General features: G+C 32.2%; 2 protein-coding genes across 4 annotated transcripts; one reads left to right on the forward strand and one right to left on the reverse strand.

The window, feature by feature from the left end:
* The first annotated feature begins 4,246 nt into the window (after positions 1 to 4,246).
* LOC137928653 (amyloid-beta-like protein) lies at positions 4,247 to 173,241 on the forward strand. Of its 2 annotated transcripts, XM_068771576.1 has the most exons (17): positions 4,247 to 4,375; positions 160,624 to 160,785; positions 162,451 to 162,586; positions 163,146 to 163,367; positions 163,498 to 163,689; positions 163,779 to 163,939; positions 164,114 to 164,221; positions 164,906 to 165,031; positions 165,839 to 165,976; positions 166,461 to 166,607; positions 166,950 to 167,045; positions 167,203 to 167,385; positions 167,873 to 168,070; positions 168,296 to 168,388; positions 169,796 to 169,897; positions 170,407 to 170,562; positions 171,006 to 173,241. In XM_068771576.1, the coding sequence occupies exons 1-17, from the start codon at positions 4,310 to 4,312 to the stop codon at positions 171,114 to 171,116; spliced, it is 2,397 nt and encodes a 798-aa protein (XP_068627677.1). In that variant the 5' UTR covers positions 4,247 to 4,309; the 3' UTR covers positions 171,117 to 173,241. The 2 variants fall into 2 exon arrangements, with proteins under 2 accessions (XP_068627677.1, XP_068627669.1); XM_068771568.1 differs by lacking the exons at positions 4,247 to 4,375; positions 160,624 to 160,785; positions 162,451 to 162,586 and having other exon boundaries at positions 163,207 to 163,367; positions 163,498 to 163,698.
* A 45,883-nt stretch (positions 173,242 to 219,124) lies between these two features.
* Positions 219,125 to 231,789, reverse strand: LOC137928638 (uncharacterized). Of its 2 annotated transcripts, none has more exons than XM_068771556.1 (2): positions 231,401 to 231,789; positions 219,125 to 221,744 (listed from the first exon to the last, which is right to left on the reverse strand). In XM_068771556.1, exon 2 carries the CDS (start codon positions 221,741 to 221,743, stop codon positions 221,255 to 221,257), a length of 489 nt encoding a protein of 162 aa, XP_068627657.1. In that variant the 5' UTR covers position 221,744; positions 231,401 to 231,789; the 3' UTR covers positions 219,125 to 221,254. The 2 variants fall into 2 exon arrangements, with proteins under 2 accessions (XP_068627657.1, XP_068627649.1); XM_068771548.1 differs by lacking the exon at positions 231,401 to 231,789 and adding an exon at positions 222,069 to 222,291.
* Positions 231,790 to 288,358: the final 56,569 nt, after the last annotated feature.

Below are 288,358 nucleotides of genomic sequence, written 5' to 3' on the forward strand. Positions count from 1 at the left end.
TGGTCGCATCCGGAGATTCCCGCGATGCGGCATTTACCGACTCGTGGTCGCGATTCGATGGCTTTTTTGTCCCAATGGTTTCATTAAAGAATATATGAGGAATAAATGAAAAAAGAATAATTGATATTAAGATGGAAGAAAGATGAGGACTAAAATTCTGTGAAGAAATTATTATTGTTATAATATCCCTGTGTACCCAAGACAGGGAAACTTCTAGTTTTTAATGGCACCCTAAATCGAGAGACATAAAAAACGGTTTTATCACACTGAAAATATTATCACATAATTAATTATTAAAGCCTTCATGTATACTAAAGAGAAATATTATTTTTGTTTGTGATCATTGTTCATAATTAAGACATTAAATAATTTACTAAGTGATCACTTTGAAATAAGTTAATTGATTTTTTATATCCGACTGATAGGTCAATGACTTTTAATAAAAGTAAGAAGTTTGTTGGGGCCTTATGTTATAAATTAATGCTTTTTTTTAATTCGGTTTGTCTGTCTGTCAGAATAAAAGTAACCGATATAGCCTAACGGATTTGCAAGTTCAAGTGGAAATTATTCATCAGTCAGTTCTATGCACCCTGTGGCCACTGATGGCCGATGCGGATTTAACGTTCGTTGGAGTGGAGCCCATGGACTGGCAAACGCAGCGTTGGCGGTCCACTCATAAATTGGACAGAGGAGCTTTTTAAGGTTGTTAGAAGACTTGCACGTCTTGTTGGACAGTGGAGATTTATATCTATCAACGATCGACTTACAGCTGAAATTAGGATGATGATGATGATATAGTATATTAGTTATAAGCATATATTTTATTATAAGCAATGTGGTTCACATTTTTGTGTGAATAACATTAGTTGATGCCTATTTTTCAAAAATCGCTTATGAGGAATAGTGTTTAGCGATCGAAATATGACAGAATACATTAGAATATCTGAAAACCTATAATTAAAAGTTTTCGAGGAAAATTCTTTTTCAAATAGCAATGTTTGCACGAAATCGTGTGTGGAGCGATTTACGTACATTAAATTTACATTTGCTTTTAAAATCGAGTCTTTCAGCGTTCGCGGGACGGAGGCCGGCTTCACATTCGTCCGGATAACGGATGCTTGAATCAATACCGGCAACCGTAATCCGGGTGAAATAAAGTAACGGCACTGGCTTGTTAATTTTGTACGACCCAATCAATATTGTATCTGCCGATGTTTCTCGGTTAGGTGTTAATTCGAATGAATTTTTACGTGGCATTTTTCATTTGTTTTCTACGTTTCGTTTATTTTTAAATTTGGAATTGTAGAGATCTCTTTTTTTAATTTGAGATGGTTTAAACTTGATGTCAATTGATACGTTATCATGGAAACTATTTTTATGGGTCATTCTACGCTTGCGGTTGTTCTCTTTTTCTTGAGGACTCCTATTAAATGAAATAAGTACAACTAAAACCTTTCAGTTGTTGAGTTTGTTTTTTTCTGTCAGTTTTATAATTCAGGCTCGGTGTTAGCTGCGAGATTGAATCAGAAATATGGAGATCAGCATAAGAATCTGTCACCCATGTAATTCGAAGAATGACTCCTTTGGAGTGGCAGTAGACAAGGCACAACAGCAACCAGTGGCTATTGGGAGTTAATAAATTCTCGAGTGGCTGCACGAGCGATGTGCATCACCTATTGCCACTTCAGATGAGCAATTCTTTGAGCTGCGTTAGTTACTTTGGATCTCCTGCTCGTTTCTGATTTACCGTCCCCCTAATAAGGATTCTTTAGTGGTCTATTAATAGTTTACACTGGGTCCGTACTCAAACTGTGTATATACTACTGTATAACTGTTACTTTGTTGTACGCATCTAAAACGACAGAGTGAAATATGTCGTTCAAATGTGCGGAATGTACTCAACAAAGGGATAGATGCCACCCGTCTTAACTTCATTTTGTAAAAGGCGAACGGCCTTTACTCGAAATATAACGTATGCTACTGTGTTGTATTCTATTAGAGTATGGATATATAAATATAATATTTGTATATAAGAACAAGTAATAACAGAAAAAATGTTTATATTCTGTAGTAGTATGAGTAAGCGTGAAATTTTATCTGTATATTCATTTACATGTAAAATCAATAATAATTAAGCTGCTGTATAGATAGATAATAGGAGAGTAAGTTGTAAATAAATATATAAGATATTAAAAGATTATTAAAGTTAACCTTTTTTAAAAGATAAATAATCTAAGTTAAATGTAGAGACTTGTATTCGATTTTTTTTTCCTAAACCGTTCTTAATTACATAATATACATTCTTGATAATTAATCGTGAAATTTAGTATAATACTGTAACTTCATTGCATGGAATTTAGGGTTAATTAGTTACACATATTACTGACCTATGCATATTATCTAAGCCTATGTTCAATAATTATGAATAGTACATTAGCCGTATATGTTACACTTTGATTAATTTAATACAAATGAACATACATTATATCTGTGTAATTTTATAGTGTCGATTTCTGTTTGATTTAATTTTTAATTTTTTTCTCTCTTCATTATATTTTCTAAAAAGAAGTACTTTTAGTAGCATGATTGTAAATTTTTCGATTTTTTTCTGGAAGCAAATTGTCTCGAAAATTTATCAGTTATTATCGATTTATTAGTGAAAACACACACTGACAAATAAACTAGCATAACAATCAGATTTATTTTTTTTACTGTGTTATATGTATGTATATACTAATATTTTGTATTGGGATTGTAATGACTTTTAGAAATGAATATGTAAATAAGAATTAACAGGTCGTTCTTTTTTAGGTAAATTCAACAAATAATAAATAACTTTTTTTAAATTTAATATAAATAAAATGCAAGAAAGTATATTTCCCAAAAATTTACACAGCAAGTTCGGACAGGGGAAATATTTAAATATATAATATAACGTGTAGTGTATGTAAAGGAAAAATGAAGTTATGTAACATAAAATTTACTATATGTAGAGGAAGTATGTACATATGAAACACAAAATGTAGTACATATGTAACATATAGTATTATGCGTTTACAGAAAGCATGTACATAGGTAACATAAAGTGTACTTTATATAGGTACATTCATTACAATAAGATAGTTTATAGTAGAATAAGAGAATTAATTATCCCTTCTGGTCGTTAGTGGCAAGTGGGATATAAACGAAGGATGAGTTGCATTATCCTTATGTGTAAATCATTTCCATTGTGCGGTTGGAACTTGTATGTATATTAAATAGTAACATGGAGTAACAGAAACAAAAGCATGTTTAATGATTTAGCTGTAGAGGTTTAAATATTCCATAATATTTGTTTTTAATTTGTTATATTAAAAAATAGAAACTTTGAATAGTTTTCTTTTCTGAATTTCTATTTAAAACCATACGTCTCTTCTATATGCGTATTGTTTTAATGTATGCATCTGTTAAATTCTCGTCTCTTATTTAATGTACCTAAGTACTTATTTCCAGAATAGCTCTTCGGAGTGTTGAGTCCTGTTTCCAATTTAAGACTCGGATGAGATTTGCTATTTAGTTTAAAACTTTTATTGTTTATATCGACCGTACATTAGACAAAAGAAATAATAAATATAGTTTATTAGATGGAAAAAAAATATTGGTATTCAATGTTTACTTGTAGGGAATACTTATTTTAAAATTATTATTTTTTTAATATAATACAAATAAATTTTTCACGCGCATGAATCTTTGCCTGTTATTGCCGTTAAACTGTGTTTTTTTTATTATAATATTTGTTTAATTACAACCGCGTTAATATGTAACACAAAATGTGCTTTTATTTTGGTTTTAATAACAAGTACACAACTTGCTTTTCTTAGACAAATTCGTTAAAGAAAAAAATAAATTTTAAAATTTCTTTAAATTCATGAATTCATATTACTCGATCTGTTTGAGACATTGGACGGATGAAGGAGCTATAAGTTAATTAAGACAGATATTAGGTTCCATCGTTATCTAAAAGCCGATGCCTCATCACCGGGAAATCCAGACGAAAGGAGGAGGTGGCGTTCGTGATTCGCCCGGCTGTGGAGGGACTCCTCGCTTGTGTTGCGTTTAACATTGCGCATGCGTTATCCTCCCTGTCGCCTCTCCCTCTAACTCATGCCCTCTGTCCTCCGTCCCTCTCGCTCCCGGGAGGGTCGATATATACGACGCTAGGTACGCTCGCGGTGTCGTACCCACCGACCAGTACGCAGGTTTCTGGCGTCCTGAGCAAACGTCACTAGAGGCGAGTCGGTCGAAGCAACGCAACGTCGCGGCCGCAACTATGTCGCGCGCCGTGCTTTTTATAAGTGTTTTTACCATATTTTTGGACGTCCTGCAGGCAAGCCAGGTAAGATTCCCCTTTTAGCTGCCCACTTTGGCCGTACACACGGCGTCCCGCGGAGAAGAGCGTCGTGCCGGCCTCACTAAGTCGAAAATCGATTAAACGTTCGGTAATGTTTTCACGGCACGCGTTAAATAGCTTGGCCGGCTGAAAACAGCGGCGGATGCCATAAAAGTTTTTTAGAAATGAACACTTCGCCGTTCTGGCATTATTTTTTTCTACGTAAGCACCTTGTAAAGATTGCGTAATACATGTTGTTACGATTGTAATGCGACGTTCAAGTAGAAATTTACGCGTTCCAAACCACATGATTTTGACATTAGCTCCGAATAGTTATAACATATGACGTTCGCAGTTGTTTAAAATTTGAAAGATTACAGTCGATGTTTTATTTAAATAGGCTTTTAAAAGCTGTTTATTTTAAAATCAATGAATGCAAGTTTAAAAATTTAGTGTACGAATATTTACATAGCCGACGGCAAATTGATTTAGTTTCTTAAAGTTCTTATATTGCTAAAAAGGTAAGATATATCTTATATAACTATACTAGGAGTAGAGGAGAGTCCATAACTGAATATTCATACTAGGTAATTTCGAAGGAACATTCCAGAATTACTTGTTATGAATAAGAACGAAGAGAATATGTAAATCAAGCAATCCCATTGAACCTTTTCGCAGCTAGGGACCGTAGCTAAATTAAAAGAGATTTAGTTCGCTTATTTGCTTTCGGGAAAGGTGTCTCGTTGGGTGAACAGTATTTTAATATAATTAATTAGCAATCGACTCACGTTCCGTTATATAAAGTTAAGGGACATTCTAATTACGTTGTTATTAATTTGGCATTGAATTTTTTGTCATTTATTCATCGAATAGCTATATAACAATTTTGTTATGATCTGACAGCTATTAACATCGCTTTCTTGGGGCTCCGGGGAACTTCAGCTATTCATTGGTAAATTACTGATAACAAGAGAAAAAAATTTAGTTTACAGACATTAAAGCGCATTTCTTACATCTCATCGAGGGTGTTAATATAAATAGATATTCGTTTTTTGAAAAATTTTGCCACCATAAACAATTAGACAGATTTATTATGTAATAATATTGTTTTTTATACAAGACTAAAACTTTAAAGTTTTGTATATTGGTAAAAAAATAAAGCAACATTTCGAACTTGTTTCGAAAGTATTTATTGTACTTATCTAAATCAAAATCGGATTGACATAATAAAAGTCTAGACAGATAATATTGCAGGTATGACGTAATGCTTTATCTGCACTGCATAGAAAAAACTTGGACAGACTTTAAATCAAAATTAATATCGTCTGTACTATTTAAAAAGTTTATACGTAATCAATATTGTCCTTAAAAAAATTCTTTTGAAGTTGTATTAATATGCTAAATAGCATACATTGAAAGCTATTTAACAGTCATTAAAATCATCGCTTTGTTAAAATGCGGCACATTTAAAAAAAAATTGTTCTTTATTTAAAATATGATGTCAATAATTTATAGCTGGCAACGCTTTTAATTGCGAGAATATGAAATAAAGATAATATTTAGGGCTTATCGTGGGGTTTAAAAATTTGAAACAATAGCAGCAAGTATGTCTTACGTTAAGCAACGGCTTTCGGGGGAAATAAATTTCGCCAAACCGTAGAGAATAATCGCCCTGTCCTTTCCTTTTTCTTTACAGGATTTAGGTGTTCCAGCTCGACTATTGTTCCAAAATGTTTCACCGCTGCCTTTTGTCCAGGTTGCGTTTTTGTCCGTAGTATCGAAAGGGAATTGTTTGCGCGTTTAAAAAATTTCCGGAAGCCAAGTGTGCCATCTTTGAAGAGAGTCGACTTTTTAATTTGCTCTTTTAAAGACGGATCTTGAATGGAGGATAAATGATTAACTTTTTCATTACATCAAAGATTAAACGGGCCTTTTAAGTAAATAGGTTTTCTTATCTCGTTGATTTTTTTTGATTAAATAATTTGTAAACGATAATATACATCAGTATTTTCTTTTTCATTTTTAATCAGAAAATTATAATATACGTTAATACGAGAATATACGTTAAGTTTAATAATGACTTTACGGATAAAACACGACATTACCATATCGAACATATCTAATATTATTGTTAGTGTTCTTTACTAATGTATAGCTAATTTAAATGAGAAAAATCTTCGTCATTATTATCAACCTAAGTTTAAAGTTTAAACTAATTTAAAACATACATTTAAGAATGAAAAGCCTAAAAGCGTTTAATTTAAAAAAAATATATAACACCGTTATATAATCATATCACAGCATATTAGTAAAACAAGTATTTTATTCATTATTAATATTCTGAATTTAGTAACTGTATATAGTAATTTTGATAAATATGTTAAAAAGGCTAATTTGCCCTTTTATCTCATGATATAATATACATTTATATGTTTTAGAGCAAATATTTTTTACTTAAACCGGGAAGTTTTATTTTCTATTATTGACATTTATGTGACTGTAATTTTTTTCACAATTTTAAAGGTCAGGTTAAACCTTGAAAGTGAAGTAAAACAAATTGCTTTCGAAATAACTTACCCTGCATTAATTAATTTAATTAAGCGCACACGCGTGCACTTAATGGCGGCGTGTTGTCGAGAATATCGTGTGCGGCGAGCTGGACTGAAGATTGCGATCGTACCTAAAATTCTTTTCTAATTCTTTTTCCAAATATTGAAAAAATATTAAGTTCCATATTTAAATTTTAATAATTTAACATGTTTTTTTCTTTCTCTCAACTTCAATAAAAAAATTTTTTTAGGCCGCATGGAAATTTTCGAGACTATGTATAGCCATTAACTATTATAAAAAAACAATATAATAGCAAAGAAAAATAAAAGTATAGAAAAGGATCATAATAACTATCATTTTAAGTAAAAATTTGACATACGTATCTGGAATAGCTATCATTAACACGTGGTTATTCGTATAAAAGGCAATTGTAAATACATATTATAATAAAAATTAGATCTAACAAAACTATATACAACTGCAATAAAATGAAATTTACCTTCCATTGCCACTTAGCTGGATTAGTTTTCTCGTAGCGTTTGTGCTTTTAACTCAGCTTCTACAATTACAAATTGGAAACTAAATAATGACTAAAAGAATTTTAAAATGAATGAACTTAAAAATGTTACAGTCGAGTTTTTTGCTAAACTACGCATTTTAAACTAATTAGTTAAATTATAAACCTTAATTAATTTTAAAAGTGATGTTATTAAAATATATTTTAATACTCAGTGAATTATTTTATTTATTTATAAAATCTTTTTGAACGTCGTTTTATAAATTTATTTTAATGATTCTTTACAAATAATTAAGTTCTCCTTAAACTATAAAATAATAATTTTAGTTCTCATAGTATTATAGTTTTTAAGATATTTATATCCGTCTATAGTATAGTAGTGTGATGAAAATATTATAGCTTATCAAGCAATCGTAGGTCGCGGATTCGATTCTCGGTATACAATCTTATATATTTCTCACTTTGTGCATTAATCATATAGTACTGCCACTACTCACAAACTAGTTTCCAAAGAACGGATAGCAGCGTAGTATCTAGCATAGCACTACACTGCGATCGCCAACAAACTGTAAAGGAGATTATGGTGTATCCCCCGTTTATATTTTAGGGGGAGGCCTATACTTTGACATTAGTATTCTGATCACATAAGATAATAGTTGACATAAACCACTCAAATACGATCAAACGTTCCAAGTTCAGCAACATTAAAAAATTAATAAATAATGTACACACTTCAGGTTTACTAAATATTTATTGTTATATAATAAACGCGATTTTATTAAACGCTCGAAGCACAGTTCAAGCAATGCTTTCTTTCGATTACCCGGGTACAAGGTTTATAAAAACAAAGTTTTTTTATTTAATACATCTTTTTTCAAAATAGTTGATTTAACATGGGGCAATAATATAGTCACTTTTCTTGTATCCTAAATGGCGCAGTTACATTATATATTTTAAAATGGCAATATTAATAAAAACTGAAACATATAAAAACGTTAAAAACCTAAGTAAATCTAAAATATATACTAAAATGTATTGACAGCTTTTTATTTTATGAGGGCTCTCGTATGAAAAAATAAAATTTTAGGGATTTTATGATTTAATTCCTTGTACTAAAAGTAACTGATTTTATTGAGACTTTTTAAAAGTAGAAATAGATGATAATATCAACCTTGATGGTATCGCGTAAAAGAGATCCGGCGTTTATATATCCGCCACGAGTTTTATTCTGATCCAGAAATTTAAAGGAAATATGGACTCTGGTCTTTAAGTTATTCAAATAAATCGACATGAAAATTCAATAATTTTTATGTGTTTTTATAAAAAAAAATTCTTCCACGAATGAATGCTTCAATGAACGAGTCGTGTAGCAAATTGCAACATGCTCTTTGACATTCACTTTGATTTATACTAGCGTGGGTCTCGCTAATAAAATAGCTTCTTCGCTTCGGCAAATATCGTTAGTTCTACATATACTATATGTAGATGTATCTAGAACGTTCAATGATTGGAAACATAGTTATTGGAACGTTGAATAAAATCTTTAGAATAATGGAGTCTATAAAACAATTTGTCGGTTCTTGATTTTAGAACGAGAACTGTTTCGAATTTTTAAAGGAATGAATTTTCTTATTCTAACTGGCGACTGTTTTTGTTATTTTGATTATCTAAGTTGTACATGTATTTGGTGTTTAGCAACACAAATTTTCATCATCATTTCAGCTGAGGGATTTCGATTGCAGGGCAAAGGTCTCCACTATACATTTCCAATAAGCTTAGAAGCAGTTTACATCAAGCGTGTTTCTTCATTTAATATATCAACTTTCAAAAAAAGTTAACATTAAAAAAGCTGGAGGATAAAAACACGGGTTAGTGTACGGCATTGGTTTCAATTATAAGATTTCTAAAAAGTTTTAAAACTTATTTAAATATCGACTTTGATATATTATTTAATATGTGACTTAGTTTTGATCCAAAGATAGTAAGCGATATATTTCGTTCATTAGAAAGTGATGCTATACAAGACTGCTGATTTTGTGTTACAAAATTTTGCGTAGTTACAAATGTTCATGGTATGTCCTCTTTGTTCAATAATTTAAATAAATATGATTTAGTTTGTTGTGGGGGCTTTTCTCAGGCTAGTTCGCGTTAGGAATCCTCGTACTATACTTTTAAAAATTACATAATAGAGAAGCTTAATTTGATTCTAGTTTCCATAAAAATAGGCTCTTCGGGCATTTTTCTTTTGATGCACATGTGTTATCACTATAAAAAAGTTAAAAATGTTATGTATAACTGAATAACTAGATGTATATCTAACGGTGTTCATAGTTTTGGACCGGGAGATTGGTAAGCGATTAAAACAACAGCATAAAGGTTTTATATAAACGTTACGAAATGACTGTTTTAGAAATGTGTTCATTAGCTTTTGTATGGACATGTCCATAACAGAGAGCGCAGAATATAATAGCAAGGCCAACGCTTTTATCAAACTAACTGAACGGGTGCCGTCAATTTTTAGTCTGTTGAATAGAGGTCACCTTTAACAATTAGCAGCTTTGAAATGCTTTGGAATATATACAAAGGTTGATACCATAACACAAAGGACTATAGGTCCTTTGTGTGGCGAATAGGTTTTATTTCCTTTTGTTACTTTGACACTGTTTGCTGTGTGGGAGGTTAGTGAGATGATTATAGTGATAGGTTGCTATAATACGTAGTCTGTCATAACTTTATGTTCTCGTTTACTAATCACTTAAAATATTTTTCATGTAATTTTTGCCAAAATAGTTGGTGATAGAAAAAGATTTTTTATTTTTTCAACTAGCTGCGTCAATAGAGGTACTAATGAACAGATGAGTTGTGAAAAATTACACGCCTGCCACAATACAAAAGTAAAAAAAATTACAATCAATTTTCAAAGTTATCACAATATTCGTCGTTAATGTTAATATTTTATTTTAAATTCAAATTCAAAATATTTGAATAGGAATAGAAATGCACTTTTGAATCGTCGATTATTTTAAAATTATAATTAGTAAGCTACCTAACTAAGGTAACTTAAATAAATAAGTTTTATATTTCGCATAATACGAAACTATAAAATGAAAAAAAAAATAAAAATATGTTTTGTTTTTTTCCTTCAAATTCAAAATTATTCTGTGATTTGTGAGAAAAAGTTTTTACTACTTTTCTCGTAATTTTTCTATTATTTTATGTACGAGTACCTTTCCGTGCCGTAATAAAAACATGAAAAAAATAAGCCGAATTGGCCGAGCTGACCCCAACTTTTAAGCTTAGCAACAAATTTAAGATTTTATTATTCATAATAATTCGCAATATTCAAACCAGTTACCTTAGACATCGTGGACAAATTATTGAATGATTTTCTCGCAATTTTCATTCTATCGATATTATAAGCCATTTTATTTTTGTTGAAAGTTCAAAGATTCAGATAAAAGTGTTTCGTTGAACTGATCCGAGTACCCCGTAATCCCTTGATACTTCGCCACCGTCAGCTTGACTTGAGATTGATTGAAAAGATTTCTTTCAATTCAAATATCAATTTCTGGTTCCATTAATTCACGAATACAAAATTTAATTCATTTTTAATTTACATAGTTATTCCTCTTTTTGTATTTCCTTCATTAACAATAACTGAAAACGCGGCTATACTTATTCATTTTACATGAAACTTTACCGATAATTGAATTTATCATTACGTTATACAAAATTATTTTGATATTTTAATTACCGAGGAAAAATGTAGCTCTTAAATTTTGTTCAAAATAGTATTAGTATATGTGCCTTATTTGTTTTTATTAAGGAATGAAAAAATAAGACACATATTTATTAAAAGAATCAACACTAGTAGGTACAGTTACTAACACTAACAGAACATTAAAAATATTGGACAAGTATTGTTGTTCCACTTGTTCAAGGAAGTCACAAAATCTATTAATAGTAATATCTTTTAGGTGTATATTAATAACAACATTTTGATTAAAACTAGAAAAATTACTACATTAAAACTTTGGAAATAATGATATTTATTATTGCGTGTCATGTTACACAACAACTTGATATTTTCTTTTGTTAAAAAATAAAGCTCTTAAGTTTGAATCAAAATATTAAGACTGTTATATCCGCTATACATACACATATTAGCAACATAATAATAACTAATATTAAGAATTGAGACACAAGAAAGTGATAACACTTGGACATTTAAAAATGCTACAACAAAACACTAATACATGACAAAAATTCAAATTATTTATAAAAGTAAAACTTGAAACACGCAATATGGAAAAGCTAACTTATCACTAAGCTCATCCTAACGTTGTAGTGCTTTTAATAACCGTTTAATTTCCAATTTCGTACACAGCTGTGCAGATAAAATAATCCTTTGTTAAAAATAGAATACGTCTCTAAAGTATTATCCGCCTCAACAAGATGGCGCCGCCTGCAAGGTAGAGTTAAGCCGGGCTTAGACTACGAGTAGGGCTTTACAAGGAGCGATTTTTAATAACATAAAAGGAATTTAATGTTTTTTATTACGTTAAAAATAATCACAATTTTTCTTTGCTAATATCAACGAAACTTAAATTATTAAAACATGATTATTACATAAAAACTTAAATTTAATTTCAAAATTTCAAATATTTCATTTTTATAAATTGAAAGAAATAACTTATTGAACGAAAGTTATATTGGTTTTAATTTAAAATATGAATCAAATAAACAAGAAAGTTAAAACTAAATGAAAAATATTTGCATAAGATTTGAAACAAAAAATTTAGCGAAAAGAATTTGTATTATTTTTCAATTAATTTATTAACAGGAGAATTCGTTACCTAAAATAAGAACATTTTATGAACATCAGTTACATTGTATCTAATTGACCTTTTTTAAATTATTAATTTATTTTTACTTTTTAGGTACACTGTGTAATAATTTGTTATTTTATAGTTAGGATTAAGTAGAAATACGCTAATTTATAATAAATAGGCGATTCTCAAAAAAAAAAATCCAAACTTTTAGTTTCAAAGAACGTTACACTATAATATAACGGAGCCGTTTGTGAATAATGAAGCGTTCTACTTCGTGGCCATACACTTCATTCTTTAGACGCCTTTAGAAAAACCTAGAGTAACCTAGCATGCGAGCTTTTTGCTTTGTTATAAAAGTATCCACATTTCTTGAATATGTTCTTACGTTTAAATGTTATAACCAGAATGAGAAAAGCGAATTTTAGGAAAAAAAGCTGTTTTGTGGAATGTACAATTATTATTTTCTTCTGATACTTGTAACTCACTTTGCTTGCATGAATGCCCTTTATGTGACTTTTAAGCAGATTTTCTAGAAAGAAAATTGGTACATACTGAATGACGTTTCATCCTTATAAATTTATTCAAAAATGTCTAAAATAATCCAGAAGAAACTGACCTGTTTTAAAAAAATATATTAATTTTTACAATAATATCATCTAGATTCTAGATGTTAATACTTTAGTTTAGATGCCTTTTATTCTAGATTCTCGAATAAAAGGCGTGTGACGTGTGTTTAGCACAGTTAAAGCCGCAAGAAGTTGCTAGATACGCGCAGCGCTATGCCGGTCATCGAGGCTATCTTTGAAGGAGGCATATGCCTTGCAGTGAGCGTCTATCAACTGAAAAGAAGAAGATACAACGCGAAATTGTTTAAAAAGTTTTAATAATATTTAAGCCTAATTTAAACACAAGTTTTATATTAGGCAAGATAATATTTTTACTATTTCAATTTTAATATAGCCAATGTTATAAGTATACACTTGGATCGTATTAAACCAGAACAAACTATGCTTAAGCACTTTCATTTAAGTTGAGCGAAGCGAAACTTTAGCTGCAAATTCCAAGAAAATCGGAAAACTCTTGACTGAAACTGCTGTGGGTTTTCTTTAGTGCCCTTACAATCTGCACAAAGAGCGAGGGTGATGGGAGGTTGAAAATTTCCTGCATATAATTCCTAACAAATTTAATGTTTTTTTTTTCAAGAGAATCGAGAACTAAATTAATTATTTCATAACTTTCTAACGGTATTATTTTGGAAAATAACTATAACTATTTTTAATCTGTCCTAGAAGCAGTTGCTTATTGGAATTATTTCTATTCTCGATAAAATTGAAACGTGTAGTATAAATAGAAGTTAGTTTTCCCCGAGAAACAAATACCTCAAAGCCCGCACAATTAACTGAACAAGTACTACGACGCAGTTAATGATATAACTAAGAATTAATTCACTATTGATTCATTAAAATTAGACTCCTACATAGAAGCGAAGGGTGTAATAGCAAAGCGTTTCTATAATCAGCTGAAGGATTTAGGTTTTTCAAGAACGAACATCAGCTTATTTCTCAAACGGGAAACGCTGAATTTGTAGGATCATTTAAAATTTGGTTAGGTAGGTAGAGTTTGTTCGGTTAAGGTATAAATCTAAGGCCTCTTCCCACAGCGCGATGGATCCGGCATCCGCACAGTGAACCCACGTAATACTCGTACTGAGAAGTTACGTCTGGAATTATGAAATTTTTGTCGTTGTATTAATGAAAGTTAAATGCACTGATAAAAAACAAAATACGGATAGATGGAAAATTTTAAATTTAATAATAATAAAGCCTTTTATTTTATTTCACTCTTTTTACATTTCAAATATTGTAATTAGAGTTATTAGCTTTACGTTATTTAAAGTGTAAGTATGGTAAGTCAATTAAGTTATGTGATAAGATCTCAGTGAGGGTAAAGGGCTCCTCCAGCTGCTTCCGCATTTCCCTTTCGTTGCCTTTTTCCATCCAATCCTTCCCTGCAGTTTGGACTATGTCAACCCACCGTTTATGTGGACTTCTATCATTCCTTTTGCCTAACATTGATCTTTTTTTATTATAAAGCTATTTTAGTCTATCTATTTCTTGGGAGCGCGCAATATATCCTGCCAGCGTCTAATTCAGGCGTAATGCATGACAATGCGTCTGTTATATTTGTTTTTCTTAATACACTGTTCCTGACTTCCTATTTTTTCTTTATCTTTCGGATGCTTCTTTTCATGGCTTTCAGAGATGTATTTATATTTTCTTTCACTCTACTAATGTAAGACCATGACTGACAGCCATAATGAAAGCTGGGTAGTCCAGGTTTTTATATTACAGTTTTCTCTACAGAGATACAGTATTTCAGAAATACAGTATTTCTGATTAAGAATTTCCCTTAGTGACCAAAATTTTTTCATGTGATGTTTTACCTTCTTTCTACTTCTTCCTCATTGTTGATTCTTACAAGTAAGAATTGTCTACCGAAGAAGTTATATGAAGATACATATTCTATACTGTTTTCTTTTATCGTGATGGGTGCGTTCAGTTGATTAACGAATATGTAATGAATAAAGAGATAGATTAAGATAGTGAATCCTTGCGATGTTCGATGTAAGAATTATTTATGTAAGGCTAAACGTATCTTTTTCAATGTTTCATTCCCTTACTTTTCATAGTAAGGACTACAATAGAGCTATTCACGTTTGAAACAATGATGCAGTAGACTTTTGTTCTTGCACTCGAAATCTTGAAACGATGAAAGGCAGACATCCAGATTTAAAATATTCGTTAAAAGCGCGATATTTCAGTTGAGCAAGTACTGACAGATAACTGATATTCTTTTAATTTTTTAAGCCGATAAATAAATACTCTCTGTGCTCGTTTTAGGATCGTATACACAATCCTTCCGGGCATGCCTAAAAAGTTTATTAAACAAAGTTCTAAAAATATTCTATTGCAGTATGAAAGATTTTAATTGGTTACAAACTCTACTACTGTATTAAGGATATATTGAAAATGTTTATGAAAAGAAAACTCGTCTGAGATTATTATGGTTCAACTCAGGGCGCGTTTGGAACGTATCGTAGCTTAAAGTTTAAGAATGTCATTGCAGGTAGCTCAAGCCGATTCTAACTTTTGTCAATTTGGGCTCCTCTAGCATTCTCATGATGTACACTTGTGGTCATCGTAAACATGGGTAACAATAAGAATAAATAAATTAATATACTTACATATACTTTTAAAATACAATTTGTTTTAAGCAAAGACTAAAATGAAATGAAACTGTTATCAAGCAATAAATTGCATTCGATAAATATAGATTTATTTAAGTAAAAGACACAATATTTCGTTAACAATAATGTAGTTTTTAAATAGTAATATACTTTGCACTAGAAAATATGTCATCATTTCTAAAAGACATTTTCTAAATAAAGATAACGTTCGTACATTGTGTGAAAAGCGGAAATGACAACTGGTAAGAGGATTTATTCCTGAAAGCACGAAAAGTCCAACGGGAGTTAAACGGGAGTGGAAGAGGAAATGGGAATTTATACTGAAATTGAATTTATTGCGATATTAAATTTTCCTTGAAGCAGTATATTTAAACTTTCAGAAATATGAAATTATGTATGTACACTAAATTTTTCTTTATGTAAAAAGACGGTGTCATGAAACGGCCAATCTTTAAAACATACAGGGTCATTGGTTGTGAGCGTTTAGAGCTTTAAAGCGAGAGCTTTAAAAGGGTGAAGCTGTAGCTCATTTGTCAGCATTTTACTTTTCCAACTTTCACCCGGGAATCTTTTACACTAATTAATTATTTTCTATTGGAATGCAACAGGCAAACAGTTTTAGGAATTACGAAGTCTGCAGGGACTGATAGTAAACAATAATTAAATTTATAAAGTAGTAATCCGAATTTTAAAAATGCTAATCTTTCTATATCATCAATACGATGTTTATTATTTCTGAAACCACTAATTTTTGGAAAGTTTATACCATACAACGGATTAGTTATATGTTGATCCCTTTAATTTTATTTCACCTATAACTAATCATTCTGTATACATTTAATAAAGAAATGACTGGCAGTGCCTTCAAACTTAATAATCATAAAGTAATATATGAGACGGAGCCTAATTGAGTCACGGGCGCACGGAATGCCCAATGGAGCGGCAAATAGGTCCTTCTGCTCCAGTTGCTATGGTAACAGACCTCGATCCAGTAATGGCCAGGGCTGAACTAATCTCGTGAATTCCATCCAGTAGATTAACCCGTGAAAAATGAATTTTAAGGTTACTTAACCCACGTAGATAGGTAAATTCCACTGAATAATTTACTTATCGTATTTCTTACCGTTCATGTAAAATATTTAACTCAACTCTGGCCGCGAAGAACTTGCTTTTATTTACGCCTCATGAATTGTTTTATTATGCGAACAGAAAAACGGAACAGTTTTCCATTTTTTTAGTACTCATACTTGAATAATAATGATGTTGATATATTTCACGTGTAAATGAATAAGTAATATATTAAGTTAATTACTGTGCAATGTAAAAGTGAATAATCACCAGAGATTTTAAATAGGACCTGTTAAAAGCGAACTGCGTCCTAAGTCTTTCGACCTAAACAAGGTTATTCGTCCACCGTTTATTTTCATTATTAGAATGTAAGAAGGGTCCAATTTGATTGAAATTAGAATCAAATTGAACTTATAAAGATATCTCTTGAAACTAAGAGGCTTCTTAACCCGCCCTGGTCTAAGAAGAGCTCATTACAAAATCAAATTGTTTTCTTTAGCGGTCGCTTCCAAAATATCCATAATATAGAAGTAAAGCAATTTATTCCCAGGATTATACCTTAAAAATCTAATGTAATAGGATCTTTCTTAACTAAAATTTTTAAGTATGTTTGAATGGGTTATAATTAATCGTCACTCCCATTGAACAAAATGATAAGTCCGAACATGTAACTTTTCAGGAGGATACGAAAAACTAAATATTGGTTATATGTTAAAAATTGATGCACTAAAAATTATAATCCTTTTAATATTTTGAAAGCTAATTTTATAACGAAATTATCTTTGAATAGTTATATCTGAAAGTACGCTTTGCATATAATCGTTGTACCTCCTTGGTTATTAAGAGAAAAAAAAATTAAACTTTGTCTGTCTGCGCTATTTTAGCCAGAAAATTATGTAAAAAATTGACGAGGTGTACTGGAAGATTGCAAATTTTTAAAAACTTGATAAAAATGATACCGGTGATTGTCATTTTATTCGGCGGTGGCAGTGATATTACGGATGGGCATTGAATTCAGATATTATTAGTTATTTAGAAAGGTCTTCTGGATTATTTTTGTATTTCATAGGAATAACTTTCGATGTACTAGAGAAACTTTAGAGTAAGAATTTCAAGTTTAATCCTACAGAGCGCTATCATTGTATTACATATTCAAGTTAGACTTCGTAGATAGATGCAACGTGAATACTGCAATTAAGGAATAAACTTGGACGTTTGCACTGCTTTAACTAACATAGCAAGACTATTGTCTTCGTAAATTATTTGACCGGCTAGCTGTATTCACATCGCTGGTCCACATTTGAGGCTCCGTTGGTCGCAAATGTTTGACCAACTAAGCATGAATTGAATGGACGGCCGTGGCATGTTCCACAATGCCAAGTTTCCGGATTCAGTTGTCGGTGCTCCAACCGTATGTCAGTAATCGGATTGTTGTCCCATAAACGTGCATTGTTGTGCGAACTCGACACGCTCGGTTTGCCTCTTTATATGATTATTTTGTTGTATAAACTATGTCCAACACAATGTTGTAATATATACAGGCTGTTATGAATTAGAGCGTATGTTTTATCCTTTTACATTTAATTGTAATATATCTGCCTCCCTCTCTCTGCCTGGTCGTTTCATTTACATCTAAGGATTATGGTTTGTATAATCAAATCTTTTAGTACCTAGATATTTATAGGGTGGTCTGTCTAATGTATTATCAGTCCTCTCAACACATTGCGTCAGCACCACATTTCAAAGGCATCGATTTTCTGTCTAAGAGCGGCCTTGACTGTTCATGTCTCGATACTATAGACAGCGATAGCAAATATTGTATATACTATATGTACATTACCGGTATAAATAATTAGTCGAAAGTTATGCAGCAATGAAGTGTTTGTCCAGGGTTGTAATAGTTATATGCTGTAACTTCTCTATGAAATGTAATCAGAAGTGAGCTTGCGTAGAAAAAGACGTCAACCCACAAGGCGAACAGACTTTCTTTCTTAACTTAACTTTCATTTTTAAGATTGGATAACGCTGAATGCAAGCTGCTTTCAAATGGTCCAATTGAAAATCAACGGGAAGCCAGAGCCCAGCAGTGGACTTTTTACGGTTGAAATGTTGTAAAAATTAATTAGTGTTCTCAATGTACGCTTCATCACTTTATTTCATTAAAGTTTTGACTTTAACTACGAGCGTATAAATTCAATAAAAATTCGATTCAATTTTCAACTTCTAGACACATTTTAAAGAAAGTTTAAAGAACTAATTTAACGAAGTCTGTAAAGTTTCAGACTGCTTGCTAACAGAGTATAAGTAATTTATGATAGTTCATCTTAAAAAAAAACTGTAAAATGAACCAGTTAATAAAAAATATGTAGCGAAATGTATTTTTTTCTCTAGAAGGTCGATGGAATACCGCTAACAAAGAACCTTCGGCGAAAGAATTTTTATTTCATTTTTCAAACCTAACCATAGCATTAACATAATGACATAAAAACATATTTGTACGGATTCGTGAAGTAACATTATTATTATTGCAAACATGGCTCAAGGCAAAAGCAACGTGCTTTATAATACGAAATCACAACTGGAATAAATTTAAAGTAATTAACTTTGTGAGCTAAAATGCACGCCCGCTGCGAACTGCGTCGCTTTGTAGGCTGTGTAAGTTCGTCTAAATTGTCATTTGCTGCATTTTCACGTTTCTTTTTGATATTTCAATTTACAGTAGGAATATTAAAAATTGCATCAAAGCGAATATGAGTTCGTGTGCTCGTTTGTACGTATTTGTTATTCTCTTTTGTTTAGTTACAGCCAGTAATGTTAAACTTTATGAGGGTGTTATTAAGAAATTACAAGCCCATTAAGTAGTAGCATGCAATCGATTTCTAATACATGACTGAAGATTCTTTTAAAAAAAGAAACAACTGAAAAAGAAACAAAAAAAAATAATCAGAAATAATTATAACTATTGAAACTGAACTTTAGGCAGTTTCTTTTAATATTATCGATCACAGAACGATTTTATTGATTCCATGTTTAATCAATAAATGAAGTGATCATTTTTGAATAACATATATCACTATATTTTTTATATCAGAATGCGACAGTCCAGTAACCTCTCAGCAATATAAAGTTTATCGGGGTAGATAGAACATTTAATAATTTTATTTCTCATTAATACAATTTTGTTAATGCGTTATACGATACGTGTATAATGAGATTGCAAGTTGATTTATATGCATCGAACGCTTTACATATTATAACACGCAATTTACCACAGATGCTATAAACCATCATCTGTTTATGTTTATCACCGATGTAATCCATAACGGAATTGTAATTGCATTATGCTCGCTGTTGTATGTTAGTTGTCAATATATGCTGGCTATTAATTCCAGCTCTATATTAGCATCGGGGCGTTAATTGGTCGCCGACACCTCAATACATGTTTATCGCGTGGTTGAACGCATTGATTTACAGTGCTCGATGGTTTATTGCTATTGTTGCATAGTCAATAACGAAAGGTACACGGCTATTATAACGATATCTATGTATTTATGGTCGTTAATGTAAATGGCGGTTATAACAGGTTATTTAAAAATAAGTCGCTGTTGTATTAAGTAATCTATTTATAACTTAAAAGAAACACCAAATGGGTTCGTAAGTGATAACGAAGAAAAGATTTATCGATGCGTCTTTTATATTTTCGTTAAAGCATAGGAAAGGTTTTTATGCTGGAAAAAATTCTAAAATTACGAGGAAAACAGTAAAGTTTTTCCTACAAGTCAACCCTTGGATGGCAATAAAAATAAATCAGGTATACTGTTATAATATAACATAAAAATCTAATGTATATTTTAAAGTATTTTGATGAGATATTAAAATAATTAACGTGGTTGTATACACGGTTTATTTTTAATTTGGCTACCCAAATAGAGGCTTTACTAGTATTAGCCTCTTTACTTGAAAATACATAATCAGGTAGGATACCTGCAAAATCTGCAATTTTGATAATGTTACGAGATGAAATTAATAAAATTTATTTTCAGTATTGGTATTTTTTTTAAATTATTGAGCAACTTTAATTGAAATTAAAATCAAAACTTAGCCCTTTTTGTCTTACCTAGGGAACTTTGCTATTCTTAGTTAGCCTCTATTAAATTCAAAAGTTATTAAATTAATATTTGATAACTTTGGAAGCTTTCTCAGCGTCTAGACGTTAACCAGACAGTTCAGTAGCGCTTTCGTTGTTAAAACTTTAGCACCATTTAAACGGGTCGTTAAAAGTACCCATAAAATCGGTTTATAGCTCAAATTTTTAGATACTGATCTTTAGAGTCATTTGCTATATAGGGTATAAAATGCTATGCTTCTTTACAATAAATCGTACCTAAAAGAAGTTTTTGCTTCTTTGAATTTTTCAAATATTGGAAACATTGAAACATAAACAGACTAAGACATAATATATAAGATCAAAGTTACATCCCACAGCAACATTCGGCTCTCGAGTCACACGCGGGCTTTTGGAGCAATATTTCTTGCTTTAATTATTTGTCAAATTGTTATAGTATTCAAACAACTCGCTTATGTGAAACATAATTCCACTTTAAAATTCGTGAAATCTAAAAAACATAAGATATTAAGTAACGAGAATCTAAAAGAATTATTAAGAAATTCTGTCATCAATTGTTTAATAAAGTCTGTTATTCTATGAAATAGTTTTTAGACCGCATATTTATTTCAGCTGCTTTAAAAAAATGAAATGTAAAAGAAACTAAATACTGTTGACTTCTAGTTAAATTGTAATTAAGGATTAGCCTGTATGTAGTGAAAATAAGAAATAAAAAACATCTAACGTTTCGTTCCTAATTCAATGTGCAGGCGCGCTATTCACGCTCGCTTCGGTTTACTTCCGAGCAGTCCAATTACCTTTTGATAAGCTATTTCGAGCTTTAGTCAGCATTCGATTGATTAACGTCGCTTCTAGTTTTAGCCATATCATCACGTAAATGAATTTTCAAACTTTATTCGTTATTCGTTGTTTGCTAACCAAAATTGTAAAGCAACAGGCCATATTTTCGGTGACGAATGCTATAACTTTAAATGTAAATGTATGGGTCATAATGAAATTTTTTTATTTGGTGTTCATCATTTAAATTTAATTTAATTGTAATATGTTTCAGATAGATTAGATAGATAGCTCATTAACATTACTTGTATCCCGTAATCTAACAGACTTGTAAGACGATAGTAAATTTAGTCAAACTCCATTGCTTTATGTTGAAAAATTATAGCTAAAACTAACATCAAATGTTAGACAAAAAATATTATGTAACAAAAGGGAGAAGGAACAATTAAGGTTAATCTTTATAGTTTTTTTTTGTATTATATTTTATCTATTTTTTATTTTATCTTTATCTTTTATAAAAAAATATCTTTAGTGATACAATTGGTCAAAGATCTTATGATTGTTACGAATATAAAGAGGAACATAAATTTATTTATTTACACACTTCTTATATGAGTTATAACAACAAACTTAATTCTGAATGCATTCTCTACTAGATAACCATTTGGACGATGCAGAGATAAATTAATCAAGGTCGGTGACATAAATAAATATCATAAAAAATAGGTTATGTTGTAAAAAAATTTGCAATTACACTAACAAGTACTACTAATTATATTACTAATTAAAAATTATTTAGATATATTTATAACAAGTTTACGATTTTAATATATTAGATGTCTATAACAGAACAGTTGTAGCATAGCGGTATAAGACTGATACTCGCGATCATACGTCGTAGGTTCGATTCTCGGAATACAGTCTTATACCACTGCTCATAAGCAAGTTTCCAGAGAGTAGGCAGCAGCGTCCTCTGCGTATGCTAAAACCACACCCCGATCAACCAGAACCCGCCTGCCAAGAGTGACGATTATGTTATATACCCCAAGGATGTTTTTAAAGGAGGCCTGACAGTGGAGGTTTTACAGTGGGCATCTATGGACTGAAACGTCGATGGCATCTACGATAAAATATTTTTTGTAATAAAAAATATATTTGTTTGCACTTACGAGAATTATATTGTCATAGAGAGACTGTTTCGTTTGTCCCAGTTTGCAGACGTGGCAATCCATCTGATGAGGTATATTGCCGCTTTATTACGGGCTCGTCTGCTCACTCACGTCTGAGATGAGTGCGTTCAATTTACTATACAACTATTTGCATTTCTCGAGCTTTCAGACTTCAGATGGAGCTCAAATAGAACACCGACGCTGCTCTACGCTATTCATACGTAGCGTTTAATGTAGAATTGAATGGAAGTGATCTCATGGTACTTTGCTTTCGCTATGTTATGCTATATTATGAACTGTTTACGCGTTGAATTAATGATTTACTCGATTTAGTTACAAATAAATAGATACGCAAATTATTTTTTACACTCAGACTTATAATAATAATATTTCATTTCTTTTATTTATATTGATTAATATATAGTTATGTAAATTAATGAATAACGTACTGTTTGAATTATATAAGATAGCATCCTCTGGGAATCAAGACCACGATCGCAGGTCTCACTCCTTTACCGCTGGGTTACCACTTGTTAATTTATTTTTACACCGCCAAAATAGTTAACTGGTAAAGAATGCCTTCGTCATTAAGTTCGCCGCTGTACTCTGTATGAGAAATTTAAATTATCAAAAACCAACTGTACATAAAAATCAAAATATAATTCATATTGACTTCATTTCTTAATATTTGATTTAAATATCTTTTTTAAGAAAACAAATAAAATAAAAAGGAAGTATTGCAAATAAACAACTTTTTCTGCACCGTTTAAATATGCCTTTGGCATTAAGTCTGCGCATGTATCTATATATATAATAGTCAATTTTTTTTTACAAATTTTCCAAATAATTTGCAAGATTTGCAAACTTCCACAAATAAGTAAAAAATTAATAAAAAAGATTATTGATTATTGCTATACAAAACGAAATAGGGATTTATTTTTATATTGATATTTAGATCCACACGGATTGCAACTGTGGCTGGTGAAGTCTGGTGACGAGACTACCGCTCGGTATACGTTTATATAAATTAGATAGCGCCATTTAGCGATCTTTATGAAGCTGAACGCCATGTCCGCAACAATGACGGTTAACGATCACTCCTCCCGGCGGACCCGGCAATGGGTGAATAGTAAAATACGCGCGTTCCGAATCATAAACCTCGAATCACCGGTCGGAATGTCGTCGGCAATATTTTACGACCGCTATTAGACGAGTCGCCCGCGCAATGCACCTCTCTGCCGGACTTTATCTTTTATATCTCTTATATTGTTTATACTGACATTACTCGTTGTTTTGAAGAAACCGCTATGTGATAGAACCTTGTCCGAAATTTCTTTTTCTTTTATTATGACTTAGAATAACAAAATATACACTAATATCGGTACAGCTCGGTATAAACAGGTCAATAAGACTTGTGTATATTTTCTTCTTCGTCCCTTCCTCGTGATTCAGAATCGTAGTCAAGCACATCAGTTTTCACTTACATATTTTTCCAAACTGTTCTATTTTTCGAGAGTGTAAGAGTGGTTTATGAAAGTTGAAATGAGCCGTGCACGTGTTGCACGCTTTTAAAATTTGTATCTTCTCATAGAGACATGAACTTGTTTTATTTGTTGTTCAGATCTGTCATTGTGGTCTTTCTTCTTTTCTTTTCCTTTCAGGGTGCACAAGATCTTCCTAGAAATTTTCAAGACTTTAACATTATGTGTGTCATACACACTTGAGTTAGAAATACATATTTCTTCCTCGGTTAAGTTATTGTCACAATTTACATTATAAATGTAACAAGTTACGTCAGTTTTTAGTTTTGTAGCAGAGCGGTTAATGACATGCAAGTTATAAGTCATATCCGTAACATTGTTTTGATGTGAAGTCTTAAGCACCATTACATGGGTGCGACGGTGCATCTCATTAACCCAGTAATTTACATGGCTACGCATGTGTGAACTGATTATAACAATATATAGCAAGATTTTGCAAGAATAATTTAACTCTGTAATATTATATTACATAAAAATTAACACCATAAAATGCAAAACTTACCTCAATGGTTAGAAATAATAAGCTAAGGATGAGTTTATATAGGGACGAAATGTGAATTACATGACAATTTTTAAAAAAAAAAGAAAAATATTACTATAGAAAGTAGACGATTCTTGAAATTTCTGTACATATGTTGACGTTACAATAATATATACTAATTTGCTAGTTAACATAATTGCGAAGGTGCTGGATTTTTATTCTGTTTGGTTAATATAGTATAGTTGTTATCTTCATCCTTATAAAGAGAAAAAGATCTATTGGTAAAACACAAATTATTTCGTGTTTCACAAGAGACTAGTGTTACTACTAGACGGACAGTGTGATTGGTTATATATGTAAAAACTTTAAAGGAATGGATGTATAGCTCATTTGATGTCAATTAATATATGGTACATCCTAACTAAAATTCAATGATTTCAGAAATAATACATTATTTAATGATAATATATAGTAAAGTATCTTACTTTACGTTATTACGTTCTAAAAATTCGGAATACTACATATAAAAATTATTATTGTTTACTATCTGTCTCTGCAAACTACTGCTGATCAGTCGTAATCGAAAAGAAAAAATTAATTAATGTAACATATTTCAGAGCGATTTTTTTTCAGAGTGATCGGAGATAGGTGTACATGCTTTAAACCTTTTTATTGACAAATGATGAATACATTCACAGCTTTACGAAATCCAATTATCCTGTATATAAAATGTTCATAATTCACTCGTTGAACGTGTTAAGTGTCGTTGTTAAAGTGAATTAAAATTATTTCGGGCAATTTTTTTCAAATGAAATGTTTAGTAAAAGATTTGACAAATATATAGTTGGGTCATAATTAATCCGTTGGGTTTATGGTTTTCGAGTGAGGTTTAAAGTGTCTATTATTCGTGTAATGCCCATCCATTTTAGAGAGCAATGAGAGTTCATTCACCGGCGCGTCTGCTAATGGCGTTACAGCGTCTCGAAATTTTACACTACTCTCGTTAAAGTAACGTATGTATTTACTAAGTGCATTTGTATGTGAAACATATTAGAAAATCAGACATATAATTTAAGATAAAAAGAAATATTTTAATTTAAATATATGTTACTTTTTTGTCAACAGTCATCTTTTATAAAGAGTTTAAGATAGTGGTTATCTAAAAGACATAGCCTCGAACGATAAGACTGCCTTTGTGGTACAAAGGCTGCGTAAATTATATAGGGTGATTGGTTATAGGTGTAGAAGGTGTATAGAGCTGAATGAACATTAGCTGTCGATTAACACATGGTATACTATACTACTATATACAAAAATTAAAGGTTTCAGAAATAGTAAATAGCCTAATGATAATATCGATTGGAAAAAGGTGTAATGAGCAGTATTTTATTATGTGTATACTTTTTATTTATTGAACATACCTCATTATATTTATTATTGTAGAGTCAAGTAATAAATAAATAAATAAGAATAAGTGACTTTGTTTTAAATATAAGCGAGAACGCCAGCGCTACTGAAAATTTACTGACGTCACAACAACTTTTGCCATTTAGCGTCGCAGCGCTGTCATCACTAGCGGTTTAATAAATTCAACCCGTCAAGGGAGATATTAACTAAGTTTCGGAACAAATTAACAACTCAAAGCCGCCTCTCACCTCCGTCGTTCGCGAGTAATTACATCATTTACTGTAACATCCCTCGCGAGCTTTTCTATATCGTAGAAGCATATCGCCGTGTCGTTGCGCCCTAAACGAGCGCAGATACCCGCTTTTATTACTTGACGGCACGCCAGCTCGGGTAGCTCAAGAATCAATATCGAGACGTGATAGCGCACCGCTAGAATTCAATACGATCGGAACTTCGTATCGTCATGTTACCCTGGTACAATCGTTCCCCTGTTACATTAAATGTCCGTTATCTTTTTTGTTGCTCCCTGTCCGTAAGTGAGAGGAGAGAGTTGTATTTATTTATTTTAAATAAAATAAAACCATACATTTTGTTAATATTTAAATTAAAAAATATGGTAAATCATGTGTTTTTTTATAATAAATCAGTTAGGCACTAGTAAACATGACAAAAATTTTCACAGGTTTACTTTTTCAATAAGTTTCCCTGGTTTACTTCTAAATGGAATAAATAATACAGCTCTTTTATAACGGTTCTTAACGGGGCTACCCCTAGTCGGTGCTATGGATCTTTTCACAATAGAATCACAGATAATATTTAGAAAGCTTCCATTGCTAGATTTAAAGGTCAAAGAACATTTGTGACTAAGGGTTTACTACATTGTAAATGACTATAGAAGTCAGCACACCAGGTGTTATGTTCGCCACCAGGCCATCTCAATATTTATTATATATTGATTTTATATTGTTAAAAGTTATCTTTCGTTTGCTTTTCTCGAAATACTTATCATACGAACAGGTCGTAGATTCAAATTGATCTCAACAAGAGATATATAGATATATCTCTATAGTGTGAATTAGAACATTTTTTTGAATTTGAATTTCGTGGTATAACACGTAAGGCACGTGGAGGGAGTTACGATATTTTTTTTTATTAAAAAACATTTTGTGTAGCCATCCAAAATGTTTCTATTTATTTTGGAGTAATAAATATAAAAAGGGGCGTAGGATTTCTTTTCTTGTGAAGAGGGCGTTGGTCCGTAAAGCGTTTGGCTTAGTAGTTTAAGTCCTCTGTAGTTTGTTTTGTGTCGAGTTGTTTGTGTTACGATCGTCTTCAATTTATTAACTCCGTCGAAAAAGAGCTGATAAGATTTAAGAGGTTCCTAAAAACGGTCACAATGTTTTTAAAAGCCTCTTTGTTAAATGTGTTTTTCTGTCGATGAGACGTGAAAGTATATATTATTATTATTGGAGATAAAAACGTTGAAAATTTAAGGTGGGATTAGCCCTCACTGAATGACTGGTGGGTACCAGGCGCGCAACGGTCGCAAGGAGTGTCACCGTCGCTGCTGTGAAACGGAGCATGTAGGTTAAGAGCCCTCTGCGCTTTGTTAGCGCGCTCTAATCACTGCCGGCTCTCGACGGCACGCGACTCGAGAGCTCGTGGCGCACTAGCGTTTTGTGCCTCTCTTCCCCAACGTATCTCCTCCCATTCTATGCACGCCTGGTACCTGTTCGTTTTATTAAAAGTTTAAGCGTTTATTGTTAACGAAGAAAATACCGATGATTATTAATTATTATTGATAGGTCTTAATTCAATTAATTAATTATAAGTTATTGAAAATTGTTATGAAAATCAAAAATCAATAATAAGCAATGACAAATAACAGAGTCAAACATGTATTATGTTAGTCAAGAATTAAACAGAATAAATCTAGTTTAAAGTATATTTTATTATTGAATTTCGGTATCATTTGGAGTCTTTTGAGTCAATTACGTTTTATTCACTTTATTATCCATTTTGAATCAATTATAATGATGACTTGGATACCTTAAATGAAGAATGTCTAAAAAGACAAATTTGATGCTTATTGAGCTCGTAAATAAACTTAAAAACCCGCAAAACATACGTTTTATTAAATGTTAATTTAATACCAAAATTTAGTATTTTATTACAATAATCGTTATTAATGTTTGATTTTGTACCGGTCTGTTATCTCCAAACATATTTAAATACGGACCCGGCGTGCGCATCCATTATTGTTTGTTCCAAATTTATAGGATCCGCGTTGGCCGTGCTCTGAATTTGTAATTGCATTTTGGAAACGCTCGTGTCAGCGGTTTCCTAGTGCAATCATTTCTGGATGACATATCGAGTTTAAAGCATATTATTGCTTTCGTGTTTGCAATCGATATTATGTTTTTAAGCTTCCGTAACAGTTATTCTCTTCTTTATTAAATTGTGCAATTGATATTATTTCAGTAATATATATCCCCTATAGATTTCTAACTAATTAGATGCAGTCCCTATTCAGCGTATTTTAACGACTTTTACAAGGTCATTTGTGTACTTTGTGGATGGACATCCTACGGTTTACTTATCGGTGTCTATTTCAGAACCTCATAACTCCAGCGGCCATTTGTTCTGCTATGTGGCCTGCCCTCCTGCCACTTCAATTTGCCGGTTATTCCTGTTTATCTACTGTTCGTTCGAAAATCTAGGGAATAAAAAATATAGAACAAAGTACTATTTATGTAAAATCCGTGTTTTTTTGGCATATTAGAGAATTATTTAATGTTATAATGAATAATGTAAAAGTTTTAATAAGTTTTTATTTTCAACTTTATTATAATTTTTCCTAAAAATAGCATCATTATCTTTCACTCTTTTATTGGAACCTCGCACAGAGTATAGATCTTCTTCGGTTCCAAACTTCCTTATTTTTCGCTTTCGTTCTTCACGAATTTCTCGCTATTGTTACTATTTCATAACTTTATTAATGCAAAACCTAGAATGTCTAGTTCTGTTTTCTATAACGAAGTAACTTTGTACAAACATCTGAAATTTTATGTTCTAATTTTGAGAAAGAAATTATTTAAATCATTTGCTTTGTCTTTTATAGAATGTTATGGTTTTTTTTTTTCTCTACAGGGACCAGCTGGTTTAGGGCAGCTTATGTAATTAAGCGATCTTTATTTTGGTGATCAGTTATGGATATTTATGTATTTGTGATCGATCTAGTACTGTAGATCAAGAGATATAAATTAACGGATATGAGAAGTGTTCGCAAAAGTAAACTATTTCTCTTAAAAATCGGCGTACATTACAATGCTTCATTTTTTTTTGGTATAAAAACGAGAATTGAAACAGTTTTTCTGACGGGCTAATAATGAAGGTGGCCGTTCTTTGTGGCAGAGGCGCTAACAGAGGGTGGGAGGGAAACTCATTTCCGGTCCTCCGTCGGCCGCCCGGCCGGCCAATAAGCAGAGAAAAATTGTATTCAGAAATGTCTCGGCACTTTAAAACGTAATTTCATATTTCCGTTTTTGTAGAACTCGTTAATTTTATAACTTCTTAGTACAATGTTATGGTTGTGGTTTTTGAAAGAGAGTATTTTAATTAAACTTAAAAAAACTTAACATTGTATTAAATTTAGGTCTTCCTCAGAGCCTTCCTATAATAGTGGTTGGAAGCGGTCTGCATCTATCGTCTTCCGACATCCTTAACAAGCTGTTTGTCCACCTTTTAAATGGACACCTTACGTTGTGCTTACCAGTTCGTAGGCTTCACTTCAGAACAATAAGGCTCCATCTGTTCTGCGTGCTACTTGGCCGCTCACTTAAACTTGCTAATCTTTGAGCTGCATTATTGAAGATGTGTGATTTTTTATTAACTGAATTGCATGCTGTTCGCGCTACTTCACTATGTTTGTTCAAGAAGTATAATTTTAGTATTTTTGAGCTACTTGAAAGTAGTGATTACTACCACTTACTACTAGAAAGTTCTAGTTTATTCGTCTGAATATTCATTCCTTTTATATAACAGGTCTTGATTGTAAAAGTACCGAATAAACAGGCATATTTACGACTAATAAGTTACATTTTAGATAATTTTGTGCACATACGCTTGCATTTTAGTTTTTTAGATGATCTATAGAAATAACCATAAATATTAAAAGAAACATTGTGAGTCAGATAATATTCCGCCAATGGACTTGTCGTAACGTTTTCTTGCCAAAAAGAAAACATGAAATTGGCAATGTTACCAGTTCATAGAAGTTCCGTTCGGAAGGCGCGTTGCTGGCAACATTCCAGGCTCGTTGGCAGTTATGCACTCGGTCTACAACGTTTTTACTGTTACACCCTAAATTACATTCCATTATCGAATTATTTTGCGAATTTAACGAATACATGTGTAAAGAGAAACGGCAGACATTTCGTTACGTCCGCAATGAGTTTTGTGTCGTTTTCGAAACGTCTTCAAAATTGCTTCCCAGAACTTTATATTTTTAACTACACGTTCAGAGACATTTAGACCGGAATCCAGGGTATTCCGCTCAACGTACTGCAAAAACAAGTTGCAATTTATACGTACTTGTACTAATTGCAATTAAAATTGCTCTTGGACATACACGCGGCGCGGGTTTTATTGAAGAATCTTGTTGCATCTAAATGCTAATGATTGCTAACTTCTCTTTGATAACACGTGTGAAGTTATGGAATTTAAGTTTTCAGAAAAAATATTTTTTAATACGTTTATGTATTAGAAATATTCAATTTTTGTGTGTACTTAATAGCTGCATACGTTATCATAACACGACTGTAATAAGCTGTTAAATGCAAAATTTTCTTGCTAAAATTAATAAAATGTACAATAAAGTTCTAAAAAAATTACGATGACGATATTTCTATATTAAAAAACGTTTAACTAAATTAAATAATGCTTGAATGAAAATTCTAAGGTTTTATCAGCATTTTTAATTAGGTGAATCGACGCAGTACCGCCGCCCTTATTCTATTGTCTTGCCCGTCATTATACGTAATAGCTGTGGGGATTGCCAGTGCTAAAAAATTTAAATCCACCGCGACGGTCTGCATGCGAATGGATATAAAAAATGTTTATTTCTACATTCTTGTATGCGGTTCGTGCAGCAGAATATTTGCTGTTTACGTATGATAATTTATAGTAATTTCAACTATTATATTTATTTTATGTGTTTAAAAACCGACGAAAATAAAATCACATTCAATTAGGTGAATTTCTCATTCTTTTCTTTATTTTAAATATAAGTTTAGGTATTCAAGCGATCACTTGAAATAATATACGTTGGTGTAAAGTAAATAATGCTTATGTGTGATTATATATATTAGTAAAAAAATATGTAATTAAAAATACAATTCAAATGTATATGCCATAGTTTTGTAAAATTTTTTTGAAAGAATTAAAATGATTTTTTTAACATAACGCTTTAATTTATCACGCGTAAAATATTTAATTGCCTCTTTACATATTAATTCTAATACCAGTTACAAACTTAAAGTAAACATAAAGTAACTCGTGTAAAAAAGTACAGCGGCAGTTTAGTGCTTATATACTACACTTAAAGGTTAGGACTGAAAGTTGACTATATATCTGAGAGGGGATAGGCAATCTCATCTTCTCGTCCAAAATACCACAATAACTGAAGACGCAAATCTTTGACCAAATTTGTTGCCGGTGATAATTTACGGGTCCGAGACGTGGTTGGTTACGGTGGGCCTTATAACATGGCTCAATGTCACTCAGAAAGCTATGCTTGGAGTTTTGCTATAAGACCGAATCAGAAATGTGGAGATTCGCTGAAAATATCACCGCCGTAGGTTTAAGAATTGCGTCTGAAGTGGCTGTGAGCGGAGCATATCGCTCCATACACCAAGAGCCGGTCGTTGTTGCGTGGGTAGGCCAGGCCATCTATTAAGTAGACATAATTAAGGTCGCTGTTAGTAGCCAGGCAGCGCAAGACGGGTCATCGTGGCAATCTTTTAGGGAGATATAAGCCTTCCAGTGGGCGTCCATCGGATGAAAAGACGAAGAAATGTTAGAAATTTGATACGAAAGATAAATCCGTATCAAATAGCGGCATCCCTCTTCCAACCGTTTACTCTCAATAGACGTATAGAAAATATACATTGCAAATTAAATCTATCATTGTAAATATAAAGCAAATCATCCAAGCGACGCGAAACAAAATAGATGTAAAAGTGTTATAAATCGGAATACATTATGACGCAAAATCCATATAATATGTGACTTTAAATAATCTACGCTAGGATATCACGTAGATTATGGATATTTGAGAAGAGGCTTTTGTATCAAAAGTACAAAAACAAATAATTAATAATTACGTCGAAATAATTGTAACAAAATATTTTTGTGAGAAATAGAAAACGATTTAGCAAGTAAACTTTTAAGATCATTTCGACAGAAATTCTAATTTACCGTGCTCAATTGAACAAAAAATTATTGCAAAAGCCAGAAATCGATGCACGTTGCAATAAATAAATTAAATATAAACTCGATCGACTACTGCATTTTCATTTTCTCCGCGCTTTTATTTTTTTTTCGCTCGGTAATATTAAAATGTCGGGAAGCGTCTGGAAAATGGTCTTGGAGTTCGTTTTGTTTGTTCCGGATCCCGTAGGATGTCGAACGAATTATTCTCGACTTCCGACGTATCGATAAAAAGAAAAAGAGTCCGCCGATATTGTGTTGTCAACGAACTGAACAGAAGTCTGGAGAGATATTGTATTTTAAAATAATTTTATCCACCAATATTGAAAAAGTTGAATTTATTCTAAAACATTTCCTTTGCTTCTATTTTAAGGCTATTTCTAGTTGCAATTATTTAGCAGTTATTGGAATCCGGCATATATAATTATGAAGATATTTGATACATGTTAATCTGATGGGTTGAAGGGATTAATACCCTTTCTCCAAGAGATAGCTTTTGTCCCAGGAATTATTAATTATAAGACGAACACGCTTACAAATATCATCTGAATCAATTTAAGCAATGACAACGAATTTAAATCCGATTTTAGGAAACATAGTAAATTGAAACACACACTTTGCAAAATATTTTTTTTACACTTTCAGCCGTTGGATGCCAAGCATAAACTCATCGGTCCATCTAGTAGGGACGCCTCGACTACTGTTAATTTGGACTAAATACCTATTGTGTACCTAAGAGAACAGTTAAACCAGCTAAGTCCAATTCACAGAAAGAAGTCAATCGTCGAATACAACTCGATTGCGCAGTTTTCAGAAAACTATGAAACAACTTTTTCCCTTTCTCTAGTTGTTATGATTAATATATATTTTTTAATGTTTTAAACTATTTCTCGGGTCTCAGTCTAGAGAGTCCTATTAAGAACCTCATCTGTCAGATGGACGTGTTACTTTACTTTTTATTGTGCCCATAAAAGCGAGGCGTGGCCCAGTCGGGTACGCGACTTGAATAAATAAACCGGGAGTTGTTTCTTTTATGGATAGGCTAAGCTACCTTAGTCATGCAACCTAAAATTGCGTAATAAAACAAAGTGAACCTAAAAAATTGTTGATAATTAAATTTTCAATTATAATTCAAAGTAGATGAGAAATAATAAATAAAAAGATGTTTTGAATATTACACTTATAGAGTGACGTTTTTTTAAGACGAACCACTTCATGACTATTATTTGGGCCTGTACATATGTGGCCCATTTTATTGAACATCAAATAAAGAAATCCTTGTCTCGTTGATTTTAGTTTTAAACGTATTGTCTTATGAGGAAATTCTAAATAATTTCCTTTACCGGCTGACGCGCTCATTTTATACCCGTCCGGATTACCCAACTGATTTGAACCGGATATAAATCAGACTCAGCCCGAGCGCTATTTTCTATATCTCCTATTTTCATTTTATTCGTCTTAAAATTTATCGGCGTTTGCGATATCTCTATTGTTCTTTATCTTCCATTATTTACGAAATTTGTTATTTATTTCAGCATCTAAATAGCTACAATTATATACAAAATGATTTTACTTTAAAATGAAAGTTATTACATATACAATAAAAGCTTTAGTTGTTTATACCTAACTGTATTAATTTTGTATATTAATCGAATGGTCTAAATTTTTATTTTACAATCATCATAATTTCAGCTATAGGACTTCTACTGCTAATCAGTCTATTACAAATTAATAGATTTATAAAAGGACCGGAAGTAGCTTGTATTTAGCATCTTCCGACAACGACAACAAGGTTGTCTGTTTATCTGTGCCTTGTAGATTGACGTCTTAATTTTTGGTTTACTCATTGTGGAAACTTAAAAACTAGTAACCAAATAATAGGCGATTTACACAAAAAGGGGAATCTCAAGTTTTCGCTTTTAGTACGATTTAGATTGTGTAAATGTAAAAAAGGATCAAATTCCTACATTGAAGAAAGTTACTCTACAAGCTTTACAGCATATTTAAGATGCGTAATAAAGTCTTGTTCCAATCCATTTCACCTACGCGGAGCATGAAGAAAAATGACTTATTTAAATATTTTATGCGACCATAAGGAACTTACGTTGAGCTTACCCGCCCGTGGTCTCCTCTTCAGAACTTTAAAGTCACAGCGATCATATTTTCTGCGCGCTATATGGTCTGAAGTTACATATAATCTAACAATTTAACTCGCAAGCTTCATCCGATAGCACGGTGAGCCAAGGGAAAACAATAGTGTTATTGAAATGCGACTTACTTTCGACTAACGCAGCAATAGGAGATCGCGTAGGCAAAAGTCGTCATAATGTGCCATTCATACGCTCCGTGACTGTCTGGACTGTATACGGTATTGTTCCTGCGGGTGTACATAGCCATATAATTTAGTCAATACATTGTACATTCTACGTATGGCAGACATACGTATGACAAGAATAGCAATGCTAGTTACTTAACAAAAAATTGTTTCATTTCATTTATAATAGAGAATCTTTCCATTATTATTATCTATTCTTAAAAACAAATTGAGTATTGTATCGGAATCATCTCTTAGGTAAGGCTTGCGAAGATCTTCAGAGAGTAAGAAATAGGACTAGGGATTGTGAGTAGAGTTGTGCAACGCTCATGACTTCTCTTGCTATTGTAACTCGCATCACACACAAGTCCGTATGCTAAACACGTACACGAGTCTAAACTTATTTAAATCTTCTTGCATGTAAACGTTTTCGGTCACCGTCATGCAATTTGGCGGGAAATTTTTAATAAACGAACTCTACTTAGTTATAAAAGCACATAGGCGTGTAGCACTGACGTCAAGCAAAACAATATAAGAGGATGTGACTAACACAGAAGGGTCAGATTCATAGTAGGTGGCTGAGGCCACAAATGAGGTCGGGTCAGTCCAAGCGTTTTCGAAGTATTTTGACGTCTCGCTAAATGGTTTTTGTGGATGCTTAGAGTTGTATATATTTTAGTCGTTTTAAGTAATAAATTGAAACGTCATTAGACCGCAAACAGTTGAAGCGAGTAAATCAGTCTAAGTTACCACTAACCGCAATTAATTAAAAAGACGCAGTGTATCGGTCGGTGCATTGTGCCAAGAGATTACTACTACATCCGGGTCGACGCCGTCCTTTATCTGCATTCGCCCGGGCAGGCTGGCGGCCGACCGCATTCTGCCCCGATACACCCGGGTATTACCTGGTCATCCCGGATATAAATCGTGGAGTGATTTCGGATGCGACGTAAATGATATCCACATAAATCGTTTCCTTCATGTTAGTGTCTTATGTTTGATTTGTCACATTTCTTTACGCTTTTCGTTTAGTACTATAATTTATGGCTTATATGTTAACAATAAAGTTACAAATCTTGATCCTTTCTTTGGCATAGTGGAGCGTAGCATTATGTGATTGGTGTGAAGAGACAAGCGGATTTACTCCGACCAACTAAGAGTATTACGACCTTTTAGACGTTTGTCTGTGTTGTTAGTTCGAGGTTTTGGCAGTCCATGGGGCCGAGAAAAAATACAAAGTTTATAATGAAGTGATAACATGTTCTGTTTACTCCATATTTAAAAAAAAATTGATCTTTAAATTTAGAGCTCTAATGTATTTGACGTCTTGTATATATACTTGTATATTTAAAAACCGTTTATCACCCCTTTCAAGAAAACAATTATTTTTCCATTTTTTTATTTATTTGTTTACTTTTTAATGCACATCAAAATAACAAGAAAAATATATCTAACAAGTTATGTAAAGGCGGTCTTATCGCTCGTGGCGATCGCTACCAGAGAACCTTCATTGTTTATTCAATATTGATAGAATTAATAATTTGTAATAATATATAAATACGCTTTCTCTGGTGGTCAAAGTATAAAGAATTAGCAGTAATTACTGCGACAATGTAGAGATAAACTGTTTACGTAGTGGACAATTACGTTCACGTTTCGAAAAGTTTTCACCGGCTAAGTTTTATGCATTTCCACTCACTATATAAAATATAATATAATATAATGTGGCCTTTAAAATGAAAGTTAGGAAGAAAAAATATTATTGGTATTAAAATGACAGTACGTTTTAATATCACTGTAGCATATTTTAATTAGAATAGTTTTAATAAGGCAAATATCATTTGAAAACTGGCTTATCTCGCTGCCTTCTCCATTGCTGGGCGCAAACTGTAATAATACGATTCCGGATTCCTCTGCGTGAAATGAAAATCTCTGAACTCGACATTACAGTACTCAGTGGCTTAAGTTGTAATGCCTTTGGTTATTATATGTTTTTAAATTAAAGTTTGTGGGACTGGAGTGCTTTATAGTTTCTCTCATTTATATTATAATGAAGGCGCTTTTTGTGCTGATTTTAAACACGAGGTAGCCGTTCAAATAATACATTTATTTCATAACAAATTATTATGTTTAAATCCACAGAATTTTAATGCATAATAATATTGTAAACGTGTTCACACGCCTGAGATTGTTGTGGTCTCCTATGTTATAGTGCGTTTGGGATCCTTGTGGCTTTAAGTTGAAGGATGCCATTATAGAGTAGCATAATCTGTTTCTATTTTCTATCAAAAAGGAACATCTTGGAATTCTTTAAATGTCGTACTTATTTAAAATGCACCTAAATGAGTAATAAACAAAAAAAAAATTGAATGAACATAATACAAAAGTCACAGGGAATGCAGAGCAATCTTGGCCTATCGGTTAGTTTATTTTAAAAGATTTTGAATTTTTTGCGTCTGTTCAAAGTTAATAAGTACAGTTGATACTAAATAAAAAATGTTATAAATTAATAATAACATTTTTAATAAAAATATTATTAAAATATTATTGATACTAAATAATAAAAAAGTCAATAAATCGATCTCATGCAGGAACTTTTATTGCATAAAGTTTATAATCAATTTTGATATTTTTATTAACGTCTAAATTTTTAAATTAATGTGCCTAAAACGTTATGATGTGACCGAAAAGTTAAAATACTCGCATTGAACCCATTCTTAGTTTAATTCAACTTATGAAAATTCCTAATACCTTTATTCATTATTAATTTTTTAAAAATCAATCGAACCGATTCGTTACTAAAACATGTTTGAGTGTAGCCCCCTATGCAAAAAAGGTTGAGTTCCACTAATCAAGATACGTACTATTTATTTAGAATAGTACAATGTAAATAATTTACCTGGCATAGTTCGTTAGCAACAGTTGCAAACATGCATTGCTTGCTCATCGTACAAAGCGGTGGCGTTCGATTAACGCGAATGTGTTTCTGCCCTTACAGCAGAATTTAGTTCGTGCACATTGAACAGGTTTGTTAATTTAGGATTCCACTGTGTTATGTTAGGCTGCACGCAGACGGTGGGAATTTGATTATAATCAAAACGAGCTTAGTGGATCGTTTGTTTAATTTAGGTTTACCCGGTATAGCGCACCGTCCGAGTGTGCTTTGTCCAGTTTATTTTATCAAGGCTTAAAGTTGTTTACGGCACTCTACGTAACCCTATTGGGAGTATATAAATAAATTCAAAGTTAAATATTTTAAACTTATTGCCGTCCTTTGCTAACCTATTTTGGAAAAAAATAATATAATAATGTTTTTTATATCAGTATCTAAGAAAAAAAAACATGAAAAAAATAAGGTAAAATGAAAACAAACAAAGGAAAGAAAAAAAAAGATTGTTGGTGGTTTAGCCAAACTATAATAAAAGTAATACATTATAAGAGCAGAAACAATGTAAAGATTAACCTGTGGCGTTGACTTTCAGTAAGGAACCCATCAAACGAAATGGAATAGTTTAAAAGCCATCCATTAGCTACTGCTGTTTTGTAGAATTAAGTTCTATTTTCGAAAAGATTATTTCGTTAAAAATATTGAATGAATACTACGTAGTATCGTTTCAATATTTTTATGTACAAATAGAGACACACGGTAACTAGCAATTCCTTTTATGAACTGAAATGCAAACTGGCCGTTCGTAAATTGATTGGTATTGAATGGAAAGGTACAAGGGAAGTGTTCACGTGTCGACGGCAGGGGCTGCAATTAAATTAGGAGTCGGTCCATTCCGCTCAAGCGCGTTCGACGGCCGTACTAAGTGGCCGGCGAGTCTATCACTATACATGCAATATTGTCGACATCCACCCTGATATAACCGACGCGTGTAAAAAGCAGATATTTAGCCTTGTTGGTTAGATATTATTATTAAGCAAGCTCAATCGCTTAGCAAGCCATGGAGACTTTGCTTGTGGTTTCTCTATTAGATGGAATCATAAATGAAGAGATTCGTAGACAAACGAAACTAATCAGTATAGCAATAGGAGATGGTATTAGACAGCACACAGCAAGAAGGCCGGATGGCCGCTGGGGCCTTAAGGATATGGATACCACGTATGAAGCAGTTTCGTTCACCTTTACGAAATATATAATGGAGGCCTATGTCTAGCAATGGACGTCTTACGGCTGAAATGATGAAGATCAGTACACCATTTTGTATTTGAGCGCTCCAAATGCAAAATATTACACAAAGTCTAAAGAAATTAAAAATGAAACTTTATATTTGTAACTGCCACACTTGAAGATATATACAACTGCACAAATAACCTGCGAGCCACGATGGCACTCTCAGCGAAGAGAGAACAATCGTCTTGTTCGTCACGTGGTTTGTCTTCAAGAACGCCGCTGCAAGATATCGGGTTTACAAACTTCGCCAAAACGCGATATTCATATGCCGCGCCACTGTTGGAATCCTTTATGGTGTTATTCTTGTGATTATTGTATAACTAATCATGTAATTCTGTTACTTCAAGCATTCCGTAAAGTCAGTCGATATAAACATTCCGTAGGGAATAATTAAACAAACTGGTGAAGTAGTATGTAGCGTCGTAAAACGTACAGCGTTCTAACAAAAACCCCATGCAGTCTACTTAACAGGTCTTTTACTTCAGGATAGAGAATCTATCGATACCTAACCTAAATAGCCATGTAAATTTCCAGATTATATGTCATATTTTCCTAGAAAAAAGAAAACATGAGGAATGAGAAATTCTAACAAAAGTAGCAAGATTTACGAATTTCTCAAAAAATAGAAACTGAATAAATTTTTAAGAATTTTTCATAATCGTGCTAATTAAAAGAAAAGAAACTTAAAAGTATCAGCATTTTTTTTAATATTTCGATAAGATACGTAATTAACTAAAGAGTGTAAAATAACTCTATCTGAACTTTGTATCAACATGTTTACAGAACATATAATGTGGTTACGACGTTTTAATAGTTGCCTATAAATTTTCCAGATAAACCACGGCTCTTAAGAGGCTTTTAATGGCCTGTTCCTACTTTATATGCATTTATATTTACTGCCATTTATAAGTCAAATGCGTTATATGATTTCATAACGTCAAAACAAAACATGTTTAAGAAGACGAATTAATAAATTGACTTATTTGTTTAAATACATTAGCTATTGTTCAAAAATATTATAAAAAAATTAAATGTGATAAAACACGAATCAAAGGAGGCGGCTCAGTTTCAGTTCGAGGACACGGTAGTTCCGTGAAGCCAAAAACTTCTGATTTCACCTTTTCCTTTCTCTTAACTTACTTGCTTCTCGGAAAGTTTTAAATATAGTTTCCATATACTTTTGTTCTAGTGGAACTAAACTGAGCTCTGGTGTTTGCCCGTCGTGCGGGTGTGTGATTGTTTGTATGTGTGCTTGTTAGTGTTTATCTCTTTGTAAATACTTAACTGTACAATGTAAAGTGTTGGCTATCGTCAACTTTAAGCATTTGTTTCTCAGACGGCCTCTAGAGTGATCTAAAACCGGTATCATGTCATTAATATTGACCTTTGTATATTTGAGGTCGTTAGTTGGTTCTAACTTGATTATTACTACGTTGTTTAGGACGTGTGTTTGTCGTCTAATATTTGTTCAAGTCTAAGGGTACTTCGTGAGTTCTCTGTGTTTAAACTTCAACGAAAGGGTTGTTAGAGTTTTAGTTAATTACTTATTGACAAAATAGTCGACATATAACTTTACAGATTTTTAATATCATTCTGGTATGATTCTACTGAAATCAGCTAACATAAAGGATTTGACTATAAATATTCCGGGTTTCTTTCAGAATTTCTTAACTTGATAATAGAATTTGATCATGCTGAGGTTCATCATCATCATCAGTTCGGTCGTGTGACGTCCACAGCTGGACATAGGCCTATCTCGTAAATTTACAATAGGATGGGTTGGAATACTTAAATAGTTGTACCTAATGTCTTCCAAAGACTTTAACTAATTTGTGTGTCCACCTCGTGTGTGCACGTCCTGGGGTCTCTATTGAGGTTAGGACTTGTAATTTCACTGTTTGAATACCCTTGAAATGGAGATAACGTAAGCTGAGATCCTTTCAGTTCCTGCTGAGTCACTCCATGATACGTGAGTCTAACTTGTGAGTTTGGCGATGGTCCAATCCGGGTAAAAAAAAAACAACGTGACTAGAGGGTCGCAAGAGAAGACTCGAGTTTAGTTACTGTTAAAATGTCTACCCTAAACGTTGTTAGTTCTCTACTACCACAAACCAGTGAACATATAAATTGTAAGAAACACCACAATCCCATGGCGAAAGAACTACGGCTTAAAATTACAACATTTTAGTTTATTTCAACATTTCAGTTATGCGGGAATTTTTTTTATTTTAATATATTTAAGTAAATAAAAGTTACATGCATAAATCATCTAACTATACAGTTTGCTAGGATGCTCTTATAAACTAGGATACAATTACATTTAAATGGACTTAAAACAGTAAGTCATCGGAAGATGTTATGCAGATCGCTTTCTACCGATCTTATTGGAAATTTATGGGAGAAGCCTATGTTCAGTAGTATACGTCCTATGGCTGAAATAATGATAATATAAGGATTATTTATTGCAATAGTTTGTAGATTAAAAATATATTCTTCAGCATTCAAAATTCTTAAGCAAAGTTGTTTTAATAAAAATAAATTTATACACGTAATTTCATAGACATATTTTATTAGTTGACATTCTAACTTAAATTACACTTTTTAAGTAATTAAACATGTTCAAGAGAACGGCCAGCGATACATTGTTCGCATTCTCCAGCGCACTGGTCTATTTAGGGCAATAAAACCAGCTTTAACTCGCACCAAATGTCGGCTGTATATCTCAAAGGTATCCCGGCATTTCAGAGGCGCTAAGGTATGTGACGTTGTTCACGGCATTTCGCTGAAAATATAAAGTATTTCACGCTACGGATATTGGATCGGGAGCTGGTTCAGTGATAAAGGCTTTGTTCCCGACAGCGAGAATGTTTGAAATAAAATTTTCTGAACTAAACATATGCGCATACAAAACGAGAGTATTTTATTTATAAATGTTTTTTTTTTATCTATGCCAAATCATTTAAAAAGCTTACACTTTATAGCTCTTTAATCGCAATTACCTTAATACATATTAACATATTTATTCTACCAGAGATGCAGCATGAACTAGATGAAGGTTTTCTGTAAGTATACGATCATATAACATATCTGTTTTTATTACAGACCAAATTTATTAAAAGTATATGATAAGTTTTTAAAATAAAGTAAACATATAAACCTTAATCACGTTAATATACATATATACCACCATAATTTGAAGTAGTTTTAATTTACGAAGACATCTTTTCGTGCAAAATATTATATGAAATCAAAAAAATCTTAAAAGCTTAGTGAAGAATATGATTCTATTTTCTTTGGAATTAGGCTCTTCTCTTCTAGCAATTTCTCATTGCGTCAGTGTAAATGATCCTAATGATAATTGCATGAATAAACGAATAACAACATTGTTAGACTACATAGCGTAGTAAATGAACACAAAAAATGAAAAAAAAAATGTTTGTAGGTTACCAAATATACGTAGAACTCCGTGTATTGGGCTCGTGCATCCTTTAGCAGAATAATTACACGATTCCGTATACAGCATGTTTCTTTATTTTCTATTTATGCTTGTTATGATTATAAATTATATACATGAATAGAGGAGTTATTAAGAGCATAAGACACTAAAAATAACTGGATTATGTTCTCGACAAGCGCAATATTAAAATGACTCACCACTGTTTACAATGGGTAAATAAAAATTCAGTAATCTACTTATTAGAAGGAATTACCGGATTTCCACCAGATATTAAGTTCTCGAAATAGGTGGATGAGCTTTCCTGAAGGAGAACTTCGTCTCATCAGTGTGATCTATAGCTTTTATATATTCCTATTAAGATGTGTCATAGCTTTTTGTGCAAATATTTCATAGCTACGAGTACATAACTTATATTACCTCGGTAGAGACCCCATTACAATTTTAATATTATATAAATAACTTGTCTGATAAATAAACTACTAAGCAAATGTTTCACGCATGCACTTATTCTCTGTTATGCTTTGATTTAACTAACTTCTACTAATTTTATTTTGTTTATGGTATAACAAGGCCGTAACGAGAAGATGCATATATGATGAAAGAAACATCTGTGTATCTCTTTTCGTCTCAGCACTTTGTGAAACTTTATACTAAAACACACACTTTTTTTTTCTATCGAAAGAATCCTAGAATCTAAAAATAATGTTAGATTTTAATCTTTTAACTATAATAAAAACTAAAATAAAATAATGTATTATATACGTACATATACTACGTGTGTAGTGTGTTTTTTTCTATCATATATTTGTTGTTAAATAAAACTATTTAACGTTGTTCTTTGTCTGTGTTTTAGGTATGTATCGTTTAAATAAATAAATAGATATAAGGCAGTTCTTTACAACAGTTTAATTTTCCACCACACTTTCAAAAATATTATAGACAATATCAAAGTTTACAGTGTCTCAAGTTTCTTAAAACACAAGCTTGTGAAGTTAAGCTTCTGAGAGTGTAGTTTCAACGCGGTTTTAACAATATTGACCCTCAGGGAGTTAAGCGAGTGCTCGAGAAATATACCTTCATAATTTATGCCCGCACAGATTTCGGGGCCGGACTGAATAATGAATAAGATACGCGGTAGCTCAGCGGTTCGGTGTTACTCTCTAATTGATATTACCGGCACCACTAGATTTAATGTTTATATTCCCATTTAATAACTGTACCCACAACTATAGAATAGCGGATTTTGTATAATTGCATTAAAATAGTTATGCGATACGGTAGTTGTACCCACTTTATATATAATAATGTTTATATGGTTTAATATATAGAATGACACATTAAAGAGACAAATATAGATAATTTGTCAGAAATGAGTTTTAAATGAGTTTAACCCTGTTTCTCGTTCGTTGTTTAAACCCATATCCACCCACTTCAAGGCATGGGAGGCCGATGCCATGAAGAGGGCCTCTATAACTTAATACTTATAATACTAAACTTAATAAATAACTGTAGTAAACTTTATACTTATAACTTTAAGTGAATCACTTCCTCGTTTGCGAGAAAAAAAGAGTATCTACTTTTTCCTATTTACACCCACTAGGTATAAACAGGTATTTGCTCGTGTACAATATTTCCTTTTTCAATTAATTTTCTTTTTTTTCGTCGTCATCTTTTTAGACCCGTAGACGATCACTGTAAGACATACGCCTCCCTAAAGGATATCTATGGGGAAATATATCATAATCACGACGTTTCGCAGGCGGGTTGCGATCGCGTGTGTATAGTGTGGTATTATGGTTCGCAGAGGAAGCTGCTACGTATCATTTGGAAACTTGTTTGTGAGCATTGGCAGGCCCATGTAATTAATGCACAAATTCTTTATTACATTAGATTGTATCCCAGGAATCGAAACTGAGACCTACGGTCGCAGTTTTCAGTCCTGTACCGCTGAGCTAACACCGTTCATTTTTGAATAGGATTTTTCAAACATTAATTAACAGCAAATGAGCTATATGTCCTTTTAAAGTTTTCACATCTATAACCAATTACCGTGTATACAATTATTGCATTAGAAGGAATTAGATAGACATTTTTATTTGACATTAAAATTAAACGAATTTTACTGTATAACGATTCTTTTAAAATGAAAGTAGCTCAATGGACAAAGAAGATAATACCCAATCTCACAGTAATATTTGAAAAATTCATATAACCATTCAATATTGCCAATGCGACTTCGCGGAAGCTCTCTTTACGTTTTAGCAATCAAAGCTCGCGTCAAACGGCGAAAGCTTCCTCGGAGTCCCCGGAGAGTCGTCGGCAGATAAATGGCCTCGTCACACCGGATCAGCCGCTTCGGGATGAAACAGCCGAAGTCGATGCGAAAGGCTATTGTAACAATCGAACTTTAAATACGTCACTTGAGATTTAAGATTTATTTCATTGATCTGTGAATTATTTTTTTTATTTTCAGTACTTTGGTACTGGTAATAATACATTTATCTAGAAACTTACATAACTAAGGTAAAATCATTAGCGAGGTGTTTCTATAGCTCTTTTGCTATCAGTTAAAACTAATGGTTTCATAAATAATAATGTTGAAAGAAAAAGCGTTTCTTAACAACGAATAACTACATACTAAAATTAAATATTGTATATATTTTATATATTATCCGTCCCCGCAGACATTATACTAAGAATTGCCAGAGATAAAATTAATGGATATTTGAAATGGTTAGTATGTGTTTCAGAGCGATCATTTTAAACACAGTTATTTAGTATATAGAAATAAGTGTCAAAGTTTTAAAGGTCTTTGCTGTGACATGACCTGTATAGTTTAAAGCTTTTGCACCATAAATCAATAATTTTGTATATTTAGACAACGAAGTAACGCGCAAGTTAAACTGCATTTGCATCATAACGTGACTATGTATCACTTACCTACTAAGACATCTTTTTGTAAAATATATTATCATTTAACTCGTTGCATAAAATTGATTTCGTTAGAAAATAACGTAGATATATTTTGTGAAAGAATAATTGAATCGTTAAAAAATTAATAATATAGTAGGTAAATGTGTTCATTCGCGGAATGTAAATAAATGTGAATATAAATGAAATAAGATAGAATTGAAACTGGTATAATTGTAGGTAAACAGCTTCATCCTCCACAATTCTATTAAGACATTGAATAGCTTTTGTAATCTCTTTACATTTGTGACCTAAAAGGTTATCAGAGTTTCTAGTTTATCGATCTTAAATCAATTTGGAGCGGGATTGGGTTCTCGCTTATCTATCGCAGTGATCCTTCAGGTCTACGTCGTTAAAACTTTACACTAGCGCTCCGTAATGACCTGCCGAATAGCGGAGAGAAACTTCTTAGACGATTTCCAGAATTCTACTGCCCTCGTTTCTTAGATTAGACGGCTTCGAACTTATTTATTGAATCGTTACAAGAGTTTCGAAAGGAAGAACCTAATACAGTTTGCTAAAAGTTACTTCATTATGCGAAGTAAGTCATTCAATGTGGGTTATTGTTGAGTTTTTTCGGAGTTTATCGTGTAGATAACTTATTTAAAAGTTGAAGATTTGAAAACCTCCTTTAAGTCAATTTTCAGGTAGTAAGTTCTCTTCGGTATTGTTTTTCTTTAGGAAAATGAAAGAATAAGGTTTTTACTACCAACAATGGGATTCAGGTAAGTACAGCTTACCCTGAAGTACAGCGCTGATTTTTACTAAGCGACCCAGTTTGTTGTAAACGTTAGATTTGGAAATGATATTTATATATTTATATGCCTATTAAAAAAAATAAAACACGGATGTATGGATACATTTTTCGCCAATTCATCGAGCAGGTACTTTTTTGATAGAACGAATTGAGCGTTGGAAGGTCCTTTTTAGTAACCGTCACTTGTTCGCGTTTGACAGCCAATTAGGCCGATGTAAAACAACGATGTCGTTGAAGGTGAAGCACGCAGACTGCGCAGATACTATCGTTCTAAACCTGAGGAGACCTGGGTTAAATAAGGAAGCCGGCAGATCGAGTTCCTATCATGCGTTATTTCTCTCCTGCTAAAGCAACTAAAACACTTTGCACAGAAAAATTTAGAGTGATTCTGGGGAGGCTTTTATTTGATTCGTACGTATATAGAGTTTCAGTAATTAAAAAAAGTATAATGGGCAGTCATATCATTCAAAAAAAATTTTTAAAGACAAGGATTCGCTATTAACAATATTAAGCCTACAGCGATATTATTGTTTTCATGATATGAAAAGTTATTAAAAAATATACTCTGTACTACTTTTATTCATGTGAAAATTAAATTACGTACGCAAATCCGCAGGTAAAATTAATATCGATATTCAGTCCTCTGTATAAAATTAATAAAATGTTATGTAAGCAAAGTAATTGTAAGCATTGAACACGGAGCACAATTACCGAGTTTCGTGTAAGTCTGCTAAAACTAATTAACGAGTTGGGCCTCGTTTGTTGCGATTCAATATAAATGAAGTAATGAGGCGCCGTAGAATCTAGCACTTTGTTGCGAATGGCGCCAATTCAACCGCTTTGTTTACTCGCGAGCTGCTGTCGCGGAAAGCGATTCCGCCTCTCTTGCGGTTAATAGTGAAACTTTTCTCATTTATTTGCGCAAATATTGCGCTAATTCTGTTGCGTTCGGTAGTTTTCAGTGCAATCATTATTTATGCGCCTTTCTTTAGTTTAGTGGCGTCTCGGTTTAATGTGAAAAATTACGACCTTTTAATATACGGGCAAAGCGTCAAAACTGCATCTCTACTTGTCCCTAACACTAAGATTTTGCATATACCAACTAAATAGCCTAGTAATAGCTTTAATTACACTGGTTTTTTAGTGTGAACGCGATAAAATTGATTTCTATAATATTCTATAAAAAAATCTCTGTACCTACATAGAAGAAAACTTGGCTGCAGAAAGTAAAAAAAAATGTTTTGTTTCTGGAAATTTCTTTACATGTACATTCTTTTACTCTCATAAGAAGTCATTTAACTTTTTAATAAGATTAAGTCAATAATCACCGATTTAAAAACCTATGATTATTATAAATAGAAATGAAGAAATAGAAAGATAGCCATAACATAAAACATTACATTTTACTTACAATGCATGTTTGTTTGAAAGATTACTTAATATCATATGAAAAAGCTTCGACAGCATCCCATTCTTATGGTTCAGATTACCAAAAGATAAAGGTGTCCGTCAATTTTATATAATGATAAAAGTATTCTGTTTAAAAATAATATGTTTAATATTAGATTTAATTGATTAAACAAAAAAACTTTAGTTAACTCTCAGACGTTCCAATTAAATTGCGATTTGGGTGTGCGGAAAATTGTTTCATTATAATAAATGATGCGAATATTACGCTGTCAGCGAAATTCACTTAACACACATCGAGTTTTAGAACTACCCTCCTCGCTCTCATTAAGGCGCCACTTTCCAACTGCCGGCTTATCTGAAGTGGCGCAGCCCTGGCACACTGCCTCGTTTCTACTAAAGACCTTAAAATACATACGTGTTTGTACATACTAGAGCGGAACTTGTTATTTTCTCCACGTATACACCTCAAGGAAAAATGGCGCAAAAGCTGCCCGGAATACTAGCCGAGCTGAAACGACACATTTTACGTTTAAAAATTTTTCTTTAAGAATTAAAGAAAATATAACACGAATTTTCAACCTGCATATATTTATTTATTCTTAACCTTTTCTTGCCTGGTTTGTATGCCAAAGGTTCTCACTCACGATCTCAATTAAAATCTATAGCAAATGGCACTCTTTATTTTTTTGTGTCTCTCATACGTACTGTTTGTAACTTATTTTGTGAAGGTAACGCATTCTTATTTAATTATTATAAATCAACAAAACATTAGTAGAAATCATAAGTATTAGGGAAAAATTAAGTAAAAAAGTCAAATTTGTATTTTTTATTATTTTATTACACCATTTAGATAACAAAATATATAAATGCTGTAAGGCATAATTTTTGCAATAATATTTTTAATTTTGGTGCGTGATATAAAAATAAAAGCGTATATGAATTAAATATGGAAAAGGTAAATTATAAAATAAAAAGTTTGCAATTCTGTATACAAATTACCTTCATTATCCTTTTTAATAGTATGTAAAATGAAGTGAGAAAAAAATGGAGCCGCACAGACAAAGGATAAGTTTTATTAAATATAATTATGCTGAACAAAGAGGCCGCCTGGCTGTTATATTTCAACAATTAAGTGATTAAGGCGCTTCTTGTGCCTTTATTAAATATTTACCAACGAAAAGGCCAATGCGATTAAGATTATGTTCATTAATGAGATGCCTCCGAGATGGCGCGACTTGTATGGTTCAAGTGATAAGAGCCTGCCTGCTATTGTAGCGTTTTTAGAAGTCTTTAATTTTTTACAAAAAGATGTATAGATTCGCTGGAGGATACCTATATTTGGGTGTAGAGGGTGGACTCCTTGTTAGAAACAATTACTAAGAATGCAAACAACTAACGCAAAGAAAATATCAAACATTTCTTACTCCATTTGAGATGTAAATTTTTAAGATTTGGATAAATTTTGGTTTCTTTTATAAATTTTTTACTCTGTTATCTGAACAAGGAGTAAGAAAAATGTGCGTAACGAATAAATATTAGTTTACTTTAAGTTAAAATTCATTTTCAAATTCATAATAATGAATTTTGTTTCAAATACTGTGGATTCTGTGTGAATCTACATTTTATAAATTATTACCACCATTATTTCAGTGGTAGGGCGTCGACTGCAAGACATTGGTCTCCCTCACAAATTTACAGTAAGATTAAAAGGAAGCGTCCTGCATCTAGAGCCTTCGGACGACTTTAATCTTCAATCTTGTCTCTCTGATCCACCTAAAGGTCCCAGCAACCATCTTTTCTATGTGTTATGTAGTCTGCTCACTGTCATTATTCCGTTGGACTATGGCGATTACTTCCCTTTGTTTAGATTCGTAGACAATCCTAAATCCTCATTTGCTTTCGCAAAGAAATACAACCTTTATCTTTTCCGTAGTTCGTTAAGCGACTGTGAGTTTTCCATTTGAAAAAATATACAGTCTTGTATTTTATTTATGTACGTATGTTGTATAAATATTATATGTAAAATAATATTTTTATTCTTATTATTATTATTACTGCGCGATATTAAGTAATTCCGCTTGTCACCTATTTATTACGCCATCGATCTTTTTTTTCAAGCTTATCTTAAGGACACTTCTGTTGCCTTCCTGCTTCCGAGTTTATCTCCGCTTCGAGTGGTTGCTTCTTTGTTACTTTCAAAGTTCGCGAACTGGCGTTCGCTTTTAAACATTTTCAGTTTGATCAGAGATTTATCGGCAGGTTGCGACGAGCATTTATATTCTAAACGTGAAAATGCATAAATTCGGTCTCGAAAAGTACGGCTAAGATATTTCAAAAGCTTTTCACATTTTTTTTTGTATTTCATTAATATTTATGTTGAAGTTTTGTCGGGGGCAAAAAAAATAATGCATATTACATTTTAATCCTTAGGCTCATAAATGTTTTATAACAAGAAATATTATACGCTGAGTTTTTGTCAGTTTTTTTATAATCAAGAATAACGTTGTTTTATGTTTTCGTAAATATATCTCTATAAGATTTACCAAATTCATAATAATAAACTTGTTTTTTTCATCAATAAAACTTTAAGGCTATGAAGAACGTGGCTGGTGTATTTCTTCTTTTTAGCTGATAGACGTCCACTGTATGGCATAGACCTCCCTTCTCCAACTCCTCACGATGACCGGTTTTGCGCTGCACGCTTCCAGTGACTTCCCGTGACTTTAGCCCTTAACGATGTCGTCAGTTCACTTAGTGGTGACTTAGACACGCTGCGTCTAAAGGCAGGTGGTCGCCACTCGAGAATCTTCAGTGATACTGCTAATCAGCTATTGGCAATTAGATGTATCATTTTCAATGTATTTCAAGTAGACTTCAAGTATATATTTTGCAACACCATTCGTAGTATAAAATATTCTTGTGTAATTTGAATGCCCGAACGACATCGTACTTATGGTATAAAAAATGTTTAATAATGTATTTGCATAACAACTCAAGTTTATTCTTATTAAAGTTCGAATTAAATGTCCAATTTTATGACAATTTTAGTAATAAGCATTTACAAAAATAATAACAAGAAAAGTTTCTTTTCATTTATTTATTTATTCAAATATTTTGATTTTTTTAACATGAAAAAAAATTAGTTTTATATCGTAATGAGTTACAGTGTATTGTGATGATGTCAGAAAAAAAAAACATCATGTAAATATCAGTATGTGATAGTAAAAAACTGCTCGAAGCATTTTTAATAATTTTATCGCCGTTATTGACGCATTGCGGTATAATTACTGTATTCATTATGAGTAATATTAACAATATTTGTTCTTTATACACACTCGCTTTGCACATGCCATTTTACAGCAGCGAGATATGTAAATATTAAATTTTCATCGCCGAAACGAAGCTACAGGTGGCTGATATAGACGAAAATATTTTATTTTCAACTTGATTTTCGTACTAAACGTCGTTCGTTCGACAGCTGAACCTTCTCCATGTGAGAGAAACGATCAACGTTCACATTACCAAAATTGTAGGCAATTTCATTGTTATTGCTAATGTTTTTAGAGAATGCGGTCATTTAGACACATGAAGGCTTACTTTAATGATTTGTTCGCATGTACTTTTTATATAGGTTGATTGGTTATAGGTTCAAAAGCGTCAAGCTGTGAATGTATATTTCTCTTTTAGTTAAAAGCAGTAAAGATTTGACATATATTTCTAATCACATTATTTAAAGTCATCACTAACAGACTTTAATTATTTTTTTCTATTAAAATGCGACAAGTCAATAAATTTTGGCAGTACATTATCAGCAGGAACAGATAGAAAAGAAAACTTAGTCTTAATAGGTAGTAATTTGAATATACTAATAAATTTAATTATTGTTTATTTTCGCCTTTTTCTTACTACATAGTCATTACGTTGGTTTGTCTCTTCAAATCTTTATCTTATTTTTGGAAACAGTGTACCCCGCATTAAACTATACACTCACTCCTTTAAAAAGATTTTATCAATCAAAATACCGAATCAAAGTACCGATTTGATTAATTAAATTAAATGTCATGTCTGTTTGAACTTTTTACAATGGGTGCCTATCGGAAGACTTGATGATGATGATATGTAAGTTTATTGTTAAACTGTACAAAGGTTGTTAACAAACGAGTTACTAAACTAGCCTAGAGAGAAGATTTAAGTACTTGTCTTTATTTGTAGCGGTAACCTCGAATAAGAATTAATAAATATCTAATAGATCCAGGCGTTACCTTGTGGAAGTCCATTCTAACTAAGAAAGGACTAATATATAGCCACTTCAGCTATTCAGCAGTAGTTACATCCATCCATCACATCGTGGAGTAACATCTCCTGAGGATGCCCCGTGGAGGGGTGAAACACGTGTAGAGTAAATTAACGGTAGTAGTTGTGTTTCGCATTGTTTGCTGCAGGCGCATTTATCAGCGGCTGTTGCACGACTACTGCTGCATAACGAAAGTAGCTATATATTAGTAACTTTCTTAGTTAAGAATAAATAGTTATAGATGTTAATAAAACTTAATGTTTATGTAAATAGAATAAAATTATTTTGTTACTTATTTTCTAAAACGCTACCGCTTATGGCTTGCGATGGAACCTATGTGGGCGCAACACCACCAACGCCTCCGCCCCTGGCGTGAGTGATGCTTATCTCGCCCTAGCACCTACGTCTGAGGTAGATTATTTAAATTAGTCACTGTTGAGGTTTAAGCTTGCGTGGTTAAAGTCCATTAGACTTGTTGTGGACATTTATCTATGAACATACTACAAAGGAGCTTTCATACGAAATTTTCTCTAAAACATTTTGTGTTTTAACACAGAAATTAACTATACATTTTGCCAAAGTATATGTCCATATATAAATAATTAAATGTGAATATACAGAGAGATTGGTTATAACTGTGAAAACTTTAAAGGCGAGAAGTATGTCTCATTTCTCAACAAAAAACTTTAAAACTTTTACTCCTATTTATAATCGACCTGTTTGAAGTGATCACTATAAATCATTATTGGAATACGACAGGCCATGGACTTACTGCAGTGACAGATAGTGAACATTAACAAATTTTTATATGTAGTAATCTGCAAAGTAAAATACTTTTTTACTATATTATTATTACGTAAATGTCGTATTATTTCTGAAATCATTGACATTTGGATACGGTATGACATATTAATTGACAACAAATAAGCTGGCATATTTATCATTTTAAAGCTTTAAACCTATGACCAATCACCGTTTATATTTCGTGACTATTTAAATAAGATATACATGAATGGAGGAATATACTATATTGTATATTAGCAGTATTATAACGTATTATAATAATATATTAGCAGCTTATCTGTACTTTCCAGTTGTCTTGCTTATATTTCGTTTGTTCATTGGTATTTTGTAATATAAAGGTTTGATTGTTATTAACATCGATAAACGCGTGAAAATAAACATACGCGTCTAGTTCTGATTATATTAAATATGATAGAAGCTTTCGATAATGGCGACATTAAAATCTATGTTTAGTATTAAAGAAGCAGTGATAACAATGCCTTTGGGTGCTAAATGACAAAAAAATTAACTTATTAGATTAAGTTGATAATCTTTTTTTCGTTAAGATGTAAACTACAAAGTAGCGGAGTCATAAAAGATGTAGTATAGAGAAAACGTTGTTCATTGAGCAATTAAGTCCCCTGAACATTAAATCCTGTGCGAGATACGCTCAGTTTCATTGTTAAGGCACAAATTATAGTGGAGCGTGGGTTTATAGCTGTTTGAGGATTTACGGCCGGTGTCGTTTTAAACAATGCTCATTGGATGATAAAGTTTTTAGCTGTTTTACTTAAAAGTGTAAAAGACAGAAGTGTAAGAGACAAAAAAGTCGAGGTTGGTTATTGTGTAAACGTTGTCTATATTTGTACATTACACTTATACGACAGATTTGCAAAAAGATACATTTTTTTTGATAAATTTTAGAATTCCTATTGTTTTGCAAATTAACAAAGTCAATGTTTTTCATTTATTAGAGCAACACAAAATTTCCTTGTATAAAGGTACATGTGATGCTTATAAGGGACCCTTGTATTTACTTTGGGGAAATAAGCTTTACCGGTAAGCATAGAGGTCTTTATTTAGCGTTGTTGTTTCTTTCATTTTAAATAAAAGTTACATTTATTTTTCCGCTTGTAAATCTTCGGGTGTCGTAAAAAAATGTACGATATCAGTAGTAAATAAAAGTAATTTACACGATGATTAGTTATACGTGTAAAAGCAATAAAGCTGACATCACCATTTATAAAATGATCACTCTTAAATAAATTAATGTAACAATTAACTTATTTATACTATTGGATTGCTCAGGGCAATAACTTCTGGCCGTACAAAATCTGCAAAGACAGACAGTTAGTTTAATTAAAAAATAATTTAACAATAATTAATTTTAATATTTAGTTATACGAATTACGAAAAAGCTTCTTCGTAATATCATAATGTTATTTATTATTTATGACACGATAGATTTTTTGATAGGGTTTCCATAACACAAATTGACAGTAAATGAACACAAAAGTTTTACATTAAAAGTTTTTAAAACTTATAGAGGAAAGAAAACGAAAATATTACGAATAAAATAGCAAAAACGTCACACTATTTTCCCACAAGAACCAGAGCAAATAAAAACAACAGTTCCTGGCCATCAACTAAATGACATTATAATAATTATAATCAAAGTAATAAGTAATATAAAGTAATAAGCCCCGTAGCACTTACGTGTTACATCTTGGTAATCAATAAATCATGTTTATTATGTAGACATTGAGTCAATAAATATAGTGATCACACTGAAATACGATTTGTTTGATTTTTTTTCGGTTACATTGTGAGTTGCGGTAGAGGACAGAGACTTGTGATCGAAGGTCGCGCGAACGATTCCCGGGATAAAATTCCATATAATTCACACTTTGTGCATTAATTATACAGGATTGCCACTGCTTAAAAAACAAGATTTCAGAGGATAGGCAGCAGCGTCTTCTGCGTACCATAATATCACACTGCGATCGCCAAACTTGCCTGCCAAGCACGCCGATTATGGTATCTCCCTATAGATATCTTTAAGGGAGACTAGTGCCTTGCAGTCTTTTGACAATATCAAGTGTGTCGAGAGAGCATGTATATGCCTATTTATAAAATTTAATCTTTATTTTCACTGATTACACTATAACTTGGGAACGATTTTCCCGATTTTCCTATTTTACTAATATTATCCTAGTTACCTAAAACCTACTCATAGACATACAGACAGATCTATATAAGGAACGATGGGTCTGTTTTTACTACAACCACTACTACTTCCAGAAAGATGATGGAAATATAATGTCGATTGAAAGTTTACACGTTTGATAGTTTGCTATTAAATAGGCGTGAATGATAGTAAACGCAAATTTAAATAGAGAGAGGCATCCGTTTGTATTTATTTATTTTAAAATTTCTTTATTTCACATCAAATTCGTGAAAATATATACGTATCACTTTAAAAATACTAAGTTAATTTATTTTTTAGAAGAATGCAAAAAGCGCATAACGATTTTTTAATAAAGTTATGTTGTATTGCAGTAGTTTGGTATGAATCTTTACACCACAAAACTGTTAACAAATGTTAAATACGGAAATCAACGATTGTATTGTTTGATTTATAAATAAAATACTTTTAGTGCGAAAAAGGCAAAATTTTTAGTTTTTACGAACGAATAAATGGCTCTATCGATATTTACTTCGCAAAGTAAATTTTGGTTAGCACCGGCTACAGATTTTTGTGCTGACTATAGATGTTTAACGATACACTTTAATTGCCAAGCCGTGGTTGTAATAGAAATGGTTTGTCCAGTAAATTTTTATTGGAAGTGGTTGAGCTATAAAATGTTTCTGTCCGAGATTTCACGGCGGTTTTTATGGTCACTGCGCTCAACGATGCCACTTCAGTATACGTCAGATGGTTTCACGCAACGTGATATGTGACGGTGCTTCTTTTTTACATACGTAAGTGTTTATGACATTAAAAATAATAAATAGGGAAAGCAAAAACGTTAAAAAATGAAACGAATCATCTCCATTATATATGGTGATTTATCAGCAAAGCTTTTACACTCATTTCTAATTAATATGTATAAAGTCAGAAATATGTAACATTAATTCGGTTTTTTTTTCGGTTTCATTAGGTTATTTATTCTTTCTGAAATTAGTAATTTTTGTAAGGGTATCATCGTTATCATTTCAACTAATAGATGCCCACTGCAAGATATACCATAATCACCACGCTTGGTAGTGTTGTATTATGGTACGCAGACGACGCTGCTGGTCATTCTCTGGAGACTTGTTTGTGACCAGTGGTAATACTGTATAATTAATGCACATAGTGTAAATTGATACCATATCCCGCGAATCGAAACCGCAACCTACGATCGCAGGTTTTAGTGTTTTATTATCCTTTTGAAGCATTTAAAAATATACCCAATGACCTTGTATATATTTACGAATTATCTGCATAACCAAATGGAAATAAAAAACCGCATCCGAATGTAATCAGAAATAAATTTTAAAATCCCTTGAAAAGAGACAAAATTTAATCTGGTTATTTTAGCGAGATATGCTAAAGCTGCCGTTGGTCTGAGCCCTGAAATGTTAAGAACAAAACAATGCCGTTGCCGGCGGTAAATATTTAAACAGCTTAATGCTATTAATTTTTCATTTTATGTTAATAAAGTTATTTTAGGCGACCTTTTTTATATTTGCTTGCTCAATTCTAAATTACTACCTTTTTCGGATTAAAACGTTTTGTGGAAAAAAGTCAGATTAAACTCGTTAGTTTCTTTTGCTATATTTTTTAAATTTAAAGTATCTACAAGCACTTAATTTGAACAGTTATATTTTTAGGTTTAAAACATATAAATATGTTTGATACGCATCGAAAATATTTTTAATTTTGATTTAATGATGATTTTTAATTTTCTTATTTAATCTTGTATTATATGTTTGACAATATATTTATAAATCAAATTCACGTACGTTTTATTATAAATATGTTTCCGTAGCTATCAATTGAATAATAAAATATACGTAAGATATTCACATTACTTTTGCACGCTTGATATTCCCATTTAAAGTTCTACCATCCCCAAGGATACTGCAGATATGTTTGCTCCGATGAGAAATTCCACAAGTTCGTACGTGCCTCGCTGGTATTGAGAGAGGAAATCAAATAATACTATATAATACGCATTTATCGTGAGCAAATTTAAGTTATCGACTGTAGCGTCCCTAGAGCAATTGTAGTAGAATTGAATCGTATAAAAGTTAAAACGAAATTTCCCAGTTGAGAACTTACACTGTATGTTTGATTATTTAACACAAAATTATTTATAATTAACACACATTATTTATCTCTCGATGCATAAAAACGAAAGTCCCCCAATGTCTCACCCTGGGTTTAATTATCAAATACACAGACACTCAATGAGCCATGGATAGGGGTTTCTATGTAAAATCGAATTAAGAATAAGGAGATTCGTAGAGGAAAAAAATTATCAACGTGTTCAAGTGAAATGGCAAGTTATAGTGACTTAGGGAAGATCACCATAGCGCGCGGAATTTACAGCTACAGACCAGCAAGCCATGTGGTAGGACGCGGACTCACAAGGAAGACGACACAAGTTGCTTCCGACCGGTCCTAATTGAAATTTCATCAGATATCTTACAACTTAAATGATGATGATTATGTATTAACACTCGAAATAGGTATACAGAAATATATATACTAGTTTAAAACCACTGTGATAAAAAAAACGAGATTCTTTACTCGGTGTAATGAAAAGTCGATATCCGAACTAAAAGATTTTTCATCTGTATTCGAAAGTTCGTTGAACAGGATGCGCTGTGGGATGTGTATTAATTGAGTAATTGCATATTGCCTGAACCAGATAAAGGATCATTCGAATTTTACATCATCGTTCTTTCAGGATTAATTAACTTTTTTTTTCGTGTTTTATGTTGGGAGTGAATAATAGCTCTTTCCACGCTAAGTCAAACAGCCGGCACGGGTAAATCTACGAATTTCTCCTATATAACAGACTTCAAAATAAGACAATGGCATTTTATACAGATCCTGTATAACACTCACAATGACCTCACAGCGAAAGGATATCTCGTGTATGATTTTTCGACCGGAAAAAAGGTTAACAATTTTAAATTTGTTAGAAAAATTGGAACTTTTTGCATACACTTTAGGAATTATCATTTAATAGAAAATACAGTGGATACCTATTATATACTCATGTATATTGTTATCTAAAATTTACGTTATAGCATGATCAATGTAATCCAGGCTTTACATTTTGGTTGACCAATCATAAAAACACATGCATAACGTAGTATAAAATTTTGGGCTTCACGTTCTTTCTTTATTTCTCGGAAGATAAATGTCAATTTGTAGCAGTGGACAGATTACAGTGTACTCAGAATGGCCACTAGGGACTTAATATTCTGGAGACCACGGCCTGGAAAGCCCGGCGTGGTATGTCCTCCCACATGGTGGACATTTGACCTTGTTGAAGTTTTCGGAAGATACTGGAGGAAGGCAATTTTCGACGGGTGCCATACATCATTGAGGGAAGCTATGTCCAAGTGGAGACTTTATAATGTTGCTGAAATAATGTTTATGAATATTAAATATAATTTATCGCTTTTTTGGAATATACTGTAGTATACATGATCAACATTACTGAGAGGTTGCATTAACTTAAAAAGTATTTTTTACGGTACTAGAAAAGTAGGTTGGCAATTCAGAAGCAGATGCTATTCATTTTTGCTGCTTAGAATGGAAAATCTAGATGCAATTGTCGACGACTGTACTCCAATTTGTGTTCAAAATTACGTGCCTCTTTAAAAACACAATACCGTTACCTTCCAGTATTTTCCTTTTGAAGTAACTAACGCTAGTTGGCAACCCTATTGCGCCAGATACAAAACTTTTTACTGGTTGTTAGCAGTTTTCTTTTACTATTTTTATTGGCATTGTTTATTTTTAAACGCAATTTTATCTTTAAGTAATTAGGGTTTTGCTTTTGACGGTGAAAGCAAAGTTTTCTATTTTTGTACCTCTCTTTATTGCGTTTCTAAAAAACATAGCGAGCTTCGGTTGTTGAAATCTACGCCCTCTACTAAAACATTTTAATTTTAAAGTAAAGTCCGTTCTTCTGCCTAAATTGGTGCTTATACTTTTTTTTAATAAGCAGTTCTCCGATTTGCGAATACATATTTACTTAAATTGTCATTTTGATTATGGTCACAGCTTCAATAACTTACTAATAGTACATAGAAATATCAACATAAGGTTTGTCCGCCTCACTAGCAATAATTAGAATTCTTTTTATTCAACATAGAATGGATTACATTATAAAAGCGTTTTCTACAATAAGTCATCCGTCGACTTTATATATGTACTAAATTAGTATCCAAATATCTGATCTATGCTTATAAGTGTCAGGATCTAGAACTTTTTAATTATTACTCTAAATGTTATTCGTAATTAATGGTGGTAACTGTTTCGAGTATTTGCTTCTATCTCTTAATGCCGATTAAAAATAGATTTTATGTACATAAAACTTTATCTTCAAGTCCTTGCGATCCAGAACGAAAATTAAAAAATAGAAAGATTTTTAAAATTTTCATTAATGCTATGTAGAATGTCTACTACTACTTGTAGTTTGTATATGCCTCGTATTAAATGTAGCAACTTATTTATTAATACCTCTTTTGATATAAGTGAAGATAGTCTTTTTAATCCGAGAAAAAATACGTTGTTTTGATCATAAACGATAGACCCAGTGATTTTAAAATGAAAATTCCTACGCAGTACTGACGTTGTTATTTCTAATTATTAAGAGGCCCGTCTTTTGTTAATAAACTTGAGCAATTTTTAATTAAACAGTGCTCGTAATTTATGCTCATAAAATATCGCCATCGATGACATGTATGCCACCAGATATTTTCCTAAAGCTAGATCCATAACAGACAATATATATGTGTTTTGTATGTGCCCGAGCTTAACGTTAAACAGTTATTTATTACACTCGAATATTTCATGCGCTTAATTAATAAAATACGAGCATCACTGTCGGATTTAGTCGTATAATTTTATAGCGGCGTTATAAAGCGCGGTTAAATAAAATAGCATGTGCTATTAGCTGTCACTCTCGGCGATGCGAAACGACTGTTTTTACGTCGACCGTGCCGACCCGCCACTTGCACATCAGCCCGGGCCCTGTCACAGTAAATCACTTATAATCGCGCGCCGTCCGGTGACAGAATTCATTTGCGGTATTCGCTTTAGCGGATATTATGCACACAATCCTTAAAAGCTTTATTACATCGTAGTCGATTAACCAATACATGATTATTGGTTATAGATAAATATTTAAAAGGGTAAATATATAGCTTATTTGTTAGCAAAACGTTTTGTATCATCTATTTACAATGCTTTTGTATAAAGTAATTACCCTGAAATTAAAATTAAATTAATTTATTTTTTCTACCAGAATACGACAGTCCAATAACTTTAAGCCGTACACAGTTTGTAGGGACAAATAGTAAACAATAATTCGTTTTAATATGTATAATTTTACGAAATTTCATAACGATTTTTCTTACAATATTATCACTACGTTGCCAAAATCATTGATTTTTGGATAATGTACATTGGTACATTAAATGTGCTATATATTCACACCCTAAAACTTTACACACATAATTAATCATTCTGTACACATTTTTCAGAGATTTGACATTTCAATATTTTATTGCAAAAAAGTTAATAGATTTTTTAATGCGGCGGACATAGAAATGAGACCTATAACAGCAAAATCTCTCCTTAACCTGCTTAAGAAATTAGTTAATTATTAAAAGAATACTAGAACATGTTTTCAAAGGACCCTCAGTACGATTATTTAAATTTTGGTAAGATAAAGAGAGGAATCTGATCGGTGAAGGTGAACTCCAATGCTTTGCAAGGATGTGTCCTTAAATTTATTACGAGGATCCTCAATCCCGAGCAATGTAATCCACTGCAACACAGTGAACTCGACACCAGTATTATGAATTCATGGAATGTCGAAGAGTTACGTCTTTTCTTTAAAGTCGAAGTGAATTAATTTAAGTAATGAATACTTTTTAATCTTTGGTGTTAAACTGACATGTTCAATTGTGCATTTTATGGAAGTAAAGACAATTATTTCTCTAAAATATGTGACATTGGAATTTATATACCTCAAAGTTATACCTTGTAGATTTTAGTTTAATATCTACTACATTCAGTAAACGCTATATAGACTTTAGAGTCGAATACATTATTTTAATTTTTTCCGCCCATAACTTGTAGTATAAAATGTATTAATAAAATAATAAAAAAGAAGAACGATATCTTACGCAATCCCAACCTTGATTTACATGAATATTAAAATATTTTATTGTGTATTAATAAGAGTTTTATAATTTCATAGATATTTAGTCTACTGTTATGAGACATTTGGGTGGGTAAGCATTGTGACAAAGACCTGTCCTTGTTCATTTCTAGGAAATAATAAAAAAGGTGAAAAAAAATTCTAACTTCGAACGTATCTTATCGTAAACAGTAAGTTAATTGCTGTTATGTTAAAAATGTATAATTGATATTTTAAAATATAGCCATTATAAATGTGATCTCTTTATAGGAATTCATGAATCATTGCAAAAAACGTTTTCATAGTAAACTCGTAGAAGTTAATATTAATCAGATGAAATAAACAAAAACTGTTTGCGCTTACTGTTAGTTTGAATTTTGAAACTAAAAGAACGCTGGCGGAAACTTCAAATAATTCAATTACTTTTCCTCTTTGAAGTAAATTTACTCTTTGAAACTACAGTTACGTTTCGAAATGTTTAGCTTAATATTTATATTGTATTAAACTGTTCAAGTTGTTGAGGTATTCACTGCACTTACTTCTCAGATCAATATCTTAATAAACTTCCATACATAACAATATCAATAAATATTAGAAAATAAGATATACTTAATAAAGATAGTACTAAAAATAAAAAGTTATTGTATCTTCATATTTTTAGATTCTGTTTTAAGTCTATAAAATTAATAACACTTGTGAGCAACTGTCTACTATACACTTCACCCTCATTTATTATGATATAAATTTTAAAAAATGTGACAAACAAAATATGATAAAGTGAATTTATTTGAATCTATAGTATTATTCAGTAAATTTACTTAAAATGTTTATCTTTATAAATGAATGCCTGAATTTAAAAACTTTTCAAAGTTGCTTGGTTGCCTTTAAGTATAAAGCCTATTATGGATGTCTCCCCTTCATTACATTGTTGCTCAGTTTTGTATCCAGTTCTTCTATTTTCCTTTTCGAAATATATATAATGCTGTGACCACAATATACCGATTAAAATTCTGACCGCGTACGTCTGCGGGAATGTCGGCTTCATCAAGAGAAGTCACGTTTCTTGAAAACTATTGTATAATGAATCTCGTGTCCTTTATACGAATCGATTCGAAAAGTTCTAAAATTCCAGTGTTCCAATATAGGACTTTATTTGATTTGGTGTAAGCGATGGATTTTTATGAGGCGTATAACATACAACTCTTCGAATTGTTTGACTTTAAGTAGGTTATCGCTAGCCGCCAAGAGCTTTAAACAACTTATTCGAGATTTCTTTAGCATAGCTTTAAATTAGAAACTATTTAAGTGTTGTATTTCTAAAAGGTTTATTATTCAAAGAAAAAAAACGTAAATAGTCGGAGAGATCGCAATGTAAAATCGAGTAATTAACGAAAAATGATTTTTATAAAGTACTTTAATAACAAGCTGGCTGTTAAAATAATATATGTAGATGGAAATAAATAAAGACGCACAGACAACACAAAAAAAAATTGTTTATCGTGGACTATATACGTTATGGGTGGGGCCTATGTCCAGAAGTGAACGTCCTATAGCTGAAATAATATACATATAAGTTTCGAAGAGCTATTTTTGGTTTGATTACTAAATTTGTATAAGAGATAATAAATATTAAATTTAATATTTTTGAGTTAAAAGTAAAAGGACAAACCAAGTTTTTGTTACTCTATATATATGTTCTGTTGCAAAGTTACCAGAAGAGGATGTGACGATGCCACATATAGACACATATATATATATAGGAATAAAGACATCGGGGCATTGGGAGTCACGATTCCCCTAAGACGCATCGACTTAGAACAAGAAAATTAAATGTAAAATAATTTCAAATAAGTAAGTATGTAATTTAAAACAATTTTTGTATCATTGCGAAAATTGATATTTAAAATACGAATATATAACAAGAAAGTAACATACAAAATTGAATAAAAGTTAAACGTAAAGCGTACTTTTTTCGTGTTACTTGATTTTTCCCAAGGGAAGCACACGTATTCATTCGATTAAATGAAAAATTCCTCATATCCTCTTGTCGTCTCATAAAGGTTAAGTGAAAATATAATTGAGTTGTTCATAAGAAAAAACACTTAAAAGAGCTAGTGTTTGAAAGTAATGTCATTCATTTATTATCTTTATAATAATTTGACTTTTGTGGTCTATCAGAGTTGATAAATACATAAATACATTGTTGCATAGGCAAAAGCAAAAGCACAATTAAATATTTAGTTTTATTTTTAAATAATTTGCATGTTTTTAAACAGTTGAATCTGATCTTTGAATTTAAGCAGTAGTTTAATTTGTTCGGATTAAATACGTGATAGCAACGGTTATAAAAAAATTACGTTTTTAATTTCACCAAACGGCCTCGTGTTTTTCTTCTTAGGGATCTCACCTAAATTAATTTTTATTTTAATCATCATCGATTAAAAAATTACGGTCGTAAAGTTTCACAGCCCTATTCCGGCGCTCCGCACAAGAGGTTATCTGGGAAGCGTATTAATTCGAGGTTCGAGCTATGTCGGAGATTATTAAAGAGTCACTCGAATTTTTCCCCTCAGTCCATAATCCGAGAGGCGAAACTTAATTTTCACACCAAAAGTTGTTAGCGTATGTAGAATTTATGCCCGGAATTTTATGAATATTTTTCCAACTGATGAAACTTATTATGTTCATGTTATATTAAAAATTCTATTGGAGATGTATCTTATAAATGCCCTTCCCTTTTTTTTCTTACTTGGGGAATAGTCACTGTAGTATCTAGTTTTGTGAATTATGTTACGGTGTTTTAGTGTTGTATAAAAAGTTAAGAGACGTTGCCTTTTTGTATTCTATGTTTTCACCGTGCGGATGTCTATCGCGTTATAGTGTGAGGAACCGCGTAAGGTGTGTCAGCATTTCAGTTTTAAATGTTAAAATTTAATGACATTAAGAGGAATATTGTTGGATTTTAGGCGGTAATAGTCCGGAATTTTTTCCTGAGGGTGGAGTCTTCTATGCACCGTTTATCATAACACGATAATTCCTACCAGGTATTCTCAAAACGGAATGCCAAATGCGTGTCCAGTGACAGTCTAAGCGTAGGTCCCTACTTCGGGGTCTTTATATCTGGTTACTGTATGAAACGGTCACCTAGTAATTTAAAAGCTTGGCAGCCTACCAACTTAGTTAAAAAAATAATGGTACATCCAAAATCAAGTTCTTGAAAAAACAGACGAGCTCAGATAACGAAAAGGTTTAGAGGGAACACCTTCAGCGCTCTAACTTCACAAAAAAGCGGGAAAGCTGTAAATGCCAACGGGTAATAGTAGTACAATTTACGTTACAATTCTGATAGTTTTGCTTTTATAGAGCAAGCTGCTTAAAAATGACGTTAAATTATTAAGAGAAAACAACACCGCTTTGTTTCTTCCGGCAACTGTCAAACGAATTTACTCCGTAACTTTTTTTATTACACAAATAGTCGTAGAAATAGCATAGCATAGCAAAAATATGAGTGAAACTGCAAAAGGCACAAATGCAACAGGTATCCCCGTAGGCATGGCATCAAATCATTAAAATCTGCCAACGAGAGTGAAATCGTGTTAGCGAAACTCCAAAGCACTCGCTTTCAGAATTATTTTTTTCTCATTTAAGTGTTTTTCGTTGCGTTTTAAGCTCCAGTTACTTCGAAAAAGTTTTCCTGTATTAACATCGCTCAGTTTCAGACTCGCAGTGAGTTTGTTTGTGTGAGTAATGTAATTTAATTCTGAAACGGCGATCAAAATGCCGCCCCGTTGACCTACTTCTAGAATGCACGGTTATTTGGAAAATGTGGCTCTCACAGATCTACCGGAGTGTGGGTCGTCCGAACAAGAAATACACCGGGACTAAAGGTCCCCATCTCTAAGATCTTGGTTATTAAAATAACACATTTTTAATTTTTATGTCAATCTTTTATTTATTTTACATGTTTAATGATAAAATATATTAATAATTGTTCATATTTGGGTTCTATTTTCTTCAAACTTCCATTCTTCGAAATCAAATGAATGACGCTATATGCATACCTCTTTCTGTCGGTTTCATATAAGTGTCTGCGGGAGGGACATATCCAGCAGTATACGTCTTACAGAAAAATTGGCTTAAAGTGCTTTTACTACATTGCTTCTCAAAATTCCATAGATTCACCGTGCTAGTGCCGGGTCCATGGTGTTATAGGGAAAAGGGCCGAATAGGGTGACGACCCGCATAGCACAGTTTAAGCAGGCCTCCTTGCAATATATCGGCATTCACTTTGCTTGACCAGACGTCTCCCTATCTAACAAAATTTGAAATGATTCTACTAATGTAGATTTTGATGCCCGTTCCATGAGTTGATGTTCGCGCATGATGGGCTTAAATCTTTCAGCAGGTTGTAAAGACATTATATTGATTTTATATATTTTAATATTAATTATTTGGTTTAAAGTTTGTTGCCTATATATATTTCGGTACGAAATTAAAAAGTATTGAAGTGTAAACTAATGATATATAAATTTAAAAAGAGAATTCTTCAGGATTCGCTGACTCATTTATTTAACCTAAAAATAAAATAGACGAATAATGACATGGATTAAAAAAAAAAAAATTTTAAATTCGGTTCGATAAATTTCGAAAAAAATCTTGGATTAATGTCATTGAATATATATATTTCATATTATGTTAATAAAATAAATATTAAGAGTATCCGTTTTAAAAATGGTACCAGGATTTTACGTTGACTTATTTTAACTACACTAAACAAAAATTATTTACATATTATAATTACGTACATGTATTTGCGGATGGCAATAGAAAATTTCCTGAAGACCTATTTATTTCTACGTTGGCGAGAAATCCATAACTTTCGACAAGCAAATAGAAAATTTTTCTGTGCAAAAACTAAAACTATTACTATTTTCAATAATAATTGACTCGTCAACAATGGCCGCGTCTGTCTCACTGTTAGCATTCGAATTCAAATTGAAGTTCGAATGAGATATTTTAAATTAATTATAAAAAGTTTTGATCGCAATAGCAGCCAGTATACATGTGATTTCAAATACTTATATTTAAATTCAAATAAAGTATATTTAACTTATATTTTCTTTAAACTATAGTATATTGAAACTTCGTTTGTAATATAGTTCTTTATTAGAAATGCGAACTCCTAGAATTTATTTTGTCTTCATTGTTCATTTATTTTACACCTTTTATGAAATTTGATTGATATATTATGTTTTAAAAACTTTTGAGTAGGTTTGTCAATATCACACGAGAACTATTCTTTCTTTTCCTTTGAGCTGGGGACTTAAGTTTTAAGAGTGGACTCCACGTGCCGGCAATCGATTCGTAGGAGTTCTAAGGAAGACCCCGGGTGCAACCGCCTTTAACCGAAATTTATAAGCGAAGTGGACATTTGTCAGCTGAAATAATATCGATAATAATTATCTTTTGATCTGATATATGTTAAAGCGTCATAACATAATAAATCGAAGTAAAATAAATACATGCGATGATATCAAAAACAAGATATAATTCAATACGCTCGACCAAAACAAGCCCCTTGTTGGGATCAGATCGTCTGCCATCAATATGCGCACTGGTTGATATCTTAATCTATCGGAGGGACGCCGGCGGAGACAAATAGATGCCTCCGAAATGTATCCGACGTCTGGATGCCTGGCCCTTATCGTGGTACTGTTAAAACGACATTTATTGTCGTCTCTAAATAGAAGCAATCGAATATTTATACAAAGGGATATATAAATTGCTTAAAAATTTACAAATAATATTTTTTATATTTCCTATCTCATATTAGCTCATTTTCATTAGTCGTTAATATTCGTTTTTTGTTCACGCTTGCGGAAACAGAGTAGTTTAAACATTGTTGCTTTACACCCATACATAGGGCTTATATATATATATATATATATATATGACACTCTATCATTTAAAAAAAAACAAAAGCTGTTTTGATTTTTAAAAATCACTCAAACCAGTGATCTACTTCAAAATGACAAGCACCGTGATCAATTCTTGATAAATATATAGATCTCAAAAATCTGGTTCTGTATTTAAATTTTACTTCTACTACAATTAGTCATAAGCTTATTACATATTTTATTGTAATGTATGGTAACTTTCATATTTCGAATTCTAGCTATTTTTTAAGTAAGGTTTGACTTTAATATTAATATTTTTAAATTTTCACATCCAGTGTTAGCTGTGGAATACAGTTCGGAATTCAAACAACGTTACAGTAAAAAGTTTGCCAGCTTAGCCTTTAAACAGCTGCAAAGCGGACGGGTAGAAAAAAAATACTACATCTCTTAACAACGGTTTACGCGGGTAATACCTTGTATTGATTCCCGGGTATGCCTAATGAAGAATACGCCAGCTGATGTTGATAAAAAACGCGTGGGAAGGTCTCGGCTTGGATTTCCAGATGCAATGCGAACCGGTTAAGCTTTATCGATTGTTGCTAAGTTTAAATCACAATCCCTGACGTTATTTATCGATGTCGCATTATGCGGCGTATAACTTAGAATATGAAATATAATCTGTAGCGTGGGTGCAATGTAACGGGATTATGTTGCGAGTTTTTTGCGGGCAAAGCTCATAGGAGCGAACACACTGTAGACAATTGCATTAGAAAGTTTCACTTGTACATTAAATATTTTTTCATCACGACCTGTCTGATAGTACCAGTTGTTGGTCTGAACCATAACAATAGCAAAAAATATAATAATGAAATATATTACAGGATGATCACTTTGTTGATCAATTAATAAGTGAATTTTAAATAAATCAATTTTACAATCACTAATTGAACGACACAGTTTTTGAATTATACTATAAATTTACATTTCGTGAACTAGATACCGTGTAGAGTTCTGAGAAAACTGTTAAAATCTTGCCCAAATGTTAAGAAACTTATAAAAAAACAAAAATGAAATTATCGAAAGAATTACCATAAGTCGTCGTTTAGTTATAGCGTGACTGAAGGAAAACAGAATTTCATTTCATATTTGTTAGTTCTCCTTTGTAGTTATTTATTGTATATTATTATTAAGTTTCTATTATTACATACTTTTTTTTAAGAAAAAATGTTAATATTTTGTGTTTTAATACAAGGCAAAAAAGACATTCAATGTATATTCAGTTAAAAGTTTTTATTTGATCTAAAAAGAGATTTCTTTTTATAGCGAGTTCATATAAGACGTGGAGGCGGTACATGGAAGGCAAGCGTGGGAAGCAGCCTTATAACGTCTTGGTATGGAGGCGGACGTGTGATCTTAATGAAAGATAACCTGTCAATGAGTTATTTTAAGGAAAGGATAATGTTATATTAAATCGAAATATTTTGAAAAATTACACTATGACGTTAATAACATCATAAAATTATACAGACCAATTTGTTATATGTTGAAAAGGGTAAAGTCTTTCAAGTATTTGTAACTATTTCCGATCACACCGTGTAATGTGATCACTCATATATATGTTACATCAATTTATTTGTTCTGTTGCAATGCTACAGACCAATATCTTCTGGTACTATAAAGTTCTATAGTAAATAATAATTAATTTTAAAATGTCGTAATCCGCGTTTTGTGAACACCTTTCCTAATTATTTTATCATTATTATTTAATTTTTACAATTTTCGGTTAGGTTATACCGCATATTAATTGACAGCAAATCAGTTAAACATTGACTACTTTAAAGCTTTTAAACCTGTAACCAACTGCTGTGTAGATAAGACAAGGAAAACAATAAATTATTACAGATTGTAGAATCAATGTTTGTCCGCGTTTCTACGGCTTTTATTAATAATTTGAAAAATACCGAACCTTTCATTTAGCGAACTTTCAGTCAATCAGGTTGCTCTTCGTAAATTCTGTTCTCGTCTTCACAATAACTTCATCACAATGTTATAAGAATTTTAAGTAAAATTATCCCCAGCAGCAGTCTTTTTAAGTTGAGAACTGAAAATTTCAGAAATGGCCAAGAATTCGCTAAATAATCATTTGTAAGCGCTGCATTCGCAACATTGTAGGAGTTCAATTTACATTTCTGCTCCTACTTTGTTTACGAACTGGGAGCGCGACAAAAAGAGTAAAAATGCAGCTCGCGCCAGCGGCGATAACATTTTCTACAGTCCCACGCCCCTCCGGGTGGAGATCGTCTAACGACTGTTTATTTTTTTGTGATTCGAAATTGAAATATTCATCTCTTTTTTATTCAAGTGCCGTCGATGGCCAGTGTTTTACCACCTCTTTTTTTAAACAAAAAAGAGTTTTTAAATTCCTACCGCAGTCCTAATTATTTATTAACCGTTCGGGTTGGGAACATTGTTGTCCACATTTTCTTTTATTTATTTAAACGATTACGCTACAATATTTTTAATTTAATTATTTGCCATTTGAATAAAGTTTTATTCTGAATAATTTCAAATTATTATATTGGTTTTTGTTTAGTTTAGTCCATCTTACATTAACTTTACTACTTCTATATAACGTTATCTGAAATATAATCGATTGCCCTAACTTTCATATTTAAATAAGGCTAAGCATAAAATTACCAATATATCGCTAACACTCGACCGATAATGAACAATGTTAGCGGTGGAATTGCACTTTGACAGCATTGGCAAACTACGTAAAATTATTTTTGGAGAGGATGATTTTTAAATTTCTCTTTATGATTCTATTTTCTTTTTAATTTTTTATGTTGTTGTTTGTATTGGGTTGGTCTGATATCTTTTCTGTTAACGCAGTACCAGCCTGTAAGAGATTGTTGCGTTTATGTAAAATTAAATAGAGTCTATAGACTCTACAATCTCCAAAAAAGTTGTATGCTAGTTTTTAAAATAAAAAGAAAATTTATAAAATATATTAGCGTTGATGATCATATAAATAATCTTAGACCACAGACATGACGAGATTAGTATTAGATTAGTATAGACTACTTTAATATTTATGATAAACATTTCTTTTACTTATACGTATCTTAAGATCACACTACATATGCTTTATACATTTTTAAATCCTATGTTAAGTATATATTTAATTTTTTGATTTAATTTTTATTTTCATTCAAGACGTAATATTTTTAAAAAGGCTGAAAAACACAATTTAAAATATAGCATCCAAGCGTGTCTAGTTCGGAATCGTATTATACAGAGTTCAATTTATTTCGTGTATGAAAAGAATCGTTCGGCAATCAATTTAGGCGTCGCGTGTGGACGGATTGATAGGCGCCGCGCTCTCCGTAAATAGCGTTTTTACTTTCGCTGAAAATAAATACGGCGATTGCTAAAATGAGTTGTCGTCTTTTTGAACGATTTGTTATATAGCTTCTTGACAAATACTAAGTAATAAATATTTCATTTCACGAATATTATAAACATTTCGTATTAATATGATTTCTAAAAAAGTGCTAATGTATATGTTTAATCATATGTATTATTATACCCATAGGATATTATTAATCATTGAGAAGAATACCAGCACAATTCAATTTGATAGATTCTAGAATCTGATTGAGCTCCTCTATAACTTCAACTCAAATCGAAGTTTCCAAAAGCAGCTCGACCTGGAACACTCCACAACAATTGTTCCTAATGAATTTGTGGTGATGAATCCGTGTTAATAATGATGAAATATAGCGTTGTATATAGTTATATTTCATACATATATAGTGGTATTTCTAAGTACTTATAATCATGCCATCGTCATCACCGTTTTAGCTGTTCCAGTAGGGCCAGTCGGAAGTGGCTTACATACAGCGTTTTCTACAATCATGAAAACGTCATCTGCTCATCATAGGCACAACCCTGAATATGATAAATTATAAAAAATAACAAAAAAATTAAATGTGTACACAATACAATTGAATTAATAATTATGTAAATTGAATAAAGTAAAATAAAAACACAAATGAATAAAGAAATAGTAATACTGAAGAAAAAATTAAGTTTAGTATCGTCAAACAAAAAAGGTTACTAGATTGCAATTTATGACGAGAAATTACACAAAATATTGCTGTTAGCCACATCATAATATTTCGCAAATACGAAGCTTCAATACATAAAAAAACTAAGCGAAAAACTCGACCTTTGCGGTCATTTCATCGATGCATGGCTAAATATTGCACAGGTCATCGATTTTAATACAGCTCTGTATTAAGACCTGCAGTTTTTTCGAGCAGCAAATTGATTCCTGACCGCTGGGAATCGTTCGGCTGTACTAGTTATGCTTTATAGTTTAATCTCCATGAATTGGTATCGTACCTATTTAAATATTTAAACCTGAAAAAAATCAAGTTTTTTATATTAGTTGTTAGGAATATTTTAGATCGATTGTAAGCCCTTGTCATAACTTAACACTGGATTGACAAAGGAAATACCTTTGACTGTTTTTTTTTATTTAAAAAAAATAATTATGTAATGAAACAGTTTCGTAGAGATTAGACACTAGTAGTTTATGTGATTGTAAATAGTATGGAAAGATTTAAAAATTAATTTTGTAGAATAATTTTAGACATTAGTTACTCTTTGACAATGCAGTAATATATTGATTGTTTTTGGGCAAATAAATACAAGATTATTTGTTATACGTATAAAAACTTGTTTCGGAAATAATAAACAACGTAGTCATAACATGCGTTCTTTTTATTTTATCTATTTATTTAGATTTACTTTCAATGTGTAGATTAAAGTAACTGTAAATCGAAAATAAAGTAAATAGCTACCACAGATAACTAATACAGGATTAATGGGATATTGATAGTGTACCGTGCATATTTGCCTATTAACTAGTATTGATTAAAGCTCTAATGAAGTTTGGAACAGGTTCCTTTATAAACTCGGAGCAGTTTAAACAAGTATTTGCTTTGACTTATATTTGTATTTACTTATTGGAATCAAGGTTCGCATTTCCTCATTAACTTTTATTTATCTTCTGAATGTTGGATGTAACTAATAATGGATGATTGGTTACAGTCGTAAAAGCCTTAAAGGCGTGAATGTCTCTCATCATCTCTCTCTCTCTCTCATTAAACTAATTCTTTACAAAAATCAACGGTTTCAGAAGTAATAAATAACGAATTGATAATACAATAAATAGAAGCGTTCAATTTTTGTATTAATAACATCCTAAAATCAATTATTTTGGCTTTCCCTGCAGATTCTTTACTAGAAGTGATTGGCCTATCGCTTTCCAATACAAAACCAAAGTGAATCTAAAATACTGAGTGGAAATAGATGTAAAAACTTTATAGCTTTTCGCTGTAAACTGCGCGAATAGCTTTTTTTAAGCTTTCACACATGTGGTATATCCCATTGCTGCGTACTTTGCACTACGTTCATATATTAATAGAATATTAAATCTTTCATATTTCTTATAAGGAGTAAACAAAGACGAGCTATAGATAGTACTGGATTTTTTTGCACCGATGTAAAGGTGATCGACTTCAGGAAATAGTTTTTCTTCGCTTATTATTATGGCTTCATGGTTATGTTGGCTATTTTTTCTTGAGTTACTAAGGAAATCAAGTCTATTTATACCTTTCATGATTGAATATACGGAAACTAAAATATTGTATTACTGGATGTTCTTGAAAATTATTTTATTATTACTGCGTATTTATGTGATAAAGATACAGAAATTTAGCTACATTAAATAACATATTTTAATGATCACTCCTCGAGTTTCCACAATTTGTGTTTGTAATATTTATTATAAGAAGGTTTGTCTCAAAGAGATTCTCTTTGTCTAATATCAAATGCCTTTGTCTTTGATTGCCGCAATCAAACTGTGGTTTAGAAATTATGAACAGGATTGTGATTAATAAATTTCAAAGAAATATTTTTTAGAAGTTGTTGAATAAATTTTTTTAATCGCAGTATGAGATTTTCATTATAGAACGTGTTTTACGTGTTTATAATATGTTGTAATTATTAAAATGTCCACAATTGGGATCGTTGCCATATTTATTAAAATAAGTATTAATAAGTGGTAGAGAGATATCATTATATCTGTGTGGGTAGTTCGCAAAGGCTACGGTATTTAGAAGCTCACGGACGGCCGCGTGCTCATTCACGTGTCGAAGCTGTTCAAGGGCGGACGTAATGATCGATCTAGTGACATTAAGCTGTGATCAAAGGGTGTTTCTAAATATAGGGCATGTAACATTGAGCTTTATATTATTTCAAATATTATGAACTTTATACGCGTTAAGGGATGAAGCATCTTTAGCTCTGTACAAACAAAAAAAAGTTTTATATCTGTTTTTTATCACACTATTGTATAGTAAGCTGCATGTCACTTCCATACGGAATATTTATACGAAAAGCTTAATTGGCAGAATTGCGTGGCTATTTATACAACTGCGAAAGTTGAGTATCGATTGGTACGACGTTTGCTGTGGCGACTTTTGTTAATGCGACTTCTAGTTGCGGCGGCCTTCTTGAAAATGATTGTTCTTTCTTTACTAGAAGCGTGCAATTGTATGTACCTTCTAGTGTAGCAGCTATAAACCTTATATTTTAAGTACCACCTACAATCGAAATGATATGGCTTGGTTAACTAAGATAAAAGGCAGTAGGTAACAAAAGTATAACTTTTATTCTACATAATATAAAATTAGTGAGCAGTTATGATTTGCGGTGGTTTCCGTTTGAAAGTTTGAAAATTATTAAAGGCACTTGTTAATTGTTATATAAAATTTACAATTCGCAATGTATCTGTTAAAACCGTTAATGTTTAAATTCCTTTTTAAGTAGGGCCTTTTTGTGCCGTGTTATAAAATGTAACTGCCACTTGCTTTGGAGTCTTCCGAGATGCCTTTGTATTTAATTGCTTCATCGACCCGTGCTAAATTGGTAACAAATTCCAGACCTCGTCCCAAGCGTTGAAAAGCCTTCGTTAACCTAGAAAGACAAAGAAACTAAGTTTATAATTCAGGCACGGTCCCAGCTAACTGGTAGTTCGAGAAAAGAATTCTAGTTTCCAGGTCAAGGCGAAAGGGAGGGACGGTTTTACAGAGCTATTAATATTAAGAAGACGTTCTAGTTTCCATTTGTATCGGGCATCAGTGGATGCCATCTGGAATAATAAATTGTGATTATCATATAGACAGTCTTGTTAGCGTAAGTTTTTGTTCAAATTTGATAGCATTTACTTAAGCAAGTCCCTAATTTATTAAGTTTTTTATGCTTATTATAAAACTAAAATACCTTTTTGGTTACAACGAAACAAATATTTGTTCTTTCGAATAAGCCTTTATAGGCACCTTTAAAAAGTTAAGACATACACTTACACACATAGTATTATAGATTCCAATTTCTTTCATATCTTACTACAGACAGGTCCGTGATGTAGATTTTATCTATAAGAACCTGGCCAGAGATTGGATAATTATTCTTGTATACACACTTAAATATTTTCCTATTATTAATTGCGCGAAAACAAGCACCATGCTTACTACTGATCTCCGGAATATTTGTCTCCTATATAAGCGTAAAAAAATAATAATTGAATAAATGAAAAACCTTTCTATATTCTTAAATAGAGTCATTATTTGAAATGTAGAATAATTACTTTTTTTCTTGGGAAGAAAATTGTGTTTGCCTTTATAAATGCCGCAGGGAGCTTCGGCTTAACTTTCCCGTTGTACAAAAGCTTATTTAAAATTATCCAATAACGATTTGAGTTCTGTAGCTATTGCCGTAAAGACGATTTTCTTCTAACAACTAAATATTACTGCAGAGACAGTCTATAATGTACCTTCTGCTTTCGTAATTAAGTACATATTGAAGTAATTTACTTCCGATCAACTCTGTAATAATCGCTGAGTAAAGTGCTTTTGTAATGTGTACTTAACGGCACGGCAATAAGGTTTAGTATTGAAGAATTGTTTCTATAAGCTCGTTATTCGAGGCTAAGCGTAAAATGTAACGTTGGTTGTGAGTTGTTCTAGAATGTAAATTTTAGTTTGCGCCCGTAGGTTGTTTCGTGTTACGGAGTCTCGTAAATATTGTTGAAGTCAATGTCGTCTGAATATGTTAAGGTTTTATTTATCGCATGTGTACGAAATAGGCCCCCTGATCGAGTTTATATGGCGCTGTTCGGGGAACAATAAGTTCTTGCGTATCTTTTAGATAGAGTATTTGGGATTTATGTCGCCTTATTGGTACCGTCTAGGCAATAAATGGAATTGTTTTATGCAATTTGCGCCTGATGTGAGTTTATTGCACTGAGCCGGCTTGTTAAAACTTTTTTTATGTTCGCAATGTGTTACTAACATATTCAGAATGTTTCTTTGGCCCCTACCAATTTTAAATTTAATCCCTACGTAAATACTCGACAGTCAATTTCTGATAAAATTGTATTTATCAGAAATTGACTGTCGAGGATCCAACGCGTGATTTCCAAACGGAAATCATAGTTATCAACCACTAATTTGGAGCTGAAAAGAAATAGAAGAATTTACAAATGGCTCTGTTTACCTGATTATAATTATTAGACATATACTTCTATTAGTGTAGGCTGTTTGTAAAGGTTCTGAAGTTATGAATTGAAAATTATATTATATTTAAATGACAATTTCGTTGTTTAACGACATCATAAAAAGAACCTTCTCGAATAAAGAAACTAGGCAATAAAAACATTATTGCAACATTAATGTCTTATGAATATGTCTTACTCCTCCAGGGATTTGTATTGTAAATTTTCGTAACAAAGAAAGGTTTGCCATAATAAACGGATCCCATTTTATTTACGTGAGAGAATTGAAAAACATCTTTCAAAGTGGGAAATTTCACACAATTTTTATCGCGGGGATTACTTAATTTTGCAGAATCCCGGCAATCTACTCGCAATTATGGAAGCTGAATATCTGAAAGAGAAAAGTTGGATAAGAAAATTACCAAAATCTCGTGACTTTTCAGATGTTCAGATTTATGGCCTCTTCAGAAATAACATTTGTAAATTTGTTATGGTAGCTTCATGTATTTTGCCGCGGCCATTTTAAGTCAAATATTGACGTGACTTACAAAAACCTTTAATTCTGTGGAATTTTAAAGTATTTTTCAGTTATTTAAATACTTAGGTTTTTTTTTTCCCTTGGCGGGACGCAAGCAAGGAATTGACATACAATACGTAATTCTTAAAAGTTTCGTACCATCATAAAAAGGACGTTTGTTGGAGGCCACGAGTTCTGTTTCCTGAATTATTGAAAACAAAGTACATTTTCCTCTTTTTCTTAATATTTAATTTTTGTAAAAAGAATATTTGAGATTGAACTACATTAGTTAGCACTTGTGGGTTGATTCTAAATTAAACACTTTGAATCAAAAATATTGTTTATAACGCTGGTTGATTCTTGCTTTCAACCGATCCTATTAGAAATCTCTAGGGGAGTAGAAGTCCGGTGGTGGATGTTATAAAATGATGATGATATATATATCTTATTATTGTGATATATATCTTATCATGTTCATAAAAAAACCTTAACAAAATCCTTTGATTTAATTTAAAAACGAATTTAATTATAACTCTTGCATGTAAAGGTAGTATGTATTTATTAGTTGTACGGCGACATTCATAAGTTTATAATGTTGTTAGAGAAATGTAAACCATGTTTTATTTTTGTTAGTTCTGTCAAAATATATATTTTTAAACAAACGTTGGCTTGTTCCAATTTACAAAGAATTAAAAGGATGATAAAATTTTTCGCTGTATATATTTAGGTTCAGTACATGAAACATACGAAATAAGATATGAGAACGTTTTTAGGTTATACCAGTACTGAACTTATAGTGTGATGTCTTATATAAAAAAACCTTGTAGTTCTTAGCTGTGGGATTACATAAAAGAAACATCACAAGGACGTAGTAGTATATACGTGGATATATTCGGAGAATATTGCATATAAAAATCTGTTGCTTTTGCGAAGTGCAGGTCGAACTGGTCGATCGGGCTAGTGCGGAAAGGTAGAGGGATTCCCCGTAGCATAACTGATTCCTATTGCTAAAATAGATATTATTCATCAGAAAATATAATTTTATACAACCTGTTTATATTTTGTGATAGAATTATTGCAGAGCAGCGACAAAAAATTTGTGTTTAATCGAATTTGACTTCGAACGTCGTGACTGATATAGCCGCTACCATAGTGTTCGTGTCGAAATTGTTTAATAGTTTTTATAAATACATAATACACGCGACCATGATGGTAAGACTAACTTATGTACTTTATTACCAAATGTTTTTAAAAGTCCATATGTTGCTTGACACTGTAGGTCTTCGTGTCCCACAAGGTTACCCGTCTTAAAACTTTGCTAACTAGTAAATATGGTCGCGGTCTTAGCTGAAATATCTACTTTGTTAAACTTTAAACTTTGCAATATGGTACCTTCCCTACGTGATATCTAAACGAAGTTGCAACAGTTATTGTATTGTAGCAGTTTTATATCTAATTCATTTTTTAATTATAAATTATATGCATTATTTAACTTGTAATTAATTGACGAAATAGATGTATAACATAAGGTATAAATAGATTCAGTAATTTTAAACATCATGTTGTAAAACTTTTATAGAGTTGTAAAATGTTGAGAGTTGCGCAGAGTTGTAAATTAATATAGAAAAACTTTTGTTTTACGACTAACAAACAAGTGTGCACGTCTGGTGTAGATGTATTACTTCAGACAATAGTGTCTGGAATGTTTTTAGTACAGTATTTTGCCGTATTGTACCTTTGTTCATATTGTTATTGATCATAGGTGTACAAGATTAAAAACAGTAAATGCGTCGCTTATTTAGCAAAAAGCTTTTAAGCTTACACACCTAATTCTAATTAACTTGTATAAACTGATCTCTCTGGCATATGTAACATTTATATGTTTTTTCTTACTTTACTTCTAGCCGAACAAAGTCTGTAGGAACAGTAATGAAAGTAAATAATAGTTGATGTAGTTGATGTAATTATGTAATTATCTGAATTTTAATTTTAGGTTTTTATTGTTTCTGAAGCTATTGATTGTTGTATTAGATGTATTACATATTAATTGATAGTAAACGGGCTATATATTCACCTCTTTATTTAATTCTAAATTAAGAAAAGAAACATTTGAGTAATATAAATATTCTCTTTTTTAATTACGTTAATAATTTATCTAAAAATTGAAATAAAGTAAGAGAAAGATTTTGTAGGCAATTTTTTATTCGCAAAAGGGGATAATAAATTTCAGTGTCGTCGATATTGAACGAAGTATTTTTTCATTTCTATAAAACATCCATACAAATTCATTCGTCCTACATTCGTGTACATTCAAATCAACAATTCAAAGGCTGTATGATTGATGTCAAGGCCTCTTCAATCGATCCTGACTAAGTGGCTGAATGCTTTCTCTACCTCAATGTATTTTCTTGACAGCTTTATTCATGAATGAGTTTTCTATTATTCGAGCCTTTACGAAAATATACAATAATAACGATGATTGTTTATGTACATATTTATTTTAATTATTCACTTATAGGACTCATCTTATTGTAGAATTTATTTTTAATAATTGAATATATGAAATTATTTAAGTAATAGGGTGCGTATGACGACGAAAAACAGAAGACGGTCATAGTTTAATTATTTTCTGGTTCCTCCTCTTCTTCTTTTCCTTTTTTGTCTTCTATTTTGTTATAGTTATAAATACGTTGGTGACTAATGAATATCGGACATTTAAAACAGTCTAAAATAGTTAAAATCATTATCTTATTCATTACGTTATTTAATGTTCAATAATCATTATCGTAATGGCCATTTCGACTATGACTTCCGTAGATTATATACCATTTACACAATTTATACATATTTATAGTTTAATAATGAATGTTACTAATTCTCAACTTTTCTTTTTACAGGTAAGTCAATCAGACGAAGTTTACAAGATGACCGTTGTTTTCAATTATAACACGGAAAGTATAAAGATCAGGTTTGAATGAAAGAGACATCTTTTATTTTCTTTTTAAAGTTTTTATCTTAGACGTCGTCTTTCGTTCTTAATGAAGAGGGAAAAGTTCGTAAACATTTTTTTAAATGGTCCGCTAAGAAAAGATTATTTCGTTGTGTTCATAATGTCAGAAATCGATAATAAAGTTAAGACAGTGCAGAAATTCTGATAATGGCCAATAAGCTCTCATATACTCTAAAATCTATGGAATATTTCCTTTTCTGTGTTTATTTTAGGCGACATTAATCGAAAATTTCCTTTAAAGAAGCGTTTTTTAAAGCATTTTTACTGAATAAAATTTCAATCAAATGTATTACAAAAATATTTTAATAAGTTTTTATTTTCAATTAAAAACGTCATAAATTAGCTATTGAAACTCTCTAATTAAACTTATTACTTTAGTTTCAATACATTAACGTGAACGAAATCAAGTTTTAATATTTAAAGATTAATTTTTTTTATTTAAACAGATGCATCTAATTTTTCAAATTTCTGTTACAAACTGTATCATGAAGAGTTTTTGTTTTAAAAAGTTTAGTTGCTTCAAAAAAGTATTTATAATTAGTTCTTAGAACAAATTTGTTTTTAAATTTACTCTTTATTGTGCTAGTTTGTACAATTTTTTAAAACTAAGTATAAATAACCAGGAGCATTTAAAGTTCATTCGTGCGAATTTCCTAAAAGGTTTATTACAGAAGATTAGAGAGAGCGAAAGCTCCAATAAAATGCTGCCGGCAAGCAATACGCAACGTCTCTAGCGAGCGTTAAGAATGTAGGAGCTCATTCAGTTTTTTATGGCTTCTTATGAGAGTGTTATGGGTTTGGGGCATCTGAATTAGTCCCTTGGAGAATATGTGCTTACGATATTTCGCCCAGACCAATAGTGGTAAATGAACAGCGAAATATTTAATGTAACTCTCATTTGCCGTGTATCGGTCGATATCTTCTTATAAGGAAAATAATAACAGGAATATTTATTTCTAAAGAGACGTCTAGTAACTTATCGCTCTGATGTGTTAAACATCTTTTACAGTAACAGATTGGCTCAAAGTTGGCTTTAACAAAGTGAGATTGACAAAATAAATCACAGGTGCGGTATGTTAAAAAAGGAAGTTAGTGTTAAATTATTAGTAATATGATATTAATAATGATTATGTGGAATGACAACATAGACAAGGTGGTAAAAAGTCGTTGGGTACTGGTAGCGCAATAATGGTCATCCTAACGATCTTTGGGAAAGGCTTATTTTGCAGTGCGAGTGTGTCGGTCGGTTAACATAACGATTATAGAGGTGATGATGAAAGACACATGTTAAATTTTATTCATCAATGATTAATGTAGATATGAATGCGGTGTAATTACCATTTTTATAACCGGGGAATTCCTGACGATACTAAAAAAACATAATAAGTACTCGAGCAGACACAAATAACTGTTATTATTAGTAAGGTTGTCTGTTATAATTGTGTTTAGGAAAAGTACTACAAATGTGTTAAGGAATAGTTTAAAACGCAACTTCGAGCGATTGTTCTCGGAAAATTAAAAGATAAGTAAATAGAATACGCAGACGTGTAGTATAGGTAGTCGCATGTGTAATTACAAGGCATTTCAATCAAGCCACGGGAACGTTTATTCATTATTAAGCAACGTGTTCAACTCGAGGCTCATTACAAGATGATAAGCAACGTTGACGTGGTCCATAAACCGACGTGATGCATTGTGGGCTGAGCGGGGAAACATCCCACTGGGATTATTAAGCCATTAGCAATGAAATAGGAGCCCATCCCCCTTATCGCTCCACTACAGAGACGCAACGGGCAAAACAAATCGTTTACGTAACAACCGGCCCTGGTATTAACTCGCATCAAATTCCAAACAGTACTAGTAAATTTTGAGATAAGCGAAACAGGACCGTCTTAGTGTGTAATAGTGTACAGTTAGAGTTGCATTGTTAGCAATAAACTTTACGCAATTACAGTTTGAAATTGTTCGTTTAGTGAAATTTTATCTTGTAAACCGTTAAAACTAAACAGAACAATTTGTAATTGATGTAGACCCTTGAAGTAATATTACTGTAAATAAATTTGTTTCGCTTTTAATTCCCTTGTTTTTCTCAGTAAAGTTAAAAAAGGCCTAAATCGTAGCCACTAAAGGTATTTTATACATAGATGTTACAAAAGACTGTACTATTCTTATCAAAGGTAATCGATGTAAATACAATCTCTTCGCCTATTCATCAGCAGGACCATATAAATAGTTATATTCGGTCTGTGTATTTAAACAACAGATTCTGGTATCATTTGTTGCTTGAGCGATATATTTAATTAACAAAAATTATGGCTCATGGCAGTTATGAAATAAACTCTACTGTTTGAAATGACTTTCTAAAACCAGAGGCACCAAGACAGATTTTATTGTGTCGTTCTATGCTACACATCTTCTCAATATAATCAATCCTTGTCTAAAATGGAAAGTCCGATATAAATGTTCAATGTTTGTTTTTGTCTGATTGAAATACATTTTCTTGCTTGGAATTATATTTCAGAGCACTTATTCGGCACTAATTTATCTTCGATCTACCGTACAATATCGAAAAGCCGCCAATTATCATCGCAAATACCTCCGTAATTACACTTAAGCCTTCGACGTTGCGAAGGAGAGTTCAAAAGTTGTTGAATTATTGTGGGTAGGCTAATTGGGAAATAAAATTATTCTACAGCTAGATAATTAAAGTAATTTCAGTAAATTGTTCTGAAGTTAATTTAACTGAACAAAAACTTGTTGGAAACACATTTATTTTACAGACGACCTTGTTAAAGTCTACAGAAGACCCGCAATTGGAAATAAATGTACCAGGCCTATGCAATATTGCTGATAGGATGTTGATGAAAGATCTGATCGCCGTATTATAAACAATATAGTTGACAGAATTTTAAATCAAAGGTTATGTATTAATTTATTGGAATACTAACAGTTAAATAATTCCTGATAATCAACAAAACCGTAACACGTAACAATTTTTCTAAGTAAAGTAAGTCTTCTCAAGTCTTTACATTAATTTTTCGTAAGTAAAATAAATAATAATTGAATTAAATTATATTATTATTATATAGTGTAACAAAAAATGTTTGAGACGATAGCAATATTACAATTACGTATTTAAAATAGCATTTTAATCCAAATATTACAGTTTATCAAATCGCGCTGAAGGCTGTTATTCTTAAAAGCAATGATGTTGGCCTACTTACAATATAATAATTAAGTCAAAAATAGTTTTATAAATAAAAATCTTTTTGATTTTTAGTAACTAATATATATATGTACAATTAATCAATGACATGGAAATAACGTTGCGTGTGTCTTATCTTTGACGGGTATAGATCGAAGAAACCTATTTGGAAATCAATCTCGTTCCTCTTTTATGAGAGACGTAAAATTTTTACAGTTCCATCTTAAATTCAACTCCCGGGCGTCACTTTACGCTATTGATCGAATAAATGTATATATGTATGTAATATATGCGAAATTAATTACTTTTACAAAAAATACCGTCAAATTTCAGTAAAATGTCATCAGGTGGAAGTTTTTTTGAAAAGCGATCGAACATACAAAGGCTGCTAGGAATTTCTATAAGAGATCAAATCGTGAATGGGAAGATCTGTAGAAGATCGGATGTAACAGATATAGTCAAGGAGATTAGCAGATTGCTAAGTTGTAGGCAGTGGTTTTTCAAACACAAACTGATTTGTTATTGTTTATTACAGATAAATACTCTGTTCGCTTATTTTTTAAATTAAATTTGTCAAAATTGAGATGTACGTAAACATTGCTATTATAATATAGCAAAGAAAAAACAAACATTTGTTCGATTCCGTTTGCTCAACGAAGGGGGCTCTCTGGCTGAGAACTTTAATAAAATCAAAAGATTACTAAGCGGCTTACAGAGGTAGGGAAAAAAGTCTTTGAAATATCGAAGTATCAGAAATGCTACCTCTGGAAACGTAATACTTACTCCACTGTTACCAGGCCGGATTATTTTTCCCAAATTACTGAAAAGGAACGCCGAATTTTAAATAATCGGTGTATGGGATATACGGTCTTTGTAATGAAAAAACAATAAGTTTTAAAAAATAGTTCCTATTTGAATATATTATACGTTATTGATTATCAGATATATAATGAAGGAAAGCTTACTTATTTTTTTATTTATTAGCACATTTTTGTACACCACAGACAATAAATAGAAGAGTATTCATATGGTTATAGAGGCGCTCGACTGAACCAATAAACTATACCTAGTTATACGTAGGTAAAGTATATCAAAACTATTTCTTGTGAATAAGTGATTAACATATAATTGGAGCTGTTTTCGCAATTTTTTTAGCAAACATTTTTCTTAAAAAAAACTGCATCACAACAAGCGGTAACAGAAAGATCGATATGGGTGGATATCGATTAACATAAAATAGTAATGTCTGATATCAAGAATGAACCGTAACCATTAGGGTTAAGGTTTTCGAGGCACTGAAGTGTTCTAATGTTCCGCAAGCCTCTCTTAATCCAGTTCGTGTATAAAGAGCATGTAAAGAAATTTGTCTAATTTATTTGTAATAACAGAGATTGCTGAGATCATAACATGTAATGTAAGCACTATGATGTTAATTGAATACAGTAGCTAGTAATATTATTGTGATATATGTATATCTACAAAACACTATCAGTTTTGCTAGAAAGTTTATATATACGATATGTAATCTGAAGCAAAAATAAATAATAGTAAAATATATTGAAAAATTAACAATGGTATCTCAGATTATCTTTATAAATATATTGATAGATTTAAAAAAAGTCTTTAGAGCTTTTGTGTGCTAAGATTTATTATACATTATATAGTTAATATATATAACAAGTTACATATAACAAATACTTAGGGAATGACGTGGTCGCCTCTAATATGTAATTTAATTTTATTTTAAAAATATATAATTCCGCTAACCTTCTTTTGTTTGCTCTTCTCTGGTCTAAGATAGTTATTATCTAAACAGATGGTAGACTCATTTTGACGTCAATAAGATATGTCATCGTATGTTGAATATTTTGCAATGCAATACTGAGTCTCTCTGTTATATGCCAGCTATATATTTGTTACCGTCAATGCTTTTCTAGCCTCTTTAGTATATCAGAACTTAGCAAACGAATGCCGCCATACTCGCGACATTGCAAATATTGTAAAAAATGATGCGAGTACACCGGCTTTCGTACGCTAAGGGTTTATGCTCTTTCTCTCTCTCTTGAAATAAAGCACTTAATTACTTAATATTCCATCGACCAGCTGGTCATCGTGCTAAAAAAATGCATTCGTTAAAGGTTAGGGCGATATATTTATAATATTTACAGGTAATTATTTTAGGACTTTTATAATAGCTGCCAAACGACATACATGTGTAGACGAGGTTATTGAAGGTGAGAACAGTGTACAGTTGACTGCATTTGAATTGGGGCACCCAAACACAGGGACAATAAGTGTGAAATTCCCTCAAGCTCTAGTCGAGCACACGGCAGACCGTACTCGACGCCTCCCTTGGGAGCTATTACTCCTTTGTAAAGACCCTTCCTTTAACTCCGGGCACTGTACCGAGTGGGAGTGAATCAATACAAACAGACTTCAACCCTCAAGAGCAAACGTAATTGGATAATTATGTTTCTTATTGTTTTACTTATAACCCTGTCTCGAGGTTATTATAATTTCGTTTTGACTGTCATAACAATTTGGTGTTGATATTTTATTAAATAATCTTTTGTGCTACTTTTTTGACAAAGATGATTTTTGAGTTCCATTATAATTAAAGAAGATTATTAAAAGTTGAATCTAATATAACGAGTACAAGGCGTGAAGAATGTCTCGTAAAGTTACATATACATGTGCATATGTATCACTATATTAATATGCCCCCCTAAACACAAAGTGATAGTTGATGCGATTGAATCGATATAAAAGTATTACAAGATGCCTTTCAACCGCACTTTTGCGATTGGGACAAATGAGACTAATGAGTGTATATTCGTATATAATTGCAAATCCATTTAAAGACTACTTTACATGCAGCTACTTATTTAAGATCTTCTTGTTTAAATAAAATGCCGTCCCATTTTGGATCGAACACTTCAAATTACAGGTTAAATAGGATAGTCGATATCAGCAACATTAAACTACAGAGGCATATAAACATATCGCATAGCTTGTTATAATAAATAAATGAGATATCAAATGAAATAGTATAGTCGAGTATTGTGTCTTTGTTTTTGTGTATGTATTTTACTACATATATTTTAACTATTCCCTATATTGACTATAAATGCTGTAGCCATTGGAATAAATTAACTATAGTAATAAATTTATATTAGTTACTGTACAAAACTAAAATATGGGTAAGCCATATATTATTGTTGGCTCTCAAATAAACTGGCCATGTAGAGCGTGCTTTCAAAAACGATTTAATCTGTACAAGATGTAGACAGCAATATCATGAGAAGGTATCAATAGCATTGCAAAACTCAATAGCATTTGTTGAATTGAACTTACGAGTGTACTGTTCAATATAAACACTATTCAAACAGGATTGTATTCCTTTATCGGATTATTCGTCTTCCACCTTTGTTCGCGACACTCTAGTGTCTGGAGGCCAGAGAGTACAATAAGTATATGAATTCTATTCAAGTCTATTGATACAATGTATGTTGTGTTTATTACACAATATATATACAATAAACGGCTACTCTATGTTGGTGAGACGATTCGTCTTGTAATAATGTAATAATATTTTTGTAGTATAATATCGGTTTATCAACAGTTGAATTATCACAACTATACATATAAATCTTAACATCATCATTACAACCGTAGGATATCCATATCCTACCTTACAGACGGCTCATTTTCCGATGAACTTAAACGATTGTCTGTCCGCCTTGTAGGTAAATTCCGTTTCCTCCGTTCCAGAACCTAAATGTAATTTATTTTTTATTAGTAATAGGAAATTAAACAAAAAATCAGTTTCAAAATTAATAACCTCAATAATTCGCATTTGTCCCTTTTGTTTTGAGAAAACATTACATTAAGCATCATTTCCGCAGAAATTTCACTTGATAATGCGACGATTAAACTAGAACATAGTTTTACTTTCATAAAGCTTTGTGAAGGAAATTGCATAATGGTAGCCGAGTAGAAAGTTGTTAGAAAAAGGTATAAGCCTTTACTATTTTTATAAATATTTCCTAATATTTTATGTATTTGTATACAGCAGAGTGAGATTATAAATCTAAAAAAGGCAGACTTAATTCCGGATAGTAAGATGGCGACTATTTCAATATGCATTTTCATCATCATCATCATATCAGCCTTAGACTGTCCACTGTTAGGCATTCCCCATTGATTTCGGATGATCTTAAGAAGGTCGTCTATCCACCTTGTAGATGGACACCCTACGCTACTTACTAACCTTAAGGCTCTCAACGCCGCAGTGTCCATTTGTTCCGGGCGTTGTGTGGCTACCCATTATTGGGTTTTAAATTAAATTAAAAAATTTGTAAAACCTTCAAAAAATTAATAATAGTTAATATTAAACTATCACGAATACATAATTAAATTATGCTGCTTATTTGATTTGTGACTAATTATATATTTATTTTATGAAGTTTAAAATATTAGAGTGTATTTCAGTTGAATAATCAAAACGAAGAACGTATATTTCTTTTTATATTAAAAATTCTAAATAGTTTTTGAATGTTCATTATCCTATACAAATAATAAAACACGTTGCATTAGTGCATGATAATTAAAAAAACAGAAGCAAATGTTATGAGTAATTACATACTTATAATACCGTAGTTAATGGGACCGAGTAGGGGTTAAAATAATATAAAGCAATGATGACTCATGCGTAACCCCATGTGAGTCATCATGGAAATGAGCTATCATACGATGACATGGCATAGAATTGAATAAAAAATCTTTGTACGCACGCAGGTATATTACTTCCAGGATAGACCCGGATTAGTCATCAAAAAGAGCCGAATATAGAATAATTGGTTGTTATAGTAAAACGCTTAAAAGAGTGAATGTATAACTCATTTGCTGTAAATAATTGTACGGTACACCAACACAGCGTTTTCAAAAATCGAATTAATACTTATTAAAATTAATGATTATGTAGTGTCACAAGTTTTGGGCCAGTCGCATCCTGATATAAAAAAAATATTGTAACATATTTTGTAGCATTATTTCCCAACCTTTTTTATATTAGCACCACTCAATCATTTGTAAAATTGTTACGTCTCCTGATTTTGGAATTGCACCACTAACAATAAAATTGCTCCCTTGTGGGGCGTAGGCCCCTCAATGCGTAACATTGTTTTACAGTGATCACTTTGTACAAGGTGATTAGAAATATTTCTTTATTTAGAAATACGTAATATTTATTCCAAATACATCCGAACGATGTTTTTAAATTAATTTATTAAGGTAAGAGTTTTAATTATTTTCCCAAACACGAGTGTGAAAAAAGAGACCAAAAAATCATTCGCGGTTGTCTACCAATCACTGTTGTAGGAGTATTCTCTTGATAGTGTTGTAGTGAATATTTTTAACGACAATCGTTAGGTTATGAACGATGACTAAGCAATGTTAAGATTTACTCCATATTATTAATATCAGATTTATGGGTGACATGATAATCTAATAATTTAATCATGAGTAATGGATAACATCGTAAATTATATTTATTATAGCTCAAATATTATTTCACCTACATACACTTACTCTCTCTGTGTATCTATAATTAAATAGGATAGTGGTAGAAAAACTATTTTATGTTGCTATACAAAATTTAATAATGATAGTCATTATAATATCATAGACAAAAGATTATTGTTAAAATCTAAATTCAGTTATAATATTTTCGTTACTTACTATGCAGTAATATTTACGTATGAATGTAAAAATAACTTATAAAGAGAAATGTAAAGGAATGTATAAAAGTTAACAAAAAAATGTACAATTCAGATTCGGAAAAATTAGTAAAAAATGAACAAAATTGACATTGAAATAATGTATAAAAAGTATTGTTTAAAAAAATGTATGTATGCATAATAAACACTTCACGGTTGCATCAGTGAACAGGAAATAACGCCCGTCAATAATTCCCTCTGCGTGAATTGGAATAAGCCCAAAAGCGAATCCGATTAAACGATAGACAATTACAAATGGCGGCCGAACAGAAAGTTAGGCAGTTATTCAAGCTTCACCGAAACGCTTTCATTGTGCTTGACGCCCTTTGTCTGAGCCTCCGGGGGCGTCAACTCACGAACTTTTGGAAAAAAAATACCAGACACTGTCAACGATACTTACTATTTCAGCTTCATTTTTGTTTAAGTTTTCAGTACTTACTTCATATAATATTTTAAATATTAACTTAAATTAGCAAATATAAAACTTGGTACAATTTTAAACGGTATATACGAAATCGAATATCGATAGTTAAGTCATCAGATAGATTCAGCAAGACATAGATCTTCCCCAAAAATAGTCACGATGACCAATCCTACGCTGCCAGCTTAACTATGTTGTCGGTCTGACATATTTTATATAATATTTAGTTGGGACGACTAGAATGGTACTAAATATTAAATAGCTCACTGCACTAGGCGAAACACGTACAACTTTTAATGTAACTTTATTTATAAACCTACTGTTTACGCCGCGGCAAGCTTTCTGTATGTATATGCAACCTAATATTGAAATGAATATACTGCAACAACCTGTCGAAATTGTTAACTTCTTCGGTCAGAAATCAGAATGACGTTGTCAATAAAATAGCAAGATTTTGACATGACAAATGCATTTAGTGTATTCGGACATCTTGAACTAACATTATTAAAACATTGCCTACAAGTAAACAATTACATATGTTTATAAAAATGAAGCGACGTATGTGTAAAGAGAAAAACTAGGAAATGGCTCCAATAATTAAGTATTTTTTTATCTTTTTGTTAAGACACAAGAAATGTTCTCATAGAGAGACAAAATATTAAAGACAACAATTCTTTTTCCATATAAATGTTCGAAAAATTAACAGTCGTCGTCATACATTTAAACGTCATACATTCAATTTAAAAATAAAACGTGTTAAGATGTAATTAAACAATAAACGTGATTTACCATAAAGCATTACAATAAAATATAATAATACTATTCCTAAAATTTTACGGAGTAATTACTAGAAAACTTATTTTGTATCGTTGTTTATTATTAACTCAATAAAGTGATCACTTTGAAATACCTTTTATTCATTTTTTTCTTCTGCGCATCTATTCTGCGGAAGTTAATAATATTTTTCAGCATTATTTCTACTTTATATTTTTATTTTCAAATAAAGAACAGTCATTTTAAATTTATGAGAACAAAGCGATATCGTGGTGTGCGTTCGGAAACCTATCACGGCCGATAACCGCGCTGTTGATTAAAAATTTCAGTTTCATCGAACTCATCAGTTCGGAAAACTGTAACGTAGCGAAAACTACACCACGGCCCCGTCGCAATATCGCGCGAACCTCCCAGGTCGAATTAACACGATTTTAATCAACGCAAGATAATTGGAGGATGGAATTTAATCAGAATATGCACAGTAAACATGTTGTATTCATGAACATCAGATTCCGTTTGATACACTATAACTATGTAAACGAACAAACTTATTGTGTATGTTGTTTTTGATTTCAACATAATTTTCTTCTTAACAAGGCTTAATTAACGAAGACGACATCTTTTGATACCGAAAATTATTTAACTTATGTTATTCATAACGATTGTATTTAACTTTATAATGAATAATTTATGTTAAGCAATTGTATATGGGATGATTGAATATACGCGTAAAAGCTTTGAAGGGGTGAATATATAGCTCGTTTGCTTGCAAAAGGATTTTAGAGTTTTTACAACTATTTCCAATCATCTTGTATGTAAGTGATTGCTATGAAAATACATAACATTAATTCATTTTTATTCAGAATGCGATTGGCCAGTAACTCCTGCAAAAAATACATCTGCAGCAACTGATAGTAAATAATAAATAATTCAAAGATGTAGTAACACGAATTTTTGAAACGTTTTTACCTATTACGTTATTTAATATATATGAAGCCTTACATTTTTGGATATGGTGTACCGTATATGAATTAAGATTAAATGAGCTATAAACAATCAGTCTTTATAAACGTCTGAAAGTTTATAAACACATTGCCATCAAATTAAATAAAAATATGTTTCCAAAAATGTAAAGCAAAGAGAGTATAACAGTCAAGGAAGGCTTGGATGAAAAAAAGGAATAATATCTTTCACGTTTGTCTAAGGTGGATGGACAAGCGTATTAAAGTCGTTTTTGTTTCATGTTTATTATCTTGGAATTTACCATAGTATATATTTTATTCGTTAGTTATATTTCACACTTTGTGCATTAACTGTGTAGGATTGCCACTGATCCCAAAGAACTTTTGTCAGGATTGGCACTAACATATCAATATATGTTACTGTTACTACATGACAATTAATGCAGTGGTAGCGCAGCGGTAGAGCACCGCAACTTGCAATCGTAGGTCGCGAGTTCGATTCCCGGAATACAATGTTATGTAATTAAGACTTTACGCTTTAATTACATAGGATTGCCACTGCTTACAAATAAGTTTCCAGAGAATGGGCAGCAGTGTCCTCTGCGTACCAAAACACGACACTGCGATCGTCAACTTGCCTACCAAGCATGGCGATTATGGTTTATCTGCCATAGGCATAGGGAGGCCTTTTTGTTCGGTGGGGGAAATCTTCCGGTATTCAAGATGCCCTGCCTCTGGGGGGAGGACAGGGGTATGTGGGATTCCTACCCACTAAAACTCCAGCAACACACAACAAAATTTCACAGAAAACAATGTAAATTACTACTCGCAGTGTAGATTATTACATGTCACATGTCTATTACAATTTAAATCCTAAGGTATGCTACCTTCCTGCTGCCGGCTAGCAGTAGTGTGTGTAATGTTCGCGATATCTCCATGAGATCGAATAAGGATTGGAGAAGATGTGTAAACGAACGAAAGTTATAGATATAGCCCAGTAGATTGGCATATAAAATGGGCAGTAGACAGGCCGCATAGCGCATCGAACTGATGGCTGCTGGCCGAAGTTCTATGATGGAGACTACGGGCCAGTAAAATGTTCAAAAGGTAATTTATTAAACAAAATTAGCTGAAATTAAATTTGTAAATCCTATACTTTATGTGGTAAGTCTTAGAAAATTATGATGATGCTCTACATGGATGTCGAATTAGATACAAACAGTTACAACTTATAGCCCTTAACTTAAGGGCATGAGCTTAACAATCACTGCTACTTAATAACTTAATTGTCACTTGATATAAAGTACCAATAAATTCGGTACAAGTACCCACTGAAGTGTACTACCGCAGCTCTTACGATAAACACAAACCATTAATCCTTAATCCCTGGAAGCGTCTCATAAAAATCGCAGTTCTTAATATAGATAAACCCGGTTTCCGCCATTCGTGTGCACTGCGGACTTATACAGTTGCTTCATTATTTCTCTGGCAACCCTTTACCCGCCATCCATTCTTTGTAAAAAGAAAGAAAAGTGGAACGCGTATTTTCATCTCTTATCTTTCTTTTTTCGTTTTCCACGACACAGCGACAAAGGAGCGAACGTTGCAACATTGGCTTTCCCACTAATGAAAACTTTTCGGTTGCACCCTCCTACGTCGCCCAATCTGATAACGAACTGAAAAACTGCTTTATTGCTGGAAGAGATTACAATGTTATTCGTTTTGAGAGTGATAGCAGAAAGATTTAAGATGCTTATATATCCCTAATGTAATTTGGATGGTTTGTAATAATAAGTTTTCCTTTCGGACGCTAAGCTATAAGACTTACTTATATTTGATATCATTTAACCTATTTTGGTCACTCATCTTAGCCCCGCCTATTAACTAACTAGACATAAGTAAATGAGAAAGCTGTTTTTGCATTTACCAGTTTTTAAGTTTTGTTAATTTTTAAAATTTCTTTCAAACATAGGTCACTATTGAAAACACATATACACTGTTGAATTGAAATCGCTTTCTTCATTAAGAGCCTATTATGTGTTTCAGTTATTGAGATACATTAAATTTAATGCATAAACATTAATTGTTACCATTTTTTTTCTTCTTAAAACTACACATTTGATGTTAAATAACTCGTTGCTTACAGTAGAACCGAGATATGTAGATATAAATTGATACTGTGACATTGTACAGTAAGTTCGAAGTTATGCTGTTTTTTCATATAACCAGACTTCATAAAAATGTTCTGGTATTTTACATTACGAACACGTCATACCGTATTTAAATGTGCGTTGTTCATGGAAAGAGATTCTCCAATGATATGCAAATTTATCGTTCTTGTCTACAGGCCCGGTTCGCATGTTAATACCGAATAAAAAGGTCGGAGTTTATGTTTTTATTCTAAAAGTTAAAATTATTTTTTGTTTACAATAAGTGAGGATTAGCTTTTTTCTTAATGTTAATTTTATATGAACGTCAGAAGAGGCTTTTGATTTTCCATTTATTTTATGTACGTAGATTGTGCTTTTATGAATTGCACTGCGTTTGATTTAGTGATTAAACAAATTTAGCTTGATTTGATTATACACATATTCCGAATTTTTTCCGATTTATAGTATGTAGTTAGTATGTTTCTAATACAGTTTGTGGCCATTGCTACAGATAACAAACAAGTTCCCATTGTCACTGTCAAAAAGTAAAGTAAATTGAAAAAGAGATTTCTACTCATAGCGATATCTCTGGAATCATAAGGCTTAGAGTCTTGAAATTTGGTAGTGATTCCTGTTTTGCCAAGTAAAGATCTGTAAGTCTGGTATGTAACTATTTACATACTAAACTCACATTTTATGAAATTTTATTCACAGAATGGTTTGAGGTAGCGTACATACAGAAATGCATTTTTACAAATTATAACCCTTAATTTAACATATTTTTTTTGTATATTAAAAATTGCCACAGATGGATTTTATAAAATCACAACCGCAAAAGGCAGTGCGGCGTAGGCAAGGGACAGTTATATACAAACGTAAATAGCGACTCGACATTTTGGCAATAGACATAAATTGATATCCCTATTCTACTTAATTTATGTTACTTCAACTTCATAAATTAAATTTGATTCAATTCGAATTTAAGACATCATAAATGCGCACTAAATTTCTTGTTAATACTTCAGCTAGTATTGATAGAGACTATTCCATGAATTCGTATTTTATGTCAAGGCTTATGTTGGCAGAAATATTAAAAATTCTGTAGGAGAACAGTGGCGGCGATTATTAAAAAAATATTTATTCATTATGCGCATAATATTAAAAACGCCAACGTTGGAGCTAAACAATAGCGTATTGTCTTTTGATTAAAATGATTTCGTTCTTTGCCGAAATCAGAGAATAAATATTGAAGTCATTAAAAATATTTTTATGGCTTTTAATTTCGATATTCACGTTTAACAATTGATTTAGGTTAAAGATTATATATACAGGGTGATTGGTTATAGGTGTAAAAGCATTAAAGCGATGTTGTAAATCTCATTTGTAAACAAAAGGTTTTAAAGCTTTCACATCTAATTTCTATCACCTTGTATAAAGTGATCATTTTGAAATAGATATCGTTATTGGAATGCGACAGGCTGTATAAAGTGAGGCTAGATAGTAAACAATAATTAATCATAATATGTAGTAATCCGCTTTTCAAAAACCCCTTTTCTTATTATTTTAACGATATGTTTATTATTATTTCTGAAACTGTTGATTTTTGGAAAGGGTGTATCATACATTAATTGACCGCAAATGAGAGGTATATAATCACCCCCTTGAAGCTTTTTAACCTATATTGAATAAGTCTGTGTATAAAAAACAATAAATTACCATTTTCCTTGGTTATGTCATAACTTGAGCACGACTTTACTGATTTCATCCATGTTTTTTTTTTATATTTTAAAATGTTGTTACTATTATTTTATGAGGTTCTCAATAATAATTCGTAGCTAAGACAAGACGTTTGCCGGATCACCAATTTAAGTATACATTATGTAAGATCGGAAGTAGGCATTATGGAGTGGTTAAATTTTTGTTACACGAACACGAGATACTTCATGAAGTTGAAAACGAAGCACATCGCAATTAAACAGTAACAACTAACATTTGAGATTCACAAACTTTCTCTTCGCTGTGCCATAGTGGTGTAATCAGGTCACATTAGCTAAGGGGACCTCAAAATTCGCAAAAGTATGTCCTATTTCCAAATAAAAGAGGAACTAGTTGTGTACTAATCAAAATTTTTTTCTGCTACCCTGGTTTCTCGGTGCTGCGTTCCAATTTCGAAATAGGGAACGCTGGTTTCCTTTGTACAGTTTCATTCTTGGAACACTATGACATTCTTTTATCTTTGTTACAATTAAGTTGTATTTATTTTAGGCTTCGTATTTACTTTGTCGTGCGGCCGGGATGTTTTAGTGTTGTTCTACATTTACTCTTTCTATAACAATTATTACACGAATAAATCCGTAGATGTACTGAGCTTTAGGATTTTGGAATGAAGGGATGTGAACTGCCGACACCAGCTTCAACTTGCCTACGTGTATGTGCTGAGTTCTGTTGGTTATTTATTTATTTACACTTTTGTAATACATAGAGGTACAAGAGGCAGTCTTATCGCTCGAAGCGATTTCTGCCAGGCAATCTTTGGATGGAGATGAGAGACAGGAAGGAGAGGGCAGTCAAGGGTGTACATACATACAAATACATTTAATACTATACAGACTTGCTTATATAAAATACTTCTTTATGCATGTATACACACATATGTATATATATATATATATATATATACACAAGAATAAGAGCTACAATAAGAGCTACTCAAAGGCCTATAAAATGCTTCAGGTGCTGGCACTATGGTCACGTTGCAAACAAATGCAGCAACAAACATGACAGATCGAAGAGCTGCATCAAATGTGGGGAAATAGGCCACAAAGCCAAAGAGTGCGGTAAGGAAGCCCGATGTATCCTTTGTGTTGATAATGGGAATTCCGAAGACTGTGCTCACATTGCAGGATGTGGTCATTGCCCTGTATTTAAAAAAGCACTTCAGATGTTAAGACAGCCTCAAAAATGATCAAGGTACTACAAATTAATCTTAATCATTGTGAGGTTGCCCAAGACCTACTCATGCAGACTGTACGGGAGCTAAAATTAGACATAGTACTAATTTCGGAACCCTATAAGCACATCAGTGGCCTAAACTGGATCACCGATAAGGAAGGAAAAGCTGTCATCTGGGCATGTGGCACTAAACCTCTCCAGGGTAATCAAAATAATTGTTCTGGATTTGTAAGAGTCAAATTTAATGGAATACATTTCTACAGTTGCTATGCACCACCTAGCCTAACACACGACGAGTTCGTCCGGTTCCTGGCCAAATTAGTGGAGGATGCCCGAATGTACTCCCCGGTAGCTATAGCTGGAGATTTTAACGCTTGGGCAGTTGACTGGGGTAGTAAAGCTACTAACACTAGAGGTTGCCAGCTTCTGGAAGCGATGTCACTGTTGGACGTCGCCTTACTTAACACAGGCGATAAGCCCACGTTCACAAGAGGCGAGGCGAGCTCAATTGTGGATCTGATTTTCGTCAGCAGTACACTAGCGAGAGGAAATAGCAGTTGGGAGACCTCGGATATTTACACCGCTAGCGACCACTGTGCCATATACTGGGAGGTGTCATGTAAGCCGAATAAAAATAGAGTACCACACACAGGAACTGGTTTAGTGGGTTGGAGGACTAGCATGTATGATTCAGGCTTGTTCAAGATAGCACTCGAGGATCGACCACTGCTTTCCAAAAGTACTAGTGAAAAGGCGGTTGAAATCATAAGGAGGCTGACTGAGGCCTGCGATGCAACAATGCCAAGGCGACGCAACAACAACCGAACCCCACCGGTGTACTGGTGGAATGATAACATTGCTGAGCTTAGGAAAATATGTGTTAAGGCGCGTAGAACCTCCCAACGGGCTCGGAAAACACCACAATTCGAGCAGCTCTACGACAAATATAAGGAAGCGCGATTAAAATTAAATAAATCCATTAAAGAGAGCAAGAGAAACGCGTGGAAAATATTGTTGGAAGAGGTTGAAATGAATCCATGGGGCAAGCCGTACCAGGTTGTAGTTAAACAACTGAGACATGAGAATACAACGCCCACTTGTCCTATTCTACTAGGAAGAATTGTAAGAGCTCTGTTCCCCACGCAACCAAAATCCTCCTTTCAACTAGGGATTGTGGATCCGAATGAGATCCCCCCTATTACCGAGAAGGAGCTAATGGTAGCATGCGGTAGGGTTGGAAACAACAAAGCTCCGGGACCGGATGGGATCCCCAACGTAGCTCTTAAGCAAGCTGTTGTAGCAACACCAGGAGTCTTCTTGGAGACCTACAATAGCTGCTTACTGGAAGGGACCTTTCCTACCGCGTGGAAACGACAGAGACTGGTACTTCTCCCTAAAGGTAAGAAGCCACCAGACGAGCCATCGTCATACCGGCCCCTCTGTATGCTGGATACTGCGGGGAAAATACTAGAACGTATTATCCACAGCAGGATCGAAGCAGCAGTTGAACCCCACCTAGCTAACTCACAGTATGGGTTCAGAAAAGGCCGGTCTACGCTAGATGCTATAGAGCAAGTAGTCAATATAGCAAAACTAGCAGTGTCTGGGAAAAGATGGAAGAGAGGCTCGATAAAATACTGCCTGGTTGCCACCTTGGACATTAAAAACGCCTTTAACTCAGCAAAATGGGAGGTTATCATGGGGGCACTTAGCTCACTGAATGTACCTCTATACCTACGTAAAATAGTCGCTAGTTACTTCTCTGATAGAGTCCTCATGTACACTACGGAAACCGGGACGGAGGAGTACAAAGTCACTGGAGGCGTCCCACAGGGGTCAGTACTAGGGCCACTTTTGTGGAACGCTATGTACGATGGACTCCTAAAGAAACATCTACCCAGCGAAACTAAACTCGTCGCATTCGCTGATGATCTAGCAGTCGTTATAGTAGCGAAACACTTGGAGGAAGTGAAGTGGGCATTTGAAAGATCCTTCCAAATAATCACTCTGTGGATGAGGTCAGTCGGACTAGAACTGGCTGAGCAGAAGACGGAAGCAGTGCTCATTACTGGCAGGAGAGTTGCGGAGACCATCACACTCAATGTCGGCAGCTGTGAAATCGCAACTCAACCAGCTATACGGTACCTTGCAGTAATGATCGACCATAGGCTAAACTTTAAAGATCAGGCTGAGAGAGCAGCAGCGAAAGCGTCTCTGGTGACAGCTAAACTCTGCCGACTCATGCCTAATGTCGGAGGTCCCAAGCAAAACAGAAGGAAGTTATTAGCGTCGGTGACTACGTCAGTGCTTATGTACGGAGTACCCATATGGTCCGACGCACTGAGCAAACAGGAGTCCCGACGGAAAATCGCCTCTGTTTATAGAGTCAGCACTCTACGGGTAGCTAGCGCCTTTCGTACAGTATCGGAGGATGCGGCATGCGTGATAGCAGGTATGGTTCCTGTTGCGCTTCTTGCAGACGAAAGAACTGATCTGTACCGTAGCAAAAATAGCAAATCAGACCCAACTTCAGCTGAACTTAGAATTCGGGGAAGACTGAAAAGCTTGCAACAGTGGCAATCGTCCTGGGATAAGTCGACGAAAGGAAAATGGACGCGTAAGCTTATACCAAACCTAGAGCCATGGGTGAACCGAGATCATGGAGAGTTGAACTACTACCTGACTCAGATGATATCCGGCCACGGCTGTTATCGAGCGTATCTCCATAGGTTCAAATACGAAGATTCCCCTGACTGTCCTAATTGTGTCGGAATGATTGAAGATGCAGAGCATGTCTTTTTCGTCTGCCCCCGATTTAACGAAGCCAGGAGGTCTTGGGAAGAAGGTGTAGGATGCAAAATCTATCCTGAAACTCTGATAGCTACAATGCTATCCTCGCCTTCGGCCTGGGAACTTACGAGCGCGTACTGTACGACGGTGCTGAAGGAGTTGCGAAAAACAGAGCAGGAGCGGAGGATGTTGGCCTGAACAGCCACTCTATCAGAGAAAGCTGCGGCTAAATCCCCCCCGCGAAGTAATGCCTAACGGCCATGCCGTGGGGACCAGGGATACCGAAGAGAGAGGATTGTTTTTAGTCGGTATTGATCTAGATCGAGTCCGACATACGGGGCACCAACACCAGGCCCTATGATACGTAAAAGTATTTTTAAACCTCTATAAAAAAAATATATATATATATATATACACATATATGTATTAACATGGAAAAACTTAACACATTAGTTAATATTTACTACACTATAAATGTTAATTACATGTAATGTTATATCCATCTTTGTAGATGTACATTCGCTGAGTGTGATTCGCCTGTTCTTTATATGTCTGGGGCATTTACCATCGTGACAGGTGTTATATTTATCTTGTCGGCATATAATAAAAGTAGGTTGGTTGGCCTGGAAACATTACAGTAAAGATAAAGTTCTCTTAAAAGGGTAATCTGATAAACAGAACGGTCGTGGCAGCATATGTGTGAGACGAACATGTGTCCTTTATCTCCGCATGTATCTTCATCTTGACCTGTAAGTGACGGGGGTTTGTAAAGTATATTGTTTATATTGTTAAACCCTCATTTATAACTTCGCCCTAACTCTATTGTTTGTGAATAAGCATTGCCGCCTCCAAAGATATATAGGAGGGATATACCATAATCATTACGCTTGGTAGACGGGTTGGCGATCGCAGTGTGGTATTGTGGTACGTAGAGTCAATCCTATATAGTTAATGCACAAAATGTGAATTATATGTAGAACTCTATACCGGGAATGGAACCCGCGATCTGTGATCGCAAGTCTCAGTCATTTACCACTGGATTACCGCTGCTTGAACATGATATGCCGACGTTGAATTACATGTATGTCGGAGAAATAAATCGAATAATGTTTTTTTTAAATATACGATATCAGATTAAATGAAATTATTTAAGTAATTTCTACGAATACAAAATGCTCCTAATGCAACAATAGTTTCAAAGAATTTTCTTTTCACTAAAAGCGTAAAAACGTTTTCACGAATTTATTCTTTAAAGACTTACCCAAAACAAATTAAATTTACCGTTAAATTTTTTAGCAGTAAAATTGTTACTTCTACGTGTTATAAGCATATAACAGAAGGTAGAGTAGTAGTAGTAGTATAATACAGCTTCGTCATCATTGATTTTAAATAAGACCGGTTAAAATCGGTCTGTAACCAAAGTCGTCCGACGACTTTAAGGAGGTCGTCTGTCTGCCTTGCGTGCTTTCTACGCTACGCTTGTGAGTCCGTGGTCTCTACTCCATAACCTCAAGGCCTATCGATCTGTTCGCTATGTGACCTGCTCACTGCTACTTCAACTTGCCAATCCTTTAGGTATATCAATTACTTTTGGTCATTTACAGATCTCCTCGTTCATGAAACTTACTGTTTTCTTTAACACTTTTCACAGCCTGTCTTGTAGAGTAAATTAGATTGAAGTAAGATTTTGAACGATGCGCAGTGTGAGAAAATACTAAAGAAAGTTAAAGATTTAAATAACAAAATAGGATAATAAAACTCAACAAAAAAATTACGACTGCTATATTATAAATATTTAAGACTTTTTGTAAATTTTTTAGATTTTTGTGATGGTTTTTTTATTGGTAAAGCATTTGACCTCTGTTTCGCCTGATGTTAAGTGATGACGAGGTCTACGATGGTATAAGCTTGACATAAGTCCCTAATAGTTTAAGTTGTAAATTTTATTAAATTGTTATAAATGTATGGATTTATACACGAAGTCACAGAACTGAGCTGTTTAAACTCATTGGAACAAATGTACATCAAATAAAACATATACGTGAATAATTACATTCAGAAATGACATTAAGTTTATCTTGCAACAATTTATGAGTACAAAAGTAACTTTGAGAAAGACGCCGCGGTTTTCTCGCATTTTACATCTACAGTAGCTTTGTTAGAAACAAAAGAAATTTAGAGAGTGTGCGAAACTACTCTGCAATGTTGAGATCTGCATAAGCTTTTTCCGAGATGTGCTCACGTTCAAGATAAAACTTGCTACTGTTTCTACGCTGTCTCCATTTTACAGATTCTACGAGCGGTACTCTACTATCGCGTGTAGCTCGCAAGGAAATTCTGAGTGGGTGTGTACGGTTCTTATTCAAATAAGTGCCAACAATGTTTAAGACAGAGAATTTTCGGAGATTTGAGCTCATGTTCGTATTTTAAATTTAATTTATGAGGAAGGGATTATCAAACGTCAAATTATTTAACAAAATAATAATTCACTATTATGAAACATTTGACAAGAAGTAAACATACTTTTCTTTTTACCATATTTAGTTATTAGCTATTTACAAAGACAATCAAAATAATTAATTCTGAGGATAATATGATCATCATTTTTTCAGCCACAGGATGTTCGCTACTGGACAAAGGCCTCTCCTATTGATTAACAATATGATCGGTTATATATAAGGGGTTGTGTAAGCCGCCTGTTAACAACGCCTTCAGACAACCTTAAAAAAGATTGTATGCTATCTTTTTGTGTATCGTGTAATGGATCTCGCAATGCTGTATTCGCTGGTCTGTGGTCTCCATTCCAGATCCTAAAACTCCAGCTGCCAAGTGAATGTTGGTAAAAAGTTATTATTTATTTTATACTATCAATATTTCACCACAATTATTCACACCAAAACCCGTTTTCTTATATAATTTTCATTTAAAAAGAGTCTTTGATATTTCATATAATACACGAAATATTGTAAATGATGTATTAAATTTAAAAGCAAATGGCAGTTCGGAAAATTCCACTAGTCGCGTACATCCCGTTTTATTCGTTTCGATAGAAAATTTCGCACCGTCGCCGTTTTGATGCGAGATATGAATTCTTTTGCTATACAGCATTGTCGGGGAGATGTGGGAGTGGAGAACGGGTGGGAGTACGAGCTTCACATTGTACGAGTATTTCGATTGCAAGTAAAGGGAATAGAGTTTTTGATTATATGCCTATTGAGATCGAATCGAATTCAAACATATCATTGCGCGTTTGTTACGTTTAGGAAGAAAAAAATGAACCTAACGCTGTGTAATATTTATAACAACATTGTACTAAATTTCTCAGCCTAGATAAGTTAGTAACTTTGATTTATTAACCTATTTAATAATATAAAACAATGTAAAAATGTTTAGGTATTTAATTTATTCTGAATTTACATTCAACAAGATTCTAGTGATAAACTTATAAATTTAACCTCCTCAAGTAAACGTTTTGCTAAGCTCGAAGTTGTGGCCGATTTCATATATGTTTCGAAGAGTTCTTGAATGGCGACCAGAAGCTGTAGACGCGGTGTGGGAAGGCCCCCCCCCCACTAGGTGAAACTACGACATTGTTAAGGTCACTGGAAGTCACTGGTGGCCAACTTTGGGTAGTCCTTTGTCTTGTAATGGGCGTCTATCGGCTTTTTTCAGCCGAAAAAAAGAAACATTTTATTTCGTGATTGAATGTAATGTTATTTATTATTATGAATTTAATTTTTAAATATCGTTAGGGACAGGTTATATTTCTAACTTTAGCTTTAGATGTTAAGATAGGAACTAAGGTGAAGTATTATACAATATATTAGTTTCTTCTTTGGTTATGAAGAAGAATGAAATAGAATAGGCAGAATAGGCCTGTTTTTTACTTAGCTCAGGATCATTGTTAATTCAATGAATATATAAATTATTGTAAGGTTTGTCGATAAATGTGAAAAGTATACATGAAATAAATTAACAAGAAAACAAAAATATAAAAAAAAATTCGTGAAAGCAAAAGCGTACTCGCAACAAACATCAATTCGTAATCCATCATAGTGTTTGGTTAGTCGGCGAAATATAAAAAAACAATTGCCGACCTGAATTTTCTGTGCTTCTGGGTTTTGTCACATTCTTCTTTATTTTACTTAAAGGTTCGTGGTACCTGGCAATTTTGATTGTCAATGTGAAATTTGTTTTCTAAATATTGATTATATTTAGTTATCCAAAATTCTTTTTACACATTTAATTTATATAAAAGAATTTAATGCCAAAGGCGTTCTCTAACAGTTGTATAACTAAAATATTATATATTATATTATTATAAAATTTAATATTATATTATTATAAAATTTAGATAAGTACCTAAGCATTTCCATTAAAATGTATTTTTTATTTATACTTTTACTGTACGATAAAGTGTAAATAAATAAATAAACCTATGAGGTGTAGAAACATAGACATATTTATATAGGTAACAGGTATAGGTGGTACTCGTTTAGTGATCATCTTACGAATTCGTAGTGCTATAATAAAATTATTGAAATGATATAACTTATCAAAAGAAAGTTCAGGTGTAACGTTACGTTGCAAAATCTATATTAAAAAAAATCTATATTATAATATTATTAATGGACGCCTAAACGCAATCTTATTAAAGTTGTATTATCTACAAACATTTGTGTATAAAACGTTCTCGAATAAAACTTTGGAAGTACATGTAAATGTATAAGTGAAGGGGAAAAAATAATATTAACAATTTCAAATTGTTCCAATCCAATCTACGTCGTGCGGTTTATTTAATTTATCTAAAAAGCTTCATGAATTTCCATCGCTGTCAATATCATTCAGCGCCATCAACGAGAGCAGTCCTCGCAATAGGTTGAACGGGGAATGAATTCACGAAATACATATACGATCGTCCAATGAAATTTCAATCACCTGCTACGCTAGACTAGCACGTAATACATTCACATAAAGACGAAAATTGTGATGTAGGAGTGTGAAGCATTGCTACAAATAATCGAAGTACGCAGTTAAATGGGATAGCCTTCTGTTCGCCATCCGTTCCGTCAAAATCGTGCGTAGAATTCGTAGATTTAGACTGACGTTATATTTGTTTGTGTTCTACTGGAAGTCGGTGCTAAAGTTTTGTTTTATTTTAAAAAAAAAAACACGAAATAAATTTATTTTCTCAGTAAAACATGTTGTGGTTCTCTTATAGTTTGGTATATTTTTGTCATAGGCATTATTTAAGCTTGTAAAATTTCCACTCTTAACATACTAGTTTTTTAAAGATACATCTATCTATACATCGGCTCGTAATTTAGTATGCTGGTTGTCACTTTGGATAGTTTGTTAACTGCCGGTTTCTTAATAACATTTCTCTTCATAGTTTGTAAGCAATGTTTGTGTTTAATCTTTATATAATTAAACTTATTATATATATAAACACTACTGTTTAATGACTGAGCACCACTTAACACTGGCGTTTATATAGGTCTTGCACATATTAAATCTATTAGGGTTAAAACTCTGTTTACTCTAACTATAACATTTTAATTTTTTTATTCAAGTTGGTATAGGCAAAGCTTCATCTTGTATTCCATTTTCAAGACTCTCGTCGCATTAATACGTTGTGACTTGTCATTATTATTATTATTCCAGGATTTTATAATGAAAGTTGTTTGTAGTAAAACAATTAAAAAATCAAAATATAGCTCGACTTAAATAGCAGCGAGGTACATTATTCGTGCAAACGACAGCTGTTTGGGCTGAAGGTTCTTGAGTTGTGACCACAAGCCAGCAGACGAGACGATGATAATGACTGAAAAATCTTAATTTTTTTTAAGTAATAATATATTCACTAAACCCTTTCTAATATTTAAAGAAGAATTTTCTTACCAATAAAACTTTCAAATGTCTTGTCTTAAAATTCGGTTGTTACTCGAAATATACGAAATAATTCACACATTTCCTTAAAAGAAAAAAGAGGTAATATCAAAGAATATGTATACAAGTGGAAAATCTTGCTGGAACAATTTGAATAAACATAAATTTGTAACAGAGGCCGCTGTTTGCGAAACAGGGGTTTAGGACCTCGTGATGCCCCTGCAATATTTACACGCCGAGGATCCCTAACAACGGTCCTTTGTTACCGATTCGACGGCGGAAAAAATATAGGAGCGCCTCGTACACAGTTAAATATCGAACGCGTCTATTTTTTTCATTCTCTTTTATAGTTTGAGTGTATTGGTGTAGAAGATATTTTATGCGTGGAAGTACACAAAACATTTTCATCTATTTTAGGTTTTTCAAGAAGAACTTTGTTTTTCAAATCAAAATTAAATAAATAATTTACATATATTAAGTTTTTAATTATACCGCAAAGAATACTGGCTGGTAATAAAAAATAGTATCTATTATTTAGGTGGTACATAGTATTGTACTCTAAAACAAAGTTCTCTTTGAAATATTGAATGTATAATAGTTACACTCTTGTTAAATAACATACAATGTGGAGATATTTAAGATGGACTTGTATTGATGTATGGCAGTGTTAGCTACAAAAAAATACAATTTTATTTACGAAATAAATTTGGGTAATATATCTTCTGTTTAAAATTAAGTCACGCCAGTTAAAGTACCTATAAATAATATCTTTTTGAAAGTTATAACAACCACTTTCAGACTTAATGGTCTTTGTTTCTAAGAAATAGAGTAACATGCATTGTTAATTAAGCGCGGATGGCTGTTATTGGTAATTTCCGCTTGCAAAGGCCGGGTCGGGTCCACATGCGCCCTCTCGCCGAAACTTTGGCTCGTTTGCAGATTGACTGTTAAACATTTCTAATTACCATAAGGAGATTGAAAAGTTAAATTTGAAAACCCCTTATTCCAAAACATTAGATAATTTAGTATATTCAATAATGGTAAAATGGTATTATGAATATAACAAATAAATAAAAAGTTTAGAAATTTTTCAATCGCATATCTAACTTCTTTAATTTTATTCCTGATCTTGGATACATTTAATTTAATAAGCTTCATAAATATGAGTAGAAAATAGACAACTTCCTCATTTAGGGGAAGTCCGTTAATGGTTGTTCATACGAGTAATAAAGAAAACGCCCATGGTTTTTTAATCTATATCTTTGCGTGGTAGCGTGGCGGTAAGGACTGAGATGTGCGATCGTAATCTTTAATATAATCTTGTATAATTAGCAGCATCCTCTGTGTACTGTTGTGATCGCCAACCTGTCTGCTAAGAGTGGCGATTATTGTTTAAGCCCTCCCCCCCATGTCTTTGGGGGAGCACCGTGCAGTGAGCATTTATGAGCGGAAACGACGGTATCTTATCTACGTACCTTACAGAATGAATAAAGTGTTCCAACAAAAACGTTTAACCTTTCGACCCTCGTACGGTTATGATAAATAGTCTTCCTAATCACACTTCACGCATTAGCACTTTTGACAGGTCGTATATAAAGCTCTCCGGTGTCATATTCATATTTAATCTGTGGCACTTAGCTGTAGAAACTTAAGTTCGCTAACTGAATATGAAAATCAGCGGAGCGAAGTTACGAGACGTTGGCAACACTGTAGCCACTTAAAGTCTCTATCTGTGCATTCGCTTGAATAACTTCGCTATTGGGGTAAGCTACCCACTAGTTTTCGAAGATTTAACAAACTCGATTAGACCTTGTATCTTTTACGCTCCCTACTATTCGACTTTTCGTTTACCAGTAAAAAGTACAAATTTTTCATGTTTTAACCAATCTTTCTTGAGGCGTTTTTCAGTAGAATATGTGTATATAAGGAATTTTCGCTTTAGTATTGTCATCTCTTTAGCCGCAGGTTATCCACAGCTCAGGTTTCTCTCAATGATTTCCAGAAGGACCAGCTGGAAACAGCTTGCATTATTAAAATCGTCTGTCCACCTTAAGGGTGAACGTTCTACGCTGTTCCATCTGTTCTTTGCGCTGTGTCGCCTGCCTATCTTCAACTAGCCAAACCGCGTGGCTATGTAGTTACTCTCTTTAATACGTATCTCGGAGGACTTAGGAACGTAATATTATGTAATGTTGAAATTAAGCAGAAATAAAATTACAAAATTAATTTTTGAGTAAGTATATATATAAACAAGTTATTTTAAAATATTTACCGTGCTTAGTCGATTCGTTCAAAGTTAAAAAAAATATGATTAGGTATAAATCTTAGGTTCTAAACCAATTACGTTTTTCTCTTTTAAATTACCCATCTTGTTAAGATTTAAAGTATGCATGAAACAAAGGGAAATACAATTTCCTCGCTTCGCGTGGATGTAAAATAAATAACGCTGCTTAGGATTCCCGCGTCATGTTGGTAATTTAGAGCCGGGCCACATATAACCGTAAAATATGGAGTAAAAGCGAGAATTGCTAGGCGAGCGTTACTAGAAGAACTTTTCTTGAAATAAACCTGGCCGCGATTTATGCTCACCCGTGAAACAGTTTTTGGTTGAATTAGTTTCCAAGTTATGAATAACGGTTGAAGTCGGAGCGAGCTCGGTTTTATGGTTCTCCTTGGGTATAATACTTGATGAGCTGTAACAAAAGTGTTGCATGTTTGAAATCCTCCAACCGCCGATCAACCCAGTTACGATACTATTTTACTACACAAGGTGACTGATACAAAGCTTTGAAGCTTTTTCTTCATAAATGACTTACAGCGTAAGCTTGTGCAAATTAAAAACGATATGTTACGATTTTACACTATAACACGTGTAAATGTTGAATTATTATTAAAACTTTTGTTTATATTTTGACAAATTATCTTGTTTCATTTGTTAATCACATTACTGGTTTTAGTTTGTAATAATTATAACGTTCTTTTTAGACTCTATTTACGATTAAGTACATTAGCAGATGCAAAAGACTACATGGTAGCTTTTGATTGTTTTTGTTGTAATATGTTTTGCTGTTCCATGTTATGTATTAATTGAAAACTTTAGTCCAAATTGATGTCAAATTGAAGATTATAACTAGAAAAATATTGCCTAAAAACAACTTCAATGGTCACCTCTAAAGTAATCGTTTTCAGATTCGCTTATGTACATAAGGACATTTGTAACATTGCCTCAAAAAAAAAAAACCCAGTATTATAAAATTATTCGGTTGAAAAAATTGGTTCGCAATAAGTTTATTGTTTCGTCGGTTGTGTGATATGTAGCTCTGTAATATTCATATCTATAGAAAACAAAGTTTGTTGAAAAGCTCTACTCAATGTTTTTTTTTAAATATTATAGTCTTGTGTTGAAATCTCTAAGTGTAATTACAAATATCATTTTACGTGTAATTGTTTATTTAAAGCACTTTTTAATATTGTTTTCTTCATCTTGACTCGTAATAAATTAAAATAACATGCGCTAGAAAAAGCCTTCCTATTAGTAGAAGTCATTTGGTTCCGTCCATTTAACCCAATTACGACCTATTTTCACAATAATTGACCACTAGTAGCCTCATAAGCAATTCGTTATAACGGTTGTTGAGCCCGAAACGTAGGGATATTTTGCCTCTCACGCTATTGTGTAATTTCGCTACGGGAATTAAAACTTCCTTAGCTTGGTATTTACGTTATATATTCATCTATTTATTTGTTAATTATGTATATAAAGTTGTCCGACAAAGATTTCGAGAAATATTTACTGGTAAACGTAAAAATATGGCATAAATTAATGTGCGCTGCATCAGCATTTTTTAAAACATTCTTGGCCATAATCTATTAAAAAACGTTGCTAGAATCTGTTCTGTTGTTTCAATTAGGTGATACGTATACATGGGTAGCCTTATTCGGGTCTTACAGATTAAATATACTTGGTGCATAACTCAATGGCAAATACTTCGCAAAACTCAGCAACAAAAAGACCAACATTAAAAAAATTAAAAATATTAACACATTTTGTTTTGACGATTTTAAAAAAGTAAAATTTTTTTTCACGTTAAAACTTACTGCATTAATCTGCCACCCTTTCATTGCCTAGGAAAAGTGCTATTGTTATATGTTAACTATATAGAACAGTGATTTTTTTATAATGAGACGGAAATACAAGAAACATGCAGGCAAACGCAACCTGAGACAGAACTGCACAGGATATTGGTGATAATCGGACATATCACTTCAATACCTTGGAGTGTCGATGTAAATTTTTTTGCAATTACGACTATAGGTTCATTTTTTAACTTGGCCCCGAGAAGTAGAAACATAAAAATCAATACTCAAAGGTCAATTCGTGTCAAAATTAAAAAGGTTTCTGGTAAATGAAACCCGCAGTCAGAGGTCCGCTATCCGTTCGTGTCGGCCGCAATATAAGTCACTCCACTCACGCGAACTTCCGTGATAAATATATGCCACTTCCTTATCAACCACAAACCGAAAAATACTGGTTAAATAACACAACTGGACATTATACTTTAAATATTAATGTTAAATATCCTTAACACAATAATAAATATGTACAATATTAAAATTAATTTTATGATTAAAAAAAGAAATTTTTAGTTTATTATTAAACCGCCCAAATGTTTCAATAGTAGAAAATGTCGTCAAGTTTGTCGTTACATTTTTGTATGAAAAACATTTAAATAAATAAATTTGGACGTCATTCAATTATTGATTTATTTTACTTACTTATTCATACTATTGATCATTTATGATTATTTCTAGTGCTCACTTGATTACGTCATGAAAAGAATGCCAGAAAAGTTTAATTTGATAGAAACTAGAAACATATTTACCTCCCCTATATTTTCATTCCTGAACTCAACGCCACGTTTCAATTGCGCCTTAATCTGTGAAAGATAAAAGATAAAGATAAAATACATTTATTTAACATTGGAACTTTCAACAGGACTCTTATTGATCATCAAATAGTCATTTTTTACCTATTTTTTTTCTCTACTCTGCTTCGCAAGGTGTTATAGTTGTGAAGAAGAAGCAGAAAGAAAAAATCTCCAACAAAACACTCTTAGGATTTTTTATTGTGAAAACTTTAAAATTCTTAAAACAGTTGTGCAATTAAAAACTATTACACTGTTATGGAATTTTGTAAGAAGTTTATATATTTAACTGTTTTAAATTTCTTAAAAGCTTATTATTAAATATTCAATAAATATCTTGTATTTCTTGACAGATCCTGCAATGTCTCATTATCACTTTTTATTATATTGAATGTTCGTAATAAAGTGATGCATGTCATGTAATTCATTTATTTAAAAACCATGATTTTTTTTATAACGAAAAATGTAATTTGTATCATAAATAATACACATGGACCAGAACAAGTCTATTCTTTTTTCCCTTTTTAATATAGCTATAACATAATGACTGACCATACTAAATAGCGACAAGTATTTATGTATCCCCTAATGTATGGTACATTAACGATATTACTCATAATGCAAGGGTGGTCTTGAGGGGCGAGACGGGTTCAGGGCCATGTACATGCGAACAACGTATCGATCGACAAATTAATTATTTATCACAATACAGCAAGTGTATCCTTTGGATATTATTATTTTAATCGATTTTCCTAGAATACTTCTTTCACTATCAAACACTAAAATAATAATGAAAACGTTTTAAATTAAATTGCTTTAATTATATATTATCGTGTTGAAACTGTTTAAAATAATTATTTTTATATATTTCGATTCACAAAACTAATATATAATAAAAATACAGACATGTGTTAACTTATTTTCACAATTATTGTCATATAATAAAGCACAACTTACGTATTACTATTTTAATTATTGAAGTATAAACCGCAATGAGCTGTAATAAAATTTTAATTATTTATTTCTTCACTGAGCTAGGTAAGCAGAGCATTCTGTAAATAGGTAAGTCTAAACCTAAATTTGTTTGTGCATCACGATTTAAATATTATACGGTTGCCCCCAAAACTGCACGGTCGTGGTATGAGTATACCTATATAGATATAAACAAATAATAATACAGACAAATATAAATAAAGGCATGTTTACGGTCCGAAGTCAAAGAAGTAAAAAAACGTCTGTTACCAGGACTTAGTTTAACTATAAAGCGGGAATGAAAAGAAAGATGTTAATTCAGTTATAAAATAATTTACATCAAATTTATGACGTAAAATTTTATTTTTTGGACATTAAAAATATTTGATGTTAGCGTTAAATTATTATCGTGACAATGATAGTAGACTTAAAAATGTGCTTATTCAAAGATACTCTATGGTTGCCCTACACGTAGTGATTTAAAAAAATAATTGTACTATACTAACATGTGACTTTTCCCCTTTGTTATAGGTAAGTGAGTCAACCGACCGAGGGCGACGTGAAATTGGGGTGATTCACCCTGTTCTAAAAATTGTACAGGTAAAAATATAATTATTGTTATGCAAGGTGAAGGGAATGAAGCGAGAATTTTGTAATTTTGGTGATAATGCTGGCTGATTGTAAATAGGCGTAAAAGTTAAGTTAATATACATATATATATATCTATAAATATATGTATCAATATCGTTATGATATATATCATATATATATATATATATATATATATATATATATCATAACGATATTTATACATATATATATATAACATTACTATATATATGTACATAGTTATGTTATATGTTGGTGTATATAATATAGATATATTATTCCAATAGAAAAAAAATTATGTAACATTTTCAGGGTGATAGGAAGTAGACGTAAAAGCTTCTACTTTTTGCAGAAAAACAAGTTATACATTCACCTTTTTAAGGATTTTACACTATATGCAATGGCCTTATGTATTTACTTTTAACAAACTAGGACGTCAATTGAAATGAATACAAAAATAATAAAATTTGTTTGTAATAGACTACCAAAAAGTACATTATGTAGTAAGCAAAATGTTTATACCAACAACACAGACATTTTTCATACTGATGGGACAGCGATGCAATATCGAGTAGGATCCAATCAATTCGCCAACGCTGTAGACGATTGCGGCACTAAATCATCCGGCGTCTGACACGCCGTGACGTGGGAAGGACATTTTTCTGGCGTGCAAAATGATTTTGCCTTATGTGAGAAATGCAGATTGGATCTCAGGTTTAAAATTCAAAACTACGGGGACGTTCTTATTACCTAGTCTTTTTACGCCAAAATAAGAAAGGCCCTTTAATATTTAACTTTTTATTTCTTTTTATGAAAATTATTATAAAACGAGTGTTCCAATTTTAAATTTATTTTTTTTTCTACTACAGACTTAACACGGTATGTTTAGGGTTGGTTATAGATGAAAAAGTTTTAAAAGTTGTAGTGAATGCATCGTTCATTAGGTGTTACGTGGTTAGGTGTTAGTTGACACCAACCCAAAAATATTTCTTATCAAAAATAATAAATGGCGTAATAAAAAGCTTGTTTTGAGCATTAAAATTATTTAATTATTTTTTAAAAAATTTACAACTTGTGTAATGGCGGACTGAATGTCTCATAGGCATTCTCTACTAGTCAATCCAATTAATAATTATTATTTATATATTAAATGCTCACCGGCCTACATGGCGACGTTTAGCGAGAGCTGCCGGGATACTAGAACCGACAGAGGGAGTGCACGAATGAAGAGATTTCAGAGTGATAACTTTATATAAAAGCTAAAAGCTCTAAAACTTTTATACCTATTTCTAATCACTCCGTATGTTATCTCTTCATTTCATCGTTTACATCATAGTTTTAGTTGAATATTTCAAATTTAAAATTCATGTATATGAAAAATGTTACGGCCATTTGTTTTTAAAACCGGCTCATTGCGATTGCATGCAATTTATAGGGCAATAAAATTTCTCCAGGCTCGTTTATTCTCAAACGTATCCTAATGATTCTACGTAGATTTATCTAAATTGCAATTAGGATTTATCTTTAAGTCAAAGAGCGTGTTTTTTTCGAATTCGGTTCGGTATGAGCCGCGTACGGTGGGGTGGGTCGTGTTTGCGTACTTTACGGCCGGCCGTTCGGAAATTGCAGGGAACGTTTTGCTTGATTTTGCACAACACTCTACCGGCACCGCGCCGCGCTAATTGCTCGCAATCTATTGCGTTTTAATGCGTCCGCTTCAATCTGAAGCTTTATCCCGATCATTTTTTTTTGTATAGGTTCTAATTGCTTTTCGTTAGGCACTTGCATTTATTGTTAACATTGTGAAATTTTTCTTTTCTATTATTCGTTTTTATCTCTTTGTGACGTCCTCTACAGTCATCTTATTAGGGGTATCTAAACCTGACGTGTAATGATTATACAAATTCTTTCCAAGCTTAAAGATACTGCACTTATAATTATTCATATTATATAATGCAAACATAAATTGTATTAAATTTTTGACTATTAAGCTCTATGCAGCTTTGTGTTTCCGGGCAGTTAACGGATAAGAGCTCTGGCCTGCTCATCACGTTCTGATATTAAATATTCTACAGAGTTTCCGTAACGTATATCACATAATTTATATTTTCAAGGAAAAAATTTTGTAACCATCAAGTAAGGCGTATAATCGGTACGGAATGAAAATATAAAACTGTGTAATGTTAATTGATTTAGAAATGACAGGGATGATAATGATTTACTCTATAATGTAATATCGTTTCAGTTCATATACCCCATTGCGAGATAAAGGCCTCCCCCAAAGATATTTATGTGTTATACCATAATCGCCATGCTTGGCAAACGGATTGGTGATCACAGTGTAGTATTACAGTACGCAGAGGAAACTGCAGGTCATTTTTTAAACCTGTTTGTGAGCAGTGGCAATCCTATATAATTAATGCATAATGTGTGAATAATGTGATATTGTATATCGGGAATCGAACTTGCGACGTGCGTTCGTAAGTCTCAGGCCGTATCGCTACGCAACCATTGCCCAACAATTTTTTTAAAATTAAATGTTTACAATGCTTAGCGCTTGTTAAGCTTGGTAATAAATTATTCTATATCAATACTACTGTATAAATGATACTATTGTAATAGAGTATTGTGAACATAAAAACAATTAAAATCATCTATGTTTATTGTGGGTTCTTTTTAGATTAGGTCGTGTATGGAATCTTCATAGTTTTAAGTTAAATAAATTTCTTTATAAAGTAGCTCAGTTTGATTCTAGTTTTTATCAAACTGTGTTCTTCTTGCATTTTTCTCATAACATTCAAAGTGATTTATATAAATAACCCCAAACTAGCGACATTAATAAATTAACTATGATTTAATTGGTCAAAACACGTGACTATGCTGAGTAATAAGCGGGGGTCAATATTTTCTTAACGCGAATACATTATACGAAAATATTATTTAAAACAATTTTCAAAATGAAATTGTGGACAATAGCTAGATTAATTGACTAACCAAGAGGAAAGCTATAACACGTTGGTCGTTCAAACGCTATTGTTTGGGGTGTAACCATTAGCGGCGCAATTCCGCAGAGGGTTGATATAAGCGGACCTCTGATTCATAATGGCTTTTTGAGATTTATCAGATAATTGACTGTAAACGTCAAATTCGTTGAGATTGAAATCATTTCATAACAAAAGCATGACTAAATAACTAGAAGTCTATATTAAATAAAAATAAATATTGAAAATGTGTTGCTAAGTGGAACATTCAAGGATTTCTTGATCAATGCTCAGAATTATTTTCGTATTTTTGTTTAGAAAACGCAAAGAAAATTGTAAAAAACAGACATATTCCATAGAAACCACAGAGTAAATCAAAATAGTTATGCTAGGCATATTTGTTATAATAAATCATTTTTTGTTATAATAAACAAAAAAAAAATGACTCCAACCAAAATCAAAAAAGTATGCTAATATTGTCTCTGAGTATATAAAATATACATTTTTTTATGTTATTGTTGTCCTACTGTTAAAACATAATTAGACGATTATTTGCATAATTATACAGGTTGATAGGTTATAGATGTAACGTTAAAAAAAAAACTTTGTAGCCTTTCAGTAATAACCCTGTGTAAAATAGTCTCTCTAAAAGTCTATTGGAATGCGTCATACCAATAACTTCTAGCAGTACAAATAATTAAATTTAATATGCAGTAATCATTTTGAAAACGCTTTTCCTACTGTATTATTATTATGTTATTTATTATTTATGCAACCATCGATTATAGATCCCAATGCCGTGTGTGATAACATACATAATAAAGTGAATATATTTATGTAAATCAATATCCCCTCACTATCGCAACTACGGCTGTATAGAATTTAATAATATGCAAAAACTTGGTCAAGTGGAGTGAACTTGCGTGTCGCTTTCGATTTATTATTATTTGTCTAGACGGTTGGTATCGATTAGGCGTGTTGCTTTGAGCGCCGGTTGATTCATGCCCGTGCATTGAACAATTACATTTTCTGACTCATTGCTTTTAACCACCTCTGATGGTTCATATAAAACTTTATAGCCTATTTACAGTTTCAAATATTTATAATGTCTTTATTTGATTATATTATAGTCTCTTAAGGTTATATAGTCGATTGTTCTCCCTTTTTATAGCAGTGTTGGCTTTTACTTTTTCTAGGAGCTTCCTAGATTAGTATTAATATTTTTTTAAAAAATTTAAATTTTTAATGCGTATTCCAAATGCAAGTCAAATGTAATTATTTTTAAAAATATTATGTCTGTACAAAGGACAAACTTATCAAAAAACCTTTTGATAAAATAATTAATGTTTACATCTTTTACCTAATTATTCTACACTTCTTTATTATTGTTGTTTGGTTCGTTTGTTTTAATTTGTTAAACTTTTGTAATTTACAAAATCTCAAGTTCCTTGCCGTATTTAATATTAATTTAATACCTTTAGTCTTATACTTTTAACTTTTTTAGTTTCATATAACTGAAAAAGTTAAAAATAAGAGGTTATAACATCAACTAGGCTAAAGCCCAAGGACTTACCTTCCTAACTATGTTGTTACTAACGTAGCAGTTATATATATATAGGTGAAGGTTGTGTTAAATGTTCTTCTGCCTCTCCTTTGTTGGTATTAATAAAGCAGCCGGTCGCAACAACGATGTTTGTATCAAATTAAACTGTTCTAAAATTAAATTTATGTTCTAAATTTAAAAGATCTAAAATATAATTATGATTCTTTAAAATAAACGTCAATCCTTTCGTGCGAAAAGTTTAAATTGGAATACGTCAAAAATTCAACGAAAAATGTTGTTCCTTTGCAAACGGAATGTGTCAACGTGTCGGAACATAAAACGAACACCGTGGAAAGTTTTACCGATCCGACCGCAGTGAATTTTGTTTTACACATCCATCGGAATAATTCGAAACGGAGTAAAGTTGACTGTTGGCAATAGTGTACTTTCTAGAAATTCTACGACTATGCTGTACCGAAACTCATTTGATGCCGATTTTGTTTTATTTTTGGGAAGACTACGTATATTTTGTCGTGTTCTGAAATCAAATCGTCAGAAACATGACCGAAGTGATTTTTCAGCGACAGAAAAAAATTCAATTAGCCGTTTTATTGAATTGTTTTATTTTGAATTAGTTGGCTTTATTTTAATAATATTCAATAATTATAAACCAAGCTAATAAAATATAACAATATTGTCGTCATTTTGGTTCCGTGTTAATCGATCAAATTTTATTTCGGCTATGTGTCATTCATTTGATCGTAGAATACGATTCTTTATTGTATCTACTTCAAGATACGTAAAAATGTTTAGAACAAAAGTTATCTCTGTTCATATATCAATCCGTTGTACAGGCTTTTCCCATAAAGTCAGTCGTATATCATGAAAGCGCGTTTTCCGCGCTAGCTTACACTGTGATGAATATATTTGACGTATTACATACATCATGGCATCGCGTAATGGATCTCACTCACATATGCGAACACATATGTCTCACTATATGCTTTCAACATACAGATATTACATATTTATATCTTTATAGTTGGTTAATTTAGACTATTTTTTTTTTCAATATAATCGTATGTTATTATTAGATCACAAAAAATGGATTAAAATCAAAAGTTAAATAAAATCATTTTAATTCGGTATAAAAAATGATGTTTTTATATCATTCAGCCTTTTAATGCTCTAGCAAGCCACAGGCCTTTCTCAAAAATATTTATGGGGGATATACCATTATCGCCACGCCTCACTGGCGGGTTTGCAATTGTAGAATGCTATTATGGTACGCAGAGGTCGCTGCTACCCTTCTGGAGACTTGCCGGTGAGCACTGGCAATCCGATATGATTAATACACAAAGTTTGATTTATATACAAATGTATTCCGGAAATCGAACTCGCAACCTTCCATTATAAGTCCCTGCTCTACCAACTTACGTATTGATTGGTAATAGTTTAAATCTTTAAAGTTATAGCTTTAAAAATTTACACCTATTTTCATTCACTCTGTATAATGTCATCACTGAAATATGTTAATATTATCTATTTATTCTACTGGAATAAGACAATAATAACTTCGAATTTTGAAAACACTTTTTTAACTATATTAGGAGTTACGTTATTAAAAATAATAACAAAAACAATAAAAATAATTAAAAAAATAACGTTATTTATTATTTTTGAAAACTTTTCTTTTCATTAATTTCTTCCAAAGACTTTATAATTGATAGTAAATGTGCTATAGATTCAGCCCATTAAGGCTTTTACACCTATAACCAATAAGTCTGTATATTCAAATTTAACTATACTGCGATATGTAGCTACGTATGGTTCACCATAGTTAATACTCTTCTATTTTGCTTATATGAATTTTAAAATAGGGCATAAAACAATCCTTTTTCTTTTTATATTTTAAGGGTATTTAAATATAATTTATATGTCTGAAAGTTAACGAAAAAGAAACTTCATAAAATTTAAAACTGAATAACCCCGTTCAAGTTATTCGGTAAAACAGTAGCGATAGTGTGGACGTCCCTTTCGTCAGGTAAAGCTAATTATTAAAGAGGCCGTATTTGTAAGTTACCAATTAACAATATTCTAAAATTAGGTTGCCTCTCTCATTGAAACACTCCGCTTCAGAAGTTGCTAATTTCGCTCGATTTTATCTACGTACCTTTAATGGACTCCTTTGCCGTATTCATGTGCATAATGCCGTGAAATTCGTAAATGGAAACTCTCGCAAATTGAAGTATATTGTAGCTTTCCTAATGGAGAGGGCTTATAGTTGTACAAACATAATGGATTAATAAGCTGCCTACTATAACTTAGCAATTCTATATCCTTTCATATTACAAAATAATGTCTATCATTTACTATCACTACTATTACACTAGCATATATTGTCAAGCAGTGGTGACGCAGTGGAACAGGTCCGCAACTTACGATCGTAGGTCGAGAGTTTGATTCCCGGAATACAATATTACATAATTCGCACTTCACGCATTAATTATATAGGATTACCGCTGCTTACAAACAAGTTTTCAGAGAATAGACAGCTGCGTCCACTGGGTACCACAATACCATATTACAATCGCCAAACCGCCTGCCAAGCGTGGCGGAGGAGGGGATCTATGGCTTGCAATGGGCATCTAAGGGCTGAAAAGACGAATCAATCTGTAGGATATAAAAAAAATCATTTTTTTTACCGAATTATATAGATGTTATTTAACATCGACAAAAAATAATCAAAAAACTTTCGTGGAAAATAATTTATTCAGGGCTTTCGTTTTCCCATGTAAACCACAGAGGAAATTGAAAACATCTATCCCTAGCTGTTAAATATTTGACACGAATAAAATCATAAAAGGCGCACTACAATAAATGTGTAATTATGTTATACATAAATACTACTCTTTCAGCATTCGCCATAAAGAAGTAATATTATTGTATGTAAGCGTTGTTGATTTAAAAAAAAAGATTAATAAAGTGATTGCTCTGAAACGCATTCATTTATTTCTATCGGACTACGATAGACCTATAATTTTGTACAGTACGAAGTTTAACAGAGCAGCTTTAAATAAACATGTTGCTAATATTAGCATTAGTTAAAATAAAATTAACTATAATTTTATTTTCGTTGCCATCACTTAACGTTTTATCTTCTTTATTGTATCCTCATGAGCGTGAATCGTAGCTAATCATGCCAGTTTCCGTTACCACTTTCTCCAGGCTTTTCTGTTCTTTGAAAGTTTTGTGGATCCATGCATCACCGGTACGGTGGTGAAGCACGCTATTGTAACGGTGTAAGTCCAGCTTGTAGTGTACATTTTTATGACTAACATAAAAATCGTAATCGGTTAGGGTAAAAATTGAAAAACAATCTTTCAATGAATATATCTATTAAAAACTTTTTGATTGAAGTGTTGTGTTGAAAACTCAATTTACTAAACAAGAAACGTACTACATAACTTTTATCATTAAACTATCTAATGTTGTCCCTAAAGAAGGCCAGAGCTCTCCTAAATAATTACCAGTGAGTCAATACGACTAGCTCCGTGGTCTGTTTGAGAAGCGTTTTCCAATGGGACCGAACTTCCTACGAGGAATTCACTTTATCTTTGTCGTTGTTTAAACGGACGCTGTCAAACACTTGGATATTACCGGCATCCAGTCAACAATGTATCTCTTCCTTAATATTACGAAGATTCTTTTGTAGTTTATTATTTCTAAAACAGTGGCTTTCTCTTAAACTAACATAATTCAGACTTTTAAGATTATAACAAATATATTTAAAACAAAACAATGCCTAATATATGCTCGATATCTTAAATTGGCTATCACAAAATAAATATTTAAAATGTCTCTAACAAATTCTAGTCGTAAAGTAAGTAAGCTTTTGAAATAAATTACGAAATAGTACGATTGCAGTTTCCTAAGGGAGCTATATTAAGCTCACTGTTACCTCAAATACGCGGAAGATGTAAATCATTTGTCCGTGACAAAAAAAAAATAACTATCCTAGGCGATCAAACATGTGAGATATAGAAAACATGACCAAATCAAAATGCTTTGAAAATGTTTCAAATGAGTCGATCTGTAAAAATAGTCAACTTATTTAGATATAGAGTTTATCACAATAGTTGTTCTAAAATCTAAATGTTTAAAATTATCTAGCTAAAAAGACACCTCGTAGTTTTAGCCAGTTAGTTGTATATCACGTTATTTTTCTGCCATTAAATATTACATATATAAATAAATATAATTCTACAAGTAATTTAAGTAACATTATTTTGTTTACTCACCAGCTACCATATTCATTTAAATCTTACTCTTATTTATAATATGATGATAACGTAATTGATAGTAGTCAATGCAACAAAGGAATATTATTAATTTTCATAAAATCAATTTGTGTAAACAGAAGCCAAAATTGTTCAAACTTTAGCAATTGAAACATTAACAAAATAATTACAAATTCGAAACTGACGAGATACGAAAATTGATAGCTCCATCATTACTAAAGTTTCCCAATCGGAATCCCTTTCGAGCGAGTCTACTCGTCTATCAAGCCTTAACTCGGCGAGCCGGGCGGGCTATTCCGTTGCGCCTTAATTAATGGTAATAGAGATAGTTTTGGAGCGATTTCCAGGCTCCTCGGCAAATCCCAATTCCGTACCGAATCTCTAATCCCGGATCGGGTATTAGTTCACGTTTCAGCAGCCTCATCTCCGAGGCTGCTGGATCGGTTTTCGGATCACGTAGGATGCGGCGAGTTACTCGACCTCCCTCAGCCAGCCGTGCGGCGGAGCTCCGTGACTTACGTCGACGCCAATCCACAATTTAAATGCTCCCGGCGTTGATAAATAGAGAAATCGTTTTCGTTCTATTTCAATTTTAAATTTTATTGCATCTTAGTTGCAATATACATTTTAAATTATATATATACATGGTTTTGATGAGCAAATGTTATTTAGTCAATATTTCTGACTATATAGACAGTCAGATTCATGTGTGTATATATATATATATATATATATATATATATATATATTAATATATATATATATAGAGAGAGAGAGAGAGCATTTCATTATGAGAATTGTAAAAACTAATTAAAGAATCAAAATAAATTAATATAGTTCTGTACGATTTTTAGTATTTCATTCTCAAATGAGTTTATTACGTCTATGGGAATCATTTGCGATTTTTTTAAATAAAAAGTAATTCTCAATGGGTAATAATTTAACAATTACTAGAATTTTATTTAATAATAAAAAGGTAATAAGGAATCGATCCGTAAGCCTTTGAGGATACTAAAATTTAAAATAAAGCTTTTGTATTAAGGATTACATAATTTACTTGATGCTTATAACGTTCATATTAAATTACATTTTAAGTAGACAACGAGAAACATTTCAAGTACATTTGTATTCTCGTAACGTTCCCCGGTGAAGTTTCCGAGGGACTGTCACACTTTTACTACACTTAAGTGTAACAATGTTAAGGTGGAAAACTCATGTGCCAATAAAGGAGCGCGTTAGACCGCATTGCAGTAGCTCTTAACCTTCAAATATAATTCAGATGTTTCGGCCCTGAATTCGTCCCTGACCAATTTCGCTCGTTCCATGTTGAAATTAATGTCACGTAAAAATATATAAAACCTAAAAGTTTTTTTTATTTTAATAACGCGTTCAAGAATAGAAATTACGACTTTCAAATTCAAAATATCTTTATTCAAATAGACATTTACACGCATTTTTAAATTGTCAATTAATTTAACATTATAAGTAGTAAGCTACCTGCAGCTCGAAATGCTGATCTGCTGAGAAGAGCCGGCCAGAAACTGAACAGTTGCTCTTCTAAAATGAAATTTTACAATGTTGTGATCGTATGTAAAGTGTAAAGATATATAGATCTCTTAAAAATGCCAAAAATGGATTACTTCTAGTAATGTTTTAAACAATTTTCTAGATGCTTATGTACGTTTTTATTACCATTGATAGTAACGGTGCTCTAGATATAATGTAGCATGTAGTAATCCACGTTTACACTTTACAAATAGGTTATTCCGCACTGCAGCGTCCATGCGTACTTATCAATCTTTAAAGTCCGCAATCATTTGCACAGCTCTCTAGTAAAACCATTTTTAAATTAGGAATTTATGATCCGGAATAAAAACTATTTCATGAATGTACAATTTTATTTTTGTTCGCTGAATTTGTTTGTGGCTAGTATTTTTTGACAGCGCGTGATGTGTATTTTTTGTATTTGTATCGGTTTATATAAATGAAAGAAGCTTTTAAAATAGTAACATGTATTTAAAATCGTTTCTTGTTTGGTATTGCTTGAAGTTATTCGAAATCTTTGCAGAGAAAATATTAAATTTACAAATATTTCATTGTTCTCATTAATAAAACAAATTTGTTTTATTTTCCTCAAATGCGGAACAATGAATTTTTAAACAAATTAGGTCAATCAGAGTACTGTGTTGACTTTTTATGTTTTTTTAAATGAAACGCTTGGTTTATTTTTAATAAAATTCTGTACTTTAATTATTTTTTAGTAGCCATATTGTAATGTTTCATTTTAACTTTATAAAATGTACAGTAGAGTCATGTTAGAAATAACTTTTGACAATAATTGCTCCATAATTTCTTTATGTCATAAATTAAAGAAGTGAGTACGATGTTTAACTAATAGTAATTCAGCCATCAATAACTTAATTATCATCATTTCAAAAGTACATATGCCTCATTTGTTTAAAAAAAAACTTTGCCTGTCAGTCACCATAACAGCTGTCAGTCAAACAGTACCACAGTAAGAAGTATAAGGAGTATAAGAGACCTATCGAGGTGGCAAAGAGGGTTTCTAGAATTATTCTGGCTTTAACAAAAAAATTTGAAAGCCTATTTCCGGAAATAAGTTCAAGAGAAAACACTCTTTGATTACACTTATACAGCTATTAAGCATCAAAGTACTTTCTACGGCGAAACAAAAGCGACGCGGCGGCAAAGGGCTATTTAAAAGAGAGGAAAAATAAAACATTTCAATTTAGTGCAACGCGGACGCTGATGTAGTTAGCCGTGCCACATTCATCGGCCCGCCTGGAAGCCCCGCTCAGAAATTGCCAATTTCCGCTGTCCACTGACGGCCCGGATGCGATTTGCCTTTATATACATACATAATTTGTTTTTCGATGCGCCTTTAATGATATTCAAAGCTAGAGGTGTTAATTCGTTTAACGATGGATTGGGTTTCAAATCGTTATTGACTTTTGGTCATACATACAATATTCTGCAGTTTTTAATTGGTTTATGAATATAAATGAAATATGAATATATATGTTGGAGAAATAGCTTCAGTACATTTCTAATATAACCAATTTTTTGGAGAGTTTTTTTATATTCGACTAGCTGTAACAATTTTTTTAGAATTCAACGGGAGCAACTTATATAAATTCGCCCACTCCCTAAAATTACTGATTAACAATCATTTTATTCATTTATTATTTTAAATTAACTTAAAGCTAGATTAATTAACAAGAGCACATAGATATATTAAGTCTGTTTAAAAGTCCACATAAATTAAAAAAAAGAACATAGATATGCTACCCTCAGTATTGAATTCTGATATCTACATATCTTTTAAAAAAGCCATCAATGCAAATCCGACTTGTTCATGTGTTTACAAAATATCTGAACAGTTACTTGTTCGTGGATTTCATAAATTTTATTTTGTTATATTCTATAGAGATGAGATTTTCTTCAGCTATTTTTTAAAAGCGGTGAAATAATTATTACATCCAGTCTTTCTGTGTAGGAATAATTTAAATGAATTATACTTATATTACGTGAACTATTTTTGATATAAATTATTTTTTTGAAAATACCATTCACTTTCAAACTTTCAAACATTTCTACTTTATATTGGAGAAATACTTTATCGTGACTATTTCGTCTTTAGAAACTAAAGCCTTAATGTGTTCTTGTCTATAAATTTTATAAATTTCTCATATTGATTTCTATAATATATATAAAACATCAAAATCAACGAATTAAAATTACAGTTTTTTTGAATTAGGAATACGAGCTACCGCAATTTTGTATCTTGTCATCAAAACAAAGTTTGATTAATTTAAACACCGAGAATCACGAGGCGGTGCTGTTTTGATTAAATGAGTTTCTAGGTTAATTAAATTGGTTTCTTGTTGATGATGTTGACTTGCGTAACTGAGAAATCAATTTCCTGTAACATATGGATTTGTGCATATATCGATATGTACTTCTATAGACGAGTCGTATAGAATACATCTTAAAATTGTTATAAAGTACGGAGTTTTTGTTTTTTTATTAAAACTCCGTCGGAAGCCTTAATTACATTAATTATACCTCCGGATTGAAAAGCCACAAATCTCTTAGGCTTATGCTTCAGTATGGTACTAGGGTTTTAAAATCTTTACGAAATCAGCGCAATGGTGGAATGAGCCACGAGTGAGAAATGTTCTGGTTTTTTCTACGAAATCGGATCAGGATTGAGACGAGATCAGTAGACGAACGAAAATAACCAGTTTAGGCCAGCGTATCGGCAATTTTAAGTGATAGTGGGTAAAACCCATAGAGTGTAGACCTGGTAGCCACCGGTGCCTTAAGATTGTGAAGTGAAGACCACTAACTGGTAATAGAAACGAAGGATGTCCCACAATATGGACAGATGATTATGTTAAAGATTTCGGACAACGTTGAATGCAGGCTACTTCCAGTCGGTTATATTGGAAATCTATAGGGTGAGGCTTATGTTCAGCGGTAGACGTCTAACTGCTGAAATGTTGATGATGATGATGATTGTAATTTTAAATAATAATATAACTTTCATCTAACTTTAAATCATTAATCGTATTATTTTGTACCTATTACCGCTATGCTATTATTAACGAATCTATTTAAAACACTGTTAAGGCTTCTACCATTATAACATTGCTAAAGCTAAATGCGATAGCGGTATCGCAGGTAAACTGTAAACAGTAGCTAGAACTGATTGTTTTGTTCGATTCAATTAATTGCTTTCAAAGTTAATTGGACGCCTCTCACCCGATGCACTGTAGAAGGGTGAGGCGTTTTGCGCCAGTAGAACGAATTAAGTAAACACCGGAGGCTTCTGTAATTAAGAACAACATAAAACTCGTGAATGATAGTAGATCACTTTTAATAGCTGTCTAAATATCAAAGCGTGAACATTACTGAGCTTTGTTTAAACGACACTTGTATTGATGTTACTGAACGAATAAAACGTACAATTTTATTTTAAGTAACCTGAAGGTGACGTAAGGTTGAGGCAAGAAACTACTGGCCTGTTACATTTTATTAAGTTAGTTTATGAATAGTATTTTGTACAGTTTTTATGTTGTTATCATTATTGCAAAATATCGCATTTGTGTGTTATTATCATCATTTTAACTGTAAGAAGTCCACTGCTCAACCAAGGCTTCTTCCAGAGATTTCCAAAACTGGATGGAAGCGGCGACTTAATGAACAATGTCACAGAATCAAAATCACAGTACTGAGACTATTTCTCCAACATATATATTCATATTACATTTATATTCATGAACCAATCAAAAACTGCATAATGTATGTATAACCAAAATTCCATAACGATTTGAAACCCAATCTATCGTTAAATGAATTGAAAAATGAATGTAAATCTCAATTAAATTTTCTATCTTAATTAATTTATTTATCTTTAATCTCTAGTCATTCGGATTCCTCCAGTAAATCTGGACACATTGTACTGTTGCTGAAAATGTATGTATAAATATAAATTAATCCCTATTCCTAAGTCAAGCCATACCTGGAGAACGTCTTTACATATGTCAATATTATTTCATAAGTTTACTAATACTCTGTGGAAAGATCTAATGAGAAAAACATACAAATAACAGTGCTGCAAAAATGTTGATGGCATTTACAATGTCGATAAATAATAAGCATATTCCAGTGTTTTCAACACCAATGCTGAAAATGCATGTTTTTCTCATAGCCAATTTTAAGTTGCCGATTTCCGAGTTGAAGAAACATTAATATTATATGTGTATTATTGTTGTATCTGAAAAGAGAATTGGCTAATTTTCTTTAATATTCGTTATATTAACTTTAGAATATTTATGAATAGTTTCATAATAATAAACAAAAAAACTGTAACGGGCGGTCTCATCACATGACCTTATAACACTTGTTATGTATCAAAAAGTATTACTATAATCTTTGTTTTTTAAATAAGTTAATTATAATTTTTTTTTAATATTGGTATTGATTATTATTGCTAAAACAGGACAACTTCTGTCGGTACAGCTAGGTATGTTCACTTTAATGTTCGATATACTATACCATTTCCTATATAAGCTTAACATGACATTTAAAAGTTGGTTTTAAGTACAAGTTAATAAAGTTAACAAAATTCATTCCCGTTTAATTTCGTTTATTGGTAGCCGTGCGCCGATGGCACTAGCTTCCGCCGTTAAATTGATTTCCCTCCCACGATCGCACTTGTTTTCACTTTAATTAAATGTTTCATAAGTGTTTTACGTTCAGAATGAAACTATAACGAAGACCAAGAGAAATACAGGAGTATATTTTAAGAGATATAAAACTCACAAGTGTTCAATAATTGTATTTCAAAGACTTAATATTGTTTAAAATGATGACTAACGTTCTATTTAAATAAAAAAATAAAAAGTTCGTAACGTAACAAACGGATTTTAATGATTATTACCGATATTTTACTTAAAATTTAGTTAAATTATTCCATAGCGGACATTCAGTTAATATTTTAAATATTAACTAAGAGCGAATATTATCCATTTTAAATATTATTTCGACAAAAATAATTATTTTTGCAGCAGTTTCGTTTCTGATATATTTTTCGTATCTCTTCGCAAACATTTTTAATTAATTACGTCCAATATTAATATTTCTTATTACAGAAGCGAGTCCATTAATATTATTAAGGTTAATGTGTTTCTATCAATAAATTGCGTCTGTTCTATATAATTTTAATGAAAATTATGTGCAAGACCTTTCGAATAAGTATGAATACTGATTTGTAATGATTCGTAGAATGTTATAACTGAATTAATTCTCTATTTGTATTGATTCCTTTTGAATTACGAAGGCCTGATTGTTCCCGGCAAAAGCAACTAATGTGGTAGTTGTTGACGCCGCATCATGTTGAGTTAATGGGTTTATATGTAAAAGCTTTAAAGGGTGAATGTGTAGCTAATCTCCTATTATTATAATAATTCAGATTATTTCCTATTAAAATAAATTATTGATTACTATCTATCCCTGAAGACTGCATAAAATGTAGTTGATATTTTTGTATGAACCTAGAATTTTTAAAGAAAAATATTTTCCGAGCTATGAACTACAAGGAGATGAACGGTTTAACGGAGTAAAAAAATTTACAAAGGATTTACATCCGTGCTGCGGGCGGAATAAGCCGGCGTGAAAAATTTATCCGCACTATGGAAATGAACACAGAAAAGATTTTAATAGTGCTTCGGTATAAATTCGAATTCATGCGCTGGCAATAATAATTTTTCTTTGCTAATAGTTATATTAGCAAGCTCACAATAGCTTAACAAGCCATGAAGGGAATAACCAGCTAGTAAGATTGCGAGATCAAATCAGGAATGAGGAGACCCATAGACCAATGAAAGTATATCGCCAAACGGATTAGGAATCTCAAGTGGCAATGGGTCACATAGCGCACATAACTATTAACCGCTGGGGTTTTAAGGTTCTGAAAGAGAGACCACGGATCAGGAAGCTAAGGAAGTCCACCCACAAGATGGATATACTGCTTTGTTAAGTAGGGTTGGAAAACGCCAAAGGCCCACCTCTTTAAATAAGAACTTTTAGAATTTTTTATTGGTTGCCTAGGGCCAGCAGTGAATGTGCTATAGTTGAAATGTTGATGATAATGATCTTTGTAGAGAGACAGAAGAAATTAATTCATGCATTATTTATTGTTCTATTTTAATCACTGATGGGACGAGACGAGACGGGTAGAGTGTTAATCTTCGAGAGACGGGTTCACTCAAAGATCGTAACAAGATAAAGATAAAGTTAAAATTAATTTATTCAACATTGGAACTTTTAACAGAACTCTTATTTATCAGCTATTTTTAATCTACTTTATTTTTGATTCTACTCTGCTTTGTAATGTGTTATGATAGTTGTATGGAAGAAGAAGTAAGACATGACGATTACAAAAACAAAAAACACTAAATACTCATCAGTACTGCATTTATTCTGGACATTAGTTTTTTTATTATCGTTGTACTATTTTAACACGAAAACGGTTAAACGCAGTTATCATACTTACAATTTAATTAAAATAGTTAAGCTCACATTACCGTTTATACGAAACAAAATCTTCTAGATCAACACATTTAAAATGCCGAAGTTCAAATAAATTGAAAACTGTAATTCCATTGGCTTAATGAATATTTCTTTTATATTTTACTGTATCTAGAAAGTTTAGTCGTAATCTTTAAATATTTTTTAATCTCTATCAAATTATTAACAAATGAATTCTATAATGAAAATGGCTATTTAATGGTAATTTAAAATTATAGCTTTTAAATTTTTATCAGGTTGGATTTTATTCTATGAAACTATCGATGACTAAATTAACTCGATCGTAATATAGTGATACGCTATATTTAAACTTTGTGCTACGTGAATATTACAATTTTGACAATTAAGTTTTTAACTTAATTGATTATTTATAATTTATTTTTTTTCATTTTGCGTGAACTTAAGTAGGATTAGATTTTTTCCCTTTTCAATTACATTTTGGTTTGATGTGATTTTATGAGACATAAATTTAGGAAAAAATACATTCTACATAGTTCCATACGATATTCTAGAGATATCTGTAGTAAACTTAAGGGAATATTTAGGATTTATTATTAGATTTTCACATATTTTATGGAAATAGCTTCGTCAACAAAAAAAGAGTATAATACATTATGTCACAAAAACAATATAATTTTATTTAAAAAATAGCAATAGCTATATCTAAAGAAGTAAAAGGATTAACTTTCTAGTTCAGTTAAATCACGTTAATTACAATGTATTTCTAAATATCCTGGTGAACATACTTATATACTAACTAGAGAGGTCAGTGTTAAATATGTTTTGGTTATTTTCAGCTTTGTAATAAACAGATGAATAACAATTTGCTTTAATTAATAATCAATATTATTTATAGCGGCGAAGCAGAGCATCCAATTAGTAGCTAAGCATAAACTGTACGCAATGTGCCGGGATGTGCATTCCGCTACGTAGCGTATTGAGTGCATATCGTGAATGGTTGAACACGAAAATAATATTCAAATACGTAATATCAATTTTGTTTATGATATTGACAATATGTATTTACATTTTACCGTACGATATATTTAGTTATTTCTATCAAATTACGTGTATATACAATCGTGTAGTAATTGTCTTTATATTGCATTACGGGATTCCAATGTAATATATGTTAAAGCAATAACAAGAGAATTTAAAATGATCGCTAATCAAATTGTGCTAAAATGTCTAGTTTAGTTCGTATTCAAATGTTATACACTGTTTGTCCTATTATTAAAGACGATTATGTGATTTTTCCAAAGCCTTTAACAGGACCGAAATGTTTTAGCTAAGACGTCTGTTATCTGATTAGAAAAACCAACCTGTTTTCTCTACTTTCTATAAAAACTTTAGATGTCGACTGAAAGCAGAAAATATTTTAACGACTTTAAAATGTTGAACAAAATGTTTTGTATTCGTTCTAATTGATATTGATATAAAATATTCACTAGTAATTTTTGTATAAGAATAAAATGAGAGACCATTTTGTTCTGTACCGCAGAAACAAACTTGTAAACATGAACAACGCAAATTTTTTGTATTGAATTAGTGTTTTTTGACGAATGTTATATTTTCTATAAGTTTGACTGAGTATCTATGAACAGTTTGAACAATGAACAATGTCGTATATACCCCTCTATTGATATTAAGTCTCATATTACCAGAGACATTGACAATACATTTAAAAACATATACAGACTAAACTTATTAATTTTTTTTTTGGAGTATTTGTTATGTGTATGAGTAACTTGGTCTTATATGTTAACGTTATAATAAAAAAATTAACAAAGTTATTTAAGTTGAAGTTGCAAGTTAGTTTAGTATTACTAAAGGTTTTCTGCTGATAGCAGAAAGTTCTCATTAAGTTCTCGAACATAATACTCATAATGCTTTTAAGTTCACCCCCACAACGCAAACAGGCTACAAAGAAAAAGGTTTTACGCAAACAGAATTTTTGATAACCTCTGAAGTAACCACAAAGTAATATTCCTATGAATAAGAAATTATGTTAATTAGGGAACTCCAACGTACCTTTGCGTCGGTTAAGTTAGGAAAAAGCTTATTGACTGAACAAATATGATTCCACCTGTCTTCAATTCGGAAGACAATATTGTTTTGTTTTCCTTTTAATATCTATTCAGTAGCATAAGAATGACAAATACAACAGCGATGAATTGAATTGAATGAACAAGAACTACTCGTTTTACATGTTCAAGTATTACTCAGAGACGATACAACAAATAAAATCATTTATTTGAAAAAAAACTCATGAGCTACATTCTCCACTTTATAGATTTTATTCACATAATAACGGAGTAAGATCAAAATTTGATACGTTCTCTGGTCTTTGCTAAAATATATGTTGGTGTATTTATAAATCATGTTCATTAACTTGAGCATGTCAAATTTAATATGAACGATTATAATTTAATAATGTATGTTTAAGTTACTAAAAAAAAAATAAGATTTTTTTTAAATTAATAGACATACGAGGTTAGTACACAATATAAAAAAAATAATGTAAAACAGAGGTATGGTTGATGGCAATAGAAGTGAAAATAAACGTCAGGGAACCGTTCTCTAAAAGTGAAGTCGAATGGCAATGTTTAAAAAAAAACAGTAGAAAAGGCGTAAATTACAAAATTATAATGCACATTCCTTGTAACCGACACATCGCTCCAACCTAAGGGATTCAAGCGCCCCTATAAAAAGGTTCGATTCGAATCGTCGCTTCCCCCTTATTCCTTTTTGCCCCCCCGCCCACTAGAGGCAGGGGGTTCAGGTTGCGCGCGCACAAAATCAATACCACTAGTGCTGCTACGCACAAATACGGGCACTAGTAGAGATGTCATGGCCAGGCTATCGATATTAATTAACTGCCTATCTCTTGAGTGTTTGAACGCAACGCTCAAATGGCTCGATGATCGAATGATTTATTTGCACCTATTGTCCGGTCCGACCTCGAGTGTTCCATCTGTTTTAGTCATATTCGAAAAAGGTTATTCGATATATACTCTCACGTAATTTGTTAACGCTCTCATATCTATTCGTGGCTTTGAGTAATTTTTTTCGTGTTATAGAATTTTAAAATGAAATAATTAGTTTTCAAAACATATTTAGACAGAGTATAATCACACAATTAATTTTGTATTAGATACTTTATTTTGAAGATGTTTTTTTTTTTAATACAAGAATACAAAATAAAAAGAAAAAATTTCGAATGCCTATGGTTCTAAATTATCTTCTTCACAAAGCAACGAATGAAAGAAAAAAAATTAATACATTCTTCGTTTAAACAAAATAATTCAATGAAACTTTTTTTTGAGGCGGATTGTGACTGTCAATAAGTTGTAAAAAGTAAGTAATACAATACAGTCTGTAAATGCTCTACAGGCGTATACAGATTGTATTGTGTTTGCATTACAGCGGGTTAGATAGGGAATGGTGCGACTAAGCCATCTGGCGCTTAGCCTAAATTTCGTTTTTGGGAGCATAGTTCGAGGGCTCCCTCAGAAGCCTCGGCACAAGCTGCTAAATGTTACATTACATCTTTTACATATAAATATAATGTACTTCGTTTTTAAATACTAAGAACTGTAACAAAATTAAAAAAATCTTTATGACTTTTTTGTTAAGAGAAACGAAAGTATAATTAAAAAAGTTAATTATTTTAACGGGTGAATGAAGCCCTTTAAACAAGGGCCGCGGATTAATCAACTGATTGAATCAGTAGCAGTTTGACATTTAAAAGAAAATTGCTCAACTTTTCTCATTAACCATGCTCTTAGTCAATTATAGGCTTCGTTACTAAGCTTTATACAATTTAATCTTCACATATGAAGAAATAGAAAGGTAAAAACTTTAATTATTTCTTATTTGTCTTCTTAACGACATCTAGATATCTATTATTATACTTGAATACAACTTATTTATTGTCATTTAGACAGATATTGAACTTCTCTGCCTTTAATGGATTCATCATGTGGGTGTCGGATCCATCTCGACGTAGAAAGAGAGACCTAGTACGGCTCTCGGGGCTGACGACACACATAGCATAAGGTTTAAGGTTTAAGAAGGCCTTCTTGAATTTACATTATCGTTCACCTTTACCAACTAGACTCCTCTCCATACCTAACCAAATCTTAAATGATCCTATTAATGCTGTTTTAGGATTCCGTTCCAGAAGTAAGCTGATATTTGTTCTAGATAGACTTAAATACTTCAGCAGGGTACAGACAAGTTTCGTTGTTACACCTCCCATTCCTACCTTTAATACCATTTAATACAAATATTGAAGCGTATGTACTCAATAGTTTGTATAGTTTTAGAAAATAATGAAAATTAGTTACAGGATACCTCTTTGTTATCCAATGAAGTCTAATGAGGGTTGTAACTACCGAGTATTGGCGGAAAATGTATTCAAATTTTCCGTATACAGGGGTTAACGAGGTATTGATGGGAACCTATTAACATATTGTAAGCCGGGCACGCGTCTTTTAGTAAACAGTTTTCAATAAATATGCTAAATATGACTATAAGATTTTCTTCAATTTACGTCGTTAAGAAATATTTTTTTACCATACAATAAATATTTACAATAATTAAAAAAAAATTTAAAAAGTTTATACTTAAAAATAACAGCATTGAAACGTGGTATCTTACTTCGGTTCACAGTGTCTCAATGAGCTATTGAGAGTGCTATGCGAGGTCTAATTAGGAATAAGAAAATCCGTTGACGAACGTAACAATTTTTTTCTCCCGAATTTGCAAGTTAAAATAGCTGTTGGAAGGCACTGTAGTGGAATAGCAGCTGGTACTTTAATCACTTCAATACGGTACACTTCGGCCTTAAAACTGTACCCACAGCCGAGCGTCGACTTTAATCGACGGCCGAAATATGGATACGCACAGCTGAGCGTCGACTTAAGTCGTCAACTAAGAAATAGATAAACCTACAACTTTAAGTTAAATTTTGAAATATTTCATTTATTAAAACATATTAAGTTACCGAAATAGAAACAAACGCTGTCTTAATTATATTACAAGTAATATCCAATTGTATTGTGAAATACTGCAATCACAAAAGTGGTAAAGACAAGACGGGTGCAGTATCGCGGCAGATAAGAGTCGGCTTTCCGCGTTCACCTGTGGCCGTCGACTATAGTCAACGCTCTTATTGAAGTAGTTAAGATTTTGGAGTAGTGTAGAGACTGCTAATCACAGCGCGGGATGTCAATCATCAATGTGAACAGATGACCTTTCCGAGGTTGTACGAAGAAGCTGAATGTGGGCAGCTTCCAATTGGTTAGAAATCTGTGGGAGAGAACTTTGACTGGCAGTGGAGGTACAGCGGGTGAGAAATGATGATGAACTTTAGAGTTAGGATATTGAGCTTTAGGTAAATGCATGTAAATAGAACATAAGGTAATCGTTAAATCGTATTTTTTGGAACGATACAATTATTTTTATAAAAAAAAATAACTAAGTTTAAATTTAGAACTAAAATACTTCACCATGCTTTTGATCTTAATTCGTAAATATTCTATAAGCTTGTATTTTACGGACGTAGGCGAACGTTGATGGATATTTAAATTATTAATTTACTCCCAAATTTGTAGATGGATTTACTTTGATTTTGAATTGTTGACAACTTTATTATATTTTTGGGATATCACCTACTTGCTAGACTGACGCAGTCACAAAAACCCGCAAAACCACCGTGCACGGCTCCATATAACTTTACGAAAATAAAAAGCCTGGGGCAAAATGGTAGCGGAGATTGACTTAATTGGCCAATTTCTCTCAGCCTCGGTCATGAAGAAACGACTTAGAAGACTACCTATTATCTGATTTCGACTTGACGTTAATTTATGGGAAACGTAGTAAACCGTCGCCATTCCTCTTAAATTAGAAAACTTCACAGCTGATTTTGTCCCAGTCCCTTAAAGACCTAGTTATGATTCGCGAGAGAATAAAGTATTGAATTAAAAGGCGCTTTGTGTAATTGGAAATGTCCGCGTTTTGTTTTTTACGCGACCGTCGGGGCACCGAACACGCGTTCAGTCGTCCGCTACTGATTTTAATTAACTCTGCTAACCTCTATTGTGTATTTAAGTACATTGAGTAAAATAAAGCTCGTGTAACCTCTTTAGTGAAATATTGTTTAAATATATAATAACAAGTTTTATTAAGTATAATACTTAACTAAATAGCGCCTAGCAGATGATTTTTAATTTTAAAATATCGTGAAGACTTGTAGTTAAGCTTTGATTGAGTTATATGCGTTTAAAAGACTACGACTCTATATAATATTCCAGTAATTCTGTAATGTGTTCGATTTCGTATGCTAGATGACGGAGTGCCTAGTATATAATTTTATTTCTGTTGAAACACAAGTCTACTTCCCGAGAGGACTTGGTAATAGTGTTTACAGGGTAAACTAAAATGACTTATCAATAGTGCAGAAAACTGGATACAATATCACTTCTAACTAATAAAGCGTATGCCTTTATTGACCGATTGGAAGTGGCTCGCACTCGGCGTCATTCTTAGACCTTTAAAGTTCGTATAAAGTACGTATATTAATTAATGATTATTTGTATATAATTTCAACAGTTCGCCTGTCCACCTTATGGGTGGGTGTCTTACGCAATGGTCACCAGTACGTTGTCTCCCCTCCAGAACTTTAAGTCCATCAGTTCCGCGCGCTATACAGCCTATCTACTGCCAATCCGCTGGCCTATGTCGGTTATTTTCATTCGTCCTTATGTTTGATTTGTTCTCGCAGAAGTATTCTGTGCAATGTTCTTTATAGATCTCAGAAGGTCATGTGCGCTTACTTTGAGCTTTTTATCTTGTCAATGAGGTAATTCTTTCTTATATTGTTATAAAAAATAATATTGATTTAATAATAATTCACAAGAAGTATTTCTTAAAACAATTTCCAGCGAACTTAGACCGCTTACATAACCTAATTAAAACATTGTCATTCATAACGGGCGATAAGAGATATCGCGAGCGATCTACGAAATCCAATTAGTTCGGAGGAAGAGTGCCTGCGCCCCACCATCGCTGGGACGTGATTAAAATGACAAAAGGGCCCATTACACGGTAGAGCCCCCGCCGTGTCGGATGTACTGGCGGTGACGGCAGACGCTTCGGGCCCAATGGATGACTTCAGCCGGAAATTTATTGCAAAGAAATCTTCCTTCACTTCTGTTTTACAGGAAGGAATTCGAATGTTCTTTTTAAAAAAAAAAACGGAAATATATACGTCAATTGGTGAAAGCTCTCGAAATGTCTATCGAACATTAAACCCAATTATCGCTACAAAAATTAACTTCAAGGAAACACCAAACATTACCATCAGCGTATGAAATGTAATTTTCATTAAGATTTGATAATAAACGGCCAAGTCTTCTACGATATACTTCCAATGAAATTAACAATAATTATAAATCCTGACTATTATTAATGGATGTCTGCAAGAAATCATTGATTATAATAAGACTGCCCTTTGTATAATACTTCATATTTTGCCAATTTCATCTGATTTTTTATTATATCCTGTGTCGATGTACAATAAAATAAATAAATATTTTTCACAGAAATGCACAGCATTCATATAAATCTATGCAAGATTTCATAATACCTTATGATAATAACCAATTTGATAAGAAATTAAATATAATAAACGGACTGAAGTATCAGGTAAAAACAAAGTAAAATAGATTCTTTACAGCAGTGGACAGTAATTTAGCAATCGCCAATTATTTACAAAATAAATAACATAGCAACAATAAAAGAGAAGACTAGACTATATAATCGTCGTCGTTTTAATTTGAGACGCCCTTTGTAAGGCATATCTGTCCCTAAGATATCTATGATGGGACATCATAATTGCCACGCTCGGCAGGCGGGTTGGCAATCGCTGTGTATTATGATAGACAGTATTATGATACGCAAAGGACGCTGCTGCCCATCCTCTGGAACCTTGTTTGTCAGCAGGTGCAATCTTATATAATTAATGCACAGTGTGGTAGAAGATTATATCTCGAGAATTGAGCCCACGACCTACGAACGTAAGTCTTAATTCTTTGCCGCTGGGTTACGACTGCTCCACTGACTACTTAATACTGCACTTAAATTACAATAACAATCACAAACTACAATTACATTTTTAACTAAATGATTTGTTAGACCATGAAAGTTTATTTAGAGATTATTCTCTTACACATAAGCACAGCGTATTCTGATGCTCGAATATCTTTTTATGTACCTACTATTCATAAAAGAAACTAGTTAATAGCAAGTTACTATCGTAGAATACAAAAGAAAGCTTCGAATTTTGTTTTAATACATTGCTATATATCTGAAGCTGTGCCTATTTCCATAATGTGACATTGAGGTACTTTCCAATTATGTAATCGCATACCGATTACAACCAGTCTTATTGGAAATCTATGGTAGATGCCCGTGTTCAGCAGTAAACTTTCTATAGCTAAAATTAAAAAACGTTAAGTCGCGTTATGGTAAATACCTTCTTTAATCGAAGTTTATCTAAAATGGCCCATTTATGAACGTCTTTGTGAATAGTCAATGAAACAAACTAAACATAAACTGTAATTTGTAATTCCGATTCACGTATACAACTTGATTTAGAAGTTTGTTTGTTTGAAACATTCATATCTCGGCTATCAATATTCCGTTCTATTATTAAATTTCCTTCCTTGAAGGAATTACTCTACATTTTAAAAACGGTTTATTATAACTACTTATGTACACACGGATAATGTATAGCTCCTTTGCTGCCAATGATTTTATGGTATACCTTATTAAAAAAAACGTTTCAGAAATAATAAATAACGTAATGATAATATTGTTAGGTTAATAGTAAGATAAGTATGTTTTCAATTATACATAATTATATTATGTATATACATATTTATATTAGTTATTTTTAATATGTCGCTACACTGCGAGATGTAACTTGCATCAACAATCAAATAGAAGGGAGTATATATACATATACATATGTATATATATGCATGTATAAAAAATACAAAGGTGTGAATCCATTTCAAAAATTTTTTACCTATTTCCAAATACTCTATAATACAAATTGCATGCACATTTCCAGTGTTCCATTATATGAAATATATTACAGATCATTTTTTAACGATTTAAATCAAAATTTGTCTTCTATCATTGTTGAAGTTTTTACTCCAAAATTTTCGCGTTTACATTTGAGAGACATACTTACTTATTACCTTCTTACAGTAATTTATATATTGTTCGGTTACCATTCTAGTGGTCCTCTATAGACTATTCGCGTTCCAGACTGTAGTAAGTCACTGTCCGTTGACCAAGCCAATTAAATTCTAACTAACTATTGCATTGGATAGTGACTAACTGTAGACATACTTTGACGCGTTTAAGTTTGCATTTTTAACGCGAATGGACTGCATTATACGGAATGATTGATTCTAGAGGTAAAAGTTTTAACGAGGCGAACATATAGCTCATTATTGCTGAACAAAAAAAACCATGGATTCAAAAATAATAAATAATATGATGTAACGTGAAAAAGCGTTTTCAAAATTAGGATCACTTCATATTAAAAATTGTTATATTATATTATTTATTGTCTGTAATTAACTTTTTACACTACAGAAGTTATTGATCTTTTAACAGAAAAAAAATATAACATATTTCAGACTGATCATTTTAAACAGGGTGAATTGAAATATCTGTGAAAGTTTTAATGCTTTTTGTTGACGATTGAGCTATACAATCAGATTTTTAAAGCCTTTATACCTATATCCATTACCCCATATACCTACGATATCAAATAGTATTACAACATTCGTTCAAATATTCATCGCTACGATATAGCATGAAACTTGAGGATGAAGAAATAACTATTCAAGAACTTGTACAAGTTAGTACTGTGAAACTGTTATATTCCATCGATCATAACTTCATGTGCACGCGGCTTTACATGTCATAGAAGATATGAAACTCACGCTCAGTGCCACCCCAGGAAAGTTTCGAGCCGACGTATTTAGAGGGTTTCCAACTTGTGCGTGACAAACACACATTCTCTGTATTGTTGGCGAATCAATAATACATTAAGCGTTCACGGCACACTCGCGGTGTTGCCGTGCACATACGTCCCCGTGTAAATACACGTGTGTACAGTCGGTTACATGTCGCGTAACATAGTGAAATGAATGTCAAGAGCAATATGAATTGCGTTTGTCGCATTCGGTTGAATATACGGTAGGGGTGTCAAACTCAAAAGTTAACTTGGTTTAATAATGACAAATAAGAAAAATTTCTATTTTGACTTGTACGTTGTAATAAACACACATAAAGTAAAATTATTGTTACATAATATTGATTATTTATTTGTCATATTTTCGGCGATCTTTCCTATTTCCTTCGGGAGAAATTTTATTGGCCGAAACTACTTTAAAATTGACTCCACGGATGTATTGACTGTGCTGTAAAAACGTTCATCTATGGCCGCGACTTTGTGACCTCTGCTGTACATAATTGTCTCGACCAACGATAAGATGTTAATGTTTTTTTATTGCATTTATTGAAAATACTTTCTTTACTTTTAAGTCTTAACAAAATATCACCACCAAATACTTAAATACAATAATAATAATTTCTATTAGGTACAAAAGCATACATAAGTGAAACAGTTATATATGATACTAATAAAATATTATTGAATCAAAATTAGTAAAAATATGGCATGAGTCTCTTCAAAGTCTTAAATTCAGTGCAATATGCCACAGATACAGTAAAACAATTAAAAGTCCCTTAATGACAAAAATGTGAAATAGATTCTTAGATGTCTTCAAATATGTTGTATGCTAATAACTAAGCTGATGACGTAATATCGAAATTATTATTGAAGTAAAAACGATACGGACACAGTTTACTAAATTAGTTGGATTTAATTTTTTACAACTGGGCTCCATTATAGAACTGGCTGGTGGAATTTTTTTTAATTTACTACTGTCAGTTTTTACGGTAGTATGTCATATTGAAAATATTAGAGGAACTGGAAAGTAATGTCATTGCTGTCGACACGTTTTACAGGAAAACCGATTGATTTTAACCGCTATGACATTGATAATGAATATATTGTTGATTAGAAATATAAACTTGTTAAATATATGTTAAATATAGTCAAGAGAATTTACTTAAGAAAGCGACATTACTTTCCGGTCCCCCTAATATTTATACATTATCTTTCTAAAAGTGACCAAATTTGGTTTTAAATATGATTTTGTAATAATATAAAGTCGTAATTTATAATTTATATGAATATAATTTTTATGTCACTTAAGTCACTTAGTGTTATTAATTATTAATTTTATGATACAAAGTTGCACGAGGATCACTTGTGTGTTTACGTTTATCAAAGGTTATATTTCACAAATGTTTAATGACTCAAATTATTTTAAATATTACTTACATGTACTTACATTGTATTATACGACAAAGTAATGTAGTAAGTATCACGCTATTATATTTTGCTTTGTTTTTGATATAAAAATCCTTTTCAGCATCATTGTCATAAAATGCATTAATTTAACTGTTGCTTTTAAACCAAAACATCTTAAAATATAATAATTCATTTTATTTATTAGAAAGAAAAGCGGTGATTTACCTAATCCCTTCAAAACGAGAGTTGTCAGAAATGAAAAGCGTTATGATTATTTTGAAATAGTAGTTTGAATTACTATTAAATATATCGATAAATGTGATTTTACTTCTGTGTTTAAGTATATATTTACTTCAATTTAATGATTTTTAAGACTAGTATTTACCTCGAAGTCAAAAAGAGAAATCACTTTTGTGGAAAAAAACCTTTTTTATACTATTTGTATTATTACAAATATCATACATCCTCCTATAGCAATATGCACTATAGCCTTACACTGCCATTTTAACGCTAACATCAACGTTAAAACACAAACCACATTCGTCTCCAACAAACCAAAATGGCGGCGGCTGTTAAGACTCACGCATATTATGGAAATAAGTTCGACTTTTTCTTCGCTTTTGGTATTCAAGTAGACAAATGGATCTCGCAGCGTCTTCCTCTCCACTTTTATCCATTTATCATGTCTATACAAAATCTATACGTAGATTATCCGAGGGAATTGTCCTTTTTTTGCAAAAGTTAGATAATTTTGTTTGCCGCGTCAAAGAGCCGCACGGTCTGAAAGTTAATGACACTTCTGGAACTATTAAAAAAGAAAAATGGCGTCGTACGTCGTGTCGGAATTAATTTGTACGATTTGTAGAAGTGTGAGGAGCGTTCTCGAAAATAAATTCTCAGTAACTTTTGACATTTATGAAAGTTTTCTGAACATTTCTAATAATAAATCTGTCAATGTATTTTTTTACAAACAACATCAATTTTGATTTTCCGCCAAAAAAGATTTGTTTCTTGTTTTATCAGAGTTTATTTTTGATAATTAATTTTATTACTGATTGTGATAACACACGTGCTGGCCGTATATTTACACATAATACATAACATTAAATATAATGTTTACACATTGTGCATATACTAATTTATTAAATGACTAATAGACTATTTATTAATGCAAAAGTAATTCAATAATTTTCTTTCCTATGTAGTTGAACCATTTAGTTATTTACCGTTAGAATATAACGATCCTGTTTAAATATTATTTTAAAACCAACATTTGGGACGAATAATGACATTTCTTGTTGAATAAAATCCTGTTTATAATATTTCGGGTTATGATGATAAAAGACTGCAATTAGTTCTAATTTCAAATGTACACATTTTAAACAAATGTAGCAAAAACAGCCACAGCAGGTTTTTTTAATTGTGATATCAGGTATCACTCTCATCACAAACTCTGCATCACTAATATTATTTCGGTGATTTCAACATATTTTCCATACAACATAGTGTTGGAGAATCTTATATTCGACTAATAGTGTAACAATGTCTTAAAAGATTCGGACGCGAAACGTAAATGGAACGACAACTCTCCCTCTGTCGGTGACTACCATAATAAGACAAACTTTCTATTATTCATCCAATGTCAATAATTACCTTCTAACAACGGATTATTTACAGAATATCTGTCTGCTCTACAATTATATTTTTTAATAACTAAGCGATTTTACTATGCGGTCACACCAACATACCATGTAATTCATTATAAAAATGTTTAACAGCCTTTTTTCCATAAAAACTTTATGATGCTATTCTCGTCTCAATTTAGATTCTTTCATCATCACAATCATCATTTTAGTCGTAGGACATCGACTGCTAGATATAGGCCTTACAACATTAGCAGGAATAGCCTTGCATCTCGTATCCTCCGACGGCCTTAACAAGGCCTCAGCGACCATTTGTTCTAGGCGCTATATAGCCCACTTTTACTAAATATTTTTTTCTGATAACGTATTTTATTACAATAAACAAGTTATTCCTCTTCAATAATATTGCGATGTATTATTTGATGTTATTCACAAATACAGCGGTATATACTGGTATATGTATTATGAAGAAAAAATAATGTAGCAACTGAGTACAATTTATACTATCGATATATATACTGCGGTAGATAATAAACAGATAAATACAGTTACGTATAATGACTTATTAGTATACTGTATGTGCATTTTTTACATATGTTTTTTGTGTGTACGTTAATGGTAATATGTTACCAATATGTATGTATGTATGTGTATATTCTTAATAAATATAATCATTGAAACACAAAACCTTAAATATCACAATTTGAGTATAGTCAGACTTTTTGAATTTCAAATAGAGAAAACAAGATAATAGGTACACAATTAAAATACATCTTTCTTTTAATATTTTCGTGAAATATTGGACGTTAAGGTGCACGTTTGGTTAGGATTGCGAATTGCATAGCAATCATTTTTCAGTGCAGTCTTTTAATTTGAAGCGGTGAGGCCGGCGCGTAAGTGAAGTGTCGGCTGAACAAGCCGGCAAGAGGTTCGAGGGCCCACCACATCTTGGCGTCGTGCGGTTACAGCTTCAGGGTTGTCTACCGTGCTTTTCAAGTGCTCAAGTATAGAATAAAAATTATGTATCGGTCAATTAGTTACAGGTGTAAAAGTATTATAAGTCATTTGCAGTCAAAGTTGCTGTCTGCTGAAAATCAATTTTTTAAAAATAATCAACAACGAAATAAAGTGTGAAAAAGCGTTTTCTAAATTTGGATTAATCCATAATAAAATTAAATATTGTTTACTATCTGTTTCTACAACCTCTAATTTCAGAAGTTAGGGGCTGTCGCATTCTAATAGAAAAAAATTAAAATGTATATTTTTTCAGGTTGATTATTTTATAGAGGGTAATATCTACTTAAGAAAACTTTAAATAATTTTGTTGACAAATCAGCTATATATTCGCCCTTTTGAAGCTTTTACGTTCATAACCAATCAACCAGTAAACTTTACATTCAGTCGGTAACTTTTAATGCTACAAATAATAACGGAGCTTCATGGGATATGTCCCATTGATTGTCTCACACACACCTTGGTTAATAATAGTTAATGTATCCGGTACATAATATGTTATTACATACAAAATTAGTCCAAAATCGATTATATGTTATAAAGCTTTTTAAAAATTACTAAGCTATTTTAATTTTATAATAACAGATATTTTGAATTTAAATATAAAACTATATGAATTTTTGTTTTCATTAACCATTTATTGTCTTCATTAAAAACAAACCATGTAAATTATATTAATACTACGTACTTAGTAATATTTTAAATATAGAATGAATTTCTTAATCAGACCAGTTTAGATATTTGTTATAGAATCAATCTATTAATATATTTAATTACGTAAAGGTGGATCGTTATTTAAGCTGATATTGAACTCACTCGTATTATTTTTTATGCGCAACGGATGATGCTAGAAAGCTATTAAGCTCTCCGAACCGCTGGATAGGGCTTGATGGAAGTGGGCTGAAAGTTTTAATTATGCGCATAACGGAAATTTAATATTAATGACGTGGTAAACTTATCGCTCGGATTGGCAGCCCTGGCAACTTAACGATGCTTCGTTGTCAGACTGCCAAGTACCACTACTTTAGCAAGGAATCTACATACATTTGCATAAAAAGGAAAGTGATGGGGGGAGAGAGGGACTTTGATTCGCTCGTTTCAGCACCACCCTCCACTGCATATTTCTTTTAAACTACTTACCGCATTCGCGTCTGTCTTTAACAGATAACAGCAAGTACAACGACAAAGATTGTAGAAACTTTTTAAATATTCTTGTTGAACTATTTAAAAAATGTTCACGGAATAATTTTACACTCGTGAGTGAAATTTAAATCATGCTTTATTATATTCAGACGTCTGGGAATAATTATTGTTATTTAAGATGAACGTTTATGTATTATGTATAGAAGAGAAAACTGGTCTGTACACAAATTGACAGAGAGATACACGAGACGGAACACTAAAACTGAAACCGTACGTAATCTTTTATCTGGAGGAAGTAATCATATATAACTCAACCAGAGCTTATCTATATGCTTATGATATTACTAAATTAAAATCATTTTGCCTGGTAATATATAGTATAATAAGTTATAGAAGTAAAAGCTTTGCCGAAGTGATATATATAGCGCATTTGTCAACAAAAAGCTGTAAAGATTTTACATCTATTTCTGATCATCTATGTAAAATAATCACTCTGAAATATGTTAAATTTATTAATTTTTCTTATTAGACGTCCAAAAAATCTGCAAAGAAAGAATGTAGACAATACTTAATTTAGAAATTACGAAATCTGAATGAACTGAACTGAATATTATTATTTCTGAACCCATGATTATGGATGGGGCGTGCAATACGATGATTTACTTAAAATGAGCTACATATTTACCCTTTTATACCTATAACCAATCACCCTGTATATTCGCTTATCTTTTCAATAATGTAAGCCAAAGTTAATCAACGTCCTTTAGTCAGTACTGTGATCAGACTTAGCTGGTCTATCCCTTAAAATAATGTCTTTTGATAAAAATATCACAGAACTGCATATTTTATATTGTGCGGTAAAATAAATTCGCAATCTCCCTCAAAACAAACGACCTAATGAAATATTTATCAAGACGTTGCTACCGAGGAGCAGAAGCTTAGCACGAGCGCGACCGTTGCGCGAGCTTACCGGAAAGCTTTGCACTACGTTGCAATTTAGCTGCCTCTACTTCTTAGACAATGAGGCGCCGCTTCCATTTTAAAGGTTTTCTTCTAGACAAAGGAATTTTTAATTTTTCACTTCAATGCGTTCCTTTAGATATCTTGCAGAACTTCCAATGGAGACGGAAAATTATGGTTGTGTTTTTATTCATGAATATGACAGTGATTTTCCATGAATTAAGAACATGCATTCCTTATTAATTTATAAGTTATAAAAATTAAGCCTTTGAAATGATTAAACACATTTTTTATATAATTTGAATTATAAAGTACAGACCTCGCTAAGAACCTCGGTAGGAGCTGGATGCTGGGCGCTTCCAACCGGTCTTATTGCAAATCTCTTGGGGAAGGCCGTAGTTATCCTTAGACTGAAATAGTGAAGACGATACAAATTATAACCGTGAACTTAATATAAGACCTCAATATTACTTACGCTTAAATATGTAGCGTATAAATGAGATATACTATTAATGGTGCTTCATTAGAAAATAAATAAAAAATTGTTGTTTGTGTTCGTTTTCCAAACATAGAGCCTTATGTCAAGGGAATTGATTTTAACCAATTTACCCCAAAACATTCTGACCAATATTTATAGAGTTTATATTTATTTTAATATCTCAATTAGTTCTAAATTTACTAATTCTAAAATTTTCTCGTCTGGTTTCCGTCATAAAATTAAAACGAAGATTTATGATATTTGTATGTTATTTATGACGAAATTATGTCACTGAAACGTGGTCTCCTGCTTCGGGCGACATCAGGAAGCTCACAGCGGCTCATCGAGCCTTAAAAAAGCGCTATGCTCGAGATAACTCTATGAGGTCTAATTAAATGAGCGGGTCTGTAGATGTACGATTATAACCAGCATGGCCCAGTAGATTAGCAATAACAAGTCCAGTGTGCAGGCCACATAGCTCGCAGAATAGATGACCGAGGGCCTTCAGGTTTTGGAGTAGAGGGAGACCACTGATCGGCAAGACCATCGTATAATGTCCATCCAACAGGTAGACAGACGCTGAATTCAACCGGTCTTTTTGGAAAACTATGGAGTATACTTATTTCTAACAATCACCGTACTTCGGGTGAAATAATGATGATAACCAAAATTTCTATTTCTCATCACGTTTTTGTTGACGCAATACAAATGTGATTATCATCACTTAAACTAATTGTAAAAACCTGTAAATGGCCGTTTGTTAAAATTTTATATTATTTGTTACAATGTATTCTTAGCCTTTATTTAGTTTTAGTAAAAGTTTAAATAAATATGTACATTGGTTTCAACATACCTATGAGTGTATGTTTGTAGTACAAAAAGAATATGGTATACTACACAGGGACAAACGAGATAATGTAATATTTACAAGAAAAAAAAACTTTTATTCCGTTTCCATTTCGAGTAACAGGACAAGAGGGTGTTTAATATTGTATGGGTCACAGTAGAAGCGCTGTAGCACCGAGTGTCTAAAATTGGCAAAGTTTGCGCTCCCCCGTAGAAACTTGGTAACGACGATAGTCGCCTATGCCGACCGACTTTCTAAATTTTATATCCTCAACGGTTAGCACTGGTTATTAAAAGTATAAGTAACATTTTCTTATTTTATCTCTGCACGGCAACGTGTTTAGGAACAATTTAAATAAGTAGATTTCTGAAATCATACAGACTTCGTTTATAAAAACTCTTCCGATGATTTATCGATTTAAAAAACAAATGCTTGTTTTGATCTTTATAAAGGGCTCATTTAAAATTGTTTCCTGACAAGCACACCACAGAACTGCACCGATCTTATCCGACTGAGCGATGTTTTCTTTTATAGTGCTACCGAAACCGATGTACCGCGCCTTAGGTACGCGTGCAGCGGGACGGGAGGACTGTCAGTTTTTTCCTCAGCCCCATCTCATCTTTTACTAAGGCACGGTACACATCGAAAAATATCACTTTTCTTTACTTTAAAAACTAATAGTAAATGAGTAATATCTACTTAAAATTTTAAAAATATTTCAGACAAAATGTCATATTATTTATTTTCTTTATTATACTTCGATGTACAATTATATTGATATACTCTTGTTGATATTCAATAAATAAACATTTATTAAGTACATGTATGTAAAAAAGTTATGTAAAAATAAATAATATTATAACCCACAATCACATTTTGTCAACAAATAACCAAATATTAACATTTGTGTATCATTCTTATTTTTATTATTACGTTGGAGAAGAATAACATAAAAGGAGTAACATAAAAATGAAATATTGCGGGATTTTGTTACTTATATACTCGTACATTGAAATATTAATGCGTGCTCTGACGTTTCAAAAAGGGAGAAATATGAAGCGTAAAACATTCGGAAATCACCAAATTAGTTTTGTCGTCTACATTAAATCCAATGCACCGAGGCAAATCTAATAATGGCTTCGGGTCCCATCTGTGTCCCCGTTATTGATGAAAGCTAATCCGATGATTCAATTCTTGCAGCCGCTTCGTAAAAGTAGAGTTTTAGGTTTTAATTCGATCTCACTGGATTCTATCATTTCAAATTTGTTACCTTTCAAATCCACCGCCGTTTTTGATGCGTAAGTGTTAATAAAATGAAATTAGCAATTACATCAACAGTTCATCTTTACGAACATTCAGTTCAGTTTAAAGTTTCGTCATCAAATCCATTTCAGCCTAGAAAGTACACTGCTGCATATATGCCTCTCTCATACATTTCAAATAGGAATGGTTGGAAGCGGCTTGCCTCCAGCGTCTTCCGATGACCTTAACAAGGTCGTTTACCTATCTTGTGGGTGGAATACTTACGCTACGTTTTACGCCCCGTGATGTCTACGCCTGTGCTTACAGGCCCAAACGGCTTTTTTCTTGAAAACTGTGTCTGTGACCAAAAGTGATGTAGGTGTAAGAGAGCTTTAGAAAGGAGAACATATAACTCCTTTATTATCAATCAATTTATGGTACACTCTGTATAAAAACCAATGGTTTCAGAAAAAATATATCAATAAATAATTAGTAAGAAAAAGCCTTTTCGAAATTCGGATTACTACGTATCAAAATTTATTATTGTTTATTATCTGTCCCTACAGATTTTGTACTTCTAAAAGGTTTTGGCTTCTCGCATTCTGAAAGTAAAAATAAATTATTGTATCATATTCCATAGTGATCACTTTATATAGAGTGATTAAAAGTTAATATTTAATAAGTGTAATTAATCACACAATACACATTAAAATTATAAAAAAAGTTGTTAAAATGTTGAACAGTACATTACTTGACTCCGAGACCCTCACACACCGGTAAGTGACATGCCACGGGGCGTGACATCGATTCCGAAAGGTTTATCCGCATTTATGGACCGCCATTACCATCGTCAATGATTTACGGCTTCGATCCGCAGACGCTCTTAATCTTGCTTTTAAAGAAACGAGACAATTTATGATGAGGAGATGGGAAATTTATAGCCGTACCAAATAAATTACAATTTTGTCGCACGAATTTACTATAATTAATCTTTTTGGGATATAAACATTATGTATAACTATGGAATAATTAGTAGTACATTAAGAACAGTAATACATTTTTATTGCAGCGTGGGGGGACGTCCATCAACTAGTTGGTCGGACAGTGTCGTTAATGTCGTCGAACATCGTTATATGCAAGCAATGTTTAGTTTTTGATGTTTCTAACGATTCACGTAACCTTATTGTATATAAAATGTTTTTGTATATAATTGCTATTTAAGTAATATAATATATTAAAAGAGTATCAAAATAAATGGTCACTTTTGTTAAACAAATAAAAGTCAAAGCTTAGAATTTCAGTCTTGTATATTCACCTAAAGCTGTGCGTGTTCTTTTTATTAAGGGAATATTGAGGTAAATTCCTATTTTCTCATATAACGATTCCTACCGATACTGTTGTAAATCTATAAAGAAGCAGTACAGAGATTCTATCCTTTTAATGATGACTATGATAACGAAAAATTTTCTAGGGGAGAAATACTGGGAGTAAATAATTTGTTACTATAGATAAGTATAACATAATACACGAGATATCATTGGTCAAAACGACAACAATAGCTATGGACACGCTACGTAACATCCGAGTGGCGCACGAAAACGGACAGAACTACCAGTGGGAAAAATTTAAATTTTAGCCTTCAGATTGCAGTTCTGCGAACTCTGTATCAGACGATACTGTAACAGCTCACCAAGGCTAACAGCGCCGTCATCCAACAGACTAGAGAGATATTATTATGATAAGATAAAGAAGAGCAAAAAAAGGGCAACATCCTTTCTTTCATATTAGCTCTAAATTAATTCAATCTATTTAATTATAATTATTATTAATGGGAGATGTAAAAACTTCTGAGATGTACTTGAAAGTTTTAAATGGTGATCTGAGACTAAGTTTCTCGAAACTGAGATTTTAGAGAAGCCAAACTTAAACTAATCGTAAGTGCCAAGTTTGTGCGCTGAAGAAACTTCAAAGTGAATATTTCCCCGACAAAGTGCGAACAGGGAGTGAAAAAGTACACATGCATCCTCCGTAAGGCGCACGAAAGTTTGCTCGAGAATTTCCAAAGTGCAATGTAATTAGTTTAGAGCTCAACATATTCGCGTTCTTTAACTAACTTTTATCAGCCTTTACGTACGTACTGCAATCTTTAACACTTTTTTTTTCTATTTCCTAAATTTTTAAACTCCGTACAACCGTCTAATCATTTATCATATTTATAATATTACGACAAACGTATCGTGTATTGACGAAATGTAATGTTATATATTTTTATTACAAAAATGCAACCAACAATGACGTTTTTAAATGTTGAATCTGTAACAAAAATCTATCTGTTTCTTGTTATAATGCTTATTAATAGTACTACGTAGATAAAATTCTTAATCAATATATGATTTTAAAACTAATCTGCATAATGCTTTATAATCGACTCATTTGACTCTTCAGTCACAAGACACATACCAGCAACTATTATATTCATAAATGTATACGTCAACTGTTAAAATGTAACTGGTTTTTAAATTTCCTGAAGGAGTAAAAATAAAAAAAAATGTTAAAGGAAATAACAACAACATTTTGATTTTTTGACCGATAAAAAAACTATAACCAGACTTTAAGTATAAAATCAAAATAATGAGATGCTTTTAGATAGATATATATATATATTATGTGATAGTACACCAACAGAACAAACTTCGATATTGAATTTTGGTTGCCAAAACCCTGATTGCTATCAAAATGTATTTTACATAGCGCAGTATTTCAAGGCGATCATATTTCGATATAAAGGATATTCCGTTACATTTTGCTTGATGTGTTTTCGATGGGGCTTCGAACTTTTCATGTTTGCGAATAGCATTACCCGAACATGCAACTTTCTTTATCACTTTGAGAAAATCTATGTGTAGAAATAAATACGGTAAATATTTAACTTTCGCGTGTAGTAGAGAAATTTCCACGTGTCTATGTAATTTATGAAAATAACTAATGCAGTACAGCGGATTGGCATTCTAAATTGGAAGTGTGCCTTAAGGTACTGGAGTGGAGACCTAGTACCGGCTAGTGCAGCGTAGAAATCTCATCCACGAAGAGAATAGAATTTTGGACTTGACTTTGGAATATCTGGATGTAGGCCGCTTCTAATCAGTCCTACTCGTAGTAATTAGTGGACGTCCTGCGGTTGAAATTATGATGATGTATGATGATACAATATATAATTAAATTTTATTATAATCATTTTTTGAATGAAAATTTGCTTCTAGGAGTTGACATGACTTTATAAATCCGCTAGCATCTAAAGGCACATATATATTGCAATTGTTATCGACTCGTTTTGGAATAGGCAATTTTTATTCATGCGTCTTTTTTAAAGATCTATCTAATTCTAGAGAATATTTCATAGACATTAGTAACAGTTACTAAACTCTAAAGGAACTTTCATTTAGTTGACAAAAAATGTTAATGGAATCACGATTTGCCGGTCGGTCGGAAAGTGCAATACTATATAACGAGATCTGTCGGAACTGTAAGAAACTTACTTACGAGTACTAGATTTTGCACTTAGACCCCTACGCTTGTTAGTGAACTGTTCTACAGGTCGATAAGCGAGACACGTACTGGACGTTACGAAGTTTTATTGGTAGTTATATTTCACGATTAAAAACTAATATTAAATATTATTTACTAACCGGCAGTCGTCTAGATTTAGCTATGAATGATAAATTCAAATTTTAATAAATTACAAAGTCGTTATTTTAAAAATTTGGTATTTTTTGTAATAGAACATAGATAGTTGAATCTTGTATTGCATAATTACGGGTAAATAGCGTAGATGATGTTCCAACAAAGGATTAAGTGACATGCATTCAGCCATGTAAAAATATGATAACACCAATACACCAGGAACACTCGCGATTTATTTATCGACAATTCAACTGCAAACCTTACTGGAAATTGTATTTTTTCTAAAAAAACTTTACCGAACTATAAGGACACTTAGGGAAAAAAATTCAAGCAATCGGTAAAAAATATTTGCTAATTATAGCGTATCGAAGGGAAACAGGGGTTGTTTATTACTAAATTTTATTGCCTTTTAGGCCATCTTTTCCCGCCAATATTATTTTATTTTAATTAATTATTTGCATGCAACTAAAAATATGATTAATGATGCCAAAGTAATATTTACAAAAGTATAACATTTCACGAGCGTAAAAAAGTACATGCAGCTTTTTTATTTCTTTAAATATTTAGATAGAAGATTACGCGTATGTAGATTTGTTGATGTGACATATTTTTGCACTTTTCGAACAACTGTTCGACTAAATTCTATGCAATATGCAACATGTGAATGTTTCAGATATTAAATACATGTTTTTCACCTTTATAAAAACGACTCTACTGCAAATGAGTTAACAATCATAAGCTAATTATTAATTATTGTATGAACCGAATCCACTATTATAACATTGGTTGTTAATAATTAGCTTAAATTGGAGGATTTGTCAATCCATTACTGTCGCAGCTATATTTAATCTAAAATATTTAGGTTATCAATTTTACTTAGTTACAATTTAACATCAGAATTTGTATGTGAGTTATATATAGCTACAATACGTTTATAATGCTCTATACCATGTACACAATGTGCATTGGTAGCCCACTGAGACTTGCGATTGTAGGTCGCGGGTTCGATTCACGGGATACAATCCAGAGGATAGACAGAAGCGTCCTCTGTGTACTATAATACGACACTGCGATCATCAATCCGCCAGCGTGGCGATTACGGTATTTCCCCTCATAGACATATTAGGGGTAGGTCTATGTCTTGCTGTGAGTGTCTATGTCCTAAACGACCATGTACACAGTATTCATTTATTCACATCATTATCGATTTAGGGTCATTTATGGTACCTCTCGTGTACGTCTTGAGAAAAATGCTAGAAGAGTACAATTTGATGTAATCTAGAATCAAATTAAGTTCTGCCTGAATATTAATAATAATAATATAATGGTTTCGAACGTATCATGATGCACTCAAAAACAAACTCAGGCTAGTTTTTTTTTAATACAGTAATATAGTTAATATTACCATATTATTACTACTGTACGGCAATTTATTATCAAGCTTTATTATCATTTAAAAATCCTTCGCATTGGACACTAAAAAATATTCAAATTGACACAAAACAGGGTTTTTATTTTTAAGTTAACTCCTTAAATTTATAACACGGTAGTTTAAAGACGGTGTGTTGTAAACCAGCACATAATTAACCACAAAAGAGTTATTATTTTTATGAAACTTAGAGAGCTGTATTATAAAAATACATGACCGCTGATAAAAATTGTGATTTATTAAACAAAATATAATGTAATCGTTTCGCCCTTGCAAAGGTAAATATCAAAGACCGGCAATATAAAATTATACATCTTATAATAAATCAAAGGTTTGACATTACTTTTCCACTAACTTATTTACGTGTTTATCAAGTAAATCGTATTGAGAAATAAATAGCAATATCAAATTTCGTCTTTAATATCAGACATGATTCAAAGCAATTCAAGGAAAATTCCATTCGGTGATTTTCATAACAGACATACCTACGCATAAATTGTATGCATACTTGTGTTATTTCTTGGAGTGGCCCGAAATTACGGTGAAACACGAAAATATTTGTTTACTGGAATTCATGAAATTATGTGATATAATTTTTTACGGAGAATAATTTGTTACTAAATTACTTTGAATATGTAATATACATTACAAGGGATACATGGAAAGTGTTAGTTTTCTTTAATCCATATTAATACATGTTTTGATATCTTATTTATTTCATATATTATCTGTATAAGTCACAATGACCATGCATGGCATAGGGTTCCCCCAGAGATATTTATGGGGATACACCATAGGCACTACGGTTGACAGGCGAGTTGGCTATCGCAGTGTGGTATTATGGTATGCAAAGCACGCTGCTACTTAACCTCTAGAAACTTATTTGTGGGTAGTGGCAATCCTAAATAATTAATACACAAAAAGTGAAATACATACCGTTTAAGTTTATTTCTCATCATTTTATTACAGCACTAAGTACGTTCTTTTGGAGAAAAGGAAAATTTTCAAATAAAATAGTAAAGACAAACTTTTTCTTTCCCTTATTAACCACAGATTATATTGAATGTGGATGTATAGCTGACCAGCATTTGACGTTAATAAATAACAAAAAAGACGTGTTAGGATGAAAGATGAAATTTAAAAAAAATATCACTGTAAAACATTATAATGAAAATATAATTATAAGTTACTATATAAATAAAATCAAATAAAACATATTTTTATAAGAAATCGTCGTTGACAATGATATTGAATTAATAAATTATGTCTTCACATTGAAATACGATTTTTTATTTTGTCATTGGAATTCTGACAGTGTAAAACATTCTGATAATCCTATCAAAAAATAATAAAGCAAATGTATTATTGTGTATCTTTTGAATTCTGGAAACACTGTGTACTATTGTTTAGTATATCTTACAAAGCAAACAATTCTAGTTATACAACGGATTATACTACTGAAGTGAGAGATGAATGTATTAGCAATTTAAATGATCTTAACAAGAAGTCAAGTCTCAAGATGCAAAGATCTCGAGCGCTATGCAAGTTCCAGCAACGTTGCAAGTGTGAAGTTTCACGATTCTCGTCTGGGTACACTAATGAGCCAAGTAATACCGTATTTTACATTTCCAAAGCTGTATATTTAGATCATCACCCTTTGGATTTTGAAAGTTAGCCGTTATAATAGTAGATCCGTAAATGCATTGCCTTATTTATTTAAAAAAAACAAACCTAAAGAAACATATGGTAAAATTATATATTATTTTTAATATATATACTATCGATAACGATGTACTTATTTCACTCATGAGAACTTAATTGATTCATTTGCTTTAAAAACCGCAAAGTTAAAAGAACGCTGAAGGGTTGAAGTAATTTGATGGCGCTTTTTTTGACGTATTTTTTTTTAAATAATATTTTTTTTTTAAAAAAACATTTTTTTGGTTTTATATTCGGATAACTGTGTAGTAATATTTCATTATTAATGTTATTGATATTCTTAAATATTTTAATTCGTTATCTATGGACTCGGTCTACTTTACGTCTTATGGTAAATACTACTACAGTAAAAAATACATATGTACTTATAACAGTAACGTAATAAATCTACTTATTAATAAATGCTTATTTATACTTGGTAAATATATTATCGTTTATAGTGAAAGTCATTATTAGTTAAGTGACTATAATCCCTATAATAATACTAATTCTAATTTTTAGACAACCAATGCAACTATTTGTGGAATCGGTATTTTTATTTTTTTTCTACTTCCAACCAGCTTGCAATACGAATGTAATCTATAAACCTAAATATGTTGATGCCAACTGTAACAAAAGTCGGTTGAGTATTGACCGAATTCTTGACCACGGTTACCTATATACGAAATTAATTTTATTAATTAATTTAATTATATTTTCTTATAACAAAAAATGTAAATAATATTAAAAATGCTTTCGTGACTCGCAGCAGGGAGAAGAAAGGTCCGTATCAAATAGCGGCAGTCCTTTTCCCAACTGGCTGCGCACAGAAAACGGAAAATATATATATATTATAAACAAAAAATCCTTGCGATTCAAATTATAATTAATAAAAAAATTATACGAAATCAATAAGATAAAAAGGCTAAAAAAATTAGATTACTATACATTAATAATTTTAAATAATAAGATATTTTAAATCACTAATATTCCAAAAATAACTTTTACGATTTTCTTAGTAGTTAATGTAAAAGGAATTTAAAATATGTTTCGAGAACAGTTTCGAAGGAAAGATAGTAATTAGTCAAGCGAGGGACATCTGTCGGCAAACTGCAGTCCAGGAGAAACAAGAGTCGAGTTTTAAACGAGGGCACTTTGAATTAATTAACCAAAAGGAAATAGTGCACTGTAATAGCGCTGTGAAAAGTCGCCAATTAACTGGAGGAAGAAACGTTGCGCGAACGACGGGTACGGCTTAAATACCAGTTAAATTATTTACCTACGTATATTTTTTTTTACCTTTCATTTCATAACATCTATTTATTTATATTATACTAGCTGCACCTAATGGCTTTATACTACTTAAAATTATTAGTCCGTCGCATTCTTACAGACAAATTAAATTAATGTAACGAGTGGACAATGTTTACAGAGGACGTTTTTAAGGTTGTTGAATGACAATGGTGCAGACCGTTTCCTGCCGGCCCTACTGGAACTCAATGTGGGATGCCTATGTCCAACAGTGGACGTACCGTATCTGTATCTATGGCTGAAATGATGATGTATATATATATATATATATATATATATATATATATATATATATATATATATATATATATTAATGACTTTTGAAATAAATAAATTAATTATGTGAAATAATTACACAACTGTGAATGGTTTTACACAATTTGGGGGTTTTTCAAGTTTCTACGCAATTTTGTTTTCACCTTCTACGAATGTATAAGGAAACGGAGGTAAATAAAATCAAGCTATAGCTTGACCAAGAGGAGTGTGCATTAATTTAAATACATAAACATAGATTTATAATAAACACAAATTTTATCAAATGCATTATTTTTCTAACTAATGTGTTTAAATCAAAATAACATCGTGCCAAATCTTTATCAACCTTTTCATTATTTTAACTCTAACATTTTTTTTATTTGTGGTTGGTTTCTAAGGTGTATAACATTTGCATACATAAAATAATTTTTAACCACTATTACTTTGTTGTAAATAATTATCATCTTACGTTTTGTTAAAACAATGTGTGAGTGACACTATACTAAAAAAGTCTATGATATTTTTTCAAGAAGATCACTATTATAAACAGGCAAAAACAAGTTATTTTATCCTCTTTATCTTACACAAAAATTACCTCCACCATTGCCCGACAGTAAATAATTAATAGTGCGCCCGTAACCTATCCTTCTTAAGGAACAAATTGAGTTAGAAGCTTCCGGCTTCGAGAATTAAGCTGAAAGTTAATTACTGGCTGCGGCCAGATATCCATGTGATGTACCGACCGGATCTAAGCGATGCAACTTTACTAAATGAGCCAGCTGTATTAAAATGTTGACTACATTTGACATCGTAGACTAATATCGTAGGTATTAAAGAAGCCTTTAAGGAGTGAATGTATAGCTTATTTATCAGCAAAATGCTTCTTACTACAATTTTTTTAACTTTATACTTCCAATAACCATGTATAATCACTCTGAAATAAGTTATATTAATTTATTTTTTATATTGGAATGTGTCAGCCCAATTGCTTCTTGCAGTACAAAGTCCGAAATTTGTAAACGATTTTTTTTTACTGTATTATTAATACGTTAATTTTTTTCTAAAACTATTGATTTTCGAATACGGTAACTATATTAATTGACAACAAAATGTGTGATGCATTTGCCTCTATAAAAGTTTTACACTTATAATCCTGTATACCTTTTGATATATTTACATTTATATAAAAACAACATCCTAACTATAAGTCATCTATGTGTCTATAAATTGACATCGTTTCACACACACACACACACACACACATGTAATATATATATATATATATATTACATGTGTGCGTAATATATATATATATATATATATATTCACACACATCGATGTAGTATCACTATAGTAATAGGTTAGAAGAAAATAGAGGAGGGATAAGTCCTAGAGATAAAATCTACTATCTCAGAACCTTGCTATCTTACTCTGACATAAATGAAAGATTAAGTAAATGTGATCATACATGTTTTCTGTTATTCTAACAAACATCATAACGGAGTAATAAAATAAACTGTGCTCAGTAACATAAGCATGTGTTGGGACCAAGGTAAACAATTTCACGAATAGCTCGCTTTGTGCACATGATGTTTGTTCAACGTTGGACATATTGAACATTACTGCAATTGTATATTCTATTATTGCAAGTGTTCCAATCTTATTCATAATATATTATAAATTTCTTCGATATTAACACTTTCGAGTTTTCACATTTTAATTTAATTAATTTTGTAAATGTGCAATTTTTAATGAGGATTTTCGTACCTTTTTTAGTTTTACTGATAATTTCAATTAGTTCAATAGTTTATATTAAAAACAAAAAACAAAATGAAATTAGTTTAATGTACCAAATTTTAAGAAGTGGTAACCCAGCGATAGAGGATTGATATGAATAATCTTATATAATTCACACTTCGTGCAATAATTAAATAGGATTTTCACCGCTCACAAACAAGTTTCCAGAGGATGATCACAGCGTCTTCTGCGTATCATTATATCACACTGCGATTGCCAACCCGCCTGCCAACCGCGGTGATTATAGTATAGGTAGAAAGGCCTATGTTTTGCAGCGGGCGTCTATAGACTGAAACGGTGGCCTAATTTAAATGAAGGTGTAGATTATAGACATAGGAATATTTTTTACATTTGTTAAATTTTATGTTGTGAATGTGTTAAATAATGAAATTAAAACTTTAATTAACCCTTAATAGCCTAGAGTTTCAATTTTGATATCAATCTTTTAAACCGAATGTTCACATTACTATTAGTTTTTTTTATAGGTTGGCTGTACGAATTTTACAGTTGTATAATATTTTTTCCAACGAAATAAAAAAAAAATCTACTTTTCCCTTCATCTAGACCCTCAAGCAAACACAGTAATATTTAAAAAAAAATCACTTTCGTAAATCAGGCTATTAAGGGTTAAGAATCTTTTTCCTCGGAGTAATAATCTAATTTTCAAAACTTTATTTGATATAATATTATTATTACTGTCTCACATACACTTGTACAATATGTTAACTATTGCTTGAGTTCACTTGCATTTTATTGTTTTGTATAAAGCTATATAGCTATACTATAACTAAGTTATTCTTACTGATACGTGTACATTCCGTTTTTTCTTCTTGTTTTAGCTGATATGTGCCTACTGCAAGGCCATCTTGAAAGACAGGCACTAGCACTGACACACTGGCCTATGCCAAAGATCGTCACGATGGCCTGTCTTTTCCTGCTCGCATTCAGTTCGCATTCAGTTCGCATTCGTCTTCCCGCGGCATTAGCTATGTCGTCGGTTCACTTAGTGTCCTACGTATATATTAATAAGTATTAATATATATATATATATATATATATTATCATTTAAAAAAAATAACAATTCTACTTGCTGCATAATCGCTCTTATCGACTTAGACTATTCCCCATCAAACTGAAGTTAAAACTGTGTAATCGAATACAATACAAACACGCTAAAATAAACATTCTCTCGTATTCCCGGGCTATGCCTCCACCGCCATTTGTTTCGTGCCCCGGTAGCGGCGTATCACGTTTCTATCGATTACAAATTAAACGTCGCTCCGATATGGATTAGATGGAAAAAACCCATGACACATAGGGCAATGAACTCTTTGTGCCTAATAACCGTGTAGAACATTCACGATTTATGCTTATGTATGGAAATATTAGAATAATCTGTTTAGACAGTAGGTTTATCAACGAATATTTGTTGCTATTGTATTACATGTATGTATATACAGGTTGATTAGTTATTGGTGTAAAATCTAGATAGCAGTATTAATTACCGAAAAAAATAGACAAAATTTTATCCTTAATCAATATTTAAACTACCAGCTGTCCCCCTGTTTCGTGATGCCTGCACTACTTTATGTGGGTGTAATTTCATTTAGCATGTCAAAAGAATATTATAGCTAAGTTTTATATCTGTAAGATATAGCCAGAAGATTTGCATTTCTTAAAAGAGATTCCTCAACCCCCCATAGAGGGTAGGATTACATAAAATACGTTCTTAGCTAACATATACCTTTTGACAAATTTCAAATTCCATACCATTCCAGAAATATCATGATTAGGCAGTATATAGGTGAAATCTCTTATTACATAAAATTTGACAACAAAGATTGCTTCTTTAAGTTATAATTGGATTTAGAAACGACGGTTCAATAACCCTGCTAAGTCTGGATGGAGTTACCTAATCTATATTGCTGACTAGACAACAATCCCCTGGTCTAGACAAATTCGAATTCAGTTCTCCCTTTTTGTCTGAGTCATACGTCCAAATAGACTTCCTATTTTATTCTGTGTTTTTAAGTTTTTATTTCTTCAACTATTCTCTATTCTATTTTTTTTAAACGATGTTCTCGTTTACATTTTTGTATTTTTTATGGAATATATTATTTATTAATCAACTACATTATTATTAAAATTTTTGGTATGCCGTTTATTAAATATTTCTTTAAAACATGACACGTTTGCAACAGTACACATGTGATGTAATTACAATAATAAACAGTTATTATTCAATTGAAATGACTAATTCAATAAATGGCCTTACGAAATTTTCGAATATTTTCCTAGTAATTGAAATTGCAACGTATATTCTTTTTATCATTTGTTATTTGTGTGTATAACAACCAATCGTAGTCGACTCAACTTTCCAGTCAGTTGTAAATTTAAGTGCCAAATAAATTTTTTAGCTTAAAAAAATTGTCATGGTAGTTTTCAAGTAATGGAAAAATTCACACCGAAATATTTCACTTCACTCCAATTGAGGATGCTTCAACAGGTGTACGAAATGACACTTTATACCAAAAAATATTCTTCGTGAACACTTCGAGAATAAAGATTATTATTTAACACAGCTCGTAAATAAACAACTATTTTATTTATAGTTTATCCTCTAAAATATTAATTCAAGTTGTAGTGTAGTCTAATGAGATCTTTAAGGTTAATATGTATGGATAAACAATGCTTATATTATATTCGCTGGAATTTAATTTGAATGATAATTATTGGCATTGCATTATTTGGATACCGCAGTAATTTCATACGCATACACCTGATTTGCCATACCAAACATAGATAATTGAACATTATTTATATTTAAATCATTTTCTTTAATTACTGATTAATGAAAACATTTTGAGGCCGTTGTTATAATAACAAAAAAAAAAGACACAGGATTAGTTACAAGTCCTGGCAGCCATCTAATCTAAGAATATCCGAAAAAAAAGTTATTTCTCGTACATTTTACAATAATTAATGCCCAAAACTATGAAGAAAAATTCAGAAAATACCAGTATTTAGTAGAGCAGACCACAAAAAAAGACATAAAAATCTACAAGATTAAACTTTTATGTATTATGCATGCTTTTGTTTGTGAGACTGTAGGTATGGTTGCGTGTGAGAAAGAGTTTTATATATAATTGTGGAAGTATTTAAATTTTTTTCACATTAAAAGAACGCCATAAGTAATAAAATTGACTTATGTGATGATATTATAAAGTACAAAGTGATTCTTTTGACAAGTAAATATTACGAAATTTACAACGCGAGAGACTTATGTCCAGAAATATTCTTTAACAAATGTTGCCCCTGTTACAAGCAATATATCTCAATCTTATATCAACTACGGTCCATTCGCTTGTCAATCCGAACTCTTCAAAATAAACGAGCACTTTGCGGTGAACATAAAAGGCATTTCAGACAGTGAGAAATTTATTTAGTGGAAGCACAGGCGAGAGGCATACCATTTTTATCTTCTTATAGAACATTTCCATTTATATTTCAAGGCCCTAGGCCTTCGTGTTTTAAATGAGAACAATTACAGTAATTTTACGTTAATGTATTTCGATAATTGCGACAAAATATTCAAACAAATTTTTGATGCAAATCTCTAAAAAAAGATAATGATTTACGATATTGCATGTTTCAAAAATTATAATTTGATTGATAAACTTGAATTTTGGACAAAACAATCAAGGATTTTTCGAAACAAGGTTCCAAACGTTCGGGATAATTAAAACGAAATATTTTTTTTTATGTCATCTATATATTTTACGTTTTAACTTTTCTTCTTCAAACTTCGTTTAGTATACTAAGATACCAAAGGAATTTCATGTTGTGTGGTATAGATCGTGGATGATTCATCGTTCTAATATTAAAAAAAAATAGATGTCATCAGTATATATAAATATTATACTATTAATTATGTTTCAAAATATTCAATGTATACGCTAAAGAAGGTTCTTGTTTAAATATTATGCTAACTTTTTTATATTCTTCATTTTTAACAAGTCAATTTTAAGATTCTTGGATAATAAAGGAATTGTTAGATTAATTAATTAATTAATTTCAGGCGTCCAGCGGAGCGGAGCCTCAGGTGGCTGTGCTCTGTGAAGCCGGCTCCACCTACCACCCGCAGTACATGTCCGCCGGGGGAAGATGGACACCCGACTTAACCACGAAACCACGCAACTGCCTCAAGGATAAAATGGAGATTCTGGATTACTGCAAGAAGGTACAACATATTTTTCACTTTATGCCTACTTCACAGATTGTGGAGATATAATAGGTTAATCTTCATTTATTAATTAATTTTTTACACTTTATTGTACTCCATAGATAATAACAAAAAAGAAAGAATGTATATACAGGTACAAGAGGTCTCTTATTGCTCGTGGCGATCTCTACCAGATATCCTTTGCACGGAGATAAGAGACATGAAGGAGAGGGCATATTTGGGTGTAAATACATACTAAAACATACATTACTATAAACATAAATATATACAAAAACGCTAACCTATTTTAGAGGCCATGGAAATAATATTTAATTAGAAACAAAAAATTGGACTGCAACTGGGTAGTATCATCTATTGAATAATTAAGGTTCTGTACAGTGAACATGTATGTCATGAGAATAATGCCAGTGGAGCCCAATTTAAAATTAGAATCAAATTGTGGCCCCTAGTTTGCATCTTACAACTTAAAACTACGTAAGATCCACACTCTGCCAATCTGAGAATAGCCCACAAAAAATCAGACGGTTTTTTAATGATTACGTAAAAATATTTTTACAACAATAGTTAAGAGCTTTAAACAATTAAGATTCATTTTCTAGCTTGAAATCCTTTACATTGTAATGGAATATTTTTACAAGTTTCAGACATTGCACAGAAGTGAAAAACCCTTAACCGTTGTCAAACCCTCTACCGTTGCCCAAAAGAAGAGTACCTAATTTTATGAGAATTAGTTTTCAAAAATTTTCATCTGAAAAGTTCGTTGTTCTACAATGACGTCTGCTATCTAAATTTTACATTAATTATAACAAATATCTCTAATAATTAAGATTATTTCATCTATAATTCTATGTTACTTGTTCATAATCATTTTAATCTTTCATTATGTACAATTAGCTTAAAGCGTGATTGGCTAATAATAATTTATGACGCGTAAGGAACGCTACATCAATTACATTTCTGTTTACGAAGCCGCCGGCTCATCAGCTTTATGTTGGCATGAATCCATTAATCATATCCGAATCGGCTTCAATGTTGTTCGCGCCAAATTAACAATTAGCAATCATAACAAAACGTGACCTAACTTTGAGCCCCGATCTAATTGTACTGAAGCGATTATACAAACATTCAAATCATCGGATTTGATTCTGATTAATTAATTATTCATTATTTATTCATTATAATTATCCACATATCGATCGTTAAACACACTTATGTAAATCATGAGAAATCAAGCCAGGAGAGGTCAATTTGATCAATTGACACTTGAATCAGATTAAACCTTTTTATAAGGGTATACTTTAACTTAATGCTATGAGGGTTCCAGCCCACAACAAACTCAGGCGGGTTTTAGGTGGTTACTTTTAAAATATCCTGATAATAATAGATAGAATTATTCATTTCCACGCTACATCACTTAAAAATCTTCACCCTTTAAAAGGATTTGATTACAAGTCTTTGTTTTCTGAACCTCTTTTATCTATTAAAATATAATTGAGAGATAGTACAAAACTACTTCAACACAAGGAGACTGAATACAAATGCCCACAAAAGTAAAATAACAAGCTAACTTTATAAAACTCAGAGAATGATATAACTAGCCTTTCTTTATTTATAGTCCTAACAACATTTAACGTTTAGTGTAATATTTTCTTAACTTTTCAGGTATACCCCAGCCACGACATTACTAACATCGTTGAAGCCTCTCACTACGTGAAAGTTAGCAACTGGTGCAAACTGGGGTCGGGCAATGCTGCTAAATGCAAGGTCACTCGATGGGTCAAGCCTTTCCGCTGTCTTGGTACGATTTCATAACTCAATATCTTTCACGCGTTTTACAATATATTTTGATTGCCTATTTATTATTTCTAATACTTAAAGAACTTTTAACCTTTTGAAATTTATTTTTTATTATATATATTTACTTGAACTACAAATATTATATCTTTATTTGAATAAACAAAAACTTCAAGTTTCAAAGTTTGCTTTTATTTTTGGGCTCATGAATATCATTATTTTGAAATATAATTTTAATTTATTTACCTTGTTTTCTCGTTTGATTTATTCAAAGTTATTATTTATATATAACAAGATAAGAAAGCTGGAGACACGAGTTTCATGGCCAATAGAATACAATTGAACTCATTTGAAATGACATTCTTCAATTTAAAATAAACCTACGAAATTTCAACATATGTCCTTATCTTAGAAGAGTTCAAAAATACTCTTTTTTATGGTTACTTTCATAAATGCTATCATAATAAACTTCTTACTTCGTCGCTAAAAGTAATTTGAATTAAGTGTCGTTCATAACTTGAATTAAGTTTGACACATTAACTACGAAGACTATTTGTCGGCAGAAGGTCCATTCCAATCAGACGCGCTGTTGGTCCCCGAGAGTTGCCTCTTCGATCACATCCACAACCAGAGCCGCTGCTGGCAATTCGCTCGCTGGAACGCCACCGCTGGACGGGCCTGCGCACAACGAGGCCTGAGGCTCAGGACCTTCGCTATGCTTCTACCTTGTGGAATCAGCCTGTTCTCTGGCGTCGAGTTTGTTTGCTGCCCGAAACATTTCAAGGGTAAATTTACTCAATTAATTCTTATTTAATACACGAATAGGCCATTAAGAAATATTCATAAATTTCAAATCTTTTAATGAACCCACCCGCAACATATTTTTGTATTAAATTTGGTATTTTTTTTCTCCAGAAAACGTAAAGATGCATAAGCCAATGGATGTCGGTGTACCAGTGAGCCCAGGCGGTGAAGAAATGTTGGCTGCTTCAGCTGCAATGGATGAACGTGATGATGAACTTCTAGACGATGAGGATGGCTTAGCTGACGACGACGATGACAGCCTTAACTTGAGTGATGACGATGACGACGATGATGCCGATGACGGTGAGTTTGGTGAGCGCAAAATACATTACTGAAATTTTAAAAAGGAATATTTCTAATTCGGTCTTTAACGCTAAAACGCTTTTTCATAGATATGGACGAAGATGAAGATACTGATCTTTCTCGGGACGACGACGCTGAAGACGATGACTATACTGACGGCGATGATAGCGCTTGGCCTCGTCCTGAAACTTCTTCGCCTTCTTCAACTACCAGCACCACCACCACCACCACAACCACTTCTACCACCGTGGTACCTTTAATTTATATCAAGTTTTGAACTTCAATATTAATGTGTTGGGATCACCAATTTAAAATTTTAAAGTGTGTAGAAATGATTAAGTAAAAGTCTTGTAAAATGCTTAAATATATTAACGTACACGTAATGAGTCATTATGTGGTTTAATTATATTTATACAATTTACAGGCTTCGACCGCTACCTCGGATCCTTACTTTTCTCATTTCGACCCCCGCACTGAACATCAGAGCTACAAGGATGCCCAGCAACGTCTTGAAGAAACTCACCGCGAGAAGGTTCGTAAAAAAAAATTATTTAAGTTTTATAATAAAAGTGTTTACATTACAGGTAAGTTCACTTTTTAGATTTAGTTAGCCTTATGTTTTTACTGTCCAATATTTGACTAATAAATAATTATTAGCTTACTGCAACGTTGTTGTGTCTTAAATAGAAATAATATTTTACATGAAATACGAATCACACATTATAGAAAAAAGGATTTGGTGTGATATCTGTAAAAAAATCACTTAATACCTTTGGTACGTTATAAATGGTAATAACCAGGAAATTACATTAAATAATCTTTGAAATTAAGCTACAATAATGTAATGTCTATATTAATATATCGTATCATTATGTACTCGTGCTAAAGAAATTTAAACATAATTATGTAAATAAGAACCAGTTTACAAAATTTATCACTATATACTGGTGTGTATATACACAGAAGAATTAATCTATATTAGAATGTTTATAATCATCCGAAAATTAAAAACATTACTGTTTATAAGATCGCTAATTACTTATACATCACAATAGGCACCAACGCACTTAAATCCTTTAAAAACAGTCGCCAGATGTTTTAAAAAGCATGCGTAATTAACAATCTTTTTTCGGAAGTTTTCGGTAGGATTGGTAGCATAGTACTCAGTTTAAATTGACCTATAAACTCATGTTGATATGAATTCATTTCCTTGTAGATTACTAAGGTTATGAAGGAATGGTCTGAACTCGAAGAGCGCTACCAGCAGATGATGAGCTCGGACCCCGCTGCTGCCCAGACTTTCCGACAGCGCATGACTGCCAAGTTCCAGGCCAACATTCAGGTAACCTTATTTTATATAAGTTTATATTACATGACGATAAAATAACATACCATAAATCTGAGGGAATTACATCTTGGAAAGTTTTCACAGTCGCGCGTCGTATAAGTTATGGTTCTGTTGCACTTCAGCCGTTGCCCGAAGTCTGTCGTCTGGCATTAAGACGACTAATTTAGAGTCGGTCGGGTTTGCTGGTTAGCAAACAGCCTTTAGAATATAAAGGATCAAGTGGCAGTCGCAATATTATATGTTAGTACAACTTTTGAAGTAAATATCAGACACAGACATACGTTAGTATATTTTTAGTGACTAAGTGTTTGAGAAAAAGCTGTGCCCTAATACATTAATATAATATACTTAAAACGGGGTCCAAACATGTTTCATTACGTGTATACATAAATGATAACAAGAAGATAGATAATAAGAAACATACATTTCTGTGTTTTCATTGCCATCTTTTTTACAGCTATGTACCTTATCATCTGCCAGTAATTAAAACGCATTTAACTATAGTGTGATGAGAAGTGAATATGAAGTTGTCAATTTATTTCTAATACTTCACTAACCTAAAATTATGAAACAGTTTTAAATTTTGGTCAAAGTTCATTTTTTTATTCCTGAACATAAAACATGCCGAGAAAAATCTGTCAAATGTTTGTATAAAAAATCTTCGAATTCGTGACATTTACAAAAATTCGAAAAGATTTCGCATAGTCATCAAATACGGTAATATTACCACAGTTATCAGAAAACCGTTTTGTATTTACAAAAAGCTATTTCATTATTTTTTAACTATTTTCTTTATTCCAGTCTCTGGAAGAAGAAGGAGTGGCTGAACGTCGTCGCCTGGCCGCCCTGCACCAGCAGCGAGTCCTTGCCCACCTTGCTCAGCGCCGCCGTACTGCCCTTGCCTGTTACACTCGCTCACTCCGAGACACTCCACCAAATGTAGGATTATTTACATATTTGGACGTCTTCTTGGCCCTGATTTCCAATGACTCCTTACTATTATACAAATTAAAAACCGCAAAAGTATATACTCAACGAAGCCTTAAGGTTCTGAAGGTCATAGACCGGCAAGCACAACAATAGTTAAGTTCGTCGGACAACGGAGGAAGTAACCCTCTTTTAACCAATTCCTTTATAAAACTTTATGGGAGTACATATCCAGCGGATGACCTAGGCTAGGGTTAAAACAATGATGAAAACCTATACACAAGTTAAAAAAATTAAAGCATTCAATATGGTATCTCTCTTCGAAGCAGATCGGCATTCCTAACCGGCAGTGGCTCACTAATTTCACCTATTTTAAAATAATTAACGATGAGTGCTTGTAAATGCCTATTTGAATAAAGATATTTTAAATATGAAAAAGTTAAGTAATTTATTACAATAAAAGACAAAATTTTATTTAACCATAAAATTACCACAGGCTCATCGCGTCCAGAAATGCCTGCAACGGTTGGTCCGAGCGCTTGCTGCTGAACGAAGCGGAGCCCTGGCCGCCTGGCGACGAGCTGCAGCAGCTGGAAGGGAAGCCGCCGCTGCTGAACGTGCTTCTGCTGCCGACCGACTTCAGGTAACTCAAAATAAAAATATTTAATTAGGCTCAAGGTCACCCAGAGAGCAATGGAGAGAGATCGCATCAGAAATGCGAAGATCCACTTAAGAACCAAAGTCAGCGACGTAGCTCAAAGTATTCTCCGTCGGGGCCAAAAGATAATCGAATGGTGACTACGAGGCTGTAGAAGCAACGTGGTCTGACCCTCCATTAGGATGATCGATGACATGGTCATGGGAAATCGCTGGGTGCTGGCAGTGCATGACTGACCATCATGCTGACTGAGCAGACAAATGATAGCAATGAATTGATTTTATTAAAACAATTTTAACGTTTTTATTTTAAATTTGGAAACATCAGGATGCCGACCGCGCTCTGCAACGTGCTCTGTCTTCCCTCCGCCGCCGGCCCCACCTCTACGCAAGCATCGGAACCGCCATCGAAGACTACGTGCAGGTACTATCATAGTCCATTAAGTCAAGTTTTCCAATTCACTAAATGTCAGTGAACTGAATTATGATGAGCAACCATTCAACTCACATTACTATTAACGTAACTTTATTACATATGTTGAGAAGGAAAAATTCGCCTAATTTTAACGTACTTTGCCCAGTCTATGCAATCCAAGGACGACATGGCCGTCTCCCTGATGTCAATGACCCCTGAGGCCGAGGAACTCTTGCTGGACCGCATCGAAGCCGAGGTTCAACGTGAACAGGCCGCCCGAGAACAGCTCAGCGTGAAACGCGACCAACGAGTCCGTCAACGTCAAGATATTCAAAACGAAAGGGCCAAGGTAAGGAAGTGGATTAAGAGTCTTATCCTATCTAAAATGAATCCTATATCCTTCCGTCAAGTCATTTTTCAATTTCCAAATTGCTGAAGTGCTGAAGCAATTTTGGCTTGGTGTTGATGGATCGGTTCAGCCAGGTAAAAGCCTCGATTTTTTCCGCTATGGAAATTTAAAAATAATTCTAGTTTTCGTCACCGAAATAAAAACGATTTTGTATCGAAATGTGACGGGTTCCCATTATTACATTTTGAGTTGGGTCATCATCCAATAACTGCTCTAATTCTGCTTCTAATTCGATCTTTGTAGGAAGCATATGCTCTGTAGTGGTCGTCAATCGGTTGATATCTTTATTTCCTTGTAAACTTTCCACGTGGCTCAATTGAAATATGTAAAACCAATTAACCGAACTGGTCAAGCTATGCTCGAGTTATGTACATAATATATTGTTTTCTATGTATAAACTACAAAGTAATTTCGTAAATGATTCTAGACATCAAACGGTGTTAAGGAGAGCGACGAGATCGACGATGAAGCCAACGAGGTAAATGAAACAGAGGAAACCACTACGGCGTCGTCCACTCAGAGCCCAGCGCCTTCGCCTTCCGCGTCCCCTGCCTCTTCGGCATCGCCTGTTCCCATCCGCGAGTCCACAACCCGCATGGTGTATACCCAGGAAACTACCACCACTGTAAGTAAAAAGAATCTACTTACAAATTAAATCAAGTCATTATGATCATCATTCATTATCTCAAGAAGTCCACTCTTGTACATAAAAGACGCTAGATGCAGGCCGCTTCCAACTGGTCCTATTAGAAATATCTGGGAGACACCTATATCCAGCAGTGGACATCCTGCGGCATAAAGTATATAAACTGGCGGTGATGATTAACAAATATTATTTGTACCCGTAAAGGAATTTCTAACGAGCACGGTGACCGAGGCTCCAGAAACTGAAACGGAGACAGGAGAGATCGGCGAGACTTCCAGCCGACGATCCACTAGCGAGGTAAGAGTGACCTCCTGGTTATAATAAATATAACATATATTTACAGGTTAATTGGTTATAGGTGTAAAAACTTTAAAATATGGAGATATAGTTCATTTGCTGTCAGTTATGTATATATCCTACCCAGATTTTAATGGTTTCATAAATATAAAATTACATAAGAAAAGTGTCTTCTAAATTCTGATTACTACAAATTACGAATTATTATTGTTTACTATCTATAATTGGAAACTTTGTGCTGACAGAAGCTATTGGCCTGTCGCATTCCAATAGAGTTTTAGAGTTATAGTTTTAAGCAGAGTTATTGGAAATAAGTAAAAAAGTTTTAAAGCTTTTTGCTAACAAGGCAGGTTATAAGACAGCATAGTTTTACCTATTATCAATCACTCTGTCTATCATAAACATTGTCGAATTGTCTATTTATGTCTTACATATTTCAGAAAAATTCAAATATTTCAGAGTGATCGCTTTATATAGGGTGGTTAAAAATTAGTCTAAAAGCATAAAGGCTTTGGGCTGTCAAATATATATTGTTAAAACTCTTCTCACCTTTAATCAATCAGCTTGTATGTTAGAGAATTTTTTTTTTACCATTAAAATTAAATATTAATTTGCAATATTTTGAAAATGGAGTGAAATGTCAATGCGCCACAGTAATCCTTCAACAGACCATAGATAATCTATCGTCAATCCGCGTTAGAATGCGGTGTACCATACAAATATGCTTTCTGCTGGAAACAATTAGATTAGTAACGGAGTGTAGTTTGACCGACGTACTATCAATAATTCTCTGCATTCGTAACGCGAACAGACTGCATTGATTAAGTTAATAAGAATATCTTTATTATTCGCAAGATCCATTTCCAATAGTTAATGTAAAGTAAATAAATATGTAAAAAATTAAATTAAGTTTCAAGGGGAAATTTGACTCTGCTATCATTGGACACAAAATAAGTAAATATGGTCAATTTTAATTGATGTTTAGCTCACTCTTGTTCTTGAGAGTAGAATAATATAACAATCTCTAATCAATAAGTTGAACTTAAAAAAAAACCTGGCTTTATATAATATAAACTTATACTAATTAGTATCAGGAAGCAATTGGTTCCAGATGAACTTCGCTATCTCTTCTGTTTATTTCAATTTACATTACTAATAAGTAATAGTGAGCAGAATAATATGCGTAATTTTTGATTTTTTTAGTTTATTTTTAATGAATAAATTTATACCTAATATTATCATGCTAACGAGTTACAAAACTACTTTTTTCTAAGATTTTTTTTAATTCAAGGCGAGCGTTATAATAATACTAAATATTATTTTTTTGTATCGACACTACATAGCACTTTGAGCCCAAACATAGCACTAGAATATTATTATAATTACTAAATAACCTCTCACCATCAGACGGAAGGCGAAGGTCTACGCGCGGCCCTGGAACAGGCCGAAGAGCGAGCTCCACCACCGCCCGCCCACGCTCTCAAGCACGAATTGCAGCATACGCAGCCTGTAAGCTTTCAGAATATTCCAATATCTACTCACGAATTTTTCTTTTTTTATATTATGAACCCACTAGGTGAACCGACGATATAGTCAAGGCCTCGGGATGACGCTGAATAGAGGCAGCGCAAGGCCTTTATCGACTGTTATGATGATGATAATGACAAACGAAGAGTTGGATCAAAAACATCACTTTACTCTTTAACTTTGTGTGACATATATCAGCTACATGTATCAACATTCCGAGTTCTACACGTCTTCCGATGATCTTAACGAGATCGTCTGTCCACCTTGAGGGTTCAAGTATATGGGTGAGGCCTATATCCAACTGTGGGCGTCCTAAAATGGCGACGATTGTTATGACAGGCCCTAAAACCTGTATTTGGGTTAAACATTGCGACCGCAATGCAAATAGCAACGATTCGATTGGTTGCAGTTTCTAAATTATTGGAAGTATTAGCTGTGCAGTTTAAAAGAAACCTTGCATTTTGGTAAAGAGAGTTAATATTTGTTTGCAGGGCTACACGGTTCGCGGATCTCCTAGTAGCGGTGGATCGGGAGCACTGTACCCGGCACTGTGTGTTGGGGGAGCTGCTTTGGCCGCCGCAGCCGCCGTTGCCCTGGCCGTCGCCCGCCGCCGCGACCGTGCCCCTGCCGCCCAGGGCTTCGTTCAGGTATATCTACTACCTTTTATTTAATAAAAATATTACATGTAAATAAGCATAACTATAACTATCCTGATCATTATTTAACTAAACAAAGTCCCTGTCCCACATGCAAGGGGAATGGGTGGTCCTCAGAAACAGGGGCGTTTAAGAAACCACTCTGATCTCTGCAACACAGGCTAACGAGTCTAATGCCTTTGCGTTAATAACTACCAACCAAATAACAACCTCTTTCAGACTTTTATACAAACGTTATATACATTTCCATTGCGAGCTTAACACAATTATTTAGAATTAAACGCTGTTTAATTATGTGTGTGTCGAAATTTCCAATAAGCAGAAACCATCAAATCATCCCAAACTTTGATAAAGGATAATTTATTGACATATATCAAATAATGATAGAAGTCATATATATATGGTGATACTTGAACGTGTACCGATTGTTCCAGGTGGAGCAAACTGGAGCCGTAGCCCCCACTCCCGAAGAGCGGCATGTTGCGAACATGCAGATCAACGGCTACGAAAACCCTACCTATAAATACTTTGAAGTCAAGGAGTAAATTCTCCTCGACCCGCTCTCCCACCGGACTACTCTCTTTGTAACCTTACTTTAAAAACGGATTGATTTTATACTTATATTTAAAGTGCTTTTAATATTTTGTTAATGTTTGAACATTGATTTTGTTAAACGTTGATCATGATCGCGCTATTTATGTAAAAATTATTTGTTAATTGCTTTGCTTGTTCTCAGTAAAAAGAAGCCCTTTTGTGATGTGTGAGTCCGTGTAGTGTCCCTGTGATTTGATGTCCCGCGTACTTTGTCCCCTAAAAATAATTCTTTATGGAATGAATGTGTGTGAAAACTTGTTTCTTCTTCCTTGACCCTGTCCGGTGGAGGAGGCTGGCAATACATTGTTTTTGGAAGCTTGTGTGTTTAGTAAACTTAAACATATGTTGCGAGACCCGCAATCTGTCATACAATAACATAAGGAATAGTGATATGATTTTATATGTTCTGTTATGTTATTTTTGCACCAAATTTTTTGTTTTATTCGTAAGTTTAGAGCTAAGTTTTTTAGTATCCTAAATGTCATAAGTGTCACCTTGTAGTTTTTTAACTTAAGTTGTCGAGGCCGCGGCCCTCGTGATAATGCCCAATGGACGTCTCTCTTTTCAACTTCTCTGGTTATTAAACACTTAAGACTTTTCGTATTGATCTCATCTTCAGCGTCTATATTTTAGTTAGGTCTGTCTCTTGCACGACGGCCGCTGGGCGTTGTCTCCGGGGCGAGTGGAACAAACGTCCATTGTACGCTGTGTATATAGACTCCGCGTACGAATTTGAACCTTAATTCACTAACCTTTAAAGCCCGCTTTCCTTTTCTAATGTAGGTAGATCATAACGTGAATTCTATGTAATAAAATGCAAAAATATATTTTAATAATTATTGTGTACTTAGCGAAGGGACGGGCGGCAAAGCCGGTGCGGGTGAACCCTCTTCACTTCAACCTTGTTCTAGTCAATGTGGTTCTAGATTGGCTTTTGTTTTAGACGCGCGATCATGGTTTTATTTATGGTGTGTAATATTTTTTGTCTCTTTCTTGACCTTTGTTCGCCCGCGGGACAATACTCATAGTTCCCACTTACATTGCATCGTGTACCCAACCCGTGCCTCGACAATTGTCCACTGAAGCGTTTTTAATCTGTGACACGTTAACACAGTCGCCGAAACGGCGACTTCTAGTCACAGATTGTCACAGAGTATCAAAGCGGTGACATTTCGTCGCGCACGCACTGGGGACACGATAAGTCGAGATGGTAAGCTTAGTGAGTGTACGTACGATTATGTATAAGTAGATGTACAAAAAGTAATACATTATATAGATGTTTTAGCGTCAGATACATAGATATAAAGCAAAATATTATTATATATCGCATTCGTCCGTTTAAAATAAGGGCTTGCGCTCGTGTCTAATCCCACGTACCACACTTAATGTTACGCCGTAGTTAAGATGTAATTCTGCCTCAGTATTATATACATTTAAGCTTATTTGTTACATAAGCTAATTTATATACACTAATTTCTTTACGGGCGTAGTGACGGGTCTACATAAAGTAAATCATATCAGAAACGTTACGGCGCTTCTAGTTTCACCTATTCCTCTGCACTGTGAATAATTGTAAGTGATACAACAACAGATGGCGCTAGAACAAACTTCTAGACAGTTTTGTATAGTCATACATAACAGATAACGCTATTTGCAATTATTTTACATTGCAACTGAAAGGTGTAAGCGCTCGCCCGTGGCTTGTACGGCATTTACATAAGTCTACTCACTGTGTATAACGTAAGTTTAATCCTGCATAAAGTACCCGCTATGTATTTTTACTAATGATTCTAAGTAACTACAAGCCGACTATTTATTTTTTTAACAAAACTGTTTGCTCAAAATCAACCTGTCTCTCGTCGCCAATGGAGCTGTCAGTGACAGGATTCCGTGTCGCATGGAAAGATATTCGTCGTAGTTCAACAATTATTATCGATGTTCGTAGTGGAACCCCGGTTTATGTAATTCCCATTTCAATGTTACACGTATTTTAAGGACATTTAAATGGTTTGAGAATTTTTGTGTTTACTGTGCTGCATTTCATTGTGAGTTCGAAGTTCAAATTGAATCAATAAATAGAAACATAAAAATTGGTGTTGTTATTGGCACTCTGTGCTGCAATCCTGTTTTACGCTTTTAATAGTAAAATAAGCTCTGGGGTATTAGGCGAGTCGACTATATAAAGAAAAAAGGCCGTAACATATAGTCAAAACATTCATAAGCCGTCCATTGGGCCCAAAAGATTACCTTTGTTTTTTCTAAACGATTAGTTCAAGGCTTTGCGTCTCTTTTGGGCAACGAAGTAAATAATAAAGAGCTAGAATAAAAATACACAAATATTATTTGAAAGCCTATTGAATAACAAATGTAAACAAATAAAACAAATAATGAATAACAAATGCAAACCAAATATAATGAATATAAATGCAAAACAAAAATGAATAAATTTAATGCTTAATATCATTTCACAGTTAACAAACAGATAATTCTTTTGAGTTTTATTTAATCTTTTGAATTTTAATTAATCTGAAAAAAAATCAAAAATTAGTTAATTAAATGGAGTAAATCTCTTCCATATGTTTTTTATGAACAAATTTATGTGCAAATTGATTCAACTTATTTTAAATTTTACGAAAAGTAAATTCTGTAAACATTAGTTTACACCCACCGTGCTGCGACCAATTCATGTATTTTAGACAACCAACTTGACATAAAACATACACAAAACGTTTATTATAATAATGAAAAGCAACTTAATGTAATACTGTCTTAGAAACTGCGATGACTTGAGAAATTCAAGCACGAGTTCAGAGTAAAATCAGTATTGATTCGTGTCATAATACACATTAAAAACTACAAAAGACTATACAAAAAATGTACAAACCGATTTTTGTAATACAATTGAATACAAAGTATAGAATTGTTCTTTAATCTTGTTTTCAGTAAGATTTACGTAAATTTCTAAAAATTCTCAAGTAGTGTCTTTGTTCGAACATGCCATGTGTTGAAAGGATTAATATTAACGACTTTTATGAAGAAAAAATTAAAGTCGTTATCACCTTTTCAATCGAAGGATTTACACAGCTGAACAAAGGCTTTCTAATAGATTTAATATTGGATTGGTTGGCCCACATCCAGCGTCTTCCGTTGACCTCTAGAACAGAGTTCCCCAAACTTTTTTGTGTCGTAGACCCATTGCCATGTTTTCCGTGTTGGGTAGACCCCCTACTTACCAGATATTGATTTGCTGTAAATTTCTAACTGTGGTGAAGTTTAGTGTTAAAAACTTAAAGTAAAAACACATGTTAATTTATACATTTATTAATTGAATTTAAATTACAACTAATCAAAATAAAATTTTGTATCTGTTATGTAAAATATACGTAACCCTAAATAAACATAAAAAACTATAATAAAGTCATAAGCAATAAGTCAATATTTTAGTGAGAAGGGTGAACCTGATGCTTTAATAATAAATTATCAACATTTGGCGTCATTTTTGTAAGGGTTAATTTTAAATCTCCACGGCTAATGATGTCCAGTCTGTTTCTTTTTTTCGTTAGGACATTGGTAACAGCGCTGAACCCCCTTTCCACTAGGTATGACGATGGAAAGGAAATTAAAAATTTCCTCGCTATATTCCATAATACGGGTATGTTGTTTTGCTGCCAGAATTGCTGATATCCGTTTTTAAACTGAACCTTAATTTCTTCGTTTGTACTTAGTTTGTATTATGACATTCGTTTCTTCTATGTCACCATATGGATTATTTATCCACGGTAGTATTACCATAGTCAAAATATCCTCAAACTTAGATTCAAAATCTGAATGAAGGGCATTTAAATGTTGAACGTAAGTTGAAACGTCGTCTTGTTTGTTGTTGTCAATGTTTTGTTGTGTATGTGTTGAGATCCACTAACGTGGACCCCCATTTTTATTTCATGGACCTCCAAATTTTTTTTCGCTGACGTACACCCCTTGCAGATTGTCATAGACCCCTAGGGGTCGATATAGACCACTTTGGGAATCACTGCTCTAGAAGATCATCCGTCCAACTTGTGTGTGGACGTCGCACGCTGCGCTTATCGATTCGTAGCTTCCACTCCCGAGTCTTAAAACCACTGGGACTACTTGTCTGCCCACTGCCACTTCAAATTGATAATCTGGTGGGCCAAGAGTATACGACTAGAAAATATGAGACATAGTTTACATAGGGGTCTTTACTATTGTCCAGGTCCGAAATATTATTGATCAATTAACAATTCGGATAACACGTTACGATAACTTTGAAATTCGTAAAGAAGTAGTTTCTAACAATGCATTTTGTGTCCTAGAAACGGAGGTAAAGTTAAAGATAGATTTAGAGAGCATCGCCGTAATGATGGGCGACGACAACCTTCGCCCATCATTCCTATCGTTTGCTTGTAGGGTGGTGAGTGACACTGTTAATAGAAACAAAACAGTATAGATAAGTACGTACTTAATAAACTGCACATAAAATAAGTAGTCAATTAATAATAGGAAAAATAGAATAAGAAAAGTGTAGTAATGTATTAAGAAAGCACAACCCAAATAAAAAAAAAAACTGTGATAAAAAAAATAGAATATGTAAATAATAAAATAAAGAAAAAAAAAGAAATGTACCTAGCCACCTAAATGTAAAAAGATGATGGAAAAAACAAAATGAAAGATATTGTGATGGAAATAAGGTAAGAATAAAAGAAATTGAAAAGTGACAGTGAGTGAAGAATCAAGATGAAAAATCTGAAAAACTTATTTGTAAATAAAGACTCTGATCCCAACTAATTAGGGGTAAGAGAAAAAATACAATGCATTTTAGCTTGCTGCAATACGCCCTGTTGACGCGCGTTGGGTTCTTTGGTGCGGTGTCCAGCTACTCATTGACTAAATTCCCAGAAGTCGCTTGTATCTTACCTGGTTAATATAATGTACTAAAATATTAATTAGATAATATTTTATAATACAATATTCTATAAGGTTAGCTGTAACTTATATTTAGTAGTAATTAATTGGAATAAATATCTAAATAGATAATATATATTTGCTACGGCGCATGAAACCTGGTAATGGAAAATCAAGCGCATGATTGAACGACTATCAAAAGCGACGCCATACCAGTATCCTTCCGGATGGTAAATGAGATCTACAATCATATTGAAAGTTCTTAAATAGCTAAATTTAAACCTCTCTTATTATGGGTATCGCCACTTTCATTACAATAACAAATGGTAAAGTCAAATGCCGCACCGTCCTGCCGAAACAGACTTGAGTTCCCAGACGACGAGGCGACAGTAAGCTAAGCCAACACTACACATGGTCATCGTCGGTTCGGTCGGGTCTGGTCTGGTCTGGTCTGGTCACAAATGCACAAGGCACTCTCTCTGAGCTGACACCTATAACCTACTTTGAGAACTCTGCCTCGTGAACATTTGGACTAGACACGTGTCCAGTTCCACTCTGAACAAGGGGTTTTTTTTCTAACGAGAGTTTGGCTAGCCGGTCTCTGCGCCCTACTACCTCAAACCGGTGAATTTTGCAAATGACATTTAGGCAGCAGAATCAGCAGCAGTCTGATCTTAAAAGAAAAGCCTAACCTTTAAAATATTTGATTGGTTAATCATCACGTTGTCATCCATTATTCTCATATATAATTATATATAACATAACCAATTTTTTCAATAATATTAAAATGTGTTATGTAATTCTTATAAGGTAATGTAATTTCTAATAAATATTAACTTTACTGATTATTAATTTTATTTACACAATAAAAATAGTTTAATAGTCGACCTGATTTTCAAATGACCATACCTATTTCCATTATTGACAGCATTGATGTAAGTGATTATAGCGACATCTATGGCTCAATTTTAACACCACTGTGCTCAAAACTTTCTATTATTGAGAGCCTTTTCGAGTTTCTTATTATCTAACTAATACATTATATAAAATACACTCAATAAACTACTGCAAAAATAGATAACATGTAAAACACGAGCACTCTAAAATTTTGAATTCCTTGTAAAAATCAACATAATTAATTTTTTTAATCGTATGTACAAAACAATAGTTTCTTAGTAACTTTATGGATATACTTAACAAAATATCTTACTTTTTTCAAAGATAGGTTAAATATTAAAATGAAAAAAAACGATTTTTTCGTGATGTAAGGAGGTATAAGGAAAGACTAACAATTGAAATTTGTTCATCACATATATATATAATCCACGAATTATCTTAACAACTTACACACGTCACACATTATTACGTTGCACATTATATCCCTTTTAAAATATATTTATAACCCAGTTATCTAACTGAAATTGAAGTTAAAAATTGTAATTAGCTATTAACCATTATATTTTTATATTTTATTCAGACTAAAATAGCTAATTATTTTGTAATAGCTTCATTTTGTAGCAATAACCAGATTTTAGCAAAATTCCACCATGCTGGCGCTGCCCAGTTTGTCATTGTACGTAATCAGCAATGATATTCATTACGTTTACTAAACAAAATAAAGTAATATTTGGTTGATAATTAAACATCTTGAATTAAATTTATAAAATAATTGAATCAATATTTTAAGTTCTTGGCCATCTGTTGGTCAATATCAGTACTAACTAAAAGTTGTTATTAAAATTTTTTCTATATTATTACTTTCATTGAAATATAGATGGCGCTAGTAAAACATACTAAACTTGTTTCACGTTTCGTTTTCATTTAGGTTGATCAATTTGTAAATGTACGTCAGCCTGCTAATGGTACGTGGGCGTCATTTATAGAATCAACATTGGCTCTCTTTAGTTAGTTGCGAGAAGTCCTATTTAAAAATGAGCATACTATCTTTAGCTTTGTGAATTTAATATTACTCAATGTATTACAACTTATAAATTATTCTTTGTATTTTAACGCAGTTAATAATAAAATTAATGACTAAGTACTTATTCAAGATTTTTTGTTATAGATGTAGGTGTGAACATAAAAAATGATGTATTCTATACGTAATTTCAAAAATCACATATATGTCGTCTTGTTAATTGGTCTTGTACATGTTTGTTTTTGGCCAGATCGTTTACATTACAATGTTCAAGTCCGGGGATTAACCTAATAGCATCATATGCCCTGAGAATGTGTATTTTGAAATTAAAAATCCTACGAAGCAGACCGTTCCACTTGATTGCAAAAGAAATCGACCACAGTCGTTGATGTAGTGAAAGTTCACAGCCACTATAAAACGCGGTACATGTGTCTTGAGTAAACAACTGCTAATGTAAAACACGTTTTTTTTAAACAATTATTTAATATTACAAACAGTACATGGTATTAAAATCAATGAAGTATCACGTATTCGATTTAAAGTAATTTTTTCTTGAATTCATCACTAAAGATTCTCCCAGTAAAACTACGAAGATTCTGTCAAACAAGTCCTGACCGATATATAAATAGTAATAATATAATATTAACAGTTACATGTAATTGCTTTTGCAGAGATATTTTGTATTGAGTAGTAAGAGTAAGTTAGTTCATTTGCATTTTTGTCATTGTAACGTTTGTCATGTTTCGAAAAGCAAAAATAAATGACTTGTGCAGCCAACCGTTTACAATGTTTTTCACATTTGTTTTCTTTCACCTTATTTTAACCTTTTTTACCTTAACCTCAAATACGAATTGTACGTAATTCACCATGTTCTAAAAATTAAGTTAAACTTTTTATGTTCTTTGCTAGAATTTTTACATTGCCAGTGTTATAACCTCTTCACAGCCGATATACGACCACACTAGGGGATAGACCACCCCAAAGATCGCCATGATTATTGGAATTATGGTTACCGCATCCAGCGATTGTCTGCCACCTTGACTATTCAGTTGGTCTATGTACTGAGGGGCCTGCCCACTCGTGGTCGAACCCAACACTCGTCAGTTGCACGAGCAATTTCGTCGTCAGTCATAAAATTTTTTAAAAAATATTTTTATCTCTTATAAATTTATTTCTGTTTAATTATTGCCTGAGCTGTTCTGCTTAGTAAAGGTAGACAACGGCCCCGTGAATACCTTTATACAAGAACCGTTTACTGTTTTTTGTATCGTACGATCGAGGCAAAAAGGAACTACTGATCGCAAATATTGTTACTTTGTTTCTTCTATATCATCTTGTACTCCAATCAAAGTAAAACATTACACTATGACAGCTATTTTATTTCGCTAATACAAAAGTCTTTGTTTAAAAAAAAAGACAATTAAAAAAATATTCGCAAGTAAGTCTAATTAAAAGTGTGTAGTTCTTTGTAAATCTATCTACTAAATCAAATCATAATATTCGACTTTTGAAGTGAAGAATATAAGTTAAAAAAAATATTGCATGAAATTATAACGCAGTTTTAAGAATTATTCTATTACTAAATGAATTTCCAACTAAAGTATTGTCTAATTGGTGACGAAGGAACCATGTAGCATGTGAACTTCTCTAGTATTCAAAAATTAGAAGTTTCAAAAATAATAAATAACGTTTTGACAACATAGTGAGAAAAATTTTCGTAATTAATATAATCCCATATTAAAATTAATCATTATTAACTATCAGTATCTTCAGACTTTGTACTGCCAGAAGTTGTTGATCTGTCGCATTTTCATAAAAAAAAATGAATGTAAAGTGTTTTTAAGGTGATCACTTTTACAGTGACTCCATTTAAAACTTGCTCCTATAACCAATTACCTTGTATATATAAAGTAATGTTACTTCGATACTGTTAACATTATTGATGTGAACATCAAATTAAATATTCCGTTACTAGAAATCGGAGATCTTCGAGAAGTCCCACAAAGGTACGCCGCTGTTGCGATACCGAGGGGCTGTGAATATTTTACGTGTACAGACTAATGACCGGGCTGTTTTGAAGCTATCTTGGCGGGTACCATAGCGTCCATTTGTTTACCAGTCCAAAATATTACATTTACGTAATCGTCTTCTTGTTAAATCAGTAAGATTTGTTATAGGATTTGTTGTAATATTGTTGTTACGGAAATAGTAATAAAAATTATATACAAATTGCACACGCAAAAACAATTTGAAATGATCACACTGTGAGCTAACCCGAAGTTTTGCATATTCATATTATATTGTTGCACTCTTTAGCAATATTCGCATTATCCTAAATTTAGCTGAAAGAATTTTTGAGAATGAATGAAAGAATACGATTTTTTTTATGAATTCCAAAAAAAGTGTCATACGGCCTCAAAAATGATATAATTCCATTGAAATTTAAGAAAGTGGCATACATAATATTTGTAGAATTTAGAATTTTTGTTTGCTAACAGGAAAGTATTGTCCAACTGTACAGTTCCTGAACTGTCAAAAAAACCAAAAAATATGATAAATAACGGAAATAAAACGATGATTAAAGATAAACGAGCCATGCCTGGGGCTGTTCTGGATTGCTCTCTGAATGAGGAATAAAATCCATACACGGATGTAAAAAGCAAAAGTAACTTAACAGTTACTTGGACTAGCTTATGATGACTAGCCCAGCGGGTTGGGAAGTTAAAGCAGCAGTGGGCAAGGCACGAAGCGCGCAGAATGGTTGGCTATTCAGACCTTATGGTTGTAGAGTGTAGACCACAGACGTGAAAGCATGCCTACAAGATGGACAGAGAAAAGATAAGATCGTCGGACGTTGGATGCAAGCCACTTCCAACCAGTCCTAATGGAAATCTATGGAGTACGCTTAGTACTAGTACCGGACATCCTTCAGCTGCAATAATGATGGTAATGAAATTAGGATACCGAATAAAAGTATATATATATATATATAGTATTTTAAAGTATGACTATTCGCCGTATTATGAATATATGTAATGTAATAAATTTTTATTATTATTTCTTTTGCGAAATTAAACATTGGTAAGTTTTGAACTAAGTAGCCATATACATACATTATTGGGATGATCAGCGGAAAAGAAACTTGGGTTTATGGGTAGGTAATTTACACCTAGATAAGATTAATTCCACTGTTGTTGTTAAAAGTATGACGTAAAACTATTAGCTGAACATTGTTTTAATTTACACTTTCATCGTCTTCGCCTACCTACATCTTATCCCTGATAGATATTAACTTGAATTATAACTAGTAAGATTCCAAATTAGAAAGGTTTCGATTGACTTTAAGATCCAAAATTCATTAAGTACATTGACTAAACAGACGATGTATTTATAATAACATTTTAAGAATTTTTTTTGTTAACAAGGAAAAAAAAACATTTGAATTGAAAATTGTAAATAACTTCTTTATAAATAAACATATACGAAACTAATATAGACATTGGAGCATTTTTTATTGTATATAAACTATGTGTATCAAGATTTCGAATGAAAAAAAACATTCGTGTTTGCATCTGTGTAATGTGAAATAAGTGTCAATAATATGTACAAACAAGCTTTGTACAGTGGCTGTTATGAGTAACACAATAAATGCTCGTAAACGGGTATCTGTAAGAGATGAATATGTTTTTTTTTAATTTTTAATATGCAGATACACAATTTTTACAATACCAATATTTGTATTGCCTGACCTGGAAGTCTTTATTTAAATTTAGGATAGATAGTTATGTTTCGATTCGTGCTAGGTCAGAAAATTCTCAATCTATGCTACGAGTACCACTGGAAGTACGCAGGTAATATTTTTTTTTATTTGGACATTTGCCAATTCGGAGGGCTTCAGGCAGCAGAACGCAGAAGGCGTCTAACCTACGACCTCTTTTAAGGTAGCAAAGTTGGAGACTTTTCGAGGAAAGCCTTTTACTTACTGCCATTTTACCGGATTGGGAGGTCGTCAAGGTCTTTGCACGCTTTGGCAGACGCTCCGTGGCGTGACTAACCTCAAGGGTCCTTAAGAGGTGACATCAGCTTGGGTACTTGTACCTCGATAATACCTGCTTTTCATTTTGACAGAAGGGCACCCGTGCAAACCGTACCTCAAATTGTTCGGTTGATAAAGCCTGGGTAATTGTTTGTTATATATAGTAGTGCTCTGCGATTACTTCGCTAGCTCTGGGAGAAGAATAGTCGGAAGAAACTCAAGCAACGTTTCTATCTAAAATGATCGGAATAATCACTGAGCGTGCATGCCCTGGTAATGTGATGCTGAAGACAGGTGCTCAGAATTTTTTTGACGGCGCAGTGAACTAACGTTTCAATCCCTAAACAACTCAACATAAGAGAGAGGTTATCGACGACTGTGCAAATATGAATCCTTAAATTCTTTGGACATGTCACCTAATGTGGACTTAATAGAACGTTTGGAGGTACAAGGTAAAGTGGAGAGAAAGCGATTTTGTTTTGGCTTTGCAACATAATGGAAAGATCTCATCAATGCTCTCATTCCTCCAAACGCCGAGATACATGGCGACGCATAGCGAGAGGCACAAGAATCGTCCGGGGCATGACGATCCCCATTCTGACGACATAATTGGACGACTGATAAGTAAAATGGTAAAGAGACTATTAATATAATAAATTATCTAAATACAGATATATTTAATTTAAGATTTAAATAATTTAATAGATTTAGAATTAAGATATAAATAATTTAATGAAAAAAAAAATTTTTTTTGTATAACTTAATACCAGATTTGTATTTTGCCGTCTGTTATAAAAATATCCTTGGAAATGATTTACAATAATGTTTGTTAATGTACACAAAAGGATTCCTGAAATAACAGTCTTGATCAATGTTTCCTAAAGGGCCTACGCCCCAATGTTGTTAAAGGGGCAATTCGAAAACGGACTCGATATAAGATTGTTGCTATGACATAAAAATTATGTATGTTACACAGGGGGCATAGGAATTTTAGAAAGGCTTTAATTGGGCATCACACACAGTGCTAAAGATTATAAAAAGCAGCGACATTTGTTTTTATATTGGTAGGTCACTGTTGGTCAACCTTACTGGAATTTACAGACTCAGCGAACTTGAGAAGGCAGAGTACAAAGCGACCCGGACTTCATTTTAGGGAACAATGTTCGAGGACTCACATATTTAGCAAGTTGAGATTGACAATAGATAAGAGAAACAAGTTTTTTTTTTTTTTTAGTTATAATTTTATTAAATAAACCTAAAAAGAACGTCGTTGCATTAATTCTAGCAGTGTACAAAATAGATTTTTTTATAAGTAATAGTTGTTTATTATTGATACACTAAACTCATAAATATAGTAATCATTTGGAAAGACGGTGTATTTTTTTCTAAAGGCCAGTAATTATCAATATTACGACATCTCTTTTAGAGAAACGACACCTGTACACTAATAGTATTTGCCTGCGATATCATATTAGAACAAAGTTTGAAAACAAAAGCAAAAGCGTCAATAGTCGCTCACGGAGAACCGGATCTGGTGTCTGTACGTCGTGTCGAGTTGTTTCGGCTGGTCCGGACCCATTTGTTGTACGCGTGTCACCTTAACGATCCCCCGCTAATAACATAATCAATTTAGCCGGTGCACTGATATCGGAACGTCTTTTTGTCGCGGACGTCATTTGTTATCAAAATAGACTCGAGCCCGCATCTGCTCTGTCCGAGTTTTTTTTTTTTCGTGAACCAAACATACATTTTAATGATTATTGGATCGATATGTCGACTGTCACTACGTAATTAATGTTGATAATTATTCACTCTTGTGGACTGAAGCGTTTATTTGTTAATATAAAAATACTTACCGAGTAAAAAAAGGCTAATATCAAAGTCTTTTTTTAACATTGTTATGATTAGAAGTTTAGCATAAAACATTGTCAAAAAAACAGAAATCCTCGGATGTCATTGGCTAGTTTGATTTTATATAAGGTTGGCTCACAAATCATAGCCAAGCCGATATCTGATGATGGATTACTCAAGAATACATAGCTTACTCGAAAAAATTAATGAGAAAAAAGTTTATAACGTATTTTAAAATTTGACACACAAAAAATGAAATGCACTTTGTGATATTTTTTATCATATCTTGTCATCATGCGTCCTTATTTAAGAAAAAATACTCACTGAAAATTCTTGTTTCATCTTAGTCTGACTACTATTAAAAGTTTTTGTGAATTTTTTAATTTTTAGAGTGGTCAACATCGGCCCTGTAAAACGGTTTCTGCTTTACCTTAATTTAAAAATGATATCAACCAATATACTATTCAGGAAAAAGTACAGATAACTTTGGTGATAGGCATATGGCTAGATGGCGTTAACAATGTCATCGTATATTGTATACGAATCAGAAGCTAGGCCAGTATTTTACAACTTTCTATGTGCTTTTCTAAAATTCATATGCCCCCTACTTAACATATAGATATATATTTTATTTTAAAGCGAATGTTTTAAACCCGTGTCGAGTCAACTTTCGAATTGCCCCCTAAAAATTAAATTGCCCCCCTGTGGGGCGTCAGCCCTGTAGTGACAAGCACTGAGCTAGACGTTACTGACTTGTCCCATTTCAGTAGAAAAAATAAATTAATGTAACATATTTCAGAGATCACATGTTTACACAGAGGTTTTTAACAAATGAGTTATGCAATCAACTGTTTAAAGATATAATACCTATAAAACATCATTCTGTGTAATCAAACACAGAACATATATTCTGCCTTTTATTGTAAACCTTCAATATTTCTATTTTTTTATCCCTCTCTTAGCCATTATTCGAGTAAACACTTTCATTAAAAGTGACTTAGTTATTTTACAAAAAATATCCTATTAAAAATAACTGTGAGGTTCACCTTACAATGAATTGCAACGGAAGGAGAAATATTTTATTAGCTACACACCAAAGGAATATTATGCAAGTGTTTAAACTATCACCTGGCTACTTGTAAAGGAGTTCAGCTGTCATATTTTATTAATTAAATTTATTTTACTTCACAATTACGTAAAACTTCGTTAATACAACTAAATGAACGGATATTTTTAATTTTCTGCGATCGACATTTATTTGTAATGTTTCAAAATTTAAAAAGATATATTACAGTCATTACAAAGTTGTTTATATATCCTGAAGACCCAATATGGTCTTCAGGATATATAAACAACTTTGTGATAGTTAATTTAAAAGCAAAACCACAATGCTAATCATATCTAATAGAATCAACTTTCAATCAAAAAATAACAACGTACGCCATTTCCTCATGCAAATTGCAGTTTAGTGAATATTTATTCTAGAAAAAATACAAATAGCGATATTTATTTATTTTACCCACACCATTTTAGTGAAGGTTGTATATATATGTAAAATAACCTACGAAATATTTAACAATTGTACATTATAATGTTCTGATTCCTTACCTTGTACAGAAAAGTTATGACAGACTGCCAATAGATGGCGCTATAATTTTGAACAAAGAATTCGTAGTTAAGACTTAAAAATTAATAGTATATTAAGGATATTTGCATCTTATAAGACTATAAAGTACCACAGAGGCACCTGCATCTGCTGGTAGTAAGTGGTGTAATTAGTTAGTTAGCGAGACTTAATACTATATTATATTACAAGATGAACGCGCCATCTGCGCGTGTTAGAAAATATAGCGATAAAAAAATATACAGGTGAATATAGAAAAACTATTTTGCGTAAATTTAAGTAGATTTTTTTTATCATGTTAAACTGTTATTTGACTTCTTCTATTTATCCTGATATTTAGTGGTGACAAAATCATCATTGGTGAAACGCATGGGCTAAGTAAGTATCTAATTTGGCTTCCAGGATACAAGTGAGAGAAATTTGAATAGGTTTTGCAAATCGTTCTTGAACACAGCCGAACTTACCCCAACTATGCCTTACTTTTATGCTCTATGTGTCGTAATATTAAATTAATCATGGTCATATTTTGAAAAAAAATTTCATGTGTATTCTTTTTAAACCCAGCCTGTTTACCTTTATAAAGTACTTTTACGTAAATAAATTTTCTTGGAATAAAAAGAAGACAATGTTTCGAGGTAGTGAGAAAAGTATGACGTTGGCGGAGTAGAAATTCTTGGAAATTTAACAAAAACAAATCTTATTCACAACCTTGTAATCACTAAGTAGATTTGTAATTATTTGAAAACTTCAATCATCGAAGTATTTCTTCTATATTGCTACAGAGATCACTTGAATAATTTACATTATTATCTCAGGCTCATTTATTAAAATCACTTGCTCTAACAAATCAATTTGATAAAAACGAAAATCAAATCGAGCTCGACTGTAATGGATCCCTTATGAACTTACAATAAAGCTACTACGCGAAATCCAAACGCTACCTGATCTGAAAAATGCTTTCAACAAACAGATGGGTTTTTTGTGATCAGTTCTACAAACATCCTTTATAAAGTAGTTCATTATAGGTATCGCAACGTAATTCCAAACTCCTGACTTCGACACATATGTCTTGGCTCACCCTATGTGAAATAATACACTTGATCATGTTAATTCATCTATAGTCCAAGCTAGGGACTCCCTACGGCATTATCAATTATAATGCTCATGAGAAAGTCCTGATTTCCATCATAATGTGCAGTAAATAGTCAAGCAAAGTTTTCTCCCTTGTAAGTAATACGAAAGACTATTAAAATGAGCATTGTTTGATACAGAGACTTACAGAAGCTAAAACCTTATTTGAACTAGAATTAAACAGTGAACTTAAATACATAATCTTTATATACCTTTCTATTTGTAGCTAGCCGATGTCCTGGAAAAAAAGGCTCTTGAAAACGGAGGGCGACTGAGCATATATTGATATCCAGACAAAAAACTCAAGCCATATTATAAAAGAACGGCACCGAAGAGATTGCAAAATACGACGAAGAAAATAAATTGTCAGAAGTATCAATCAAAGCATCAGGTAAAACTTACTACAGTACCCAAACGAAGAACAGTTGTTCAAGGCCCGAAATAATGGTGGCTACTGCAGGAGGTCTTTTTCAATAGACAGACGTACTTGAGAGTTACCCTATGACAAAATTTGACGGTCCTTAAAGACAGGTAAACGCAGCGTAGGGCATCCACCTACAGGGTGGCAAGCAACCAGTGATTTTCGACGGCCTTAACAAAATCTTTGTTAAGACCTTCGGAAAACGCTGGCTGTAGACCGGAAGGTCTTATTGGAAATCTAAGGGGATGGCCTGTCTGTGGACGTCCTATGGCTGTAATGACAATGATAATGATAGGAGACCAATTCTCTTACTCAGTTCAAGGGATTAAATAAAAAACACAAATATAAATGCTGTTTTGATCGTTAATTTTGTATTGCAAAACACAGTTAGTAGCACACCTTTTATGTTTCAAATTTTTTAAAAATCGCTTAGCATTTTATAATGTACGAAATTCGAACCCAACACCGGATATACATCGGCACGCATGCACAACCATGTCCTCTATCGACAAGACCTCTCAATGGACGTTAACTCGGACCTATTTAGGCTAAACAAATAAATAGTGTTTTAAACGCGAGAATAGCGAGGTTATTGAACTTTGTTATATTACGAGGCAGCTCGTCCGTTTTGTTCACTTGAATTTTTTCGCATCGGAATTAATTTATCTACACTATTATAAAACTGTAACCGAGCCGTGTCTACGTGTTGACGTTATTTTTGAAAGACAAGACCGACTGTAGGTCGTTGAACCCTAACCTATGATATTACTTCTCATAGTACAATATTCACCGGAGTATTTAAAATGTTAAAAACAAGGTAACGAGATAAAGAATTCTATATCTATCCGCTATCAATTAGTTGTACTGGGAACGATTTTATAATTTAAACTAAGATGGAGCGTCGCATTATTGTGGGTGGAACGAACCTATTATTTGGTGAAGAGCCCAGTACTTATTTACCACCAAATTAAATGCCTACTAAATTATATTTATATCAAATGTTAAACAATATTACTGCACTTTTAAATTAAATCGTTTAAGTGTATGCACATAAATACGGCCTTGAGTTTGCATTGTTTTTCTCTGGGCAAAAGGATTCCAGCTATTTAAAAGTACTAAAGATGACTGTCATAGGAATTTAAGTTGGAGAGGAGCACTAAATTTCTTTTCAACATCTTTTCAGATAGCATGCTATTTTATGAACAATATTTTTTATGTTATGTACTTTTTCCATTTCTCAAATAAAAGAAAACCGTTCAGCGATCTACTTTATCGACGATAAGTTTGATGTTTTAAAATCTCTCTGATTGCTTATCGTAATTTCGAGCTTCCTCGGTGTTCTAGACGATATTACTGATGATTGTGTTAATACACTGATAGGAGATTCAATTGTCTTCAGTTAATTATTATGTACTAATATTGTTCACAAGGACATAAACTAACAAAATGATAACTACTTTAATAAAAGTAATAAAGAAGGTTGAATATATGTAATAATCAATTTTAATGCCGAAATTTCCGAGTAATATATATAAATAAAGGTATATATTATATGTAAATAAAGTAACATATTATTTTTTATCTATTAAAGGACTGTAATTTAATTATTATTAATTAAATGTAAATTTTTGTGGCTTTTATTATTATTGTACTATCTGTGGTTTTTATTATTATTATATTTAGAGAGCCGTTTTATAAGATTTTTTTTTAAACTTTATTTAACGCTGTTGGATTATTATGACGAGGACAAAAACTGTAAATCTGGTTTTGCTGTTGGTGTGTCTAAGTTATCGCATTTTAAAGTATGTTCGTTTATTTCAACCCGTAGACGCCTACTGTAAGGTATAGATCGAAACGAGGAGTTAAACAACAATCGCCACGCTTGGCAGGCAGGTTGGCAATCGCTATGTGGTATTATGGTATGCAGAGGACGCTGTTACCCATCCTTTGAAAATTTGTTTGTAAGCAGTGGCAATCCTGTATAATTAATTAATACACAAATTGTGAATTATATAAGAATTTGACACGGGGATCGAACCAGATGTCTACGATCGCAAGTCTCATTCTTTAATGGGGAAACACATTTAAATATGTGATAATTAGTTTTTACATAATAAGTATATCTGTTATGCAATATATGTTGTATATAGTTATTATGTAATTAAATATTTTTTCAATTACATTTACATACGAGCCTATTTGTTATCTCTAGACAACCTTGGTCTGACTGGTAGAAAATGCCTATACAAACAATGTGTAAAAAATGTGAATAAATAAATAAATACAAAATTGTATATTCTTTTTATAAAAAGTATAGTCTAGTTTTCTAAGGCGTTTATCCTCTGAACAGATGATAGACCCATCTTGACTTCAATAAGAGATGTAATAATTGTAACAATAAAGAACTTTTGAATTTGAATTTGGAACGCCACGCAATACCAGTGAGTAACTATTGCTCCTACGGTGCTTTGATGCTCGTATCGGTCTCGGCCCGGGCGCGGACAAAGCCACCGGTAAAAACTAGTTACAGAATACCGTTTCAAATTTTACGCGCATCAAGATGGTCGCCTGTGTAGGGTACTGAAGCGAATCTAGGACTTATCTAACCCGTTACATTCTTGCAGCATTCAGATTTAGTTAAATCATTTCGACTACCTGAATTTTGTTTTTATTTTTTTTGGCATTGCTATATAACAAGTGTTATTTACGGTTAGCTAATTCATAGTAAAGGGCATTAGGGTTAACAAGATAGTGACTCATTATTTTCACTAATCTTAGTCCCACACCTTGACCAATTAGATCAAAGTAAATTAAAAAGCTGTATTTACATTGATGAATTTTAATAAGTCCTCCAGAAAGCACCAACACGTCTTGGTTTTAGAAGGTATCTTGGTTATTAGGTCTTAAATATGTAAAATACACACGTGATGCTGCAATAAGTTAAAGATTAATAAGTAATCAGATACTTTAAGGAGTTTTCATGTAATTTTTTTAGGCTAAATTTTATTATATACTGGGTAAATTATAATATATTCAGAAAATTCAAAAAAAATCTATTGGAATGCGAAAAATCGATAACATCTGGCAGTTTAAAGTCCGTAAACAGAGAGTCAATAATTATTAATTTTAATATGAAGTAATTTGAATTTTAAAAATGCTCTTTCTTACTTAATTAACATAACGTTATTTATTATTTCTGAGACTACTTCACTCTAGGGTGCACTTAAACATTAATTGACAAAAATGCGCAGCTATACGTACAACTTACTACTTATAGCCAATTATCCTGTATATATGACATAAAACGCCAACGCAAATTCATACTTGTTTTGGTGAACGAACTGTCCTAGACACAACAATTTAGAAAACCTGAAAATCGAATTGATTATGCACAGTTAATATGATAATGTTATACCGATAGTTTAACTAGATAAAATAGCCAAACCTAATCCTTACTTTGTAGACAAGATTTTCTGAAATAAAGTATCCCTCAGAACCGTTTTCATTTGCGATTAAAATGATGAGTCTTGTTAAGTAATTTAAGAAGTTTAAACACCCTTCATGCAGTAACAAGTGGGTAATATTTGCTTTACAATGTAGGGAACACAAATGATTAATCAATATTATATTTTCCGGTAAATTGTATAAATTTTATTCATAATAATATTTAAGTTTAGTAATTAAATTTACATCGAACGTTGGATAAAATCCCAAAGCAATTACAATATACCAGATTGTTCTCACGCAATTCTAAGTATTTCAAAATATCCAGAACCAAAATGTAACCATATTCTGCATCGGCACAAATAGATTTATCTATAAGTCTATTAAAGTTATAAAAAACAAACATAATTTAAAAACCGTTAATTTTAAATAACTATTTTTTTTAATGCTCTACATCTGGTATATGAAGGTGATGAAACTAGACGGGCGATCAGGTGATAGTAAACTTGCATACAACAGTTTGGTGCCAAACAAGATTTTGTGACGCAAAATTCCTTGCTACACGTCTACATATGTCCTTTGGCATACGACGATCTTATAACAATCCTTTCGCGTTAAGAATACACTGAATCATTGTTGTTCGCTGGCCTTGATAATTCATAATTAATGAAATCGTACAATTCATCCGCAGTGACCAGTTACAGGCATACGCTTTAACGCAATGTAACTAGTTAGGTCAGGCCGTCGGACAATGACGATTCACTGCATTTTAACGCGAACAGATTGTAGTTCTGTAATTTCATTTACCCGAATACACTACTGCCGTAAGCATTCACCGCTTGCTGAGGTATTTATCGTTACGGTCTCTTGAAAAAGAGTCACGCCAACTGAAAAAATATAACATCGTTTTTATTTTTTAACCCTGTATATGTATGTACATATAAAGTTTGAAATAAGCCTTTTGATTTGTGTTTGTAAGATAGAATATTTTTTAATGATTTGTCGTATAAATGTGGTTTTAAATAAAACGTTTCAAGCCAATGTGTTGTTTTTTGCCAAGCGTGCCAATGTTTCACCGGACTAGAGTTTTCAGACCAAAAACTTTTTACATCCATTGCTCTCGTTTGTGGTTTGAGTTAATTAGTTCAACTACACGACTTTAAATTTTATCACGCTGTCGGCCCATTGTTCGCGATATAAACCAATAAATGAAATATGCTTAGTGACTTGTAAAATCAATTTACTTCGCAACCATTAATTCACGTACCGCTCTATACTTATCGCGTCCAGTTAACGCTGAGCTTCTTCACCCCCCGGAACTCTTGCAAGTTAGGCGAGAGCGGTAGCTTTCAATGGTTTATCGCAGGCCTTGTCCCTCTGGTAGATAATAAAAGTTACCCTCGCGATAAATACAATGCACTTGCAGGGGCTAGGCCTTACCCTAATGTCGAGTAAGATTATAGGGAGTGCAGACAACTAGGGAGGAAACGTATGAGGCTGCAATCACTTGTCTGTTATATTGGTACATTACATTCGATGTTGACAGATGAAAAAATACTATTTAAAAACAAAAATATAAACAGCTTTCACTGTCTAGACAATTTTTTTAAATATCTTCGTTCATTGTAAAAAGCATTAATGATACGCAAAAATCAATATAATATGACCTCCGACTTCAAACTCAACAAAAAATGTACTATGCAATAGTACATCTTAAATAGTTTTTTTTATTTATATTTGTATTTGTCCCTTTCAAGCATTTCGAATTTTAATAGTATAAATTAACCAAATAATACATAGTTATATTTACTTCGGAAACAATGAAGAACTTTTATTAGCCGATTTTAATTATTGGACAGAAATAAAAATAAAAATCTAATTTAATCTACAGGGGAGGCCAGCAAGTCGAGCTGTATACGTCTCAAGTAATAAAAAATGAATCCTAAATATAACCATCTTTCACGCATTATTCAAAATGACATGACTTTTAATGTTATTTCTCAATTTATTCATAATCGTTGTACAGTAGTTAGTTAATTAAACAAAATAATAAACTACTTATTAATACTACTAAAAGACTCTTTAAAATGGTAGTTTTAAAAAGAGTTACACTTCTGAACATATTTATATGTAAAACCACATATATATACTTATCATTGGTGCAAGGTTATCAACTTGATTTCGATACGTTCTTTAAACAAAATATTTGAATGTATTCCATGCCGATATTACATAACGCATTGAAACAAGTTATAAGAACAAATCTGAATCGAGATTTAAACGAATTAAGTAAACATTTTTAGTATAAAAATAACATATAGTTGTCTATTTTACATGTCAAAGTAAAACCTTTTTTAACATGTAATAAAATAAAACAATAATCGATATATTAGTACAATGAATTTTATCGTTAAAATAATTATTAAGTAAAATATAATTTATAGTGAAAGTAATTTATTTAATTGTCCGTTTGCTTCCTATAATGAGCGAAGTAGAGTTGATAGCATCGTCGGCGAGCGCGGTGCACGTGTGTATTCCAACACGGCTGTGCTCTTAGCAAATAAATCAATATCGCTTCTAAGTACCAAAGCGAACTCTCTGGACTGCGGAAATTTCTATGGTTTTCATAAAAAAAACACATATACACATAGTAAAGTGACTCGTTAGTAGTTCACTCTTATAACAATGGTCAGATTTTAGTAGTGACATGTCCTGTCACAAGAGTGTTTTTAAATAACATTTTTTGGGACAACTGTGTACGTTATAACAATAAAATCATGTATAGCGTCTCTGAATTATCCTGTATATATATTTAAGGAGTTCATTAAGTAAACACTTGGAAAAAAATCCTATTTGGAGAGAATTGCTATCCCGTATTAATGATGTTGTAAACGTGACCTTAAAAATGTGTTAGTTAATTGTAGGCTCAGATCAAAATGCCTTCGGAACCTTTTGTAGCTTCAGTCTGATTCTATTTTATATCAAATTAGGCTCTTTTGGCATTATTCCCATGACGTCATATGTGGCTATAAATTGATACATAATAAAACTAACAAAACACCGCATTAGATAATATACTATTAATTAAATATAAAAAAAAATAGATACGAAAATGCCTATAAAAATTTGCAAATTTATAAAACTATGGTTATAGAATTATTGTATTGTTCTTATTCAAATATAGTTTATTTGTTATTATTCAAATATAGTTTAATTAAATTAAATGATATTAGCTCAGGATCCGGGATCGGAAAAAAGCTTTTTTTTTAAATAACCTGACTTGTCGAGTCCACAAGGAGAGAGCTGATGTGTTACTCTGGTTGTACGCTGACCCGTTGAGGCTCACGCAAAGTCTCGCTCGTTCTAGACCTCTTACGTTATTCCTCTCGCTTCAGTAACTTGCGTTACGCATTCGCTATACAGCTATTTTTATTTTGCTTCTTACCTGTATTCCATATTCTTCCTTCCGCGAGTATCCCTCGGTCTTCTTGGATTTTGATCTTTACAATACCTAGCCAAAACGTGTTACAGTCATGTTAAGTACATGTACATGAAAATTCGTAGTTCATGGGCTGTTGAGTAACGCTCTAAATTTCTTTTTTATTGAAATTGGACCACCGGTAGTAGTAATAATGATAATTATTAGCCATCGATAAATATTATTGTATCACTTGTTACAGGCTGATACGTCTACCATTGGTGATATACATATAAGGAACGTTTAAAAAGAATTAAGATTTAAAACTATAACAGGGCTGGAACAGATTAAAAACGAAATTAAAATTAAAGTCATGGACATTTGAGAATGAATAATACGATTAAACAATTAAATGACAAAAACCAATATAATTTTAAAATAAAAGATAAAAATTGAAGCAAAATATGAAGTCGATATCTTATTTAAAACATTAAAAACGTTATAAAGACACGACATACTGTACCAGCTAGTGAAGTTATGGATTGTAGGAATTAAATGAGAAAAACAAACAGAAATAATAAACAAGAAAATTGATTGGTTGTAATCATTTGTGAAAAATAATATATATATATATATATATTTCACATCAAAATATAATATATATTTACTTAAGTACAAATTGTATAAATTTAAATAAATTTGCCTATTGTAGGCGTAGACAGCCTTGGGATATGCTTGCTTTTATCTTAACATTAATAATTAAATTATCCAAAAAAAAATGTAAGGGCCCTATAAATCATCATAGAATAAGACACGAACAATCTATTTTAAATTCACTATATTTTATGTTATCATCGCAGAATTAAACATTTAAATTTAACGTATAATATATACGGTATTTAGATTTGTCTACGTAATAGAAACCTTCATAATTGCATGCTTGTTTATACATTCTATTGTATGTTATATACGCTTTTTCCTCATTCCACGCTAACACTGAAAGAAAACTTATAAGGCTTGCCTACGTTATCTTTCATTATTCCTTTCGAATACCTAAGCGTACGATGAAATTCAAATTTAATTTCAAAATATTTTTTAATCCAAACGGGAACTTACACGCACTTTTGAATCGTCTATTATTTTAACATTATATGTAAGCTACTACCGGCTCGGAATGTTCATACGCTAAGAGCCGGTCGGAAACTTAACGGTTGCTCTTTTTAAATGAAATCTAATAATGTTTGACGTATACATTAACAACTATATAAATAAGTCAACCAACAATGAATGGACCATTCCGATCGTCTATTAAAAATCCTGAATGCTAGAAAACGATTTATTCAATAAAATGTATTTAATTTTAGATTTAAAACTAAGAAAAGAAGGCCTATGATGTAAAAAAGAATAAAGAGTCTACAATTACATCTCCATTGTCTTCCGACCAAATTACGGAACACCTTCGGAGGCAGCAATGTAACAGGAGGTGACATTATTTACAAAAGGTGTTTTCGAACAAATAAAGCGCTTTTAAGCGTTTCTTTATGTAAACATGGCTGGAGATCACTCCCGCTTGGCAGGGCAGCGGCGCGGTCGCGCCAAATGGGTCGCGGTCATTGCCACAGGCCCAACTGGGGAACGAATGGCGCCGGGCGATTGCGGGGCAGAGGGTGTCGGGGGACCAAGAAACGGTTTACGAATTTCGCGCCATCGCAATACATAATGTTTTTTTTTTTTCAAAATGCCAGTTTTATTTTCTATGAAACTTTTTTGAAGAAATTACGGAACTTATTTCAAAATAGATTGTAATATTAGTGTTAAAATATTTAAAGTCAGAAATTGACAAAAAGTATTATATAATTTTTTTTTAAAGAATATTTGCGGAGTGACATCACGGTAATTATTTTTTTTACAGTTTTTTTATCAACTCGGGTATACAATTGATATTACCGATAGGATTGGACTGATTATAAGGTAAAATATTATCGATGATAAATGTTGGACAAAGAGATTTGTTGCAGACTTTTGTGAGCCGTTTGACCATTTTTTCTTTACCTTAGTCGACACAGGCAGGTGAGTAGATTTTTTGAAAGCTTTTAGGTTCACGCGTGCTGAGCATAGAGACGATATAAGTATTGAAAATTTAATTTAATAGTCCTTTTTAAGGTCGCCGGAAGACCTTCTAACAGTTTCTATTGGAAATCTATGAGGAGGTCTATGTCCAGCAGTGAACGTCTTGCGGCTAAAACAATGATAAATTTATTTAAAAAATGTTGTTTAAAAAGGATTGATAATATGCTACATAGTGCAAATGATTTGTAAGTGATAATATTGTTTGGAAATTAATTACTGTAACTATTAATTAATATAACAGTCGGTTTTCTTTTGTAATTACAAATTTAACCTTCTAATAGGTTGCGGCGGGTACCTAAGTAGGTTTATTTGTTTATTCTAGGCTCTTCTGGAATTCTTTTGATAACATACACTAGTAATTATTTTACAGGATAATTGATTATAGTAGGTATAAAGTGACTACTTTGAAAAATGTCTCGTTAATATTTTTTTCTATTGGAATACGATAGACCAATAACTTCTGCCAGTGCATAATCTGCAGGGACAGATAGTAAGCTACATTTGATAATATAGAGGGCTACAAATCCACCCCCTTGGTCTATATCTATATCATTTACACCAATAAGCATAATGTATATGATCCAATTGAAAATTATATCAGTTAAAGAATAAGGCATCTTATGGTCCAAAGGAAACATTAGAATAAGTTTCTATTTAATAAGAGTTCGGACGAAAATACAATGAACGGAACATGAACGGTGACATTCACGGTAATTTTAGTACAAGTTGTTTCAATAATAAATAAATATTATATAAAAGCAAAATTAAAATACGTAATACTTTTCTAAGAAGCGAGCAAGTACAAATGATATTTACGAAATAAAATTCATCGAATCTAATGAATCAAAATTTATCCTCTCTTCGAGCAAAAAACGGTAAATTTCGGCACTAATAAAAAGAAAGAGTAATGAAATATTAATTGTTGTTTAGTGGTTCTATGTTGTTATTAGATACGGCCGTGGCGTGGCGAAATGACGCTCGAGGGGTTTGCGTTTGAATCCAGCGCGGACAGTGTGGCGCATTTTGTAATCGCGAATGTATTGATTGTAGTGTAACGGTTAGAGGAGTCGAAAGCCAGTAAACAGTAATCTTTTTGAACATTTACCCAAAATAATTTTATGTATGAAAGTAGGTCTTAAAATAATGATAACATCTAGAGGATTGATTAAAACAAACCAAACCAGCTCTCGGAATGTATTTAATAATGTATTGGTGTACAAAATAGTATTTAATTTTTTCAATAATTTTTTTTAATCATAATTAATTCCTTAATTTTTTATTTCGAGATCGAATTAGAAATAAGGAGATTCGTAAGCGAACGGAGGTAACAAACGTAGCCCAGTAGATTGGCAAATTGAAGTGACAGTGGAAAACATATGGCTGGTGAAGTCTCAAGGTTCTGAAATGGAGACCTTAGTATACTCGTCGGAAGACTGTGGATGCAAGCCACTTTGAACGGATTCTTTAGAAAATCTACGGGGGAGCCCTATGTTCAACTGTAGATATACTGCAACTGAAATGATAATATAAACCTTTGCTTTCTATCCAAACTTTCTACAATATATTATATTTATAATATATAATATTTACGAAGAAATTGTATAAAACATTACATTTAGGATCATTTTGTAGAAAAAAGTTAAATCATGACTTCGTTGAGACTAATACACTTACTTAACTGGTCAATATGAACACGGCTTTCTGATTTAATTTTTCAACATTCGTTACTGAGCTGAGTGACAGCAATTAGTGAATATTTTTTATCCAAAATGATTATGACGAAGAAAAATGCATAATGAAATTAACTTTGTATGGCCAAAAGATATTTATGTTAAAAATCATCCCACCGTAAAATTTGCGTGTATCTTAATCCCATGTTGTACACGTCTATAGCAGGTGTTGCCTTTAACAAATAACAGAGGGTGACTATCCGCACAGGGCGTATTTTAACTAGGGTTTTGATTTTTATTTAAAACACCAAAGAACAAATTTTCTATACACACCAGCGGGAGATTATTGATTTTATTAATAAGCTTACAGTTTGACTTTGTAACAATTGTTACATTTAAAAGAAATTGTTCTGGTCTTCTTAACAAACATCCGTTAACTTTAGATGTTACAACAGTCCTCTGTTAAGGGCATGCCTGGAAAAGGAGAAAATTGTTGATTGTGTACTAATCTAGAGTATGGGAATAGTATCCCACTGGGCCGCCCACATTGGCCCCATCAGATGCCCTTCCCGAAATCGCCGGCGACATCAAAGGTCTGGGTTGTCTAGACTAAAACCCAACCTTAACGCAAAGCGAACGCAATGTCACTCGGTTGCGGAAATCAGCCCGTTGAGACAAAACAAGATAAGAAAAAAAATATTTTCAGTACTATAGGAAGATGTATATTTGACCTATGCAGGTGAATTTATAGTGTGTGACAAACGGCAAAGTGGAGCAAGAACCTGAATGCATTGCCCTTGTTACGGTCGTACGGATTAATATTAATATACTTTGCAATCCCGGACACAAGATGAAATATTTAAAAAAGATCACGGCTATTTGAAATTTTTAATGTCACGGAATCTTCGATACGCCTTTCCTTACATAATTTATTGACTCTCAATTGTTTTAGTTGCATTATAAGCGCTTATTTAATTTAGTACATTTTACGTTTTTATAGCTTTTAGAAAACTTTAGTTAGAGTTGAACTATCGGAACTATATTTTTAGTTAATTTGATACCACAATTACAGCAAAAAAGAAAATTTGTGTCAATAAGGATTGCCAGAATTCGGTAAATCATTAAGAAAACAGTAGTATCTGACCAAAGCTGTTTGACTGAATTGTTTATTTGGTTTAATAACTGGCTGACCCGGTGAACTTCATTTCGCCAAACAGTTAATGAAGAAGCAGATTGGATTTTAAAATTAATACAAAATTTAACTATTGTGTGATTATGTACTTTATTGATGATGATTACTACATTTTTATATTTATTAGCCTATTACTTGACACAAAATTAAAACTTCGTCCAGACGTTCTTGAGTTATCAGTAGTGTAACTAATATGACATAGACAATTCTACAATTTTGTGAAAGGATAATCATCTTTAGATGCCTTTAAGTATATATTACAAACAGCTTATGTTTCCTTTAATGCACTAAAACATATATTTTCATTTTAATACTACTGAATTACTACATTACTTCTACGGAGTTCCATAAAAGTGAAAGAACGAAAAAGAATACACTGTTTAGTAGTAAAATACAGCAGTTAGTTTTCCAATCATTGATATCCATATAAATAACTTAAACATTTACAATATAATATGCCAATTATTTTTCCTTTGCATTTGCAATTGTGTGTATAAAATGGAATTAAGATCCATGTAAATTTTACGGTGGGATTATTTTAAGCATTGATTTTTTGCTTCGTTGAAATCCCCTCCTGTAACTTGGAAGAGAATTTTAAGACAGCTTGAATTATATTTAAACGTAGAATTACGCTCATAAACTATACCTAAGATTATAATTATATTAACGTAAGAATACTAGTCTAGACCTGATACCATTTATCCCATGTATGCAATAATAAATGTAATAGCGTTTATGGTATATAAGCTTAGTTGCTTGCTTGGTTTCTGTTGAAGTTGATGCTGATAACCCAGGGGCTTTTACAGCTTCATCGGAACTGAGTTCAAGGACTTTAGGTGATAAGTACTAAGTACTACGTTGAACTGATATAGCCAATAACAATAAAAGGAAATGAGAAAGAAGGAATTAGAATGAATAACAGATAATGTGATAGACGAAAGAACGAATGAAAGAAGATAAATAAATAAAACTATACTGACAAACTTAGTTAAATAAAAGTCCTATCCCAAAAAAACGACAAAGAACGAGAATTCAAAATATACAAAAAATAAAACTGACCCATCAGGTTTGTGGGTGGGTAATAATAATTTTTTCGCAGTATGACGTTAACATTTATTATAATTGTATACTACGGGTTTTTTATGCTTGTTCTCCTATTGCTGGTAATAGGTGATGACCATAGGTGACAATATGTGAACATAGAAATTTGAACGTTTCAATAACAATTGTATTATGAAATTAATACTTGTGTATAATGTGACATATTTTATATTTATTATTGACAATTTATTGACGTTTGAAATTGGTAAACTTCGCACTAACCAAAAACATAGTTCCAGTTTTATATGAAACTGTACTCGTATTCATAAACTTACTTCTTAGTAATCACATATTGACCAACGCTTTATGTTAATTATAAAACGATTTTTACTACATTAAAATTTGTCAGTTTTGAAATTGTATCAATATTATCAAATTATGAATTCAATAATTTTATGTTATGATAATGAAACAACTATATGTTGATTTATGTAACTCTGTTTTATTTTGTTGAAAAAATTATTCTTGATTAAATTAATAAACACTGGTTATTTTTATCCACTTAATACAGAAGAGCCCAATTTGATAGAAACTACAATTTGATTGAACATTGCACCCTTTAAGGTTTCAAACGCACCCTCATCTGAGAAGAGCCCACAACAAACTCTCGAGTTTTTTGTGGTCACTTTCTGTGTCCAACCTATTTAACTTTCTAATATTCAGTAGCAGATAGTACTACCACTGCAACCAAGGTGTTAATAAATAAATAAATATTAAGCAAATGATTAAGATTACTTGTAATTATTACATTTATAGCATACGGAATTAACAAAAATAAATATATACAATAGGGTGAAATGGAGAATTCTCACGACAATCTACTATCATATCAAACGTTCTAAAACCAAATCTATAATGTCCGGAGTATGTCACGATGGAGGTTGTGATGAATTAATAAACAATTTTCAAAAAATATATTAAGAACATATTAAACAAGTTTATTACAATATGTAAATGTTATAAAGTAACATATTTTTTGAAGATCACTAAATTTTACGAAAAGAATGATCAGAATAACCATACAAAGTACAATACAAAACCATACAATATCAAAGATGGTCGTATCTTATTCATATTTCTATACAACCTTTGTATATATTTTTATTACCGCCGGTTTCATTTTTTCTCTTAAATCATTGTTGCAATTTTTTTTAAGAGCCGTGCCTTCAGTTCTTCCAAAGTATCATTTGCGGATTCTACGTGTTCGGAGTAGTAGAGCGCAGAATCCAAGCTCGAGGGTTCGTGGGGGAGCCTCGAGTTGGACTGCTAGGGACTACTATTGTTATTCTAGGATCTAGTTATACTAATATATGTCTGGAGAGTGGCGATGCTGGTTGCACAGTCACCTTTTTTAACATAAAGCTTTTATTTAAAACAAGTTTATTTAATGTTATTGGAAATTCTTTTATTTAGGTACAAATCATATGGTTTTATTTCATTTATTATTTAAGTTATTGCAATTATTTAATAAAAAAAATTGTTTGTTTTTAAGTAGTTATCAACTTTAGTGTATAGATATTTTCTTAATTTAATTTCTAGCCTTCGCATCGAACTTGATTGGCCCGTTTTAATCGATCCGCAATGTTGACGTACAGCGGTCAACATTTTTTTTTTGTTCTGGCCAGTATTTCAAGTTATAGTTTACAATCATCAAAAATAAGAAACATTAAAAACTACTCACACACTTTGGGTAATTTATTTATAACAGTAGCGCTACCCTGGTATTAACCTTGACGATTATCCTCTACTTTTTTTGTACTATAATATATTTGTTGGTTATTTTTTACCTATATTATGTTCGCCTGAGAGAGTTATTACTAGAAAATGTATTACTTATTTCACTGGTTAATCACAAGCCTGGGATGGGTTTATATCCATTACTCCCATTGGGTTTATATCCATTACTCCCATATTTAAGTCTACCGATGGGTTGTCTATTTTTTTTCAATTGTTTGATAGCAAACAATAGATGTTTGTATTGATTCTGTGGTTTATTTGGTAACATAAAAGTATTGTTTGCATAAATTTTATTTCATTTTTTATATCTTGTTCCTCTGTTAAAACTTCCTTATTTACAAATGAAAAATTAAGAAAAATATAGCCGAATCAATGGAGTCCTTCGCGAGCTTTAACTCTAGTAGATGATTAAGTACATATTTAAATATATTTCTTTCGAAAACTATTAGAACATCGTGACAAGATACACATTTGTGGATATGAAAGCGAGTATTACGTACAAAAACGCGTTGTCGCTAAGCCGAGGTGTGAAAGCGCCCCAATTTTATACTCTTTATTGCGTCGCACGTCATTTATGTTTCGACTTACCCGCAAAGTGGGTTAGGGTTTAATTCCCAAGCGGCGACTTTGCGAGCACGGAGTAACAGCAGTAGACTCCTTTAATAGCACAAGCCTCATGCAATGAGCCACGCTACGGGGCATATCGCGGGTTCCATCGCCGCAACACATATCATGATTAAAATTTTATTTATTCCGATATGCATACATTTCAGGTTTACCATTAATCGAACTCTTTTTATATGAATTACGAAGAATTTATACATTCCGTTCTTAACATAACATAGAGTTGAAATAGATCAACGTGTTGCTAAGCGCAAAACTGGAGAACGACTCGCCGGTTAATTTTTTCTTCGTATTTTCATTTAGGCACAAAGAAGACTTTGACACAAAATTTAAAGTCGCTAGAAAAGTAGTTAAAACAACACTTCCTTAGCAATGTAATCATCATCGTTATCATTTTAGCCACAGTACGCCCACTGCTAGGCATAACCTTCCCATAAAGATACCCAAAAGGTTCGGGAGTTAACGGCTTGCATAACGTCTTCTGACGACATGAATTGTTGTCTAGCCAGTTTATGGGTGGACATTCAAAAAACCTATCCCATACTAATAAATATTTGACACCAATCAAAATGAAGCCTATTAAACTGACGGAATTATCATAATAGCTGGATTTTATTAAATGATAAAATCCAGAGTACTACATCATTTCTTCCTTGTCAAATTGTTTTTACTTTCTTATTTTATTTTTCGTTTTTATGATATTAACTATTTTCACCTACCCTTATTAATTTATCTCCGCCCAAACGGTTAACTGGCAGAAAACGCCTTTAGCACTAAATTTGCCGTTATACATTTAATGTATGAAAAGTTTTTCAATAAACATATGAAATAAAAAAGCAACACAATGAAGTATACAAAAAAGCATAACAATGAAGTTATAATGACATTACTCCAGTGTAGACTTTCAGTTTAAAATATAAAAAATTATAACTGTAAGCAATCGCAGTTTATTATCAAGACAATTAATCAATATTTAGTAATTAGTTTGAAATATGTATGTTTTTTAAATTCTAAAGTAGGAAATCCTATGATTTTAATTCTGTCTGCCAGTTGTCCATTAGTTAGTTAACTTCAGTGATGTCTATGTTGTCTGTGACGTCTGACCAGTTTTCGATGTTTACTTTAATGGTATTTCAATTGGCCTTTGTAGTAGAATAATACAATTTAAAATTAAATTTATAGGTTTTAAAAATAACGGTATTGTAGTTTACAAACTTTAACAAGTGTAATTTAACTGTTAAAAATACCAAATAACAAAGCGTTATATGTTATGACTAATTACTTAAGAGTAACATAAAACATTATGTAATAAATATTATAAACATAAGTGTAATAAACTCTTTCATTATTTCTTGATAAAAATTAAGTACAGTCGCTCCCAAGTGGCCAGTAACTATATTTCTGTTTATTTAAATGGAGCATTTAAAAAAATCTACGAATTCTTTTTTGTGTGATTATACTTAGATTTAATAATTTATTTTTGAAAGTTTTCATTGCGGTATTGTTTTAACAATAATTTAGATTATCTGAAAGTACCTATATCTACAAAATTTATATAAATGTTTTATACAATTATAATTAAATGTAGGTTTTTCGATGAAACAATTTTAGTGACTATTTAGTGAAATTGGTTACAGCTTAGAATGTTGTCTATAAAACTTAATGTCCGGGAATTAATTTCACTATTCCATCGTTACACTGTAAGATAGCAGTGGTAGCCTAGCGGTAAAGTTGGAGGCCTGCCATCGTAGGTTGCGGGTTTGATTCTCGGGATAATTTTTTAATCTTATACAATTGATACTTTACGCATTAATTATGTAAGATTGCTGCCTAAAAAAGTTTTCAGAGCAATGGGCATCAGCGTCCTCTGAGTACCATACTACACTACAATCGCCAATCCGGCTGCCAAGCGTAGTGATTATGGTATATCCCCCATAAATTTTTTTGAGGGAGACCTATGCCTTTGAAAGATTACCTTAAAATGTTAGCGTTGTTATTATATTAAGCAACAAATTTAATAATAAACAATGAATTAAAAAAGGACTTGAAGAAATATTCCGTCGTTGTTTTCAATTCTAATAATTTATATTTATTATATTATCGTTCATCATCATCATATCAGTCACAGTAACGGCCATCACCAATCGCCACGATGATCACGCCCTGCCAGCATAAAGCGACTTCACGCGACCTTAATGACGTCGTCGGTCCAACTACTGTTAGTTTTGTTAATCATTATATAGTCATATACATTATACTATATATCTACCATATATTCTGCAAACCTATATTTTATCATAATCGTAAATAAAATAATTAAGTATTAATTCAAATAAAATGTTTTTTCTGCAGTCCGTCCGAACTACTTACGTGTATAATTCAGGTCATCACCATTATCATTTTAGCCGCAAGAAGTACATTGCTTTATATTTATATACTTTAATAAAATGTTATTATACATATACATTTATTTATTTCTTTATATGTATCATGGAGAAAGGCCACATGATAGTAACAAAGAAATAAAAAAAATAACACTGCTTAAGAAAAAAATTCGATTCTTTCATCTATTAGTTTCAATCTCTTTCTACAATCAAATACAAAATGTACGTTATTGATCTTTATCTAAAATCAATGAAATAACTAATATGTAGTACTACTTGAAACAATAGAAAATCGGTCGCCGCTTGTTTTATCTTTTACACACACATCTGTAAACTTCACACATGTAACATCGACCTTGAAATATCATCGTACAGACACACACACGTAAGTAGTAACATTCCTGCTTTTATCAGCGCATACGTACTTCGATTGTCAACTGATAGACTATAAAGTATTGAAGAAAGCGTTCAAATTGATTTGTACATAAAGAGTTTTTACGCTGCCAAATTCACTACTGACTATTCGCGAACACGTGACGTTTGCGTGTAATCGGTCAAAGTCACGCGCTGTGTAAATACGACTCCTAGATACAGATAGTTTTTCACACAAATTTATCGTATTCGGTCCTATTTGCTTTACTATCAGCTGCACTAGATACAGTGTAATGACGCGGTCAAAACAGTAGACACAATATGTTACCTCACAGTTAAAGGTCTATTATTTAATGTTATTATCTGTATAGGATTATTGACAGTAACTTCTTTTGTACGAGAAGAATGCCAGAAGAACCCAATTTGATGTAAACTAAAAAAGATTTTCCAAAACCCACGAGATATTCGGACTGGGATTTTTCTCTCTTGTTTTGCTTAATACAATAGTAGAGGGTTTAATTCCCAAGTTTTATTATCTACTGTTAACTTTGGCGGGGTACCGGAAATCACCTCAGGTGAAAGACTTAGATCGCAGGTCAGGCAGTCAGGTAATAAAGGATATACTGGCCAGTAACTGTAGCACAAGGTTTGCTGGCGAAACTACTGCGCCGGCCGCTGCCGGATCATCAGGCACCGCTGATAAAGTTTGTATAATATAAATAAGAAAGTAAGAAGTCGTATAACGTAAATTGATAAGAAAGTAGATAATAAAAAGCTAAGTTAATTTTAGATATAATAAAAAAAGGAAAAATATTTTTTTTACATAAAGATATGTGAAACAATTATCTATATCATCACGCTAAATACCATGTATTAGACTAATAGCATGCGTGAATAATGATGATTAGAGCTAGAATTTAATAATTTGTTATAGTAACTAGACAATTAAGAAAGAAAAAAAACTGTGAGTAAGGTCTCTGTCGTTTAAGGGTAAAGGTGTATGGCGACCAATAATTATTAAAAATTAACTTTATTATCACTTAATTCCTTTTTACATGACTCTTTTACGAGTTTTTGTTTTATAAACTTGTCAGATTTGTTCAAGGGACCATGAAGTTTCTCAGCGAGAACAAATCAGAAATTAACGATTTGTAGGCGAACGTCGTGAAACGCGGTGACTTACGACGGGCCTCATGAGAAGGCTCAAGGTCACCGAAAGGGCAATGAAGAGGGTAACGAAGAGATCCGCTAAAGTATCGAATTAATCCTTTGAAGTAGCAGTGGGCGGAGCATATCGCTCGTAGTACTCAACGGGCAAGGCTTCCACTAGGTGAACCGTCGCGGGAAGTCACTGCATGCGGGCAGCGCTGGACCGGTCATCGGGGCGATCTTTGAGGGAGGCCTAAGCTTTGCTGGCGTCGATCGGCTGAAAGAAGAAGAAGACGAATGAAATTAGTCGACATAGCCAAAATGGCAAATTGAAGTGCCAGTAGGTAAGCCACATATTCTGCAGAACAGGTGACCGCTGGAGCTTTAAGGCTCTAAAGAAAGACGTAGCGCAGGACATCCGCGCACGAAATGGACGGAACTCGTCGAAGGACGCTGAATAGCTGAATAAGATACATTTTACAAGTATTAAACATTTCGAAGTTAAAATTTTTGCGATTAGCAGGTGTATGTTCTAAAGCCACGGTATGTAAAGTTATCTAATGTGTCACTACTGCGGGAAATAAGTTTATATTAATTTGATAATTTATATCACGAAGTAGGTTATGATCTAGTTACTGTATGTATTGTGAGAATGACGTCGAATCTAAGACGCAACGAACAGTGCGGACGTACAGTGGCTGACCCAGTTGCGACAGCGGAGCATTTTCGAGCACACGAACAGTGGTGCGAGGGCATCGCTGCAACCGTGGCACAGAGGCTGGTCGGTTACGCAACCGTCGCGAAATACGCGGACAGCGGACTGCCTCTGGACGACAATTACGGAAGTAGTGCAACCTTCGCTTTCAGTACTTTTTATTGCTGCTTAAAATTAAGTAACTTTTTTTACGAAATCAGGGTAAGATATAATACACTGTTAGCTCTGTTGACTTGAAAAGATTCCTATACTCCACAGTACAATAAGATATACAATGATTGGTCGGTTGCAAAAGATTTATGGAGGTGTATGTATAATATAATGTGTCATAACTTACTTTATTTTTTGTTAATTTAATAAGAAATCATTTCTGATTTAAGTTATTTCTTGATCTGTTGATTAATAAACGTTGAGTGGCCTACCCTCTGTGGATACCACGTAAATTCTATAGGCAATCCCTGTACGAAAACATGCATTATACAGGTTGGTTTTTTATAGATGTAAAAAGAGAGAATGTATAGTTTATTGGTCGTTACAGATTTTACATCTATTCCCAACCACCACGTATAAAGTGATCACTATGAAATATGTTATATTAACTAATTTTTTCTGTTGAAATGCGAGTGACCAATAACTTTTGGTAGTACAAAGTTTGTAGGGACAGATAATAAACTATAATACTTTTTAATAAGCAGTAATTAAAATTTTGTAAACGCTGTCCTCTCTATATTACAGGTACGTTATTTATTAATTATGAAACCATTGACTTTTTATAAAGTGTAGTATACAGTTGTTGACAGAAAAAGGGGTATATATTCCCCCTTTAAAGCTTTTACAAGAATAACCAATCATCAGGTATATGCACGAGCCTTATTCCTTTTGCTATCTTTAGGTCCGTCGCGTTGTCCACGAGTACACTGTTTGTTTGTAAGTTTTCATGTAATAGACATATACTAATAGATAAATTTACTATCTTTTAGTATAAAAATTGAGACAGATCATTACGCCTGAAAATTGCTAAGAAATTATCATTTCTTCATTAAAAACTGACTATCAAACTATTAAAAGAAAATTATTTCTTATCACCAGAGAGATGTGGGTGTACGCATATTTAATAAATTTCTCCAAGATACTTAGACCTTCCGTTCGTTAGCTTTAAATCTAAAATTAAATGTTAAGTATTAAATAAATCATATCATAGCAATTAAGAGTTTTAAGTTGATAGAAAGATGTGGAATTTGGTTTGTTGACTCATTTACATGATTGATATTGAAAAAAAAATTAAATCTCATTTAAACAGATCAGCGTTCCGAGCCGATGGTAGCTTACTACTTATAGTGTTAAAATAATCGACGATTTAAAAGCTCAAGGAAATACCTACTTGATTAAAGTTATTTTGAATTTTGACATATGTTATATCTACCTTTTTTATTTAACTTTGAGTCATTACAGAGACGCTTTCAAGAAGTCGCTAAAAATAATTAGTAATGTTTGTTTTCTCATTCGTACAAATATTGTTCTCGTCTATTCGTACCCGGGCTTTTTTGCTTTACGAAAGTTCTACGGCTAACATATAACTTTAGGTAAATATATATTTTTTATATTCGGTCACTGTATAATAAACTGAGGCAAAAGTAAAATGAATTTTTTGGACCACTTGGAATTCCCTTGAGAGGGACCTTTAAAAACTTCTAATAATTGTAGTTCGAATTTTGTATTACAATTTTTACTACTTAAATTATATGTAAACTTAGAATTATACCGAAAATATATTACAATTACATTAATTTTTGGTTACTTACGTCTATCAGAAGCCGTTTTAAGTAAGAAAAGGACCAATATTTAGCCACTTTCGCACATGCAGAGTGCAGATGTCACTCTGTGTTTGGCACTAATCGGTGTAACAGTACTCCTGAAGATACCCCGTGGAGAAGTAAAACACATGTTGAGTGATTTAACGGTGATAGTTGTGTAATTCCCATTGTTTGCCGCATGCGCATTTATCAGCGGGCTGGCTGGCGGTGCACTTTGTTGCACGTCTACCACTGCATATGCGGAAGTGGCTAATTGGTCGTTTTCTTACTTAGGATGAACTTCCGCAAAATAACGCCCGATTCCATTAAATTAAATAAAGAAGCCGTTTATTCCCTTGTATACAGTCATAAATGTAACAGCATTAATGGTATTGGTTTAGTTAATAGCAATGTATTAATAATACATTGCAATATAAATAAGAAATACATATTTGTAGGTATTTATAATTCCATCTTGATTCTTCAACTCCTATAAATGGTTATAGATTACCGAAAAAAAAATGTTTCTTTTATCTGCCATACGCGAGATTGGGGTACAAGAACGATTTATCATACATTTATGTAACCTTTTCCATAACGAAGTTTGCAACTTTATTTATTTATCTATATATTTACGCTTTTTCACTTTTTGTAATATTGGAAATTGTCTTTTAGGCATTCCCTACAATTCATCTTAGAGTGGTGTACAGATAACAAATAGACAGTTATGTAATTATCGCGATAGGAAAATAATAAACGTATATAACACGTAATACGTAATAATTTTATAATTATTACGCTACCTAATATCTATTAACATCTATTTAAATTTTTGTGTGTAATTTTTGTTCCTATTTTGGAGTACATGAAATATATCAAAGACGTACACATATATTAAGTAATATACAAGTAGAGTGAAGATTACGTCGATTCTTGTGTCAAAAGATCTTGTAGCTTTTTTATGAACATATAACGATTTGGTGACTCTTTAATTCCGAGGGGAATTTTATTCCAAAACGGTACGCTTTGGAAAGAAAAATGAAAATGAACGAAGTCTGTTTTGTAACATGAACAATATAATAAAAGATTATTTGACGATTTACCTCATGATTGTTATAAGGAATTACAAGCATGAGGCTTACCTCATAATTATGAAAGAATAACGAGTATAAACAATATAGAGAAACATTTACGTAGTTGATCTCTATGAATGATTTCTTTGGCCATCATCAATTGTTTTTAACGAATCCAAATTATTTATTTGGAAAGAAAACTAATTAGTTTTTTACTGGTTATTAAATTTATGCTATGACTAGAAAAATACAATGTAACTTTTATTTTAGAATACTAGGTTACACGACTTAGTATATGATATCTCGGCAGTGTAAAGGTTACTAGATATTTTGGATGGCACGCGTTGTACACGACCAAGAAAGACCTTGCTCTGTTGTTCACCAAAACAAAACATTTACTAAGTATCGAAGCGGGAAAACCGTGACGATTTTGATTATGTCCGCAAACAGCACACAGAACTGTGACGTACCAGTGACAAGACCTTGGCATTGTGACGTATTTCGCACAATTATTACGGGTAAACACTACGATGTAGGTATATCAATTTTTTTTTCATTTAACGCTTTGTCGTCATCATCTGTTTATGCTCGGATAATTCGTAGTTCGGGTTTTCCGTCTGTAGGGATATTCTGTCACAAATATAGATAGGCAGTTTGCAGCAATAATCAATCATTTGAAATTATTTACTACTGCGCTTTCTTTCTCGCGAGTTTCATGCTGCCGGAATCCTTATTCAGTTTACTTATAGGTAAGATAAAGTTTTGATAAAGTAATTATGATCATGTAGATTGTTGCACAACCTTCTCAATATATCGTTATTATTATTTCAACTGTACGATACCCACAGCTGGGCAAAGTCCTCCGACAAACATTTCCAACATAAGCGGTTGATAGTGACGACTTTACCAAGATCAATTGTCTACCTTGTGGGTGGATGTCCTATGCTGTTTTTTGGTCTGAGATCTTCACTCCAAAGTCATAAGGCCCCAGCTGTCTACTATGTATCTTAGACACTGCTACTTTCACTTACCTATTCGCTGATTTATGTGTTTCGTTCGTCCACGTATCTCCGCATTCTTGATTTGTTCTCTTACAGAAATTCTTAGCATAGCTATGATTTACTGAGCGACTTTGAGCTTATCAGAATTTGAGGCCTCATGCATCATGTCAACCGAGTCTCCCATAGTAAGGCATAGGTTACAGGCATAGGTACATCCCATAGATCGCCACAATGGGTGGTCTCGTAGTACCCGCATTTAGCGACTTTCCGCGACCTTGACTATATCGTCGGTAGTAGTGGCTTATCAACGCTGTTAGTTAATCTAAAAAAATTGATTCTGAATTTATTTTTCTTTTCACATCATGTACTCTCTATGTTTATATTACGACCGTGATGAATTAACTGTTTACCATTCTTTCTTAGCTCTTATAAATATTTTATACCTCTTGTCAAATTTGATCTCCGTGACTTTAACACCCTCAAGGAGATTAAACGAAAAGGTGTAATATGAAACGCCTTCTGATTTTATTAGCACTCGAGATTATAGTATGGTGTAGTGGTTATTTGGCCACTGACGAAACATGTTTCGAGTTCTTTATATAATTTTTCACATATGTACTTGTATATGTAATGTACGGTACATTTTATTTCATACATGTTAATTTATAAAATAATATGTATAAATCATCTGTAATATATAGAAAAAAACTTCTATTTTCTTATTTATAACTATAGAATGTATTTACCGTCATTTTTAAATTTACTTATACTATGTAGGTTTTTATATTAAAAAAAAGGAGTATTATCAGTGCGGTTTCATTTACAAAATTGCTAAATAAGTCGTTAGAGCAGTCGAATGTTTGAGGTTTTAATTTTGAGAATCCTTGTTTTATATATTGTCTGATTACATGTTGGAAAGTTGCAAACTTAATTTATTTATAATATACATAAAATAAAAGAAACGATTATTTGTATCAAAACTCATTACAATTACAGCGGTTTTGAAATAAATTTCTTTTCTATGTTTAGTTGCGAGGTGAATATTCATACTTAAGACGGGATAACGTCCGTTGAGTCTGCTCGTTTTTGATTATTCAGTTTATGATAATAACGCAATTTTAAATAACCTGGTCAGTGCCGTGTTGAGACATTTTCTAGTTGCGTATATTTTTTAAAAAAAAATAATTAAAATCAATGTTTATAAGACACGGAGTCTAACTACAAGTGCCAACTGCGGGTAGTTGGAGGTGACATCATAATCATCATTCTAGGTCTTCGATTTTCAAAAGAATCGGTTGGAAGCGACCAGCGTCCAGCATCTACCAACGACCTTAATAAGTCAACTGTCCACTTTGTAGTCTCCATCAGTCTCCACTCCAGAACCTAAAGCTCCCAGCGGCCTCTGTGTTCTGGCCTTTGTCATTTTAATGTTACATCCCTTGAAATTTTATTATGCCTGTTCCCTTAGGACGGTTTGCTTTATAATTTGTGATCAGTGACAATGTTGTACCTCGCTCACAAGGTGTGTATACCGTGAAAGTGTAATGACGTATGATTATAATTTTCTGGCTGCAGCAGTATAAAGGGACAAAGGACTATGCCTTGATGTATCAAAAACGTAAGTAAGCGCCTAGATGAATAAATAGGCTTGTAATATTTCAATAAAATTAAGTTAACAGTAATGACATCGACGTAAGCAAGTAATGTTAGACAAACGACTTTCTATGTTTATTTATTAAATTAAAAGAAAATCAGTTTCACAATGCTTTGATGCCATCCGCGCTCTTATATATATATATATATATATATATATATATATATATATATATATTAATATCTATATACTCTAATAAACCCCCTTTAGTACGATAGTAGTTATCCACACTTTCTTTGTCTGTTATTATTTTTTAAACTAACACTCAGCAAAGTAGAATAGCAATTACACTGTTATACTGATACGGATACTGGTTACGTAATGTGATTTGAAACAGCAAAACTATATACATATATATATACACACACATATATATATATATATATGTATATATATATGTATATACACATATATATATTTATATGTATGTATATATATATATATATATATATATATATATATATATAGTTTTGAGAGAGAGAAATGCTAGAGTTGTGCTGTTTAAAATCACAGTACGTAACTAGTATCCTAACAGTGTAATTGCTCCAATTAAAATATGTCTATCAACATTTTACTTTGCTGAGTGTTAGTTTAAAAAATAATAACAGACAAAGAAATTGTGGATAACTAGTATTGTACTAAAGCGGGTTTATTTAGAGTATTGCATCCGAAACGGACGACGATGTCTGTTTGAACATTTGAGCGGAGCCTTCTTTAAATATTTGAGAAAGAGCTCACACCCAATACTGCCGCCTCAAAAATATTCAGTTTATAAAGGAAGTGACTTCTGAACGTCGTTATCACATGACTTCGTGAACACTTTTTTTTAAATTTACGTCCCAGATTTTAAAAGTTTTAATATGTAACAAATAAATTAATAATGTTTTAATCATTTTCAAACAATCGGAAATATAGCTTGTTTTTTAATATTATAGAACCAAATGGAAAATAATTCTACATGTTCATATTTCAGCTGAAAAAACTACGTACTTGTAAACAAAACAATTCCTTTTCTCTTTTAATTCCACTCCTAAATAACAAATGCTTATTATAGCAGAGTATTCATTTATAGTGGTTAGTAAAATGACATATTGGTCGTGTAAACATTCGAATCGATTAGAGCGTGTCGTAAGGCTGCGTTCACAAGGTTCGCATGTAATAACCAGGTATGAGTATAGTTTAATTATCTCACAATACGCTTGTGATATTACGTCTCGTTTGCGTGAGCCAGTCGGCTGGATACATGGCATTTAATTTGTTTTTTTGCTTTTATTTGCTTTGTTTCGATTTCCTCCACAATTTCTCATTTATTTGTGCGTTGTTAACACTGAAATGTCTTAGAATTGACTCTTTTAAAAATAGAATGCACGTACGTCACACCGTTCCGTCATTTATTTTCACAAATTGACAGCAACTTAAAAATTGCGTTTAAGCGTTATTATGTATTTAACACGTGAAAATTTTCGTTGTATAACTTTTTACGAATTTCGTTGCAGCCATAGTTATCAATAAAGTCACCTAGATTTCAGTAATGACCTGGAGTTATATAATATTACTCGGGTTCTAATTTGGCCATACTAATGTACGACATATTTCACGGGAGGGCCCTTCTACGACGACTACTGAACTAAAGTCGATGTCGTTTGGCACATGTTAGACTCTGACAGAAGAGTTACCCATTATTAAATTCGGGCAAGCTCGTAAGGAAGCTATGGGCTCAATGAATGTCATGTTAAGTTTGAAACTCAAAAACGCTGTCGCATTGATTGATGCCGTGGAATGTTATTTAAATTCGTTGGTGGTGTCTCAAATAATGTATTTGACACTTGTGGTGAAATTCGGATCTTCTACGAGTAGTTTGATTCTGAAACTAAAAGACAATCTATATAATAGGTCTTTATTTCAGAAGATACCTACAAACATTCAGAGAGCAAGAAGTATTGTTAAAAATATTCACCTTGTTCTTTGGCCATAACCACCATAATTATTCTCGAAAACATTAAAACAGTAACATCAGAGTGGTAAACTAGCATTTGTTTGCTTATTACTAAGGAAAAATTCAAGAACAACTTTCAAGCAACGAAAATCACCTTCGTTAACGCGTCTCCGCACATAGCCAAACGAATAATGAAGTATATGACTATGGTAAGTATTGAATTATTGAGATATCCTGCTCATATTCCTGACCTTGTACCAACGAATTTTATTTATTTACAAAAACAAAAGAAAAACTCCTCGAAATATAATTTCAAGTTGCCGAAGAAGCAGTGGTTGCGTTAGAAAACGCCGTGGAAAAGACCACACAAAAATAGTAGGTCTAATACTCTTAATAATAATTTTACAGCAAATAACGATACATACTCGTATATTATCACAGGGACTATTTTGTGTATACTTAGTTTGATTCAAAAACTTTTAACTAATGTTTATCAATTTCATAGTTAAATGTAAATTGTGCTGTAATAATATACTAATGATGACTAACAAAATCATTTACATTGTATTTGCTAGTGCGGTATGTCGAGTTATTTGTTTTCAGAAAATATCATAGCAAATGCAAGCGATAAGCGACGAGTATATTTCGAAGAAGATACGATACAATATTTGCCGGACAAACGCGCTGTTTCAACTTTTGTAATCAAGTGAAAGTGGCAGACGATTTTAGTGAGTGTCAAAAATGGGTAATAATAAAACTTAAGATGCGTTTACAACCAGCATTTTTTTCAAAAGGTTTGTTCAGTATATCATCATTATTTTTAATATAAACAAACACTTAGTAATTTTTTGATACTCTGCCGATATTTAGATTAATTACATTAACAGTTCAACTAATACTGTGTTATAGTGCATAACATACTATATTTTACGACAAAATGCGTTTCAACCAGAGGTCAAACAGAAATTATTAATATTTTACTCCAAATCTTAAGGGCCAATTACAACAATCGACACAAGACTAAGAGAACGGCTGTATCGTGCAAAACATAGGTGGAAACTGACAATTTCACAATGTAAGTCAAATCCTTATTCTATGTTAACACTGCGTAACTAAAAAAGAAAGGTTGTATATATTTTTTGGTATTAAATCTATAAAGCCAATACAGCAGTGAAACATTTTTAGGACAATGGAAATCGTTTTCTAAATTTATGCTCAATAAGTTTATATTTACGATATTTGATTAAGATGCAAAGGCATCAAGGCATTAAAGGGGTGAATATTTAGCTCGTCTACTGTCAATGAATATTTGGTACACTCTGTATAACATTAAGTCTTAATAATAAAGCGATACCGGTGCTCTTCCAGAAGTAATTGGCTTGTTGCATTCCAAAAGAAAAATTGATTATTGTAGCCCTTCCCAGAATGACCTCTTTATTGACTTTTAACACTTAAAATTATGGACTTTTACCTCTTTAAAGTTTTAAGCTTATAATCAATCAACCTGTATATTTGCTAGTCGGTTTGTATTGTATTTGGTATTCGAGATTCCATTTGTAAAGACCATGATAACATACATTACTATAAGCATGCTATCTTTATAAAAAATTTGCAAAAAAAAATATTTCAATTATACTTTCATAAATTGCACCTGGATGCTATTAAAAATGTAGCTCGGATTTTTACTAGCCATGATTCTCAGTTAGCCAACCGATCCTGTTTTATCGCAAGGTGCGCTACATTGTAGATGAATTATGTCAACAAAACATTAATGTAATTATCATTTGAAATATTCCAGACCGGTGTTTCCAGGTATGTTTTAATGGCACATTTAATCCGTACTCATCATCTGTGCAGCCGTAGGAAGTCCACAGCTGAATTCCTCGGTCTCTCAAATACATTTCCGAAAAGATCGGTTGGTAGTGACCTGCACCCAGCCTAACCATCTTACAATGTCGTCAGTTCTGGGGTTCTGGTGCTGTGCACACGCCGATCAGTGGTTTCCTACTTCTACTTGCCAATCAGTTGGGTTACATCGTTCATGTCTGATTATATATTCCACGTAATGTCCTTAAAAATAGATAGGAGCAGGAGAATTGTCGAAATATTTGAGAAGGTAGATTTCACCTTATAATTAAAAATATTAGATAAATACTTTTTATGTCAAGTAGTTGGTGTTATGCTCAAATGTGAACACACCTTTAATTAAAGACGTCTGGCGCGCAAGGTTAGTAGTTGATAGGACTTGTAGGTAACAAGTCGTGTCAATCACTGTCTGTGCGAAGTATTTACTTAGATGGCGAGGACAGATGCTAGATGGCGCTGAATCCATTATCGGCGTTTAATGGAGCGGTTTCCCAAATAATAGAATCTGCTATGTCCAATGTTAACTGCTGTCTATTTAATTATAACAATTAATTGTTATATATTCATTTATATTAAAGAACTAATTTGCAATTGTTATATTAATTAATATGTCTTGATTTTGCTATAGCTGATATTCAAAAATTACAACATCATCATCATCATCTTTTCAGCAGAAGGTTTCCAGGAGGCCCGTTTGGAACCGGCCTGTATTCAACGTGATGACTTTACGTACGTTTGCTATTCTGTAGTCTTCACTTTAAAACATTAAGGTTCGAGCCGCCGTTTGCTCTGCGCACTATGTGGCTTGCTCAATATTACTTCTTACTTGCCAATAAAGGGTTATGTTGGTTACTTTCGTCTACGGATCTCCTCAGTTCTACTTCGATCTAGTTGAGAAATCTCAAGCAGAAGTTAAAATTATCTTTAATAAAGATTATTTGGTGATATAAAGATACAGCATTGTTACAGCTAATGTTGGTACAAAGACGACGTATTTTAGATACTGATAATATCATACTCCTACAAAGGCGTCCGCTGAAAAACATCCAGTCTTACGTCATCACTAGAGAACGTATATTGACTCAAAATATTATGGAAAACACTTTTAAAATGTGTGGTTAGTGAAAATTTCAATCAAAACATTTGTAGGTATTTTGTCTATATGGCTATAGAGACATGCAAGCATCTGGTGGAAAAATATCCCTTGTAAAAAAATCTTGTCGCATATGATGTCCGAAAAAAGTCAACTCTAAGCGAATGTCAGGTAGTATCTTCCAGTGACAAAAACTATGATAGAAACATAGACTGCAAAAAACATTTTGGAGCGTACCTACTTGTGGGAGTAGTAGACAAACTACAATTGCTTGTATTAGATAAAGTTTTCGTACTTACTTTAATCAATTCACTATTAGTAATATACTCAAATTAGTAGGCAGATGCGTTGACAACATTCGGTACAGCGGTTGCGGTCGGGCATTAACCAAAACAAAACCATTAGACAATTAGGCAGTTTTATTTTTGGACGTCGTTTCAGTTATAAAGGACTTTGTTGCGTTTGATTAAAAATGAATTAAAAATTTCATTCTTTTAAACCTGATATGTGAGAAACAAGGTAGGGTTGTAAATAAAATAAGTTAAATTTAATTTAATATTTATTTAATCTCTTAGCCTAGGACAGGAAACATTTATAAAATAGCAGCTAATCATGATAATAAAATTATGATAACATTTACAGAACCTTTATCGTTCTCATCCAAAGATTTACATCGTTTCTTATTATATAACATGACAACTCAGTTATGCGGCAATGGTATATCTAAGTTAATAGAGTGCACCGTAAAACAACTTCATCTCGGATTATTATATGTCTAAAATCACCGACAACTTGTTCGCTTTATTTTGGTTTGTGTTTATATTTATAATCCGGGCATAAAATTTGTTTTGTGATTCACAAATTGTACGTTGTATGTATTTACATTTAATTTTTAATTGAAAATACGACCATTGAAACATAGTCTGAATTGGTTTTTGTACTAATTCTTTATATATTTTTTGTCTGTTTAATGAAGTCTTATCTGTTGTAATCTATTCGATTTACAAAAGACGATTATATGTTATCATTTATGTATCTCGTACAATTTCATTCCACGTTATAAAAAGTTGGTTCATTGTCAAATACTTTGATGGAATACGTAATAACTCTCTCATAACATTTCTGTTTCATTTATTATTATGATTATATTCCTTTGTGACAAACCAGCAGCAAGTCGTCGCCTTACTTAACTCGTTCAATGTAATTATCGAATAATACATGTACATTACTCGTTATATGTTATAGCAACAGTTGAATGCGAAACTCGGTAAGCAATGTATACTACGTAAACTGACAATTTTGCAATTCTCATTTGCATGTTACATGATAACTGTACGGAGATTGTATTGAATTATTCGATTACACTGGTTGCGCTGCGATCTATTATGAGCGCGGCACACGCTGTGTAAGTTGGCGCGTAATGTCTCTTCCATATATTTAGAGTCGTTGATAATTACAGATGACATTCTTTTTCACAAGTCAACAATCTTTTAATCTTTTATTATTTTCATCTACCATATATACAGTTTTGTTTCTTTTCGATTCATTTAAATACTGACAGAATATCTATTGACTTTTTGTTTTCATACCAGTATCGGAAACAGGTTTTATGTTTCAATTTTATTTCTTTTTGTTATTCGTCATTTAATTTTAATACAGCTGCGCAGAAATAAGGTATGTCGTTTTGAACAAAAATTAGAGTCTCAGTATTAAAAAATATTTATTATTACAGTAAAATTTCACAGTTCGCTTTCGAGTGAGTTGTTGAAACTTGGTCGTCCACTCGCTTATGAAATTTATTTTGCGCCGACACAGACGTGGCTCATTCAATACATTTACTGCTTAATTTATATGTGCGTGAACAACTGAATACATTTAGCACTGATACCGTTAGAGCTAACAAACAATGTATGCGTTTGGTTCGTTACTTATAAAGATTTACTATCATGTCAAAACCTTGATTTTTATAGGGCCTCCCTGCCTTCAGACCACGTTTACTTTAAATCAAATGATGATTACTTTATTTTAGACATAACAATCTCATATCGAGTTTTTTTTTATTTTCTTTATAAATATCAGAATTTTCGCTTACATAGACATGTTAAACTGACTGAATAACGTAGTACTTTGTTGGCACGCCCTCATTTTGCCTTCCACCACAATTCCAGGTGGAATGAAGGTCGGTGCGGAACGCTTAATTTAAAAATACATAATTCTTATCAATGTACAAACGCCATATAAAAAAGAAATACTATGTTTTTAATTGGTACAGTGAGGAAAGACATCTAAACGCACTACAGCCGGGTAAACGACTTCAAAATCCGGTTAATCCGTATAAAATCGCCAATGTAGAAAGGTAATCAATTTCTCAAAGCGTTACTCTTTACAAAGCGCAATGTCCAAAAAAGTCGTTGGATGGGGAAACTAGCACGAACACGACATACAGTCTAGGCTAATATCACAGGAGTGCTGGGAACGGTGCGGCCCGGCCCGTTCGCCCCCCGGCCACCCTAAGCCGCCTCCTTCACGCCCATCGGCGCCCCCATCTACCCGCGACTTCCCTAAGGTACCCACTTACTATTCAGAGGGGGCGAAGCGAGCAACTACCGATATATTTTGCGACAATTAAGATTTTAATAGAAAAACTCCCTCAGTCTTCCTTGCATGGAGACACAAATTGCACAACAAACGTAATATCGCTATACGGTAACCAGCAATATGAACGTATAAAATAAATTAACAATGATACAAAATAGTTACAAAACAACGCCCGTGATAATATAACGATAAGAAACTATGAAAGCGACGAAAAAAAAAACATGTCAACCTATTCATAAATAGAAATGGTAACACTGCGTAAATCATGTGATAAGTTAACGCGAAAGAAAATATAGAACGTCCAACTAAACAAAAATGTTAACGCAACGAAATAAATAAAAGTTGTTCGTATAAATGCAATGCTTCATCAAACATTTGGCTGTTGGCCCTCAAACGTTTGCCCTTGCCGGTCGCCGCGACTGAGGCCGCGCGGCTCACGAGCCGCCTTCGCTCTACGCGCGTCATAACTCCCAAAACGCTCTTTTTCTTTTGTTTTAGTTACGAGCGAACACCTCGTCACACGTTACATTCGATGGCCTACTGGGCCCGGCTTCATGCATGCACGCTCACTCGCCACTCAACTTTTACTTTCGAATTTTTGTGGAATGCTGCAAATGAATCTCATTTTTATATATAATCGATAAAATTAACTTGGCCACCTCTAACGCGACTCATTTATGAAAGAAAACAAAAAAAAATAAGAAAAATATTTAAATTTCGGTAGATTTCGCGACCGTTCCCAGACATTTGCACTATCACTTATTATCTATTAAATTAACTATATAATACAATAATGTAACATTAAGAACTTAAAATTATGTCTCCGACGTAACCCATACAACTCTCTGCATAATTCTCGTTCACCACACATCAAGAAGCGGTCTAAACTCTGAGTCCTCCGATGAAACAATCATCGAACACTAACGGGAGCGCGCCCGCGGCTGCGCCTGAGCAACTTTCACTAAATAATAAAAAACATGCTAACAAAGTAAGTACTCTTCTTAAACAACAAAGAATTGGCTATACGTCGAGTGTCCGGGCTATGTGGTATGGTGCTCGTCGCCTGTCACAGCGTTCATTTGAGTGCGACCCGGATCGTTTGGAGCGCGGTCCGGGTCGATACGAGCGCGTGCGTCCGGAAACACGGTCAACTTTTCGAGCGCGTTCGGCTCGAGCACGTCTCATTCCGATTGCTGGCGTCACAGCGGCGTGTGGAGTTGCGTGGCGCGGCGCGGTCATGAGTCGAGTACCGTGAGGAGGCCCGGAGGAAGCAGCGGGACGTCCTGTCGCGGCAGCTGCCTCGCTAGTTGCGCGCAGCCGAGGTTCGCGTCGCCCAACTCTGGTATGGCGTCTAACAACGCCAGGCACTCGTCCTCGACCGCTCGTCTAGCTTTCTTCCCCACCCAGGAGTCGTCGCATTCTTCTCTGGCGCGTCGTCTCCTCGCCTCTTTTTCCTTGCGAGCTTCTTCGCTGAGTCGGCAATAAGTGTTATTAATGCATACCGATCGGCGAAGGTCACGCGCCGGATCCTCGATATTTTCCAACTTTTGCGAACAGATCTCGATGACCCGCTTGCGTTCCTCGTTGGCTCTAAGCCTGGCTGAGATCATGGAGAGCTTTGGGCGCGCCGCAGGCTCGGTGCGCGGCGGGCCGAACATTTCATCTTCGAAGGCGTCGGCGATCTCCGCCCCGCGCGCGCTCTCCCGCTCCTCTTGCGGCGTCATTCTGTAACAATCACACGGACACATTAGCACTCGTTAGCTCATTATTCCCGGCCGCTTTAATTTACACAAAACATTACCACCGTTTCCAACGAACGTTGGTACGAACAAATCTTTAAATATTACTTTATATAATCACGATAAAGAATATTTCAAGGTATCGACAACTTATTTCCTTAATTCTATTCCAATAGATCGAGGAAAGTATATAGTGAATTAATCGAGTATATAATAACAAAGCATCAAAGACAAAACAGGTCAAGACACGTAATCGGATAAGTGAACAAACTTTATAATTATTTATACAGATCGTGATATTAATACGCACCTCGATGATAAATCAGAGGAGAAAATAAAAAATCCGGACATAAACATTGTGAATTGAAAATAATCTAATTAAAGTTTTAAACTGCTACACCAATGTCACAGATAAAGTTCAAAACACTGGCACTCAACAGCGCGATACACCTCGTCCTCGACGATGAAAAAGTATAAAGGCAAAAGTGAAACAAAAATAAACCGCGACGGTTCCGACGTGTGCGCAGCGAGGCGGTCACTCGGCGAATGACAATATACCTCGCTGTAGATAAGACATTGAAAAAGCCAATTGCGTCATTGGCTACGTACGTGTAGAGAGGAAGCGGGTGACGTAGGCCGTAAACCGTCATTTTAGTCGCTATTGACTGACATGACTCGTTTTGTTTCTTTACGACACAAAAGTTTAAAAACTACGGGACAATCCACTAATTTGTACTTTAAGATTTATAAGCCACAGTAAATCAAAATGAATGTGCCTTCAAACAGATGCCTTATAACACGAGCTACCCGTAATAAAAAATGTAGCAAATGTAAAAGTTTTTTTAAATCCAAAATTTTAGTTTTATCATATCATTATAAGACAACGACAAATTAAACGAGGAATGACCGCAAAATTTTGCACATTAAATCCCCAATTCGTATGTATTTTTCTTTCATTTAAACAAAGTAACATCATTCATTAATTCAATAATTTCTCTACTTAATTTACATTCAAGACGATACAAATGGTAAAGGATAAAATGAGTGACCGTTAGGCGACTACGACTAAAATCAGAAATTACTTGCACAAAACTTTAATTCGTCTTTGTTTCAGAGTAAACATTGAACAAGTTTAAGAACTGCGAACAACATAACTCACGCAACTTGTAATTACACAATAATCATTTTCGGTAGCGCAATATTAGCTAAGGCCATGAAATATTAGTCTTACCGTTGCTAAAATATTAACGATGTATTTGTAATATTTACATGTTCTAAATTTAAAATATATGAATTTAGTAAGTTTTGCCAAAAAATTTACATGGATAATGAGTAAGTAGTTTTAAACTCGAGAATGTGCCGGACAACGTCAAAGGGTATTTGAATGTAAACCAATCACGAGACAGAATGTGAAGAGGAACGCTGAGTCACTGACGGGAATTCATCTTTTATATATTTAGAATGTTGAGCAATTAGATGAAATGTAATCGTCAATTTGCAATACATATATTTATACAGTTAATAATAACTTCTACAATAGAAGCTGCCGTCACTATAATAGGACGCCATTACTAGACAGTTAAAATCAACTTCAACTCAATTTCATTGTAATTTTCAATAAAAAATAAAAGACTTGAAAATTGTAGCTACATAATAAGTTACGAAATCTATTACAGTTGAAGTTAAGAGTTTTAAATTAGATTCAAATAATATTACCTAATGTTCATACAAGAAAGCGTGTACAAAGAAACAAAGCGATGGTCTAGATTAGAACAAAAAAATCTTGATTGAAAAATAAATGATAAAGTGCCCTTTGAGATAACAAGGAGCAAAGTATTGAGTGTACTTGAGATTTGATAATGTCACCGCCTTCCTTCTCATTGAGTTACCAACACAAAAAAATTCCAACCGTTACCTAATAAAGCAGTGTTGTAACTATTAAAATTTCATTTATGTAGGTACGCGTAGCAATAAGTTGGCAAAAGAAAGTTGACACCGATGCAAGTATTAATATCACGGTCCAAACTATTCTATCTATATGGAATAGTCAAATCAATTTGAAAAAGGAAGTCTGATTAAAAACTTGTTAAGTTATTGTAAAAAAAATACATTTCATCTACTACTAAAATTTTTTAGTTAAAACTATTTTGAAATTTTAGTAACATATTGTCAAAAAATTAATAGTTCTTAGCAATTGTAATCGCATAAAATACTTGGCTTGCTTCTTGAACACGTATTAGTGGGACTACATTAGTGTCGATCTACGTTGCGATGAACGTGTATCTTTTTAAGAACATCTACGTATTTAAACTTACTGTTTCGAAACGAGTACTATAACATACATATGGGTGGTTTAGTCAATTTAATGCTGATGGAAAATGCGTGCTCGAATAGTTTCGCATGCGAAATAGTAATCTATTTGATCAAGTTAAACATTGACGTTAAATTTAATATTTAATCTATGTACCACCCCACACGAGGAAAACAAACGAAGGTAATCGTGAATGACGTTCTATTGAAACGATGATTCAAATTTCGAACTACTATAGAGTTCACTTTTTTTTCCGAAGCGCGCGCGATGACATCGCCGGGTGTTGCCGACCTCGCCAGTTACGATCCAATAAATCTTGCCCGACTCGACTCGACTACCTGCACTTTCTTTTCTCTGTCTCACTCGACCCCGTGCACGATAGCGCATTTGAACGCTACAAAAATCGTCATGATTATTTTGAACACACTTTCGTTGCCTTTTTTGAAATAGTAAGTACTGTTACAGAATGCGCTTAAACGTTAACTACCTGTGTTGTCCTTCCGTCATAAATGTAAAAGTACATAATGAGTCTCTTAATAAGGTAGTATAGTTTAAATATTAGTAACAATCACTGCGTTAGTTTCAGTTCTTGGTTTGTATTACATACTACAAGACATTTTTATTTATTTGACTTGATAGTCGATCGATAGTACTTACATTATGCGAGTACTGGTTAGTAGGTAGGTAGTTTTAAATTTTTCATTAAAAAATTTAATCAGTAATACTTAACAATAATGTTGCATATGTTCGCGACATGCGAAATAGGTGACGTCATTGAAATAACCAGATCAATATTGCATCACAATAATTATTAGCAGAAGTGGCCAGTGAAGCTACGTGACGGCAAGTCGAATTGTTATCTCCCTGTCGACATGAAGTAACAACTGCCACAACTTAATACTGCAATAATATAAAATTACGAATTGGAATGGTTGTGAGGGTAATTAAAAAAATATACAAATATTCCGTTGTTAATTTGAACATTTTTAAATAGTAAATTACAAAACAAGCAATTTTATGGTTATAAAGAAAATTACCAGCCTACACGATAAGACGCACGTACGCATAAAGCGCGGAGACAAAGTCAACTTATTTAAAAAAAGAATATTAGAAGAATGATTATCATTTTCATTTTCAATTTACATGAAGTAAAAAAAAATTCGATATAAATAGGTTATGAACGAATTATTTATTAAATATTAAAATAAGATTATAAAATTTGTAAATTATTATTTTAAAAGAATAGTATTTCATTACGAACTTTGTGTTAAAAAAAAATTAGAAATATAGTAGATTACAACACGTTGTGCTCTGAGTCGATAAAGAATTTGGGCCATGTTTTACGATCATAGAATTCCCTAAACTTGAAATAGTGTACATTTGAGGCCAATTTTAATATGCTTATCTACTTGTTTAGTGACCTTTACTGGATTTAAACATCTGAGATCAAATAGACAAAGTAAAGAGACACAACGTTTTTATCAAACGCGTCTACATAAAATCAACCTAAAAGCGGAGCCATTGAATTCTAATTAGCTAATTACTAAGCAAAGGCGGTTCTCTTTTAGTGTTACTTACGTCAAGTTTAATCTAGGCCTGTCGTTTTTGTTTCTACGTCGTCATGGCTTAAAACGTTACAGCAAATTAAAAAATTTTGTAATATAAAAAATATTATATTACGTAACTTAAGTATTTTAGCATTGTGTGTAACAATTACTTTGCCATGTTAACATAAATAAACAAATGAATAAATATAACGCAATGGATTTAAAAAAAAATCGCTCGTTATAATAATATTGAATATCAGACTTTAATTACAAAAACTTAATGGTAATGTAAATACGAAGTCGAAATTGTGTGAAAGTGCAAACATGTGTTAAATTAGTAAAATCTCTAAAAGAAATATACTTGGTAAAATCTAGTGGTACCACTCTTGACAGAGAACGTCTATGAAGACGCTTAAATATCATTTTGTTCCGGTTCAAAAGGTTTGTGTTTAGGGAAATTGCTGGTCTAAAAGATGTCAATGATGATGATATCTCAATTTGATGAGGACTAACAAGATATTATAGTAAAAAAAAGGTAGCTTTTATTAGTATAGGGAATTTACTTACCATCAGGTAAACGCCCTTCTATAAATTATTCGCCGGACAAAATTAATACAGGGCGTTTTCAGCCGCACACAAACGAGGGAAAGGGACAAACGATTGTAGTGGGCGTTAACAATTGTTTAAGGATGCATTTACCAATGGCTGCATTTTTAAATAATCTGTCAGTAACATTTTTTAAGCCACAAAAATGACTTTCTCTTACACTACTTACATAAAAAAATAAAATATCTATTACGCCCATATTACGGTAAGCTCCATTGCTTTTGAGTCTATGACCTCTATAACATTTTGTAATAGAGGGATAAATATGAGTCCAAAACCTCGCGAAGTCGTAGGGTAAAATAAAATAATCAACATCGGAGCAAAATAACACGTTCGAAATGTATTAACGTCATGTGTAGATTGACGTTTGTGTAAACACATCCTTAGCTCGTTATTATTAATCAACGTGATAAGTTGTGTTTTATTTCATTACTTGTGCAAGTTGAACCCAATAATTTATATATTTTTTCATTGTCGTCATCTCGGTTGACAAAAAATGCCTTTATTTTCTTCTGTTGCTTGATTTTTCGAAGTTCTTGTAATCGTTTCAAAATAGTGATATTATTGTCATCTCCACCTTTTTGCATTGATTAGGCGTATTGCTTTTGTTCAGTGTGCCTCTCTATAGGTTTTATTTCAAGAAGTGGAAACATGTCTGATAATTATACAAATTTAAATATTGATTGAAGTAGTTGTTAAACTCTTCAGTTTTGTTTATAGATGTGAAAATGTTAACATATGTATAAATAATTCATATTGCGATTTAAGAATAGATTTAAGAATTGGTCTTGTTGCAACAGTTTCTTTTCATTTTTATGCAATCATCGCAAATCATAAAATCATGATGATGATATTTGTGCCGTGATACGGTTACATAATCGATTTTTCTGAATTTTAATTTTCCATTTTATTTTATTTTTTGTATTACTCAGTTTATGTGCCAGTTTTAATTAACTTAAACGCACAGTTTAAAATAAACCTACGGTACGTGTAACAACCGCGCTGACCCCGCAAGTGCTCAAGGCAGGTTTTCGGCTCGGCGCAACGACCGACGGGAACGACCGAATCTTTCAAATGGAAACTTTGCTATGTTTATCGGTTTTCGTACAAATTCATACGTCGCGGTCGATTATGACGTGAACGGTTAATGTTTTTGAATTTAAGACCTAGCGTGCTGTTTTTTTTTCATGACAGTACACGATAAGATCATAGAGGTTGTTAACTTTTTCGTTTCAAAAAATAAATAAAAATTCTTCTCGTTATTTCAGTGTCATATTGTTCTTAAATGAAATATTGCGACTCAGTTTATCGTTTGTGCCATAAAACATATTTTTCCACAAATTTAATTGTTTGATGCAGGTATAGTATTCTTAAAATTGCATATATGTATTTGATTTAATTGGGGGATTATAAAAATCAGTAATTTATAAGTACCACATTTTAACTACTTGTATGGAATTGTGTCTAACGATTTATTTTCTTTATCGTAGCTAAATCGATTTTAAAAATAAGTGATTTATAAATTCCAAATCGTAATATAATATTTAAACTATATCCACAAGATTACATCTTAAACAAAATAATTTATTAATTACATTTGACCTTTATTTTCTCCGTTATTAAAAAGTTTTTCAAATATGTTATGGAATTTAATAAACCACAGCAAGAAAAGGCGGCGGCGGGGGTTGTGTATTTTATAAACGTTATACGTTTTCACAGGGAAAAGGGCAAAGGTAGTTTTAGTTCTGCCATTATAATACTTTGCGTGGTTTTGTTGGATGTTTATTAAATTATCATCCTATTAAATTACGTTAAGCGTACTAATATTCTTAATAACCGCTACATTATAATACCTCGAGAATCGATTAAAGGACAGTGTAATGCGTAAATGTGTTAATAGTTAATAAAACTACTTAATTTTCTTTTTTGTGTATAATTTTACTATGTAATTATTTATCTCATTATCTGAGACATGATGTTACATAGCTCTAATATGTAAAGCTAGTTAGTTAGGTTTAGCAATAAAAGCAAATAAAAAGTAAAGAAAACGTTATGCCTTAGTAAATAAATATTCTAACTGTACCCTAAAATTCTATGTCATGTTCTATGACATTTTTAAATTTAGCAAGTAGCTTATTTTTTTTGCGTCCAGCGTCCGATTACCTTTGCAAGGTCGTCTGTCTACCTTGTGGTGGACGGCCTATGTTACGCTTGCCGATACGTGGTCTCCACTCAAGAAGCCCACGGTTACAGAGTCCTTGGTAAAATAATTTTTTATTGGTCATTAAAAACTACACGTAAATGCGAATTAACAGTTAATTTCAGCGCACAACTAAAAACATAACGTCATTATCCAAAGCCGACAACTCGACGGCGCGGTGAAGCAATCACTTTGAATCAGAAATATGTGGAAATAAATTAGTCCGATCAATCAGTCAATTGTTGCTGCAACAATATTGCTCCACTTGCCACGGCTAAAGGAAAACGACCTCTTTCTTTGTTGGAGAGCAGGGCGTGGATTATATTCTATACTCTTTTTCCTGAAATTTATTACAAGCAGGAAGATTCTTCGTTAAATGTGGTCTATTGTACGGATTCCGAAGTAAGGTTAAATAACGAATAAAGAAAAAAAAATGTCTATTAAATAATTATTTAGTAGTACACATCAGTGAATGTTGAGTTAACGCACGGTATTTATCAATACCGTTCCGACTTGATAGCGCATTATGTAATGAATATTGCTGATAGCCAGCCAAGCAGAGGTGCATTGCGAAGTTTTATAACGACAAAATACTTGAAAATAATCTACTGGTCTTTTTTCAAAATCGACATTCGAAATTCAATTTAAATAATTAACTTTCAAAGAATTATCAATTTCTCTAATGATGACGGAAATATATACAATAATAATTTCCGTAATCGATTTAGACAGTGCAAGTTTGCGTAATATACTGAATTATATAATCATTAAAAACATTATACAAACTAGCTATTAACAATGTCGAACGCTTAACTGCAGACAAATAAATCGAGTGCAGATATATGTTAATATTCAATTAAAAATAAATAAACATCGAATTTTGGTCCTGTAAGGCAAAGGAAAGGTAAAAAAACCGTTAAAATGTAACTGTTACTTCGCTGTATAAGCCCAAGTAATCGAAATTAGCATACGCAATGTAAATATACATCGCTCGCTTACACGGAACTGCGAAAGAGCAGGACGCTTAAAGTCGGACAATGGATGCAGTAAAAGAAATAAATCACTGATAATGGACAACTGGATGAATACGACAATTATTAAAATGTTCAGGCCCGAAAACTTTATTCCTTTTATCGAATGCAAATAAAAAATTCTTTTAACGAATAATAAAACTTAAATAACTTGTATTATTTTATAAAATATACATCAATTAATATAGATATACATATATATTTTACTCTCTACAAATATATTTTAGATGGGCACTAAACAGTATTAATTCTACCCAGTCTATCTCTTACAATCGCGCCATCTTGTGGAACTAACGGGAGATTTCAAACGCGATTAGTCGAATTGAAAGTTCACATTTTTTAAAAGTAAAAATAATATGACGATAATAAATATATACAATAAAAATGTAAAACATGCTAAAATGCCTATAATGTCGAATAAAAGAAGAATTTTAAAATCGACCAATCACGCAACTCAAACGGTTTCTAGTCTGCATTACAAGGATGCTTAACTCCATTGCTTACATTATGAAGCGATAAATAATTACTCATACGATAATATATTTCAGTACTCATTAAAAGTTTATGTATGTTAATCAAAATCTTTACACAATTTTCATTGAAAATATTGATTATATAGTTAAAAGGATATACATAAATATAAAATAATATAATAGTATTAAGTAATAGACACTTAATCAAATCAGTTAAAAATAAATATACGTTGCAGTAATAATATGATTAATAATAATTAAAAATAAATTTGTCCAGTATTTAAAACGGCTAAGTTAAGTATAATGTTTGCATAAAAATAGAGATGTATGAAACCATTACATTTTAGATCATTAAACTTTTTAATTACACTTAAAACAACTGAGAGAAGTATATATAATTATTAAAGAAACATTGAATTCCAAAAAAGAAATGAATAAGTGCGCTAAAACTATTTTAACATGTACCTTGGTATAACAAGGTACTAATATTAAATTTGCTGTTTTCGCTGAACATAAGATATATTCAATTTCATCTAAGAAGCGAAACTAAGTTTAGATTTTGTATTAAAGTAAAACATCAATTTATATACAATTTATGTAATTTAAAATCTATTAAAAATTACGTAAAAGTGTAAGTGTTATTAGTTTTTAATAAGATAATCTTTAAAACCAGAATACCGAAGCAAAATAATCTTGTATAAAACAAAGATATATCTTATTACGAATTTAAAACTTTTTTATGATTTCTAGGGCGGGGTCAAGTGTAACTTTTGTGTTACTTTTAAGCTGGAACAGCTTTTAATGGAGTCAAGAATCGCGCCTGGGTACTTATCAACTAATAATGCCGCATGACGCGTCCCTATTCCGAAAATCTCAGAATCAGATCCGAAATAATTCTACCCATATATCGCAACATGCGCGAAAGAGATAGACTCCGGAGTTACGAACAAAAGGATGGGTCAGGTAGAAATTGACAAACACGGTCTATCACATCTTGAGAAAAATAATAAATATTTTAAGCGTGATTAATAACCATTGTTTCACAAGTCTGAGGACGGACTAGATCGATTACGTCACTATAATGCCCACACATTTTTAAAATAGTTATTTTACATACGCTAACAGCAAAGTTTATTAAATAAAATAAACGACATTAATTCGCTAACAAAATCTATTATGGTGAGTGCATTAATAATTAATCATCTCTAAAGCGCTTCCATTTAACAACTTGCTTTTGAAAATGGTTTAAATGGAGCATCAAGGTGGCGACGTCATGTGTGGGTAGCATTCTTAAATCGGATGTATGTAATTTTTTTATAAACAAACTTAACCGACATATTATTAAATAAAAAAATAAAATATTCCCATAAACACACTATAAACACGCATGAACACAAAAGTCGATCTATTAACAAAACTTAAAATATAAAACTTATTATAAAGCAATTAATATAAAAGAATAAACATTATTTACCTCAATTAAAAAAAAGGTAAAGTCCAAATAAGTAGCACTTTAAATTAAAAATAATGGTAACGCACTAAACAACTCGAAAACCGCACGCTTAATTTAAACATAATGCCAACCTCAACGAGCTGTATCACATGAAACGATCAACTTAATACTTGTCCAAACAGGCGAGAGTACATAACTAAATTAAGCGGGATCTGTCCGGACGTGTGCGAGTGATGACTTCGCGCGCCAAACTGCCTTACGTTCCACTCCGCACAGAAGTTCCAGCGAGCCACCGCGAAGAGGGCGCCCCGCGCGCCTTGCCGACCCTTCCAAGGATACCTCATTATCCTATCTGTAATCCATGCCTTTTTTGATAATTTTTATTTGTCTAGTTGTTAAACTGTTACAGTTAGTTATAACATTACCGAAACACTTAAACATTAAACTTTCTTTTAATAGCTAATGTTTATCTCGATGTCGGATTATACATATAAAGTTTTGTTGAGAGATATTAAAGATGACAGGGAAAGTAAAATTTTTAACGGATGTAGACTGTACAAATAGTTTTAGAGACTAGTTTGCGGGTACAACGCATTTAGCTTAAACAGTGTCCAAGGTTGCGTCCAGTGCTGTTATTGTTAACGTAATCAAGTTGCCAAAAGAAGATAACGTTTTTAATTATTGTCGCACAGTGTTCACGGAATAATGTCTAAATCGAATGTAAGGTACATTCTCACAAGTCGTCGCGGCTGCATACAGTTCATTTAAATTTGAATGGGAGCCAAGCGGCGACAAGCGGGCAGCTGCTATATCGACCCTCAAATTGCCACACTCAATCATGCGTGAAGGTGCATAGACCGCTTTGAGCCGTAATAAACTTCCTTACAAACTGCTCTTATTGTCTTAAATTATTGCACACATAATTAAAATTTATTAATTAACATAATGAATAATAACATAACCATTTAGCATTTCATTCACTAACATGATCATTTCGTTAATATTTGTATACAGGTTGATTGATTGCTAGTCTAAAACATTTATAGTTTTTACACCTAAAACCTAATCAAACTGTGAAATGCAGTGCGATAAGCCAATAACTTATAGCAGTCTGTCTGCAGACAGATAATACACAACTATTTATTTTAATACGTTATAATTCTAATTTACAAAAAGCTTTTTTTTAGTATATTGTCATTACGTTAATTATTATATATCTCTGAAACCATTGATTTTTGTATTAGGTGTAATACATTAATTGAACAGCAAATGAGCTGTTCATTTACGTTTTTGAAGCTTTGCAAAGCTTTACGAAATTCCTGATAACGTTTTGTCTTGTAGAACCATTGAGATATTAATTAGAAAACAAAAATGTAATGTTTTCTAATTATCCTCTGTTATAACCTATTTTGATAATGATGGAGTAATTAACTAATTGGTTGACAATGACCCACAAAACATATTAGCCCAACGTGCACTGCACTTAACCGACTTTGAAATTAATTAAAAATCTCACTAAAGATTGATACCAGCAATGTTGAATTTAATACCTACAACGTACATTATTAATTAAAAATTGTGAGTTCAAATGATCTGCAACGAATACAATGAAATTTTAGTTGTACTATAATAAACTCTTGTACTGATCGTGTAACAGATATTTAGTATATATATAGTGTATAACGTTAACATGTTATTTAGTAATTTTGTGAAAATAATTGAAATTTATTTTCATACCCCGATAAAAATATAATGAGGATTTCAAACATTATTTAATTTTTTTTATAAAAAACACCGTTGTCTACCTTAATTTAAACTAAGAATGGTTTGTATTTAATTTCTTTTCATAGAATGTTACCATTTATTATTTAAATTTAATTTGTTTTTATAATAAAATTTCAATTATCTAAAAAAGAAACAAAAGTTAAACACGATAACACTAATATGTAGAACAGTACGTAAAAACCTATATTTCCTATACATTTTTTTTATTTAAATAGTCACGAAATTATCAAACTGCCATCGTAGTTTTCACATATAAAATACCGCGTTGTCAAACTATGAGTTAAATTAGAAGTAATGATTAGAAAAAAGGAAAAAAAAGCAGTGAAATTAAAGTAAGTAACTTAAATGAAAACAAATACAGTCTAATTTACTATGTGCGTACAAAGTGTAAATAAAAATACGTTACTGATATTTACTCATTTATTTATTGTTTTTAAAAAGCTTATATAAAATAATATGTGTAAAATAATATAAAAGATTTTTTTAAAGTTTTTACAAATTTAAAAAGAAATCAATAGATAGTTATATTGTCGATACCATAAATTTACAATTTTTTATGGACATATCTTTTCAAGACTGATAATATAGAATCAAAAAACTTAGTTTATACTTTAAAGACCAATAAATTGAAAAATACATTTGTTTTATGTTATAATTATCAAATGTAAAAAAAATATTTGTAATCTATTTATTAGATGAGAAACAATCTAAAGGTTACTAATCCCTAGTTTAATAATTAAAAAAAAAACAGACAATATGCGTCTTCGTTTTTATTACTTTTTAGAAAACTGCTATCTGTCATAAAAGATCGCCTAAATTAAAAAAAAAGGAGCGAATGAAACAAAATATTTAGCCTCATCCCACATATAACATATATCTATAATATAATGATGCCAATAATTAACATTTTGGTGATGAATAGATAATAGTTAATTACCGAAATTTATCTGCCAACTTTTAAATTAGATAAGCGTATAGCAATATTAGATAAGGTAGATAAATAATTTTACATCAGATCGTCTGATTTCTCTATTTAAAATATCTTTTTTGTGGTAACCCAACGCATGTTGTGGTTGCCTGTCTTTGTCCTGTATATTTATTGGTTTATATTTCCATGCTATATTGTAAATTTTATTGGCAATCCGTAGTAAACAAAAAAAAATCGAGCGCGCTGAGTGGCCCGAATGATGAAGGATGTCGGCTTGAGATCGAACAGTCGTATCAAGTAAGACTTTCACCTTCGCGAGGCGCCAAGGCCGCCAGAACACCGTTCGCCGTACTTCCGCGGACGCGTGCCACGACACTCCAACGCGACTTTTGTTTTTGCAATACGTTTTCGACAACGGTACCGCTGCCGCGCGCGACACACGTCTGTATTCAGCTAGTCATCTATCTATATCATTGGTTACAGATATAAAAGTTTAAAGAGGTGAATGTATAGTTCATTTGTTAGCAAAAAGCTTTAACATTTTTGCACCTATTTTCAATAAACCACTATGCAATATAATAGAACGTCTGAAAGGACTTATTAATGGAGATGGAGATGATAGATAAATAATAATTAATTGTAATATGTATTAATACAACTAATTGACAACAAATGACCTATACATCCATCCCTTTAAAGCTTTTATACTTATTACCAATCACACATATAACACAAAATAAAAATATATCAAATGTTAGGCTACGAACAAATCACTTCATCAAATGATTTATATACATGTATTTATATATGTATATTGATCAAGACGGAGGCAGTTTCTTGCAGAGGAGGAAAATTCTTTATTTTTTATATATTAAGTCTCGTATTAATTCTCTATAGAAAGGTATATTTTAAAAATACGACTAAAATAGAGGATAATTTTCTAAAACATAAAACGCAATTAAATTTAAAAAAGTTCGTGTCACCCAAAACAAAAGAAGGATGTGAAGCTTTAAAACAGAAAAAAATCTTTATTACAAGTCTTGCTGTGTGATTATAATAAGTATTCGTTAAGTATTATTAAGAAATTAAATCATATTATTAAGGAATTAAGTTTTATTTGTTAATTTATTTTTATTGCTCTGTAACAGGCCTATAGCTACGACATTACGAAGTCTGCCGGAGCAGCAAGTTATTAACATATTTTATTGCAAATTTCATACGTACTTATAGGAGATAATATTCACATTCAAAAGATATAAAAAAATAAACCAGATTTTTTGACGAATTTTTATCTTCAACACTATTGTAAATTATATTTAGAATCGGTTTGGTAAATTTGGGTTATATTCTTGTATTGGATTATCAATAATAAATTGAAAGTAAATGTAATTTACTAACAACATTTTTTTTACATTTTTTTACATAAACACGGAAAAAACTGTTAATATAATTAAAAATACGTTGCTTGGAAGAGTTAGCATTTTAGCATTGTACATATTTTTTTGGTATGTTACATATTTATTCATATGTAATATAAAGAAAATAAAAAGATAGTTAAATCGTAACATTATGTGATTTAGTTTAACTTTATTTGATGTAAAACGCAAAAAAATCTACATTTGTTATATACAACGAGTATTTTGTATTACTTAAGATTCTGCAGATAATGGCGTTTCTCTAAAATTAAAAAATATACGAGTGTATATACGATTAGCAAAAAAAAAATAATGACCACAGTTCACTGACGTCAGTGGTCACATAGGGCAATTTTTATATTAAAATAATTGGTTAAATTTTGAAATTTTCTTTTAAAACATTAATTAAATTTAATTTAAAAACATAGTATTATTATGATAGTCATTGTTTAAGTCGTCGCTGCCGTATCAGCCCATAGACGCCTACTGAGAGACAAAAGCCTCCCTCGAAGATATTTATGAGGGAATACATCATAATCGCCACGCTTGGCAGAAGGGTTTGCGATTACATCGTAGTGTTATGATACGCTACTGTCTGTCCACTGAAAACTTGTTTGTGAGCGATGGTAATCCTATATAATGAATGCACAAAATGTGTATCATTTATAAGACTGTATCTCGGGAATCAAACCCGCGACCTACAATCGCAAGTCTCAGTCTTCCAGCGCTGGGATACAGCTGTGTGGTTATCCGATACGATTTTTGTAAAAAAAAATGTAATTATTTAGACACATAATGGTTGTACAGTCCTCACTTTTATCATTTACTTGATGTTTTATTTTATTCTTGTGAACAGTCGCTTGAAGATTGAAATAAATAGATATCTTCAAAAATTGCACATTGCAGATTTTGATCTAGGGAAAAACGATAAATAAAATAAAAATAGCTGCACAATCAAAAGTTCGCATAAGAATAAAATAATTAAAAGTTTAAAAAGAAACGATCATAAGATTCCATTAGTATGTAAACTTTTCTATTTATCCTAAAATTAAATAGATTCTTTATATATCGGTTTAGCAAATACTTAAATTCATATTTACAGCGTTTGTACAAAGAAATCATCATGATGTACCTACTTTATTTATTATAAATATGTTTCCAATTTTAGACAAATAAATTCACGTTATCACGGTGTTCATTGTTTGTACAAGGAAAGTAGCAGGAATAATAATTAGTAATATAATAAAGCGAAATACAATTATTATTATTTCTTATAGCGGTGCAAAATAAATAGTTATCTGTATATAACATTGTTGATGATGTAGTATAAATTAAGAATTAAGCTCATTTGCGTTACAATCTAATATAGTGACCTTGATTCATAAATTGTGTTAATACATAAACGATATAATATTTAGAGCTAAATGATATCTTTCTTTAACAATAGTTCTCAGCGGCTGTCACGCCACTGTCGCAAGGTCGCTCGGCGATTAACTAACCGAGTTTACAGCACAAAATTTGTTCGCTAAGCATTGAATGCCATTGTTATTTGTTACCTGCTATACGTACTCGCAACAAGTTTATACACAGCCGACCCATATTCAGTGCGCGAGTGTACCGTCTCATTCCGCTCGTTAAATCGATGCTTTTAATAGAGATGATGGCTCAAGACTCAAGACTCCATTATATTTAAATAAACGGGAGCGCTAGCACGTGCGAAATGTTAACCTGACATTTTGAAAACACACTTTACCGCCATATTGATATAATTCACCGACACTAGCGGTAACTTTTTTTTTTCTCGCCGGAGTGAATGTCACAGGTCAGTCTAATTCGGTCTCGTGTAACACGCCTTCCTTTGATAATTTTCATGAGGCTCGCAGAGGGCCGTGATTTAAAAAGGAATTGACTCATGGGCGGTGAAAATTTTAACAAGCGTAAAATAAATTGCAATAAATATGAATTTTATTTCAAATACATATCACATGTAATAATTAATAAAATAATTATAACATGTCAGTTAAATAATTAATAACGTAATTATAACACGAAATAGCATTTTCAAAATTCATGCTATTACATGTTTAAAATGACTACTATTCATTCTCTCTTCCAGATTTTATTATGACAGAAGTAATTGGTCTGTAGCACTCCAAGAGTTTGAGAGTGATTATAAGGTAATTAGAAATAGGTACAAATCTATAAAACTATTGCTGTCAAATGAGCTAGGCATTCACTCTTTTAAAGCTTTTACACCTCTAACTATTGTATTACCTTGAAAACACCATTGCGTACACCTTGGAAAACTTGTTTATTATTCACCAAACTTTGCTAATTATATGACGTAAATTGTAACAATCTACGATAACAAGTATAATGTCAACAAAATGGCGAAAAATCCTCCGCCGACTGGCGTCGTTGACCGATAATTTTTGTTCGTCATTGATTACTTTTAGATAAGTAGCTATATCAAATCTAGACTTCAATCCGAAAATAATGTTTTCGGCGTTCCCATTATTTTTATTGATTGAGATACAAGAAACAATTATATAGACAGAAAAAACATGCACCCAGTATTTTTAAACAGAGTACCACATAAATTTCCATCATTTAAAAATTATGTACTTTTACAAATAAGGGTAAAAAAAAATCAAATTTTCTACAAGAATCATTCGAAATATATCTAAATAAAATACACTGCTAAGTATTACTGTTCAATAAAAAAAACATATTAATACTTCTTGGTAAAAAAAATGATGATCGGTTTAAACATGGTAATGTAAATGATTTAAAATTATCAAGAATGTAGCATAACAACTTTTGACTAATAATGTAAGTAATTTTAAATACTGTTGATATATATATTTTAAATAAAACTACATATTCAACGGAACGTTTAGAAATACTATATAATTTATGAGTGTATTATGTTTACTAATGTATATGAAGTGTGCTTAAGATTGAAAAGAGAGAAAAGCATTTTTCATTTAAAGCTTCAATAGTTGAGATCAGAGTGTAGATATTTAATGATATTAAAAAGCGATGAAACACACTCTTAAACTGGTGCAAACTGCGATTTGTTATGTTTGGAAATTTCCACAAGACAAACAATACGCGGCTGATCTGGTCGTGTTTTTCAACATTGCTTTGTAGAAACAGCGTTGCGCGTTGGAATGATCGAGTTGTGCTCCGAAATAAACCCGACGGCACTGATAGAAAGCGTAATCTCAACTTGGAATTTAACGACACTGAGTTCACTTTGTGCGTGGTGCTTGCCCGCCATTTTGGATATTTTACGTCTACACGTTATGAGTTTATGATCGTATCTATGTTTACATGAAATCGTCTTTTTTGCACCTGAAGTTTAATTGTTACCAAAAGTCTATATACTTCTGTAGTCTAACAGATTAATAAGCAAAGCAAAACAAATAAACCAATATCTGTTATTAAAACCTCTTTTTTACGTGTAACTATTGTTATGTACAGCTATTTAATGTCTGAAACGGTCGCAAGATTATCTCAAAATACGCCTTGGAAAAAAATAATGGTTAAAACGTAATATACAAAAATGACGGTTTCTTAAAACCTCTTTTGAATATGTTTTTTTACTTTAAAAAAAATTCAAACTTTTTTTGTAAAAATATAACTTCTTTTTTAACGTATCGTGTATATACATATACAAAACTATTTTAATTATGTTTAAATGCGACATAAAACTTATATATATTTTATTTAAATTTATACAAATAAATTCATTTGCATTATTTAATATCTTTTGAACATAATATATTTACAACCTTAGTATATTTTTTGCTCATTATATAATAACTAAGAAGGTTATATATAAATCGAAAATATAAATTTAGAAGTGTACAGTCTCACAAATCGAGAACATGTATTTCTTTTTTTTTCTATTAAATATAGCGTTGTGACGTTATTTACCCGCCATAGAAAGTTATTTCTTATTTAATTAGCACTTTCACTAAACGTGTGCTAGATGTTTGTTTCAATAAAGTTGGGCGATATAAAACAAAATTCAATAAATCGTCAAATTACATCAAAAAAATAAATAAATACGTCATTTCTTAGTACAAATACGATGACTTCTATCGACAAAAGGAAATTGAATTCAGTCAACAAAAAATTATTATTTACAATGTTGTCAAAATCTTATGATGACGTACTATTTCAAATTACATTTTAAAACAACTATGAAATATACGCCGAAAAAGGTATATGATATCTAAAATTATTATCTAAATTGAGCACAACAAATTGGGTCATATGGTTATAAAGTCGTACATAAATAATTAAAAAAGTATTAAACTTGTAATTCTTTAGAAACCATTTCGATTATACAAATAAAGGAGTGAACAAAATGGTGTTTACATTTCTTTTATGTGGAAAAAACACAGTATTAGTGATTACGTTGGCCCGAAGCGGGAACAAAGAATCTGGCGTATCGCGGTGCCGAACGGAGCCGAACAGAGACGGAGGCTGCCGAACGCACGGCACCGATATGGCGCCCGAACCGACCGAGGTTGACTGACGCTCTTGAAAATACAAGCGGTTTCATGAACTTTTAAGTTCAAAAGCGTAATTTTCTTATAATGGAAACTCTCCACACCATTAAAATAAACAATTGTTAAGAATAATACGCATACGTTCATTATAATAATTACTTTCACTTGTAAATAATGTAACAAGCTCCTTGAAACATCTTTTTAAAAATTGAATAAAAATCACAAAATACTTGATCATAAATTTTAACGCACATCGACTACCCGTCTAGAAAATAATAATAATTAATGGTGTAGCGTACATGATCGATAAACACATTAACAGCCACACCGAAATGACAATGTGGCAAAAAATAAATTTTGTTAAATAGTTTTCATATCAAATATATTTATAGGTTAGATCGAGTTAGGTTAATTTTTAATAATTTTCATGTCAAGAAATATATTTCATGATAATTAAAAACCTTAGATTATGTAAATTAGTGTAGTTACTGGACATTTTTAAAATTACACGAGAACAGTACAGCAGAGTAAAAAAGCAAAACATAGCCCGCATGTATTGATACGTAAAATATTAAGCCAATGTCACACCTTGAATTATAATGATTAGTATATATGTGTGCATTACACATATGTGCATACTGTGTAGTTTGTACATAGGTGGATGTACTTTTTTGGTATATTTAAGGTAATCCTGTTTAATATCATCTATAGCCTTTTATATTTATAACAATATTACACTGTCCTCGACTTGCAGAGTAATGGGAGATGGTTTGTAATAAAATAATGGTTGCTTTTCTCATTCTTAAATATTTTCATTCACGTAGAAATGCCAGAAGAGCCCAATTTGATAGAGACTAGAATCAAACTGAACTCCCCTATAATGTCGTCCTTTACCTTAAAGCCACGAGGGTACCTAACACGTACTGCTCTTAGAAAAGCCCACAACAAACTACCCCCCACTATAACTGTGAAGTAATTTAACTATAATTTTAATAATAAGTAAAAATTTCTACAATACAATTTGTAGAGAATTTTTTTACAAGTTTTTGTTTAGTAAACTTTTTAAATTTATTACGTGATAATTCAGAGATGTGTAATGTCCCTGAATTATCATGTCTAATTGCAGTACTGTACACAGTAGTACAAAAGTAAATAATTTTAAGAAGCTAAGGGAAAGATATACAAAGCTTATCTTCATTTCTAGTGTTAATTGTATAAGCATCGCTATATTTCTTCTTCTTTTAAACCGATAGACGCCCACCGCAAGGCATTGGCCTACCTCAAAAGTCGCGAAGATGTTCATACTTGCGCTGCCCGCATCTAGCGGGGACTTACCCTCGCCACGTCTACCAGCTTTTGGTCGCCACTCGAGAAACGAGAACCTTTCGGCTCCAACGATCATCGGTTTGACGAGCGATGTACCCCGCACTGCCATTTCAGACGTGCGATTCTTCAAGCTACGTCAGCGACCTTGGTTTTTCAGGGATCTCCTCATATCTGATTGGATCTCGCAGTGAAACTCTGAGCATAGACCTCACAATCGCTATCGTAAGCGACCACGTATCGGATCCATATGTAATTTTTCTAACTTTTTCAATATTCTTATATACCACACATATAGAGACTATGCATGAACATAATTTTTTCTTCACGAAACTTCGATAAGACTAAGTTCGGAAACTGTACTACATAACTTGACAAAGTTTTTAATAGAAAAGTAAATAATTTATAAGTAAAAATTTATCGCGAGATTATTAAAAAAATATATAGATTAAGTGCAGTGGTAGTCGAGCGGTAGAAGACCGACCGAGACTTGCGATCGTGGGTCGCGGGTTCGATTACCTCTATACAATCTTATATAATTCAAAGTTTGTGCATTAATTATAAGATTGTCAGTGTTGGCAAACAAGTTTGGAAAGGATGGGCAATCGCGTCCTTTACATACTATAATATGAAAACTGCGATCGCCAACTCATCTGGCTGACGTGCCGATTATGATATATCTTCCCAAATATATCTTAAGGGGTAGCTTATGCCTTGCAATGGGCATATATGAGCTAAAATAACGACATAGATTATATTAAAATAGTAATATTTTTATGTCTTCCACTAGGCTCTAGGTTTATGTTCGTTTGTTTGTAAATATGTTTTTTTTGAACACGTAAACTAGCTACCCCATTATAAGTACTTTTACCTTTTCCACACTATGTTTGTCTGTAAGAGATTGCCTTGTGTGATAAGACCGCCCATTGTACTTTTTTGTATATTATTGTTAAATTTATTAAATATATCTTAACGTATACAATGAAGAATATTAAATAAAAAAAATAAATAGGCTCGGCCTATTCCGTTAGACATCTTTACCGACGTACATAACAGTATTAAATTTCAATCTAATCTAAGAAAAGATCACTTAATCAATATAATATATAAAAACATAATATTTGCAATAAATACAGAGTAAATGAATTTGTGTATTGCATATAAATTCGCAATAGGACCGGATAGAACAAGCCTGTATCCAGCTTTGCTCCGCGACTTTTTAATGAAAAAAATACTTGGCAATTATGTCGCCTTATTATTTTATATTTAATTTAGGCTTCACCTAATAAAGTGTTTATGCATAAATCTATGTTAAACTTTATTTAATTCTTCTCCAAAACTATGACACCTTGCGGAGCAGGGTAGAATAAAAAATGAAATAGATTTAAAAATAAATAGATATAAAGTTGGCGATCGATAAGAGTTCTGTTAAAAGTTCTTATGAAAAATAAACGAAAATTTTGAATGAATAAAAGATAAACGAATTTTATCTTTATCTTTATCTTAACAAGGCCATCACATTGTAGATGGACGTTCTACACTGCGCTTACAGTTCCGTAGTCTCCGCTTCAGAAATTTAAGACCAAAAGTTATCTGTTCTGTGCACTATATAGCCAGCCAAATACCTTTTTAAATTGCTGATACCGTATATTATAAAGTATGTAGAAAATATTTTGACAGATAAACTAACCGTTTATTTATTAACAAAACTGAAGGAACCCAAGTAGCAAAATCACGCTGCAAATCGCACCGTAGATGTAAACAAAACATTAAAACATTAATAAGCCACAACATAAACAAGATTAATAAAAATAACCCAAGTATATCTTCATTTATATATCACTTATTCCTTCTTTAATATAGGCGATATTTTTCTATTTACTTGTAATGCGTAGTATTGTAAATACTCTATATAATTGATTGTTATGTTTAAAGACTAATAAAACTATGTGAATATAAATATTGAAGTTAAAATCAACAGAATGTGACCTCGCGCCTATTCAATCATGCGTACCTGCTTTATCTATGAAGTATATGAATTCATATAAAATATTTTAGTTACTGTGAAGAAACATCAAATTTATTACATCATTCCTAAAAACCCTTTGATATGAAAAAGAGCAGGCTGTATTGTTTTCCCTTTGTTATTAACAGTTTTACTGGGTTTTAGGTGACATAATGTTAAATGCGCTTAGCGTAAATCTCTTCACAGTATCTAAGCTTAGTATGAGCTTAAAGAGGCCTCGAAATCCTCGGCTCGGACCAAAACATAGATACTTTATCAAATTAAAAGTCTGTTACTGTTAGGTCATTTGAAGAGACAATCCATGGAGTGACTAGGTTTTGGGTTTTGAGGTTACCTGAAAAGGTACCTCTTTATCATCATACAAACAGTAGGAAGTCCACCGCTGGGCTTAAGCCTTCTACATTAATTTCCAAGAAGACCGGTTGAAAGCGGCTTGCGCTCAAAGTTTTCCGACGACCTTGACTAGTTCATCAATCAATCTTGTGGTTAGCCGTCCTACGCTGCGCTTGCCGAACATTTTACTATCGGCTTATTTAAACATACCTCCTACACGACTTTAGATTCATCATATCAATACTAAATTATTAAGGATACTCTTAGATCTTAGTACCAGAAAGTATAGAAAAAACTTTTTATATATATTCTTCTCGCTAATCTAATAAGTGGAAACTCAAAGTAGCAAACAATTGACTAAATAAATAAATGCATAATTAACATAACAAAGCATTGGTACCCGCATGATGTTTCACATTGAAACAATGGTAAAGAAAAGAAAGACTTATACTTCAGGTATACAGTAACCCAAACAACTCTTTAAAAAAACCTATTGACAACTGTCGTTAAAAATTACATTTATTGTTCGATACTGTTGTAAGATGTTTATTTAAAGTCTCTAAAAAATTCTGGATAAACTTTTGCGAACAATTAACAATGTTTTAAAAGCCATAAAACACCACCTGTACAGATAAAAATGAACAATACTGTTAAAACAAAAGAGAACCAGTCAAGTTAACCGACAAAGACGATTTTAATGACAGGAATTGAAGGTAATTTTTAGTGATGTTTGCCGATGAAATACACTAATGTTCAACAAAAAAGAATAATAATAAATAAGCCTAGTTTATTATAAACATGTATATATATTTGTAATATAATACGTAGCCTGGCTTAAGTTTGATGCCTATTTTAAATATGCAATTAGTCATAGAACAACTCGCTTCACAGTCGTTCGCAACCAACGGTATTGTAGTCGGTTAGTATACCTAAGTTCGTAAAGTCATGCTTATTTTATTAAATTTATTATTTTATATATGTATATATAACAATGAATTTGCCTGAAAAGGATTTTGTCATAAAAATCACAGGGGTACAGATAGCATTTAAATAAAATTGGCCACATAACACCGTTTCCCATTCGAGTCATTCGTCAATTTGTATTCTATGCATGCGATAAAACAATAGTCTTTTTTTCTACAACCAATAAATTGGGCCGAAAAAGGCATGGCTTGTAATAGTCATCGTATGATTCGGACATCGCGTTAGGTGAAAAAAAGGTTATTGACCGGCTATCGGAAAAAAACCTGATGTGATGCGTTCAGAACATCCATTCCGTTACTTAGTTCATAATTCTAACCGTTGTTGCGATCTTTTAAGTACATAAAGTAATTTGTGGATTCGCGCATGTATATTAAATAGACAAAGAACATGTATGTCGGCATGATAACAGTGTAAAATCACAATTTTTTTTTTTTTAATTTAATATTGTAAGGTAATGTGAACACATCATTTTTAAAAATTAATTATTGAGGATAGTCAAATAACAATGAACCGATGGCACGAAAGATAATGAAAGGAAATAATATTTATTTCTGCTTTATTTTATAGCTGTACCCTAACTCGTGTTACAGAAGTTCAATATTGAGCAGTATATTAATGATGGTGACAAATTTGACATTGCACACTTTTTAAAAAGACACTACTGAAGCAATTTCTCCAATTTACATTTATATAATAGATATAGAGAGAAATGATTTCAATGATTTCAGGCATTGCGTATACCACAGTTTTTTATCATTGTTCCATTCATTTCGACGAGCTTTAAAATATTACGTATAAAAAGGCTCTTATCATATGTTTTTTTTATCACTTTTTTACTTTACAATAACAGCATATGAGTAACTCACGTTTTTTTTTATAATTCGCAATACTTATTAATTTTGTTTAAATATATTGAAAATTAATTTGTTCAAAAATAGTAGAAAATATAGTCAACATACGAGTTCGTACCTTTATAAATGGCTATTTTTTTAAGATTCTATGGCAGACTATGGAATGAAAAACAATGTAGGAATAAAGAATTACTAATAATTATCTGAATCACAACCCATTTAAAAGATTATATTTCTTATGGTTTGTATCTACACTGTTGCCGTATTGGCATTTAGAGGCTTTGGTGGCTTAGGGGGCAGAGTGCGAAGAGCCTAAAGCCTAAATCTTCTTTACGTGACTTAGCTTTAAGAAATGTCCTCTCGGGCCGTAACTGAAATGCAGAATTTGAAGGCGGCCAAACCAAAGAATCGTTTATACTGTCGCCCCATGGAATGACCTGAAGCTTGTAAAATGGCGCATGAGGCCGAACCTCGAGTATTCGGTTACTATTGTGAGTGTCACCTTTTTAGAAATCGGAGTGTAAAACATTAATGTAAACTTTCATGAATATAATTAAACTTTTAATAAATATCGATAAAAAAGAACGAAATTACTAAAATTATTCATTGAAAAAATTTTAAGGCAGGAATTTTAATAGTCCAAGTAAATTAAATAAATAAAGAAGCAAAACGTAATTTTTTCTATTATTTTATTTAAATGTTTTGCGAGCGTTATGAAAAATATTGAAATTATTAGAATCGGATAAAGTATCACAGGATAAACACAGTCTTTAAATTGAAGAGTTAAGTGTTTCAATACGACCTGGACCGCCTATTATGAAAGCGTTGGCAATATTAATAAAAACCAATAATTAGACAAAATAACATTTTTAACGTAGCTCAAGCAACTAGAGTACCCGGTGATAAAAACTGCACATTAACCTTTGGAAAAAGACAATCGGCTAATTTTGGCTTCGTAGAGCGTTATCTCTGTCGCACAACTATCTCTTTCCAAAGGTCGATGTGCAATATTTATCGCCGGTTGCTGTAATAAAGTTATTGAAGTAATTGAACAGCAGTTTTAAAACACCGACTTTTATTTTTTTATAGACCTTATTAGTTATCTGTAAAGCTATCTACCCTGTGTTTTATTTTGAATATTTAAAGTATTCATAATGATTTAACGATTCAATTATTTAAACACCTTATTATATATTATTATTACAGGGCTTACTTTGTAGAGGTACGTGGGAGGACGCAGTAATTCCAAAGGAAATTTTGAAACATAAATCAATTTTTATAACCACCACAAAAGAATTGTAAAAAACAGGTCAAGATTATGCAATTTAATCATGTTTCTTAACAATAAAAAAATTTACTTTGATTTTTCCTTAAAACACAGCGGCAAGGGGTGAGAATGATGTACAAAAAAGTATGGATATAAAACTTTTCCGTTATTAGCGTGCAGCTAAAAAGTAGTAAAAAATGCATGGGTATTTATAATTATTTATTATTACTACGTCTTAAAATGGAATAATTTATTATCACCTTCATTGATTAGTCGGTATAATCCCAATGGAACTCAACCTTTTCATATAACTTCTCTGCTAACAAGAGGTGTACAGAAACGCAATTAGACTTGGCATATTAGAGTTGAATCGTTCAGAGATTGTATGCCCGTGGGACGTAACGTTTTGAAATCAGAGACCATACGCAATCGATACATGAAAACGTTTCAACTTAATAACATCAGTCGAGATATACTGGTAACTATCTTCTAATAATCGAGAAATATTCCTTTATGTTTCTTTACTTATTAAAAATACAAATAACCATTAATGTGATTAATGATATAATATTACCCCATACTTTCCAATAATGCCTTGCCTCAAACCATCAGAGAAATCTATCATAGTGTGATAAACTAATGTATTTATCGAAATCAAAATCAAAATTTTGTTACCCGATGTATCATTCTTATCTCTTTTCTTTTTAAAAGACTCTCACTGATTTCCAAATGGCATTTGCAGATTCCGCAGATGCAAGGTGGCAGGTAGCAGAGTGCGTTTGGCCTAAGACCTCTTTTAAAGTAGCGAAGCTTGGGGCCTCCCGAGACGCCTCGGCTCGGGCCGCTTACTACTAATTTACCGGATTGGGAGGTATCTCCATAAGCGGAACGCTTCACAAAGTGACTAAACTCAATAGCCCCTACAAGGTGACCTAGGCTTGAGCTGTCACTCATCAACAATACCCCCTCAGCATTCCAACACAAGGGGGTCCGAGAGAAACGCGGCTTAGCAGGTTGGTTGATTGTCTTCATCGATTTACCAAATCTTTCTGTTGGCAATGTTGTTGCTTTAATAATAGAATCGAATCAATAAGATACAACCGTCGTCAATTCAGTCCATAGTCCTCCCCCAGATATCTATGGAAGAAATACCATAACCAGGCATATTGCAGACTAGTTGGCGATCGCTGTTTGGTATTATAATACTCAGAAGATCCTGCTATCTGTCCTCTGAAAACTTTTTTTGAACTGTAGCAATCCTATATAATTAATACATAAAGTGAGACTTATGTAACATTGTATCCCGGAAATCGAATCCGCGATCTACGATCGCAAGTCCCAGTCCTCTACCGCTGGGATACCACTTCTCATATTATATTGTATGAGACAATAGATTATTTAAATTTTAAATTTGATCGCCAAATAATGATCGCTACTTGTCCTTGTCGCTAATCCAACTTCATTAATTCGTTTCCTGTCTAAAGTGCGCCTAACTTTGGACAAAAAACAAGGTTCGAAACTTGGTGGCTGAAAAATTCTTCAATCTTCACTCTTATTGTATATTATATAGTACATGAATATGTGTATCTGAATTATATCCTCAAATTTAAATACATGTGTGTTTAATATTAATTAGATAATAGATATAGTATTTATTTTGGATGTACAATCTGTAGTACTTTACACAGGGTGCTAAGATTATAGATGTTTTACAGGACTTTTAAGGGACGTATAGGCTTTTAATGCGTGTAGCTATTTAGTCAGCAAAAAGATTTCAAGCTTTGAATACTTATTGCCAGTCATACAATACACACAGATTTGCCTTGCATTATGTAATCACTTTAGTCAAAGTCAAGGACCATCCATACCAAACCATACTTAATATTAATATGTAATAATGTGAATTTTAAACTTTTAAATTTTCTGAAAGTTTTTTTTTTGGATGAGATATTTAATACATTAAATGACCTATATGTTTTTTGAACATTTTTCTTTCACGTTTACATAACTGCTTATATCATATCTCTGCATTACACTAGACTGACTGGTAGATAATGCATATAAGGCAATAGGTTTACCATTACGGTTTAAAAATTGTAAATTGATATTATGGTGATATAATTCTACACGTTTAAATTTGAATAAGTAACCTTCCCGAGGTCTGTAATCTGTTTGCACTGTTCTATTATAATAATTTAGATGATTAATCATACAGTTACAGTCATTCGTAATGTTGAATCATATTCTGTTATTAAGTCACGAACATTGTTCATAGGATTAACAGGAATTTCATGGCAATTACGAAGGTTACGAGCGAGTAAAAGATTAACGTTTCACTATCATTAATTGTAATACGTAAGTATCTTTTGCAGAACTGACACCGTAAACTATACAGGGTGATTAGTAATATGTATAAAAGTTTTAAAGAAGTATATGTATCGATCATTTGCTGTGAAATAATGTACGATAAACTCTGTCCAAAAATCAGTGGTTGCAAAAATAGTAAACGTAATGTTAATATAGCAAGAGTAAGCGTTTTCGGAATTCAAATTACTACATATCAAAATTAAATATTGTTTATATCTATCGCTGCAGCGTTTGTACTGCCAGAAGTTATTGCACAGACCCATAGAGAGATATAGGCGCTTTAAAGCTTTTTGCTGACAAATGAACTATACATTAACCCCTTTAAAGCCTTTACACCTATAACCATTTATCTTATTCGTAATTCGTATATCCCTAAGTACACTACAGAATGTATAAGGCCATTTTAAAGGATCTCCTTGGAAATTTTTCTAATTATAAGCTTCAATCTGACAATAACATATGAATATATTTATCAATTAATACGGCAATGGCTTTGATAAGTTGAATGTGCTTGAAATAACATTATCAATTTCAAAATGTTAGTAAAGCTATCCTGAAAACGACTTTAAAGGGTTATGTAAAGTTGTTTTTTTAGATATAATTGTGTAAAAGTTGATTTCTATCAAAAGACAGTATTGTGATGTTGTTAAAAATTCTTGATACAGTGTAAAATGACAAGGCTAATGTAACGTACAATCGTCTTTAAACAGGTTTTATAATTTTAAAACTCTACGCATCATTGTATAGTTTTAGTAAATTCTTATAGTTAGATAAAAGGTCATACTTATCTCCAATTTTGTTTAAAAAAAGGAAGATATTGTAAGACCTCCGACCAAATTGTACTGACATTCGTTTATTAAAAATATTCGTAATTGGGCATGGATATTTGAATATTTGGAGAAAAATTACTGAGTTAAAAAGACAGATCTTGTATTTCTATTTACTAAAGGATTTAATGACCAATTTAAAAACAGTAATGTTTTCATAGCCAGCGGTACTTAACTATTTTTAGGAAAATTGATTTAAATAACCTCATATATTCGTCATATTTTATTATTTATAATGGTTATAATTAATTAAACAGTATGCGAATGATTTTGGTCATAATTCTGGTGCACAACTTAATCATCGGTTGACAATCTATCTGAAAACATAAAGATTATACTACATATTTGTAATTGAGGCACATTTACATCTAAAAATTGTTTAATTATGTTCTCGTCTGAAGGACATTGCGTTAAAATTACAAATTTCGAAATTTAACATAAAATATTTTTAATGCTGTATTATAATAATATTGTCGTACGTTTTTGTATTTCATTATCACCATAGTAGAAGATAGACGCCCATTATAAGGCACAGACCACCCCCAAAGATATCTAGGATAACCGCTATTGCTGCCCGCATTTGGCGACATCGTGCGATTTAAGCTATATTGTCAGTCCAAATAGTGGAGGTCTCACGTTGCGTGTGCCGGATCGTGGTCGCTACTCAAAAACTATTCGGTCACAACGGCCGTTGTTTGCACGAGCGATGCGCTACAACCACTGCACCTTCAGACTAGTGATTCTTTGAGTTACATCGATAATCTTTGTTCTTCTGTAGATACCCTCAGAGTTATAATTGTTTAATTTACTTCATAATAAAATGTAAAACTATACTAAAACATAGTATAATGGTTGGTGTTATAAATAAATTAGTATAAATTTCCCCCATTCGTAAGCAAAACAAATTCTGTATTCGCAAAACATTTGCTCCTTTGTATAGATCACTTATTTTTTTATTTTAAACTGCGCTATGTGTTACCAGCTGTTTGTTATTGGCAACATGCTAAAAATAATTAGATTATTGGCCCGTTCTTTATCGTCATCAATAAATACGATTTCCAGATTTTTCAAGATTAGTTAAAGTTGTGAAAGGTGTATTGCTCATTTGCTGTCAATTAACTACCAAAACACTATCCAAAATCAATGGTTTACAGAAATAACGTAATGATAATATAATAAGAAAAAGCATTTTTTTTATTTAGATCATATTAAAATTAAATAATGTTACTATTGCTTGTATAATTATTGCTTACTAGTAGTCCCTGCATCGTTTGTACCGCCAGAAGTTATTGATCAGAAAAAAAAGAGTCAAAATGAATCAATGCAAAATATTTCAGACTGGTCACTTAATAAACGTGATCGAAAATAGGTTTATATTTTTAGTGAGAAATTAGCTATACAATCACCCTTTCAAGCTTTTATTACGATATTTTTATACAACGATATTATTTGTCCATATATCAATGGCGTGCTCATAACATTTTAGGTTATGAAAAGGGCGAAATGTGGTTTGTGATTGATATTTATGCAGAGACTAAATAACAGCTGTGAATGTAATATTAAAAGATGAACGAGGGAAAGGTTTGAGTAAATTTGTTATTCATTTGAAATCATTTTGTTTTCATAAAATGGCATTACAAAGACATTGTTATAAGACAATAAATGACTTGTATTAAGACATTTAGAAATACAAGAAGCGTTTTTGTGACGTTTCAGACCGACATTTAACGGTCATTAACCTGAACTCACAAAAACTCCTCTGTTACGAACGAGACAGTACACTCGAAATTTTCTTTTCATGTGTTGTTAATATACCCAACTTTATTAATATAGTATCTTTTAGTTTTTCTCATTAAAAATTACATATCTATTTATTTTTCTAAACAATTTCCTAATGTTAAAACAGATTAAAAATATAAGAAATCACGAAGCAAATCAGCTGAACACGTAAGATTTAATGTTAGTTTTTTGGCAGTGCTATTTTAGAAATTTTGGAAACACTATTTTTAGTATATGCTATATGTTAAGAATTATTACGAAATTAATAATTATTACAGAATATTATTCTCTTTTATTCATACACTTTAATAGCTCACAAAACATCACTACATATAACTAAACCGAGTAAAACTTATCACTGATTATAATAAGAAAAATTACCTTACTGTACTATGTTTCCGAAGATTATAGAATTTGTTTTCATAATATTAATACATTGCCATTAGATCGTAAGTAACTTATTTATTTTATATACAAATTAAAACACATTTGTATGCAAATTGTCTTATTAATGTCCATAAAAGGTTAATGCTAAAGCAAATTTCATGTAGCACTTCATCACGAGGAATTTGAAGCAAAAAACATATTAATCTAATTGTGATCAGTCAGTAAACCGCTACAATTAAAGTCGCATTTTGCTTGATTCGTCGTGTATTGGTATTGCCGTTTTGCCATATCATTATAATGAATATTGCAACAGCAATATGTGTATGAATTACACGAATTACAACCATATTAACATATTTACGACATAACATTCCAGAGGATGTGTGAATTATAGAACAGTCTTTTGAGATTAAAGAGTTTGTATTAGTAGATGGTTCATTTGCGTAATACGTCTAGCTTGGATATGATGCGGAGTCTAGACCCAGACGATTCTGGCAAAGTCTGGCGCGTTCATGGGTTCACTGCACTGGTCGATGGACCCGGCTCGATCTAGCTACACATTGAAACAAAAACACGCACTAATTAGATGCTACTTTATTATACGTCACGCTTTACGAAAGTGAATGGAAGGCGAATGACGTAGACTGCATCACTAGTTACATCGCTTGTTGCGTGGGTTTTGCTTTTTCAATTTTATATTTGCATCTCATAAATTCATTAGATCTATGTCAATTTTATTATTATGTAAAAGTAATTCTTTAAGTAAGGCCATACTTCTTAAATATGTGCTGTGAATTAGACATAATAAAACTTATATGTATATTAGACATACTTTTAAAAATAAAATTAAGGTCAACCGTAAATATATGAAGTAATTAAAAAGATATGTATGTGCTTTTGTACTAGTATAATTATACTGCGATTGTAATAAAGTTATCGAAGGATTGAGGTCCTCCGAGTCGTGATCAGTAGAAAAACATCCAAAAAGGGTCCCATTATAACAAATTTAACAGCGGCTATTATCTTCAACACCGTAAATTAAACTGCTAGGTGGATATACAATCGGACGGACGAGTTGATCGACTTGTGAAGCAACTTGACTGGTTTGTGAGCAATCGACAAACGAGTTGGAGGACACGTGAGTCGATTTCAATCAGTTTTCTTTGTCCGCTGCGGAGTGGTCGGATCAGTAGGGCGACTGGCGGGCCATGTCGTGAGTGACATCTGCAGATCGGTTTACTCGAGTCTTTAGAGCTAGTACAACGTTGCCTCAAAGATGCTTGGAGCGGGGGCGATAAGGGGGGCAGGTGCGTTATTTCATGAGAAAAGGGATTCAATTGAAAATCAGATATATTAATTCGATGCCTCTTTACAACTAGATGAAATGTAACACGGATTACATATCGTAATACATTGTAAGTGTTTTTTTGACGCTGAAAGCATATTCTGTTTACATAAAAATGCTTTCGTATATATATTTACAGCGAAATATTAAATAATTTATTGCAAATAACGGTATTATTAAAAATTATGTAAAACATATTACACAGGTGATTAGAAATAGATAATAAAAGCTAGTAACACTTTACAAAATTATCACTCTGAAATATGTAACATAATCTATATTTCTATAAGAATGCGGTAGTAATTTTTGGTAGCACAGAGTCTGCAGAGACAAATAGTAAACAATAATTTTAAAACGTAGCATCCGTATTGTGAAAATTCTTTTTTAAACTATATTATCATTACGTCTTTTACTATTTCAGAAACCATTGTTTATTTAATGGTGTGTACCATATATTTGGAAGTAAAAAAGCTATACATTCACCTCTTTAAAAGTTATTACATCTATTGTCAATTACGATATATTTGAAATAAACATTAAATACAATGGTGTTATTTTATATAAAGCACTTAAATAAAAGATTTAAAAATTCAGTATCATATTTCAATACATTTAGTAATTATTTGCGGAATATGGACGGATCTTTTTTATTATTATCTGCAATCAGTCCTAAAACTACGATCATATGTATTATACGAAGGTGGGTTTTAATGGACCAGAAGACCGATAAAACAACTGTCAAAGGATGTGATGTGTGTGATTATAATATGAAGTAATTAAGAATTTTGAAAATACTTTTTCTTACTATATTTAATTTTATAACTTACTATTTTATGGCAAATGTATACATCGATCTCTGTAAAAGGTTTTACATATAAATGACAATTACCGTGTGTATTTTGGTAAAAAGATTGTTAGGTATAAGTATATTTTAGCAAATTTTTAATTTTTTATACACTATGTACATTCCATACGTTAAAGTGACTAAGATGGCAACTATCTCTGTGTTTACAAAACATGGCACCACAATTTCATAAAGTGCGTTGTAAATAATTTTTATTTTTTCTACATTTATATAGAATATATTAATGAAGATACAATACGTAAAATATTTAATACGATGTTGTGGTGACATTTGCTTTTTTGACATTTTTTGTGAATTGATACCTAAATTAGACAAAAATATTTTAAAGAGCATCAATTAACAAATAAAAGTTTGTTTGTTCCATCAATTATCAATTTATAATAAGTTAAAGATTATTGGCTAAATTAGTTTTAATTAAAATTCTCTTTTGTGCTTAAGAATTTTTAGGTTAATTAGTAATCTATCTAATTCGTTGTAATTTCAAGTGAATATCGGTATTATTTGTTTATTTGTACAATGATTAACGTAGGAGTAACGGGATAGTTCTACTTTCAGAAAACTGAGTACCAATTTTTTGTACCAAGTTGACTCGAGTATAAAAAGGTTCACTTGGCGGCAAACCACGCCCTGTTCGATGCGGTATTCTGACAATTTTATTTATTAACTAACGGACAGAAACAAACTCGATTATAAGCTTTAAGGATATTTTATCAATAATGATTTACTGTGAATGCTGATACTATTCACTAATTAAAATATTTGATTTAACCACGGTTAATTATTATAATATAAACTAAAATAACATTAGTAAATAGTTTAGATAAAATGGCTGATAAATATGTAATGTGTAATGTAAATAATAATGGCTAGTCATAAACATCTCTTCGGGTATCTATTTTTCGACCATTTTACAGCATCGTATTGTCTTTCGACAATATGTCCGGACGCGATACGATATAATGTTTCAGAGGCTTTTGCGTATAATTCTACATAACTTCGCCACTGTGTTCATCACCTCATCTGTGCTAGTTATGACTCAATGTAATATATGTCTTAATATAATTAAGCATCACATTTCTGTTTGACTTTAGAAATTGAAAATATGGATACGCTAGGTATTCCTCAACGAAATCAAATAAGGAACGGGAAGATACGAGAGCATCAGGTTCTGGAGTAAAGATCATATACCGTCAAGGGCAGCGTAGGACTGACAAAGTAGATGGAAAATTTCGTTATAGCTATTGGAAGACCGCCGGATACCAGATGCCGCTCCCAACCGATCTTATTGGAAATCTATGGATACGGCTAATTTCCAGCACCGTACGTCGTGATGATGTGATGATGATATTATCTTACTTCGATATGAAACTTAAATACTCAAATAGTTCATGTTTTTATTGATATTTTATACGTTTAGTCCTTTATATATTATAGGTTTTATTCCCAGATTAAAAATGTTTGAATTAAAGCAACGTTTATAAGATATTCATGCATTCCGTTAAAATGTGCGGCTATAATTACTGGCGGGAAAGTGAAGGGAAATTTTGGACGTGGATATCGGCGGTCCATGCGACCATCCCCGGCTTCATTTAAAAGGGTAAACAGTTTTCAATTAGTCTGCAGTATACTAACACTTTCAGTAACATAGCGTTGATACGTGGTTATTAAAAATTTACTTCTCTAAAGAAGAAAATTAAAAAAAAGACTGTTTTCAGGTCAATTGCGAAGATTCAATAGAAATTAGTTGAAAAACGTAGTTGTGCAAAGTTACAGAAATAAAATGATGCTAAATTACATTTGGCCTGTTGCGTGATGACAATGACACTTTACTTGCTCGACAAAGATTTTTCTTCTGAAGTCAGTGTTCATTAACATCTACAGATGTTGAAATAAAATTTGAGTGCTTGATAAATAATTATTATTTGAAAAACCGTGAAGGTCTCTGTCTAAAAATTAAAAATTTGAAATTACCGAGCAATCTATTTGCAATATTTTCTTGCCACATTTGACAACTGTCATGTGTTATTCAACGATTTTAATATGTGAATACCTCAATAAATTCTTATATAAATAAATTTGATTTGACGCCTTACACGTCAATCCGGACTAGAAATCCAATCCGTGAAACATTTGTAACATTCTAATCCCCAAAGCAGAAACTTTACCGCTATCTAGAGGATCCATGCATATTGATGAAGTCCACTTTTATAAGTACTGCTGTCGGCCGATGGTATCTAATACAGATTCTTTGGAATTCGTGCCTTTTCATTTTGTGAAAAATAAATTTTAAAATTCAAATAATGGCCTATTTGTTCGATACGCGTTGACAGGAAACTAAAAAAAAGGGACGCTCGTTTGGGAACGGGCACAATGTTTATCAATGATAATGTCCCTTTTGTTCAATCGGTGACGTTGTCCAGATTTAAAATAGAAACCTTTCGACAATTGTAAATGTTATGTTGTACCGCTTCTTATTAATTTTACGCAGTGAATACAAAATAGCTACTCTCGTTTCTTCTCAAACGTTGGAGATGTGAAAGGTTACGGAAGAATTCACGCCACGGATCCAAATTTTCGTTATGGGTGTTCTCTCCGAAACCCACAAGTACTTTGGCCTGATGAATTGCCTCCTAAAAAGTGCTACCATCAAATAACATATCAATCAGCGGGTTTAGATTTGTCACACGTGATCATAAAATAGTAATACACACCGTATGCTGATGGCAGAAGGGAAGAGCATTGAAAAGATACAAGGCAAGGTAAAGCGAAGAGCCAAAGACAGATCCAATTCGAAGTTCACTGTGAATGCCTTCAGCCACACTTCAGAGAACGCAATATTATACGTAATAATTCTACTTTAGTATGAAGGTAAAGGAGAACCGATTGGCAAAACAACTCACAATATGGACAGGCGATCTGATTAATGGATAAATGCCGCTTTCAACTGGTCATTGTCAATCTACGGGGAGGCCTATGAAAGAGATAGAAGTGGACGTCCGTCCTATAGCTGGAATGATGATGAAACAACTACTAGGCAGTTTTATTTTGAAAGAGACCGTCTAGGCAAGTAGAAACGTGCCGTTTATGTCTGCCACCAAACAATGCTCCGGAAGCATTACTTAGTTCCGGTTTGAAGGGCGTCGTACTTAGTGAAATTACTAGACTAAAAAGATGCACCAATTTGTTTCTCTAAGCGATGCTAACAATCGTGGTGATGTAATATTTTTGCATTACAAACTATGTGTAGAATCAAACTATTATTAGAACTGTCGTTATCTATACTGTATTTTCAGACAGAGTTAATATAGCGCTTTTTCAATCGCACTTTTGTAAACAAGTGAAAGGGACAGATGACAGTATTGGCTGTCGACAGTAGTCGATATCCCTATAGATGCTTTTACACTTGACGCTTTGATAAAACTAACTTTTATATTTAAACAAACCCATCATCTTCTTGTCTGATTAATAATAAAACTTTTAGTCATTGTTTCCATCTTTTAGTCTATGACATTTTATTTGGATTAACGATCTCTAAAACATGTTACAATCGCAGGTTTAAAATACTAAAGTATGTAAGTCATAAGGAAAAATGAATATATGATAAGAACGTGTTCGCGCCGTGCAAATGATGGACGCGGTTTGATAATTTGCTCACGTGTAAACACATCCTTCGTTATCTGTTGCTAACCAATGGGATAGTTGTGAAATTTTTGTCATTAACTACTCCGTGATTACAGTTGTTATTACATCGCCACTATCAGCATCCCATAATATTATTAATCCTATCCTTAATTATCTGTAACATTTTATTTTTATTTTTGGTGTTTTAATTATTATTTTTAAATAAATATTTTTTAATTCATGTGCTTTTTTCTTTATTTATGAAATTGTATAGTTGTTATTGCCAATTGTATATGTATTGTTTATGATGATTTATTTTTTTAATTTACTTGACAATTTTCTTTTTTGTATAATTAGATTTATTGTTTAACTATCCAATTAAAATGATGGGTCACTTATTCTTAGATATTATGAATTTGAAATACATTTATAATATATATTTTTTATGCGTATCATATTTTTAAATAGCAAAATAATGTATATGGAACAATAACGCGTCAAACAGATACCATTTGTTTATTTTAAATTAATTATGTTTAATTGGTTAAGAAGCTTACGATTCGACACTTCACCGCAAATGCATCTGATCTTTAGAGAGGCATGTCATTACTCAGTGAACTGCTTACTTGTTTCTCTCCATCAATAATTTACTGACAACTTCGCAACCGTAAGACATTTAAGAACTCTGGTATTTCGTTGAATATGGAAACTGACAGCAACGGATAAGATCCTTAAACGTATTTACTAATTAATTAACATTTGTTAAATAACTAAATCAAAGTAACATTTATAGATTAACAAATTTGCAGAGACAACCCAGTGGCACGACCTATATTTATGATCTAACAGTTATAGCTTCAAAAGAACTTGGGATAAACAAATCTACATCATTATCATCATCATTTCAGCACCAGGACGTTCATTGCTTGACATAAAATCGGTTCATCTTGTGTTATTTTTATTTTAAAATGGCTTTATAATTAAAAATTCCGTAATTTTGATTTTATGTATCTTTAAACCTGTTCCATTTCTTCATAGATCAATGAATGTTAGCACTAATGAATGTGTTTTGGTGTTATCATATTGCCATCCATTTTTAATTGTTAATTTAATCGTTTTTCTTCAGTTTTCCCAACATTTTGCGTGATTTGCTACAACCATCGTCAGTGACCAGGACTAAGGTGTTGGGCGTAATTATGTCATAGTCGAAGTGTGTTAACGAATTTTTTTTGAAAAAAAAAATTATGATAAATAATTATTTTTATATAGTTTAACTGTTACAGGAAAATAAAATAATAGTAGGTGTGATCTAGTATAATAGTTAAAATTTTACTGTAGTTAAGGTTTTATGTAAAAAAAAAACAAGATTTAATTAAAAAGAGAATTTTTTGAAAAAATCGAAGCAACAGTAACTGGAGCGCCATATTGTATAGACAGATTATGCGAAAGTAGTTCGAATTCCGAACGCTCGTCCGTGTCGTAAGTTAACATCGACCAGGTTAAATTGGTCCGCGGCGAATTAACGTAAAATACGTTCTTTCCCGTGATACCCTCGGAGTGAGAGGGGGGTCGTGGGTCCGAGTACGTCGGTCGTCTAAGTACCTTTCACGATCTCGAGGTGTGGTGCGTCACTTTCCCCGGTCTAGTGAGTTTTTTCGAACGTAACAACTACACGATTACATCAATATCGCATGCAGATGGTTCCGCGACGAGGCGCGGCTGCCGTAGCCCATCTGTACTATGCGTGTTGGCGGTACAACAGAGCAAACAAATTATTGGCACTATCTTTTGAGATTTGATAAAAAATCAATGGTTACTGTTGTACAATATGTACTATATATGCTACACAGTGTGATTGCTTATTGGTTTAAAAGCTTTAAAAGAGTGATTACATAGTTCATTTACATGTTTAAAGATTTTTAAGGCTTTGACACTTATACCAAACCAATCTGTTTAAAGTAATTACTCTGAAATAAGTAATATTTGTTTATTTTTTCTATAAGAATATTAGGGGCCAATGACTTCTGGCAGTACAAAGTCTGACTTTAATATGTAGTTTTTCTCTTATTTAGTGTATTATAATTTTGTCATTAATATTTCTGAAACCATTGATTTTTAGAAAGCGCGTACCGTACATTAATTGATAGTAAATGAGCTATATATTCACCACTTTAAAGCTAATATACCTAAAACGGATCACGCTATATAGCTTTTGCAAACCAAATAAGAAAATCTTAAGATCTTACGTATCTAAGTGTTAAATTTAAACTAGGTAATTTTCAGCATTTTACGTTTCGAAACCCATATATCAGTTAGACGTAATACTGTTACGTAAGTACCTATCTCGTCTTACCACACGGTTTATAAAAACACCAACACATATTAAAACAAAAATGTTAAAGAATGCACTAATTTAAAATTTTACACAAAAATAATTTTCACACTGAATAACTTTTATTTTTAACACTGTAATGAACTAGCGAACAATATGTTAGACTATGCTATCTGCGCACAATGTTTTGTCATCTAATAGTACATGTGAATGTGGTAAGCTATTACTTCATTGTCTACGCCGGGATAAAACTCGTACAAACTTTTTTTTTAATTTACGAATATATTTTTAACCTATATACTGATATAGAACTGCATTTCTAAAATATACATGTTTTAGTTTAGCTTGACTTATATAACATCAAAAGGTTTTCTGCGCTAGTACAATAAAGTATGCCAGTATTGAGTTCAAAGAAGAGCCGTTCGCTTCACATCTATTCAAGCTTCGGTACTTAGAATTTAATACGAAACTTCTAAGCCATTTAACTATTAACTAAACATTCTAATTTCTTTGTTATTACTTGAATTAAATGAAATTTCTTGTTACATTACTTGAAGTTATTATTGAAAGTCGTTGTAGGAAAAATGGGTCGGTTTCACTGCGGAAGGGCAACCTTCAATGCGGCCTTCACCTACATTGCTCTTGGTGGTATAACTTCGTTTTTGATATTTAGAATGTTTTAGTTTACCATCGGTTTTATTAACGGTGTTTGTTTTGTTTGCCTGCGTTCCATTTGTAACATTTAAAAAAGAAAATTAAATTAATTACGAATATTTTAGAAGGCCGTATAGACGACTTTCTACCGATCCCATTGAAAATATATGGAGAGGAATATATCCAGAAGTGTACGTCCCACGGCTGAAATTATTATGATTATTATTATTATGAATATAAATGACAGATAACAGTTACTAAATTGCAGATTTAGTAACCTGTGTAGATAAAACTTTGAGGACGTACAGTTCACTTTGAATTAAGGATAGCATTAACAATATAAAAAATAAACTAAGTGAACATAAAATAATTTTTCTTACGATACAGCTCGCCCTAATCGCCATCGATCTTGTTTACAGATACGAGACGAGATATTGAAAGAGATAGTGTAAAATGAAGCCAACTTTAAAAAATAAACAGGGTATATACAAGATATTACAGATAAAATTAAATAAACATTAATGAAACTGGAGTATGGAGATACTAAAGTTTAATTCAAATACAAATCGAAACTGTTACGAAGTTTAAAAATAAACTTAATCCAGTACACGAACAGTAACAAAAAATTATAAATTAGTAATCAAAAAAATACCTACGCACAAACAAAGGTAATGTTTCATTTGAAGTAAAGTATAAAAGATATTCCGTCGCCTTAATTTTTCATTTTATGCGATTGCTATATCTAGTTTGTTAGGTTCACATTATCAAAGCACAAAAGGAGTTTAACCAAGACTTTTTAAAGTGACTAAGCTCTAGAGCTATGTTACTAAGGTCTTAAATTACTTAAGCAAACGATTTGTGGTTTGACTGCGCACAAGCACCTCCGAAACGACCTTCTTAGCTTAGGCCGTTACTTAAAAGCGGGACCTGGCCTTAATCAGTTGCTATTATTGGCTATATACTTCTTATAAAAGCGTAAGAGCTAGAAGTGGCGAGAGAAACATCAGCAACGCTTCTATCATTTATATTGATTGGATACGTGTTTAGCATTACATAGGAGCTACATTACGTTATCGTAAGCGGTACTTCGGGGAATTCCATAGAAATATAATTCTTTATATATATTAGGTGAAAGAGAACGCTCTACAATACTTCACGGCTGATTGGCTGACATTTTTTATTGTTTGAACATTATTTTAATAGTTTTAAATCGGTATAAAAATGAGCTAAGCTTAAATAAATATATCCATTTCTAAAACGGATTTCGTGTTGTGGTTACCTCCAACACCTATCAGTCCGAGGAAGAATTCCACAATTCCATTTAGAGGGTGCCGGAGAGGTTCGAACATTGGCTCAATCGCTTGTAATTGTAGGATTATAGGACGAACCTCTTATAAAAAACATCAATATATACAGTAACAGTACAGCTAACAATAGTTCTTCCGGGGCTGCAGTGTCATGCGGTACAGCAGTTCCGGTCTGATATACCACGGATATTTAGCGCTGGGAACAGATATTACAGATGAAATTCTAGTAACGCCTTCATCATTCGATAAATATTTAGGATTTTAAATTTAAGGGTTCATGTTATCGGCTTGTTACATTCGTCATCGAATTGAAACTAGCCAATGAATGCTTATCCGTTACAAAATTCTTTTAAATCGATACTATTCAAAGTTGCCCGTGAAGGCGATGGTTTCTGTAAAATGCTTATGAGGATGTACAAATAGCATATGGCTTCGAAGCCGCAACAAACTGTAGTAAACGGTCAAAGTGTTAGAATTGTATTTTCCTTTTTACCCTGCATTTTATTACGTTTTTTTGTACATAATACGTAAATATTATTAAAGAGACTATGTATTTTTTCTTAATTTTATGTCACCGTGTCATGATATGTTGATGAATATTTGTATTTGATATGGGAGTGTCATATCAGATACAAATATTTACTAACATATGTTAAAAAGTAAAAGTATAGAATTATTGTAATCATTATTAAAACTTTAATTTTAAAATAATTTCTATAATTTGAGTGCGCACCTTCGTCATAATAGGTGGTACCAATGTGCGAAACACTCCGGAGTATCTCGTCATTTAACGGGATAGTAAAACAAGGTTTTATCTGTAAGTGGGGGAAGATCAGCGATTGCAACTCGGGGATATGGTCGGGATATATACCACATTAGTAACTAAATTATTATGAATAAATAATATGAACTATGAATAATGTGAAATATTAAGAAATTGAATTGAATTGTAGACCAGAAATAGCATAAGAATAATTATAACACTTCATCCTCACTGCGTGAACAACATCGTAAATGTATATTTTAAAGTTAAAATATTTTACTTTATTATGTTCAAATGTATATGATATATGGTGTTCCATGGTGTGTTTTCGGAAGATTTAAATACTATTTGTTCTTTACCACTTCTGAACTCTTCACAGAACTTCATAGGGTTTGAGGTGACAGAGAACAGGAGTTGCTGCCTTAATATAAAATATACATGATCTGAACTAAGTTAAAAGTAACAAAAGAGATTTAATAAGAATAGCTAAAGAAATTTCAGTATCGTTCCTGCCGTAAGACGTCCACTGCTGGAGATTGGTCTCTTAAAGAAATTTTACAACTGATCGACCAGTCGAAAGAGACTTGCCTTATTAGAAATAGAATATAAAAGATAATTAAAGACACCATAACTTTTCTTTTTTTGGCACTGACACACTGCACTCTTTTACAGTGTCAAAGCACGAAGGCTCCACCGAGATCCCTGTTTATCCGTTATACTATTCATTTTATTGTATTGGGAGGAAGCCATCCTCTCCGATCGCTTAAACCACCGATGCATAGAGTAATTTGGCGTCCTCGTGAAGTGACCTTGACTTAGGCTGTTTCTTTAAACGCGAATAGCATTTCTATTTGTCAGTGCTTACATGGAATTAATGGAGGTAGTTTTAAAACTGATATTACTACCATATTCAACGTAACTGCATGAAGAAGTGGTAGAAGAATTTTTAACGCTTCTATCATTTATATTAATTTGATATGTGTTTAGCATTACTATTTGAAAGCTATTATTCATCATCTTCATTACCATATCAGCGAAAGAACTTCCACGGGTAAACATAAGGCTTTTACCATAGATTTTCAATAAGACCATTTGGAAGAGACTTGTATCCAGCATTTCCTGACGACGTTAACAATGTCCTCCTTAATATACGTAATTAATTGAATCTGTACAGACTCCATTACTGGAGTTAAACCAGCTAAAATAAATATCCTTTTAAATTCTAAGGTCTTCTGAATCTATTTCTAAGAGTTTTCACGGTGAAATTGTCAACAAAGCCTCTACGTTTTGTATATTTTAAGCAAGGATGTTGGTTGTCTTAAGATATATTGTCGGACCGTGTCGGAAGCGTAAGGCAGTCTATAAATTCCTACCGAGGACTGGCCACTTGTCTTTACGATAAGAAGAACAATGGTATTGTTTTTATTGTAACATTTGTTCTAACATTTCTAACTATACCATATATAATAAAAATGTGTATAATTATAGTTCACTGAATTCAAGGTTAATTTTATTTTAGGTCAACTGTTATCAATAAAACAGTAGATAGACAATGTTTGTAGCAATAGTCGCATTTGTGACATCAAAATCAATTCAGCCATAGGATGTCCGCTTGATTTTTCTCTGTTGTCGTTAATGCTGTTAGCCCTAAGGCTTATACAGTTTCATCGATATTGAGTTCACGGAGCGGAAGGGTCCGAACTAGAAGGATGTCCACTGTTGTGAATCGACAAGAAGCTACGTGCGTCCATCCTTCATCTTCCAACGACCTGAACAAGTTCGTCTGATCTACCTTGTGGATGGACGTTCCGTACTTTGTTTGCCGTTCCGTGGTCTTCACTCCAGAACCTTGAGGCTCCAGCGGCCATCTGTTTGCGCGCTATGTAGCCAGCCCACTGCACTGCACTCTTAAACTTGTTAATCCACTGGGCTATATTGGTAACTTTTGTTCGTCTACAGATCTCGCAACTTCTGATTCGATTTCGTAGAGAAATCTTTTAGTATAGCCCTATCGATGGTCTGTTAAGCGATTGTGAGCATGCCAATGGGCCTCAGATTGTGAGACTACTTTTCTTTGTCAATATTTATGACACATTGTTCGTAAAGTTTCATTTTAAGGTACTGAGAGATATTGGACAAAAAAATGTTTTTAAGTTTGTCCAACACTGTCCAACCGAGTTGAAATCTTTTGTTTAATTATGACACATGATATTTATATATTATTTTATAATTAAAAAACAACGTGTATTGAGATATGCCTGACACACGTGTTTCAGAGCATGATTACTCAAGTAATTCTCAGACGGACTGTCTTGTCACTATAAGATACCGTATTTGTGTTTGTGCACTGCATTCCTTGGGTATCTAATCGCGCCAGTTGGTTTTGAACAGATATATTCTCTTTAGTACCTTCATCGAATGTTATAAGTACAAAATAATAAGACGCAAAATAATAAAATAGTCGTTACTTCGCAATGTGATATTCCGACAAAGAGTGTAATTAGTTAGCCGTTTACTTTTATAAAAATACAATAACTGGAAAATGTCAGAGTAGGTTGAAAATATATTCAGGATGCTATTACTATTGCAATATTTTGCATTAACTCTTTAACTAAAAAAAAAACAGTTTACTATAGAAAAACAGACAAAGATTAAGTAGAAAATTAATAATAATTGTCTATTATTTTACATTCGACAAAATGTCTATTTTTATCAATTTTTAGAAATAGGACTCTTTAAGGTTTTTCGATAAATTTGGACAGTTAGCAAAAGTTAGTATTTAAGGCTTAAATTTAAAACTGTTAATTACGAAATAAGCGATTGCTTTATTTCATAACTTGATAGCAAAGGTACAATTTAAAAAAAATACAGTTTCAGCAAAACCGACAGTAACTTAAACTGTTATAGACTATTTTTCTTTCGACTCTTATGTTAATCACTAATTGGACAATGTTAAAAGAGGCAAACACTGTTTATTGTTTTACCTAGTTTATATTATTACAACATTATTGATAGAATTAATAAAAAAATGAACCAGTCCTCGAATAAAATCGTTGTTTTTAATAGTATCTTTAACAAAACAAATAATACGATAAAAATGAAATGGATATACACATTACGTATGTTTCTCTCGTGTTCCACCTCCGTATAAATACAATTTTAATACCTTAATTACAACTTGCATATCTTAAAAAGAAACTAAACGCTTATTTACGCTTCTTTACAATTATAGACGACTGCTAAATTTATTGTGTTCCTTACTTGCTTTAGATAGTTTATTTGTCGGAAAATAGCTCTAAATCGTGTGTAAAAGGATCACTGAAATTCGTGACATTAATTAACTTTTTTGTAAAATAGAATGGCACAGATGACATAGACAGGCCAATAACATTTGTTTGTACAAACTCTGCAAGAACAGATATTAAACAATAATTAATTTTAATATTTTCAAAACACTAATTCTCACTTGATGTTATCATTACGTTAATTATTATGAAACCGTTGATTTTTGTATAGCGTCTACTATACATTAATAGATAACAACGGGGCTATACATTCACCGCTTTATCGCTATTACATCAATAACCAATCATTCTGTATAAAGAAATTACTTTGAAAAATGTTACAACAAATAGTTTTTTTTTATTGAAATTCGATAGGCCAGTAACTTTTGGCAGTTCAGTCTGCAGGGATACATATTAAAAACAATTAATTTAATATGTAATAATTCGAATTTTGAGAGCGCTTCTCTCGTCATTACGATATTTATTATTTCTGAAACCATTGATTTTTGGATAAGGTGTACGATAGATTAATTAATAACAAATGATCTTTACATTCAGCCCTTTAAAACTTTTACACCTACTAATCAGCCTGTATACCATTTTTTTATGGGAAAGTTTGTTTATTAAATTACTCATAACAGTCAACAAGTCGAATTATCCAAAAAGCGCAAATAGCATATGTAATATGTAAACAAATTGTTTATATTTGTTTCAATTCAATTTAATATTGATTATAGGAGAGCATTACGAACCGTGGCGTCCATTCGATCCTTCCATTCAAGCGCGCTGCTCTTTGCGCTGTCATAAATATTAATGAGTTTGAATAAAATTAGACTTTAAGCCAACAGCATAAGGAAGATTTGATGTTGTGAGTAATAATAAGCATAGTTTATCGCGGTAGAAGCGCACATCGAAAACGCACCAGCCTATTTTTAAAATCGATGCGGTGACCGAAGTGGGGCGTGTGTATCTTGTTTTCAATTATGGAACAGTTATCGCGATTAATGCTCCACGTTTTGGTTTTAAATGTGCTCTTTGTCGTTTGACGTGTTCAAAAGTTTTCACTTTTTGTCTTATATTAATTAAATGTATTATGTTCAAGTCGTTTGTAATGCAACCTTTCAAACATCGCAGTAGTATTTAATATGACATATAATCGCAATAGTATTTAAACAAAGCGAAGCAAAACGATAAAATATTCCAAGGTCTTGGACAAATGAATGTTCAAGTTTTTTTATCGAATCTAAATAAGTGTCAAAGTAATTTAAAAGCAAAGAAGACAGCTAAAGGCAGACTTATTGTAACGTTATTTATATTATAACATAAATGTTTCAGTTTAGTGTATTATGAAAATAATTATAATATTTATATTCTGACTGATGTACACAATATTTTTATTGTTTAATATATATTATTGTTTAATTTCAATTTAAATAATTATTATTAATATTTAATGCTATATTAGCAATAATTACTATATAAAGGAGGTGTAAACTGCTCACAATATGTGTTAAAATCTGTCCAAAAGTTAATTGCATTAAATATTGTAAATAATATAATGACTATAGTAGGAAAATGTCTTTTTTAATTCCTATTATTTAACTAATAAAATTCGTTATGTTTACTGTCTGTGTATACTTTGTACTACCAGAAGTGACGTGGCGTGTCGCATTACAACAAAAAAATATTGTAAGATATTTTAGAATGATCAATTTGTACGAATTGATTATAAATAGAAGTAAAAGTTTTTTCCTAAAATGAGCTCTAAATTTACCAAAAATACTTTTTTTGACCTTTAACCAAACAGCCTGTATACAGACTAGCATTTTATGACCACCATATAAAATATACAGTTCTAAACTCTCTTTTATGTTTTCTAAATCAGAATACAAGGTTTTTCTTCTAATTTTGCTACTTCGTGATACAAATAAATAAAGAAAATAGGCGTTGCCTGAAAAGTAATATCACAGCAATATAACTTGTTGTGTGGTGGTATTCCACCTTTAGCTTGAATATTGCAGCGTAATAGAAATAATTGTATTATAAACCAATAATGTTTAATTTGTTTTATTATTATAAACTTGTACATACTCGTAACTTAAAATATTATAAGAGCGACAAACCTAAAATCTCATGTGAGAATATTTAAAGCTTTGTGACTTATATTTTTGAAAGAACCTACTTTGAGAAATCTATTGTATGTATATCTCTATTGTAAATATTGATGCGTACATTCATATTATTAAACATATAAAATAATTTACAATGTTTAATTGCATACTACATAAGAAGAATGCAAAAAAATTACCCCTTGAAAGAAACTAGAATAAGATTGAGCTTCCTTGTAATGACAACCTTTAACTTTAAGCTATGTGGTTTCATAGCAAACTCAGACTGGTTTTGTTACCACTTTTACAATATCTTTAATATGTTGAGCAATTTATTCTCAAGCTTTAATTTCACTTATAAATACTTTACATCATACTAGAGTTTTTCATAAGCTTTTGTTCAAAATATTTCTCAAATTTATAACATGATAAATCAGTGACATTACAAAGGATATATTGCAGAATCATAAATAGTTGCTTATGAAAGATAAACTAATTATATAGCCTAGCGAAGATTACATTACAATAAATTTTACCTTTTTTCTAATATTTATTAATTTTCTTACCTACATAGATCAAGTTATTACGAAACTTTTCTCAAAGAGAATCAGTTCGTCAGCCTCCTTAGTTTAGCCACAAAATCTCATATCCTCCGCCTGACATAACCCTTACACAAAGATAAGAAGAGAGTAAGAAGAGAGTCAGTTATTAAAATTCAAATTAATAGAGGAAAACAAATTATGACGTGTTATCGACAAAATATGAATATTTTTAACTGTTGCATTAGAGTGTTATGAAAAAAGAAAATCCTTTAGCGGAAAGCGTCGAAGTAATACATGCGTATTAAAACGCGCCGCTTTTAAAAAAAAAAGATGGCCGTCTGCCAGTGGCGCGTACATTGCGAAGTAAAAGCACCCTTTATGCGTACACTCAAAGTTACCTGTATTATCGAAATGCGCGCTTTCTCCGCTTCATGCGGTGCGTTGGAGCGTGGGTAATAACTTTGCCTACCTGTAATTTGTGTAACTCTGTTGTTTTATTTTCCATTCAATGCACTCACTTGCAATATCTATAAAGAATATCACACACCTGACCCTTGATGAAACATATTTTTTTCTTACTGTTCAACGTGAAATTGTTATTTCATTACACTAAATAAATTTGTATGTACAAATAGACCTTATGTTATTACTCTTTCACTAACGTTGAAATTCAAAATAACTTAAGTATGCATTTATACGCACTTTTAAATAGTCAATTACTTGAACATTATAAGTACTGAGCTACCACTGACTCTCAATGCTGATCTGTGAGAACAGCCGGAAAAAAACTTAACAGTTGCAGTTTAAATGAAATTTAACTATACTTACTGTGAACATTGTAATATCAGTATGCTAATGAGAGAAATCCAAGATCCCCACGATGAACCAAAAACTATTACATTCTATAATAAGAAATATTTAATAATATTACTTTTAATTTTTGATTAAAACTAAGAAAATCAAGGTCTAGATTATGTTGTAGAAAATTATCAACTCATTATTATACTGGGTTGTCGGTGGTACATACATTTTTACATTGGTTTCAGGTATAATATCTTCAAAGTGGTTTTCAAAATTCGAAGAACCATGTATTAAAAATAATATTACAAACTATCTATGCCTGCAAATTTTGTACAAAAAGAAAAAATAAATTGATGTAACAAAATTCCCGTGTGTGTGACCTCTTTATACATGGTGGTTTGAAATAAGTGTAAAAACTTAAGATTTTTGCGAAACAGCTATACATTCACCTATTTAAAGATTTTACATCTATAACCAACCATATAAAGATAATGTGTGTATATTTTTGACGTTTATTATTTACACAAATATGTTGAAATAAGTAAAAAATTTTGGTGAAAATATTTATCTCTATTATATAACAAATAATTAAAATAAACATTGTGTTACAAATAAATAAAATAAAAAAATAATTTGAAAATTGATTGATACTGTTTATAGCAACATAAAGAAATTATGTTTAACACATAACTCTATGTAATAATTACGTACATAAATGTAGTTTCTATCAGCAGATTATCTGATATTAGTTGATTTGATGATCTAATGAAAGAAGATTTTTTTAAAAAAAAATATTTATTATTTAGTTAAGTTTATAATTTTTAAAAAGATACGTTATTTTACAAACATACACTACTGTCGTCTTATCAATGTTTATTAACGCTAAAATTAGTTTATATATACCAATGTTAAACTTATGTTAAAATTTTAACTACTCTATTTAAATTACAATCATAATATATCCTACGTATGTATCCTCGTCAAATATTTCAATATTCAGACTTCACGAAATGTTAATTACCTCCCTAAACTTTGTTGAAAATTTGTTTTAGTCTTTCTTAGACAGGTTTAATATATCAAATTTATTACAAATACGATAGAAGTATAACGATGTTTATATAAATGAATTTTTTATTCTTAATTTAGTTTTTTTTTTTTTAAATTTGAATAAATGAAAAGTGGAATAATTTAAATCTTATTTATATACTCGTATAACACAGATAAAATTAAATATAAACAGGTTGAATGGTAATAAGTGCAAAAGCTGTGATAAGTTATTTGTCTGGCAAAGTTTAAAACTTTTACACCTATTTATGATGACCTGTATGTAAAACTAAATTATTTTTCTTTGGGAATGCGTAAAAGAAATAAATAAATAAATTTAATATGTAATGATACGAATTTTGAAAACGCTTATTCTTCCGATATTATAATTACGTCATTTGTTCATTTTGAAACCATTGATCTTTGGATAGGGTGTCCCATGCATTGAGAGCAAATGAGCTATACGATCATCCCTTAAAAGTTTTTACACCTATAACTAATTGCCCTGTATGTATTAGTAATAGTTCATCCTTTTAATGCATTCTATTATTTTTTTGCGGTAATAATTTGAAAATAGAATATGTTTAATTTTTACACGACTAACATTCTTTGAATCGTTCAATGTTAATAATGCTTGTGGAGTTAATACATGTGTGCACGTTTGTGTTAATTTTAGCAATTCATACAAATAAATATTGGTATAAAGACTCATTAGCCTAATACCTATTGCTCATTGAATCCGTGAAACAATAGCGAACGAACGGCGAGCTCCGAGTCGTCGTAAATACACAACAGATGTTCGTGGATGTGTTACATAGTGCCGACGCGTTGGTCGCGTTCGAGATTCGAAAAGTAACAACAGCTAGTTCACGGGTGAGCCGGTACGGGCGAGCGGACCGTTACGCGCCCATATCCACCGGAGTTTAATGACTCAGTGCACAATGCGCACAAGAATTTAGCTCTTAAGGGTTTTCGTGGACTAAGCCACTCGTAAGATCCTGCTCGTTTTAAAAAATCTAACAGAAACGTCAGACGAACGTCTTCGTTTTTTGTCTGAGCCGAAAATGTTTCGCGCGGTCGCATTGTCTGTGCTTGTAATTTTAGTGAATTATTTTTCGATCCATCTAGAGTTATAAATAAATAATATGCGGTTATACAAATAAAAATTATAGAAGTTTTATTAAAATAAAATATTTCTTAAAACAAATATTCTTTCGAATTCCGTATAAAAAATTTGAATTTGGCGAGCGAGCACGCTTGTTTTACTAAATGTCGGCATTATTCCGATTTAGGTTAAGATTGCGGCATGATTACATAAGCGGACATAGTTTTTTTTACCCAACCTTTCATTGTACAAAGAATTTTTAATATTCATTTATTAAAAAATAATTCTAAAAGTCATCTGTCGAGTTTATTTATAATTAATTCACTTGTAGTAATATTTAAGTATTTTTGGAGTTAATCATACGTTTTACATTTGAAAGTGACGATTAAATTTTATTTATTTATTTCGAATAGACCTACGCCATAAGCAATAAATAAAATTTATTAAACATTTGTTTGATTTAACAAATTACAAAATTATATCACTTTGCCAATTGTGAGCGTATATAGCCCTGGCCACAGCAATGTTAGTTATATATAAACGATAATAACTGAATAAAAAAAAAACAATATTCAACGCTATCCATATAATAACAAAACAAGACGCAAATAATCTAATCTATGTCAAATTAATTAAAGAAAATATTATACGCTTTTGTTAAAATGTGTGTAATAGGAAAAAAGAAAAGTAATGTTAATATTTTATGAATATACCATTACTGTTAAATTTATATGTTTAGTTTAAAAGAAGACTAAAGGGGCCCTCCTTACTAAAGACTAGTCTTAAACAAACGTTAAGAAAAATATTTTAACTTATTATTTTCTCCAGTTACATACGAAAAGATCAATTTGATTATTATTTTCAATCATATTCACAAAATTCACAGTACAAAAAATTGCACAGCAATTCTTTGAAATACATTTTGAACATTATCTTAATTAGTATGGTTTATCTGATATTGATAGACATTACATTCTATTCAGCCTATTGACACCAACTGCAAGGCATAAACTTCCCTCAAAGATATCTATGGGGGAATATAGTATAATCGCCACCCTTGTCAGGCGGGTTGGCGATCGCAATGTGGTATTATGGTACTCAGAGGACGCTGCTGAATTAAATGATCCTTAGGTGTTAGAAATTTTTAATCGTTAATAAAGACACAAAATTATTTTAGACAAATATTGTGAATCCTTTTTTGACATAAAATATTATGGGGACCGGAAAGTAACGTCGCTTTCTTAAGTTAAATGCACACGACAAAATTATTAACAAGTTTTTACTTCCAATCAACAATATTTTGCCATCCAGTAAACAAATTTTCAATGTCGGAGCGGTAAAAATCAATCGGTTTTCCAAAAGTTAACTAACAACATTTACGCCACGGTACTTTCTATAATAAGTTGTTTAAACTTTAATAAACAATTATTGACATGTTATCAAGAACGAAGTATTTTATTAAAGTTATGAGCTCAAGTGTTACGTTAATTTACTACTCTTAACTAATGCTGTTTGGTAGATGTGACATTAAGAAATTTCATTTTTAAAATTTTTTTATTTTTCTGTACCGTTTGTGACGTCATTATAATTATATGCAATTTAATTTCTAAGCTAAGATACTATGTAGTCAATGTTATTTATTATATTAGCTAAACAGGATTATTAGATCATAATCGAGATTCCGATGTCGGTGGTTATTAATACCCTTGTTTACACCAGCCTAAGTCCACCAATAATGTCGTAAAATTAATGTTTCACAAAATAAAGTCATAAATGATGCCTGACGTTTAAAATAACCATTGTTATTTATCCGAGGAAAAATTAGAAACCAGTTTATAAAATTTTTTAAAGTAATCATATTAAACATCATGTTTAACATGTTTATTTATTTTAAATTTATTAATAATGTTGTTTACTAAAGACAGAAAGATAAACACTGAAAGAATACTAATGAGGTTTTACATTCGTGTTCGTTCAACATCGTCAGAGCGAGGCCTTGTTAGCTCACGCATCGAGTTCTTACGATCCGAACTGTATTGCATAGATTATAAATCTCTTTTAGTGAACGATACTATTCGTACTTCGTTAATGTTTCTTGTTCGTCAGATTTTTTTTTAATGAAAGTATTATTTTTTTTCCTTTTTAGTTTTTTTGCATTGAATATGTACAAATAGTCATATTGCAGATACTGAATAAAGGTCTCCCCAGTAGATTACCCAAAAGACGAGATTGAATTACTTTTCCCCTTCAGAACATTAAGATCCTGGCCGTCATTTGTTCTACGCACTATATGGCCTGCTTACTTAACCACATAAACTTGCCGTCCGCTGGGCTGTGTCGGATACTGTAGGGTCCGTTCATCTTCGAATCTCATCCTTGATCCGATGTCGCAAAGAAATCCCGTACATAGCTCTCAGTAAGATTCTATAAGCGACTATTAGCTTGCCTATGAGTCCCGAAGTGAGAGTCCAATTTTCAGTACCGTTAATCATCACACACGTTGGTCGTAGGTCTTATAAAAAGTATATATTTTATATCTTAAGTTAAACATTCTCCAGTAATATTTATTGTATAAACAAGATCTTACGCATATTGTAAATTTTATTGACCACAGACCACCATAGCAACATTAAAGATGTTACATACAAATGTTGGGATATTCATTATCATTTCTGCTGTAGGAGGTTAACTGCATGATATAAGTTTCTCCCATATATTTTCAATAAGACCAATGGGAAGCGGCCTGCATTCAACGTCATCCTACTTGGTCTTATGATGGCTTTAAGGTTAACAACGTGTTATGGTTTGCATGGTTGTCTCTCTAAACACAAAGTAAATATCCTATGCTGGGCTTGTCGATGCGTGTCCCAGAACCTTTAAACCCCAATTGACCTCTGTGACTTGCCCACAGTCACTTCAACATGCCTATTCATTAGGCTGTACCAGTTATTTTCATTCATCTAGGGATCTCTTCATTATTGATTCGAATTCACATGGAAATTAAACTAGATATAATACTCAAAATGTGGAAATTTCCTAGTTGACCAAGTAGATATTTTGATTATGACAATATAAAGAAACAAAAGTTTAGTTTTTAATATGTTTTGATATGTAACATTGTCCGTAACCAAAGCAGATATAATTTTTTAACGTTTCACGATATGACCCTATGTTATTAAATAAACCAAACGTGTCGGACAATTGCCGTCGCGTTTATCGGTACGGTTTATTTAACAACGGAGGAGTGTTTACTTGCGCTTATCGGTGAGCGATAACGAAGAAAAAAGTTGTCGGTCGCATTTGCTGCTTGCAACTACGTATACAATTTGATAACTGAATAATAAAATGTAATATGAGTTATCGTAATAAGCTTTCGAAATGTAAACTAAATGATGTTACACAGAAGCCGTTATTAGATTTCGAACATTTTTTGGAAGTACGAAAACTTCTTTCTATTATTTTACTGTTTTTTTATCCTTGCCATTATGTTCACTTCTTCGTCATTTCAAATATAGAACCTCCATAGTTGAACATGGATCTCCCCCACATGTTTCTGGCAGGACCGCTAGTTGGAAACAGCCTGCATCCAGTGTTTCTGTGCGAGTGAACGTTCTACACGCCACGGCGTCGGTTGCCGGTCGTGGTCCCCACTCCGAAATCTTAAAGCCCTAGCGGACATCTGTTATGCTTGCTGAATAGCCTGCTCATTGCCATATTCAAGTTCCAAACCATAAAGCCATGGATTTTTCGATAATTAACATTCGTATATCCCAAGCATAGCCTTCTCTATGAGGAAAGTGATCTTGCAACAAGACTTTAGGTGAAAAACCACGTTTCATTGCCATAAATTGTTACTGGATACTCATAGTGATGGTGAACGTTCGTCTTTAGACACTGAATCATTATTGGACGGACGAGAAGATATTTTCGTAATTTCGCAAACCCTTCCCAAACGGGCAGGATTCGCGCATAGACCTCTTTCTTAAATTTACACCGTAACAACTTAATTCAACACACGATAATATAAAATATGTATTCTATACGTATATTCTAATGTAAAAAGATCTTTAATTTTATGACGTAATTATTATTAACTAACTTAACCACTATATTAAATAAGAGACAAGACAATTTGAAAATAGTACAAAGATTAAAGAAAGAAACCTAAAATATTAAAAAATTTAATGTTCGAAATTTAAAAAAAGGTATTAAAATTACAAATACAAACATTGACCGTCGTAACAAATGACGGTATTTGTTGTAAGCGCCAAACCGAATTCCGTTCGGTTGCCAATGCCGTCGTGGTTACCTATCGAAACTCCAATGTTGTAATTTCATTGATAGCTTGTTTACTGTGTACGCTAATTATAAATGTCAAATCCTTGTGATATCGTAACATTATATTTAATAATGTAATACGACTTCGACAATTGTTACACTATTAAAAAAGTTTAAAAGAGGTTAAATATTGTAATCGCCTATTATGTGACCATGCAGGAAACGTTAATGCGTTTTACTATCTTTAACGATGAATAGTAAATAGTAGAACTTCGGTAACGCACTGTTTCTGCTTCCTCATACTTGTGTTATTATAGTACATATTAATAAAAATTAATTATTTATTGAGAACATACTGGTAGAAGTACAAAACAAGTAAAATTAAACACATTTGTTTTAATTCTCTTCATAATTCTTTGATATTATGTTATAAATACATTTGCAGAAACTTCAAAATATAATAAAACTAAGTCAAGTTTAGAGTTACACAATAGTGAAATTCTTGATTTGCTGCAAAGAAATGTACGTAAAGATTATTTTAATTACTGAAATAGTTCAATTTTAAATTTATCAGGTTATTAAAGTCAAGTTTGATTATCTGTTATAAATAGATACACTTGATCATACGATCCAAATGAAATTCAGATGAAACTCCGTTAATTTTTACGGCCATTGGGGTTAAAGTATCGTTCATAAAAGTTACATTTCATGTGTGTGAACACCTTATTTAACGTGTAATTAATTAGTTCATAAACCGGTTATTATTGAGACATCAATACTTAAAGGGCATGATGACCATATCGTACACAACTTGTAACTTTCTCTATAACCGGTTTTTTGTAATTTAATTTTATACATAACCTCCTTATTATCTAATAACTTAAAAATGTTTTAATACGCGCATATTTAACATTACGTCGACGAAGAACTACGAAAAATTTTCATAATATGAAGAGCGATAATGGGTGATTTAAACTACTTGATTCCATGCACAAATTATGAGAGCTTATTATAATTTGGTACCCGCAAAGAGGAACAATAAAATTTAAAACATTTCTGTGTTCATTATCGTCATTATTTTAGCCATAAAACTCCACTACTGGACATAGACATCCCTCGAGATTACTATTAGAACCGGTAGGAATCTGCCTGCATCTAGCATCTACTGCCTTAATGTCCTGAGTGGACATGCTACGCTACGTTTGCCAGCCCCTGGTCTTTAAACCTTAAGGCAAAAGCAACTGTTAGTTTTGCGCGCTATGTACACACTGACCACGTGCATTGTTTTCTGAAATAATGGTCATTAATACACATCAAAATCTAAATGTCAAAACAATTCTCTGGGTACAGTATAATAACATAATTTATGTGCAAATTGATTCTCAGATTAACTTCGAACTTCAGTAGGCAAAGAGCCAAAACAAATCTATGATTTCATAATTGAATTGAAATTAAGCGAACTATAAAGTAATCGATATTCATGAGAGTTTAATATCGGTTTGTATTTTATGTTACAAAATATGTCTAATGTTATAATATAAAATAAAATATTATTATCATCACCAGGCCGCCTTAATGGTTTTCTAATAGGGCCGGCTGAAAGCGGCCTGCATTCATGGTCTATGATAACCTTTACAAGGTCATCTGTTCACTTCGTAGATGGACATCATTCGTTGCTCTTGACGGTCCGTGGTCTCCATTCCAGAACTTTAAGACCCCAATGGCAGTCTATTCTCCGCGCTATGTGGTCTGCTCACTTCAAAATGACAATCCGCGATCTATGTCGGTTCATACAAGGCATTCACATTATGTATATATATGTATTGGCATTTCATATAATAGACTCGTCCCTGCTGAGAAAATCTATAGTTACCCTTGTGAATTTCGCCAGCATATAATTAATGATGTCTAATTATCTTATTTTATATAAAAATCTTCTAACGAAAGGTATTATTTACACTTATTATAATTTATAATAATTTGTAATTAAAAAGCTTTATTATCTGTTATAATGTATTCACGTTGATGAACATCGTGTAATAAAGATGTTTATCATTAACAATACAACTACGATAAAATAAATAAATAGTTATAAAATTTATTTTATGTCTATTCTCTATATTAAAAATATGTAAGTTAGTAATATTCGTCGATTGCCCGGAGCAAACAACCACAGCCTCTTACAATTACAGCGTTTGAAAAACTACCATTTATTTGTGTTATACGTAACCCAGGTGCTGAAAATAATCAGAAATCAATCCTATGTCGGTGGAAATAGAGTTAATAATGCGACACGCGTTAAATTTTCACTTCAATTAGGGGCACATTTTGGATTTCGGGCCCCGAGTTCAATGGAACTTTGTATAGGGGAGGTTGCTCTACAGTGACACAAGTTGGTCGATTAATTATGTCTTTCGCCCCTTTTCAAATATCGAATGCTAGCTAAAATTACTGAAAAGGTCTGTTTGCTTAAATGATTTCATTTAAGCGGTGCTAGCTGAGATTGTTTTCAATTTAAATCACATATGGTTTATTTGTTATTGAAAAGTAGTAATTAAGTTTTAACATTATGGTATTTATGTGACTACACACATGTATATACACAACTTTATTTTTTATCTGTCTTAAAATTTACATATTAATTATTTTTATACAAAGAAATCATTCTCCTTAAAACTATGGAGTTGGGAATTAGCGAACAGTTATTGTATTTTACTTATAACAGAAAAAATTAAACAATGTCACTTATATTGTGTTTTGACAATTTTTTTATATTGTGATTCCACGACTGAACGAACTATTTCGACTGTGGATCGATGCTTTGTCTCTAGCAGGTATAAGATCCTTATCCGCGTCACACAAAAAATAGTTCTCGTGTGGCTTCTAGTAGTAAGAACGTGTTCGTCCATTCCTACGATTTTTTTTTAAGTGAAACAACCAAGGAATGTCCTTAAAGAGTTAATACCGGTGTCTTCTTTTATCATTTTATTATTAATTCCACAATGATTTGTATCAAATTAAATAAAATAATTAATTGTTTATGGTTATAAACAAATATTTCAACGGATACATTCATACTTTTAATTTTTTAATAAATGTTTAAAAAACTTTGATAAAAACATATATTAAATAATATACGTATAACACAACAGTCGTATTTTGAGATTAAATTAATCAAAACTGAACGTAGTCTAGTTTAAGTGGCAGTGGGTATGTCACATAATGCTAAGTGCTTAACACTATATGACTTGCACACAAGACGAATAGATGATATTGTTAAGATCATGGGAAGCTGACATAAGGCGTGTTCAACTGGTCCTATTAAAATTTTATAGAAGAGGTCTATATCCAGCTGTGGACGTCCTAGGGCTGAAATAGTGACAATGTTATTCAATATAGATAAATCGCAATAACATGTTTTCGATGTTTAAACAATTTTAAGCTGTAAATAAATGCAATTGAAGACTATTTGATTGATATTTGTTTTGTTATCTGTATTATCGTAACGATAGTATATAGAGAGCTGTTTTAAAATGTTATTGAAGAAAAACGTAAATCATTCTTTACATTTTTTTTCTTTTATTTTTAAAGAAAACTAAATACGTAAACGCACACAAATTATTTAAATTAGTGCATACAATAATAAAAGATTTTTTAAAAAAAATTATATGCAACTGAAACAGTTATCCTAATCTATCTACATATGTATATATGTAAGAGATATTCACCTATGATAATCATCATGATATGATTGGTAGGAATATTCCATTCGCCGAGTATAGATCAGCTAATAACGGATTTTATGAATTACTATCTTCAACGAGGATTGAGAAAGAGTTCAGAAAAGGGTATATTTTCAAACTATAGCTCATAAGGAAATAAAACATGGGTAGAAATAATCTGCTGCATTTTAAAAATTACCTAGTATTATATGAAATTACGTATACGAAAGTCAGGCTACGCGAAACGGACGGAGGACAGCTAGTATTACATAAAACCTTTGGAATATATATTTAGCAGTGCTTGTCTAAATAAAATAAATAAATAATATTTTATTTAAATATACAAATAGATGATGAATTAGGAAAAATAAAACTATAAGTTTTAATATCATACAAGATTCTAAGTAAAAACCAAAGAAAGTGGGGGCTCATTTCGCTTCCAGTTAAGTAACGGTAAACTCACACAGCAATAACTCAACGCAATTACTCGAGATCTAGGTATGTAGTGCTACAGCATTATGCGACTATCTCTCTCTAGTGCTATTTAAGTTTAATGACAAATGCTTCCATTTTGCTTTGATATACTACTACACTACATGTATTTCGTAACAATAAAACACTAATTTCTTCACAAATGGTTTATTATCTCGCAATTGATTTGGCGCGTGAGTAATAATATCATTTTCTGCTGTGGGTCGTCCACTTTTCATTTGGTTCAGCCATTCAGATTTTCAATACAACCGTTATCAAAGAGCTTGCAGTTTCTTCATACTACCTGACCTGTAGACGCTGATGCGCTTGCCGGTTAGAGGTCTCCACTCTGGAACCTTTAGCCCCAGCGGCCAATACTTTTGCGCGCAATGTGACCTGCCCGTTACTATTTCAACTTGACACTACGCCATATTATGTCTACTTCCTCTTTCGTTCCTTTGTTTCATCCGTCAACGGATCTCTTTATTCTCGATCTGTGTGTGTAATCAATAACTACACTTAATACGTACTAAGCAGATGGAACACTTTGATAAAGGCAACGGTGTATCACACTGAACCCGGTCGACTTAATCTTCTCGATATGCGAAATCAAATGCCGAGAACTGTAAACTATTTTCTTTTGTCATCAAGAAACGCTCCTTACCACACGGAAGTTACACATTCTTAGTCTTAAATGACAGAGCGTTATTATCTAACATACAACTTTTTAAACATACCGTGTGAGAGCGTTGTTGATAATAAAAGTTCTATGATGAAAACATATAAAATCAAATGAAAATCATTCATTAAAATTATAAGAGTGTATAATGAACCTAAGGCCAGGACAACTCCAAAATTTTACATCCTCAAAAATTGTAAAACGATAATCGTTCATCTCTCTTATACCGGACGGATTTAAAAGAGGTAGCAAGCGTGTAAAAAGGGTGTACTCAGAGCCATGCACCTGGCGCGAATGTAAACATTGTGATGTAGAATGATTGTTTGAACTTAACAATGCGATTTCTTTTATAGAGACGAAGAAGCGAGCAGACAAATATGATCCCACAAATCTCTTAACGGTATATGATCCTTTTTGCCATAATAAATCTAAAACCGTCGGTGATAGAAATATAAGTACTTTTCTAAAAATATGTTTCAGATAAGTAATTATGTTTTAGAAGTTTCTAGAGTTTCATATAACGTTTCAGAGCAAGATCGATGCGATGAAATCCATAAAAAAATTTAAATAATAATATACACAGTCTCGTAGTACTCAAAGTTGAATGGATGACAAAAGGTTTTTGACCTTAACTGGTCAAAGACTTCAACGCCAATAAACTCTATGAATGAGTGTAGATTAAGCCTAAAAGATAAAAACATTTGTTTTATCGAAGGTATGGCTACGCGGCTTTTAATACTCAATAATATCACTGCACTAAGATCTTCTAAACAATATGTATCACTGAACTGTTCTGATCTTTCATCACTCATTATAGTGCACTCAAAAAAACACTAGTAGAGTGAAGACTGTTGAGTGGCGTGGGCAGGCCACGTAGCGCGCTGATCAGATGGCAGCTACCTTAAGGTCCTGATGTGGACACCACGGACCGGTAAACACAGTGTAAGACGTCCACAGTGGACAAACGACCTAATGGTGGTCGGAGCTTGCTCGGAATGTTCATCTGCAGAGAAAAGCCGGCGAGAAACTCAACAGAAACATTTTTAAAATTAAATCTAACAATTTTTGATGTATACATTATTATATCAAACCAGCAATGACATCAAAAATCCAATAGTACAGCGTCAGTCACCAATAATTTATATCACATTACGCGTCTTAGTTATAGCTTTCCAATTCATAATTTTCATTACCTTTGATGTAAAATAGAAACAGTACAAGGTAGTGTACAAGAATTACATGAGAATCATTACGAAGACTCACAAGTCTGCCCTAAAGCAAGGAGCGTGCTCCTCATTTGTCTAAGAGGAGGCCCCGTGTCGCTCAGCACGTCTGGCGGCCTATTTTATCTATAATAATAATCTAGAAACGAGTTGTCCTTTGTTTTTAATATGTTTGCTTCTGAAATATACATACTCTTATTGTAAAATTATCTCTATAAATCCAAAACTGAAATAATATTTTTAAATATATCTTGTTATAGCATTTAACAGATTTTAGTTGAACGAAATGTGTGGAAATTTGTTCATTGACTCATTTACATATTTTATTTTTTAATGTATTGTTACATTTAATTTAAACAGAGCAACTGTTGCGTTTCTGTCAACTCTTCCTAACAAATCAGTGTACCAAACCGATAGTATTTAATTTTTTATGATATTAAAATAATCGACGTTAAAGTGCTTGTATAACTATTAAAAAAATTTAACACATGCAAATAAATATTAATAATATAACATGAAAATAATCAATGAAACAAATAAAAAACGAAGCGACTTTTAATCGCAGACATATAATTAACATTTCTTTATTTTATCGATTTTTTTATTCTCAAACGTACAATATCTTGCAGGTACCATAAGGTTAATACAATATTATCTATATTAATTAAAGTGCTATACTACTATAGAATATATCTTTATTAAACTGAAGAATTAAAGTTTACTGAGGTACCAAAATTGGGCATAACCTGTATCTTGGGAAATCATAACATCAATCATAATTTGGCGTGAGTTGTGAAGCGTCAATGCAAGTGTGTATGTTAATGTGAGTTTGTGATTGTAACGGAAAGGATTAAATTATTGCATGTATGGCGATGTGACGTTAATGTAGAGAGACAGTGATATTTTCAGTGTAAAAAATATAACACTAGTAATAAAAGATATACCGTGTACCTATAATCATTTAACTAAATGTTTTTGATTTATCTTCTTATCTTTGATTTGATTTTTGATTTTCCCTCTGTAAGGAAAAATCGTAAAATAATCATAGTGTATTGCTTTAAAATAAAGCATGAATTCTAATGTAATCCGACATTTAATCTAAAACATAATGAAGTCGTTCATTTACAAATCTTTATGTCAGTTTTTTTTTTAAATTAAAAGTTATGAACAAATATAAAATAGGCGAATGCTTTTATAATTAAAAAAATAAATAATGTATCTTACAATATACATTTTACAACGAGTCACTTTAAATCAGAATAAAAAAGCGGACATTTTGGTTTTATTTAAATAAGAAACTACCTTTCATTTACGGCTTTGTTCGGTGGATTATAATGGCTGCCTTTTCTTGAATGAAGATTACCTACTTATTACTCTGGAAGCTCTTGCGTACCTGAAAAAAATATTATCCCGTTACTCTGTGATTTGATACAATTATAAAAGTGACTCATCTCTATGTATCATATTGGAAGACAATGTGTATTGATTATATTTATAGAATCTTTAATGCTAATTTAGTATTTTTTTAACGTTAAAGTAAGTTTGATTTTAAATAAAGATAAACAAAGTGAACGTAGGTGTAACTGCTTTAAAGGGGTGTATGTATAATCCATGTGTTGTCAATAACAGTATTGTACATCCTAAACAAAATCAATGGTTTCAAAAATAAAAGAATCTTAATGATAATATAGTATTCAAAAGTGTTTTCTAAATTCGGATTACTAATTTTTGAAATAAATTTTTGTTTATTATTTGTCCCTGTAGATTGCAAACTTTGTAGTGCAAGAAGTAATAGGTCTGTTGTATTCCTGTAGAAAAACAAATTAATGTAACATATTCCAGAATGAACACTTTATAGACGGTGATTAAAAAAAGGTGTAAGAGCTTTTTTTGCTAACAAACGAGCTATACAATTACCTCTTTAAAACTTTCACCCCTATAACTAACCACTCTGTAAAGCTTAAATTATGTGTACAGTATCACTTTATTTCGGCATTTAATTTTTACTATAATTACACTGAAGTCAACAAGTGAATGAACAGAATTTATGTTATGATAATGTAAATTCTTGCATATAATGACTATAAATTACGCAGTTGTTTTTACACATAAAAGCTGACAATAATTGAAGATGTCTACAACATTAAACATTGTTTATAAGTGACGATGTTACATAATATTCAAATGTTGGAGGCAAGAGCACCTTTCATTTTGTAGCACGCTTTGTGGTGTCGGCGCCGAGGGTGGGGTTTTGCTACCCCTTATTTAGGTTAACCACGCCTTACAAATTTTCCTATCTAACCAGCTCCACACTCATTATCTCATGATACTCTTTTGACTAAAAGTTATTCAAATATCGAACACACTATTTAATAAATTTGTAGTAGTGATTTTAAAAAAAAGCGTTTCCTGATTACACTTATGATGGCCAAAAATAATTTAAAGAACATTAGACGTAGTTATAATAGTAACTTACTGCTTATTTCGAAAACAAATACACAATATATAAAGACCATTTAGATAAGACGAAAAATACAACAACATACTTATAGTAAACGATATAAATAGAAATAAACTTATATTAAGTTTATTTCGGCGAAAGACGAGGGAGGTAAGAGGGATAAAAGCAAAATCGCTTTACAACCTGCAGAAAAATTTTGGGATTCCAGAGCAAACATCAGCTCATTTCTGAACGGAGCTTTTAAAGCAACATTAATAGAATCATTTAAAATTTGGTTTGGTAGAAAGACGTGTCAAATCAGTAAAAGCACATTGCAAGGAGGCATTCTTAAACCCGTTACGCCGATAGTCTCTTCCTAGATTGCGGTAGATCCGGCACCAGTTCAGGAAACTCAAGAAGTACTGAGAAGTAACGGCACTGGCTCAACACGCAATTTTGACAAGGTTGTTTGGAGCGGAAAGGAAAAGAAAAACAACCCCGAGGATAAGTGAAATACTTCCTATGCTGTGCTATAGCTGTGGACAAGACTTAGAAAAAAAAACAAGCTCTGAATAATGATAGCCAAAACCGTCCCCTTTGTGAGAATGGAAAGATCATTTCTAGTTATTATAAAACATTAACAGATTAGTTGTTCACAAAAAATGTCGAAGCTAATACATACGGGTTTCAACAATACTCGCCCGACTTACACCCTTGAACAAAACGTCAATGATTTACTAATCCACTAACCCATTTTAGCATAAGTTGGGTGTTATTTAGGAATAAAATAATATACGACTTGCATAGTATCTATAGCCATTAAATCAATTTAAAAAAAAATAAAAAAAATTGTAAATTTTGCCTAATTTTGGCTTTTAGGTTTGGAAGCTTATAAAAAAACGTTTCGTATTAGAACATAAAAGATTAACATCTATTATTTCAAATAAATCAATGATCAATATTTAAGTAAAGTTAATTACAATCATATATTAAATTATGAATAACGTAATACCTATGTCATACATGCATAAGCTTTGTAATCACTTTTAGGAAACAAGCTACCTCTAAGGGAGCGTGCGGGCAATAATTTATCACGAGGTTTCGCTGGAAATTGAAAAATATGAAATTGATATTTTGTATATGCCAATTTCATACGATATTTTCGTATTCATCGTCAATGTTTCAACTGTACCACCAGAAAAACCATAGGGCCGATTGAAAGCAGCCTACATCTAATGTCTTCTAAAGGTCTATCCGCCTTTTGGATGGACGTCCTAGGCTGCGCTTGTCGATCCGTGGTCTCAACTACAGAACCTTTAACGCCCCAGGTTACTTTCGTCCGTCTATATCTGTTGATATAAAATCACAAAAAGTGTAAGTAATCTCACCGAGATTCGAATTTTAAAATTCGAATCAATACGATACGATTTTGAACCAGAAAGTTTTACGTAATATGATTAAAAATTACCAAAAAAATTAAAGTAACAAATGAAATTCAAAAGACTTTGGACCTTCATAATTTCGTTGCTCACCCAAAACTGGCACAAATTCACGTACACCGTCTAACGTTAGTTAATTGATAAAACAAGAAACGTGTGCTATGAACAAAGGAAAACCTTGGCCCTTTAACGCGATATCCTTGAATGATAGAAGAGTTAGCCGAGTATATTTTTGAGACACAATTATATATATTTAATAAATAGAAGTATATAATTATAAAATATAGTATAGTGTTTAGTTTACCAGTTTTATAAAGTGCATTTTTAATTCCGGCACTTTCGTTTTGAAACAAGAAAATGACTTTTTTAGTGTGGGTCCTAGTGTCTGGGGATATCTCAGTCCGACAAAGTTGATCTACGGTTCAAAAATAAACTAAAGATCGATAAGTTTGATTATCAAGATTAAGTTAACATTAAGTTTCTAGGTTAAGTTAAATTATATTATCGTCTAGAATCAGAGTTATAGAGAGGTAATACAAGACTGAATTAATAAAGCGATGTTTTTAGTAAAAGTAAAGTATATCCTTTGTATTATTACGGTAAGTCTTTAGCGACACTCCGTTTATGCTAACATTTTTTCTTATGAGTATTCATTGGTCTATTACGTTCGTTTATTTTTAAGAAAACACTGTTCGGCTCGACAAAATGCTGGCAACGTTTTGGTCTGTGTGGCGGAAAGAGAAGAAAAATACTTTTATTAATTACCATAACTCGTAAGAGAACGTGCCTGATTTGAATAAAATATTTACTTCAGCTTTTCTTAATATAATTAAATAACTTTAACTCTTTACATAAACTCGTAAACATTTATATGATGATATGACTCTATTCTATATTCAGAGAAGTTACAGGGTTCTTTTTACAAAAATACGATTATTATCAACTTTATATACAAGTTTGAATTATCTATGTAAAGTAATTTCATCGTCTTTATTATTTCAGACATTAAATGCCTGGAGCTAGTCATAAGCCTACGCCTATAAATTTCAAATAGGACCTGTTGGATGCAAACTGCCTAATTTTATTTTTTTTTAAGTTTTTTTATGGCCCTCTTTATTGATAGCCTCTCGTACTCCCCTAACATGTGTAAGGTTAAGGATGTTTATTTCAAATAAGTTATTTACAGTCTTAATTTATTTCTTTTGTCATACGTCACATTTTCATTCATTTTCTCTACTGCCACACATCACAATATCTCCCACTTTTTATTATTTATTACATTCCTTTCTTCCATCTTCTCTCATTCTTCACCTCAGTTCTTAATATTACAAAACTGCCTTAGTTGTCTCCACTCAGGCCCTAGCGGTTTTCTATTTCGCGCCATGTGGTCTTCCCACTGACACTTCAAATTGCCAATCTGCGGGGTTATGTCAGTTACGGGGTAATCTCTTAATTCCTCATGATCTCGCAGAGACATCCAAAGCATAGAGTCAAAATTTTATCAATGAGTAAAAATTTGTTTTATTTATTTTAGTAAAATTATTTGTAGGACGATGACGTATTGTAACTCCTACAAAAATAAATCTTGTTATATTAAAAGACTATTTTAACCCGGCGAAATTTAATGATAATCATTACAGAACTCTTAAAATGGCTATAGTTTTCTATTTTATGTATTCTTCTGTGAAATTGTAACGTGTAGGTGCCGGCTTGTATACTGCAAGCGCATTGTTCCAATTTAAAAATAAATTGAAATATATTTTCAATTTATTTTCATAAGTTATATATTAGGATGAAACTGGGTTTAACACTAAAATCTTTACATCGACATCAAACCACCTTGCATAAAGTTTGTATATTTAGAAAACTGGCAGAATTGTAAACACAGTTGAAAACTCTTTCAAAATAATTAATATTCTTAGAATCATTAAAGAGGCTTTTATTACATTTTTAAAAATTACTTTTTAATAGAAATTAAATTGAATATTGTCACTTTATAAAAAAAGAAGTTCGTGCATGCCATTATAAAAAGCATTGTTCACTTTGAAGGGATCATCGAGTAGACGTAAAAGCACGTGAGTGCGACAGGTATATATCGCGTCGTGTCGCTCCGTCTCTGTCACCTGTATGCACTAACAAGCGAGAAATTGTGGCCGTTATA

The sequence above is a fragment of the Battus philenor genome, unplaced genomic scaffold (genome assembly GCF_028537555.1).
Source record: "Battus philenor isolate CCGP_79_NKW_IND1 unplaced genomic scaffold, ilBatPhil1.0.hap1 SCAF_11, whole genome shotgun sequence".
In the NCBI taxonomy this organism is placed as follows: domain Eukaryota; kingdom Metazoa; phylum Arthropoda; class Insecta; order Lepidoptera; family Papilionidae; genus Battus; species Battus philenor.

Bases quoted from the DNA above. Each gene is read 5' to 3' on its own strand.
- LOC137928638 (XM_068771548.1), bottom strand. From the start codon at position 222,115: ATGTTTATGTCCGGATTTTTTATTTTCTCCTCTGATTTATCATCGAG. The intron at 221,745-222,068 runs GTGCGTATTAAT...TGATTGTTACAG, and splicing joins TCCTCTGATTTATCATCGAG to AATGACGCCGCAAGAGGAGC.
- LOC137928653 (XM_068771576.1), top strand. From the start codon at position 4,310: ATGTCGCGCGCCGTGCTTTTTATAAGTGTTTTTACCATATTTTTGGAC. The intron at 160,786-162,450 runs GTACAACATATT...TTAACTTTTCAG, and splicing joins TTCTGGATTACTGCAAGAAG to GTATACCCCAGCCACGACAT. The intron at 163,690-163,778 runs GTGAGTTTGGTG...GCTTTTTCATAG, and splicing joins CGACGATGATGCCGATGACG to ATATGGACGAAGATGAAGAT.